Below are 253,527 nucleotides of genomic sequence, written 5' to 3'. Positions count from 1 at the left end.
ATTTATGCACAACCCCACTCTTAATCACTGGAAAGCAGTGAAGAGGATCTTGCGGTATTTGAAAGGGACGGTAAGTGATGGGATTATCTTTTCAAAGTGTACTGATTTTAAACTCCTGCGTTTTGCTGATGCAGATTGGGCAAGTGATCTCGATGACCGACGGTCTGTCACAGGCTACTGTGTATATCTAGGAACAAATCTAATTTCCTAGAAGTGCCATAAACAATCTAAAGTCAGCCATAGTAGCATAGAGGCTGAGTATTGTGCGTTGGCTTCCGTGCAGTCTGAACTTGTGTCACTACAGCATCTCCTTAATGACAACTAGAGTGCGTTAGTGAATAAGTTAGTGAATAATTAATTAGAAAGTAACTAATTTACTGTAGTTAGATGTCCGTTAGTGTGAGTTAGAATTAGCCATAGTTAATTGAGTATAGTTAGTCTGATGTATAAATAATTAAATACTACATTGTAATACTCTTACAAGTGTGACTCTCTATTATTATTCAGCAACTAATCTTCATTGACTTCCATACCTTCTCTCTGCCACTCTTCTCTCACACCTTCTTCCACTCATGCAACCTCCTCCCAACTCCAGAATTTATTAGATGGAGATGGAAGTGAAGACAATGATTCAATTCTTTCAAATTGGGTGTTGAGGTGTTTGTTGGTTAAAAAGCTAGAACAACTGGTGGGACATGATTCGATGAATGATTTTAAGAGGTTTGAGCAAATCATATTGGTTGGGTTGTGATGTGTTTAAGTAAGGTTGACAATAAAAAAAAAAAAGATTTAGACTCAATCTTAACTCTACTATTAAATTAATTTTATTCTCAATCGTAACTTTACCTACATTTTAAAATTTTTAACTCGCTTTATCCAACTCTATCAACCAGTCCCACTTTACCTCCCTTGTTCTTTTTCACTCACCACTCTCAAATCATCGTCGATAGTTTTTTCATATCATTGTCCCTTTCTCTTACTCTGGTAAACCATAAGCGTTCAGTTCGAGTTTTGCTGCTTCTTCTGTTCTAGTCTCTCAGATTTCAACCTGAAAATGTTCGAGATCCGACCTAAAGAAGCCATTGTGGTTAACTTCGTTTTCGAGTTGCATCTCATGCTGGCCTGCCCCGATTCCGTCGAAAAATTTCTTGCCACAGTTAAGAAGATCAAGTCGAAGATCTTCACGATGGTAGAGTGATGCGGTATTTTACAACCCACAAACTAACCGGCAAGTGCACCGGGTCATACCAAGTAATACCTTACGTGAGTAAGGGTTGATCCCACGAGGATTGATGGATCAAGCAACAATAGCGTTTGATAGGATTAGTTAGGCAAGCAAAAAATGATTTTGAGAGATTCAAAGAGCATTAAACAGTACTTTAAAATTTTCAGAAAGCAAGTAGCAATGAGTTGGGAATAAGATATTTGAGAAAGCAGTTAAGGTTTTAGAGTTATCTAATTTTTGGATTAACTTTTATTACTAATTAATTTAATCATGCAAGATTTAATTTCATGGCAAACTATATATGACTAGACCCTAATTCCTTAGACCTTCCTAGTCTCCTCTAAAATTCATTAATTGCCAATTCCTTGGTCAATTAATTCCAATTAGAGGGTGATGATCAATTTCTAGTTTATATGCCAAAAGAATCCTAATTATCCAAAAATAAGGGGATTATATGTCACGTATCCCGTTAAATACAAACAATTAGAAATTCAGTATAATATGTTTTCAAGCTGTTGTTCAAGTAAAGAGCTTTTCCAAGTTTTACAAGAACTCAATTAAAACATGGGTCATACTTCCGTTCCACCCATATTCATAAAATAAAGAACAAAAACAATTATTGAAATATAAATCTAAACATGAATTAAATTAAAAAGATCAAACGAATCAATCCATGAAAATAGACAGAGCTCCTAACCTTAACAATGAAGGATTAGTTGCTCATGGTTCAGAGAGGAAAAAATAAGGATTCTGGTAACAATGTGTGTTCCGTGTCTAAATGTATAGAGTTCCTATTTATAACTAATCCTAATAAATTTTAAAATCTAATTCTCTAAAATAAAAAATAATATCTTTTCCTAAAAATTAAGATCTGAATTTAAATTTGAATTAATTAATCAAGTCTTCAGCTGATGAGTGGGGACCACTTGATTTGTCCATTATGCAGCTTCTAATCTGTGTTTTCTGGACTGGAAATTGGGTCAAAACACGGTCTAAAATCCATGCCAGCGATTTCTGAAAATTCTGCAGATCACGCACGTCACGCGTACGCGTCGATGGTCTTTTCTGCGAGTCACGCGGACGCGTCGGTCACGCAGACGCGTCGCTAAGCAAATTTTGAAATCACGCGTACGCGTCAGTCATGCATACTCGTCGCCATGGATGCTTCCAGATCACATGCACGCGTCAGGCATGCATGCCCGTCGCTCCTCGCGGCCATCTCCTTTGATTCTTGTGCTGTAGAAACTCCATCAAATTCCGCCATATGCTACCTAAAATAAATAAAATTGCCCAAAACTCAAAATAGCATCCATATTGGCTAAAATATAATTAATTCTTAATTAAACTCAGCAATTTAAGTGCAAATTCACTAGGAAAAGATAGACAAAATGCTCACGCATCACAACACCAAACTTAAACTGTTACTTGTCCTCAAGCAACCAAAACTAATGTAAGCTTAGGATGTGAATTTGCATGAGAATGAGAGTTCGATTAAGCTCGTGTCTCTTCTTATAGTGGGGTTTACAACTGCAATCCTGAATAGGTTTGGCATCTCACTCTCCTTTGAATTAGAAGAATGATAATGTCATTTGGAATTAGAATCCGAATAATATTATGAATTCTCTAATCTTTATATTTCAGTTTAATCCTTGAACACAACAAAATTTACTTTAATTTATTTTTCTTTGGTGCTTTGCACCTTGAGCCTAGCCGTGACTTTAAATGTTTTGTCTCAAGAATTACTTGACACAGAAACACCACAAGCACTTAACTGGGGGACTCTCTTTGAGTCCTGCTTTTTCTTTCAGTTACTCCCAGACAGTGGTGCTCAAAGCCTTTGGCATACTCTGTTAAATGCACTTGGTCTTGACTCTAAGTGTTCTGTCTCAAGGATTACTTGACACAATCGCACCACAAGCATATGACTAGGGAAACAACTCTTTGAGCTTTTAATCATGTCTGACCTCCCTAGTCATTGATGCTCAGATCCTTGGACCTTGCTTTTATTTATTAATTATTATCTTTTTTTTCTTTTGCTGTTTCGTTTGCCTCAAGGATTAAATTTTTTTGTTTATTTCAGAGAAGTCATAATAATTCTCTAAATTCCTGTTCCTTATACATCAACATCCCTTGATTCAAATTCAATATGCACTGTTCATATCATGCATTCAAAAATCACAGAAAATACCACCACATTTAAGTAAATAAGACTACTCTTAAAATTAACTCAATTTCTCATGCAATATATCACTTCTTTTTCTTTTCTTTTTAGATTCAAGTTCAGTGAGTGGTATATGAAACAACTTTTCAACATTAAAGCAATTAAAAAAAACTAGTCCTAGGATTCTAACTAATAAAAGATCATGCAACAAACAAAGCAAAATAGCAGAAAGCGAGAACATAACATAGAAAAAAGAGGGGAGGAATAAAAATGAAAGCAACTCAACCACCTTAGTTATCCTAACGGTCGCTTTATTCTTCAGGTTGTGTTCCTCAGTGAAGATGATTCGCCTCCCTTTTGTGCCAGAAAACCCATAAGCGCAGCGTTAACACCAAACTTAAAGGTTTGCTTGTCCTCAAGCAAAGAAGAACTAAAAACAAGAATAAATAGTGAGAGGAAAAAAGAATATAAAGATAAAAAAATAAGAGAGAATTAGGATTAGGAGAGAGAGAAAGAAAAGTGAAAACGGTGCGGCGACGGCGACGCGTACGCGTGCAACATGCGTACACGTGGGTCGCGAATTTTTCATAATGACGCGTAAGCATCAGGCATGCGTCCGCGTGCCCTTGAGTTTGTGCGATTTGCGCGAAGCCAGCCGAGCGCCCGCGCGACTCTCTGTTCGCATGGCTTGGGAGTCAAATTTTCAAACGACGTGTTCGCATCATGCTCGCGCTCGCGTGGATGGCCATATGTGCAACTGACGCAGACGCATCAGTCACGTGTCCGCGTGCCCAAATTTGTGCTTTTAGCACACTTCCTGCCCCAAGCCAGCACAACTCTCTGCCCAACCACTCCTTTACATCGATTTTATAGGTCACGCGTATGCGTCAATGACGCGCACGCGTGAATGGCGATAAGTGCCAACGATGCGCACACGTGGAGTACGCGAACGCGCGGGTTGTTTGTGCTAAAGGCTTGGTTCCGGTGCCATTCCCGCTCAACTCTCTGTCAAATTTTATTTTTCGCTCACACAAGATCGATGCGTTCGCGTTAGTGACACTTGCGCATCGTATGCATTTTTTTAAAATCTATATAGAGCTTGAGGTGTTCGGTTCCTGAGATAAAATAGCTGCATGATCAGAAAATTAGTAAGAACTCAGTAAAAATCAAACAAGTAAGAAACTACTACTACGAAAAAAATAACTAAGGAAACAAAATCATCGGGTTGCCTCCCGACAAGCGCTTCTTTATCGTCAGTAGCTTGACGGTCAGTTCTGCTAATTCAGCAGATGAGTGGACCTCTGGCGATCAATCTTGCCTCCAAGATAGTGCTTCAACCTCTGGCCATTCACTATAAATTTCCTGTTAGAATTCTCTTCCTGTATTTCCATATGACCATATGGTGAAGCTCTGATAACCACAAACGGTCCTGACCATCGGGATTTTAGCTTCTAGGAAAAGAATTTGAGCCTTGAATTATATAAAAGCACTCTTTGTCTTGGCTCAGAGTCTCTAATGGCAATCTTTTTGTCATGCAGTAGCTTGGTTCTCTCCTTATAGAGCTTGGCATTCTCATAGGCTGTATATCTGAATTCATCAAGCTCATTCAACTGAAGCATTTGCTTGATTCCTGCAGCTTCCGAATCAAGATTCAAATACCTGATTGCCCAGTAAGCTTTATGCTCCAGCTCAACTAGCAAGTGACAGGCTTTGCCATTGACCAACTGATAAGAGGACATGCCAATGGGAGTCTTGTATGCTGTCCGGTATGCCCAGAGAGCATCATCAAGCTTCCTAGACCAGTCCTTTCTGGACACACTGATGATCTTCTCTAGAATCCTCTTAAGTTCCCTGTTGGAAACTTCAACCTGTCCACTTGTCTGAGGGTGATTGGGGGTTGCCATTTTATGACGGACTCCATATCTCAGCAGAAGAGAGTCCAGCTGTCTGTTGCAGAAATGGCTTCCTCCATCATTAATGAGTGTCCTTGGGACACCAAACTGACTAAAGATATATCTCTGAAGAAAGCTCATTACCACTTTGGCATCATTGGTGGGCAAAGCCACAGCTTCCACCCACTTGGACACATAGTCAACTGCCACTAGAATATAGTTGTTTGAATGTAAGGGTGGAAAATGTCCCATGAAATCAATACCCCACACATCAAACAACTCAACCTCAAGAATTCCCTATTGTGGCATTTCATGGTTGGCAGGAAGATTTGCAGCTTTTTCGCAGCTGCCACAGTGCTTCACAAATGCTCTTGAGTCCCTGAAGAGAGTCGGCCAGTAAAACCCGCTCTGAAGGACTTTTGTAGCTGTCCTTTCACCACCAAAGTGGCCTCCATAATCAGACCCATGACAGTGCCAAAGAATCTGCTGCTTTTCCTCATTCGGGTCACATCTCCGGATTATTCCATCTAAGCACCTTTTAAAAAGGTATGGTTCTTCCCAAATGTAGTACTTTGCATCAGTCGGTAGCTTATTCACCTGTTGCCTACTGTACTCCCTTGGGATAAAATTCATGGCCTTATAATTTGCAATGTCTGCAAACCATGGTGCCTGCTGAATAAAGAACAATTGCTCATCCGGGAACGTCTCAGTTACAGCAGTGGGTGGTTGTACTCCTGCTTCTGGCTCAATTCTGGAGAGATGGTCAGCTACTTGATTCTCTGACTCTTTCCTGTCCTTTATCTCAATATCAAACTCCTGAAGGAGCAACACCCATCTGATTAATCTTGGTTTAGAATTCTGTTTGGTTAGAAGGTACTTCAAAGCAGCATGATCAGTATAAATAATAACCATAGAACCAAGTAAATAGGACCTAAACTTATCAACAGCATACACAACATCTAATAATTCCTTTTCTGTAGTTGTGTAATTCTTTTGGGCATCATTTAACACACGACTGGCATAGTAAATGACATGTACAAGCTTACCATGCCTCTGTCCTAAAACAGCTCCTATAGCAAAATCATTAGCATTACACATTAATTCAAATGGTAGATCCCAGTCAGGGGGAGCGATAATGGGGGCAGAGGTAAGGTTTGCTTTTAGAGTCTCAAAAGCATGCAAACAATAAGAATCAAAGACAAAAGGAACATCAGCAACTAAGAGGTTGCTTAGAGGTTTAGTAATTTTAGAAAAATCCTTTATAAATCTTCTATAAAATCCTGCATGACACAAGAAACCCCTGATTTCCTTAACATTAGTTGGTGGTGGTAATTTTTCAATTACCTCCACTTTTGCTCTATCAACCTCAATTCCCTTACTTGAAATCCAGTGTCCAAGAACAATACCTTCTGTAACCATAAAATGGCATTTTTCCCAATTTAAAACAAAGTTTGATTCTTAACACCGTTTCAAGACAAGAGATAAATGCTTAAGACAGGATTCAAAAGAATTACCAAAAACAGAAAAGTCATCCATAAATACCTCAATAAACTTTTCAACCATATCAGAAAAAATTGAAAGCATACACCTTTGAAAAGTTGCTGGAGCATTGCAAAGTCCAAAAGGCATTCTTCTATAGGCAAATACTCCAAAAGGGCATGTGAATGCTGTCTTCTCCTAATCTTGAGGGTCCACTGCAATTTGATTATATCCAGAATATCCATCTAGAAAACAGTAAAATGCATGACCAGCTAACCTCTCAAGCATCTGATCAATGAAAGGCAGGGAAAATGATCCTTTCTTGTAGCAGTGTTGAGCCTCCTGTAGTCTATACACATTCTCCATCCCATGACGGTTCTTATGGGAATAAGCTCATTCTTTTCATTCTTGATCACTGTCATCCCTCCTTTCTTGGGAACTACCTACACAGGACTTACCCAAGGACGGTCAGAAATAGGATAAATAATTTCTGCTTCTCATAATTTCATTACCTCTTTTTGGACCACCTCTTTCATGGTTGGATTGAGTCTCCTTTGTGGTTGCACAACTGGTTTAGCATCATCTTCAAGGAGGATCTTGTGCATACACTTGGTTGGACTAATCTCCTTTAATTCACTAATGATCCACCTAAGAGCTGTTTTATGACTCTTGAGCACTGAAATAAGCACCTCTTCCTCTTCAGGCTTCAGGGAAGAGCTTATAATTACTGAATATGAGTCGTTCTCACCCAAGAACACATATTTCAGAGAAGGGGGTAAGGATTTGAGCTCAAGCTTGGGGGCTTCCTCCTCTACTTTAGGCGTGTGAACCATAGCCTTCTGGAGTGGTGAATTATCAATTTCAACTAATTCATACTCAGAGATAGGATCCAGAATGTCATCAAGCACCTTAGCCTTCAGTACCTCTTAAACAAGTGGTTCAATAACATCTACTTTCATACACCCTTCAGAGTCATTAGGGTGCTTGAGAGCTTCAAAAACATGAAGGACCACCTGTTCTTCATTGACCCTCAGGGTCAATTCACCGTTTTGTACATCAATCAGAGCTCTACCTGTAGTAAAAAGGGTCTACTAAGTATAATAGAGGACTTTACCTCCTCTTCCATGTCTAATATAACAAAATCAACAGAAAAGATGAATGGTCCTACTTTAACAAGTAAATCCTCAACAACACCCACAGGTAATTTAATAGAAAGATCAGCAAGTTGAAGAGAAATACGAGTGGGTTTTACCTCCTCAATTTGAAGTTTTTTCATCACTGAAAGTGGCATGAGATTGATGCTGGTTCCAAGGTCACATAAAGCTCTCTGAATAGTGACATCTCCAATGGTGCAAGGAATTACAAAGCTCCCTGGGTCTGGCATCTTCTCAGGAAGGTTGTGTTGGATAATGGCACTGTATTCCTTGATTAACACCACTGTTTCTTGTTCCTTCCAGTTCCTCTTGTGGGTCAACAATTCTTTTATAAATTTAGCATAGAGAGGCATTTGCTCCAGAGCCTCTGCAAAGGAAATGTTGATATGTAGCTTCTTGAAGACATCTAAAAATTTAGAGAACTGCTTTTTTTTTTGAAGCCTTCTGAAGTCTCTGAGGATATGGCATTTTTGGTTTGTATTCAGGAGCCTTTGGCAATGTAGGATACGTGTCTAGAGAGTCAGGAAATGGGTTGTCTGCACGCTTTGGGGGGGGGGTATGCTCCACTTCTTCCTTTTTCTCCTCTGGAGCTTTCTTTTCAACTAGCTCTTCATTGGCCCTTGTCTCAGAGCCAGCTGTTTTACCACTTCTCAATTGAATAACCTTGCAGTCTTCTCTCGGGTTCACCACTGTATCACTTGGAAATGTACTTGTAGACCTCTCAGGTATTTTCTTGCTCAGCTGGTCCATTTGCACTTCCAAGTTTCTAATGGAGGCTCTGGTTTCCTGCATAAAACTCCTCATCATCTCCCAATTAGAATCTTCCTTGGATTTAGAGTTAGCCTGCTAGAGCTGAGATTGACGGTTATTGTAGCTGTTCTGTTGGAAACTGCCCTGAGAGTTATTGTTGAAATTCTGAGGTCTCTGGGGTTGGTCCCTCCACCCAAAATTTGGGTGATTTCTCCATCCTTGATTGTATGTTTGAGAATAGGGGTCATTATTGGGATTTCTAGAACCGCTTCCCATGTAATTAACTTGTTCAGAAGAGGATTGAGCATAATTATAGTTGTCATTCTGCACTAAATGTCCTGCCATGTCATAAGAGATCTCTTGAGGTGGATTTTGGGAGTTGATAGCTGAGACTTGCATGCCACCCATGTGTTGAGTAAGCAGATTTATTTGCTGAGACATAAGCTTGTTCTAAGCAAAAATAGCATTAAGAGCTTTCACTTCCATGACACCCTTCTTCTAAGGAGCCTCAGAGTTCACAGGATTCCTTTTAGATGAGTATAAATATTGGTTGCTAGCAACCAATTTAATAAGCTCAATAGTCTCCTCCGGTGTCTTCTTCTTATGCAATGAACCTCCTGCAGAATTATCTAGGCACATCTTGGATATTTCACCCAAGCCTTCATAAAAGATGTCTAGTTGAGTCCATTTGGAGAACATTTCCGGAGGGCATTGCCTAGTCAGTAGCTTGTATCTCTCCCAAGCTTCATACAAGGTCTCACCATCCCTCTGCCTGAAGGTCTGAACCTCCATCCTAAGCTTATCAGCTTTTTTGGTGGAAAAAATTTTGTGAGAAACTCAGTAACCACCTTGTTCCAAGTATCCAAACTCTTCTTGGGTTGAGAATCTAGCCATAGCTTTGCTCCATCCTTCAGAGCAAACGGGAAGAGCATGAGTTTGTACACATCTGGGTTTACTCCATTTGTCTTCACAGTATCACAAATTTGCATAAACTGATTTGGGTCTTCGTGGGGAAGACCATGATACTGGCAGTTTTGTTGCACCAGAGTGACCAGTTGAGGCTTCAACTCAAAGTTGTTCGCAGCAATAGGAGGCACCACGATGCGTTTTCCATATAGATCTGCAGTAGGAGAAGAGTAAGAGCCAAGCACTCTCTTTTGTTGCTCATTCCCATTCGGGTTTGCCCCATTAGCATTATGAGTATTATTCGGATTCATTGTGGATTCTGCAGCCTTGTAAAGTCTTGCTTGTTGTAAACGCTGCCTGAAAGTTCTTTCAGGTTCAGGATCAAAGTCTAAGAGATGTTCTTTGTCTCTGTTTCTGCGCATAAACAAGCAGAAAACAAGAAAAGATGGGAATCTCTACGTCAGAGTGTAGAAAATTTCCAGTGAGGTAATCTGTGTAAAATAATAAAATAAAAATACTAAATAATAAATAGGTAACACTAAACTTAATTTCAGAAATTAAGAAAAATATGGTGCTATTTATTTATTTAAAAAATTATTTTTTTTCAAATTTTTTTTAGATTTTAATAGAATTAAAAATAAAACGCCTAATCTAAGCAATCAAACAACTAATAGTTGTTAATCACAGTCAATCCCCGGCAACGGCACCGAAAAATTGATGCGGTATTTTACAACCCACAAACTAACCGACAAGTGCACCGGGTCGTACCAAGTAATACCTTACGTGAGTAAGGGTCAATCCCACGAGGATTGATGGATCAAGCAACAATAGCGGTTGATAGGATTAGTTAGGCAAGCAGAAAATGGTTTTGAGAGAATCAAAGAGCATTAAACAGTACTTTAAAAATTTCAGAAAGCAAGCAGCAATGAGTTGGGAATAAGATATTTGAGAAAGCAGTTAAGGTTTTAGAGTTATCTAATTTCCGGATTAACTTTTATTACTAATTAATTTAATCATGCAAGATTTAATTTCATGGCAAACTATATATGACTAGACCCTAATTCCTTAGACCTTCCTAGTCTCCTCTAAAATTCATTAATTGCCAATTCCTTGGTTAATTAATTCCAATTAGAGGGTGATGATCAATTTCTAGTTTATATGCCAAAAAATCCTAACTATTCAAAAATAAGGGGATTATATGTCACGTATCCCATTAAATACGAACAATTAGAAATTCAGTATAATATGTTTTCAAGCTGTTGTTCAAGTAAAGAGCTTTTTCAAGTTTTACAAGAACTCAATTAGAACATGGGTCATACTTCTGTTCCACCCATATTCATAAAATAAAGAACGAAAACAATTATTGAAATATAAATCTAAACATGAATTAAATTAAAAAGATCAAACGAATCAATCCATGAAAATAGACAGAGCTCCTAACCTTAACAATGAAAGATTAGTTGCTCATGGTTCAGAGAGAAAAAATAAGGGTTCTGGTAACAATGTGTGTTCCGTGTCTAAATGTACAGAGTTCCTATTTATAACTAATCCTAATAAATTTTAAAATCTAATTCTCTAAAATAAAAAATAATATCTTTTCCTAAAAATTAAGATCTGAATTTAAATTTGAATTAATTAATCAAGTCTTCAGCTGATGAGTGGGGACCACTTGATTTGTCTATTCTGTAGCTTCTAATCTGTGTTTTCTAGACTGGAAACTGGGTCAAAACGCGGCCCAAAATCCACGCCAGTGATTTCTGAAAATTCTGCAGATCGCGCACGTCACGTGTACGCGTCAGTCACGCGTACATGTCGATGGTCTTTTCTGCGAGTCACGTGGACGCGTCGGTCACGCGGACGCGTCGCTGAACAATTCTTCAAATCACACGTATGCGTCAGTCACGCGTACGCGTTGCCATGGATGCTTCCAGATCACGTGCACGCGTCAGGCATGCGTGCGCGTCGCTCCTCGCGGCCATTTCCTTTGATTCTTGTGCTACAGAAACTCCGTCAAATTCCACCGAATGCTACCTAAAATAAATAAAATTGATCAAAACTCAAAATAGCATCCATAGTGGCTAAAATATAATTAATTCTTAATTAAACTCAGCAATTTAAGTACAAATTCACTAGGAAAAGATAGACAAGATGCTCACGCATCATGGAGCAGGAAGCTTCTTCTTCTCTTCTTCTTCACAAAATTAAAACCCTAAGCCCCAATTAACAAATTTAATATCATTTTACAATAAACTTCACAAAAATAAAATACCATGAACAGAGAAATCTATTTGAATTTTGAAAACAATAGAAACTATAACAAATATCAAAGAAATCGATCAACCACACAAAAATTGATCAAACTACATGCACAATGGCAATGGTCATAGAAGGGGTGGGAAGATTGGCAAATTTGTTTTTTGAAGGTGTAGAGAGCTGTCATGACGTTGGTCTTATCATGAGTAAAAAGGTGCACCAAAGTGGGTTGTTCTGAAAGACGTACTCCTCGATCTTCGCACACTCTCAGAGGAATGATCTGACGTTGTCGCGGAAGGTGGTGGAAGGAGCGATAGGGCAGCCAGGATCGCAAAGGACTGGAAGCTGAAGATCTTTGGGCGCCACCTTCTTCTTTTGCATGCTTCCATTAGAGAGAGAGTGAGACAATGTTAACGACCTCTTTCCCTCTCCCTCTCCCTCTCCCTCTCCCTGTCTCTGCTGTGAGTGTGAGTTGGGTGGCGTGTGAGGGCACAAACCTGGTGGAGCGGCACGAGATGCTGACGCAGTGGCGGTCCAGGATGGGTTCGGCTGGGTTCGAGGCGTCCATTTTGGGTTGAACACATTCAAGCAGGTGAGCATATTGCATTCTGAGTGATTGTAAAAGGGAGAGAAGGGGGCTCTGGGAAAATTGGTTGCGATGGTAGTTAGTGAAGAAGAATGAGAGAGGTGAAGTGGAGCTGGTTAATTTTGTTAGGGTAAAAGTCGGCATGGAATTCGACGATCCTAAAACGTATGGACCATTAAATGGTCCAATAACAAACATATTTTTTATTTTTTAATAATTGCTAAATAATTTTTGTTTAATTTTAACTTTAACTTAATCCTTTATATATTATTTAATTATTAAATTTATCCTCTATTTTATAAATTATTATTTTATTATTCATCTATTAGACCTATGCCTTTCCACTCTTTTTTATCTCCAACACCGTTCCTTCTCCTACAGTCAGTTCCTTTTCGTCCTCTTTCTACTCTGCTCCTCCACCATGGCCGCCACTTGATAGAACAATCCGGTTGCATGTAACTAAAACTTGATCATTTAACACTAGTCAACTATCAACACCACCATGAACACTTAAAAACAAAAAATAAAGAAAAACGGTGAGGTGAAACCTGAAAATGCGTTCTCCTTCCATTTATTTTAGAAGATGTTAGAGTAAATCTTCTTTGCTATTATAAAGAAGTTTAGAACTAAATTGATATTTTGTATTTTTTGGTTTATCAATAAAAATAATAAATTTTTTAGTATTGCGATTTTTTCTTGAAATGTTATAATCATGCAAAAATAATGTATCCAATTTGTATATATAAAATTTTGTTTTGTTAGTTAGGGCAGTTTTCGTTATCTATTGAAAGTATATAGATATTATTTGAAGTATAATTTTTAATATATTAAAAGTGTTCAATTAGCCACGATTAAATAATAGTAAAAGTTACAAAAATTTTAAACAAAAATTAAAAAATTTCATGTTTGGCATGACAAAAAGACATTCAAATAGTGTTGTTTGCTCTTCTTCCTTGTTGACTAATTGTTTACTCTGCTGTGAATTCTCTTCATCTGTTTTGTTCTCTATTTCTGTTTTTTCTCCAATTTTTGTAAGGAATTCCCTTTTCTTTTTTTATTTTGTTAAAGTCTTGGTGCTTGAAATAGAATTTTAATTCTCTAAAAAAATTTATTAAGTGTTAATCATTACAAAACACGTTACTCTAAAGAATGGTAGAAAATTAAAAAAAATTCTAAGTAAGGATTAAAAAATATCAATTTATGTCATAAACATCTAAAGAATGGAAATAACATTAATATATATAAACATATATACTAGTGTTAAACCCATGCTATGTACATTTAATTTGACATGTTAAGTCGAAAATAATATTTTATAATCATAAATTTTTCGAATTTAATATAACACTGTCAGTGTCATTATATAATAAAGTACTGAATATGCTGTTTTCTCTTTTTTCAAAGTAAAATGTAAATGGAACAATTTAAAATCTATAATATTCTTGAACCATAAGAAAAGGGATCTAAAAAAATAAGAACATATATAACTGTAATAGTAGCATGTCAGTTTTACACTAAATTTTATATCAAAAAGTTAATAAAAATTTGTTGACAACCTAGTATTTTATTAACTTCATTAGAAAAGTAATTGGCATATGATGTTGTGCTCCATGTTACACATTTTATTTCAAATCTGAAAGTATAGTTAATAAATTAGTTATATCTACGACAAATATTTGTACAAAAGTGTAAATCATAACGTGTTACTAAAATGAAAATACTATTTTTCTTAACTAAATATTATTAAAAACTTCTTTGAACATGACATTTGTTGTTTAGGCCTTTGGATTGCTGTCTTTATCTAGAATTAGAATGTTCATGCTATTGTGACTCTTAACTATTGACAAAGCAACATAAAGTTGTCAATGGGTGAACGCTAATTTTGTCAAGTAAAGTCCTAAATGTGATAATAATTTACCACATAGTGAAATACCTTGGATTTTCAATATTTTTCTCTTTCTATATAATATCCTGTTAGCCAATAATGTCCAACTTGCATTCCAAATACGATTTGGTTTGTTAATACTATTAGATATCAATAGCATCACAAATAATTTTCTCAATTGATGACCAGACCTCATTAATAACTGCAATGAATTTTCTATTGTCACACAGTAGTCCCATAAAATAGAAAGCATCTTGGAAGTTATGATATGTAATCCCATTAACTGTCCTAATAGACTCATATGTTGTGCAACCTTTTTGAATAGTTAACAAAATTCTCATATAGTAGATATCACATGTACCTAGTGAAATATAGTTTAACCACCCGATAGAATACTCTTGCGTGGATGTCATTCCCTTTCTTCTCTATCATAAACAAATTGATTTGGAAACTCAGCATACGTTAAAGTTTGACCTGCTTCAAATTTTTTGTTAGCCTCCATCCATGTTAAGTACATCGTACCTTTCCCCTTTTTTTGAAAGAGAAGCTCAACACATGAAGTGGAGCAGAGGCTACAACAAAGGAAAAACAAAAGAACTAGAAAAATAATCGAAGCAACCATAATAACCATGAAGCCCCTTTGTCATCTCCGGCATTGCCATCAACAACAAAAGAGGTTTGCACCTAACCACTCCTTGAAGCTCTGAAAGGATATGTTGATAATCTCCTCAACTCCTTTTCCCTTATTCTGAAAAATTCTCCGGTTTCGTTCCAACCATAATGGCACAAAAGCACACCATCCATCTCTTGCACTCCTTCCTAATTGATATCTCAGTCCAACTTTGAAAATGCTCCTTAACCGTACCCAAACAAATTCATAGTACACCAACATATGATAGCTAAGCACACCATACCTGCCAAAAAAAAACTACAGCCAAGAAATAAATGGTACCCATTTTCATCACCTCTGTTACATAAAATACATAAATTATCTTCTTGGTTAATAACCCCAAGCCGATTCAGTCTCTCCTTCGTATTGACCCTACCAGTCAAGACAAACCAAACAAACAACTACACTATAGGTGGAACAAGCCCTTTCCAAATAGTCCTAGTAAGCTGTAGCTTGATATATCCTCTGGAACCATTTTCACCTGCAACACCTACACAAATGAGTTAGTAGAAAAAATACCTTGTTTATCATATTTCTATACAACTCTATCCTCTTTGCCAAATGCAAGTTTGACTAGCCTCAAGGTATGGTAAAGCTGGTTCACTAGATCCAACTCCCATTGGAATAGTTTTCGCATCCATTGGAAGTTCTATATCTACACTAACCCATCCTAAAATCCACAATCCCCTATCAGTGACCTTCTTTGGTTTGAAACTGATAAGAGCCTTGGAAAACAATCTTTCAAGGAACCTCCATGAATCCAGACATCCTCCCAAAACCGAGTTCATCTTCCATCACCCACCTCCATAGACAATCCAATAATCAACTTCTACCTAACTTCTTGATTCTTGAACTGTATCTGACAAATATGCTTCCATGGATACCTCAACTAGTAATTTCTAAGTGAAAAGAAGCACATTTGGATTCAGGTTATTACAGGAGCAGACCACCTTCTTCCACAACGAACACACATCCTTAGAGAAATGCCACCACCACTTAAACAGAAGAGCTGTGTTACGAACCATAGCATTTCCAACTCCCAACCCTCCTAATTTTTTAGAGCCTGCACCACTTTCCACTTAACTAAGGCCAAACCATTCCTCCCATCTTCCTTGCTCCATAGAAATTTTCTTTGCAATGAAATCAGTTTCTCTACAACAGACTTCGGCATCTTATATAGGCTCAAATAATAAACTGAAAGGCTATTCAACACAGATTTGATAAGCACCAACTTGCCAGCTTTATTAAGTGCCTTAGCTTTCCAGAGGCTAAACTTCTCCTCCACTTTGTCTATTATTGGTTTCCACGTCTTAATCAACCTTGGGTTTGCTCCTAAAGAGATCCCTAAATATTTAACAGGAAGAGTGTCTTGCTTGTAGCCTAACACACTACACATACGTTGTACCCACTGCTCATCACAATTAATAGGAATTAAGCTCGACTTATCAAAATTAATACTTAGACCTGACATTAACTCAAAGCAACGAAGCAGCCTCCTGTAATTCTTAATGGTCTCTTCCTCAGGAGGGCAGAACAAAATAGTATCATATACAAACTGAAGGTGTGACAACTCAATATGATCTCTCCCAACCAACAACGGCAATATGCGACCATTCCTAACAGCCTCACTAATCATTCTATGTAGGACATTGGGGCACAAAATTGTGATCTCAATGGCGCCAACAACTTGGTACGCACAATTGTAATATCAACTCTTTTTCACAACTTCGCACAACTAACCAGCAAGTGCACTGGGTCGTCCAAGTAATACCTTCGGCTTGAAGCAAGCTATGGTCATCTTGTAAATCTCAGTCAGGCAGATTCAAATAGTTATAGAGTTTTGATAATTAAAAGATAAATAAACATAAAATAAAGATAGAGATACTTATGTAATTCATTAGTGAGAATTTTAGATAAGCGTATGGAGATGCATTATTCCTTCTGAATCTCTGCTTTCCTACTGCCTTCATTCAATCATTCATACTCCTTTCCATGGCAAGCTGTATGTTGGAGATCACCATTGTCAATGGCTACCTCTTGTCCTTTCAGTAAAAATGGTCCTCTACGATTTCTGTACGGCTAATCAACTGTCAGATTTCTCGTCTCGGATGAAAAATACCAGGCACAGCTACCGCATGGCTAATCAGTTGTCGGTTCTCGATCGTGTCAGAATAAGATCCAATGATCCTTTTGCGTCTGTCACTACGCCCCACAGTCGTGAGTTTGAAGCTCGTCACAGTCATCCCTTCCCAGATCCTACTCGGAATACCACAGACAAGGTTTAGACTTTCCGGATCTCAGGAATGCTGCCAAATGTTTCTAGCCTATACCACAAAAATTCTAATCTCGGATTCAGATGCCCCATTGTCAGAGGGGAGTCAATGTGAATCGTTGATTAGAAACCCAAGAGATATACACTCAAGCGATTACAGATAGAACGGAAGTGGTTGTCAGGCACGCGTTCATGAGTGAGAATGGTGATGAGTGTCACGGATCATCACATTCATCAGGTTAAAGTGCGAAGGAATATCTTAGAATAAGAATAAGCTTGAATTGAATAGAAGAATAATAGTACCTTGCATTAATACTCGAGGAACAGCAGAGCTCCACACCTTAATCTATGGTGTGTAGAAACTCCACCGTTGAAAATACATAAGTGATGAAGGTCCATACATGGCCGAATGGCCAGCCCCCATAAAAGTCTAAGATAGCATAAAACTGATCAAAGATATGAGTACAATATTAAAAAGTTCTATTTATACTAAACTAGTTACTAGGGTTACAGAAATAAGTAAATGATGCAGAAATCCACTTCCGGGCCCACTTGGTGTGTGCTTGGGCTGAGCATTGAAGCTTTCATGTGTAGAGACTTTTCTTGGAGTTAAACGCTAGTTTTTATGCCAGTTTGGGCGTTTAACTGTAGCTTCTATCCTATTTCTGGCGTTTAACGCCAGAATAAGGCAGTGAGTCGGCGTTTGAACGCCAGTTTGCGTCGTCAAAACTCGAGCAAAGTATGAACTATTATATGTTGCTGGAAAGTCTAGGATGTCTACTTTCTAACGCAATTGAAAGAGCGCCATTTGGGTTTCTGTAGCTCCAAAAAATCTATTTCAAGTGCAGGGAGGTCAGAATCCAACAGCATCAGCAGTCCTTTTTCAGCCTCTGAATCAGATTTTTGTTCAGATCCCTCAATTTCAGCCAGAAAATACCTAAAATCACAGAAAAACACACAAACTTATAGTAAAGTCCATAAATGTGAATTTTGCTTAAAAACTAATAAAAATATACTAAAAAGTAGCTAGATCCTACTAAAAACTACCTAAAAACAATGCCAAAAAGCGTATAAATTATCCGCTCATCAAACATCAACAACGAGAACAAACAAGAACGGAGACAAAGGATCACCTTGTCGCAGGCCCCTTTCCATCTTGAACGGCTTAGAAGGTGATCCATTTATCAATACCAACATAGAGCACGTACTTACACACTCCATAACCCCTCCATCTTCGTGTAAATCCCATCTTCTGTAACACAAGGTCTACAAAACTCCACTTTACTCTGTCATATGCTTTCTGAAAGTCTAGCTTTATTATTGCCGCTTCCTTATCAATATTCCATTAATCACCAGAGCATCAATTCTATTATTCCTCCTTCTCGCAGAAGCTACATTATGGAAATATCTTGTGTTTTTATCCATGGGCCTCGCATGCCTAGACCTCGACATCTGCTTCCAATGTAGCTCCTTCCTCACATACTATTTTTCACAGCAAGTAACTAACGCCTTCCTTCTTACTTCCACTGTTGCATCATACGTCCCGTTACCGACCATGTCATCAATCTTCTTAATCTTATATTCAAACTTCATGATTTTCTTGTCCATGTCACTAAAATTGTCTTTGTACCATCTTCCCAAAGGAACCGTCAAAACCTTCAATTTGTCGGTGAATTATACCTCTCCCAACCCCCTCTATTCCTCCTTAACCATTCTTAGGAAACCTTCATGTGCAAACCACGAATCTAGACTTTGGAACGGTCTCGGTCCATCCCTTATCCTTTTATCTTCCATTATAATAGGGCAGTGATCTGACAAACTCCGTGGGCCACCTCTTAAGCGAGTACCTGGAAATGCCTCAAGTCATTCCAAGCTAACCAGAGATCTATCAATACGGCTACATGAACGTCCTCTAAACCATGTAAACTTACGGTTGCTAATCGGCAAGTCCACCAAACCCATGTCATTTATCCAATACTTAAAATCTTGCGCTGACAAAGGTAAGCTATTAGAGCCTCACCTTCCTCCACCTATGTAATCTCATTAAAGTCCCCCCAAAATACAACAGGGGCCCTGACACAAACCAGCCACGTAGTTCAACTCCTTCCACACAACAAGTTTCTCATCTCTAGCATGCGCACCATAAACCAAGAAGAAAGCACAATTAATAGAATTATCTGACAAAACCCCTTCAACACACAGCCAACTCTCTCCTTGATAGCAATTTCTCATTTTAAAAAAATCATCATCTTACATGAGCAATAATCCACCAGATGCACCGTCAGACCCCACGTACTCCCATCCCGCACAACCATTCCCCCAAATTTTCAGAACATCAAACCTTGTCACTAAATGTCTTTTAGTCTCTATCAGGCCTAGCATATTCAACTTATATTTTCTCCTAAGGTCTTTCACCATTCTCAACTTCCCATCACCCCTTAATCCCCTAACATTCCATGAACTAACAATCATTTTAAAATATTATTACACACCTTATTGTGACTTTTGAGACTGCTCCGTCTTGATTTAGCCTTCTGCTTTGCCAATCTTTTTTTCTGAGCAATTTCTTCATTCTGCTCATGGAGGATATGTCGTCTTCTTCATTACATAGCATTGCTCCTGATTCTTTTGCTAAATCCCAAGTCCTTCGATTTTCCAACAATTGTTCATCCAAGCTTGGATCCTCGTCACCCTTGTCCTCATCATCATTGGCCTGCCCTTCTTCCTCCATATGGCCTGCTTCGTCAACGTAGCCCTCTCCCCCATTTTGGCCCAGCTGGTTTCTGTCATCAAACGAACCAAATCCCAGGTCTTTATTAACTAAATCTGCATTAGCACTACCTCCGAGTTGATGAGTATTACCAATACTGTATCCGTCATCAACCCCTCCATTTGCAAATTCTTCCTGTTGAACCCCCTCAAAAATTGACACTGGCCCAGCAACACGTACAGGCTCTTTTTCCAACCAACAGCCCCTTGCCACCAGCATTTTGGCCTTTCTTTTTGCACTCTTCTCACCAACCACACCGTCCAGACCCGACGCACCACCGCGTGCATCACATTCTCATCCTCCACCGGTGGCACCATCGTACTACGCGAAGAAAACCCCCACCATTTTGTCTGACCGACGTCGCTCTTCACTGACTTCAGAAAGCACGACTTGGTAGCCTACAATCTTCTCGTCATGGCCTCCCAAATTACGAGGATTCTTTAACATCGCTAATGCAAAGCTAGACCCAGGTCTTGGCATAGGAACCCCCACTACCCGATCCATATGGCCTTGCTCCATTCCAGGATAACCAACCACAACACCCTCCTTCCCTTATGCTAATGAACTTGGAATCCCTTGGCCCAAAATACCATTATTATAATAATTATCATCATGGGCCCGAACAGTAGCTTTCATACTAGAGCCAACCACAACACCGTCGTTGCCATATGTTAGTGAACTTACCAGCCCATTAGGATTATAGCTATAATTCCACAGAATGGTGAGCTCAAAATCCGCTTCATAACTCTCTTCACATCCCCAAAATCTGCTAAGCCATCGGAACCATCATTAATTGGCTGATGTGTTACCAAATTTGTTTGATTGAGTCTTAAATTGTCATAATTCCATTCGTTTAAAATTGATTCTGAATTTACCAATCTATTATCATCTTCAACCTCCTTCTGTCGCGCCTCTGTAACTACAACCGCTGCCTGATCTTCTTAATCTGTAAATTTTGTTAAGCTTGATGACATTATAGCGACACCATCAGAGAACCTTGTTTTTTTGTTGTCTCGATGAATTTCACCTATAACTTCTTGCACCAGATTTTCCGAATTACATTGCAAACTAAATACTTCCTGTCCCATCTCTTTAACCAGAATGTCAAAACCAGTGGTTCCTAATGTGATATGGACCCGTTCATTGATCACATCCATAACACAAGTATCAATCAGTAGACGGCTAACACTAAAAAAGGTGCATAATTCCGTCATTTTATCACACCCAACCACCTCCCCCCATTAACCTCTTATCATTTTGAACGTATCCACCGACCAAACGTGTAGCGAAACTCCGAAACACTCAAGCCATACTCTTCGAGATTCACTTCTCTTCGATTCGTCCCACCTCCAAACACTATGAAATATCTGTAGTAGGCTATTTATTTTGACCGTGTATGTCTCTTCAGCGCTCAACATACGGTAAAAAATCAATAGAGATTTATAAGCTCCCATTTTGTGTACTTCAATAACTTGCGGAAGGTTCTTTGCAACCATTTCCTTCAAAGACCTGAAGTCAACAGCCGTCGTCGTTCCGCCTATTAGACTTTTCTGTAGCCAGTCCAAGTTTTTTTTCACCATAGTGACTTCCAACTTCTTCGTCCATCCATTTCCATGTGGATCTTGCACCTTTTTATCCTTTCTCGCATCTTTAGAACTGCTAGCTGGGGGGCAATCTCTTGTTCTTGTTGCAGCTGACGAGCATTTTCATTTCGTACGTCACCTCCTGCCTGTATCTTTCTCGAAGCCTTATCATCCAACAATCTCCTGTATTTTGCTTCTCCAACAAACATAACTTTGTCTCTCAATCTCATACGATTCATTTCTATTATAGCCTTCAAATCCCCTCCCTTCGTAGTGTATTATGTGAACGTAAAGATGTATATACTACCACCTTTTTTTCTTTCATGATAGATATATGTCATTTATTCGTCCAGTCCAACTGAATAGCTGAAATAGTTCTCTCTTCAAAATGTTCTCCTGGAGATTATCTAAAAAGATCCAGAACGACTCATTCTCCGATCGATGATACTCTTCTCGGTTCCAAACTCTAGGATCCTTGATTCAATTCCTAAAACTACCCGTCTCAGTATTTTTTGCCCACACTCTCTCACTATCTCTCTCTCTCATTCTCTCTCTCTCACTCTATTATTGGATAGATCTACCTTTTCCCTTCTTTTAATCCATAATTTCTTCAAGATTGTCATCGTCTTTAAAGATGATATTTTACTTTTCAGGTAAATAAAAGGTTAATCTCATCATTGAAGGCCATCTTCGATGAATATCATAAGCCAAAATTTCCTACACAACCTCCCGTATAGACAAATATCTGCAATAATAAAATTTGTTTGATCTCATAATACGTTTTTTTTAAAGTATGCTTATCATTTATATTTTTAAAATTAACATTCCAATAATAACATTTTAAATAAAAAGATAGAAAATTATTTATTCACCGAAAATAAATTTTTTAACAAATAAAATCCTTCAAGCACAAAAAAAATTAATATTATAAAAATATTTATAACAAAATAAAGCTAAAATAACCTTATAAATTAAATACATTTTAGAAATTAATAATCTTATAAATTACATAAATTTAGAAAAAAAATAATTTTTTTAAAATACTAAATTAATTCGATTTTGTCGAAACAACATTAGAAACAGATTAAATAGCATAAATAACCTCACATTTTAATAAAATTGGTAATTTTATATAATTTAATATAATCTTTTGTAGTGAGTATATTTGCTTATAAATTATATAAATAAAAATATTTTTAAATTCATTTGCTTACTTAAAATTAAAAAAATTATATTTTAAATTTAAATTTAAAATTTTAAACATACTACTTTAATTAGAAATTAAAATTAGATTTTTTTAAATAAGTATACATTAAAAATTAATGACTAACTTAATTGTATCAATAATAATTCATATGAGAAATTTATAACTTTATGACATTAAATACTAAATTAAAAATTAACAAAATTTTAACAGTGTGAATCGAATTAAAACATAAAATCACAAGTAATAACCAAATAACTGCAACTTATATTAAAAAAAAATTCTAAATTCCAAACATAAAAATTGAAAAGAATCACAAAAAAATAACAACTTAAGAAAAAATAATGTTTTCACCAAAACAAACATATGGTTAGTATTATTCTATTAGATAGACTCTAAAAAGATATTCCAAAATATATGCATTCAAATTCTCAATTTTTATTCTCAATCTTGATCTTCTTGCAAGTTGAGGCATCTCCTTCCACCCCCAAATCTTCTGACTTCAAGGATAGTCGCTTGGTTGGTGTAATAGCATTTTCCAATACTTCGGATTCACCATTCACTTTTGATTATAACTCAATAATATTTTTTGAATAAAATTAGGCTCTAACTTTAAGAAAACAAACAAACAAAAATTCATTTTTTAAACAAATACCTTGACACCTCCTACTTCTTCCCCTTCAATGATTGAGAATGCCTTTAAGGTTGGAAGCAAACTATTGGTGTAGTCCACATCGTGAGATTACAACTAGTTATTAATTATTATTTATAAATTAGATACTACTAATGACCAAGAAAGCAAAAAGTGAATTGATTTTTAATAGAAATTACACTTATAAATGTATCCACAATTTGAATAGGGTAGACCTTTTTAAATTTGTTTATGAGGTTCACATCATCAGTGATCTTCTTAACTTTATAAGAAAATGAAAAATATGGATTATAAATAATAATTACGTTAGATAACACACATAATATTAAACTCAAAAATTAAAAAAATAACATACACACATATTTTAAAATCGGACGGCATTTTCATATTTAAGGTTGAAGAACATCTTTGTGCCATACATAAAACTTTAATTTGTAAAACAATCTTTCCTGAAAAATATAATTTAATATAAAATGAATAAAAACTCACATAAAAAATATATTTTAAAAAAATTATGAATAAATATTATCGTTAAATAATTTTACTATAACAAATTGTAAGATGATAACTGCTCCATTCTTGTTGTCAAAACCCAAAAAAGCATTTAACTCGTGTGTATAGTTGTCAAAAAATACACGCTCTATTATTTTTCTATGTCAAATAAAATGTTTAATGTTAAATATATTTTTTATAACAAAATAAACAAAAACTAATTACAACTTAAAAATTAACCACCAATAAAATAGTATCAAACTATATACATATTTTATACTTTTAAAATTTAAAAATTAATAATTAAGTTAAAATTTCAAACACAATTTAAAAAAATTAATAATTAATTAATTAATCATTTTAAATTCATAAAAATCAAACGACGTAAAGAATATCTTTTTTTTGTAAATTATTCTTATTATTTATATTTTTAATATTAAGATACCATTATAACTTAAAAATTATCTACCAATAAAATAGTATCCAACTATATATATTTTATATTTTAAAAATTTAAAAATTAATAATTAAGTTAAAATTTTAAATGAAATTAAAAAAATTAATTATTAGTTAATTAATATTTTTAAATTCATAAAAATCAAATGATGTAAAGAATACTTTTTTTTGTAAATTATGCTTATTTATATTTTTAAGACTAACATACCATTACAACTTAAAAACTAACCATTAATAAAATAATATCAAACTATATACATATTTTATATTTTGTATAATTTAAAAATTAACAATTAAGTTAAAGTTTTAAACACAATTTAAAAACATTAATAATTAATTAATTAATTATTTTGAATTCATAAAAATCAAACGACGTAAAGTATGCCGTTTTTTTAGTAAATTATACTTATTATTTATATTTTTAATATTAACATGTCAATAATAATATTTTAAGTAAAATAATAGAAAAAATATTTTTTCACTGACAACAAAATTTTTCAACAAATTAAAATTCTTTGAGCACAAAAAAGATTTAATATTACAAAAATATTGATAACAAAATAAGTTGAAATAACAATTTAAAAAATGTGAATAAATTTCTGAAATAAATTCAAATACGTAAATTTACAATGAAGTCAATATCAAAGTTTTTATATTTATAAAAATAAATATATGATTATCTATCATGGTCTTCTAATTCAATAATATTGTATTTAGTAGACTTGTCATCTTTTTCAGGAGTTATCTCATTCTTAATTCCACCAACATATTCAATAATATCTAAAATGGATTAAAATAAAAAAAATTATTGTCAATAAGTTCATTAAAAAAATATAACCGAAATTATCAATGAAATAAATAAATTTATCAATGAATTATACTTTTTCTAAAACAGTAAACTTACCAATCAAATAGGTGTAATCAAACCCAAAAGCATTGAGAGTGTCAAAACTCACAGAATTAAATCTATATCGTGCGATACTTGACGATTCTGAAAATATGTGCATATCGATACGTTGGTTTAAATTAACTATATACTCATGATGTGTAGTTTTGAAGTTACCCACATTGAATTCAACACCAAAATATCTTATTTGATAAGATATTCTGTCTCTTAACAAATTCACAAATCGAAACACAAGAACCTTCTTAGGCGTGTATTTTTCTTCCTAGAATTCATAAAAAATCAAAGAATAATTAAATGGAGATAAACAAACAGATTTAAATATGAATAATACAAATTTAATATTATTTGAAAAATTAGTAGGAAACTCACATCTTCATCGAGACAAACCATCTCAATTGAGTATGGTAATGGAGAATTTTTGTAATTTGTTAGTGTCCATCATCTTATCACTCGTATACATACACACAAATTGCTGTAGGTTTGATTTTTGTAATTTTGTGAATACCATCCATTGAAAAAAGTAGAAAAATTTTAGATTTTGAATATATGTAAAAGAAAGGATTGATGTACTTTAAATTGTTGTGCTATACATGTCTCATCACTTATAATTTTATAGTTGACCATAGCTAGAATTCTTTAAATTTGATTGACATTAATTTAAATATAAATCAAATTTGCAGATAAAATAAATATATAAATATATTTAAAATATAAATCCTAAGAAATACAAATATTCAAAGTTTTAAATATAGCATTCAAATAAAAAGAATTAACAAATTTTTAAAAAAGGTGCCTTCTTAATTATAACTTAAGCTTATTAAATATAGTAGAGATCTTATGCGACAAAAGTTGTTACTTAATTTATAAATAAAATTTTTCTTAGCAAAATTTAAATAATTAAATAATATCTTTATTTAGTTTAATAAATTTAAATTAAATTTTTAAAATTTTTAATTTATGAGCAAATAACTTAAAATTAAAAAGTAACAATTTAAGTAAATAATAATTTATGATTTAAAAGAGTAATATGTGAATAACTTAAAATTTAAAAAATAACAACCTAAACAAATAACTTAAAATTTCAAAAATTACTATGTAAGGGTTAGCAAAACAACCTAAAATTTAAAAAATAACAACTTAAGTAAAACAACCTAATTTAAAATTAAAAAGTAATAACCTAAGCAAATAATAATTTATAAATATAATTATAAAAATTTCTAGTAATGACACTTAAACAAATAAATTTCCAAACTCAACGTATGAGCGCCACGTCAGCATATGAGCTTCCCATTTGTATTATTATAAAGATAAAGATAAAGATAAATAGAATACAAACAAATAAAAAATAAAAAAAAATATTTTTTTATAAACAAATTAATTGTATAAAATAAAATATAATTGACAAAACATAATATTTGTATAGCATAGTTGTTAAAATAATAAATAAAAATGACATTACTTCATCATAAAAATATGAATAAAAAATATGAATAAAAATGACATTACTTCATCATAAAAATATATATTAGTATATCATTCCAATCGATTGAATACATAAAAAAACTTTAATCATGTACAAATTACAATCGATTGTATTATCATACCAATTGATTGGATATGAAAATACCATTAACAAAGAATATGAAGAATGATACATATTCTAATATTTATATAGATGCATTTTCTAATTTATATATAATCTAATTTAGATTATATATAACATAATAGATAAAATAAATTTCATTGTATAAGTATAAGGAGCGAGTGGATATAAAAAAAAATCATTCTTTTTGGTGAGAACACATAGTATTATTTCACTATGTATGTCACTATATGTGCTGGAATTCCTTTTCATCAATTCTAGTACCCCTCTTTTATTGCCCCCTCTTTTTTCTTCTAATCTAATCCTTTTCTCTTCATTGGATATAATTTCATAATTATCTATGACTGTTTATGTCACTAGCATGACTACCTAATCAAATGTGGAGGAAAGTGGGATAAATGGCCGATACCAGCTGAGCTATCCCGACCTCTCTTGAGGCATCATATTAATCTTATTAGATTACTTAAATATATGTCAATGACTCCATATCAACTAAAAACAAGACAAAAAAAATTCTAATTAGAATATTCCCTTTTTCTATTCGAAATCTTATTGTTGGGTCAACCCCCCCCCCTTCTTTTGTTTGTCCACTACATAATGTGATATACGGGGACTCGAACGAAATCCGTTTTTACCCCAAGCTTTTAATAATATGGCCGTGATCTGTCATTACGTGCGACTATCTCCACTATAGAAAAAAAGGCTTTGTACTGAGAGGTCTACTAGAGATCAGAAATTGCTGAAGAAAGAACAAGATGTTTCTTTTGTTCTTTCCGGGCGATCGGAAAGTACTGTTTTACCCACTCCAGCTCCGCCAAAGAGTCCAATCTTTCCTCCACGGCGATAAGGAGCTAAAAGATCTACTACTTTAATTCCGGTTTCAAAAATGGATAATTTTGTGTCTAATTGTATAAAGGCAGGCGCGGATCGATCACATACAAAATTTAATCGATTGAATTTTGAGAAAACATGTGATATTCAATCGATAGGGTATCACTAACAATCGATTGAATTTTGAAGAAACATGAGATATTGAATCGATTGTGTTATACGTCCAATCGATTGAATTACCAAGAAACACGATTTTTTCTGGCGTTTATAGATGTAATGAATCGAGGACAAAAAAATTCGTTGATTCGCATTGTCAAAATATTTATGAAGGTCACCACTAATGGAAGATCTATTTCGTTGTTATTTTTGTTTCTAATTGTTAATAAACATGATAGATGAATAATAAAAAATAATTTATAACAAATAATATATAGAAGATTAAGTTGTAGCTAAAATTAAACAAGGATTATTTAACACTTATTAAAAAAGTTTAAAAAATATGTTTTGTTATTAGACCATTTAATGGTCCAAATGTTCTGCGACCGTCGAATCCTATACCAAAGATTGGGATGGAGAAGATGAAAGAAAAATAATTAAATTTTTAACGGAATTAATTCTAAATTTAACGATTGAATATTTTTGTCAAACGATACTCATTTTTGTTAGGTATTATGTTAGTTTAATTTTTTGTGGTTAGTTTTATTCACGTTTAAATCTTTGATAATAAAAAAATGACTATTTACTCATTAACCAAATATAATACGTAATCATTTCATATTTTATAAACACATTAATAAAACAAAATATAAAATTATTTAAATTAAAATTAAAAATAATAAAATTATAATAAATTTCATGTTTATTACAAATAACAAAATAACATAATTATTGGTTTATTTCGAGCAAGATTTATATATGAAAAAATAAATGTATTATAATAACAATTAAAATGATTGTCTTAGTGATTCTATAAATTTTTAAAAAGGAGAGTATGGTAGTTCAACTTATTTATAGTTCAACTTATTTATATATATATATATATATATATATATATATATATATATATATATATATGGTAAAGTATTATTTTGGTCTCCAATATTTGAGTCGAAATCTAATTTGATTTTTAATATTTTAAATGTCTTATTTCAGTCACAAAAGTTTTTAAATGTCCTATTTCAATTCCAAAAAAATTTTAAGTGATCACATATATGTTAGAGAAAAAATTTCTTTAATTTTTGACGGAAGAAATGCATTTCATTCATGAAAAAGTCATTCGACACTTACATAAGATAAGAAAAGATAATATCTAAGTCTAAGAAAAAAGAAACAATAAAATTTATGTTGAACTAAAAGCTTAGAGTAAGTTCAAAATTCAATTACAAAGAATCTTAACTCATAGAAACTAAGATAAAACTGAGAGTTTGTTTTATATATAGATCTACTCATAAAGAACTGCAATATTGTGAGATACATATTCTTTTTTTTTTTAAATAAATCTGATCTATTTCTTGATCTAAAGACATATCCATAAACAAAAAATTATCCTCAAAATATTTTTCTCTTGTATTTGAGAAGATATCTAAACTTGCACCAATAAATCAACATCACCCATAAAAAGAGAAAATAAACACAACATAAAAGAAGAGAAATTACACCACAAAAGAAGTTATTTGAAGTCTTAAAATAAAAACAACAACAAAATAGTAAAAATTAGAGGCAAAGCGATGGAAAGAAGGAGGCGGTGGAGAAGAAGGAGTCATAGGTGGCAGAATGTAAAAGAAAACCACCAAGAGTCGCTACATTCACACTGCACAACCCCGTTCGTGACACAATCAGAGAAAAAGAGACTGGCAGAATGGTCCTTCAATAAAAGTATGAGAGTAAGCACTCCTGTTACTCTATAATCTATCTATGTCTAATGTAAGGTGGGATAAAGTTAGACAGTCTCATGTTGGAAAAGATCCATGGATTTGGAACTGGAAAGCGTATCTCCGATTGGAGAGTGAATCATTCACAATTTTTGTGGATAATTTACCTGGCAATGTTTCGAAAAATGAATTGTTTCATATGTTCAAGTAGACATGAAGGATAAATGACATCTATTTGGCACGTAAGGAGAAGTATGGCCGGATCCATCTGTTTGCTTTTATCAGGTATACTACAAAAGGAGGTGCATTAAAGGCCATCAAAGAGATGAATGGAATGCGATTAAAGAGCAAAGAGATCTTTGTGGGTGAGGCTAAGTACAGGAGGAGGATTGATGTCTGAGAAAAAATCACTACGCATGATGAAGATGTCAGGGAGTCTCCTGATGGAGAACAAGAAAAAATCAAAGAAAAGAATATTGAGGTGAACGAGAAAGAGAGAGTTATCTTGGAACACCATAGGAGTGAAGAACTAGAAATTCAGAGGAAACCGTTGGAGGTGGGTGACGTGGGAGAAATTGGCAGATTAAGAATTATTAAGAAAAATGGCGTTGCAAGTACAGCTCTTAACCAACAAAAATCTACTTGTCAATTTAGAAAAAGAGTTGTCACAAATTTTATAAATTAATTACTGGGATTATGAGTCACAGGTCGTCTCCCAACGAGTTGTAGGAAGATGTGCTATTTTACTAATCAGAGGTTTTTTTCAAAATGGTTTTTAGTTTGATTAACAGAAAATTAAATTAGAGAATTTATGTAATTTAAATAAAAATATTGACCGGGAGAAGATTAATCGGAAGTTCTATCCTTGTTGGAATTTTTCCAAAATTAATTAATAATTAGTAGTTGTTTCTACTTAGTTAACCCTCAACGAATGAGGGAAAGTCAAGTTAAAAGTTAACTTCTATTCACAAGTCCTAATCCTCTCCCTTGGGAAGGATTAGAGTTAGTGACTAACAAGTCAACCAACAACGAACCAATTACAATTGAACTCTTGAATATTCCAACTCAAGGTTCTCCTTTTAATCAACTCCCAATCAAGTTGGGCAACTACTCCATTATCATAAATATAGACCTCACAAAATTAAGAGAGAAAATAAAAAGAGACATGATAAATAATAATCAAAGAGATCAATTAAAAATAAAAATGGTCTTGTATTAATGAACTCTAAAAGTAATCCAATGTCAGCTCTGAACAAATTAAGAATATGGAAGAGTAAATGAAAAGTAGGTAAACAAACTAGAATGACCAGTTCCAGAGGTAGACTCTTCTTAATCACCAAAGCCAAAAATCTTCAAATCCTAAATTATGAATGTATATCAAAAACCTAGAGGAGGAGTAAAAATTAGATCTAAAACTAAAAATTATGCAGAATAAATGTTCTCTTTGTCTCTGCATGTTTCCTGGCTCTAATATGCGTTTCTGGGCCAAAAACTGGGTTAAAACGCGGCCCAAACTATATGCCAGCGACTTCTGTAATTCTGTAGATCGCGCACGTCACGCGACCGCGTCATCCACGCGTTCGCGTCACTCAGCATTTTCCGCGCCACGCGTGCGCGTTGTCCACGTATTCGCGTCACTCGTGCAGCTTCCAATCTATGCGGTTGCGTCAGGCAAGCAAGCACGTCACTGCGATTTCTTCTATTTCGCGCGGTCGCGTGAGCCATGCGCCCGCGTCACTTCTCGCTGGTCGTCTCCTCAATTTCTTGTGTTCCTTCTATCTTTGCAAGCTTCCTCTCCATTCTCTAGGCCATTCCTGCCCTATGAAGCCTGAAACACTTAACACATAGATCACGGCATCATATGGTATAAAAGAGACTAAAAATATACAATTAAAAGATCTTTAGGAAGCAAGTTTTTAATCATAAAATATTTTCAGGAAGGAATTGTAAATACATGCAAATCATATGAATAAGTGGGTGAAGACTTGATAAAACCACACAATTAAACATAATATAAATCATAAAATAATGGTTTATCAGTGGGATAGAATGCAATGGTAATGATGCCACATGGGCTACGGGAGGCAGAGCATGACAAGGATAGAAAGGTATTTACTGTTGAGGATTTGGATGAGTGGCATGAGAGTCTTTTGAAAATGCGATCGGATAATCCTTTGGTGTGTCCGACAGTTACGGTGAGTGCGGAATCTATGGGATCTCAAACAATCAGCAATGAAGTAATCTCTGAAAGAACAGAGACTTGGGAATACGGGGATAAACGGAAAGAAGAGGTTGATCTGGTGTTGAACAAAAGTTCAGTTGGGGCTGAGTTGAAGCATATAAGGCCCAATATATTAGTGCGGTGTGGCGGCGAAGTGGCTGTGTGGTGCGACGGAGAGTACATCAATGTGCATTTAAATAGGGCCTCCTTACTGGCTGCTGCGGGCGACGGTGACGAGAGGGGCGTGGCTGGTCATGGAGTTCGCGAGGTTGATGCCACGATGAACATCGTCGACGAGGCAAATTTGGGAGCAGTGTGGAAGTCAGCTGCTAGTGGCGGAGGTGATAATGTCCGTGCTGAACTTGATGGCGTGGAGGGAAGGGAGGAACGTGAAGCCCCTTATGCACCCAACGAGCAGAATCAAGCCGGAAAAGAGATTGGCGGAGGTGCGGAGAATTGTTCGAATAGCACAGCGGAAAAAAACATTCCACCAAGTGTAGTTAATGAGATCCACGCTAGTTTGGACGAGAGTGGTAAGCAGCATGTTGGCATATGTCTAATGAGGGGTAATGCAGTGCAAGATTCAGATTTAGAGGATGAGAATACAGTGGTGCAGGAAATTGGATTGGATGATGAAAGGGCTATAAGGAACTTAGAATATTCGGAGGACCCAGAGCAGGATGCAGACGGTGAAACTAATCAAGATGAACACGGAGGAAGTTGGGATAAAGATATGGCTGAAAATAGGGCTGCTTGGGATCTGGCTGTTGAATCAGGAGCTGTTTTATATGACGAGGATAAGGACATTATGACTATTCTACAAGCTCAGAATGAAGTATTGGCACAAAAAAAAGGCAAGCAAAACAGAAAGAGAAAGCAAGAAGGTGTCGCCCTAAAAACCGAAATAAGGTGTGTAATAATGTTTTTAAATTATTTTAGTTTGTGGAATATGAGGGGTTTAGGGGGTGTTGGAAAGTGAAAAATGGTACAAAATTTAAGAGTAAAAATAAAGTGAATATATTAGGATTGATAGAGACAAAGAAGGAAGTGATTTCTAAGTTTGATGTAGTGCAATTTTGGGGTAATGATGCGGTGAGTTTGGAATTTGTAAGATTGGAAGGTGCTTCTGGAGGTTTATTAATAATGTGGGATGTTATGATGTTTAGGTTGAGTAATTGTTACAAAGGGGAGAAATGGTTGTGTATAGAAGGGGAATTGATAAACAATAATTTTTATTTGTGCTATTTGCTTGGTGTATAGTGCACATACAAGGGAAGAGAAGCTTGTTGTACGGGAAGAGTTGACTTTTTTATCGAAAATATGTCAGGTTCCTCTTTGCTGCATGGGTGTCTTCAATGACGTTGTGCAGTTGGAAAAAAGAAAAGGTGCTAGTGTGTTAACAGCATTATCGAACTGATGGATATATAGCTGAATGACCGTAAGTTTACATGGTTCAGGGGTCAATCGTGCAGTCAAATTAATAGAATATTGGTGAGTTTGGTTTCATTGTTATCATTTGGAGTACTTGGTTGAAAATGAATGATAGAATTTTCAGGAATCAAGAATCAGGTGTTGCAAGAGTAGTTAACATGTCGATTAAGAGTTACAAAGAGTGGAGTGATATTTGATCTCTTGAGTTATTGATGGCTTTTGTCGAAGATGATTAGGAATCAGTTTAATTTATGTGTTTAGTACTTTTCTGTTGAAACTTTGATGCTCCACCTTATTGTGATGAGCTTTTTATTTCAAAAAAAGGAAAAAAGACTAACAAATGAGAAGAGGAAGAAGGAGTCACAAGTGAAAGAGTGTAGAAGAAAGGGAAAAAGATTAACAAATGAGAAGAGAAAAAAATAGAAAACAAACATAAAAAAAGAAAACAGTAAATGATAGGGGAGGAAGAATAGAAAGAGGAGAAGAAAAGAAGGAAAATGAGAGGTTGTAGGGCTACCATCTTGCAAGGTTAATGGCGGCGCGCGACCTTCTCAACAGCAGTAGCTAGGTTAGGGGACATATGATCATATGATTTAACATCAATGCTGACACTCAATTCTAACTTCCTAAGTTTACAATAAATTATTCATTGCATTCATATTTTTTTCTTTTATATTTTAGCAATAAATAAGGATAAATAGTCAAATTCATCCCTAAAAGATCATTCGTTTTTCAAATTAGTTCCAAAGATTTTTTTAATCATATTCGTTCTTCAAAATTTTAAATTAATCTTATTAGTCTTTTTGACATTTTTTTGTTAACAGTGTCAAAATTTGTTAATATAACATGTTAAATGGTACTACAACACATATATAGGAGTCTTAATTGACTATTAGCATGATAAGTTTATGAAATGAGATCAAATCAAAACCTAATTGAGGAAAAAACTTGAGGCATTGAAATCCCTCAATTTGGGGTTGATTTGATCTAATTTCATAAACTTATCATGTCAACTGTCTATAAAGATTACTAGGTATATGTTGTGGTGTCATTTAACGTGTTACATTAACAAATGTTGTCGCCGATAGCAACGGAAGTGACGGAAAGACTAAAATGACTAACTTAAATTTTTTAAAAGATGAATTTAATTAAGAGTAAACCACCATTTCTACCCATAAAAGTTGAAAAAATGCTGACATCTACTCATAGAAGATAAAAATTACCATTTATACCCATAAAAGATTGACTTTCGCAAGCAAAATTACACAAACCCTAAATAATTACATGAAATTTCCAAACTACCCTTGGTGAGTCTCATCCTCTTCAATTCTTCATCTATAACTCTCTCCCTGTGTCGCAACTCCCCCTTCCCCCTTTTCTTCTCTCACCCACCCACCCTCTAACTCATTCACTCACTATCTGCAGCACCTCTGTCAGCCGTGAACCACCACTACTCTCTCTCTCTCTCTCTCTCTCTCTCTCTCTCTCTCTCTCTCTCTCACTTTCCTCTCTCACCTCTTGAACATCAACATAGCCCAGCTATTATCCTCTTCAAAATCACAAAAAAGAACAAACTCAGATCAAATCAAAAAATAGAACATGTATATATTCAAAATAAAATCCTAATTTCTTAGGACCTTCACAAAAAAATGTCAATTGCTCAAATTTTAGATCACCATTTTTGTTGCAAATAACATAGAACACTAATTCGATTTTGGCGACACTGGAAGAAGAAGATGACAAAGACGCATTGCTAGGAGGAGAAGATGACGAAGACGCATCGCTAGGAGGAGAAGAGAGCAGTGACGCCGAGAAAAGAAAAAGACAAAGATACGATGTTTAGAAAAAGAAGGAACTCAATGCTAAAGAAGTTGTGGTTGCAGAAAATAGAGGACTTCAAAAATTGCTACTTCCTGAAGTTAGAAACCTCTCGAAGAAGAAGAAGAGGAGGATGAGGGGAGGAGAAGATGTTGCTCGCGACGGTAAAAGGAGGAACCACCATTAATGCATTGAAGACAGAGAAGAATGATAGAAAAAAGAGAAACATCAATAGGGAGAGAAGAGGAAGGAGAAAAGTGAATAGATGGGGAGAGAGAAAGAGAGAGAGGACGATTGAAGAAGATGGAGGAGAAAGAACACGACTGGTGAGTGAGTGAGAGCGAGAAAGTGGAAAGGGGATGATGATGCGGCAGTGGTGGTTCACGGCTATAGATGAAGAATTGAAGAGGATGAGTCTCATCAAGGATAGTTTGGAGATTTTGTGTATTATTTAGGGTTTGGATAATTTTGCTTGCGAAAGTCAATCTTTTATGGGTATAAATGGTAATTTTTATCTTCTATGGATAGATATGTCAGCGTTTTTAATTTTATGGTTAGAAATGATATATTACTCTTTAATTAAAAAATCTTTTAAGTACTAATTTAAAAAAAAATTCTTCGAAAACTAATTTAACTATTCACTCCAATAAATAATTGTCTTCAACAACTTCATCTTTATTTTTTTATATTATTTTATTTTAATTTTTTTTGTCATACAAATATACTTACACATTCATGCACTCACACACACTAATTTAGTCACGACTAAGACTCGAATTCAATAGATCTCTAATTTTAAAAATTCACAGATTCAATAGATCTCTAATTCTTTATTGTTTTCTCTCTTATGTTTTTTCTTAGTCCCACTTATAAAATTAATAATAAAAAATCACACTTTACTCCTTCAATTGTTACAAAAATTGAGAGGATCATTCCTGTTTGAAGCAAACAACTTTGTCATTACATCACAAGCCTCAGTCACTTCGTTTCTTTTCTTTTTGTTGTTTGGTAGGGCTGGCAATCTATACCCTACCCGCAAGTACTCAATCCAGATCAATCTGTTCGGATAGGATTGTCTACCTTACCCACTGCAGGTAGGGTAGGGTGCGGTGTGAATTTGCTTGTGGTAGGGTAGGGTATGGATTAAAGGTATACTCTATCCTACCCTATCCGCACCTCTAATATATTATATAATATATATGTAAAAGTCATATATGTAGTGAAGAACGTGAGTGTTGAACCCACAATCTTTCTCTTATAAAAACTTGAAATAACCACTAAATTAGTTGATGATCATATTATTTGTAATTTTATGTTAGATTTTTTTAAGATTTTATTGTTTTTAAATTTTAATTTGAACTTAGTTTTTTATTTTCTATTTTATTAATATATATAAAATTTGAAATGGTTGAATTTTATATTTACTTGAAATTTTTTTTATTTTCTGCGAATAAGATTGGTAGGGTAGGATTTAGAACTTTACGGTGCGAGTAGGGTTACGATTGAAAAATTTTCAATCCACGAATATGATAGGATAGAATTTTAAAAAAAATTTCAACACGCGAGTAGGATTAGAGTAGAGTCCAAACCGTACTTTACTCTACTCATTGCTAACCCTATTGTTTGGTCAAAACTACGTTTCTTTTCTTAGGAGTGGCATTTGATTTATTGGACTTGTTGGGTTTACTTAATCTAGACGCTGGTAACAGTGTCTTTTGTTACTTGGATTTTATTGATTAATATTGGCCCAATAACGATTCAATGGATAAACTAATAGCTGAAACTCAGTCAAAAAAGAAAAAATCCGCATATTCTCAGGGGAGGCAACACCTAAATGCCTAAGCATAATTTGAACAAATCATTTGGATATAGTTTCATTAATAAATCTGAGCTAGATTTAAAGATTCTCATGGAGCAGGATTGGAGGGTCTTTAAACTCATTTGTCAGAAAATTAGTAAGAACTCAGTAAAAATCAAACAAGTAAGAAACTACTACTACGAAAAAAATAACTAAGGAAACAAAATCATCGGGTTGCCTCCCGACAAGCGCTTCTTTATCGTCAGTAGCTTGACGGTCAGTTCTGCTAATTCAGCAGATGAGTGGACCTCTGGCGATCAATCTTGCCTCCAAGATAGTGCTTCAACCTCTGGCCATTCACTATAAATTTCCTGTTAGAATTCTCTTCCTGTATTTCCATATGACCATATGGTGAAGCTCTGATAACCACAAACGGTCCTGACCATCGGGATTTTAGCTTCCAGGAAAAGAATTTGAGCCTTGAATTATATAAAAGCACTCTTTGTCCTGGCTCAGAGTCTCTAATGGCAATCTTTTTGTCATGCAGTAGCTTGGTTCTCTCCTTATAGAGCTTGGCATTCTCATAGGCTGTATATCTGAATTCATCAAGCTCATTCAACTGAAGCATTTGCTTGATTCCTGCAGCTTCCGAATCAAGATTCAAATACCTGATTGCCCAGTAAGCGTTATGCTCCAGCTCAACTAGCAAGTGACAGGCTTTGCCATTGACCAACTGATAAGAGGACATGCCAATGGGAGTCTTGTATGCTGTCCGGTATGCCCAGAGAGCATCATCAAGCTTCCTAGACCAGTCCTTTCTGGACACACTGATGATCTTCTCTAGAATCCTCTTAAGTTCCCTGTTGGAAACTTCAACCTGTCCACTTGTCTGAGGGTGATTGGGGGTTGCCATTTTATGAAGGACTCCATATCTCAGCAGAAGAGAGTCCAGCTGTCTGTTGCAGAAATGGCTTCCTCCATCATTAATGAGTGTCCTTGGGACACCAAACCGGCTAAAGATATATCTCTGAAGAAAGCTCATTACCACTTTGGCATCATTGGTGGGCAAAGCCACAGCTTCCACCCACTTGGACACATAGTCAACTGCCACTAGAATATAGTTGTTTGAATGTAAGGGTGGAAAATGTCCCATGAAATCAATACCCCACACATCAAACAACTCAACCTCAAGAATTCCCTATTGTGGCATTTCATGGTTGGCAGGAAGATTTGCAGCTTTTTCGCAGCTGCCACAGTGCTTCACAAATGCTCTTGAGTCCCTGAAGAGAGTCGGCCAGTAAAACCCGCTCTGAAGGACTTTTGTAGCTGTCCTTTCACCACCAAAGTGACCTCCATAATCAGACCCATGACAGTGCCAAAGAATCTGCTGCTTTTCCTCATTCGGGTCACATCTCCGGATTATTCCATCTAAGCACCTTTTAAAAAGGTATGGTTCTTCCCAAATGTAGTACTTTGCATCAGTCGGTAGCTTATTCACCTGTTGCCTACTGTACTCCCTTGGGATAAAATTCATGGCCTTATAATTTGCAATGTCTGCAAACCATGGTGCCTGCTGAATAAAGAACAATTGCTCATCCGGGAACGTCTCAGTTACAGCAGTGGGTGGTTGTACTCCTGCTTCCGGCTCAATTCTGGAGAGATGGTCAGCTACTTGATTCTCTGACTCTTTCCTGTCCTTTATCTCAATATCAAACTCCTGAAGGAGCAACACCCATCTGATTAATCTTGGTTTAGAATCCTGTTTGGTTAGAAGGTACTTTAAAGCAGCATGATCAGTATAAATAATAACCATAGAACCAAGTAAATAGGACCTAAACTTATCAACAGCATACACAACATCTAATAATTCCTTTTCTGTAGTTGTGTAATTCTTTTGGGCATCATTTAACACACGACTGGCATAGTAAATGACATGTACAAGCTTACCATGCCTCTGTCCTAAAACAGCTCCTATAGCAAAATCATTAGCATTACACATTAATTCAAATGGTAGATCCCAGTCAGGGGGAGCGATAATGGGGGCAGAGGTAATGTTTGCTTTTAGAGTCTCAAAAGCATGCAAACAATAAGAATCAAAGACAAAAGGAACATCAGCAACTAAGAGGTTGCTTAGAGGTTTAGTAATTTTAGAAAAATCCTTTATAAATCTTCTATAAAATCCTGCATGACACAAGAAACCCCTGATTGCCTTAACATTAGTTGGTGGTGGTAATTTTTCAATTACCTCCACTTTTGCTCTATCAACCTCAATTCCCTTACTTGAAATCCGGTGTCCAAGAACAATACCTTCTGTAACCATAAAATGGCATTTTTCCCAATTTAAAACAAAGTTTGATTCTTGACACCGTTTCAAGACAAGAGATAAATGCTTAAGACAGGATTCAAAAGAATTACCAAAAACAGAAAAGTCATCCATAAATACCTCAATAAACTTTTCAACCATATCAGAAAAAATTGAAAGCATACACCTCTGAAAAGTTGCTGGAGCATTGCAAAGTCCAAAAGGCATTCTTCTATAGGCAAATACTCCAAAGGGGCATGTGAATGCTGTCTTCTCCTAATCTTGAGGGTCCACTGCAATTTGATTATATCCAGAATATCCATCTAGAAAACAGTAAAATGCATGACCAGCTAACCTCTCAAGCATCTGATCAATGATAGGCAGGGAAAATGATCCTTTCTTGTAGCAGTGTTGAGCCTCCTGTAGTCTATACACATTCTCCATCCCATGACGGTTCTTATGGGAATAAGCTCATTCTTTTCATTCTTGATCACTGTCATCCCTCCTTTCTTGGGAACTACCTACACAGGACTTACCCAAGGATGGTCAGAAATAGGATAAATAATTTCTGCTTCTCATAATTTCATTACCTCTTTTTGGACCACCTCTTTCATGGTTGGATTGAGTCTCCTTTGTGGTTGCACAACTGGTTTAGCATCATCTTCAAGGAGGATCTTGTGCATACACTTGGTTGGACTAATCTCCTTTAATTCATTAATGGTCCACCTAAGAGCTGTTTTATGACTCTTGAGCACTGAAATAAGCACCTCTTCCTCTTCAGGCTTCAGGGAAGAGCTTATAATTACTGAATATGAGTCGTTCTCACCCAAGAACACATATTTCAGAGAAGGGGGTAAGGATTTGAGCTCAAGCTTGGGGGCTTCCTCCTCTACTTTAGGCGTGTGAACCATAGCCTTCTGGAGTGGTGAATTATCAATTTCAACTAATTCATATTCAGAGATAGGATCCAGAATGTCATCAAGCACCTTAGCCTTCAGTACCTCTTGAACAAGTGGTTCAATAACATCTACTTTCATACACCCTTCAGAGTCATTAGGGTGCTTGAGAGCTTCAAAAACATGAAGGACCACCTGTTCTTCATTGACCCTCAGGGTCAATTCACCGTTTTGTACATCAATCAGAGCTCTACCTGTAGTAAAAAGGGTCTACTAAGTATAATAGAGGACTTTACCTCCTCTTCCATGTCTAATATAACAAAATCAACAGAAAAGATGAATGGTCCTACTTTAACAAGTAAATCCTCAACAACACCCACAGTAATTTAATAGAAAGATCAGCAAGTTGAAGAGAAATACGAGTGGGTTTTACCTCCTCAATTTGAAGCTTTTTCATCACTGAAAGTGGCATGAGATTGATGCTGGTTCCAAGGTCACATAAAGCTCTCTGAATAGTGACATCTCCAATGGTGCAAGGAATTACAAAGCTCCCTGGGTCTGGCATCTTCTCAGGAAGGTTGTGTTGGATAATGGCACTGTATTCCTTGGTTAACACCACTGTTTCTTGTTCCTTCCAGTTCCTCTTGTGGGTCAACAATTCTTTCATAAATTTAGCATAGAGAGGCATTTGCTCCAGAGCCTCTGCAAAGGGAATGTTGATATGTAGCTTCTTGAAGACATCTAAAAATTTAGAGAACTGCTTTTTTTTTTGAAGCCTTCTGAAGTCTCTGAGGATATGGCATTTTTGGTTTGTATTCAGGAGCCTTTGGCAATGTAGGATACGTGTCTAGAGAGTCAGGAAATGGGTTGTCTGCACGCTTTGGGGGGGTATGCTCCACTTCTTCCTTTTTCTCCTCTGGAGCTTTCTTTTCAACTAGCTCTTCATTGGCCCTTGTCTCAGAGCCAGCTGTTTTACCACTTCTCAATTGAATAACCTTGCAGTCTTCTCTCGGGTTCACCACTGTATCACTTGGAAATGTACTTGTAGACCTCTCAGGTATTTTCTTGCTCAGCTGGTCCATTTGCACTTCCAAGTTTCTAATGGAGGCTCTGGTTTCCTGCATAAAACTCCTCATCATCTCCCAATTAGAATCTTCCTTGGATTTAGAGTTAGCCTGCTAGAGCTGAGATTGGCGGTTATTGTAGCTGTTCTGTTGGAAACTGCCCTGAGAGTTATTGTTGAAATTCTGAGGTCTCTGGGGTTGGTCCCTCCACCCAAAATTTGGGTGATTTCTCCATCCTTGATTGTATGTTTGAGAATAGGGGTCATTATTGGGATTTCTAGAACCGCTCCCCATGTAATTAACTTGTTCAGAAGAGGATTGAGCATAATTATAGTTGTCATTCTGCACTAAATGTCTGCCATGTCATAAGAGATCTCTTGAGGTGGATTTTGGGAGTTGATAGCTGAGACTTGATGCACCCATGTGTTGAGTAAGCAGATTTATTTGCTGAGACATAAGCTTGTTCTGAGCAAAAATAGCATTAAGAGCTTTCACTTCCATGAACCCTTCTTCTAAGGAGCCTCAGAGTTCACAGGATTCCTTTTAGATGAGTATAAATATTGGTTGCTAGCAACCAATTCAATAAGCTCAATAGTCTCCTCCGGTGTCTTCTTCTTATGCAATGAACCTCCTGCAGAATTATCTAGGCACATCTTGGATATTTCACCCAAGCCTTCATAAAAGATGTCTAGTTGAGTCCATTTGGAGAATATTTCCGGAGGGCATTGCCTAGTCAGTAGCTTGTATCTCTCCCAAGCTTCATACAAGGTCTCACCATCCCTCTGCCTGAAGGTCTGAACCTCCATCCTAAGCTTATCAGCTTTTTTGGTGGAAAAAATTTTGTGAGAAACTCAGTAACCACCTTGTTCCAAGTATCCAAACTCTTCTTGGGTTGAGAATCTAGCCATAGCTTTGCTCCATCCTTCAGAGCAAACGGGAAGAGCATGAGTTTGTACACATCTGGGTTTACTCCATTTGTCTTCACAGTATCACAAATTTGCATAAACTGATTTGGGTCTTCGTGGGGAAGACCATGATACTGGCAGTTTTGTTGCACCAGAGTGACCAGTTGAGGCTTCAACTCAAAGTTGTTCGCAGCAATAGGAGGCACCACGATGCGTTTTCCATAGAGATCTGCAGTAGGAGAAGAGTAAGAGCCAAGCACTCTCTTTTGTTGCTCATTCCCATTCGGGTTTGCCCCATTAGCATTATGAGTATTATTCGGATTCATTGTGGATTCTGCAGCCTTGTAAAGTCTTGCTTGTTGTAAACGCTGCCTGAAAGTTCTTTCAGGTTCAGGATCAAAGTCTAAGAGATGTTCTTTGTCTCTGTTTCTGCGCATAAACAAGCAGAAAACAAGAAAAGATGGGAATCTCTACGTCAGAGTGTAGAAAATTTCCAGTGAGGTAATCTGTGTAAAATAATAAAATAAAAATACTAAATAATAAATAGGTAACACTAAACTTAATTTCAGAAATTAAGAAAAATATGGTGCTATTTATTTATTTAAAAAATTATTTTTTTTCAAATTTTTTTTAGATTTTAATAGAATTAAAAATAAAACGCCTAATCTAAGCAATCAAACAACTAATAGTTGTTAATCACAGTCAATCCCCGGCAACGGCACCGAAAAATTGATGCGGTATTTTACAACCCACAAACTAACCGACAGGTGCACCGGGTCGTACCAAGTAATACCTTACGTGAGTAAGGGTCAATCCCACGAGGATTGATGGATCAAGCAACAATAGCGTTTGATAGGATTAGTTAGGCAAGCAGAAAATGGTTTTGAGAGAATCAAAGAGCATTAAACAGTACTTTAAAAATTTCAGAAAGCAAGCAGCAATGAGTTGGGAATAAGATATTTGAGAAAGCAGTTAAGGTTTTAGAGTTATCTAATTTCCGGATTAACTTTTATTACTAATTAATTTAATCATGCAAGATTTAATTTCATGGCAAACTATATATGACTAGACCCTAATTCCTTAGACCTTCCTAGTCTCCTCTAAAATTCATTAATTGCCAATTCCTTGGTTAATTAATTCCAATTAGAGGGTGATGATCAATTTCTAGTTTATATGCCAAAAAATCCTAATTATTCAAAAATAAGGGGATTATATGTCACGTATCCCATTAAATACGAACAATTAGAAATTCAGTATAATATGTTTTCAAGCTGTTGTTCAAGTAAAGAGCTTTTTCAAGTTTTACAAGAACTCAATTAGAACATGGGTCATACTTCTGTTCCACCCATATTCATAAAATAAAGAACGAAAACAATTATTGAAATATAAATCTAAACATGAATTAAATTAAAAAGATCAAACGAATCAATCCATGAAAATAGACAGAGCTCCTAACCTTAACAATGAAAGATTAGTTGCTCATGGTTCAGAGAGGAAAAAATAAGGGTTCTGGTAACAATGTGTGTTCCGTGTCTAAATGTACAAGTTCCTATTTATAACTAATCCTAATAAATTTTAAAATCTAATTCTCTAAAATAAAAAATAATATCTTTTCCTAAAAATTAAGATCTGAATTTAAATTTGAATTAATTAATCAAGTCTTCAGCTGATGAGTGGGGACCACTTGATTTGTCCATTCTGTAGCTTCTAATATGTGTTTTCTGGACTGGAAACCGGGTCAAAACGCGGCCCAAAATCCACGCCAGTGATTTCTGAAAATTCTGCAGATCGCGCACGTCACGCGTACGCGTCAGTCACGCGTACATGTCGATGGTCTTTTCTGCGAGTCACGTGGACGCGTCGGTCACGCGGACGCATCGCTGAACAATTCTTCAAATCACACGTACGCGTCAGTCACGCGTACGCGTCAGTCACGCGTACGCGTTGCCATGGATGCTTCCAGATCACGCGCACGCGTCAGGCATGCGTGCGCGTCGCTCCTCGCGGCCATTTCCTTTGATTCTTGTGCTACAGAAACTCCGTCAAATTCCACCGAATGCTACCTAAAATAAATAAAATTGATCAAAACTCAAAATAGCATCCATAGTGGCTAAAATATAATTAATTCTTAATTAAACTCAGCAATTTAAGTACAAATTCACTAGGAAAAGATAGACAAGATGCTCACGCATCATGGAGCAGGAAGCTTCTTCTTCTCTTCTTCTTCACAAAATTAAAACCCTAAGCCCCAATTAACAAATTTAATATCATTTTACAATAAACTTCACAAAAATAAAATACCATGAACAGAGAAATCTATTTGAATTTTGAAAACAATAGAAACTATAACAAATATCAAAGAAATCGATCAACCACACAAAAATTGATCAAACTACATGCACAATGGCAATGGTCATAGAAGGGGTGGGAAGATTGGCAAATTTGTTTTTTGAAGGTGTAGAGAGCTGCCATGACGTTGGTCTTATCACTGAGTAAAAAGGTGCACCAAAGTGGGTTGTTCTGAAAGACGTACTCCTCGATCTTCGCACACTCTCAGAGGAATGATCTGACGTTGTCGCGGAAGGTGGTGGAAGGAGCGATAGGGCAGCCAGGATCGGCAAAGGACTGGAAGCTGAAGATCTTTGGGCGCCACCTTCTTCTTTTGCATGCTTCCATTAGAGAGAGAGTGAGACAATGTTAACGACCTCTTTCCCTCTCCCTCTCCCTCTCCCTCTCCCTGTCTCTACTGTGAGTGTGAGTTGGGTGGCGTGTGAGGGCACAAACCTGGTGGAGCGGCACGAGATGCTGACGCAGTGGCGGTCCAGGATGGGTTCGGCTGGGTTCGAGGCGTCCATTTTGGGTTGAACGCATTCAAGCAGGTGAGTATATTGCATTCTGAGTGATTGTAAAAGGGAGAGAAGGGGGCTCTGGGAAAATTGGTGGCGATGGTAGTTAGTGAAGAAGAATGAGAGAGGTGAAGTGGAGCTGGTTAATTTTGTTAGGGTAAAAGTCGGCATGGAATTCGACGATCCTAAAACGTATGGACCATTAAATGGTCCAATAACAAACATATTTTTTATTTTTTAATAATTGCTAAATAATTTTTGTTTAATTTTAACTTTAACTTAATCCTTTATATATTATTTAATTATTAAATTTATCCTCTATTTTATAAATTATTATTTTATTATTCATCTATTAGACCTATGCCTTTCCACTCTTTTTTATCTCCAACACCGTTCCTTCTCCTACAGTCAGTTCCTTTTCGTCCTCTTTCTACTCTGCTCCTCCACCATGGCCGCCACTTGATAGAACAATCTGGTTGCATGTAACTAAAACTTGATCATTTAACACTAGTCAACTATCAACACCACCATGAACACTTAAAAACAAAAAATAAAGAAAAACGGTGAGGTGAAACCTGAAAATGCGTTCTCCTCTCCATTTATTTTAGAAGATGTTAGAGTAAATCTTCTTTGCTATTATAAAGAAGTTTAGAACTAAATTGATATTTTGTATTTTTTGGTTTATCAATAAAAATAATAAATTGTTTTAGTATTGCGATTTTTTCTTGAAATGTTATAATCATGCAAAAATAATGTATCCAATTTGTATATATAAAATTTTGTTTTGTTAGTTAGGGCAGTTTTCGTTATCTATTGAAAGTATATAGATATTATTTGAAGTATAATTTTTAATATATTAAAAGTGTTCAATTAGCCACGATTAAATAATAGTAAAAGTTACAAAAATTTTAAACAAAAATTAAAAAATTTCATGTTTGGCATGACAAAAAGACATTCAAATAGTGCTTGTTTGCTCTTCTTCCTTGTTGACTAATTGTTTACTCTGCTGTGAATTCTCTTCATCTGTTTTGTTCTCTATTTCTGTTTTTTCTCCAATTTTTGTAAGAATTCCCTTTTCTTTTTTTATTTTGTTAAAGTCTTGGTGCTTGAAATAGAATTTTAATTCTCTAAAAAAATTTATTAAGTGTTAATCATTACAAAACACGTTACTCTAAAGAATGGTAGAAAATTAAAAAAAATTCTAAGTAAGGATTAAAAAATATCAATTTATGTCATAAACATCTAAAGAATGGAAATAACATTAATATATATATAAACATATATACTAGTGTTAAACCCATGCTATGTACATTTAATTTGACATGTTAAGTCGAAAATAATATTTTATAATCATAAATTTTTGAATTTAATATAACACTGTCAGTGTCATTATATAATAAAGTACTGAATATGCTGTTTTCTCTTTTTTCAAAGTAAAATGTAAATGGAACAATTTAAAATCTATAATATTCTTGAACCATAAGAAAAGGGATCTAAAAAAATAAGAACATATATAACTGTAATAGTAGCATGTCAGTTTTACACTAAATTTTATATCAAAAAGTTAATAAAAATTTGTTGACAACCTAGTATTTTATTAACTTCATTAGAAAAGTAATTGGCATATGATGTTGTGCTCCATGTTACACATTTTATTTCAAATCTGAAAGTATAGTTAATAAATTAGTTATATCTACGACAAATATTTGTACAAAAGTGTAAATCATAACGTGTTACTAAAATGAAAATACTATTTTTCTTAACTAAATATTATTAAAAACTTCTTTGAACATGACATTTGTTGTTTAGGCCTTTGGATTGCTGTCTTTATCTAGAATTAGAATGTTCATGCTATTGTGACTCTTAACTATTGACAAAGCAACATAAAGTTGTCAATGGGTGAACGCTAATTTTGTCAAGTAAAGTCCTAAATGTGATAATAATTTACCACATAGTGAAATACCTTGGATTTTCAATATTTTTCTCTTTCTATATAATATCCTGTTAGCCAATAATGTCCAACTTGCATTCCAAATACGATTTGGTTTGTTAATACTATTAGATATCAATAGCATCACAAATAATTTTCTCAATTGATGACCAGACCTCATTAATAACTGCAATGAATTTTCTATTGTCACACAGTAGTCCCATAAAATAGAAAGCATCTTGGAAGTTATGATATGTAATCCCATTAACTGTCCTAATAGACTCATATGTTGTGCAACCTTTTTGAATAGTTAACAAAATTCTCATATAGTAGATATCACATGTACCTAGTGAAATATAGTTTAACCACCCGATAGAATACTCTTGCGTGGATGTCATTCCCTTTCTTCTCTATCATAAACAAATTGATTTGGAAACTCAGCATACGTTAAAGTTTGACCTGCTTCAAATTTTTTGTTAGCCTCCATCCATGTTAAGTACATCGTACCTTTCCCCTTTTTTTGAAAGAGAAGCTCAACACATGAAGTGGAGCAGAGGCTACAACAAAGGAAAAACAAAAGAACTAGAAAAATAATCGAAGCAACCATAATAACCATGAAGCCCCTTTGTCATCTCCGGCATTGCCATCAACAACAAAAGAGGTTTGCACCTAACCACTCCTTGAAGCTCTGAAAGGATATGTTGATAATCTCCTCAACTCCTTTTCCCTTATTCTGAAAAATTCTCCGGTTTCGTTCCAACCATAATGGCACAAAAGCACACCATCCATCTCTTGCACTCCTTCCTAATTGATATCTCAGTCCAACTTTGAAAATGCTCCTTAACCGTACCCAAACAAATTCATAGTACACCAACATATGATAGCTAAGCACACCATACCTGCCAAAAAAAACTACAGCCAAGAAATAAATGGTACCCATTTTCATCACCTCTGTTACATAAAATACATAAATTATCTTCTTGGTTAATAACCCCAAGCCGATTCAGTCTCTCCTTCGTATTGACCCTACCAGTCAAGACAAACCAAACAAACAACTACACTATAGGTGGAACAAGCCCTTTCCAAATAGTCCTAGTAAGCTGTAGCTTGATATATCCTCTGGAACCATTTTCACCTGCAACACCTACACAAATGAGTTAGTAGAAAAAATACCTTGTTTATCATATTTCTATACAACTCTATCCTCTTTGCCAAATGCAAGTTTGACTAGCCTCAAGGTATGGTAAAGCTGGTTCACTAGATCCAACTCCCATTGGAATAGTTTTCGCATCCATTGGAAGTTCTATATCTACACTAACCCATCCTAAAATCCACAATCCCCTATCAGTGACCTTCTTTGGTTTGAAACTGATAAGAGCCTTGGAAAACAATCTTTCAAGGAACCTCCATGAATCCAGACATCCTCCCAAAACCGAGTTCATCTTCCATCACCCACCTCCATAGACAATCCAATAATCAACTTCTACCTAACTTCTTGATTCTTGAACTGTATCTGACAAATATGCTTCCATGGATACCTCAACTAGTAATTTCTAAGTGAAAAGAAGCACATTTGGATTCAGGTTATTACAGGAGCAGACCACCTTCTTCCACAACGAACACACATCCTTAGAGAAATGCCACCACCACTTAAACAGAAGAGCTGTGTTACGAACCATAGCATTTCCAACTCCCAACCCTCCTAATTTTTTAGAGTCTGCACCACTTTCCACTTAACTAAGGCCAAACCATTCCTCCCATCTTCCTTGCTCCATAGAAATTTTCTTTGCAATGAAATCAGTTTCTCTACAACAGCCTTCGGCATCTTATATAGGCTCAAATAATAAACTGAAAGGCTATTCAACACAGATTTGATAAGCACCAACTTGCCAGCTTTATTAAGTGCCTTAGCTTTCCAGAGGCTAAACTTCTCCTCCACTTTGTCTATTATTGGTTTCCACGTCTTAATCAACCTTGGGTTTGCTCCTAAAGAGATCCCTAAATATTTAACAGGAAGAGTGTCTTGCTTGTAGTCTAACACACTACACATACGTTGTACCCACTGCTCATCACAATTAATAGGAATTAAGCTCGACTTATCAAAATTAATACTTAGACCTGACATTAACTCAAAGCAACGAAGCAGCCTCCTGTAATTCTTAATGGTCTCTTCCTCAGGAGGGCAGAACAAAATAGTATCATCTACAAACTGAAGGTGTGACAACTCAATATGATCTCTCCCAACCAACAACGGCAATATGCGACCATTCCTAACAGCCTCACTAATCATTCTATGTAGGACATTGGGGCACAAAATTGTGATCTCAATGGCGCCAACAACTTGGTACGCACAATTGTAATATCAACTCTTTTTCACAACTTCGCACAACTAACCAGCAAGTGCACTGGGTCGTCCAAGTAATACCTTACATGAGTAAGGGTCGATCCCACAGAGATTGTCGGCTTGAAGCAAGCTATGGTCATCTTGTAAATCTCAGTCAGGCAGATTCAAATAGTTATAGAGTTTTGATAATTAAAAGATAAATAAACATAAAATAAAGATAGAGATACTTATGTAATTCATTAGTGAGAATTTTAGATAAGCGTATGGAGATGCATTATTCCTTCTGAATATCTGCTTTCCTACTGCCTTCATTCAATCATTCATACTCCTTTCCATGGCAAGCTGTATGTTGGGGATCACCATTGTCAATGGCTACCTCTTGTCCTTTCAGTAAAAATGGTCCTCTACGATTTCTGTACGGCTAATCAACTGTCAGATTTCTCGTCTCGGATGAAAAATACCAGGCACAGCTACCGCATGGCTAATCAGTTGTCGGTTCTCGATCGTGTCAGAATAAGATCCAATGATCCTTTTGCGTCTGTCACTACGCCCCACAGTCGTGAGTTTTAAGCTCGTCACAGTCATCCCTTCCCAGATCCTACTCGGAATACCACAGACAAGGTTTAGACTTTCCGGATCTCAGGAATGCTGCCAAATGTTTCTAGCCTATACCACAAAAATTCTAATCTCGGATTCAGATGCCCCATTGTCAGAGGGGAGTCAATGTGAATCGTTGATTAGAAACCCAAGAGATATACACTCAAGCGATTACAGATAGAACGGAAGTGGTTGTCAGGCACGCGTTCATGAGTGAGAATGGTGATGAGTGTCACGGATCATCACATTCATCAGGTTAAAGTGCGAAGGAATATTTAGAATAAGAATAAGCTTGAATTGAATAGAAGAATAATAGTACCTTGCATTAATACTCGAGGAACAGCAGAGCTCCACACCTTAATCTATGGTGTGTAGAAACTCCACCGTTGAAAATACATAAGTGATGAAGGTCCATACATGGCCGAATGGCCAGCCCCCATAAAAGTCTAAGATAGCATAAAACTGATCAAAGATATGAGTACAATATTAAAAAGTTCTATTTATACTAAACTAGTTACTAGGGTTACAGAAATAAGTAAATGATGCAGAAATCCACTTCCGGGCCCACTTGGTGTGTGCTTGAGCTGAGCATTGAAGCTTTCATGTGTAGAGACTTTTCTTGGAGTTAAACGCTAGTTTTTATGCTAGTTTGGGCGTTTAACTGTAGCTTCTATCCTATTTCTGGCGTTTAACGCCAGAATAGGGCAGTGAGTCGGCGTTTGAACGCCAGTTTGCGTCGTCAAAACTCGAGCAAAGTATGAACTATTATATGTTGCTGGAAAGTCTAGGATGTCTACTTTCTAACGCAATTGAAAGAGCGCCATTTGGGTTTCTGTAGCTCCAAAAAATCTATTTCAAGTGCAGGGAGGTCAGAATCCAACAGCATCAGCAGTCCTTTTTCAGCCTCTGAATCAGATTTTTGTTCAGATCCCTCAATTTCAGCCAGAAAATACCTAAAATCACAGGAAAACACACAAACTTATAGTAAAGTCCATAAATGTGAATTTTGCTTAAAAACTAATAAAAATATACTAAAAAGTAGCTAGATCCTACTAAAAACTACCTAAAAACAATGCCAAAAAGCGTATAAATTATCCGCTCATCAAACATCAACAACGAGAACAAACAAGAACGGAGACAAAGGATCACCTTGTCGCAGGCCCCTTTCCATCTTGAACGGCTTAGAAGGTGATCCATTTATCAATACCAACATAGAGCACGTACTTACACACTCCATAACCCCTCCATCTTCGTGTAAATCCCATCTTCTGTAACACAAGGTCTACAAAACTCCACTTTACTCTGTCATATGCTTTCTGAAAGTCTAGCTTTATTATTGCCGCTTCCTTATCAATATTCCATTAATCACCAGAGCATCAATTCTATTATTCCTCCTTCTCGCAGAAGCTACATTATGGAAATATCTTGTGTTTTTATCCATGGGCCTCGCATGCCTAGACCTCGACATCTGCTTCCAATGTAGCTCCTTCCTCACATACTATTTTTCACAGCAAGTAACTAACGCCTTCCTTCTTACTTCCACTGTTGCATCATACGTCCCGTTACCGACCATGTCATCAATCTTCTTAATCTTATATTCAAACTTCATGATTTTCTTGTCCATGTCACTAAAATTGTCTTTGTACCATCTTCCCAAAGGAACCGTCAAAACCTTCAATTTGTCGGTGAATTATACCTCTCCCAACCCCCTCTATTCCTCCTTAACCATTCTTAGGAAACCTTCATGTGCAAACCACGAATCTAGACTTTGGAACGGTCTCGGTCCATCCCTTATCCTTTTATCTTCCATTATAATAGGGCAGTGATCTGACAAACTCCGTGGGCCACCTCTTAAGCGAGTACCTGGAAATGCCTCAAGTCATTCCAAGCTAACCAGAGATCTATCAATACGGCTACATGAACGTCCTCTAAACCATGTAAACTTACGGTTGCTAATCGGCAAGTCCACCAAACCCATGTCATTTATCCAATACTTAAAATCTTGCGCTGACAAAGGTAAGCTATTAGAGCCTCACCTTCCTCCACCTATGTAATCTCATTAAAGTCCCCCCAAAATACAACAGGGGCCCTGACACAAACCAGCCACGTAGTTCAACTCCTTCCACACAACAAGTTTCTCATCTCTAGCATGCGCACCATAAACCAAGAAGAAAGCACAATTAATAGAATTATCTGACAAAACCCCTTCAACACACAGCCAACTCTCTCCTTGATAGCAATTTCTCATTTTAAAAAAATCATCATCTTACATGAGCAATAATCCACCAGATGCACCGTCAGACCCCACGTACTCCCATCCCGCACAACCATTCCCCCAAATTTTCAGAACATCAAACCTTGTCACTAAATGTCTTTTAGTCTCTATCAGGCCTAGCATATTCAACTTATATTTTCTCCTAAGGTCTTTCACCATTCTCAACTTCCCATCACCCCTTAATCCCCTAACATTCCATGAACTAACAATCATTTTAAAATATTATTACACACCTTATTGTGACTTTTGAGACTGCTCCGTCTTGATTTAGCCTTCTGCTTTGCCAATCTTTTTTTCTGAGCAATTTCTTCATTCTGCTCATGGAGGATATGTCGTCTTCTTCATTACATAGCATTGCTCCTGATTCTTTTGCTAAATCCCAAGTCCTTCGATTTTCCAACAATTGTTCATCCAAGCTTGGATCCTCGTCACCCTTGTCCTCATCATCATTGGCCTGCCCTTCTTCCTCCATATGGCCTGCTTCGTCAACGTAGCCCTCTCCCCATTCTGGCCCAGCTGGTTTCTGTCATCAAACGAACCAAATCCCAGGTCTTTATTAACTAAATCTGCATTAGCACTACCTCCGAGTTGATGAGTATTACCAATACTGTATCCGTCATCAACCCCTCCATTTGCAAATTCTTCCTGTTGAACCCCCTCAAAAATTGACACTGGCCCAGCAACACGTACAGGCTCTTTTTCCAACCAACAGCCCCTTGCCACCAGCATTTTGGCCTTTCTTTTTGCACTCTTCTCACCAACCACACCGTCCAGACCCGACGCACCACCGCGTGCATCACATTCTCATCCTCCACCGGTGGCACCATCGTACTACGCGGAGAAAACCCCCACCATTCTGTCTGACCGACGTCGCTCTTCACTGACTTCAGAAAGCACGACTTGGTAGCCTACAATCTTCTCGTCATGGCCTCCCAAATTACGAGGATTCTTTAACATCGCTAATGCAAAGCTAGACCCAGGTCTTGGCATAGGAACCCCCACTACCCGATCCATATGGGCTTGCTCCATCCCAGGATAACCAACCACAACACCCTCCTTCCCTTATGCTAATGAACTTGGAATCCCTTGGCCCAAAATACCATTATTATAATAATTATCATCATGGGCCCGAACAGTAGCTTTCATACTAGAGCCAACCACAACACCGTCGTTGCCATATGTTAGTGAACTTACCAGCCCATTAGGATTATAGCTATAATTCCACAGAATGGTGAGCTCAAAATCCGCTTCATAACTCTCTTCACATACCCAAAATCTGCCAAGCCATCGGAACCATCATTAATTGGCTGATGTGTTACCAAATTTGTTTGATTGAGTCTTAAATTGTCATAATTCCATTCGTTTAAAATTGATTCTGAATTTACCAATCTATTATCATCTTCAACCTCCTTCTGTCGCGCCTCTGTAACTACAACCGCTACCTGATCTTCTTAATCTGTAAATTTTGTTAAGCTTGATGACATTATAGCGACACCATCAGAGAACCTTGTTTTTTTGTTGTCTCGATGAATTTCACCTATAACTTCTTGCACCAGATTTTCCGAATTACATTGCAAACTAAATACTTCCTGTCCCATCTCTTTAACCAGAATGTCAAAACCAGTGGTTCCTAATGTGATATGGACCCGTTCATTGATCACATCCATAACACAAGTATCAATCAGTAGACGGCTAACACTAAAAAAGGTGCATGATTCCGTCATTTTATCACACCCAACCACCTCCCCCCATTAACCTTTTATCACTTTGAACGTATCCACCGACCAAACGTGTAGCGAAACTCCGAAACACTCAAGCCATACTCTTCGAGATTCACTTCTCTTAGATTCGTCCCACCTCCAAACACTATGAAATATCTGTAGTAGGCTATTCATTTTGACCGTGTATGTCTCTTCAGCGCTCAACATACGGTAAAAAATCAATAGAGATTTATAAGCTCCCATTTTGCGTACTTCAATAACTTGCGAAAGGTTCTTTGCAACCATTTCCTTCAAAGACCTGAAGTCAACAGCCGTCGTCGTTCCGCCTATTAGACTTTTCTGTAGCCAGTCCAAGTTTTTTTTCACCATAGTGACTTCCAACTTCTTCATCCATCCATTTCCATGTGGATCTTGCACCTTTTTATCCTTTCTCGCATCTTTAGAACTGCTAGCTGGGGGGCAATCTCTTGTTCTTGTTGCAGCTGACGAGCATTTTCATTTCGCACGTCACCTCCTGCCTGTATCTTTCTCGAAGCCTTATCATCCAACAATCTCCTGTATTTTGCTTCTCCAACAAACATAACTTTGTCTCTCAATCTCATACGATTCATTTCTATTATAGCCTTCAAATCCCCTCCCTTCGTAGTGTATTATGTGAACGTAAAGATGTATATACTACCACCTTTTTTTCTTTCATGATAGATATATGTCATTTATTCGTCCAGTCCAACTGAATAGCTGAAATAGTTCTCTCTTCGAAATGTTCTCCTGGAGATTATCTAAAAAGATCCAGAACGACTCATTCTCCGATCGATGATACTCTTCTCGGTTCCAAACTCTAGGATCCTTGATTCAATTCCTAAAACTACCCGTCTCAGTATTTTTTGCCCACACTCTCTCACTATCTCTCTCTCTCATTCTCTCTCTCTCACTCTATTATTGGATAGATCTACCTTTTCCCTTCTTTTAATCCATAATTTCTTCAAGATTGTCATCGTCTTTAAAGATGATATTTTACTTTTCAGGTAAATAAAAGGTTAATCTCATCATTGAAGGCCATCTTCGATGAATATCATAAGCCAAAATTTCCTACACAACCTCCCGTATAGACAAATATCTGCAATAATAAAATTTGTTTGATCTCATAATACATTTTTTTTAAAGTATGCTTATCATTTATATTTTTAAAATTAACATTCCAATAATAACATTTTAAATAAAAAGATAGAAAATTATTTATTCACCGAAAATAAATTTTTTAACAAATTAAATCCTTCAAGCACAAAAAAAATTAATATTATAAAAATATTTATAACAAAATAAAGCTAAAATAACCTTATAAATTAAATACATTTTAGAAATTAATAATCTTATAAATTACATAAATTTAGAAAAAAATATTTTTTTTAAAATACTAAATTAATTCGATTTTGTCGAAACAACATTAGAAACAGATTAAATAGCATAAATAACCTCACATTTTAATAAAATTGGTAATTTTATATAATTTAATATAATCTTTTGTAGTGAGTATATTTGCTTATAAATTATATAAATAAAAATATTTTTAAATTCATTTGCTTACTTAAAATTAAAAAAATTATATTTTAAATTTAAATTTAAAATTTTAAACATACTACTTTAATTAGAAATTAAAATTAGATTTTTTTAAATAAGTATACATTAAAAATTAATGACTAACTTAATTGTATCAATAATAATTCATATGAGAAATTTATAACTTTATGACATTAAATACTAAATTAAAAATTAACAAAATTTTAACAGTGTGAATCGAATTAAAACATAAAATCACAAGTAATAACCAAATAACTGCAACTTATATTAAAAAAAATTCTAAATTCCAAACATAAAAATTGAAAAGAACCACAAAAAAATAACAACTTAAGAAAAAATAATGTTTTCACCAAAACAAACATATGGTTAGTATTATTCTATTAGATAGACTCTAAAAAGATATTCCAAAACATATGCATCCAAATTCTCAATTTTTATTCTCAATCTTGATCTTCTTGCAAGTTGAGGCATCTCCTTCCACCCCCAAATCTTCTGACTTCAAGGATAGTCGCTTGGTTGGTGTAATAGCATTTTCCAATACTTCGGATTCACCATTCACTTTTGATTATAACTCAATAATATTTTTTGAATAAAATTAGGCTCTAACTTTAAGAAAACAAACAAACAAAAATTCATTTTTTAAACAAATACCTTGACACCTCCTACTTCTTCCCCTTCAATGATTGAGAATGCCTTTAAGGTTGGAAGCAAACTATTGGTGTAGTCCACATCGTGAGATTACAACTAGTTATTAATTATTATTTATAAACTAGATACTACTAATGACCAAGAAAGCAAAAAGTGAATTGATTTTTAATAGAAATTACACTTATAAATGTATCCACAATTTGAATAGGGTAGACCTTTTTAAATTTGTTTATGAGGTTCACATCATCAGTGATCTTCTTAACTTTATAAGAAAATGAAAAATATGGATTATAAATAATAATTACGTTAGATAACACACATAATATTAAACTCAAAAATTAAAAAAATAACATACACACATATTTTAAAATCGGACGGCATTTTCATATTTAAGGTTGAAGAACATCTTTGTGCCATACATAAAACTTTAATTTGTAAAACAATCTTTCCTGAAAAATATAATTTAATATAAAATGAGTAAAAACTCACATAAAAAATATATTTTAAAAAAATTATGAATAAATATTATCGTTAAATAATTTTACTATAGCAAATTGTAAGATGATAACTGCTCCATTCTTGTTGTCAAAACCCAAAAAAGCATTTAACTCGTGTGTATAGTTGCCAAAAAATACACGCTCTATTATTTTTCTATGTCAAATAAAATGTTTAATGTTAAATATATTTTTTATAACAAAATAAACAAAAACTAATTACAACTTAAAAATTAACCACCAATAAAATAGTATCAAACTATATACATATTTTATACTTTTAAAATTTAAAAATTAATAATTAAGTTAAAATTTCAAACACAATTTAAAAAAATTAATAATTAATTAATTAATCATTTTAAATTCATAAAAATCAAACGACGTAAAGAATATCTTTTTTTTTGTAAATTATTCTTATTATTTATATTTTTAATATTAAGATACCATTATAACTTAAAAATTATCTACCAATAAAATAGTATCCAACTATATATATTTTATATTTTAAAAATTTAAAAATTAATAATTAAGTTAAAATTTTAAATGCAATTAAAAAAATTAATTATTAGTTAATTAATATTTTTAAATTCATAAAAATCAAATGATGTAAAGAATACTTTTTTTTGTAAATTATGCTTATTTATATTTTTAAGACTAACATACCATTACAACTTAAAAACTAACCATTAATAAAATAATATCAAACTATATACATATTTTATATTTTGTATAATTTAAAAATTAACAATTAAGTTAAAGTTTTAAACACAATTTAAAAACATTAATAATTAATTAATTAATTATTTTGAATTCATAAAAATCAAACGACGTAAAGTATGCCTTTTTTTTAGTAAATTATACTTATTATTTATATTTTTAATATTAACATGTCAATAATAATATTTTAAGTAAAATAATAGAAAAAATATTTTTTCACTGACAACAAAATTTTTCAACAAATTAAAATTCTTTGAGCACAAAAAGGATTTAATATTACAAAAATATTGATAACAAAATAAGTTGAAATAACAATTTAAAAAATGTGAATAAATTTCTGAAATAAATTCAAATACGTAAATTTACAATGAAGTCAATATCAAAGTTTTTATATTTATAAAAATAAATATATGATTATCTATCATCGTCTTCTAATTCAATAATATTGTATTTAGTAGACTTGTCATCTTTTTCAGGAGTTATCTCATTCTTAATTCCACCAACATATTCAATAATATCTAAAATGGATTAAAATAAAAAAAATTATTGTCAATAAGTTCATTAAAAAAATATAACCGAAATTATCAATGAAATAAATAAATTTATCAATGAATTATACTTTTTCTAAAACAGTAAACTTACCAATCAAATAGGTGTAATCAAACCCAAAAGCATTGAGAGTGTCAAAACTCACAGAATTAAATCTATATCGTGCGATACTTGACGATTCTGAAAATATGTGCATATCGATACGTTGGTTTAAATTAACTATATACTCATGATGTGTAGTTTTGAAGTTACCCACATTGAATTCAACACCAAAATATCTTATTTGATAAGATATTCTGTCTCTTAACAAATTCACAAATCGAAACACAAGAACCTTCTTAGGCGTGTATTTTTCTTCCCTAGAATTCATAAAAAATCAAAGAATAATTAAATGGAGATAAACAAACAGATTTAAATATGAATAATACAAATTTAATATTATTTGAAAAATTAGTAGGAAACTCACATCTTCATCGAGACAAACCATTTCAATTGAGTATGGTAATGGAGAACTTTTGTAATTTGTTAGTGTCCATCATCTTATCACTCGTATACATACACACAAATTGCTGTAGGTTTGATTTTTGTAATTTTGTGAATACCATCCATTGAAAAAAGTAGAAAAATTTTAGATTTTGAATATATGTAAAAGAAAGGATTGATGTACTTTAAATTGTTGTGCTATACATGTCTCATCACTTATAATTTTATAGTTGACCATAGCTAGAATTCTTTAAATTTGATTGACATTAATTTAAATATAAATCAAATTTGCAGATAAAATAAATATATAAATATATTTAAAATATAAATCCTAAGAAATACAAATATTCAAAGTTTTAAATATAGCGTTCAAATAAAAAGAATTAACAAATTTTTTAAAAAAGGTGCCTTCTTAATTATAACTTAAGCGTATTAAATATAGTAGAGATCTTATGCGACAAAAGTTGTTACTTAATTTATAAATAAAATTTTTTTAGCAAAATTTAAATAATTAAATAATATCTTTATTTAGTTTAATAAATTTAAATTAAATTTTTAAAAGTTTTAATTTATGAGCAAATAACTTAAAATTAAAAAGTAACAATTTAAGTAAATAATAATTTATGATTTAAAAGAGTAATATGTGAATAACTTAAAATTTAAAAAATAACAACCTAAACAAATAACTTAAAATTTCAAAAATTACTATGTAAGGGTTAGCAAAACAACCTAAAATTTAAAAAATAACAACTTAAGTAAAACAACCTAATTTAAAATTAAAAAGTAATAACCTAAGCAAATAATAATTTATAAATATAATTATAAAAATTTCTAGTAATGACACTTAAACAAATAAATTTCCAAACTCAACGTATGAGCGCCACGTCAGCATATGAGCTTCCCATTTGTATTATTATAAAGATAAAGATAAAGATAAATAGAATACAAACAAATAAAAAATAAAAAATATATTTTTTTATAAACAAATTAATTGTATAAAATAAAATATAATTGACAAAACATAATATTTGTATAGCATAGTTGTTAAAATAATAAATAAAAATGACATTACTTCATCATAAAAATATGAATTTTTTAAACTAATATATATATATATATATATATATATATATATATATATATATATTAGTATATCATTCCAATCGATTGAATACATAAAAAAACTTTAATCATGTACAAATTACAATCGATTGTATTATCATACCAATTGATTGGATATGAAAATACCATTAATCACATACAAAATTTAATCGATTGAATTTTGAGAAAACATGTGATATTCAATCGATAGGGTATCACTAACAATCGATTGAATTTTGAAGAAACATGAGATATTGAATCGATTGTGTTATACGTCCAATCGATTGAATTACCAAGAAACACGATTTTTTCTGGCGTTTATAGATGTAATGAATCGAGGACAAAAAAATTCGTTGATTCGCATTGTCAAAATATTTATGAAGGTCACTACTAATGGAAGATCTATTTCGTTGTTATTTTTGTTTCTAATTGTTAATAAACATGATAGATGAATAATAAAAAATAATTTATAACAAATAATATATAGAAGATTAAGTTGTAGCTAAAATTAAACAAGGATTATTTAACACTTATTAAAAAAGTTTAAAAAATATGTTTTGTTATTAGACCATTTAATGGTCCAAATGTTCTGCGACCGTCGAATCCTATACCAAAGATTGGGATGGAGAAGATGAAAGAAAAATAATTAAATTTTTAACGGAATTAGTTCTAAATTTAACGATTGAATATTTTTGTCAAACGATACTCATTTTTGTTAGGTATTATGTTAGTTTAATTTTTTGTGGTTAGTTTTATTCACGTTTAAATCTTTGATAATAAAAAAATGACTATTTACTCATTAACCAAATATAATACGTAATCATTTCATATTTTATAAACACATTAATAAAACAAAATATAAAATTATTTAAATTAAAATTAAAAATAATAAAATTATAATAAATTTCATGTTTATTACAAATAACAAAATAACATAATTATTGGTTTATTTCGAGCAAGATTTATATATGAAAAAATAAATGTATTATAATAACAATTAAAATGATTGTCTTAGTGATTCTATAAATTTTTAAAAAGGAGAGTATGGTAGTTCAACTTATTTATAGCTCAACTTATATATATATATATATATATATGGTAAAGTATTATTTTGGTCTCCAATATTTGAGTCGAAATCTAATTTGATTTTTAATATTTTAAATGTCTTATTTCAGTCACAAAAGTTTTTAAATGTCCTATTTTAATTCCAAAAAAATTTTAAGTGATCACATATATGTTAGAGAAAAAATTTCTTTAATTTTTGACGGAAGAAATGCATTTCATTCATGAAAAAGTCATTCGACACTTACATAAGATAAGAAAAGATAATATCTAAGTCTAAGAAAAAAGAAACAATAAAATTTATGTTGAACTAAAAGCTTAGAGTAAGTTCAAAATTCAATTACAAAGAATCTTAACTCATAGAAACTAAGATAAAACTGAGAGTTTGTTTTATATATAGATCTACTCATAAAGAACTGCAATATTATGAGATACATATTCTTTTTTTTTTTAAATAAATCTGATCTATTTCTTGATCTAAAGACATATCCATAAACAAAAAATTATCCTCAAAATATTTTTCTCTTGTATTTGAGAAGATATCTAAACTTGCACCAATAAATCAACATCACCCATAAAAAGAGAAAATAAACACAACATAAAAGAAGAGAAATTACACCACAAAAGAAGTTATTTGAAGTCTTAAAATAAAAACAACAACAAAATAGTAAAAATTAGAGGCAAAGCGATGGAAAGAAGGAGGCGGTGGAGAAGAAGGAGTCATAGGTGGCAGAATGTAAAAGAAAACCACCAAGAGTCGCTACATTCACACCGCACAACCCCGTCCGTGACACAATCAGAGAAAAAGAGACTGGCAGAATGGTCCTTCAATAAAAGTATGAGAGTAAGCACTCCTGTTACTCTATAATCTATCTATGTCTAATGTAAGGTGGGATAAAGTTAGACAGTCTCATATTGGAAAAGATCCATGGATTTGGAACTGGAAAGCGTATCTCCGATTGGAGAGTGAATCATTCACAATTTTTGTGGATAATTTACCTGGCAATGTTTCGAAAAATGAATTGTTTCATATGTTCAAGTAGACATGAAGGATAAATGACATCTATTTGGCACGTAAGGAGAAGTATGGCCGGATCCATCTGTTTGCTTTTATCAGGTATACTACAAAAGGAGGTGCATTAAAGGCCATCAAAGAGATGAATGGAATGCGATTAAAGAGCAAAGAGATCTTTGTGGGTGAGGCTAAGTACAGGAGGAGGATTGATGTCTGAGAAAAAATCACTACGCACGATGAAGATGTCAGGGAGTCTCCTGATGGAGAACAAGAAAAAATCAAAGAAAAGAATATTGAGGTGAACGAGAAAGAGAGAGTTATCTTGGAACACCATAGAAGTGAAGAACTAGAAATTCAGAGGAAACCGTTGGAGGTGGGTGACGTGGGAGAAATTGGCAGATTAAGAATTATTAAGAAAAATGGCGTTGCAAGTACAGCTCTTAACCAACAAAAATCTACTTGTCAATTTAGAAAAAGAGTTGTCACAAATTTTATAAATTAATTACTGGGATTATGAGTCACAGGTCATCTCCCAACGAGTTGTAGGAAGATGTGCTATTTTACTAATCAGAGGTTTTTTTCAAAATGGTTTTTAGTTTGATTAACAGAAAATTAAATTAGAGAATTTATGTAATTTAAATAAAAATATTGACCGGGAGAAGATTAATCGGAAGTTCTATCCTTGTTGGAATTTTTCCAAAATTAATTAATAATTAGTAGTTGTTTCTACTTAGTTAACCCTCAACGAATGAGGGAAAGTCAAGTTAAAAGTTAACTTCTATTCACAAGTCCTAATCCTCTCCCTTGGGAAGGATTAGAGTTAGTGACTAACAAGTCAACCAACAACGAACCAATTACAATTGAACTCTTGAATATTCCAACTCAAGGTTCTCCTTTTAATCAACTCCCAATCAAGTTGGGCAACTACTCCATTATCATAAATATAGACCTCACAAAATTAAGAGAGAAAATAAAAAGAGACATGATAAATAATAATCAAAGAGATCAATTAAAAATAAAAATGGTCTTGTATTAATGAACTCTAAAAGTAATCCAATGTCAACTCTGAACAAATTAAGAATATGGAAGAGTAAATGAAAAGTAGGTAAACAAACTAGAATGACCAGTTCTAGAGGTAGACTCTTCTTAATCACCAAAGCCAAAAATCTTCAAATCCTAAATTATGAATGTATATCAAAAACCTAGAGGAGGAGTAAAAATTAGATCTAAAACTAAAAATTATGCAGAATAAATGTTCTCTTTGTCTCTGCATGTTTCCTGGCTCTAATATGCGTTTCTGGGCCAAAAACTGGGTTAAAACGCGGCCCAAACTCTATGCCAGCGACTTCTGTAATTCTGTAGATCGTGCACGTCACGCGACCGCGTCATCCACGCGTTCGCGTCACTCAGCATTTTCCGCGCCACGCGTGCGCGTTGTCCACGTATTCGCGTCACTCGTGCAGCTTCCAATCTACGCGGTTGCGTCAGGCAAGCAAGCACGTCACTGCGATTTCTTCTATTTCGCGCGGTCGCGTGAGCCATGCGCCCGCGTCACTTCTCGCTGGTCGTCTCCTCAATTTCTTGTGTTCCTTCTATCTTTGCAAGCTTCCTCTCCATTCTCTAGGCAATTCCTGCCCTATGAAGCCTGAAACACTTAACACATAGATCACGGCATCATATGGTATAAAAGAGACTAAAAATATACAATTAAAAGATCTTTAGGAAGCAAGTTTTTAATCATAAAATATTTTCAGGAAGGAATTGTAAATACATGCAAATCATATGAATAAGTGGGTGAAGACTTGATAAAACCACACAATTAAACATAATATAAATCATAAAATAATGGTTTATCAGTGGGATAGAATGCAATGGTAACGATGCCACATGGGCTACGGGAGGCAGAGCATGACAAGGATAGAAAGGTATTTACTGTTGAGGATTTGGATGAGTGGCATGAGAGTCTTTTGAAAATGCGATCGGATAATCCTTTGGTGTGTCCGACAGTTACGGTGAGTGCGGAATCTATGGGATCTCAAACAATCAGCAATGAAGTAATCTCTGAAAGAACAGAGACTTGGGAATACGGGGATAAACGGAAAGAAGAGGTTGATCTGGTGTTGAACAAAAGTTCAGTTGGGGCTGAGTTGAAGCATATAAGGCCCAATATATTAGTGCGGTGTGGCGGCGAAGTGGCTGTGTGGTGCGACGGAGAGTACATCAATGTGCATTTAAATAGGGCCTCCTTACTGGCTGCTGCGGGCGACGGTGACGAGAGGGGCGTGGCTGGTCATGGAGTTCGCGAGGTTGATGCCACGATGAACATCGTCGACGAGGCAAATTTGGGAGCAGTGTGGAAGTCAACTGCTAGTGGCGGAGGTGATAATGTCCGTGCTGAACTTGATGGCGTGGAGGGAAGGGAGGAACGTGAAGCCCCTTATGCACCCAACGAGCAGAATCAAGCCGGAAAAGAGATTGGCGGAGGTGCGGAGAATTGTTCGAATAGCACAGCGGAAAAAAATATTCCACCAAGTGTAGTTAATGAGATCCACGCTAGTTTGGACGAGAGTGATAAGCAGCATGTTGGCATATGTCTAATGAGGGGTAATGCAGTGCAAGATTCAGATTTAGAGGATGAGAATACAGTGGTGCAGGAAATTGGATTGGATGATGAAAGGGCTATAAGGAACTTAGAAGATTCGGAGGACCCAGAGCAGGATGCAGACGGTGAAACTAATCAAGATGAACACGGAGGAAGTTGGGATAAAGATATAGCTGAAAATAGGGCTGCTTGGGATCTGGCTGTTGAATCAGGAGCTGTTTTATATGACGAGGATGAGGACATTATGACTATTCTACAAGCTCAGAATGAAGTATTGGCACACAAAAAAAGGCAAGCAAAACAGAAAGAGAAAGCAAGAAGGTGTCGCCCTAAAAACCGAAATAAGGTGTGTAATAAAGTTTTTAAATTATTTTAGTTTGTGGAATATGAGGGGTTTAGGGGGTGTTGGAAAGTGAAAAATGGTACAAAATTTAAGAGTAAAAATAAAGTGAATATATTAGGATTGATAGAGACAAAGAAGGAAGTGATTTCTAAGTTTGATGTAGTGCAATTTTGGGGTAATGATGCGGTGAGTTTGGAATTTGTAAGATTGGAAGGTGCTTCTGGAGGTTTATTAATAATGTGGGATGTTATGATGTTTAGGTTGAGTAATTGTTACAAAGGGGAGAAATGGTTGTGTATAGAAGGGGAATTGATAAACAATAATTTTTATTTGTGCTATTTGATTGGTGTATAGTGCACATACAAGGGAAGAGAAGCTTGTTGTACGGGAAGAGTTGACTTTTTATCGAAAATATGTCAGGTTCCTCTTTGCTGCATGGGTGTCTTCAATGACGTTGTGCAGTTGGAAAAAAGAAAAGGTGCTAGTGTGTTAACAGCATTATCGAACTGATGGATATATAGCTGAATGACCGTAAGTTTACATGGTTCAGGGGTCAATCGTGCAGTCAAATTAATAGAATATTGGTGAGTTTGGTTTCATTGTTATCATTTGGAGTACTTGGTTGAAAATGAATGATAGAATTTTCAGGAATCAAGAATCAGGTGTTGCAAGAGTAGTTAACATGTCGATTAAGAGTTACAAAGAGTGGAGTGATATTTGATCTCTTGAGTTATTGATGGCTTTTGTCGAAGATGATTAGGAATCAGTTTAATTTATGTGTTTAGTACTTTTCTGTTGAAACTTTGATGCTCCACCTTATTGTGATGAGCTTTTTATTTCAAAAAAAGGAAAAAAGACTAACAAATGAGAAGAGGAAGAAGGAGTCACAAGTGAAAGAGTGTAGAAGAAAGGGAAAAAGATTAACAAATGAGAAGAGAAAAAAATAGAAAACAAACATAAAAAAAGAAAACAGTAAATGATAGGGGAGGAAGAATAGAAAGAGGAGAAGAAAAGAAGGAAAATGAGAGGTTGTAGGGCTACCATCTTGCAAGGTTAATGGCGGCGCGCGACCTTCTCAACAGCAGTAGCTAGGTTAGGGGACATATGATCATATGATTTAACATCAATGCTGACACTCAATTCTAACTTCCTAAGTTTACAATAAATTATTCATTGCATTCATATTTTTTTTTTTTTATATTTTAGCAATAAATAAGGATAAATAGTCAAATTCATCCCTAAAAGATCATTTGTTTTTCAAATTAGTTCCAAAGATTTTTTTAATCATATTCGTTCTTCAAAATTTTAAATTAATCTTATTAGTCTTTTTGACATTTTTTTGTTAACAGTGTCAAAATTTGTTAATATAACATGTTAAATGGTACTACAACACATATATAGGAGTCTTAATTGACTATTAGCATGATAAGTTTATGAAATGAGATCAAATCAAAACCTAATTGAGGAAAAAACTTGAGGCATTGAAATCCCTCAATTTGGGGTTGATTTGATCTAATTTCACTCTCTCCCTGTGTCGCAACTCCCCCTTCCCCCTTTTCTTCTCTCACCCACCCACCCTCTAACTCATTCACTCACTATCTGCAGCACCTCTGTCAGCCGTGAACCACCACTACTCTCTCTCTCTCTCTCTCTCTCTCTCTCTCTCTCTCTCTCTCTCTCTCTCTCTCTCTCTCTCTCTCTCTCTCTCTCACTTTTCCTCTCTCACCTCTTGAACATCAACATAGCCCAGCTATTATCCTCTTCAAAATCACAAAAAAGAACAAACTCAGATCAAATCGAAAAATAGAACATGTATATATTCAAAATAAAACCCTAATTTCTTAGGACCTTCACAAAAAAATGTCAATTGCTCAAATTTTAGATCACCATTTTTGTTGCAAATAACATAGAACACTAATTCGATTTTGGCGACACTGGAAGAAGAAGATGACAAAGACGCATTGCTAGGAGGAGAAGATGACGAAGACGCATCGCTAGGAGGAGAAGAGAGCAGTGACGCCGAGAGAAGAAAAAGACAAAGATACGATGTTTAGAAAAAGAAGGAACTCAATGCTAAAGAAGTTGTGGTTGCAGAAAATAGAGGACTTCAAAAATTGCTACTTCCTGAAGTTAGAAACCTCTCGAAGAAGAAGAAGAGGAGGATGAGGGGAGGAGAAGATGTTGCTCGTGACGGTAAAAGGAGGAACCACCATTAATGCATTGAAGACAGAGAAGAATGATAGAAAAAAGAGAAACATCAATAGGGAGAGAAGAGGAAGGAGAAAAGTGAATAGATGGGGAGAGAGAAAGAGAGAGAGGACGATTGAAGAAGATGGAGGAGAAAGAACACGACTGGTGAGTGAGTGAGAGCGAGAAAGTGGAAAGGGGATGATGATGCGGCAGTGGTGGTTCACGACTATAGATGAAGAATTGAAGAGGATGAGTCTCATCAAGGATAGTTTGGAGATTTTGTGTATTATTTAGGGTTTGGATAATTTTGCTTGCGAAAGTCAATCTTTTATGGGTATAAATGGTAATTTTTATCTTCTATGGATAGATATATCAGCGTTTTTAACTTTTATGGTTAGAAATGATATATTACTCTTTAATTAAAAAATCTTTTAAGTACTAATTTAAAAAAAAAAATTCTTCGAAAACTAATTTAACTATTCACTCCAATAAATAATTGTCTTCAACAACTTCATCTTTATTTTTTTATATTACTTTATTTTAATTTTTTTTGTCATACAAATATACTTACACATTCATCCACTCACACACACTAATTTAGTCACGACTAAGACTCGAATTCAATAGATCCTCTCAATTGTAAAAAAAATTCAACAGATTCAATAGATCTCTAATTCTTTATTGTTTTCTCTCTTATGTTTTTTCTTAGTCCCACTTATAAAATTAATAATAAAAAATCACACTTTACTCCTTCAATTGTTACAAAAATTGAGAGGATCCATTCCTGTTTGAAGCAAACAACTTTGTCATTACGTCACAAGCCTCAGTCACTTCGTTTCTTTTCTTTTTGTTGTTTGGTAGGGCTGGCAATCTATACCCTACCCGCAAGTACTCAATCCAGATCAATCTGTTCGGATAGGATTGTCTACCTTACCCACTGCAGGTAGGGTAGGGTGCGGTGTGAATTTGCTTGTGGGTAGGGTAGGGTATGGATTAAAGGTATACTCTATCCTACCCTATCCGCACCTCTAATATATTATATAATATATATGTAAAAGTTATATATGTAGTGAAGAACGTGAGTGTTGAACCCACAATCTTTCTCTTATAAAAACTTGAAATAACCACTAAATTAGTTGATGATCATATTATTTGTAATTTTATGTTAGATTTTTTAAGATTTTATTGTTTTTAAATTTTAATTTGAACTTAGTTTTTTATTTTCTATTTTATTAATATGTATGAAATTTGAAATGGTTGAATTTTATATTTACTTGAAATTTTTTTTATTTTCTGCGAATAAGATTGGTAGGGTAGGATTTAGAACTTTACGGTGCGAGTAGGGTTACGATTGAAAAATTTTCAATCCACGAATATAATTTTAAAAAAAATTTCAACACGCGAGTAGGATTAGAGTAGAGTCCAAACCGTACTTTACTCTACTCATTGCTAACCCTATTGTTTGGTCAAAACTACGTTTCTTTTCTTAGGAGTGGCATTTGATTTATTGGACTTGTTGGATTTACTTAATCTAGACGCTGGTAACAGTGTCTTTTGTTACTTGGATTTTATTGATTAATATTGGCCCAATAACGATTCAATGGATAAACTAATAGCTGAAACTCAGTCAAAAAAGAAAAAATCCGCATATTCTAAGGGGAGGCAACACCTAAATGACTAAGCATAATTTGAACAAATCATTTGGATATAGTTTCATTAATAAATCTGAGCTAGATTTAAAGATTCTCATGGAGCAGGATTGGAGGGTCTTTAAACTCATTTGTCAAATGAGTTAGTTTGCTTTTTTTTTTTGTGTTGGACTTAGGCTCCATTAGATTACCAAAAGAAAAGTCAAAATAAGGTCAACAAAAGCACACTGCACCAAATTAAGAGAGCATAACAAGTTATTTTATCGGTCCCAAAAAAAGTTTATTCCATGGGGGATGAATGTGAAACAAAATTATTTAAAATTGATAATAGCACGTACTGAAAACAAAGAAGGGGTCTGGGGCAATGCTTCATTGAGGGGAATGTTGTTGAGTTTATTTTGGTTAATTGAGTATACTAGTGATACCATATAAAACGTGTGCATTGAAGTGACGACATAAAAAGAATGCAGACACATTAGAGGATAATTAAAATTTACTATTTTTAATTCGTAATTAATTATTAATATTTAAAAATATAGACTAAAATATATTATTAGATTATTTAATTAAAAAAATTAAATTAATAATTAAAAATAATAGTAACATTAATAAATTATAATAATTTTTAATATTTAAAAAAAAATACGAGTGAAATGTTGAGTTATTGACAGGACAAGGGTCTCACTCAACATTCAACAACAACAGCATTCTGTCTTGTTGGTTTTACCTGCATAGTGCATTGCACGCCATAGCCCATAAAAGTCATAAAACATTACATTGCATAATGTCTATCTAAAATGAATGGGATCCACATGACTCACCAAAACGCATTATAAAATACTATAACGCCAGTGGTTTTCTTTTGATGAACACAAAACAAAAGAAACACATAAAAGACAATAGATATATTTACAAGAAAAGCAACTTATAAATATATACATTATAAATGTAACAACGACGGGCAGTGACATTACTATACTTCCAAATTATAATTAGGGTGGAAACTTGCGTAGAACCGTTAAATAATTTCATAAATTTGATTAAATTAATTTAGACTATCAATTTTATATATCTAAAAAGTGGTGACTGTTTAGTTGACACATTTGCCCAATAAACAAAGCGATAAGAGCGACCGAAAAGAATGCTCTTGGTGTCAAAAGACTTGCTTGCAAGGCAAATTATTCTAACCGTTGCTGTGTATCTCTTCATTGATGCCTTGTACGATGCATATTCCTCATATTGTTTGGGATCACGAAAGCATATCTTTCTTCTTGCTTGTTCTCTTAACGGACTTGGTTTAATTTTAACAACACGAAATTAAAACCATGGTTAGCAATTGTATAGAAACAACTTCAACGTATTCTTTTAATTAACACGTTTAATTTGTATCTATATACGTGCTTTTCGTGTTTACATATGCTTTTGCATTTGTCATTGTTTGCATTTCGGCAAGAAAAATTACTTACTATATTCCATATCTATGGTGGAGGGGAAAAATTGCAATCATCATCGTTACGAAAGTAAACTATTGCATAGAAAAGCTTTTGACCTTGAAAGGAGGAAAGTGGAGATATATTCTTTCTCCGCCGTCTTCCATCCTGTTCAATAAAATGTCCCGTCCCCATTCCATTTTCGTCATACATACGGGTGCAGGTATTCATGATATTATTAAATTTTAAAATTAAAAAAAATAACACAACCATAATAAAATGGAAAATTATTCTAGAAGATCGTTAGAAAAATTTAATTATTAAAAAAGACTTTTAATACCAAAATTATTAAGAATGACCAAATTTTTTTTATAATATTTAAGAAGAATAACTAAATTTTTTTACAAAAAGATAAATATATTTTTAATTATTTTTTTTATTTACTTTTTTATAATCTTTAATATATACTATTTTAGGAGTGTCAAAAATTCCTAGGAGGCAGGGATTCCCGCGGAGACCGCCCCGAATGGGTCTCCGATGGTGGATAATTTTTTTCATGGAGATGGGGTTGGGGAGCAAAATTCTCCCGAGACAGGCGCGGGGACCTGAGTGGAGATCCCCGCCCCATCCCCAATAATTTTTCGAATGTTTGAAATTTCTTAAATAACCTTACTTTATTTCTAACATAGGGATTTTTTAGTAATTTCACCAATTAAAAAACCCTAACCCTATTATTCAGTCTTCCCTACTCACTGTATTGTTTGCTGTGCCATCTACTCTCTATTCCCAGTCCAAACTCTCTTCCATCTCCACTTTGTTCAAACTCCAAAACTCCCACAGCACCATACGCTGTTCTCTCCCACAACCCCAACTCTCTCCAATTTCCACTTGATGTTAAAGACTATATCTTATTGTTTTTTTTTAGAATAAAAATTGTATTTTAAAATTTTATTTTATGGACTATAATTTCCTATGTTGTATTTGTGGACTTATAATCTTGGATAAGATATGTTTGTATGTTTGTAATAGTATTTTCTAGTTTGTTTTTTATTTTTTTGATATTTTTTACTATAATTTTTATATGAATGTTAAACATAAGGGAATGGAGAATAGGACCCCGAGGGAAATACGGGGAATGATGCACGAAAACTTGTCTCTCAACAAATTTCTCTTCGGCAAGTATACCGAATTGTCGTCAAGTAAAAACTCACAATAGAGTGAGGTCGAATCCCACAGGGATTGATTGGTCAAACAACTTTAGTTGGAAGAGTATGCTAGTTGAGCTAAATAGAGTGTAGTTTGAGAATTGCAGAAAATTAAATGACGGAAAAGTAAATAACAGAAATTAAAGTGCAGAATCTTAAATGGGGTTTGGGGTAATGAGCAGAAAAATAAATGACAGAAAATAAAGAGAATGGGTAAGATCAGAAATGGGGAATTCACTGGGCTCAGGAGATGTTGTATTCTTCGGATCAAGTTCATTTTCATCTTCCTCAATCAATGCATCTATTGATCTCCTTGGCAATCTTAGGTGATTAGATTCCAATTCCTTGGTAATCTAATCTCTCTAAGCTTGAACAATTGCCCAATTCCTTGATTTAATTGCTTATGGGAAGAGATGAAGTATGGTCACTGATTATACCACATGTATTTCCAAATCAAAGTGTTGGGAGGATTACATGTCACTATATCTGCCCAGACCCCAATTTGGTCCAACATGAGAAAGCATTTCTAGCATGATCTCCTCATCCCTTTCCCAAGGCTCAGAGAAGATCCAATTATGGAGAGTTTCATTTCCAAGACAACTAACCAATTGAATTAAGATCGAAAGCTTTCTAGTAAATCAAAAGAGAAGAAAGAAGAAGAGAATGAAAACTATAATTGATCCATCAAATTACAACAGAGCTCCCTAACCCAATGAAAGGGGTTTATTTGTTCATATCTCTAGAAATAGAAAATGGCAGAAAATAATACATCCCAGCTAAAAGTGCAGAAAAGTAAATATACAGAGAGTAGTTCTCCAAAGTGCTAAGCTTCTCTATAGTTCAAAACTACTCCTATATATAATACTCCTCTTGATCTTCTAGTGAGTTCTTCAAGTCTTGGATGTGGGCTTTGGATCTTGAGTTGAAGCAGTTCCAATCTTTAGTGGGCCTAGCTTGCAGAGAGTATGAATTAGGCATGGGCGTTAGTGAAGTTAACATTAAGTGACATTGTGGGTTCGAGAACGTTAGTGGCAATCACAATTTTCACTAACGTTCCAACCCCATATAGCCTACGTTAACTCCAACGTTAGTGGCACTAACGTGACCACTAACGTTGCCTTGTAAATCTTCGCTAGCGTTATTGGGACTCACCTTTCCCAATAACGTTGGCTTATAACCCTTTGTCCCTACGTTAGAGTTCACGTTAGTGTAACTAACGTGGCTCTTAACGTGGTTATGCCTCACCTTCGAGAGCGTTAGTGACAGTTACCTTTGTCACTAACGCTCAAAGTGCCCCTACTCTCCACGTTAGAGCTCACGTTAACTAAGTTAACATGGCCACTAACGTGGTAGTAATGCCATCTTCCAACGTTAGTGACAAAGGTGAGTGTCACTAACGTTGGCTCATCAATCTCAGCTCTACGTTAACTTTCACGTTAATGGTCTTAACGTGACCACTAACGTGGGCAATGCTAGTTGATCCAACGTTAGTGACAAAGGTGAGTGTCACTAACGTTGGCATTGTTCTTCTCTTCCACGTTAGAGTTCATGTTAACTAAGTTAACGTGACTTTTAACGTGGCTCATTGCCAATTCTTGGAACGTTAGTGGTGTTCACGTTTACCACTAACGTTGGAGCTTTCTTTTGTCTCCACGTTAACTACCACGTTAACTTAGTTAACGTGGCAATTAACGTGGGCTTATGATGGCTTCGCGGGCGTTATTGGTGATCACTTTTCTCCTTAACGTTGCAAGCTATTTACCATTCCACGTTAGTGGTCACGTTAACTAGATTAACGTGAGTACTAACGTGGTTCTTCCTTGCTTCTTTTGTCCTGAAATCAAGCAAATAAAGTGCATCAAAGCTCTAGCCAAAGTCATGAGATTATGCATCATCAATTTATCATTCAATTCTAGCAAAATCCTCATGAAATCATGTGAAATTCACAATAGTTGCTTGAATCAAGGTGTAAGTATATTTTCATCCAAAACTTGCCTTATTCACTAAGAAAATGCATGAAACTGCCTTAAAACAGTAAAGAAAAAGTCAGTGAAACTGGCCTAGATGCCCTAGCATCACAACACCAAACTTAAAGCTTGCTTGTCCCTAAGCAAGTACTGAAACATAGGAAGAATAAATGAAAGAGCAAGAAGATAATATAGAAGTAGAATTCCTGGTTTATGGGGTTTCATTCATAGCAACTTAGGTTCTTTCCTTTACTAGGTTTCAGGCCTTTATCAAGTCCTTGGTCACTCTCTTGATTACATCCCTTGAGACTTCTTAATTGTTGATCATTCCTTCTTTTCCAAGGTTTATTACATTCTTCTTTTGGCTAAGTGCTCTGTAAGAGGGCGACTCTTTATGATAAGCTTTCAGTCAACACTCCCGAACCAGTTGGCTCAAGGTGCTAGGTGTTAAGACACCCCTACGGACTTACTCCCCCAAGTCTCTTTCCCTCATACATACACACCACAGGCACATGGTTTGTTATTTTTCTTTCTTGAGACCTTGGTGTCAGCACCTCTTTGGGTTACTAAGTGTTTTGTAGCAAAGGTCACTCTTGATAGTGGACTTTTAGCTGATAATCCTGGATTAGTTAATCCAAGTTACCAAGTGATGAGGCACCCCTAAGAGCTTATTCATCCAAGCATATCCCTTGCACATGAACACCACAGACACATGCCTCAATCTTAAAACCCCTGGTGCCTAGCATTGTTTCTTATTGTGTTTCTTTCCTTTTTACTTTTATTGCTCTTTCTCTTTTCTTATTGGGATCTTATTATTTAGTTAGTCTCATAGGATGTGTTTCAAGCATAGGATTCAGGGTAGATAGTTGCCTTCTTTTCTTGTTTGGTAAACCAACTTAGCTTACTAATCATCCTACCACAAACATTCAGAACCTACTTCACGAAATAACTCCACTCTTGTTCTTTTCATAGCATCTTCTTTTTTATTAACTTAAAGGACAAGCATACAAGTAAGAAAGGTGGAAGTGAACACTAGAGACATTAAGCTCAATAAACATAAACTTAAGCAATGAAAAACTTAAATGTAGAATTAAAAATCCTAAGCTACCATGGAAGCATGTTCTCATACAAGATTTTCCTTATTTAAAGCTTTGAAAAAGGTAGAAAAAGGACTCCACCACCTGAAATGATCATGTTCCTTTGTCTCGGGATCCTCCTTGATTGCTTGAGTCCCCATTCCCCTTTCGCTTTTCTATCATCTTTTTCCAGAAACCAGCATCTTCCATCTTCTTCTTTAATGCTTCCTTTTGCTATTTCACCTTCCCCTCTTCTTGCTCTGTTAAGTCCTTATGGACTGCCTCATAACTTGGGATGGCAGGGTACAAGTTATGCATATGCCCAGTCATATAGTTTAACTTGGCCTGAGTGTTTATGCTGAATTCTTCTCGATACAGTTGCCTTCCTTCATTGAGCATACTGAATTCATTGAATGCTTTCATCTGAGCCATCTGGCAATGGTTGAGTTCTTGAAGGCGTTTGTCTTGGCTTTCTCGCCTTTCGGACACTTGATTGATGGCTTGGGTGAGTTGGGAGTAATGCTCCTGTTGTAACTCCATTTGCTGTTTCTGCCACTCTTTTTGTTGATCCATCCAACTAGAGAGTAGTTTTTCTTGATGATCCATCCTTTGAGCTTGGGCATGTAGTTGCTGTTCTTGTCCCTCCATATAGCTACTTGTCATATACTCAATGGCTTCCTTGATGTGATATAGATTTATATTGGTTGGATCAAATTGTCCTTCTTGCTGGTGCCCTGTTTGTTGGGGTTCTTCTTGGTGAGGTTTTTCTAGGTGGGATTCTTCTTGTGCAGTTCTTTTCTCTATCTGAGGTCTTCTTTGTTGTTGAGCAAGTGTCACATAGTGTATGCGTTGGAATGTGACTAACCTTCCAGGATTTACCCATTGTGGATTGTTGTCTTCGAACACCACCTTGGCTTTCATGCATAGTCTCAGGATGGTATTGGGGTACCAAAGTCTAGCGCCCGGATCATTCTTCTCGGCTGAATCCTGGATTCCTTCAGCTATAATCTCATGCACATTGATGCTTCCACCCTTCACTAGGCAATGTACCATGGTGGCTCGAGCTATATTGACCTCAGAATTGTTTGCGGCTGGAAAGATAGACCTCATCACTAGCTCAAACTATCCCTTGGCTTCTGGGATAAGGTTTCCTCTCCTAATGAACTTCGCCCTCTTGTCCGAGTATCTCTCCCAATCAGACCCAATAACACACATATCACTCACGATTTCTTCAAGTTCATCTTCATCAGGGGCATTACTTATTCTTACTTGATAGCTAAGCTCATCAAAATATGGTGATTTCAGTTGAAGAGTCCTTGTTATAGCAGTGGGGCTGAAGTCCACCTTTGTTCCTCTTACATAACTTTTAAAGGTGGGGGCCCTAGTGCTGTCTTCTCTGACTGCATTTGCATAGAACTCCTTGATGAGGTTTGCATTTATCTTTGTCTCTAGATTGGTGAGCTTTTGCCAACCCCTCTGTGCAATCTTTTCTCTGATTTTAGGGCACTCATCCTTATTGAATTGGAATGTCAACTATGGCAATATTTTCTTGTTCTTGATCCGTTCATATTGAAGCTCATGAAAGGCAATTTTGAATCTCCCGGCGTCGAAAGGAGGTTGCTCCATGGGCTCCTTTCCTTTTCGCCTCTTGGAACTTGATGATGCCATGCAAGATGGTTGATGAGTGGTTGTGGTTCACTAGACGTGGCTAGGAGAGTGTGTGTAAAACTTTTTGGAGGAGGATGAAGTGTGTGTATCCGAGAAAAAGGAAGGGAGAGGAATGAGAGTAAGAAGTGTGTACGGAGAGGTTGTGTGAAGGGGTTTATATAGGAAGATGGCAAATGATTGAAGGGTGTGGATTGATGGTGTTGTTTGATAGTGGACGGTTGGGGTTTGGTATTGAATGAGCACAAGGATCACCTCTTTTATGAGGGTCTTGGTTTGGTCTCTAAAGCTATCCAACTCCCAATGTTGCATGGCAACACTTCCAAAGATATTCCCCTTGAAGACAAGTGTGAGATTTCCTTGGTATAGTGGCCGAATCTCCCTTCCTTAATTATCCTATCAAGTACCATCAATGTCCCTTTTGATTCCCTATACACGAAAAAAAAGAATGCAAATTGTTAATTTGAAATTTTCGGTGGGAAAACTTAAGGTGTGAACTAGCTAAAAAAAATATCTATTTCTTTTGTTTTTAAATGACTAAATGCTTTCCATGAATGCAAATCAATCAGCCACTAAATTTTCCATGCATGCAACGTTGGTACACCAAACTTGTTTGTGATCATATGGTGCAACAAGTTTGGAGAATAATTTTACCTCATAAAGTGTGTTTAAGCCCACTTGGTGTGCCTTGAACACCAAACTTATCATGTACTATACGCTGCATGTAAAGGGGTCTTATATTGGTCGTCAAAATTGATTTAAAAATCCATGAAATTTGCCTTATTACTACTATTAGAAATTAAAGGAAGAGGGCATAGAACATGGGTTGCCTCCCATGAAGCGCTTCTTTAGCGTCATTAACTTGACGTTTGGTCCTTGTCAAGGTGGCTGATAGTGCTTGAAATCTTCTCCCTTGCAGTGAACCTATGTCCATTGGCCTTGTTGATAAGCTCCATATGCTCTAGGGACAAGATTTTGTTGATGGTGTACACTGGAGGCAGCTGGGATGGGATAGTGGGGAAGTGAGGTGGTATAGATGGGAAGTATGTATAGACCACTTCATCTCCTGGTGAGAAATCTTCTGTAGGGATTTTCTTCTTTTTCCATCCCCTTGGGACCTTTTTTCTTGTGTCCGTTGATGCCAACTTGTTCCTTGTGGTTTCCTTTTTGAGAATGGTTTTGTTGTCTATTTCATGTGATTTTGGTGGGTGGTGCGCGAAATTGTGAACAATACTTTTCACAACTCAAATAATCCCCGGTAATGAATCCAAAAACTTGGTGTTCAATACCATGGCATAAACACAAATTCGCACAACTAACCAGCAAGTGTACTGGGTCGTCCAAGTAATAAACCTTACGCGAGTAAGGGTCGATCCCACAGAGATTGTTGGTATGAAGCAAGCTATGGTCACCTTGTAGATCTCAGTCAGGCAAACTCAAATGGATATGGGTGATATACGAATAAAACATAAAGATAAAGATAGAGATACTTATGTAATTCATTGGTGGGAATTTCAGATAAGCGCATGAAGATGCTGTGTCCCTTCCGTCTCTCTGCTTTCCTACTGTCTTCATCCAATCCTTCTTACTCCTTTCCATGGCAAGCTTAAGCAAGGGTTTCACCGTTGTCAGTGGCTACCTCCCATCCTCTCAGTGGAAATGTTCAACGCACCCTGTCACGGCACGGCTATCCATCTGTCGGTTCTCAATCAGGCCGGAATAGAATCCAGTGATTCTTTTGCGTCTGTCACTAACGCCCCGCCCTCAGGAGTTTGAAGCTCGTCACAGTCATTCAATCATTGAATCCTACTCAGAATACCACAGACAAGGTTAGACCTTCCGGATTCTCTTGAATACCGCCATCAGTTCTAGCCTATACCACGAAGACTCTGATCTCACGGAATGGCTGGCTCGGTTGTCAGGCGAGCGCTCGGTTGTCAGGCGATCAACCATGCATCGTGTATCAGGAATCCAAGAGATATTCACCCAATCTAAGGTAGAACGGAGGTGGTTGTCAGTCACACGTTCATAGGTGAGAATGATGATGAGTGTCACGGATCATCACATTCATCAAGTTGAAGAACAAGTGATATCTTAGAACAAGAACAAGCGGAATTGAATAGAAGAACAATAGTAATTGCATTAATACTCGAGGTACAGCAGAGCTCCACACCTTAATCTATGGTGTGTAGAAACTCCACCGTTGAAAATACATAAGAACAAGGTCTAGGCATGGCCGAATGGCCAGCCTCCCAAAGAGGGTTCAATCATAAAAACATGATCAAAAGCTCTTAATACAATAGTAAAAGGTCCTACTTATAGAGAACTAGTAGCCTAAGGTTTACAGAGATGAGTAAATGACATAAAAATCCACTTCCGGGCCCACTTGGTGTGTGCTTGGGCTGAGCAATAAAGAATTTTCGTGTAGAGACTCTTCTTGGAGTTAAACGCCAGCTTTGGTGCCAGTTTGGGCGTTTAACTCCCATTCTTGTGCCAGTTCCGGCGTTTAACGCTGGAAAATCTGAAGGTGACTTTGAACGCCGGTTTGGGCCATTAAATCTTGGGCAAAGTATGGACTATCATATATTGCTGGAAAGCCCAGGATGTCTACTTTCCAACACCGTTGAGAGCGCGCCAATTGGGCTTCTGTAGCTCCAGAAAATCTACTTCGAGTGCAGGGAGGTCAGAATCCAACAGCATCTGCAGTCCTTTTCAGTCTCTGAATCAGATTTTTGCTCAGGTCCCTCAATTTCAGCCAGAAAATACCTGAAATCACAGAAAAACACACAAACTCATAGTAAAGTCCAGAAAAGTGAATTTTAACTAAAAACTAATAAAAATATACTAAAAACTAACTAGATCATACTAAAAACATACTAAAAACAATGCCAAAAAGCGTACAAATTATCCGCTCATCACAACACCAAACTTAAATTGTTGCTTGTCCTCAAGCAACTGAAAATCAAATAAGATAAAAAGAAGAGAATATGCAATGAATTCTAAAAACATCTATGAAGATCAGTATTAATTAGATGAGCGGGGCTTTTAGCTTTTTGCCTCTGAATAGTTTTGGCATCTCACTCTATCCTTTGAAATTCAGAATGATTGGCTTCTTTAGGAACTCAGAATCCAGATAGTGTCATTGATTCTCTTAGTTAAGTATGATGATTCTTGAACACAGCTACTTATTGAGTCTTGGCCGTGGCCCAAAGCACTCTGTCTTCCAGTATTACCACTGGATACATACATGCCACAGACACATAATTGGGTGAACCTTTTCAGATTGTGACTCAGCTTTGCTAGAGTCCCCAATTAGAGGTGTCCAGGGTTCTTAAGCACACTCTTTTTGCCTTGGATCACAACTTTATTTCTTTCTTTTTCTCTCTTTTTTTCTTTCTTTTTCTTTTTCTTTTTCTTTCTTCTTTTTTTCGATTTTTTTTGTATTCACTGCTTTTTCTTACTTCAAGAATCATTTTAATGATTTTTCAGATCCTCAGTAACATTTCTCCTTTTTCATCATTCTTTCAAGAGCCAACATTCATGAACCACAAATTCAAAAGACATATGCACTGTTTAAGCATACATTCAGAAAACAAAAAGTATTGCCACCACATCAAAATAATTAAACTGTTATAAAATTCAAAATTCATGCAATTCTTTTCTTTTTCAATTAAGAACATTTTTCATTCAAGAAAGGTGATGGATTCATAGGACATTCATAACTTTAAGGCATAGACACTAAGACACTAATGATCACAAGACACAAACATAGATAAACATAAGCACTAAAATTCGAAAAACAGAAAAATAAAGAACAAGGAAATTAAAGAACGGGTCCACCTTAGTGATGGCGGCGTGTTCTTCCTCTTGAAGATCCTATGGAGTGCTTGAGCTCCTCAATGTCTCTTCCTTGTCTTTTTTGCTCCTCTCTCATGATTCTTTGATCTTCTTTAATTTCATGGAGGAGAATGGAATGTTCTTGATGCTCCACCCTTAGTTGTCCCATGTTGGAACTCAATTCTCCTAAGGAGGTGTTTAGTTGCTCCCAATAGTTTTGTGGAGGAAAGTGCATCCCTTGAGGCATCTCAGGGACTTGATGATGAGAGGGGTCTCTTGTTTGCTCCATCCTCTTCTTAGTAATGAGCTTGTCCTCATCAATGGGGATGTCTCCCTCTATGTCAACTCCAACTGAATAACAGAGGTGACAAATGAGATGAGGAAAGGCTAACCTTGCCAAGGTGGAGGACTTGTCTGCCACCTTATAAAGTTCTTGGGATATAACCTCATGAACTTCTATTTCTTCTCCAATCATGATGCTATGAATCATGATAGCCCGGTCTATAGTAACTTCGGACCGGTTGCTAGTGGGAATGATTGAGTGTTGGATAAACTCCAACCATCCTCTAGCCACGGGCTTGAGGTCATGCCTTCTCAATTGAACCGGCTTTCCTCTTGAATCTATCTTCCATTGGGCGCCCTCTTCACAGATGTCTATGAGGACTTGGTCCAACCTTTGATCAAAGTTGACCCTTCTAGTGTAAGGGTGTTCATCTCCTTGCATCATGGGCAAGTTGAATGCTAACCTTACATTTTCCGGACTAAAATCCAAGTATTTCCCCCGAACCATTGTAAGCCAATTCTTTGGGTCCGGGTTCACACTTTGATCATGGTTCTTGGTGATCCATGCATTGGCATAGAACTCTTGAACCATTAAAATTCTGACTTGTTGAATGGGGTTGGTAAGAACTTCCCAACCTCTCCTTCGGATCTCATGTCGGATTTCCGGATATTTACTCTTTTTGAGTTTGAAAGGGACCTTGGGGATCACCTTCTTCAAGGCCACAACTTCATAGAAGTGGTCTTGATGCACCCTTGAGATGAATCTCTCCATCTGCCATGACTCAGAGGTGGAAGCTTTTGCCTTCCCTTTCCTCTTTCTAGAGGTTTCTCTGGCCTTAGATGCCATAAATGGTTATGAAAAAACAAAAAGCAATGCTTTTACCACACCAAACTTAAAAGATTTGCTCGTCCTCGAGCAAAAGAAGAAAGAAGAGAGTAGAAGAAGAAGAAATAGAGGAGATGGAGATGGCCTTGTGGTTCGGTGAAAGGGAGAGAAGTAGTGTGTAGGTTGTGTGAAAATGAAGGAGTGAAGATGGGTTTATATAGGAGTGGGGGGAGGGTGATGTTCGGCTATGGGAGGGTGGGTTTGGGAGGGAAAGTGGTTTAAATTTGAATGGTGGGGTAGGTGGGGTTTTATGAAGGATGGAGGTGAATGGTGAAGAAAAAGATGGGATTTGATAGGTGAAGGGTTTTTAGGGAAGAGGTATTGAGGTGATTGGTGAATGGGTGAAGAAGAGAGAGAGTGGTGGGGTAGGTGGGGATCCTGTGGGGTCCACAGAGCCTGAGGTGTCAAGGAAAAGTCATCCCTGCACCAAGTGGCGAGCAAAATTGCTCTTTGTGCCAATTCTGGCGTTAAACGCCGGGCTGGTGCCCATTTCTGGCGTTTAACGCCAACTTCTTGCCCTTTACTGGCGTTTAACGCCAGTCTGGTGCCCCTTTCTGGCGTTAAACGCCCAAAATGGTGCCAGACTGGGCGTTAAACGCCCATCTGCTAGCCTTATTGGCGTTTAAACGCCAGCAGGTTCTTCCTCCAGGGTGTGCTGTTTTTCTTTCTGTTTTTCATTCTGTTTTTGCTTTTTCCATTGATTTTGTGACTTCTCATGATCATCAACCTACAGAAAACATAAAATAACAAAAGAGAATAGATAAAATATAACATTGGGTTGCCTCCCAACAAGCGCTTCTTTAATGTCAGTAGCTTGACAGAGGGCTCTCATGGAGCCTCACAGATGCTCAGAGCAATGTTGGAACCTCCCAACACCAAACTTAGAGTTTGAATGTGGGAGTTCAACACCAAACTTAGAAGTTGGTTGTGGCCTCCCAACACCAAACTTAGAGTTTGACTGTGGGGGCTCTGTTTGGCTCTGTTTTGAGAGAAGCTCTTCATGCTTCCTCTCCATGGTGACAGAGGGATATCCTTGAGCTTCAAACACAAAGGATTCTTCATTCACTTGAATGATCAATTCTCCTCTATCAACATCAATCACAGCCTTTGCTGTGGCTAGGAAGGGTCTGCCAAGGATGATGGATTCATCCATGCACTTCCCAGTCTCTAGGACTATAAAATCAGCAGGGATGTAATGGTCTTCAACTTTTACCAGAACATCCTCTACAAGTCCATAAGCTTGTTTCCTTGAGTTGTCTGCCATCTCTAGTGAGATTTTTGCAGCTTGCACCTCAAAGATCCCTAGCTTCTCTATTACAGAGAGAGGCATGAGGTTTACACTTGACCCTAAGTCACACAAGGCCTTCTTGAAGGTCATGGTGCCTATGGTACAAGGTATTGAAAACTTCCCAGGATCCTATCTCTTTTGAGGTAATTTCTGCCTAGACAAGTCATTCAGTTCTTTGGTGAGAAAAGGGGGTTCATCCTCCCAAGTCTCATTTCCAAATAACTTGTCATTTAGCTTCATGATTGCTCCAAGGTATTTAGCAACTTGCTCTTCAGTGACATACTCATCCTCTTCAGAGGAAGAATACTCATCAGAGCTCATGAATGGCAGAAGTAAGTCCAATGGAATCTCTATGGTCTCATTTTGAGCCTCAGATTCCCATGGTTCCTCATTGGGGAACTCATTGGAGGCCAGTGGACGTCCATTGAGGTCTTCCTCAGTGGTGTTCACTGCCTCTTCCTCCTCTCCTGATTCGGCCATGTTGATGGCTTTGCACTCTCCTTTTGGATTCTCTTCTGTATTGCTTGGAAGAGTACTAGGAGGGAGTTCAGTAATTTTCTTGCTCAGCTGACCCACTTGTGCCTCCAAATTTCTAATGGAGGACCTTGTTTCAGTCATGAAACTTTGAGTGGTTTTGATTAGATCAGAGACCATGGTTGCTAAGTCAGAGGTGTTCTGCTTAGAACTCTCTGTTTGTTGCTGAGAAGATGATGGAAAAGGCTTGCTATTGCTAAACCTGTTTCTTCCACCATTATTGTTGTTGAAACCTTGTTGAGGTCTCTGTTGATCCTTCCATGAAAGATTTGGATGATTTCTCCATGAAGGATTATAGGTGTTTCCATAGGGTTCTCCCATGTAATTCACCTCTTCTATTGAAGGGTTCTCAGGATCATAAGCTTCTTCTTCAGATGAAGCTTCCTTAGTACTGCTTGGTGCATTTTGCATTCCAGACAAACTTTGAGAAATCATATTGACTTGTTGAGTCAATATTTTGTTCTGAGCCAGTATGGCATTCAGAGTATCAATCTCAAGAACTCCTTTCTTCTGATTAGTCCCACTGTTCACAGGATTCCTTTCAGAAGTGTACATGAATTGGTTATTTGCAACCATTTCAATCAGCTCTTGAGCTTCTGTAGGCGTCTTCTTCAAATGAAGAGATCCTCCAGCAGAGCTATCCAAAGACATTTTGGATAGTTCAGAGAGACCATCATAGAAAATACCTATGATGCTCCATTCAGAAAGCATATCAGTGGGACACTTTTTGATTAATTGTTTGTATCTTTCCCAAGCTTCATAAAGGGATTCTCCTTCCTTCTGTCTGAAGGTTTGGACTTCCACTCTAAGCTTACTCAATTTTTGAGGCGGAAAGAATTTTGCCAAGGCATTGACTAGCTTTTCCCAAGAGTTCAGGCTTTCTTTAGGTTGTGAGTCCAACCATGTTCTAGCTCTGTCTCTTACAGCAAAAGGGAATAGCATAAGTCTGTAGACCTCAGGGTCAACCCCATTAGTCTTGACAGTGTCACAGATTTGCAAGAATTCAGCTAAAAACTGATGAGGATCTTCCAATGGAAGTCCATGGAACTTGCAATTCTGTTGCATTAGAGAAACTAATTGAGGCTTAAGCTCAAAGTTGTTTGCTCCAATGGCAGGGATAGAGATGCTTCTCCCATAGAAGTCGGGAGTAGGTGCAGTAAAGTCACCCAGCACCTTCCTTGCATTATTGGTATTGTTGTTGTTCTCTGCTGTCATGTGTTCTTCTTCTTTGAAGATTTCTGTTAGGTCCTCTACAGAGAATTATGCCTTAGCTTCTCTTAGCTTTCGCTTCAAGGTCCTTTCAGGTTCAGGATCAGCCTCAACAAGAATGCTCTTGTCTTTGCTCCTGCTCATATGAAAGAGAAAAGAACAAGAAAATGTGGAATCCTCTATGTCACAGTATAGAGATTCCTTGAGGTGTCAGAGGAAAAGAAAAATAGAAGGCAGAAGTAGAAAATTCAAACTTATCAAAGAAGATGGAGTTCGAATTGTGCATTAAGGAATAGTGTTAGTCCATAAATAGAAGGATGTGAGAAGAGGGGAAGGAATTTTCGAAAATTAATTAAAAACATTTTAAAAACATTTTGAAAAACACCAATTGATTTTCGAAAACCAAGATTGAGAAAGAAGTAAAGTGATTTTTGAAAAAGATTTTGAAATTAGAAATCAAAAAGATTTGATTGAAAACTATTTTGAAAAAGATATGATTAAGAAGATATGATTGATTTAAAAGAATGTGATTGAGAAGATATGATTTGAAAAACATTTTAAAAAGATTTGATTTTAAAATTAATAACTTGGCTAACAAGAAAAGATATGATTCAAATATTAAACCTTTCTCAACAGAAAAGGCAACATACTTGAAATGTCGAATCAAATCATTAATTGATAGCAAGTATCTTTGAAAATAGAAAGAAATTGATTTTGAAAAAGATTTGATTGAAAAGATTGATTTGAAAAAGATTTGATTTTGAAAAATTTTGAAAACTTGAAAAAAATTTGCATTGAAAACAAAATCTTCCCTCTTGTGCCATCCTGGCGTTAAACGCCCAGAATGGTGCACATTCTGGCGTTTAACGCCTAAACTTCTACCCTTTTGGGTGTTAAACGCCCAGCCAGGCACCCTAGCTGGCGTTTAAACGCCAGTTTGCCTTCCTCACTGGGCGTTTTGAACGCCCAGCTTTTTCTGTGTAATTCCTCTGCTGTATGTTCTGAATCTTCAATTCTCTGTATTATTGACTTGAAAAGACACAAAAACAAATTAAAAATATTTTTGGATTTTTAATAATGAGGAATAATCAAAATGCAACTAAAATCAAATAAACAATGCATGCAGACACCAAACTTAACAGTTTGTATACTACCGACACTAACAAAAATGAGAATGCACATGAGAAACAACAAAACATTCAAGTCAAGAGAATTCAAAGATCAGAGCAAGAAAATCATCAAGAATTACTTGAAGATCCTTAAGACACATGAAAGAATGCAAGAAGAACAGAAACATGCAATTGACACCAAACTTAGAATGAAACACTAGACTCAAACAAGAAATATTTTTGGATTTTATGATTTTGTAATTTTTTTTGGTTTTTTCGAAAATTAAGTGGAAAAGAAAATAAAGATATCAAAATTCTTAATGAGAATTCCAGGAATCATGCAATGTTAGTCTAAAGCTTTAGTCTAAAGAAATTAGACATGGCTAGCCAAGCTTCAGCAGAACATTGCATTCGAGAGCTAAATTGATGAAAATCAATCAGCTTTGGTGATGATAAAAACATCACCTTGAAACACTAGAATTCATTCTTAAGAACTCTGAAGAAAAATACATAATCTAAGCAACAAGTTGAACCGTCAGTTGTCCATACTCGAACAATCCCCGGCAACGGCGCCAAAAACTTGGTGCGCGAAATTGTGAACAATACTTTTCACAACTTAAATAATCCCCGGTAATGAATCCAAAAACTTGGTGTTCAATACCATGGCATAAACACAAATTTGCACAACTAACCAGCAAGTGTACTGGGTCGTCCAAGTAATAAACCTTACACGAGTAAGGGTCGATCCCACAGAGATTGTTGGTATGAAGCAAGCTATGGTCACCTTGTAGATCTCAGTTAGGCAAACTCAAATGGATATGGGTGATATACGAATAAAACATAAAGATAAAGATAGAGATACTTATGTAATTCATTGGTGGGAATTTCAGATAAGCGCATGAAGATGCTGTGTCCCTTCCGTCTCTCTGCTTTCCTACTGTCTTCATCCAATCCTTCTTACTCCTTTCCATGGCAAGCTTAAGCAAGGGTTTCACCGTTGTCAGTGGCTACCTCCCATCCTCTCACTGGAAATGTTCAACGCACCCTGTCACGGCACGGCTATCCATCTGTCGGTTCTCAATCAGGCCGAAATAGAATCCAGTGATTCTTTTGCGTCTGTCACTAACGCCCCGCCCTCAGGAGTTTGAAGCTCGTCACAGTCATTCAATCATTGAATCCTACTCAGAATACCACAGACAAGGTTAGACCTTCCGGATTCTCTTGAATGCCGCCATCAGTTCTAGCCTATACCACGAAGACTCTGATCTCACGGAATGGCTGGCTCGGTTGTCAGGCGAGCGCTCGGTTGTCAGGCGATCAACCATGCATCGTGTATCAGGAATCCAAGAGATATTCACCCAATCTAAGGTAGAACGGAGGTGGTTGTCAGTCACACGTTCATAGGTGAGAATGATGATGAGTGTCACGGATCATCACATTCATCAAGTTGAAGAACAAGTGATATCTTAGAACAAGAACAAGCGGAATTGAATAGAAGAACAATAGTAATTGCATTAATACTCGAGGTACAGCAGAGCTCCACACCTTAATCTATGGTGTGTAGAAACTCCACCGTTGAAAATACATAAGAACAAGGTCTAGGCATGGCCGAATGGCCAGCCTCCCAAAGAGGGTTCAATCATAAAAACATGATCAAAAGCTCTTAATACAATAGTAAAAGGTCCTACTTATAGAGAACTAGTAGCCTAAGGTTTACAGAGATGAGTAAATGACATAAAAATCCACTTCCGGGCCCACTTGGTGTGTGCTTGGGCTGAGCAATGAAGCATTTTCGTGTAGAGACTCTTCTTGGAGTTAAACGCCAGCTTTGGTGCCAGTTTGGGCGTTTAACTCCCATTCTTGTGCCAGTTCCGGCGTTTAACGCTGGAAAATCTGAAGGTGACTTTGAACACCGGTTTGGGCCATCAAATCTTGGGCAAAGTATGGACTATCATATATTGCTGGAAAGCCCAGGATGTCTACTTTCCAAAGCCGTTGAGAGCGCGCCAATTGGGCTTCTGTAACTCCAGAAAATCCACTTCGAGTGCAGGAAGGTCAGAATCCAACAGCATCTGCAGTCCTTTTCAGTCTCTGAATCAGATTTTTGCTCAGGTCCCTCAATTTCAGCCAGAAAATACCTGAAATCACAGAAAAACACACAAACTCATAGTAAAGTCCAGAAAAGTGAATTTTAACTAAAAACTAATAAAAATATACTAAAAACTAACTAGATCATACTAAAAACATACTAAAAACAATGCCAAAAAGCGTACAAATTATCCGCTCATCAGTGGGTCTGGTTCCTTTTGGATTACACTTGGATGTTGTTCATTTTGATCACATTGGTTATTAACCATAGGAGTCCTTATGTGTGGTGCTTGTGCTTCCTTGTTTGGCTCCTCCATCAGCTCTTTGTTATCATGATCTGCTTCTTGTGAGAGGTTGAAAACATTGAAAGTGAGCTGATCATCATGTATTCTCAACACTAGCTCTCCTCATTCCACATCTATGAGTGCTCTGGCTGTGGCTAAGAATGGTCTTTTCAGAATGATGGGGTAAATGGAGTTCTCGTCCATTTCCAGGACAACAAAGTCTGTGGGGAGGAAGTAGTTCCCAACCTTCACTAGCAAATTCTCAACCACTCCTATTGCTTGTCTTTGAGTTTTGTCAGCCAACTTAGTGATTACATCTGTGGGTGTTAGCTCATTGATTTGAAGCTTTTCCATGAGGGATAGAGGCATTAAGTTGATGCTCGCTCCTAGGTCACAGAGTCCTTTATCAATCATTGTTTCTCCTATGGCACAGGGAATATGAAAACTCCCTGGATCCTTCCTCTTTGTGGGTGGCTCTGGTTGAATGAGAGCACTGCAATCCCTATTCATCTTTATTGTTTGTCCACCTTTCAATGAACTCTTTCTGGCTAACAGCTCCTTTATATACTTTATGTAGGAAGGTAATTGCTGGAGGGCTTTAATAAATGGTATATTTACATCAAGAGATGCAAACATGTCGAGGAATCTTGAATACATCCTCCCTGCTACACCACCTTTAAGCCTTTGGGGAAAGGGTGCATATGGGTTAAGTGTCTCCTTCTTCTTCAGCTCTTCCTTGAGTGTGGGTTGAGGTGCATGGTTCTTTTCTTCCTGGTTTCCCTTTTGATTGTCTTGGAGGTGTTCTACTTCATTCATACTCCTCTCATCACTTGTGGTGATCATCTTACATTCTTCCCACCTTACTTTCTTTGTTTCTTCTCTTGAATTCTTCTCTGTGTCACTGAAAAATCCATCAGTGGGTTTGGGAATTTGTTGAGATAGATACCCTACTTGGGACTTCAGTCTCTTGATGTTTTCTCCTTAGTTTTTTATATTGGCTCGCAGTTCTTCCTTAAACACCTTGTTATCTTGGACTTCTCTACATAAATCTTCAAGTAGAGTCTCAATTTTTGAAAGTCTATCGTCCATTCATGATGATGGATTGGGGTTAGGTGGGTGTTGATAGGATCTCTGTGAGGTATGTTGGTGAGTTGCATTGTTGTTGGAGTTGAGGTTGTGGCGTCTCTGGTCTTGACCTTGGTCTTGTTGATTTTCCCAACTAAAGTTGGGATGATTTCTCCATCCAGATTTGTAGGTTTTGGAGTATGGGTCATGGATTTGTCTAGGTGAGTTCCAACATAGTTGGCTTGTTTCCAGTCACCTTCTTCTCCTATATTCACTCCTTCTTGAGTTGATGATGAAGTGATGACTGCTGCAACTTGGTTTTCCTCCACCTTCTTGGTAAGATCTGCTAGCTGCTTGGTGATCATTTTATTTTGAGCTAGCAATGCATCCATGTGGTTCAGCTCTATTACTCCTCGAGTGTTACTTCTTTCAGAGGCATAGAAGTAGTCATTCTCAGCTACTATTTCAATGACATCTATGGCTTCTTCAATGGTTTTCTTCTTGTTTAGAGAGCCCCTTGATGAATGATCTACAGCCTTCTTTGACTCATAGGAAAGACCTTCATAGAAAATGTGAAGTTGCACCCATTCATTGAACATATCTGGTGGGCATCTTCTTGTTAAGTCCTTGAACGTCTCCCATGCCTCATAGAGAGTCTCACCATCTTGTTGCCTGAAAGTCTGCACCTCAGCTCTCAGCCTGTTAATTCTTTGAGAAGGGTAGAATCTTGCCAAAAATTTATTCACCACATCTTCCCAATTTGTCAAACTCTCTTTTGGAAAGGATTCGAGCCACTTAGATGCCTTGTCCCTGAGTGAAAAAGGGAACAACAGCAGCCTATAGACATCCAGGTGGACTCCATTAGACTTCACAGTGTCACAAATTCTCAGGAAGGTGGTTAGATGTTGATTGGGGGTCTTCTTGAGCACTTTCTCCAAATGAGCAGTTGTTCTGAACAAGGGTGATGAGCTGGGGTTTTAGTTCAAAGTTGTTGGCATGTATGGTGGGCTTCTGGATGCTACTTCCACAGTTTCCTGGATTTGGATTGATGTAGGAGCCTAGAACTCTCCTTTTTTGCCCAGTATGATTTGCAGGGCCTTCTCTAGCATGGTTGTGAGCTTCTTCTTCATGATTATTTTCCAAGTTCTCTTCCATAGGGTTCAAAGTACTCTTCCTCTTCCTCAGCACCAACAACTCCTTTCCCTCTTGCTTCCCTCCTTAATCTCCAGAGGGTTCTCTCAGGTTCTGAATCGAAGAAAGTTGAGGTCTCCCCTCTTCTCCCTGTCATACAACTAACAAAACAGGCAGCAAGAGATAAAATGAAGAGGTTATTCTTGTTAGAGTGATTGTTAGTGTGAGTGATGCAAATTATCAAACAGTTAGTGGGTTAGTAAGCAGAATTGTAGATAATAACAAAGAAAGAAAGAAAAACAGAGAGGGTATAGAGGATGAGGAAGAAGATAAACAAAGTGAAAATAAATGACTGAATAAAGTAAACAAATAAGGGAAAAATGCTCAATCTAGTGAGCTTCCAACTTAATCATTGTTGATACAAAATCAATCCCCGGTAACGGCGCCATAAACTTGATGCACAAAAACTTGTCTCTCAACAAATTTCCCTTCGGCAGGTATACCGAATTGTCGTCAAGTAAAAACTCACAATAGAGTGAGGTCGAATCCCACAGGGATTGATTGGTCAAGCAACTTTAGTTGGAAGAGTATGCTAGTTGAGCTAAACAGAGTGTAGTTTGAGAATTGTAGAAAATTAAATGACGGAAAAGTAAATAGCAGAAATTAAAGTGCAGAATCTTAAATGGGGATTTGGGGTAATGAGCAGAAAAATAAATGACAGAAAATAAAGAGAATGGGTAAGATCAGAAATGGGGAATTCATTGGGCTCGGGAGATGTTGTATTCTCCGGATCAAGTTCATTTTCATCTCTTCCTCAATCAATGCATCTATTGATCTCCTTGGCAATCCTAGGTGATTAGATTCCAATTCCTTGGTAATCTAATCTCTCTAAGCTTGAACAATTGCCCAATTCGTTGATTTAATTGCTCGTGGGAAGAAATGAAGTATGGTCACTGATTATACCACATGTATTTCCAAATCAAAGTGTTAGGAGGATTACATGTCACTATATCCGCCCAGACCCCAATTTGGTCCAACATGAGAAAGCATTTCTAGCATGATCTCCTCATCCCTTTCCCAAGGCTCAAAGGAGATCCAATTATGGAGAGTTTCATTTCCAAGACAACTAACCAATTGAATTAAGATCGAAAGCTTTCTAGTAAATCAAAAGAGAAGAAAGAAGAAGAGAATGAAAACTATAATTGATCCATCAAATTACAATAGAGCTCCCTAACCCAATGAAAGGGGTTTAGTTGTTCATAGCTCTAGAAATGAAAAATGACAGAAAATAATACATCCCAGCTAAAAGTGCAGAAAAGTAAATATACAGAGAGTAATTCTCCAAAGTGCCAAGCTTCTCTATAGTTCAAAACTACTCCTATATATACTAATCCTCTTGATCTTCTAGTGAGTTCTTCAAGTTTTGGATGTGGGCTTTGGATCTTGAGTTGAAGCAGTTCCAATCTTTAGTGGGCCCAGCTTGCAGAGAGTATGAATTAGGCATGGGCGTTAGTGAAGTTAATGTTAAGTGACATTGTGGGCTCGAGAACATTAGTGGCAATCACAATTTTCACTAACATTCTAACCCCATATAGCCTACGTTAACTCCAACGTTAGTCGCACTAACGTGACCACTAACGTTGCCTTGTAAATCTTCGCTAGCGTTATTGAGACTCACCTTTTCCAATAACGTTGGCTTATAACCCTTTGTCCCTATGTTAGAGTTCACGTTAGTGTAACTAACGTGGCTCTTAACGTGGTTATGCCTCACCTTCGAGAGCATTAGTGACAGTTACCTTTGTCACTAACGCTCAAAGTGCCCCTACTCTCCACGTTAGAGCTCACGTTAACTAAGTTAATATGGCCACTAACGTGGTAGTAATGCCATCTTCCAACGTTAGTGACAAAGGTGAGTGTCACTAACGTTGGCTCATCAATCTCAGCTCTACGTTAACTTTCACGTTAGTGGTCTTAACGTGACCACTAACGTGGGCAATGCTAGTTGATCCAACGTTAGTGACAAAGGTGAGTGTCACTAACGTTGGCATTATTCTTCTCTTCCACGTTAGAGTTCATGTTAACTAAGTTAACGTGACTTTTAACGTGGCTCATTGCCAATTCTTGGAACGTTAGTGGTGTTCACGTTTACCACTAATGTTGGAGCTTTCTTTTGTCTCCACGTTAACTACCACGTTAACTTAGTTAACGTGGCAATTAACGTGGGCTTATGATGGCTTCGCGGGCGTTATTGGTGATCACTTTTCTCCTTAATGTTGTAAGCTATTTACCATTCCACGTTAGTGGTCACGTTAACTAGATTAACTTGAGTACTAACGCGGTTCTTCCTTGCTCCTTTTGTCCTGAAATCAAGCAAATAAAGTGCATCAAAGCTCTAGCCAAAGTCATGAGATTATGCATCATTAATTTATCATTCAATTCTAGCAAAATCCTCATGAAATCATGTGAAATTCACAATAGTTGCTTGAATCAAGGTGTAAGTGTATTTTCATCCAAAACTTGCCTTATTCACTAAGAAAATACATGAAACTACCTTAAAACAGTAAAGAAAAGGTCAGTGAAACTGGCCTAGATGCCCTGGTATCAGGGAACACGGGGAATGGGGATGGGGACAATTATCCCCCCACAGCGGGGATCGGGGCAGGGATGGGGATTAATTCTGGGACCGGGGACGGGGAGCAGGGAGGCATCCCCCGCCCCCGCCCCGCCCCATTGACATCCCTATGCTATTTGATTTTCAATGCTATATAGATATGTATGAATATATATTCTCTTGGAATTAATTAGTTAATTAATTTTAAAAAAATATATTCTAAAAGATCGTTGGGGAGATTTAATTATTAAAATATTAATTCTTAACTATTTATTTATTTATTTTTATAATTTTATATTAACAATTTTTATTTTTTCTAAAATTTTAGTAATTTTTATTATTTATTTATTTATTTATTTATTTATTATTTTTATGATCTTTTGTCTTTTTCTCGTTAGGTAAAGATAAAAAAATAAAAAAATAAATAATTAATAAAAATTACTAAAATTTTAAAAGAAATAAAATTTATTAACATAAAGATTATAAAAAAATTTAGTTCGTCTTGTTAAATATTATAAAAAGATATGGTCATTCTTAATAATTATAGTATTAAAGGTCCTTTTTAATAATTAAATCTTCTTATTGGTCCTTTAGAATAATTTTCTCTAAACTTTAAGCGTGTCTCAAGAAGATAAATGGAATTGAGCTCTGAATATTATTTTTCTATTTTAATTAATTTTTTTATTTTTTGCCTGTTGAGTGGCTTTTAGAAGACCCTCGTTTCTCATTTTAATCCTCAGTTAAATGACATTTGCTACTTTTTTATAATTAATGAATAATAATTATTTAAAAAAATAATCATAATAAAATTTTATATAATTCAATTAAATATATCAAATTAAACAATTCAAATACAAATTCACATACACATATAACTTTTAATATATAAATTAAAATAAAATAAATTAAAATTACCTACACAACTTTTATATATATATATATATATATATATATATATATATATATATATATATATATATATATATTTTTCAGGAATTTCACAGGTTTTATAGAATAAGTATCTCAATCCTTACCTCTATTCTTATTTAGATCATTTCTAGTAGGGAACTCATCTCAATCTCTATTTATGACCCACCCGTCATAAAAAGTAACTCTACATCAGCTTTTGCGTCATAAACAGTAAATAGGAACTCAAAACATTTCTCTCTTCTCCATTAAGAAGAACTAACTTTAGTATCTGTGGTCCTACTTAATTAATTAATTAAAATACTTAAAATTAATGTAATTAATTTTTTTCAATATTATTATTTAAATTTATAAATTTAAAAATAATTCACTATTAAAAGATATTAATATTAAATAAATTCATATATAACAATAATACACAATATAAAATTCGAGATAGAAGTAAACTTAGAAGAAGATAAAGAGTAGAAGAAAGTGTGAGAATAAAAGTGTATGTAAGTGGACTCAGGATTCGGTGGTCCCAGAACATTTGGACCATTAAATGATCCCATAATAAACATGTTTTTTAAGTTTTTTTTAATAACTGCTAAATAGTTATTTTTTAATTTTAATTACAAATTAACCTCAAATATTTTATTTAATTATAAAAACGATTTTTTATTTTATAAATAATTATTTTATCACAAATTTATCATGTTTATTAACAATCAAGAACAAAAACAATAACGAATTAGATCTTCTATTGATCCTAATAAAATTTTTAACTATTCCAATTGATTAAAAGATTAAATTTGATCCATGACGTTCGTGAGGAATCATAAAATCGTGTTTTCTTGAAAACCAATCGATTGGATTACAGTTTACCACTAAACAATCGATTGAAAATTGCAAGGAAGCATGGTTTTCGCATAAATCAATTGATTGGTCATATTAACCAATCGATTGAACGATGAATTAAATGTGAATTTTTTATAATTTAATCGATTGTTTAGAATTTCCAATCGATTGAATGCTTCAAAACAACCTGAGGTCTCACAATTCAATCGATTGCTTTTGTTACTCAATCGATTGAATTCACCAAAACAATATGAATTTGCCAAATTTAATCGATTGAAGTGTGCTACCCAATCGATTGAAATGTGTACTACGCCTATTTCAATCTTGTTATCGTTTTTAGAAATTATCTTGTTATTCGTCTATCTTATCTTTAAAATTCTATCTTCAATTTTTGCGGTTTTATTTTGATTTAGATACTCTAATCTTATCTTTTTCTTAATATTAACATTATAAATTGGTGAGTAATCCATCACCAATTATTCAATCCCACCATTGAAATCATGTATCATTTTCTTTAATTATAAAAAATTTCATTATTTTTCTTTGAAATATCCATCTACTCAATATCCAAATTTTTTTAAATTTTTTATCCGTCTATTTAACATCCACTATTTTTTCATCGTTAATTACCGTTGCAACAATCAGCAAAGGTCCAATCAATTTTTTCATTGTAGTATTCAGAAAATAAACTATCATTTTGATTACAAAATCGAGGTCAGAGAATAGAATCTCAAATTTTGCAATTATTCGTTTCGATACTTTATTCGTAAAATTGATTGTGTAATAAAAAAATATTTTTTTACTTTTTATTAATTCACAGACATTGAGAAATACTAAAAAGTAAATAGATGTTATTATTTTTTATTATTAATTAGCTAGCAATTAGAGACGGACTGAGAGGGGGCGAGTAGTGGCCTGAACCCCCAAAATTTTAAGAAACTATACTTATATATAAAATTTATGTTTAAAAAATAAAAATATTATGTAATTTAATAGTTTTATATGTATTATTTTTTACTATATAATAGATCTATGTCTTAATTGTTTAATTCACTAATATTTTTTACCTAACTAACTATATCATATCCGTAAGTCTTTATACCTTTCAAATTAGTTTTTATATATTAATTTTTATATTTATTTTTAAAAAAAATCATTTGTTTTTTTATATTAATATAGTTAATATTCATATTTTTATATTAATAATAACTTAAGTAGTTATGTGTTGGTAATTACATCATGTACCGTAGATATTATTCTCTGGTAAAAAATATTAATTCTTCTTGTAAATTTACGTTGGAAAAGAAAAATTTTATAAAGATATCGTATATCTTGTATTCTATAAGGGTACTGTGTCTTTCAAATAATTAATAATTTATAATTTATTTTTAAATTTTTTTAAACTTTTGAAAGAATGAATTTTAATTAATAAGATATGGGATATAAAAACTAATTTGAAAGGTACAAAGACTTACGGGTATAATATAATTAGTTAGGTAAAAAATATTAGTAAATTAAACAATTAAGACATAGATCTATTATATAGTAAAAAATAATACATATAAAACTATTAAATTATATAATATTTTTTATTTTTTAAACACAAATTTTATATATAAGTATAGTTTCTTAAAATTTTGGGGGGTCCAAGCCACTACTCGCCCCTTTCGGTCCGTCCCTAATTGCTAGCTAATTAATAATAAAAAAATAATAACATCTATTTACTTTTTAGTATTTCTCAATATCTATGAATTAATAAAAAATAAAAAAATATTTTTGCATTACACAATCAATTTCACGAATAAAGTATCGAAACGAATAATTGTAAAATTAGAGATTCTATTCTCTGACCTCGATTTTGTAATCAAAACGATGATTTATTTTTTGAACACTATAATAAAAAAATTGATTGGATCTTTGCTAATTGCTGCAATGGTGATTAATGATGAAAAAATAGTGGATGTTAAATAGACGGATAAAAAATTAAAAAAAAATTGGATATTGAGTAGATGGATATTTCAAAGAAAAACAATGAAATTTTGTATAATCAAAGAAAATTATACACAATTTTAATGGTGGGATTGAATAATTGGTGATGGATTATTCACCAATTTATAATGTTAATATTAATAAAAAATAAGATTAGAGTATCTAAATCAAAATAAAACCGCAAAAATTGAAGATAAAATTTTAAAGATAAGATAGATGAATAACAAGATAATTTCTAAAAATGATAACAAGATTGAAATAGGCGTAGTACACATTTCAATCGATTGAATTTGGCAAATCCATATTGTTTTGGTGAATTCAATCGATTGAGTAGCAAAAGCAATCGATTGAATTGTGAGACCTTAGGTTGTTTTGAAGCATTTAATCGATTGAAAATTCTAAACAATCGATTGAATTAAAAAAAAACACATTTAATTCATCGTTCAATTGATTGGTTAATATGACCAATCGATTGATTTATGAGAAAACTATGCTTTCTTACAATTTTCAATTGATTATTTAGTGATAAACTGTAATCCAATCGATTGAGTTATAATTCAATCGATTGGTTTGATAGTTCAATCGATTGGTTTGATAGTTCAATCGATTGGTTTTCAAGAAAACATGATTTTATGATTCCTCACAAACGTCACAGATCAAATTTTGTCTTTTAATGGATTGCAATAGCCAAAAAAATTATTAGGATCAATGGAAGATCTAATTCGTTATTGTTTTTGTTCTTGATTGTTAATAAACATGATAGACTTATGATAAAATAATTATTTATAAAATAAAAAATCGTTTTTATAATTAAATAAAGGTGGAAACTCAAGTGCAGTCAACTTTACGTAAAGTTGATAATTGAGAATCGTTAGATGATTTGACTGATTTGACTAAATTTTCATCTAACGATTATCAGATATCAACTTCACGTAAAATCGACTTCACCTGAATTTCCACCTTAAATAAAATATATGGGGTTAATTTGTAATTAAAATTACAAAAGGACTATTTAGCAGTTATTAAAAAAACTTAAAAAACATGTTTTGTTATGAGACTATTTAATGGTCCAAACATTTTGGGACCACCGAATCTTGAGCCATATAAGTGGTATATATAGAATAATAAAATATTAATTTATTAATAATAACGGTAACATAGTAACGGCTAGTTTCCAACGGCTAATTTTGCAACGACTAGTTTTACAACTGCTAATTTTAATGTCGTTAGCATTTTAAATTTTGAAAATAAAAATAACCAACCCAACCAAAAATATTTTGTAAGATGTAAAAATTAAATTTATTTTTTAATGTAAGTAAATTTAATTAATTATAATTTATTATAATAATATAAATAATATTCAATATTAATTATGATATAAATTATTAATTAAATAAAATTTAATTATTTAATCTAATTAATTATTAGAATTATTAATAAATTAATTATAATTTAATTATTTAATATAATTATTTATTATAATTATTACTAAATTAATTATTATTTAATTATTTAATATAATTATTTAATTATTTTAAATTTTATATAATTATTTATTTTTATAATAACTTGCCAAGTGACAAGTTATTATTGGTTTGTTTGAGTTCCTACTCAGAGGGATTCCCTCACCTTGAATCTCGTGCGGAACTCATTTCTTCTTCCCTCCAACTGTTCCTACCTGCTGTACAGGGTTTCAAAATTTTGCCTATTGGAGTTGCTCTTATTTATAAAGACAGGTTATCGTTAACTTTTTCGTCTCATATAATTTTTACGTTTAGTTTTGATGCGCTGATAGTATAAAGCGTTTTATACATTTGTAGAATCACATCTGTTTTTTTTTGGATGATCATTCATTCGATCAATATTAAAAATAATTATTTTTACTATGTGTCAATATATTGACACTGCATTAAAATTAAATTCTTTTAGTAAAGGATGGTTTTTCAATATTGTATTCTCCATAGATTAAGACCCAATTTGGATAGACAGCTTAATTAAGCTCCTTTTGAAAAAATAACTTAAACAATAAATGACTATATTAAAATTAACTTATAAATAAATTATTTTGTGTTTGGACTTTTAGTTCTAAAAGTGTTTATTTTAAAAGAAGTGTGATAAAAAAAACAGTATTATTATGAGAGAAGTCATTTTTTTTAAACTTTTCTATAAACTCTTAATAACTTCTTAGAAAACTGCAATTTAGTTTTGAAAATTACATCAAATATTAATACTATTACTTTTTATAAGTCAAAAGTTCAAAAAAATTACTTTTAAAGTTTTTCAAATGAGCCCTAAGTACTTGTTTGAGCGCTATTAAATTAATAAAAAAATTTTTATATTTTAATGTGTTTGATAAGATTCTAACAGTAAAAGTAAAAATATTAGAAAAATAATTTTTTTAAATTATAATTTATATCTTTTTTAAAGAATTTTTTTCAAAGAAGATATTTTTCACATAATACATAAATAAAAAGTATTTTTATTTTGTTATAACCCAAACATAATTGATAGATAAAATTTTTTTATATAAAATATCCAAATATAAAATTACTTTTATCTTTTTAAAAATAAAAAAAGATAATTAAAAAAAATCTTTTCTTAAAAATTCATCCAAACAAATTCTAATTCTTTTTAAATTTAATTTAAAGTTTAAACTACAATGAATCATATAACGTATAAGTCAAGTTAACTTAAATATTATTTTAATTAATAAAAGTAACTTAAATTAGTAAAATCAATAAATAAAATAATTAAAAGTGACTAATTTAATATGTACAAAATATTATTTAAATAAGATAATAAGGGCAAATAAAACAATTTATATAATAAGTTAAATTAAGCTATCTGGATTGGTCTAGTAATAAATAATTTGAATAGATGCATGGAATTATAGATTTAAATTTTACTATAGTTATGTAACAAAAAAGTGAAAAACACTCATTATAACAAAAGTATAAACTTAATCATATCATAAAAATGTTATATTGTACACAATTTTTATGATTAGAATTGGACTAAGATAATTGTGAAAATTAGATTTAAAATTTGATTCAATTTATGCTATCTTTTAGAAATAAAATCTAAACCAATTAATGTTGTTGAGATTTTGCTCTCTTGTTAGTTTGGATTGGAATTTTAATTTAATTTAAACACATACAGATTGCACTGTAGGTATGAATTTAAAGGTGAAGATTGAAGGAGCATGCATGCAACTCATCATTGTATGTTCACCCTAGAGATTCACTTTCGTATCGATTTATTTATTTATTTATAATTAAAAATATTAATTGTGAAAATTGAGGTGAAGGAAGACATAAAAAGTGTTGCGGAAGAAGAAGGAGGACTTCCATGAGAAAGGAGAGGGAGTGCAACAACAAATTACGGCTCAGTCCCGATCTTCACGCAAAGCTACGATTTTGGCTTCATAGATCTCCAAAATTCATCTTCAAGCATTCCCAATCGGTACACAGAATTTTGTCATCGTCTTTTTCTCTTCGTGGGTCCTTCTAATCGAAGAGGAAATTTTATCTATGTTGATCTGTGAAATCTTCGCTTTGTTGGCCTAATTGTGATTCCCGAAGCTGGAAAGGGTTCGGTAGTAGCGAGAGGGTATTGAGGCTTTGGTCTTTTCGTTCCCCTAACTCCAAAGTTTTGTTTTTTAGTATGTGACAAGTAATGGGGTCTGAAACTACTGCAGCTTCTTCTTCTGAGCACTCCGACATGTCCATCTCAGGCAAGTCTTCTCATTTGTTTCTAACCCTGTTAGTCTCTCATGGAGCTATCCATGATCTGTTTTATTGAGAACTTTGTTATTATTTTTTTCTTTTTTTCTTTTTGGGGTAACTGGTTTATCTTTAATTATCTAATCTATCATATTAAATATTTGATCCTTTTTTTTTTTGTTTAGAATAGATATTTGATAGATTTAGTTGTTCTCTTTCGGCATAGACTTTTGTTGGGGGATTTTGCTTTGGAGTCTCAGGCATTGGGTTTTGGATCTGTGGTGGTGTTTTCTTTGTAGTTTAGGTCCTGATGATGTCCTGGTGATGATTGATGATGTAATGTATGGTGGAAGAGGATTTTTAATGTTATTATCATAAATATTATTGCTGCTGTTGTTGTTCAACAGTTCTTAGAAAGCATCGACTTTTTGGAGTCTCAGTTTCTCTCCGATGGGCTGGGAGACACGTTTTATTTTTTTAAGGGGGCTGCTGGGGAAAGTAAGCTGATATCATACCAAAAATAGTGTTTGAGAACATGATAATTTGATTTAATTGATGAACTACCTAAAACCAAAAATGTATTATGTTTAGCTTGATGGATGGGAGACTCTATTTGGATTGGTGGTAAAGGAATGGAGTTACATTGTTCCATCTATGTGATGGAAAACCTTGTTCATTTTCTTTCACATGTGATGGTGACTGGTTTTAAGCAGGCTTAGCGTAAATCAATAGTTTACTATGCTTTTGAAGGGTTAGATTCCTGGATAGGGGTTTTGAAACTATATATTTCACTTGTAACAGTTTCTTTTTGGTTGAATTCCTCAATTAGAGCTATGAAATTGTTATTCAAGTTTATTTCAAAAACTGTGGACTTTGGATAGGTGGGGAAGGAAGAGGATCCATACCCCATAGAAGCTGAAAACAGATATAATGTCATGAACATAGAGCATAAAGGTTTCTGGTTACAATGCTAGTGTTGGACCTTTTTCTACAGTACTGACATGTTTTTATGTGATTACGTTTTGAAATCCTTTTTAAAATAAATATAATCTTTTCTTTAAGGGATTACTTGTAATTCAAAACAATATGCATGCTATTCTATCTTAATCATTAGGAAAACCCAGCAGGTTTTAATCCTAAGTTTTTTACATATTCCATATGCTGATTGGAAATTCTTTATTCTTCAGGGCTTCACGATAAGCACCGTCTAGAGCTAGAAAATTTGACACTAACCTCACAACCTTTCAAAACACTGAAACTCTTCATATTGGCTGTTATTCAATACATGAAGAAAACAACATTGTATTTGTTGGCAAAAGGTGGGTGGCTCATGCTATTCAGTGTTGCGGTAGGGACTCTTAGCATATTGCTGATGGCCTTGGATGGTCCTCACGGGAAGGTATATATCCATTCCTTGTAATTCATGCGTGAAAGTTTTAGATCAAAACATTTTTTTATGGGAAATAGTTTATTTCTTTGTCTTTTGGTCTACTATATGCAATATACCGTTGATAACATTCAGCTCTCTCAAGTATTCACAGTGTGGAGACTTATTTCAACCTTAGTAGTGATATGGTGGAATTTCATTGATTCTGTGAACTCTCTCTCTCTCTCTTACACATACACACATTCTCTTTATATAAATACTTGTTGTTTTGCAGCATCGTGAGGAGGTTCTTGAATATTTCCGCTTTGGACTGTGGTGGATTGCCCTTGGGGTTGCATCTTCAATTGGCCTAGGTAAGAAAAAATAGGCATGTACCAATATAACCCAGAAAAGGATTACGAACATTCTGTAACTGAGGGATACTAAGTCAATTAATGTTTAGGCAGCTTTTGTGATTTGAACTTAAATTAAAAAAGATGCTTGCAATATGTAGTTTATATATTTCTGAACATCCTGATCATTCAACTTGTAGTCCATGGGTCTGTGTATTTTCCTGCACTTTTTTTTATTATCTTAAATTTTTCTATTCAACTGTTCTCTTGTCATTATTTTCTTCAGGCTCTGGTTTGCACACATTTGTTCTATATTTGGGTCCACACATAGCACTGTTTACAATTAAAGCAACACAATGTGGCCGAGTGGATTTGAAAAGTGCTCCATATGATACCATACAATTAAAAAGAGGTCCTTCTTGGCTTGATAAAGACTGTTCTGAATTTGGGCCACCATTGTTCCAGTCAGTATATGGTTCAAGGGTTCCACTTAGCAGGATTTTGACTCAAGTTCAGTTGGAGGCCATTCTATGGGGTCTCGGAACTGCTATAGGGGAGCTTCCACCTTACTTTATCTCCAGGGCAGGTACATTGTGTCCGTTTTTGTCACTCTGCCATTTTCAATGCACTTATATTTGTGCAATCCAAATATCCAACAAGACACAAATTTCCTTAAAATCAATTTTTGAGTTAACAAATCCAACTATATATATATATATATTGTTAGAAAAAAAACTTATTGTTAATCCATATTTATACTTCATTAATTCTTTAGTTTGCATAAACTTTCATTTTAAAGTAAATACTTTGAATCACAGTCTTTAGTTTGTCCATAAATTTCTGAACTCCATCTTCTGATTTTAATAAGTAGTTTAGTTTGCAATATTTCATTGCCTCTCTTCATGTGTATATATAGCACGTTTGTCTGGGAGTAGAGTGGATGCAATGGAAGAGTTGGATAACGAAGATAAAGGAATCCTGAATCAAGCCAAACGCTGGTTTCTTTCGCATGCTCAACATTTGAATTTCGTTACCATTCTTGTGCTTGCATCGGTTAGTATGGACTACATGTTTCATGTCTAACAATTTTTTCTTCTCCATTAAATAGTATCAGCAGATTATTTTTTTTTCAAGGAGTATTTGGATTTATATTACTTGAATGCTTTTTATATGGTCATTCTAGTGTACCTATGCTACGGTGACTATGATGTCTATGGTATTTCAAAAAGTTTTGCTAAAATTAAAGTAATGTTTTTTGATTATTTAGCAACACTTTTTAACGAGTGTTGCTAAAAAAAAGTGTTATCAAAATGTTAAAAAAGTGACTTTAATTTTAACAACACTTGCATTTATTTATGTACTTCATCACCATGCAAACAGCTATTAACTGAATTTATACTTCAGGTGCCAAATCCTCTATTTGACCTTGCTGGCATCATGTGTGGACAATTTGGCATTCCGTTTTGGGAATTTTTTCTTGCGACCATGATTGGAAAGGCAATTATTAAAACTCACATACAGGTTTGTGAGAATCTTAGATTTATCCCAACTTCCTAATTTTGCAATTTGTTTAAGCCTTTTGTTTTGCATTGTGAGGACTCTACTCCATATTTAGACTTGTAGCTTGGTCACTGCATTAGAGTGGTCATTCAACATTTTGTACATCAAGGTTTACGGCCCTGCATATAGCAAAGTTGTAAATTAGAGTGAGGAAGAGTATCTATTGTTATTTAAAAACAAGAAATCAAATCAAGCTGTTGCCTTAGGGACAAGCTTTTTTATTTTTCTAATTCACCTTGTATGGTATATTCTTTTTTTGCAGACAATATTTATCATCTCAGTTTGCAATAATCAACTTCTTGACTGGATAGAGAATGAATTTATATGGGTTCTCAGTCATATACCCGGTTTTGCTTCAGTCCTGCCTAGCGTGGTGGCTAATCTCCATGCAATGAAAGATAAGTATCTGAAAGCACCCCAGCCAGTTTCCCCGAAAATTCAGGTACTGCAATGTTTCATGTTTATGAATGATTCTGTGCTGAATTTCTCAAATATTGAACAGCAGCCTCATAAATCTAGTTGATTTTTAGTTATGTATATAAATTTTTTATTTTATTTTTATCTTTATTCAGTTTGCTGAAAATTTTCATATATGATCTTCAGGGGAAAAAGTGGGATTTGTCTTTTACATCAATCTGGAACACAGTGGTGTGGCTCATGCTCATGAACTTCTTTGTCAAGATTGTTAATGCAACAGCACAGAGGTATCTGAAGAAACAACAAGACAGAGAGCTCGCTGCATTAACGGAAAAGTCAGTCTCAACAGATTCAGATGCACAATGAAATGATGTTGTTCTGCTTGTGTTGCCTCTTTTTAGTTGGTTCCTCTTGCAAGCAGAAAATTCGAATATGAATTACAGCTGTTCCTGAATGCCCCATCAAAGTTACTGCAGCAGAGCCCTATTAATCTGTTAGAAAGTTCTATAGGAAGGAATATACAATGAAGTTAGGAAAAAGTAGTTGCAGGTTGCAACATTTATTGTTTCAAGTTTCAACAATGTGACATTTGGGGGAAAGCATTGGTTGGATATTTAGACCTAAACACTACATTAGAAACTGCTTGGAATGAATTATGGGAATCCTATTATTCTTTGGAAATGAATGGCAAGACAAATTATTTGTTCCCTTTATATCTGACTCGTTGAAAAATGGTTTATTCTGTCACTATGCAACACTAAGCACTACAGTAATTTACACTTCACAGAATTACAGCTTACATTTCTTGTCATTTGTCTTCTGATGAGGGAGTTCTTTTGTTGAATTGAACCTTAACGATTGCATTTTCTTTTTGTACACACTTTTATTTACGAGGCCGGCCAGAAACCCAAACCGACTCCGAAATAACCCGCACCCAAACCTAGAATTCCTCCCAGAGCAGAGATTAAAGACTAATCTGTCGCGGATCGAAGTTCCATTTAAGAGTTAGCCGTTGGCCAATGAGTTGCTGCGTGCACAAGGCAGGATTCGAAATTCCGACACTTACTTAAGCGGATTAGTGAGTTAACCATTAAACTAACTTAACTTGGGTTTTTGTACACACTTCATGTATTGGCATTAGGCCATGTTTTTGGTGCCAAGATTTTTTGGTTTTTAATGTTTTTGCAAATCGAACGGGCCAAAGGACAAGATTAATAAGATTTTGGTTGAACCCAAATTAAACATTTGAGTTGCAAGAAACTTTGCACTTATATAAGGGTCCATAAGAACTGAGAGTGTTATAAAGCTCATCTTCTCCTGACCAAAAAATAAAAAAAAATAGCTCATCTTCTCTGGAGCAACATAGTCTCCGGCTGCTGGTTTTTCCTTATTTTTTTTTTATTATTAACGTAGGAACCTAGAACTAATATGGACAAAAACATTTCTTGTGATTGATCCAAGATTCGCATATATACGACTACACCTAATCCCAACCCTAACCCTACTAGTACTATTCATTATCTATTGTTAGACACACCATCTCAATTGGTTACTTCTAATTATGATTTATTAAGGAAGGGAAGGGTACATGTTTACTACATTCAATCAAGTTTGAAAAAATAAGGGTTGTTGCTTACATATTTACGTTACATCACGTCAAGAAAAAGAGAATGGATAGTGACATAATAAAGACTTGCGTGATGGTCAGCTAAAAAGTGAACATAGGTTAATATATCTTATTGCAATCCGCAGTAGTGATTGTATAAATTTGAAGCTTATCCGAATCTACTCAAGATTTTTAGATGGAGCAAGAATAATATGTGGATGAAGAAGGATTAGCATGAGAGTGAAAGCAAGTACGATCGCCACTACTTTCTATTATTAGGGTACAAATTACATACATTAATGAAAGCATAGAGAAGATGGTGGCCAAAGTAAACTTTATGAGGTGGATCCAAGGATTCACACATTTATAATCCGTGTTCTCTGTTTGATCACTTTAATTTTCATGCTTGTTCAGAGAAAAAACCAAATCCTCGTTTTCTCGTGAACGCTATAATGCATGTGTTGACCACCTTGCATTTGCAGTATTAGAATTGTCATTATTGTATCCTTATCCGATGTAGGACAAGTGAATCTGTAAAGGTCCTCTTGGAAATTCAAGAAATTAGCACTACCATTGTTTTGGACAAGGAATTTTAAATGGTCAATTTTGAGGACTCCAACTCGGACAACACTTCTGTTTTACACCCATTTTGTTTAGTTTGTTTCTTAAATTTTCGCCATAGTAGTTAATTATAGTGGCATCCACGTCGTTAATTGCTAGAATTATTGATGACGTAAATTATGATGGTATCATCATCGATCGTATCTGGTAAGTAATTAACTCAAAACTAAAAAGGTCAAACTACGTACCCCTGCCGCCTGTGGTGTGAAACCGTATCATACAGTTCACACTTTCTCTGTTTTCAGATTTCAATTAAGAACGACAAAATAATGTTTAATATATCTTTGGATAATGTTCCTATGTTTGATGCTTTATTATCTTTCTGAATTATTATATATTTCCCACTTTATGAGAAGGGCTAGTAGCTATAGTTATCAATTTTAACAAAAAACAATCGGACAATTGAAAAAGAGACGTAATATACGAATGAAAGCCACACAATATGGATATAATAATAGAAAACAGAAGATATCAAGATAATGTGTGAGTGCTTCTAGATTGATTATACCCATTTTATTTTCATGTGACAGATGTCAATTTACCACAACATGTGAAACTCGAAAGCAATAACAATTCTTTTCACTTTCATGGGGGAAATCTGCCACGTGATATCGTAATATCATTTTTCGTTGCTCACTTTTCCGCTAACTTCTTCCAACTTTTTTTGCTCGTAGAATTAGCGTCATATCGTTAGTTAATTTTTACGCAGAAATTCAAGATGATGATTGAGAGGTGTTAATTTTTAGCATCATATTTATCAAATTATTTAATAATTTTTAATTATTAATTTTATATAAAATTAATTATATCTTTTTATCTAAATTTTAATGTAAGTTTAATTCGTAAAATAGTAGTGCTTTTTTCTAATGCCACTTTTTCATCTATTTTTTATGACTTGATGCTGACAATAATAGAGCTAAACACAAATAATTTCTGAAATTGAAATGGTGTATTAAAATTATTTTTGTGATTTTAATTATACTAATTATATTTTGAAATTAATAAAAGTGTATTACGTTAATCTTTATTTTTTTGTTAACAAAGTGTTGATATAATTTGATGATATAGATTATTAGTAACATATGTTACTTTATGATTTGGTCACCTGTAATAATATAATAATAAATCTATCAGTGACATGTGGCATGTTGACGTGGACGGATATATCATGTTTCACAATATTATTTGATTATGTGTTAGTTTGGGCTACGTATTGTAATATTATTTATCCACGTTATATTCACTATGTCATCATTGTAGATGCATTCAATTGGTTTTTGACTTTTAAAAAAGTCATTTTAGCCTTTGAAATTAGATATGATGTACCAAATTAATCATTTCACTAATTTTTTCTTTTTTTAATTAATTTAAAATTCTCAATATCTTTAAGTACATTAATTTTAATACATTTTTTCACATATTTTTAAACACAAATACTTTTAATAAATATTTTTAAAATTTTAATTTTAATCATATAATTTTTTCATAATAATTTAACACTAATAACTACGCGACATGAGATAATTTCCTAGGAAATAAAAAAAAAATCATATACTCACTTTAGAGAAATTCATCAATTTAGATGATTAAGTTATCACCACTTCTTATAAATATTTTAACAAACTTAGGTATTTTTCGATCCAATTCTCATATAAATCAACTTAAATTCTTGCTAATTTAGGTGTTGGAGTATCTTACTCATAACTTCAACGGTCATCTTGAAACTGAGATAAAGGCACTTTAAGCACTTTTATTGTCATCTCTAACCTATTTTATCTAGCTCATTTACACATAACTGATTTAAAGTACGTTTCGTAACAATGATTATGTTATTTAATAAAAAAATTATATGATTGATTTAAAATATATTTTTTAAGTCCAAAAAAAGTGTACTTTTATAAAAATCAAAAAATAAAAAAAATTTGATTCTTGATTTTTTTAAAAAATGTGCGTTTTTTTTACGAAAATAAAAATATGCATGTTTAATCAATTATATAATTTTTTTAAAAATAACATACATATATATTACAAAAAATTTATCAATGTTAAATTATTGAAGAAAAAAATTTGTATAATTGAAACTAAAATCTTAAAAATAATTTATAAAAATATTTGTATTTAAACAATATATAAAAAAATAAAACTGAAATTAGTACATCTAAAGATATTGAGAATTTTAAATAAAAAAATAAAATAATTGGTGATAGACTAATTTGGTATACTTACGACATTCGATTCAATTTCAAAAACTAAAATAAGTCAGCTTAATATAAAGTCAATGACCAATTTGATAACTTTTTTCAATTTTAAAAATATAATTAATACAATTAAAATCTTAAGGATAATTTTACACACGGTGCTATTTCCAGATACCACTTTCAACTTCGTTCAACAACAATATTAGTAGCACATCACAGAGTTCTAATTATATTCTTTGAATATATATGGAGTATTCATCATTTTGAGTGGGATATCGTAACGTCCAGTCATAATATATTTAAACAACTGATTATCATCCTTTTCCACAAAATTTGCTTTTGGTACTTCAATAGGATAGATATATTATTTAGAATCATCACTCCACCCACGTTTTCATTGATTAATAATTTAATTGTATGAAGAAAATTAAAACATTTTTAATTCTTGGGCCACATGCTACAAATTAAACAGTTTTCTCTGCACTATTTGCGGCAACGTATTTTAAAACCTGGGACAAGATAAGATGTTGCTGCTTTGCCGGTATTATAAAATATTGCGAGCTTATTAACAATGTGTGTATGTGATTTATGATACAAATAAATAATAAATTACTCCCTATTCAATGAACAGATATTTATTATTATTTAATAATATTAATAATGTGTATACATTACCAGATGTAGTATAGTAGTTGATCGAATGGTGGTGATTACATGTTATGGTATGGTGCTCAATTTTTGAAAATAAAGTCCTTCAAATTAAACTAAAGTAGGTTAATTAAGAAGCATGGCTTGTTGTTGTACAAAGGACACGGCGAAATGAAATGGTGTGGTGGATATTCGTTTTTCATGAGAGAACAAAATGAAGCCACAGGTTTGGCATATGCTATGAATTTGATTTTTGATGATTTGATGGGTGACAAGGAACACAGATTCGAGCATGCATAGTTGCATACCCAAAAAAAGAAAAGTCCGAACCGCGCACTTGGACCACACCGACTCAACATATAGTAGTGGGTCAAATTTAAATTGATTTGCAGCTTTTTTCTAATTTACATGAACTTTGGAACAACATGGCTAATTTAATTTGTACTCTTCTACCTTTGTCCTTTTTATCTTGTTCTTGTTTACACCATATTGGCCAAATTAAAAGTGTCGTTACTTTTCTTTAGGTCAATATTCGATGCTGCTTCTTGAATGTAGTACCAAATAATCGGTTAATTGGAAGCTGCAACATCTCCCTCTTTCTCTTGCTTTTGTTTCCTAATTGCCCATCCTAATTCATCAAACCACCAACTCTCTCTCTCTATCTCTTTGATAAGAAGCATTTTAATTTTGTTACAATTCATTTTACAGCCATATATAATGTTCAATTGGACAAGTTAAAGGTTACAACTACAAGTCTACATACAACGATTTTTTTCGGCATAGTATATATTATCATCAAGAAAATAAAAATAAAATTCTAGTCGAGCGCTATTTTTGACTTATACATTTTTCCACATTTTTTTTCTTTCTGGTTTGACCATCATGTGTTTTTTCCACTAAACAATAATAAATGTTGTTTTTGAATTTTGATAACCTCTCTCTTCAATAGTTTATGCTTTTTTTTAAATCAATAAAATAAAAGAAAAGGAGAATTTAACACCATTTTAAATTCAAATGAGATGAGCAAAACGGACGAAAGCTAGTGCACTCCAGGTAAAGTAGGAAGTGCAACACTCTTTGAAAATTAACCTACTATCAAAAATTATCAGATAAATTAAATTTATTTATTATTGTTATTATTTTTTTTTGTCATGGGCTTAACAAACAAACCGGTACTAACAAAAATCCTAATTCCCTCATTTAACACAGGGACGACCTTTACACCACAAAAATACTCAGGAAAATTTGATTGAATTCCTCCATTATTCTGTTATTGTCGATGTGATGTCTTCAAACATTTTCACTGTTTTATTTGTTGGCAGGTGCTTCCATTATCGTTCTGACTAGTCACAGATTTTAACGCTCTTGAACCCACCACATTCCACCTCTACCATAAATGACCTTCAAAGTCCGAAAAATTACTGCCATAGAAAAGGAAGACGCATGTCTGTCGCTACTGTTGGTTGGCTAACTCCAAACGCAAAATCGATTCTGTAGAAGAACCTCCGTGAAGACGCCATGATTCTCAGATGACGACATAGTCAAAGCACAAAATAGATGGCAGTTACAACAAGTTTATTATCTTTTATTTCAAATTATCCTCAAATTGTACGTAATAAAATGAAAAATTAAAATACAATTATATTTAAACAATTATTTGTATTATTTTTTAGTAGTTTATTCAAAAAATAATTAAATTTTAAAGTTAATTTGGTATAAAATATTACAGTTATAAAATTAAAAAAAAATTATTTGTATAAGAATGAGCCTAATAAATAATTATTCTATTTAATATATAATTAAAAATATTTCTTTCTTTATCAACGAGTTATAGTTCAAATGACATAGTTTTCATCTAAGAGTTGGAAAAAAAGAATAATTCTTTCTTTTATTAACTTTTTTTAAACATTAATTATTTATTTTACATGCAATATAGAAATAAATGAATATAATATTTATTGAGTAGATGCAGTTACGTAAAAAATTTTTATTGTCATAGTGTTTGAACCGAATACAAGAAAATATTATTTTAAGAAAAACTAATAATATATTTTTAATAATATTCTTAATACAAAATAATAAATTTTAAATATTTTTTAAATAATATATATTAACTAAAATAATATAATTATCTAAAATAATATATTATAAATATAATAAAATAACATATTTCAATAAAAAATTGTTAATAAAAAATTATATCAGTATTTTTTATATTAATTTTTGTTTCGCACAAAATAAAATTATTATATGTTTGTTTGCTTTTTATGTTGTATATATGTTCTTTTTAATTAAATTTATATAATATAATTTTTTTTATCATTTTATTCATATTTAATGTTTTAATTTTGTTTCACACAAAATAAAATTATATATATATATATATATAACACAAAATTTTTTATCATTATCCTTGTATTTAATATTATAATTTTATTTCACATAAAATAAAATTTATTTAAATTTTAATATTATATATATATAACACAATTTTTTATCATTATGTTTATATTTAATATTATAGTTTTATTTCACACAAAACAAAATTTATTTAAATTTTAATATTATATACATAATATATATTTAATATTATTTTTTTTAAGATTCTAATATATCTTTTTTTCTGGATTTAGTACATGAATTTTCAACTTATTTTTATGTATTATTTATTTTAATTCTAAAGTCCAATAACATTTTTTTTATAGACATGTTATTTTTAATATTTATATACTATTTTTTATTTTAAACTTGAACCCAATATCTGAGATTTATAAAAAAAATTTAAAATTTGTAAAAAAAATGATTAACCTGATTAACAGGTTATCTTTTTAAATCTAGACCATTCAAATAAAATATAATAAATAAAAAATTCAAATTTAATAAATTTATAAAGTGTGCAGTACTCCATACTTAGCAAAGAGCATTTAAGGATGAGCCAGCAAAACAAAACCATTAAATTATGAATTCAATATTTGTAAGTTTATATTTCGTTTGGTACCAAATAATTGTCTATTATTAAACCACAATACCCTGTACACACAGTCGTAGTTGTTTCAGGAGTGACGTGTATATGCCGAATTTTACGGTCTATTTTCTATTCATCCCGAAGATAAATATCCATAATATTACGAAAGAAAAGTATAGGGTACCAATATATTATCTGTCAACTTCTGTCAACTCTTATTTATATTTGTGTTTCATGGAAGTGTATTCGTAGATGTGTCTAATAATTAATATATTTTAAATACATATATAAAGAAACACATCCATAAAATATATCTATAAAGACACTTCTATTAAACACAGTTATAAAAAAGACATTTTTATTAGACACATCTACAAACACACTTTCATGAAACACAATTATAAATAAAAATTGGCAGACGTTGACAGATATGCTGTCGGTAACGTAACAGAACCGTATTACGAATTACTCGTTGACTTTAACGTGTATATATATATATATATATATATATATATATATATATATGAAGGCTTGCTCCTAGTAAGTTAGTAGAACTAATCTATTTCAGTAGAGTGTTACAATTAAAAAAATTAAAAAATCAAATATTTAAAAATAAAAAAATAAATCAATATTATTATATATACAAATATTTTTAAAAATTAAGTCTTAATTTAAGTTTAGTAATGACTGTGAATTAGACACTCCTTGTATATTTGTTATCGCCTTTTTCTTTAACTTTTTTTTTTATCAAAGATATAGTATTTTATTGCATTAGAAAAGAAAACATATATAAATCAATACATCTGAGTAAAAATTTTCCAAAAGATAAATAATGAATAGTAAACTAAAAAAAAGCTTTCGAAAGCTTGAAGTAAGGAAAATAGAATCAAGAAGAAATGAGAAGCAAAAACGAAAGAAGCACACCGTTTTCTTCTTCAACCTGTTCCATTGAGACGAGTTCTCTGAAATCTTTCGAATTTTTTTACTGTTTGAGATATACTTTTTTCAATATATATTCTTTTTTTCTAAAAAATAAAGGCATTTCTAGTTAGCCATGATTGCCATAGGAGGTAAGCTATTTTTGAGCATTTTTCATTAAAATTCGGTTGGTTCTTGCTTCAACATACCCACAACTTGTTTCCACTAATTCCGTGTTGTCATTGTTGAATCTCTAGGTATTATGCTTGCTAAATCGGAGCTGGTCCATGCGTTCATCACTGCAAAGCAGAACACTGTAGCGTGGAGGGGGTCTCTGGAAGAATTTGACAGATCAGACAAGTCTTGTCGATTCCTCTAGTATTCTTTTATTCAAATTATGCATTACTGGTAACCCATCATGTATTAGCTTCCAAACAAATGTTTTGATCTTTGGTTGACACTGAAATTTCCAAATACTCTGCCACAGAATCTTGTCTTGAAGGCGTTTATGGAGGTTATCCACAGGAGAATAAAAAAATTGGTATGCCACATTGTATCTAGAGTTGACTAAGTAAGCACCAGAAGTGTGAAGTGTCCATTTAATTAATTCCGATTTTTGCATATGATAGAAATTTGCTGGATTTGCTGAGCTATTTCAGTACTAAAGTTGTGGCTAAGCAGTTGGGGGGTTTCAGTCTCCATTCTCTATAATGAGTTGTCACACCCAGGTAATATTATCATCATTGCATTCACCATTTGGGATTCTGAAAGGAGCCTGGTCTCCAAACCAGGGGTCTTGCCTAATCTTAATTGAACTTTGTGCCGTTATACTCCATTTTACTCCCTTTTCTAGTACTTTTCTATCCTCTAAGAGGCTTTGTCAAGCCCATGAGGATCCGTTACCTGCTTTTGCTTCCAAGAATGATGAGTACTTGAAGTACTTATTTTTATAGATTTTGTAAAAGAGTGTTTGAGTGTTTGTGAGAAGCCGCCAGCCTTGTTTGCCTAGCATTGCCAAGTTGAAAGCCTTGAGATCTTTGAAGGTTAATCCTTCATGATTCTTGTCTCGGCTTATGATATCCCAGTTGACCCAGTGCATTCTCTTTTCATTAGTTTTCTGTCCCACCAAAATTACATCATCATTCTATGTAATTCCTCGAGTAATGAGTCGGGTAATTTAAAGCAACTTAAAGTCTATACTAAAATTGCTGATCCTATTGCCCTTATAAGTATTTCCCTTCTACTAGTGGGTAAGAATGTTCTTTTCTAATGCGCCAATTTCTTTCCTACCTTATCTTTAATAAAAGAAAAGGTTTCATTCTTAGACCTATTTACCATAGATGACAAGCCTAAATATTTATCTTGAGCGCCATTATTTTGAACTCCTAATGTATTAGCCAAAACAGTCCGAATTTGTTGAGGGAGTTCTTGCTGAAAAATACGGCAAATTTGCTCAAATTTATTTTCTGTCCACTCATGTTGTCATATTATTCTAGGATTCGCAACAATTGTCACAGTTTAGCTTTGTGGCCTTGCAAAAAAGTAATGAGTCATCTGCAAAGAGTAGGTGTGAGATGGAGGGAATCTATTGTTAAATCTGAGTTTTTGCACTACATTATTCTGTTTTTCTTTGTGGAGCAAATAGGACAAGCCTTCTGCACAAATAAGAAATAGGTATGGTGAAAGAGGATTTCCTTGTCGGAGTCCTCTACTTGATTTAAAAAAATCAGTTGGTGATCCATCCACAATAACAAAATAAGAGATTGAAGAAACACATTCCTTCATCCACCGAGTCCACTTTGAATAAAAACCCAATTTTTTCATAATGTACCATACAAAATTTCACTCTACTCTATCGTAAGCCTTACTCATGTCAACTTTAAATGCCATTTCCTCTCTTCCATGCTCCTTAGTTTTAAGGTGGTGCATGCATTCATGAGCAATTAGGATATTATCACTTATTAATCTTTCTTTAATAAAGGCACTCTGATTTTTACTGATAAGTAAATTTATGAAAGGTTGGAAACGATGAACCAAAATTTTTGAAATAATTTTGTAGAAGACAGTGCTAAGGCTAATCGGCCTCACTTGATTCATTGATGTAGCATTAGGTATATTTGAAATTAAACAAATTTGTGTATGATTAAATCCTTTAAGGATTTTACCTCCCCTAAAAAAAATTTAACTGCTTGAATCACATCAGATTTGATAATTTGTCGATAAAATTGGTAGAATTTTGCGGTAAACTCATCATTCCCTTGGAGCTGCTTCTAAATTTATAGAAAAAATTGCCCTTTTGATCTCTTCTTTCAAAACAGGTTTAATAAGAAACTGATTCATATTTGTCGTCAATTTTCTTCCTATGCCTCCCAGTAGTTCATTAGGATCTTGGGTAGGGTCTGCCAAGAACAATTCTTTATAGTATTTCTGTGCACATGCTCCAATTGTGTTGGGAGTAGTACAACAATTGCCATTTTCTTCTTCTAATTTCCAGATTTTATTCCTCCTACTTCGATCTTGGTTTTGTGCATGAAAATACCTTGTATTCTGGTCACCCCATTTGAGCCAATTAGTTCTGGATTTTTCTTTCCAAAATCTTTCTTCACTTATGATGGCAGCCGCCAGTTCGCCTTCAATCTTCAATATTTGAACCTTTTCTATTGCTTCCGGCTGATTTAGCCTCAAGTCTTTCAATTACTTTTTTTGAAATATTCACACCCGAAACTTGCCATTTGACTAAGTCGTGTCTATACTATTTTAACTTTTGATAAAACTTGTACACTGAAGATCCAGGGACATTTATTTTCTAAACCTTCCTTTATTATTTCATCCACCCTTTTCATTCCACACCGTCTTTCTTAGAAGTGAAATCTACGTTTGGCTTTTTGAAAAACTGGCTTGGTACACATTAAGATAGGCTTGTGATATGATTCTGTGTCCTCTAAATGAGTGATAGTTGCAATTGAATATTTTTTTCTTAGAGTCATCGAGATCAGCTCCCTATCTAGTCTTTCTCTTATTACTCTGTTTTGGCAACTTCTGTTCCACCCTATGTACTTTTCACATATGAATCTCATATCCACAAGTTGTCCACTATTTATAAATTCTTGAAATTGTCTAATTGATTGGGGTGATTTTTCAATGCCTCTTCCTTTTCATGTGCAGCTGTAATTGCGTTGAAATCTCCAATAACTAGATATATGTCATTTAAAGAATCAATAATTTCCAGCAGTTTTTTATATTGGTTCACCTAAATGTGGTCAGCACTATGCAAGTGGACTCTAATCACATTCTACCTTATATTTCTCTCAAAATCGATAGCAGCAAACACCATGCAAAATCCTTCTTCCCTTATAACCTCCACATTAAATTCTTCTATCCATGTCAATGTTAGACCTCTCGCTAAGCCATTCGGTGCTACATGATAGAATTTTGTAAATTCACATTTTTGCAACTGTCATTCCACAAACGAGGGATGTTGCTTTGTTTCACAAAAGAACAATACCTCGGGAGAATGGGATGTTCTCATCCCTTTAATGTTGTGAACTGTTAGGGGTTTCTCCAAACCCCGACAGTTTCACATGATTATCTTCATGGCATACGGGGTGCCAGTTTGGGGATGGCACCCTTCACCCTTTCTACAACATTCATCTCCATCAAGTCTGTCCTCTCCTCTTTCTCCTTTTGATCCTTTTGCTTTAAGGTTCGTTTAAAGCCAGCAATTCTCTCCACATTTCTTTCATTCTCCATATTCCTAGCTAGGTGTTTAAGTTTCAGTCTTTTATGTGGTTTGATAGGGGTTTTATGGTTAATTCCTGAGCAAAAATTTTCAGATTATTCCATGTGTTGGGGTTTATTAGGTGGGTCAACAAGGGGTTCGGGTTGGCTTACGGTTATTGTGTGATATTTAATGTTGTTGATTTAAAGATTTTGTGTGTTTGATTGATTTGAGATTATTAGGTTGGTTTTTATTGGTGATCTTGAGAGGTGTTGGATGCGTTTTTGGTTGTACAATTGTTACAATTGTGTGGGTATAAAAATGTGTTGTGGTGATTGATTGGGTGAATGGTCAAGTGATTGGATTCTTTGTGTGTCTGAAACTGAAAGGTTTACAAAATTCCTTAACAAATTGACTGGTGTGGATTTTTTATCTGGCGATTCAGGTTTGGTTTCTCTTATTTAGGTTATTGTTCTCCTTCTGCTCTGCTATCTTCCACCCAAATTGGTATGCGTGCTTTCAAATCTAGCCTCCATTTTTTATTCACTGTTTGTTATTCTGCTAATACTTTCATATAGCTGCTGCAATTTTTGATTTCGTGGCCTATAAAACTATAGAAACAACAGTAAATTCCTATTCTCTCATATCTCAGGGCAATGTTAAAAATAGTTTGATTAGGACTAGCAATTTTGATGTTTTATTTCAGAGTTTTAGTAACATCAATATGAACTATAACCTTCATAATTCTGTCTTCCTTACCTCGCATCATATATATTTCAGCTTCCATGACCTCATCGATCTTTCCTCCTATCTTTCTAGCTGCTTCCTTTGTTTTGCAATATTCTGGCATGTCCCAGAATTGTATCCAAATCGGGATACGTGTATAATCCTCTTCCTCAATTCTCATTGTCGTATGCCATTTCCTTAGATGAATGATAAATTATTTGAAAAGCTAAGGTGAACCACTTTCAGCTCTAAGCATATTCGTCTCCTTATTAAAAAAGAACTGAAAAATATTATATCCATGAGCCTTGACCCTCATACATTTCGGTTGATTCCATATGGCGTTGAAAGCTCCTTCCATTGTCCCCGAGCTAAAACCCTTATCTGCCATCAGCCTTCCTATTAGGCTCCGGAAACAATTCTCGATTTCTGTTTTCCTGTCTTCCTCTCCTAAATTTACCACTTCCTCCTCATTTGATCCTAAAAGGATGGGATTCTGAGTCTTCTGAGGCTCCTCTAATGCCATTCAAAATTCACAAGGTGTGTTTAGGATTAGTAGATTGCTCTCTCATTCTTAGATCCCTCAAAGACAGATTTACAAATTAGAAACTCTCAAACTCTAGTTGGCATACAAACCTTAGCAGAAACTTTCAAACCCTAGAAACGCACAACTATATAGAACTATTTAGAATTCTTTTCTAAGAATCCTTCTTTTTCTTTAATTGCTATTGTTGTTATTATGTTTTTTATTTTTATTTTTTGGTGTTATTATAATTTTTTTCCTTTTAAGCGGGTCAAATTAAAATAGTTATAAAAGGATGTAACTAAAAGAGAAAAAAAGAAAGATGAGGATAAAATTTTTTTTAATCTATTATAAATTATTAAAAATAATTTTTTTATCAAACGTTTTTAATTATGACATAAAAAAATTTTAACTGTAACATAATATCTATAACAAAAATACATATATATATATATAAGTTTATATATCTATCTTTTATTCTATTGAACATCTGAATTGATAGTGGATATTTTGTCTATAATAAAGTTTGAATATTACTATATCATTGATTTTTTTTTCATTGTTATTGTTCTTTATTAAAAGAGAACAAAAAAAAACAAAAAAAAGAAGATATATGATGATGATACAGAATTAAAAGCAGGAGGAAATGAAGAAAACATAAAAAGAGAAGAAAAAAAAAGTAGATATATTGAAGAAGGAAAATTAAAAACAGTACATATAAAAAAAATACAGAAAAAAAGCATACGTAAGCAAACAATTTCGTTAGAGTACTAGTTAATTTAAAAAATATTTGGCTGCCTAATATTTTCTGATAATCAAAATCATCTAAGTAGAGATACACGTAATGGATCGTTTACTTACTTTATAACCTATTATCAACAATGAAGGATTGCCATGTTGTTCATAACATGCTGTGAAAGAAAAATAAGGTAATTCTAAAGATTTATTTTGTGTTTAAACTTTATTCTAATAATAATATATAGATCAGATCTAAATACCTGTGTACGCTAGTAAAAATCACTTTCTCCTTCGACGGTACGAAGGCGCTATGCGTATCCAGACTGAGACCAATCTTTGCTGTCAACTCCTTGACCAATGGACATCTGATCTAAGTTGAGAAACCTCTTGCAACTCTTTGCACGCCATAAAATTCTTCTCTAAGAATTAGGCTTACATACATTTATGTGCATAGAGGTAAAGGAATAAAACTCTTCTATTTTATTCTCGTCACTTTTCTGTACTCTTAACGTACATATATATAGTATGAGATTTGTTATTGATTTTAAATTTGAATCTCAATTCAAATTTAAATCATATATTGAAATTCTAAATCTGAATCCTTCAAATTTATGAATCATATCATAATTCAATTTGAAAACAGAATCAGTTAGGATCACATCCAAATTTAAAAATAGACTAACTAATTATTCTCAAATCTCATTTAATATTCTCAATTATCATACTATTATTATATTCTTGGTGCTAGCAAAGAATATAATAATATTCCATTTGAATTAATATAATTATTTATTTGATCAAATCAAAATAATAATTAAATAATTCTATAGCAAAGATTAGAACACTTGTTAGTGTGTGACCCCATAAGTTCAATACTAAGCGGGTAGTAAATTAGTCGTACTAAATTTACTAATCAAGGTTGGCGTCTAGCAACACTTCTCAACGACCCGATAGTATAAAGTAATATATTTTTACTAAGAACCTTAGAAGAATAAAGTATAATTCCTTCCATCTTTTCAGCTCTTGGTTAACCTTTAGAGTATAGTTTAATTGTCAAACTCTAACTTGTTACCATTATTATAATGAACTGTGAATGACTTAAGAAACTCATTTCTTCATTCATTCAATCCCCTTGGCCAAGGTTTTATTCATCTCAGTCATTATAATTATAGAGCTCAAACTCTTTACCGAGAGTTGATGGATTCTTTATTGACTAATCATTAATTCTACAAGTATTTAAATCATACCCAATATCCATTCAACTAGCACCCTAGGGTATTAGGTGTCCGGAATCAAAGTATAATAAATACATTGTTAATTACTATGACAGTCACAGGTCAAAGGAAACTCTATTACTATGTTCATCTTGAGAATATCCTATTGACAAATATGCGGTAATTATAACCATTAGGAATTCTCAAACTGAGTCAGTTCAATGGTCATATCTTTATATGCACTATCTATATATATAATTTAATAAATGAGATCTATTAATTTTCATCCAATGAAGACCATTATATATATATATATATATATATATATATATATATATATATATATATATATATATATATTGGTCTTTTTGGATTATTAATGTCCTTTTTAATAATTCTATGACCAAGAACAATTTAGATTAATTTATAAAAGATTTATCTCTCAATATTATAATCACTATTACAATGATAAATCTCTAAATTTAATCAAGGACTACAACAATATAGATTATTTTTTAGGGTTATAATGTGTAAAAGAAAATTAAAATTTGTCAAAAAAACAAATTTTGACACTATTTTAACTATGAAAATATGTTAATAAAAGTTTTGTCAAAAATAGTATTTTTAACATATAAGCAATTGTGAAAAAAATTTAAATCTTATTTTGATAAATATTGGCTGTCAAAAATAATTTGTTAGAAAATTTTGAGAACATATTTTCTTTGATACTTATTAATTGTCAAAAATACTATTTATTTTGACACTTATTGACTATAAAATATTCTCAACAAAAAATTTTAACAAAGAATGAGATGTGATCTTGAAACTAAAGAATAAATTGAGATTTTGAAGATAAAGAATGAGTTTGTATAATCCTAAACTGAGAGCAGTGTGATGTCAAAATTAACAGAGCCCAAAGAAGAAAAAAATAGTAGAGTAGATTGAAAACAAATGAGTGTCAAAATTGAGGAGTAATTTTCTACGGTCAAATTTTTCGTCAAGAAAATATAGAAAATTTGACATTTGTGATATTTGTCAAAAATATATATTAATTTTGACATTTAATTATGGTGTTAAAAAATAAAGTGTCAAAATAACTCTATTTTCTTGTAGTGCGACGTTATTATATTAACATTTTAATATAATAACAATAATAAATTATTTGACACGTAATTGATTGGATTGTAATCATACTACTTATTCCCAACAAACAAAACTGAGATTACAATAATAAATAGATTAATTGTTTTATCTATGTATTTAGAAGTCAATAAAAACTAATTATGGTGTGTAATGAGTAAAAATAGATTCCTCTCTTGTAGAATTTTTTTTTTTAATTTTCTCTGATCTAGTAAATTCTTTTCTTATTTCTATCTAATTTTATTCATTCCTTTCTATTTTATTTTTTCCCTTTTAATGGTGTTTTTGTTGACCATTTTATCAATTTTTTTGAATGATTTGGCAAATTTAAAATAATCCAAACCAACATTATCAGAGAGTATTATGACAAATTTATAGCTTATGCAAATTGTGTTCATATGCATGATTATGAAATATTGCTACTTCATCAATGGATTATAAATTTAGATTTACAGATAAATTTTTATATAAAAATGTAAAATCTCTTTTTAGCGCTCTATATTTGACAAAATTTTATGAAAAAATATTTGCAGATCAAGCTTCAAATTCAAAAGAAAATTCAATAACAAATTCAACAACTACAACAAGTCAAGAACTAACAAATTATGAATCAATTTTAACAAAATTATTTACAGAAAATTTAGATTCATTTCTAACAGAAAAGATGTAATAAAAAGAATCCACAGAAATTCAAAATTTAAATTCATAAATCCAGTCAAAAATAGCTCTTACGATAGGATCTTTAGTAGCGGCATTTGGCGGTCGTGACGTCGACGACGACGAAGCCAAAAGCAAGGCCGAGACTCCCATGAAGGAAAAGGGTGAAGCATGTGGTGCTTCAATAGCAACTATCGGCGGTGGAGAACTCCAAATTTGTGTCTCCCTAATCGCGGCTAAGTCACCACCACTTATAGCGGCTGTCTTTCCTTGGATTGTCGCGGAGAACAGAACAACGATGATATGTGCTTCAAATATTCGTGATATGAAAAGTTCAAGTATTATTTAAAAGTTATTAATTTATATTTTTAGAATGTTCAATTTAATTTGATGTATTTTGATTTTATTCATTTAGATACTAAGTTGAATTTTATATTTGTGGGCTTAGGGTTTCTTTATTTTAACCTAGTAAAAAATTATAAATACCTTTTAAATTATTGTAGTCGTCATATAAAGGAATTAGAGGAGTGTCAAAATACTTTTTGATTTCGTGATGAAACTATAGTGTAGACAAGCAGTGAGGTTGAATGTGTTTCTCTCTTGTTACATCAGAAAATTAGGTAGAAGGTTGAGTGAGTCCCTTCGATTCAATTTCCAAATTATGGTGCAGACAAGTTAGATTGAGGAGTCATTTCTTATTGGAACAAGAAATTAGATAAAAAGTAAAATAATTCTCTTTGTATTCAATTTCAAGTTTTTTTTTTCTATTTCAATTTTAATTCATGTCTTTTTGTTTATCTTCTTTTCTTCTTTATCATTTGATATAAGGTATTAAGTGAATCCTTATTAATCTATGTTTATTCTTCTTATCCTTAAAAAAGTCAAATGTCTCTTACGTCTTTTTTTATATTCTTTTCTTCTTGTTACTATTTTCTTATTATTTTGTTGTTCTTGTTGATTTTATATTTAGAAGAAAAATAAAAAAAGTATATGGTGCAAAAAAAGGAATTATCTTCTTTATATTTGTCCTTTTCATACATTATTTTTTTAATTATAAAATTCGAGGACGAATCTTTTTTGAAGAGGAGGAGAATGATACATGCTTCAAATGTTCGTGAAATAATTCAAATATTATTTAGAAGTTATTAGTTTATACTTTTAAAATGTTCAATTTAATTGGATGTATTTTAATTTTTTCAATTTAATTACTAAATTGGACTTTATATTTATGGGATTAGGATTTCTTTATTTTAACCTAATAAGAGGTTTTAAATACATTTTAAACTATTGTAGTAATCATATAGAGTAATTTAAATATTTGAAAAACTTTTTTTAGTTTCATGATGAAAACCATGATATGCACAAGTGAGGTTGAGTGAATACCTCTCTTGTTGTTTCACACAATTGGATAGAAGATTGAGTTCGATTCAATTCCAAAATTATAGTGTGAGCAAGTTAGATTGAGGAGACTTTTTTTTGTTGTATCAAGAAATTGGGTAGAAAATATAATGATTCTCTATTCAATTTCAACCTGTTTTTTTTGTTTTCTATCTTTTATTTTTAATTTTAATTCATCTTTTTTCTATTTCAATTTTTATCTTCTTGTTTATCATTAGTTGTCATTTCGTATCATTTGGTATTATATTTTAAATATTAGAATAATCTTTATTAATCTATATTTATTTTTCTTGTGTCCCAAAAAAAAAGAGTTCCAGTATTTTTCACGTCCTTTTTTATGTTTTTGTCATCTTTGTCTTTTTTTGTGTTTCATTATTATTTTTATCGTTCTTGTTGATTTCATTATTTTTGAAAAAAAAATAAAAAAGTATACAATGCAAAAAGAAAAGAAAAAGAAAAAAATAGAAATTATCTTTCTTGTATTTGTTCTTTTTATTTATTATTTTTTTAACTACAAGATTCGAAGACGAATATTTTTTGAAGAGGAGGAGAATGATACATACTTCAAATGTTCGTAATATGAATAGTTCAAGTATTATTTATTTATTTAGTTACTAAATTGAGTTTTATATTTGTGAGCTTATGATTTTGTTTATTTTAAATTAATAAAAGGTTATATAAATACCTCCTAAACTATTATAGTCATCATATAAAGTAATTAGGGTAGTGTCAAAAGTGTCAAAGTATTTTTAGTTTCGTGATAAAACCATAGTGTTGACAAATGAGGTTGAGTAAGTTTCTCTCTTGTTACATCAAAAAATTTGGTAGAAGGTTAAGTGAGTCCCTTTGATTCAATTTTTAAATTATGGTGTAAACAAGTTAGGTTGAAGAGTCCCTTTTTTACTGTATCAAAAAATTGGATAAAAAGTAGAATAATTCTCTTTATATTCAATTTCAACCTATCTTTTTTATTTTTTTTTCTATTTCAATTCATGTCTTAATTGATACGTGTATTAATTGTAATTAAGATTTAAAAAAATTTTCACAACCTAAAAGACAAAACTATTGTTAAAGAGAAGGTAATATAATAAGCAAATACAGACACAATGCCATTAAGGTTGCTCTAGAGGCAATTGAAAGTGGTTGACTACTTTCTCATGTATATTAAGCATTCTGCATTCGTCATGTCGCGACTAATTTTTTCCTCAGTTTCAAGAGACAGAATGCGAAAAGGCTACTTGTGAATGCTGCATATGCGAAGACAGAGATAGAGTTTGACTATTGGTTTGATATTGTGGACCCAGTTCGCACCCTTATCACCAAACGGCTGGATGGATAGCACATGATGTATGCACGTGCGTAAATGCGAATAATGTCATCACTCGCATCGGCTGGCAGCATTCTAAACCTCTCATGAAACCATGTGTATTGGACGGTCATTTGTTTAACTTTATTTGGCGGTGACAACTCACCGAATAATTCCTGAAACCACTCTCAAGCTAGTTTGCCATCTTTCATATATTGTTTGAAGTCAGTAAGATACCCACTAATAGCCTTTCCATCAACAGGCAACCTCAGATGGTACGCCACATCCTACAGCGTGATAGTACACTCTCTGAATGGCATGTAAAACGTGTGCGTCTTCGGACAAACCAGAACCAATGACTGTTCAACCTAGCCAGGTAAACAAACCAATCTTTTTTAAATAAGGTATAATCTTCTCATACTATTGTCTCTAAACACTATAAATACACCTACTTAATTATAACATATCATAAAAATAACCACACCCTAATTAAATTCTAATACATACAATATTGGAATATAAATTATTATTAAAAATGTCCTAATCCGATGCAAAAATTATATAGTTATAATGTAACTAATCTTTAAGTCGTGATAACAGAAAAATAATTTAAAAAAATCTAATTAATAAATAGTTAACTTACCTATCCAACTAATGTATAAAAACAATTTATCAACAAAATTTTATCTCAATAATTTAATAAAAAAGTTCAATAAAAATAATTGATAAACAAATTTATGAAAATAATTTATCTAACTAGTACATTAAACCCTAATTCAATAAATTATGTATGAAAATAATTTAATCATACATATATACATATGCGTGTTATTACTCTAATTTTTTAGATATACAAAAACTCCAATAAACATTACGTAATAAAAATGTTTACTTTCATCTATATATTTAAATAGCAAGAGCTTTTATAATTAAAAGAAAAAAAAAAACACTAACTTCTTCATTTATGTTTCTAACAATCTAGACAATATCATTGAGCCAATATAACTGATTATCATCGCCTGTCACGGTCTCACTTGAATATAATCTCCTCAAATATGCCCAACTCTCTCCCAACCTCTTCCTCCTTCTTTCATACCAAATGAAACTCTCTCAAATTAAACTCAACGAGGGTGGTTTTACCAAATAAGAAATTTGCTTCTGGCTATGGTGATTTTATAGTCTATCTGCACATAAATCGTTACACCTTTTAAGCAGATTAGCTGGCACGTTGTTTATGCATAAACTACTACATTCTTTTTAGGTAGCGTTTGTTTTGAGATACTGAGACAGAAACTGAAAAATTGAGAATCAGTATCATATTTGTTAGTTCAGAGACTGGTACTAAAATTTCTGTCTTTATTCCCAAAATTTCAGTATTTCAGTACCTCCAAAAAGTAGGAATATAGAAGACTAAAATTTTAAAAAATGGAGACGGAAACTTTAATAACATTTTATACCTAAATTACCTTCATTTCAATTAATTAATTCCAAGTTTATTTTTTGTACAAATTAAATTAGAATTTCATTCTTATTTCAATTTCTGTCTCCCACTTTGCACCAAACAAAATACTAAAATTTATTTCAATCTCTATCTCTCAATCTCAATCTTTCTGTACCTTAACGATTTTTGGTCTTCATGCTCTCTATCGTAAATCGCACTATCCCTCCCGTAAGTTACATAAAAATACTAAATCGCTACAATCTATAACGATTTACATAAAAAAAAAAAAACACATACGTATAATAGTTTGAAAAAGTTATAATTGTATAATTTCTAAATTCATTTGTTTTAGTTATGTAACTTCCCCTAACTTTTACGTACGAACTAGTATCAGTTCAATAAATTACTATCACTTATATAAATTATAATTGAGTTCTACTTCTACGTAGGTAAGATTCACATATTCACACCGATTTAATACTAAATGTATTCTGAGGTGATATACGTATGCTATAGCAACAGAACAGCACATATCATAGTGATATCATCGGTTTGTAATAAGAGTCAAAATTATTGAATTGAGAGTTTTATTCAAACATAACTTCCACGAAACCAATTTTTCAGTATACTTCCGGTATAAAGATTCAGTTTTAATTTCTTCGTTAGTTATTCAAAAATCGAAAACGACTATAATGATAATATATAGGTTTAATTAAACTATTAAATAAACTAAAAGCACAAATCATTAAAAAAAATATTTGTATGACTCGATAATTTTGTAATTATTTATCTTTTATTATTCAATAATTAATTCGTGATAAATCCAAAGCTAACTCTATTAACTAAAATTTTAAAAATATTTGCTAACAGAAAAATTTAACCAAAATCAATCATAATTTGTCTTATTTAATATTTATTAATTGCTGCAACTATTAATAAATATTAAATAAAGTAAATTTTAGTTGTTTTTTTATTGTTAATTAATGAATTATTACATACACAAAATAAGATAATTTTAATTTTATAATACACTTATAGAAATTGTAATATTATAAAAATGTTTCATTATGTTTAATTATTTCACTGTAGAAGTTTAATTATTATAGTAGGTAATTAATAATTTCCTAAAAAATATAAATAATAAGTATAAACATACATAAATATTTGGTGATAATTTTTTTTTATTTTCTTACCTTTCTTGTTTAGTTATATTTTTATTAGTTATTCTACACAAACTTTTACCATTTTTTACTTTTTATTTATACTGTATTCTTACAAATTAGTTTTTGGTCTGTCAGGTTGAGAGATACCGTGAGCAATCAAAAAATTATTTAAATTTGAGTTGGTAAAATTTTTTGAAAAGATACTTATATTTTTTAAAAACACAATTTTCATTTTGCATTTGATAAATAAAAAAAATCAAGTGCTTGTGCTCGTAACTTTATTAAAAGATAAAAGTACTCTTGAAAACATCTAAAATAAAACTTTTTAAAATAGTTTGTAGTTGTTAAAATTAAAAAGTTCAATATAACTTTATACATTAATTAATGTCTAAATTTAATTCTTACATTAATGTTTATTATAATATTTTTAAATTTTAAAAATTATTTTATTAAAAGTATTTTATTATTGTTTGTGTTTATTAAAAATTATTTTTAATTTAATTTATTAAGCATAAATACTATAATTTTTTTAAAAAAATTAACTTTTATAAACTATTTTTTAAAATAAAAATTTTACTAAATTAAATCTAAAATTAATAAAAAAACACATAAGGTATATCAATTTGGTGAATGATTTATCCATTTTAAAAGAAATATATATTCGGGGTTGATCAATTCAATAGTACAGAATCTAAAATCTATTATGTGTTGGTTTGTATGACAAGAGAAAAGAAACAAATAAAGAGAAAATAGTAACTAACTTTAGATAAACCATTAATTACCAAAAATAAAAGATAGCTTAAGATATTATATCTCAATTTGATTTACTAACAAATTGCAATACGTAGTCAAAACAAGGAGGATTTTTTAACAAAAATAAAATAAAATAAAATACCGTCATAAATGATTCAGACGATAAGATTTGCCGAAAAAAATGAGATTTACCGTGTTTTGAAGCACTTAATACTGTTAATTTGGCAATTGCCATTGACTTAGCTGCCGTCAAAAAAGATAAAATAAAAGAAGGAAAGCCACGTGGGTCCATAAGAGAGGTTGCCATGGCCCACATGACTATGATACATATCCTCACCACTTCGCTTATAAATACATCTTCTCCTCCTTCACTTCACTCGCTCACATTTATTTTGTTTTCCATTTCCCTAATCTCTCTCTTATCATACAATCAAGTAATACTAGTTTTTGCTAGCTTCTTCAACCATGGCCGGTGGAGGTTTCACCACCAACGGCGGAGGCGCCGTCGACTTCGAGGCCAAGATCACTCCAATAGTCATCATCTCATGCATAATGGCTGCCACCGGAGGCCTTATGTTTGGATATGATGTTGGTGTTTCAGGTAACAATAACTGATCTCTCTCTCTCTCTCTCTCTCTCTCACATACATCACATTCAACTCCTTTTAGGTGTGTTCCAATCCTATACATAACCATTTTAACCTCATTTGTTCAACCCATCTTACACGCACCTAATATTATATTTTCAATCCTTCTCAATATATGTATGTGTATTAACTTTTTATGAACAATGTTATAGAACGAAAAGGAACCTTTCATAAACTTTACGTCTTGGTTTACGTGTCTTTCATCATATTTTTTATGTGATGAATAAGGAACCCGAAAAAACGTGTCTTAGTCGTTGCAAGTGGTTAAAATGCTATTCTCGATCTCAGATGAATTTACGCGCACAATTAGTGGCGTAATATCCTTCTTTCCAAGAAAACGTTTTTTCTTTCTTAAATATGTATGTGTTACTCGGAATCAAATAATTTTATAACGAAATAATATCCTTGATTATATCAATCAAAGATAAGGAGAATACGGTATAACAGAGCTAGCTTATGAGATTTATGTATAAAAACCAATTTATTAATATCATTTTAAATTTCTTCCAAAAACTAATAATTATTTGACCAAAAAGAGGTTGAACTGACTTTGTCATTTTGATTTGTGTTGATGAGTAGTGATTAACATTTACATGTTAATATAATGTAGCTATAAGTTCCCAAAATTTCTCAACTACCTAACCTCCGGATCACCAAACAATTTCGACAAGGATACTTTTGGAATTTCACTTCACTTAGTCCTGTGGGCTGTGACCTGTGAGATCAAAACGGCTTACCTTGACCAAACTCACTTTCTAATTATAATGCCTCATATCTCCATTTTCTCTTGTGATAATAACATGCCTGCCACTGTGCCACCTAAAAGTTTGGTTTGTTTGCTTTTGTACAAATTTAATTTCCACAGTCAAACACAATTAAATTACTATGAATTCAATAATTGATGATACTTTATCATTGATTTAACTTTTGTATAATGTAACTTGTGTTTTAGAGCACATAAAAATTATAAATTAAAAATATTTTTATAAAAAAATTAAAAATTTAATATATTTATTTTATATTCATTAAAAAAATATTTAAAAAATTTTATTAATAATAATTTTATCACATATTAACTAAATCCTTACATAATTAATCAACCATATATTACTAATAATCATTGAGAGCAACTATATCAAATATTATTACATGTATATATAATTAGAATTTAATTTACGTGTGTATCTGTTTACTTTTATATTAATCAACAAATTTAAATTGGTATAATATTTACATAAATAAATAGTAAAAGTTTAAATATTATCTTATACATACAGTAATTCATTAGAATAAATTAATATTGAATATATTAAATTAAAAAATACTATAAAAATCTTTTATATTAACAGTACAAATAGTCCTTCAAACAAACCTTTTTATGCATGAAATTAAATTAGTATAATTAATATGGGATTGAAATTAATAAATATTTGGAACGAATAATGTAATGATCAGGTGGAGTGACGTCTATGCCCCCATTCTTGAAAAAATTCTTTCCGGCGGTATACAAAAGGACAGTGTTAGAGCAAGGGTTGGACAGTAATTACTGCAAATATGACAACCAGGGCCTTCAGCTCTTTACCTCCTCCCTATACCTTGCTGGCCTCACCGCCACCTTCTTTGCCTCTTACACCACTCGTCAGTTGGGAAGAAGGCTCACCATGTTGATGGCCGGTTTCTTCTTCATCGGCGGCGTTGCCTTCAACGCCGCCGCTCAAAACCTTGCCATGCTCATCGTTGGCAGGCTCCTCCTTGGTTGCGGTGTTGGTTTTGCTAACCAGGTAATCTCATTTTATTATTATTCAATATCATTGCTTGTTTATTTCAAAAAGTAACATTGTTGACATTTAATTCCCACGATAACTACTCTTCACGTGATTTGCTACTATGCATAGTTATTATATATTCTTTCGAAATAGAAAATAATTAAACGATGAATCATTGCTGGTACGTATCTGTTTTGCTCAATAAGTGCCGTTCTATAATTTGCTGAAGGGGATTAATTAATTTAGGTATTACTGTATATTGTTCGTTAGATGGTGCCTGATTAAGTGTCTGTATTACTGAAATGTCATCGTGCTTATTTAATTGCTCAAAACTTAATTAGTTGATGTCAGATTCCCGTGTCTCTGTCTACCAAAGGGACAAATAATAATTGATTTAGCACGCATTTTATTTTAATTTTGTGTTTCTACATGTAACGTATGCATAATATTATATACAAGGAACATAGACCAACGACGTATGAAAATTACAATGAATTTAAGAATTACAGCTAAAAGGGTAGTGTCATAGAGGGAACAAAGATGAATGTCCCCAAGGTTATGTGATGCACGCAAGTGTATGTGTATAGTTTGAACTGGAATTTAATTACGTGAGAGTAAAACTTAAAAGTCTTAATTATTCACTTGTTTATGCAACTCGAGTCCCCCAGTCCACCAAACTTATTATGCATATATGCCACTTGGGGGGCCCCTTTCATTCTAATAGTTTATGGAAAAATTCCTACTTTATGATGAGTAGTACTAGGTGTCCCTTTTGACAAAGAAATTAAAGACCCAACCCCAACTCAGTTTCTTTGAATCTACCACACTATCTACATTTTTTTAAAGTAATTTTCCGTATTAAAATATTGAAAAGTCTTTAGCCTTTTGCTTTTGAACAGAGGCTTTATTATCAAGTGCATATGCAGTATCTTTTACGGTATACAAATTCCTTTTCTATATTTTCTGCATCGTTGCGTCGTTTCTATGACTTAAGTTTTGATTCCTTACGTGTACAACTAAAGTACTTTGGTCTATATAATTACTACTAAAAATAAATAAATTAAAATCCCTGGCCGTAAACTTAGAAGAATTGAATATCCCTTAATTGTATATCGGAGTGTGTTGACTGGTTTGTGTTTTGAATCTGATTGATGACAGGCGGTGCCAGTGTTTCTTTCTGAGATCGCACCTCCAAGAATTCGTGGAGCATTGAACATACTGTTTCAACTCAACGTTACGATTGGCATTCTCTTTGCTAACCTTGTCAACTATGGCACCAACAAGTAAGTGTTTACTGGCATGGCAATTGGCATAGAAATTTATAAGAAGTTAAAACGAATTGAATGAGATGACGTATGTGTTATAGAAAACAACAACTCATAATATATAAGTCAGAAGAGTAGTCTAACTAGCTAGTTTAATTTCCAAAGTTTTGACATCATTCACGATAATGTTTTCATGAATAGTAGTACAAGTTAGCATAATAGTCCAAAAATGAAGGTATGGGTGATGGCGGTCAAAATTGCTAATTAGCGTATCTAAGAGATAATGTTGAAATCTAAATAGTGGTCATGTCTTGACTTGTGAGTCGTGATCACCCTCCCAAACCCTACCACATGCTTCCACTCTGTGGTGGGGGCCTTTTTTTGTTGAATTCCTTAAACAGGCCCACCCCAGAACTTACTTTTCATGTAAAAAAAAGCCCAATGTGGAGGCCCATAAATTGTTAACATTTTGATATTGATCGGAATGAGTGACACGCAGGATCAAAGGGGGATGGGGATGGAGGCTGTCTCTTGGACTGGCGGGGATCCCAGCACTTCTGCTGACGGTGGGGGCCATACTGGTGGTGGACACTCCCAACAGCCTCATCGAGCGTGGGCGGTTGGATGACGGAAAAGCCGTGCTGAGAAAGATTCGCGGCACCGACAACATTGAAGCTGAGTTCTTGGAGCTGTGCGAGGCCAGCCGTATTGCGAAGCAGGTGAAGCACCCCTTCCGCAACCTCCTCAAGCGCAAAAACCGCCCCCAGATCGTCATTTCCATTGCCCTCCAGGTCATTTCTCATTCCTCATTCACATTGCAATTATTGCAATTGAACCACTTCCTAACTAACTAACTAACTAACTTATGCATGCCTTGTATGTGTTTGTGAAATTGTCCAACAGATATTCCAGCAATTCACAGGCATCAACGCCATCATGTTCTATGCACCAGTGCTCTTCAACACCCTGGGATTCAAGAATGATGCCTCCCTCTACTCTGCTGTCATCACTGGTGCCGTCAATGTGCTCTCCACCGTTGTCTCCATCTACTCCGTCGACAAAATCGGCCGCCGAATGCTACTCCTTGAGGCTGGTGTTCAGATGTTCCTCTCCCAGGTGGTGATAGCTATCATCCTCGGATTCAAGGTGAAGGACCACTCCGATGACCTCTCAAAGGGCTTTGCCATCTTTGTGGTTGTGATGGTGTGCACCTTCGTGTCCTCCTTTGCGTGGTCGTGGGGTCCTCTTGGATGGCTGATCCCCAGCGAGACCTTCCCATTGGAGACTCGCTCCGCCGGCCAGAGCGTCACGGTTTGCGTCAACTTGCTCTTCACCTTTGTCATTGCGCAGGCCTTCCTCTCTATGCTCTGCCACTTCAAGTTCGGCATCTTCTTGTTCTTCTCCGGCTGGGTCTTGATCATGTCCTGCTTCGTCTTCCTGCTTGTGCCCGAGACAAAGGGCGTCCCCATTGAAGAGATGACCAACAGAGTGTGGAAGCAGCATTGGTTCTGGAAGAGGTTCATAGACGATGATGACTATGTTAAAGATGATAAAATAGCAGCAGCCAATAATGGCTTTGATCCCGCTTCCCAGTTGTAAACCATGACTCTTATCATTTCATTCAGTAGGCCTTTTAGAGTGAATGGTTCCATTCCTACGAAAGTATATATTAGTTCTCTTTTCTTTTCTTTTCTTTTCTTTTCTTTATGCCTGCAGGGCTCCAACATTGTGATGAACAACACAGTCATAACTCATAAGCCATTATCCTCTTTTGCAAGCCATATTATTTGTTTAAACATATTCGCCAAAATTTCCGCTTACCAGTTACCACCTCCCCACGCTTTGTTTTTTTGGAAAAAAATATTGTAAATTGTTTCCTAAAGTAGATTGATTTCCTGCTTAAATTATGTTGTGAATGGAGGTCACTACTCACCACATCTTTGTGATTATGATGGAATGAAAGCTTCTTATAATACTTTGTATCTACGCCAATGAGTATTGCTGCTCCCTTGCATTTTTGGACATAAAGATATACCAACACATGGATGGATATGATGCGTAGTGGATGGATGGATGATGTATAAATGAAAGCAAGTGATATATATGCTCAATTCTCTTCTCATGCGCAAAATCAATGTGATCACCAAATGGAAACAATATATGGTGGTTACCATTTTATGATAACACCCACCAATCAATTGCTTTGATTTGATACAAAAGAATAAGTTAAGATTTATATATAAAAATGGTCATCATTGGCTTCGTTAAGCATTTTTCAATGAAGAGTTGTTGCTCAGCTCCGAAACCATTTCCATTTTCCTCACTTTCCTTTCCTTTCAAGTTTCAACCTTACAACTCAACTGGCTGGCCAGTGGCTACCAAGTACCAACACCATCAATGCTGCTAGTGAGGATAGAGGGGAGATAAATCAATTAATTAATACACCAATAATATTTCATGAAAATGTTCCATGACCATTACAATTTATTATTTTAACTATCACTTTTAGTCATCAAATTTATTTCTTTTGGGTTAATAATATGAATAAAACTCTACGTCGAAACAAAATACTTAACAAAGTTTAACTAAGTTATAATAATTTTTTAAATTACATGTTTCTTTTTCCTTCTCTTTTTCCATTTTCTTCTCCTTCTCCTCATCTGCCTCCTTCTCCTTCTTCTGTTTCTTCCAAATTCACCCGACAAGTTTTTCTTCTTTTTTCTTTTTCTTCTTCTTCTTCAATGTTGCATCTTCTTCTTTTCTTTTTTGTTACCGTCATCCCCAATAATACCAATATTTTGCAAACATCTTTATTAGTTCTGATTTCTCTGCTGTCATCATTAAATAATTTCGATTCATTTGTGTGTTAATTGAGGTTCACTTGATACTGCTAATAAGTATTGACTAAATTTTTTATTCCTTAAATAATTTTGATTTATTTCTTAGTTTAATTGAGATTCATTTGGATCCAGAAACGAATTCGATGTGTTTTTGTTAATGATTGAGTCTTTTTTTAGCAAAAAAGAATGAAATTATTTATTATCACTTTATTCAATTGTATTAGATTTCATTCCATTCCATTCAATTTGTCTTAAAAGCCATTCCAACCATTGGGAGAAATTATTCATTGACAACACACCTAGACTGCAAATGAACCGAAAATATTATTAAAGCAAAATCATTGTATAATACCAAATGAACCGAACATTTGTTCATTATATAAATTTGAATTCAGAAACACCTGCATCTAGAATGAACCAAAAATATTATCGAAACAAAATTATTGTATAATACCAAATGAACCGAATATTTATCCATTATATAAATTCGAATTCAGAAACACCTGCGTCTAGAATGAACCGAAAATATTATCTAAGCGAAATCACTGTATAATACTGAATGAACCGAACATTGTCCATTATATAAATTCAAATTTAATTCAAAATGTTGGTGTTGTTGGTGATTACGATAACGAAAGAGAAGAAAAAAAATCTGCGTGCGCGAATTTGAGAGGAGGAGGAAGAAATGGAGAAATAGAAAGAGAAGACGAAGACGAAGAAGTTATATTATTGAAACGCGTGTGTGATACACACTGGTTTGATGAAAGTAGTTTTTGTTGAGTTTAAGCCAACTTGGTAGCCAAAAACACTTGAATGTATAGCTGGACTGTAACAGTATATAACTAGTTTTAAAATATCTAGTTTTAATATTTTGGATTTCACTAAATAAATATAATAGTTATCTTAAATATTTTAATCTTTTAGATTTTACTAAATAAATATAGTAGTTATTTTAAAAAATTATATTAAAATATTAAGATTCAACAAGTGATTCCACAAATCAATTTTTCAATTATTGAGTTCTACCATATAAATTAAACAATAATAAAAATTATAATTTTAAAAAATTTAAAAGATTTAAATTTTAAAATATTTATTATATTATTTAGTTATATTTAAAATATTAAATTTTTAAATATATAATCAACAATAATTTGATAAATTCGTTTAAATAAAAAAATTATAATTTAAAAATATAAAATTTTAAAATATAAATAACAAAATAATTTTATAATAATTTAATTATTTTTATTATTTTGTGTAAAGAAAATTTTATTTATTAAAGTCTAAAAATGATATTAAATTTAGTATTATAAAAAATATTTTAAATTTAATATTATAAAAAATTAAAAATTATACTAATTTGATTAACTTTTAAAATTTTAGGGATAAAAATGACTTACATTTAAATTTTCAGAGATTATTTTGATTATAAATAACTTTTTTATATATCAAGTGGCATGTGACATGTTAGTAGGGATGTCAATGGGGCGGGGCGGGAGCGGGGGATGCCTCCCTGCTCCCCGTCCTCGCCCTCATATTTTCTCCCTGTCCCCACCCCATTCCCCGCCATGGGGGATAATTGCCCCCCATCTCCATTTTTCATGTTTTCCGTGGGTCTCCATTCTCCATCTGCTTATATTGAACATTTATATGAAAATTATCATAAAAAATTTAAAAAAACATAAAAAAATACCACAAAATGTCAAAACAACACACAAACATACATATTTTATCCAAGATTACAACTTATAAGTAAAGAAATATAAAATAAAGTTATCATAGTTCATAAAATGAAATTTTAAAATACTTCTATCGTTAAAAAAAGTCATAAAATAAAGTCTTCAACTTCCAACAAACAACTTCATGTTCTCTGTTAAAATACAACACAAACATGAATATGTTAACATAAATTATAAACAAGAATATCATATATTTAATAAGAATTTGACATAATAAAAAAATAATTACCTAAACTCTTAAATCTCCATATCCATCACATAGTCCCAAAGAATTGAAAATTTCGACCCTGATTTACCTATATTATATCAACCAACAATTCACGAGAGTTAAATTGAACATGAAATTGAACTTTAATAGGAAATAAAATTTGAGTTATTAGTACTTTTATCTGAAGAGTGTATCTAATGCTGAGTGTAAATTAACGCCTCAACAAGTTCACAATCCAATTTATTGCGATGTGGATGTATAACTCGACCACCAGTGCTAAAAACAGACTCTGAGGCAACAGTAGAAATGGGAATGGTTAAAAAATTTCTTGCAATCTTTTGTAAAGTAGGATATTTCACTCAAATATTTTTTTAGTAGCCCAAAATGTCAAATTTTTTCAAATTTGTTTTATCTACCATAACACTCTCTTCTAAATAGAAATCCAACTCAGTTTTTGCAACACAGTCTTCAGATGTATCTTCCACAAATTGCAAGTAGATAGAGTTAAATTTTCTCTTTAAAGATCCTTCATCATGTCCAACATTCAAAGTAAAATCTGAACTATCATCATTTGTTGCTCTTCTTTTAACCCTTGCCTTAAGTTGATATTCACATATTAATTCTTCCATTATTTTCTTTACCTTGCTCAGATGATTCTCACTTTGAGATCTATATATTTTACGGAAAAAAATTTCAATAACTTCATCTTATACCTAGAGTCTAAGATAGCTCCCACAGCCATGACTTCATTAATTTGATCCCAAAACTTTTCAAACTTACTAATCATATTTGTTGCCATTCTATGAATCATCTCATTAGGACTAAACAACCACTCATTCAATGTCAATCTCATTTCACACACCTTGGGAAAGTATAAATTTGTCGTTAGATATAAAGTGACAGAGAATAATTCAGTCACACTATAAAAGACTTCTAATTTATCAACAAGTTCATTTGTCATTTTTCACTCATCATCAGATGGTACAACTTTATACAGAGATTCACGGTGTCTTAAATGCTCAAAAATTTCTCTATATGGCAAAGCAGAAGCAAGCATTAGATAAGTTGAATTTCATCAAGTTCTACAATCAAGTGCAAGCTTTCTCCTATAATTAATATTTAATTGCCTACAAGTCTCTTTAAATTTTTCTTCCCTCTTCGGTGTTGTAACCCAAAATGAAATACCATTTCTGATTTTTTCAATAGAACCATATATTGCATTCATGCCATCTTTCACAATCAAATTCACAATGTGAGCACAACAACGCATGTAAAAAATTCCCCTCTCTTAACAAAGTTAGACGGGAAAATCTTATCAAGCACAAGATGAATCATGGCATCATTTGTACTACAATTATCAACCGTTAAAGTTGATAATTTTCTATCTATATTTCAATCATACAAGAAATTCACCAAAGCATCACTAAGAACTTCAACAGTATGGGGTGCAGGCACATATGCAAACCTAAAGTAATGTAAATATAATAAATAATCATGACATTAAAAATTCAAATATTTATCTATATTCCAATCATACAAGAAATTCACCAAAGCATCACTAAGAACTTCAACAGTATGGGTGCAGGCACATATGCAAACCTAGAGTAATGTAAATATAATAAATAATCATGACATTAAAAATTCAAATATTTAAAAGATGCTAAAAGCATAAATAATACCTTACAAGTCGATTTTGCAAGTTCTAATCATCATCAATAAAGTGAGCTGTAATCGCCATATAGCATTTGTTTTGACAATCAGCACTCCACATATCAGTAGATATCACAATGCGGCTTGAATTTTTTCCCAACAATTTTAGAAGCATTGCCTTTTCAGCTTCATACATCTTCACAACATCACTTCTCAGTGTATTTCTTGTATAAAATTTGAACAAATGTTGAGTCTCAACCATAAACTCATGAAAATCCTGTTGCTCAACAAACGACATACGGCGTTCGTCCCTAATAACCCATCTTGTGAGTACTCGTCGTGCTCCCTCTTGACTAAATGTGAAGTTTTCAACCAAAAGTGAATTCGTTGGCCTTTCCATTCCTGTCGAACTTGATGATTGCTGCACTGTTTTTAATATTGATTGCTTTGGTCCCCTAACAGTACGAATTGGACAAATTCTAATGTGATCATGCAAGTGCTTAGTTCCTTGCTTCGTGTCACCTCCAATATTTCTTTCGTAATATTTACATATTGCCTTCCACTTTTCATCTATTTGCTCCCTCATAAAATGTTTCCAAGCCTCAGAAGTTAATCCTTTTTTGTTAGAATTATTTTGCACACTTTGGCTAACTTCTTGCCATCCCTCTTGCATTTTTTCTTATCCTTCTTCTTGTGTTCCTTGGACATGTGCTTCAATTGCTTGAATCTCATGATCTTGAGTTGGTTCTGTCTCATTATTATTTTCAATTGGAGTCGAGTTTAAACTATCCATCCTATACAGTAAGATTTAATACAGAAACACTAAATTAAAATTCAATACATAAACACTAAAACACAGAATCAACTCAGAATAAGATCCAAAAAGCATGCATACGAGGAAAGCATTAGATAATTGAAATGCCAATCATAGATTTGCTAATTTGCTTTACCCTCACATAAACACTAAATTAGAATGATGTTTGGAATGGTGCACTAAATTACACACTTGAATGGTACACTAGAATGGTGCTTTCAATCCGCATCAATTTTCTAATGAAAGGAGAGGCTATTATAAGATGCCAGTTTTCTCCATTGAGTGCTAAATTAACCATACCTCACTTTCATCACCATTCATATACATTTTATCATGTCATTATCTATCTAGCTAGCTAGCTTTAGATTATTTCAAAACACCAATCAAAGATATTAGAGGCGAAGTTATGGCCACCAAGCCATCATTCTAAATAACAGGCATAATAATTACATAACCATTAATATAAGCATATTAATTATGTAAGCGATATAACTAGAAAATGTTTCAATTTAGAATTTAAGCAGAAATGTTTATTGCAGTAATATACTTGTATGCTGTTAGGAGATATGAAATTATGAATCCTAATGAGATTGCTTTAATCTTGCTTAAAACAGCCACCAATTATCAGAAATTCATAGAAGAAAACATTCATTAACAAAAATAACAGCCACCAACTTCAAAAAATCAAAATCACTATCAAATTCATGAAAAAAATAAAAACCTAAAGTGAAATGCCAAAATACAAGAAGAAAAGGAGAGAGTAGTGAATCTTACCAGGGATAAGACAGAAATGGCCGAAGAGGTCAGAAACGCCGGTGAAGAGAAGAGCGACAAACGACACGGAAGAGGGCGAACGAAAAATGGCGCACGGGACGGTGCCGTGACGATGGTGGTCGGAGGTGGCTGACTGGGACGAGGGAGAGAACGCAGAGGAAGGGCGCAGAGAGGAAGGGTTTCGCGAGGAGCACTGGAGCAGGGTGAGGGAGTTGGAATGCGGCGCTCTATGCCTCTATGTGGGAATTGGGAAGAGAAGTTAGGGTTTTCACTTTTCTGTGTGTGTGTGTGTGTGGGAAATACGGGTGTGTGTGTGTGAAACTAAATTCTTAAGAATATTTAAGTAATTTAATATATTCGGAGATTGTGGGAAATACGGGGACGGGGACGGGAATCCACGCTCGGGTCTCCGCATCTGTTTCAGGGGAATTTTGTCCTCTATCTCCGTTCTCACAGGAAAAATTTCCTGTCATCGGGAACCCCCGGCGGTTCCCGCAGGGATCTCCGCTTTCTGGGAATTTTTGACACCTCTACATGTTAGGTATTGCTGACCTAATATGTCAATCAATTATTTTGTAACATGTAACATTAATCTGTCATGTCATCATGTCATATGGTATTTAACGTAAAACATCATCATTTAACTAATGGAAAGACTAATTTTAACTTATATTTTATTTTTTAAAGATTAATATGATTAAAAAAATATTTTGATTACTAATTTAAAAAATTAGTGATATTTTAAAAATGAATTTGACTATTAATCTCAATTTTTTTAGTTTATTAAATTAATAATATATTTTTAATTCATATTTTTAAATATTAATAATAATTAATCGATGATAAAAACACAAAATTTTGATGACTTTATGATATTTCTCGTATCAGCATTTAATTTGAATTTTAGGCATCCGTCATTTTCTCTTAGATTAACCTATCTTTCACAAATATGCTTTCCTCAGTATTTGTCAAAATAGGCCTAATATTTATGAGCCAGCTTTTATAATCCGCTTTACTGAATTATATTATTTATTTTGGTACATCGGATTTATTATCTACATAATAATATGATAAGATTTTGATTAGAAAATAGTATCTATAGTAAAACAGAATTTATTAAACAAAAATGAAAAATTTGTCTTCGACCGAATACCGCCATCCAACTGTCACTGAACTCACTAAAGACAAGAACTAAGGCTTTGTTTATAAGACACTGAAATATAAATATATAGACATAAAATTATAGGAAACATTTAAATGCACTGGAAGTACCGGTTGTTTTAACTATTAATTTAAATTATAAAAAATATATAATATATATTAATTAAAATCAACGGTTAAAATAATTAATTTTTTGTCGGTGCATTTAAAATGTTTTTAAAATTATATTTAATAGATAAAATATAAATAAAATATTGTGTTTTAATATATTAAATTAATATATTTTATATTTTTAAAAGAGACACAAAAGCATTTCGCAAAAAATATAATTTATTTATTATTATTATTAATTTTTTTAATTATATTTTTTATTATTTTATTTTTATTTTAAAATTTTTATTAAAAAGATAAAAATAAATTGAATTTATATTATTTATTTTATCTTATATTTAATTTATTATTAAATAAAATATAAAAACATTTATTTTTGTGTTTTTATTTTTTATGTTTAATTTTTAATATTTTATCTTTTTTTAAGTGACCTATTATATTAGGTGATGATTCACGTACAAATTCAAAAGGTGAAGAAATATTGAGTAAATACTAAACACAAGAAAGGACAAAAAAGAAAGGAAAAGAAAAAAAAAACAACATTTTTATCTTTTTCTATATCTCTATGCTTTTTGAATCTGTACGTGAGTCACCTCTTTTTGTAATGTATAAATATAAAAAGTATGATCTCATCAAACCAAATAATTGCAAAAAGAATGCGGGACCACCAATTTTATTGGCCTTTTCATTCATGATGTTACATTGTTACAGCTAATAAAGATGTTCTTGTTGTTGGTGAAACCTAGATTTAACTGTGGATTATATATGTTGGTCTATTATGAAGGGAAATTATCAGTATTATTATTAGATCAGAAGAAGAAGATACTAGCTCGTTAGATAAAAATAAACAAAAAGATAAACTTACAACAAAAAATAATAAGATAATATAAGTTAGAAATTTTCAGAAAAGTTTTAAATCTAAATGTGGTTATCTTTATTTAATTTGTCGTATCACTATTCACTTCTCTAAATTGGTTGTTGTTACACAAAATTACAAAAGTCAAATTTAATGGTAATCTTACTTTAATTTATTAGGGTATCTATTCTTTTTTTTAGAATTATTATTATTCGTTACATATATAAAAGGAATTCCTTTTAATTTATAGCTAATCTTTTGATAACCATAAATCTTTTCCTCCTAAAATAATCCCTCATGTACGAATGATTGTTGTTACTGGAACATTCTTATCAATTTCATTAAAAAATATTTAATAACAAAAAAAATTAATTAAAATTAACTAAAATTTATTTTATTTAATATTTATTAATTATTATCAATAATTAATATAGTAATTAATAAATATTAAATAAGACAACCTCTAGTTTGTTTTTTCTAACATTACCAAATTTATTTATGTAACTTCCTTATCTGAAGTGAATTTATCATTATTTCAATCATAAAGTTCTTATTTATTCGATATATCTTAATTTAAGAATATATATTTTTTCTTCTTCCAGAAAATAATAAGAAGAAAAAGACAACTACTTTTTAAAAATTATATAAGATGTGAAAGATAAAAGATATGATTCACTAGTATTTCTTAAATAAAAAGGAAACAATACGAAGCTTATGAAAATGGATATTGTAGATAAACTATTTACATCTAAAATAGCAATATAAGATAAGATAAAAACAAAATTGAAATTAAAATATATTATTAAGATGGGTAGTAAAAAGAGTATATAAAGGCGAGAGAGAAGAGAAGAGAGGAGTGGACATTACACACACATATCACAGGAAATTAAGTGATAAGCGTGGTGCAAATTGAATGGCGATGATGATGGAGAGAGTTATAGTTTTGTTAATAGTGATGTCAGGTTTGCAGAGCGGATCACATGGAGCAGTGTATAAGGTTGGAGACTCAGCAGGATGGACTATCATTGGCAACGTTGATTACAATTCCTGGGCTTCTCCCAAGACCTTCCATGTCGGTGACACTATCAGTAAGTCTGTGTTTCCATCTTCCATGCATAGTGGATAGTGCTGCCACTTTTTCATTTAACTTTGCTTTGTTTTTGTGTACAGTATTTGAATACAATGAGGAGTTCCACAACGTGATGAGGGTGACGCACGCAATGTACAGAACATGCAACACGTCAGCTCCATTGGAGAGCTATGCAAGCGGGAATGATTCCATCAAGATTACAAAATACGGACACCACTTCTTCATCTGCGGAGTCCCCGGCCACTGCCAAGCTGGACAGAAGGTTGACATCAACGTCCACAGGCCTAATAATGTCACACAACAAGCCGCATCACAGGCACCGGCACCGGCACCGTCATCATCTTCGGCATTCGCGTATTCAGTTCCAGTTGCACCGGCACCTGCTCCAAGCCAAGCAGCACCCTCAACGACAAAAACAGGACTTGTTCCTTTCTTGGTTTCAGCCCTCCTACTCATTGCTGGATATACTACCGCTTAGCTTCGTTTGCATTTCCTTAGTATGCATGCAACTCATCAAGCCAAGCCTCCTTGTTTCTTATGTTTTTTTGTTCACTAATTTGTTTTTTTAAAAAATTATACTAAAAATTTATTACTAAATTAGACATTATGCGAATATTTTATTTACGTTTTGGTATACATCTAAAATATTTGTTATTAACCAGTCAAGTGTCTTTTTAGTTATTGTTGGAGTTCGTCTGTGGGGTCTCTTTTAATCATTTGGTTGGGGTTTTCCTGTAGGAACAAGTTTTCCTCCTTTCTCAAAGCTCATTATGATTAAGCATAGCTTAGAACTTAGGCAACCTTGTAAACCTTCTCAATCACATCTACTTTTTCTTCTTCTTTTTTTTTTATAATTTCTTTTTCATTTACAAGATCATAGATTTGGATGAGTATATGAGACTAGCTTGAAATAACTATATACATATCTTATATTTAAATTGGAATTCTCTTTAGTCTTTACTCTAATGCGTTTCATCCGTCCAAAATTTCGTACGTATATATTCGCAAGACAAGGACGACTATTCGCCTAGCCTTTGGGATTTTGGTACAAAGCTACAAACAATTACGGCTAATGGCGATGGAACGCCACAAAAGGTGGCGGGGCTCAGTAACATAGGCGAGCGTGCTATGCAGATGATAGTTGTATATTTATTGTAGTTATGATTTGTGTCTCACAATACTTGGAAGCGACAATAATTTAGAATGATGGCATAAAATGTAGTACTTTTCTTTAAAGTTCACTTTAAAGGTTTAAGGTTTCAACACCTATCAAAAACAAAAATTACACGAAAGCTATTTATTTCATGCATCTCCACTCATTCCTGAACACACTCAAATCCGAGGTCTTCAAGCTCAAATGCCTTTAGAACGATAGAAAAAAAATAAATAAATGAGGGGGAATATAAAATAAAAGTGATTCATTAAAATGGAAAAACCTCTACTTAAGTAAATAATGGAAGATATTCCACACATTCTAATGGACCATGCTAAACTCAGCTAACATTTTAACTATTTTTTGGTACTGGTAAAGAGAACCCGAAAAACTAGCAAGTATACACTAACCCCTCATTATCAGCATCAATTTTAACAAATCTAACGAATACTCTAACCGGTATCCCTAGTTAATAATATACACAATTCTGGGTTATCTAATCTATTTGAAGAAGAAAAAATACAATAAATAATGATCTTCCCGGAAAATTGGTGGCAGAAAGGACCAATCTGCGCAGAAGAGACAATCTTGATTATTCTGAACCAATAAGAAGACCATTGAGCAAAGGGCGCTCCACATCTGAATTCCTTGTCGTCGGTCTTTTATTATGATGCCGATTTCTGTGAGGAGAAAATCATGAAGAGACAATCTACTTAACTGAATTTATTGGAGTAAGTATGTAAATCCTTGCAAGATAGATAAGCAATTTGCTTTGCTAAGGCACCACGTTGGAACAGATTGTACTGCAGAGATGAAAAATGACACCAGAGGATGAAAATGCACAATGAAGTTCTTCATCTATCTAAACTCTAAATCATCCAATAATGGATCTACAACTGGATAAACTGTGTAAGCCGAGCAGCACAAAGCTCGTTGTAATTAACTCAACCTAAAAACTATTTATGCTCAAATGGGAACACTCAAAGCAATAATCACCAAGTGTCGGAATTATGGTAGTCAGACAAGTTGCATTGCAGTGCAAACCTTGACAGACAGATAGCAACTTAAATATTAGACCAAAAGTTTGCCAAGAGCCAGCAATACTTTTATGGCACCGTGGCATTCAACTACAAAGAAAAACTCAAACTGCTTTTAGAGTATAAAGGAATATGGCTACTCAAAATATTATATTTAAATTTATTAAAAAGATGAATAGAGTGCCAAATGAGTAAGGAGTAAAGCATCAGAGACCTTACACTAGTTGACTGAAGCTCTAATGTATTCACATTTTCCGTGTCCTGCACAGTTTCAAAGTAACAAGCCTAATAATAAATAACAGGAGGTCCAACAGATGTTAAATTTAACAGTTATTAAAAAAGATTACCTCGATCATCAAATCTTTTCTGGTTATCAAACCAAGCACACGAGATGGTCGAGGAACAACAAACAAATGTCTCAAACCAAGTTGGCGGAAAAGATTGTACACCTGTGTCATAAGCAGGAGATCATAATTATCTGACAACAAAAAAGGATAACAGAAAATAAAAAATGAAAAAAAAATCTTTTAAGGATTTTAAACTGCACACCTTTGTCAAAGACATGTCTTCAGGGACAATGTATGGTGAGGGATTCAAAAATGGAGCAAGATCTATGTACATTTCCAAGTCATCTGGACTTAGATGTATATCGTCGATACATATCCCCTTACTAGAAACAGGCTTAGCAAATTCATGAGAATCATGCCTGGAAGTTAGAGAGTCGACAATTATCATCATTATAGAATACAGATGAAAAAGTCCAAATATAAAAATACCTCATCAAGCCTTACCTTATTGACCTGTCCCCACCTCTGGGATCAGAGGGTAAAGGGCTGTGCTGGAAATCAACCTTTGACTGAAGGATTACCAACAAATGACTAGACAGAAGACAGGGACATAGAAGCTTAGTTTCCAAGTGAATTCAAGCTTTCGAGACATCAAAGTATAAGAATTCTTCAGAAAACTATATTGTGTACATGCTCACCTCCGAAGTACTAATCCAATAACAAGTGATTCTCCACTTCTTGTGTGATCAATCACCTGGGCATAATTTTAAGTATAACTACAACTATGAAAATGCAAGGAATATTTATCAATAGAAGGGATAGATATAAGAGATGTACATACTGGAAAACCATTGTGTTTGTTGCTCCGTAGAATGGAAACTACGTCTGAAACCTTAACTACCCGAGGTAACGAGATCACCTTCAATAGACAGATTTACAGAGTCAAAAGCCAAAGTATCAAAAGAATAAAGCATGTGAAACATATAGTTTAACCAGTGGTAGCATCAATTTTGGCAAGTTGCACATCACAAGAATGACACACCAAAAAACAAATAATAAACAAAAAACAATACTTGGACAACTAATAAAGGACATGCAATTTGTTAAATAATTTGAAAGTTCACTCACCCTTCCACTTCCACAGGCCTCCCTTGCTGTCATGTTCCGCATCTCATATTTAGGCCTTGATTCCAGTAATGGAATGCCCCTTAATCTTGCCTGCTCTTCATATAGACCCTCATTAAAAGCATCACCCACAGCCTGTAAGGGAAGAACTTAGAGCTTGTTTGGAAACTTTAGAAGTAACTTTTTTTAACTTTTGACTTATGAAAAGTAGTAGTATTAATGTCTGGTGCAATTTTCAAAATTAAATTGCAACTTTCTAAGAAGCTATTTAGGAGCTTATAAAGAAGTTAAAAAAAATGACTTCTCTCGTAATACTTCTACTTTTCATCACATTTCTATAAAATAAACACTTTTAGAGTTAAAAATTCAAACACAAAATAACTTATTTATAAGTTACTTTCAACAGAGTCATTTATTGTTTGTGTTATTTTATCAAAAGGAGCTTAATTAAGTTGGTTACCCAAACTGGGCCTTAGTGCATTTTGAAGTGACTTTCTTTGTACAGGAAAGTCCTGATCTGCATACCTTCGATATAAGAAGAACAAGCATAATAAGGGGCAAAAGTTTCAGGTTATTTGTTATTTCAACCATAATGACACAAAGAGACACTGTCATCCGCATTGAACCACCAAGAAAAGATGCAGCTCCCAGCAAAGCATACCTGAACATAAGAAAGTATCAGATGAACATTACAGGGGAAATGGGGATTCCACATATAGAAAAAGAAAATCATTCAGTATAGTAGGGATTAGAAAGCTTGGCTCTTTTGATATTTTTTGTTTCTTGTCCTCAATGGTCTTAGTATTATCCTTCTCTTTTAATAATAATAATCCCTTTTATCAAGAAACAAAAGGCTTCAAAAAATATAACTATGGAAGAAGTATATATCTTTTTGACCATGACTTTAAAGGAATGTCAAGAAAGACACTCACGTTCCCTCTTCAATGTTGAGCTTTTTGTAATATTTTACAACAAACATGCCAACAAGACGTCCATAAGTTGATCCTATCATTATACCAGGGACAAATTGACCGGCTGGCACAGCAGTACCAAACGTCAACACTGCTAAAGTATAAAACATAACCTGCCACATACAGAGAAAATAATTGGTATATAATCAAGTGCACCAAGTGGCAACTCTATTCAATATTGGTGCATGAAGATAAATCAATAAGAATTCCTATAAACCATATAGGGCCACATACATGTATCCAAGAACTCTATTGAATAAAAAAATAGAAAATATCTCAATATAAAGGCAAATGCATTTAAAGTCCAACCCAGTAAGCAAGAGTGCAATACCAAAAAGGTTAACAGACTTTGGGAACTGTACTCATGTATTGTTTTCGCACTGAACAAATTCCTGATGGCATCATCCTGAAGCAATAGAGAAGTAACTTAATATAATATAACAATAAATGAAAAAGCAAATTATGATTCCCAGTTCATTCAAAACCTGTGTATTGAAGAAAATAGTCGCAAGATCATTATACTCCTTGTCACTGCTACAAAAGAACTGCCAAAAAAAGGGCATAAATTAAATGGAATCTCCAAAAGTAATTAAGTCCAGGAGTACAACCTATATTATCTTTAGAACGGAACTAAATTAAGAAGAACGTCATATTTCAAAATGGAGGTAAAACGAGCCAGAATAGAGATTCCTGCATAGACCCAAGTTTTAAAGCCTTATTTTAGTCGCACACACAGTGGTTCCCACTTAAGATAATCTGGTCATTCATGAGTCTTATCAACTTTTATGTGTATCCAAAAATGACATTAAGCTTGTGTCAAGAAAAAAATATGACATTAAGCTTGTGCCTATATAAGAATCTCTTGAGGAGTGAAGGCCTTTGGAAAAAGCAATGAAAACAGTATATTTCTCAAAAACATTCTGTTTAGGCTGTATAGGACAACTGTAACCTTAATTTTAATTTCTTATATTCCATCTAATAAAAACAGTACATTTCTCAAAAGAATACCAAATCAGGCAAACATTTTCACAATTGAAACAAAAACAAGATGCTTCATTGTTGATTTCATCCGACACCCTTGTTTCAACTGTCATTAAGTAGTACTAAAGTATGAAAACACAAAAAAAAAAAATAAAGATCAAGCTGAAACCAAAAAATAAAAATAAAAATAAATAAAAAATGAGAAAATTGAATAAGACTAACAATGATGAACATCATATAAATTCAACCGTCTTACATTTACATAATTCCCATACATTCCAGGAGGACGTGGGCATTCAATACCAGAAGTAGGATCAGATTCTGGGCATGGACTACATTCTCTTAGAAGTGGCAAGCAAAATGAAATAATTGACGTTAAAAGGGAGACAAGGCATGCTTCAATAATCTGCAGTGCAGGAGAAGGAAGGAGCAAACAAAAATAAGAAGACAAGTGAGAAGATAAAGGTACCACTAGCATGATAAACAACAAAATATCAATAATAATCACTTTCTTTCTTCAGTACAGTTCTTCCATTCTTTTGTTGTCCTTACTACAAGGAAGCAGATACAGACAAATCAATTGTATAAAAAACAACATGCCTTGACTCGGCTCCCTTTTTTGTGAAGGTGGTTTCGACGCCAACTAGAAATATAAAGTGTAAGCTGGTTAAATAAAGCTCCTGCAAATTATTGACAATAAGTTAACAGGTGTACCAAAGCCAACCAAATGTAAAAAATTCATGATACATTGAAGTGCAAAACAAAGGTGAAAACTCCTACCTAGTAGGCCTCCAATAACCCCAATAATAGCCATTGGCAATAGCTCTGCAAAGGAATAATCCTCTTGACCACTAAAAAAAAAAACCAGTCAAGGGAAGAGGACAAAAATAAAACCTTAATGCTCAACTGGCAGTGAAAAAGGTGAAAGCACAGATCTTTACTCTGATATATCCCATATTATGAATCCGCCAGACCCAAAATGTCCGCAATTTCCATTCTTACACCATCCCATTGCAGTTCGCACTACAACAGCAACAATAGCAGAAGTGAAGAAGACACGCCACATAAGTTGACTCCTCCACCTTCAAGAGCATAGGAAAAAAATCAAAACAAAAATATATATGATGAATGATTTACCACATTTCCCCTTCTAATGAAAAGAGCCATGTCACTAAGAATTCCTTACCAAGATGTAACCTCTTCCAATGCAAACAATACACCACCAACAGGAGCTCTAAATGCAGCAGCAACTCCTGCTGCACACCCACAGGTTACCAGATCTCGTCGATCTCGATCACTTCTGAATACTTGAAACCATCTTGAATTTATATGATACTTAGTGGAACCACCCTACTCAAGACATGACACCAACAGATTATATCAGTTTCTTCCATATAAAATACATATTCAGTGAAAATCACACAACTAGTCTTAAAAAAGTAATGCACAGAAGCACAGAGGATAATTCAGGTAATGTATTGTGCAAGTGTTGATAAATTATAAAGCAAGGTTCATTTAAATGGTCAGTTAAAATACAATGGACACTTTATGTGGTGTTGCCACCACATTTTAGCCTCTTTATTTAAGGGAAACAAAGCATTGAAAGGACATACTGAAAGATCTAACACATTCTATGCGCATATTGTACTTTTAACATACCATTTAGATACTACCATATACTGAGTAGTACATACTTACTTGTCCAAGCAAAGAAGCAATACAAGCACCAGTATGGACAAGAGGACCCTCTTTACCTAAAGCAAGGCCTCCTCCCACTGATCCAATGCTGCCAAATATCTGAACATAAGAAGAATCCTTGCATTTAATAAACAGCTATGTATTTCTAAAACTTAAAAAAGAAAAATAATCAATGCAGCCCTCTGACCTTTCCAATCAAAGTTCTCAGAAGAAGAATCCCATGAATATCAACCCCTGAACATTATTCAGCATCCACACTATCAGCATATGAAGGTTTTTTGCGCAAGCTGGAAAAAATTTCAACACAATAACCCCAGAAACAGTTGAAAAGTCTAACTCACCATTTAAGTAACCCTTGATTTCGGGAATACCAGATCCAGCAGCAGCTGGTGCAAACTGTGTGACAATATATACAGAGGAAAACACCAAAACCAAGTTTATCAGGGCATATAGGAGAAAGCCAGCAATGTATGACTTCTGAATTATACTAAATGTCAATGAGAATTTCCAGCCAGCAAAATTTTCAACAGACAAGTTGATGAAAACAGCAGCAAGACCAGTGCCTGCAAGCAATAAAATGGGAAGACATTTTTTGTCAAGAAACAAACTTCAGAAAAAGAGCTATGAGATTAGCATTAGAAAAACATGGGGCATGACTCAAAGTAAATGGGTTTGGTTAAACTGAAAATTTAGCCTTGAATCTGTATCAAAGTAAACAATTGCAACTGAATAAAATGAACAAGAGACAGGGGAACTAGCACCATTAAATAATTTGAGCAAGGATAGAATCGTATTGAAAGTATTATATGGTCTCCTATGGTGGAGTCATTTTCACATACTTCAATTTATTTTGTTTAGGCCTTACCTTGTTAACACTTTAATCAATAGATTTGAACCACCTTTAAAAAAGAAGTTCTATTGAGTTCAAATAATCTAAAAGCTCAAAGATTCATGCCCGTGCCTTATCCCTACCCCAACCTCTCAGTGAATAACAATTTCATGCAATTACTTCAAATGCTGGCTTGCCTATCATGGAAAGACACTACCTAATAGAAGGAAATTAAATTATCGAAATATTAGTTGTGAAGCCTCAAAAGAACCAACAGATCCAACATGAAGTGATCAAGAACTGGAAATTTAGCCAGTCTCCCCGCCACTCCATATCCTACCCATGAAATAATAATTTCCTGAGCATGGGATAACTATAATCACAAAATTAATTCCGCTACCTATAGCACCCCAAAAAAAAGGGGACCTTCCCTAAAAGAAACAAAAATTTGCCATTTCCGGTAACTAGGTAAAGCGAAGCACTATCATTATTCAAGAGAGAAGTACCAATGCCAATGAGCAAGGCGAAAAGCCATTTCACCACCAGCAAATAACTCACGTACAGCTTCCCTCTGCGCGCCTACAAATCTCGAAGCATAGCCCAACATCATCCCGTTATAATTTGAGCAACAATAATTAAACCAAACTAAAACAAAAGTAAAATAAAATTCAGAATCCACATGGAAAATTATTCTTATCATTAAAAAAGATAATATATTTTAAAAAAACCTGTTCTTCTCGATAAGCAAAATTTTCTATGACTTCATAGTCAAGGCTCTCAACGCTGCTTCCATCGCTTTTCCTCACAAGCCCAACGGCGTCGTCGACGAACTGTGATTCTTCGGAGTTTGGGATCCGCGACCAAGCGTGCCTCACCGTTTCGACGCCGTTTTGAAAATGATTGGACAGCATCGTCAATTGGAATTCGGAAGCGAAACCCTTTTCCTTTTGTCTCCCTCAGTCTGAAAAACCTACAATCTCAAAACCTGAATGGCATAAGCCTGCAAGTTCCAGATTCAATCGCATCAGAAGAACCTTCCTCGCACGGATCAGCTTGGTTTCAAAACTCCGCAGCAATTGCAAATCAAATCAATGCAGGGAACCAACCACCAGCACAGTGTGGTATAATCTAAAACGACTCTCTCTTCCCTATGCTGTTGCGTCGTTTTCGCGTTTCGATGATGCTCTGTTTACTGTGCAACGCGAAATCATTCCCCTACCAACGTTGTTTCCAAGCAAATCGATTTAGAGGCAAAGTCGCAAAGAGGAAAAAGGTGTAGACATAGTTTATAATAGGCGCAAGCCTACGTTATGGATTTTCCAACTTATTGGCTTCATCCGAATCAGACACAAAAGTCAGTTAGATCAACGGATAGATCTTGATCGCTGTTGAGGTAGCTGTAGGGTGACGGTGTAGGGGATCATGACTTGCAAGTCATGTGAGATCTTACGTGGACTTACCTGCCGAAAACAACACGAGCTGCGGAACTAATCTCAAGTCCACTAGCTATTGAAAAATTAAAAAAATCCTTTTTTTAATCAACTTATTAATATTCATTAATTAAATTGCTTTTTACTATTAATATTTTGGTTGGCTAATAGAGGTGACACGTTACAGTTGAACTTTTTAGTGTGAGTTTGGATTACAGTTTGCACACGGGAGTTTGAATAAAATTGATTTTGCAAACTTGATTTTGATGAAAAGTAAGTTTGTGTTAAGTGATTTATGTTTGACAATATTTATATCAAAATGGATTATAGTAAAATAAATGTTGTTTGGATTACACTGTTCAAAATCACTTTTAGATACAAAATTACTAAAATAGACATCAACTTAAATAATTTTTGTATATTATTTTAATTTAGATATTTAAATAGATCTTATTAATTAATTCTATAATAACATTAATATTTATACACTAAAATAAAAATAATATATAAAAATTGGCAAAATATACTTTTAATTAAAACTAACAAAATATAAATTTTAGAGAGTACTAAAAATAATAAAAAAATTAAATATTTATTTTGGTAGTAATTAAAATAAATCAAAAAAAAATTTATGATATTTTTTATATAGTATATTTTTAGTATTCTTAGTACTCTTTTTTAGTATGTTATAATTTTTTATTATTATTATTTACAATTAATTTTTTGTTTAATTTATTTTCTTAATAGGATCAATATATTATATTAAAAAAATAAAAATAATACAAAAAAATTATAATTATAAAAGTGTATAATATCAAATAAATAATTAATAAAAAATTAGTAAATAATAGAAAAAGATAGTTCATATAAACAAAAATAATATAAATAATATAATAGTATGCATAAAGGATAAACTTGGTAAAAGATAAATAAAGATTGAGTATTGATGGCTAAAAACCCGTTGGTGAAACGCAGAAGCTTAAAATTGTTGCTTCTTGAAAATGTGGTTTTGAATGCAAAATCACTTTTGCGTTCATGAATAAATAATTTGCCAAACCAAAAATTACAGCTTTCAAGATATCTAAATTTATTTCTTCTCTTTGAACGTGCCAAACACACCCTTAGTTTTTGGTGGACATGAGGAATTTAAGGCAGCGATCTTGCGCACAAACAATTTTATGATCTTTTTCGTTTAAGGGCGTGGTAAGTTGAAGTCACATCCTGAATAACAACTTGAAAATAACAGTGGTTCGAAGATAATTTTAACAGAAGTAGTCGATGGTTTTAGAGTGAGCAAGGAGCTTGAACAATTCAAGCTACGTCTACCTCTTTTATAATAGTCATATCTTCTTAATAGACAAACGGATTCTCTTTATTTGTTGATTAAAAGAATTCAAATACATAATTAACTAATAACAACTATATTTTTATATAAATCAACTTAAATTGATCGAGTGATCAATTCACTTGTTTGCATAAACAAATGTCAAAAGTTTAAATCCTCTCTTATATAATTCATACCTGTAACGAATTAATTTTTAGACTATCAAACTAAAAAATACTTGTAAACAACAAAAAAATTATATTTTTATGCAAGTGTTAAAGCATATTTGATGTATAAATAATATTTTTCTAAACCAAGAATAGCCATTTTGTGATGCATCTTAATTATAACTGGCCCACACAAGCCAAAAATGTTCGAACCCCGGCATTTCAGGACCAAGTTTCATTCGCCTAGCTCAGTGGACTTGAGTTCACTCTCACTGGCTATTAAGTATTTTTCGGGAATTCTCAAATCTAAACTGTCGCTATGGAATCAAATGAAATGAATAGTGATGACTGATGAGGAATCGCGGCAAAAAATAAAAAATAAAAATAACGCATCTTAATATCTTATTGTAAAAAATAATAATGCCGAAAGAACAGTAAGTAAATACATCAACAATTAAGCCTTGTTCCATTTGTATATTCCACTAGATGGATAGAGTGAATACTATGAATGTTCATTTATCAAAAGAAAAGGACAAAAAGAAAACTATGAATGTTCATCTGATTTAGGCATTATTATTTGAGACGATACCAGTACAGAAGTATCCTTGGGATCTTTCTTATAAGATGCGTCTAAAATGTCATCCTCCAAGATACGATATTTTTATGAGGGTAATGCTTGAGGAAGCTTCTGATGAGGGCCACTTGATGATGCGTCTTCTTTTGTCTACTATAGGGCCTTCAGCATCACAATGTCTTCTGATTAGGATCAGTTTTGGAGAGCTCACTGTACATATCAGATATTGCTTTTGCAAAGTACTCCTTCGCTTGAGGTCTCTTAATCTGAGAAAATTCAGAGGCAAGTTAGTTAGGCATCATTTATTGTCACAAACAAAATGTTTGAAGCTTGCTGAAATGACAATCAGGAAATCTCAGAGACTTCAACACTTGCCTTGAATGTAGGAGTCAGCAGATCGTTCTCCATTGTGAATGGTTCAGGCACCAAAGTCACAGCTTTTACAAATTCAAAACCTCTAAGCTGAAAGGCATCAAATTAAGATAGTAATATTTAATATTATTAACAATGGGGTGTATTAAACAAGTAACGTAACCTTAACAAAACATTTAGTAACATACTTGAGCTTCTTGTCCGACAGCATCCATGTCCGCCAAGACAGCAGCCCTCGCTCTTGGATCATTACAAAGTTGTGATATATCATTATACTGCAACCAAGCCAATAAAACCACATTATCATAAGATATTGCATTTTAAAATCAGCATGCAGTGATACAAAAATTAAAAGGAACTATAGTAAATTTCATGGAAGGATCCTTGCTTCTTGTTCTCAAAACAACACACGCTGGCAACATAGCATTAACTACCATTTTTTCAGAAAAATAAGGCCTCCCTATACAAGGATAGGCACGGGCATAATAACCATCCCAAATTTTAAACCTTAGAAAAGTATAGTTAGTTGCATGGTTTTGAGAGAGGGGATATCAAGAGGAAGTCACTGAAGAGGTTTTATCTGCTACATATGATATCTGCGAAAGAAAATATCCATCCATCTCATAAGATTCAATTCTCAAACTGAATAACTGTGCTTGGTCTCGCAACTATAACATTAACAGCTTGCTAAATAGAGGACAAGAACACAGTCAACAGCCAGCATGATTCATGAACTGTGAAAAATTGCACAATGCATGCAAAACAGGGTTATCAATTCCTCTTCAAAGTTCAGATATCGAAAGTTCGTTTTCTAGGAAAAGATTAAAGTACCGTGATGCCTTCCGAAGCAGCCCATGCTTTCAATACATCAGGATCCACCGCGACAACAGCTACCAAAGAAGAGTTTAGGCTATCACCTACAAAAGGAAAAAGAAGCATCGTGAAGGAAAGGAGAAAATAAGACAGCAAAAGAGGACTACGCATGTGTGCTTGTCGAATTTGTATGACAATTCCCCTACCATATACAAAGCACTGAGCAACAAACTTGCATTTGACATATACGTTTTCAATCTTCTCTGGTGCAATGTACTCGCCTTGTGCCAACTTAAAGATATTCTTCTTCCTACATAGAAATGCAAGGTTTTGATTTGCATGGTTAACAAACTTGACAAATATAAATCAGGAAAGAGTTGCCAATTTTAGGACATATTGGACAAAAACTGAAGATAGCATGTTGGCACCAAGATTATTATTGAAGCCTACTTATAGAACAGAGAATACTTGTGCCAAGGAATTTAACAGGTCAGCACATAAATTTACCCATTATGCCTGGAATGATAATACCTCACCTATCAATAATTTTGAGACGACCTCCAGGTAACCATGTCCCAATATCTCCAGTATGGAGCCACCCCTCTTCATCAATGACTTCCCTCCTGATCAATTTGATCCAATATGAGGTATCTTTCAGATAGAATAAATAAAATTCGACTCATAAGAACCACAGAACAGGAAAGGGAGTTACGTCTGAGCTTCATCTTTGTAATAACCTTGAAAAATAATTGGACCCCTAACACAAATTTCACCACGTGGATAGGGCTGATCATCAGATGTATAGTTCATTTCTGGCACATCCACGAGTTTTACCTCTGAAACAAAAAGAACAAACTCTCAGCACTTGGCATGGCACTTCAAGCAACAGCCAACATAAACTTAACATTTATGAACTAGATGACTTCAATTTTTATTCTTTTGAACTGGCAGTGGGCAGGGAGCGGTGCTCAAATCCCAATCATGAAGCTCATCATTTACTCACCACAGGCTGGATTGGGAGATCCAACATGACCACCAAGGTTGTCGCCTTCATCAATGCAGCTTATAACACAAGAAGTCTCAGTCATTCCATATCCTTCAGTCACCCGACCACCAAAGCAACTGTGAAGTAGTTGTGAAAGACCATTGGACTAGGAATTTTTTTTAAATGATAAAAATAAAAGAAATGAAGGATAATCCTCTGTAGCAATGCATACCGATTTTATACAAGAACTTACATCTTTAGAAACTCCATGATATCAGGTGATAAAGGTGAGGCACCCGATACCATAAGGCGAACTCGTCCTCCAAGCTTTGCCTTTATCTTGTTGAAAACTAATCTGTCCCACATTGGAGAAGGGTTCTTACCTGAAACAGATGGAATTTGAAAGTAAGGTTTTTTCCCCACCTCTCAGTAGAACAAAAACGGCTACACAAATAAAGACCCATAAGACATCTGCTTCCAGGGGTTCAGTTCGAGAGAGGGACGAATTATTAGGATCAATCTTAAGAACATGATGGGAATCAATTACGTAATATAATAAACACATGAGGAAAAATAACTATATAAATGCATACTATACAAAATAAGGTTTACATAATGAACTTTACCATTCAATAATGCTTGCCTTTTAGCATTATATGCAGCATTAAATAGCCTCTCCCTCAGAACACCAGATGTTTTAACAGCATTAAGAATACTACAGCAAAACCGTTCAAGTGAATATCATTAAGTCACAATGAATACACCAAAAGCCTGTGAACAGTTTAAAAACTACAGTTTGATACTCTACCCAGCATATATTCTATTATACAACCGAGGGACACTGCAGAAGATAGTAGGCCTGAGAGCAGCTAGATCATCCATTAGTTTCAAATTATCCTGCATGATACAGATACGTGAGTCAGGTAATGAGCGGAAAAGAAAAAAAGAAAGTTGGCTAATGTAGTGCGAATAAGTCGGTAAAACATAAGCAAAATGAAAGGCAGGGAATTTGTTCAAGATTCATACCCCCTGGTAGAATCCCACTGCAATGCCAAAATGTACTATCATGACTTGGTTTGTCCGCTCATAAATGTGTGCTAAAGGGAGATATGATATATAACTGAAAATAAAAAGGAATCCAGAGCAAGAACATTTAGAATATTTTATGAGCCAAAATATGACAATAACTACTGTACAATATGAGGTAGGCATTCAAAATGAACTCACACATCAGAAGGGCCAAATTTTTCATCCATAGTGGTCCCAGCAACATTTGCAATGAAGTTTGCATGGGTCAAGACAGCCCCCTGAAGAGAATCCGTTTAGCAGAAAGATAAATGAAGAATGTTCTATAAAGTGACCAGGAAAGCATTTCATGCACACATCTACCATAAACAAAAAATAGTAATTTGGCAAGAATCTACTCACCTTTGGGGTTCCAGTTGTACCACTTGTATAGCAAATAGTTGCAACATCATCAGGTTTTGGTGGACTAAAGGGCTGAAGATTACTGCTTCCCTACATCCAAGGCAGAAAAAGGCAAGTGGTAACAAGTACTTAGCAATGAAATCATAAATGATGCTTCTTGAATAAATAAAATTATAAATCATTAGCAACTACAGATGGTGGTAAGAAACTACAATCACCATGTTAGTGCAACGAAAAAATAGTAAAAAGAAATATTTTGTGTTTCTTTTATAAAATAAAAAATAATAAAAAGAAAAGGATTGTGTGGTGGGTAGGTAAATTGAAAGAGAGAAAGCAAGACCAGAACATAAGTGACACTTCCTAATTACTCCATAGAAGCAAATAGTAGACGACGAAGTATTAACTCTAGATAATCATATTCTTGGACCCAAAAAAAAAAAAAGTTACCTGATTTAGTAGATTTGAATATGTTACAACCTGAACTCCAGTTGATGATGGAAGTGATGGAATATGACCATCGATGCCTCCAACTACCTGCATAATAATTGATCATCATGGATAAACAATGCAGATTTAATTTAACAGAAAAATTAATCGTATATAATACCTACCACAATTAGTCGTACACTTGGAATCTCTGACAAGAAGCTCAGCAACTGCAAGGTGGGGTGACAAATACTTAAGTTTCACAAGAGAAAACTTATGGTAAAATACAATTGACAAGCACAGCAGAAAACACATACTTTACTAAGTTGAAGGTCACAATACATACCGAATTTAATGTTTGAGACACACAAAATATTACTTGCACAGCAGCATGATTAACAATATACCTGACAGCATCAGGACCTATCGAGCAAAAAATTCATTGCTGTTATATATGAAGATTAATCCAAGGTCATTATGAAAGAAATAATGCTGCCTAATAGATAGAATCAACAAACCAAGAGTATCATATAAAGGCACTGATATGTATGAATATGCAGCGCAAGCATGGTCAACAATGAGCCACTCCGGTCTATTAATAAAGTATATGCCAACGCAAGCTCCCTGGAAATGCACGTACCAGTGGTTAGGTAATAATATATGCCAAGTATTGAAATAAATAATTGAGGTTCATGACTATATTATAGAATTAACCTTTGGAATTCCATAATAAATCAAACCAGAGCCTATAGCTGACCGTGCAGTACCTGCTTCTCCAAAAGTCATCCACTTGTACCTTGACAATGGAATAAGAGTGGAAATGATGAGAAGTTCATAAATAAGTTTTATTATAAAAGAAAGGAAGGACAAGAAAGCATAATGGATAAATAATTGAGCTGCTTACTCCCCAACTGTTCCATCAACACGGTTTCGGGTTCCCAGATACTTATAGTCTCGAAAAGTGTCAACTGAACGCCTATGATTGAACATTTCGATAAAATATAAATCAATGTCTTAGGCATACAAACACATATTCCCCTTAAAGTATTGTCCATTAGTAGCACTCATCCAGCAAATGGAGTTGAAATTGAAATTTGCAGAGGAAAAAAAAAGGAGTAATTCTCACACGAAATTATCATGCAGTGTACCAATTTCAGGATGATCAGGGAATCTGCTCACTAGCTTGAGAGGAGAACGTGAGGATCTGCACCCCAAATAGAAAACAAAAGAAAAGAGAATAAAAAGAATCTGAATAATGGTTCAGAATGATTTAGATTAAAGTAGACCAAGTGCATTGGAAGGGGTATACCTATACACATTCCACTTTCCTGTCCGCAATTTCTCTGGTAATACAACACTGTACCCCTGTTCTGCTCCCAAGTAAAGATTAGAACTAGTAACATTAACAATATGGTTGACAAAGAACATAGTAGCATAGCAAGATAGTATAATAACACTAACAAGCCATGCAAATGAAAGACTAATTTGAAGAAATGGATATAAAAGTTTCATAGTTCTGACAAAAGTCCTACAAAGATCAGTATTATTAATGTAATCCACTTTGAGTAACATGATCAAAGCAACAATGATCATATAATTAGTCAGCTCTGCCCTGCCTCAAGTCATAGTTCATACAGTTAATAAATGACAGCAAGTGGTTAGCAATTCGAGTATTGGCTCCTGTGATTGTCACCAACAGAAGGTAATGGATCCAAATAAAGTTCAGAAGAAACATAGACGGAGAAAAATGTGCAATACTATTCATTATCTTCTTTGACTATTTGGTTCATTAACAACACCAAGCAGGAAATCAGATTCAAAATCATAAATAAGCTATAATACAGAGGTACACCAGAATTCCAAACAGAATTCAGAACTCTACCAATTTCTAGTATCACTAAACAGTGAATTGTCATTTCACCGAAAATATTTCTGGAAAGAAAGAAAAAAAAATCCCACTGAAGCCAGCAAGACCAAGTCAACAACACACTGAATTGCCCATATTCTCTGTGTATTCAATGAAGAAGCGCAAATCATATTCATCAATAAAGGAGAAATAAATGATAAAAAATAATTCAGAGCTGGATCTCCCATTTATAGTTTTGCACTACCCTTGGCCGCAACTAATTTTCCACTGCAACAATCATCACAAAGAGAAACTCATAGAGAAAGACAGAGAGAGCGAGAGAAGGGTTGTACCAGAGAAGAACTCGCCGGCGGTGGGGTTCTGACAGAGGTGGGCGGTGGGAGAATCCGCGGCGGAGACTAGGTGACCGTGGATGGCTTTGAGACGACGTTGAGCAGGAGCTGAATCCATTAACGCGAAAGCTTAAACTCAGCTTAGACACAAAGGAGAAGAGAACGACTCTATTTTTTTTTCTTTTTTTTTTCCTTCTTCTTATTGCGTTTTTTTTCCTCAGAAAAATGAATAAAAACTATATAATGGAAAAGAAAATGATAGAAATGTAAGGAGCGTGGCACGCAAAGCGAGGATACTGATGATCCGGATTTTTTTTTTTGGAATAATGATCCGGATATGGTTAAGATGATGATTGCGTCCTATTTCGAACATGCATTTTCACATTATTTTTTTATTAATACTTTATTATTAGGTGGATTGGATTGATGAATATGTCGTCAGTCACTTTCCCGTGACAATTAATACGAATTATAAGCTCTTGAACTTTTCTAATTTCTAAAAGCCTAGAAAGATATTCCTTCCTTTTTGCTAAGTAATTTTTAATTCTTGCATAGCTCTTTTTCATATTGGATGAGGAGAAGATCAACACACTATTATTATTCAATTTATTTTTTTCTCTTTTTGTTAATGTCTGCGTCCGTGACTGTGACATTTTGTATTGATCGGAAACGAGATAAAATGGTCATGTTTAAAGCTAATTCCAAAGTCTAAAAATATCTGCCGGCAATGGCATATGCAGAAAAAATACAAGTGAATATGTCTCCGTCCTTCTTGTCATGGCGTGAGTTGCCTCACAGACACGAGATTGCTTCATGGGATCCGGAGACACTTTCATGTTGTGCATTAAATACTTCAGTAGATGGCCTATGTTTCTGCTACCACTTCCTTTGATTTCCAAATCATTCATCATTCTTCATGCTTTATATTAATATAAGTAATAAAACTTGAAATAGACAAAAGGATAAAAAAAAAATAGTGTTAGTTGGAATGTCATTATTCATTAAGTTGATAGAAAATACAAAATAATTTTTTTAATGAAAAAAAAATATTTTTTTGTTATTTTTAACGTATTTAATAAATTTTTAATAATAAAAAAATTAAAAATAAAAACACTAAAAAAATTTTAAAAAAAAACACATTTTTAAAAAAATTATCATTTACATCTTTTTTAAAAAGATTTTTTTTAAAAAAATTCATATAATAAATAAATAAGCAAAATATTTTTATATTATTGTATCCAAATATAATTGATAGATAAAAAAATCTTTTGTATAAGATATTTAAATATAAAATTATTTTTACTTTTTTTAATTATTTTAAAAAATATAATTTGAAAAAAAATTATTATTAGAACTTCATCAAACAAGCTCAAAGAATAATTTAATTGCGTACATTCTTTATATTAAAACATAGAAAATAATGCTACCTATATATACAAAACTGGGAGCTTTCTTAGATGAAGAAAGTATAACCTGGATCTTGATGGACCAAAGAATAAATGAAAATAGTCAAAAATTCAAGGGCCAGTTTGCAAATAGTAAAATTTAGTAAATGCAACAAATTTAAATATATCCTTCTTGCAACCTTACCTTTTATACTGTTTTAATTTTTTTTGTCTATTATTATATTATCATCGATACTGTTATTATTATAATATTTTTATTATAATTATTATTGTTATAATTAGTATTAGTATTATTTTGATTATTAAAATTATTATTATTATTATTATTGTCCTTATTGTCAATGTTACGACAATAATAATATTAGGGCAGATTATAGGCTTAACAAAAATGATCCTAAAAAATTTTTAGTAATCTACCAAAAATGAGTCTAGATAACTTAGGGGTGTCAAAAATTCTCAGGAGGCGGGGATCCCGCGGAGACCGCCCCGAATGGGGGGAATTTTCTCCGTGGAGATGGAGATGGGGAGCAAAATTTTTCCGAAACAAGCGCGGAGACTCGAACGGGGATCCCCGCCCCATCCCCGATAATTCCCTAAATGTTTGAAATTTCTTAAATAACCTTACTTTATTTCTAACATAGGGATTTTTTTAGCAATTTCACCAATTAAAAAACCTAACTCTATTATTCAGTCTTTCCTACTCACTGTGTTGTTTGCTGCGCCATCTACTCTCTATTCCCAGTTCCAACTCTATTCTATCTCCACTTTGTTCAAACTGCAAAACTCCCACAGCACCATACGCTGTTCTCTCCCACAGCCCCAACTCTCTCCAGTTTCCACTTGATGTTAAAGACTATATCTTATTGTTTTTTTTAGAATGAAAATTGTATTTTAAGATTTTATTTTATGGACTATAATTTACTATGTTGTATTTGTGGACTTATAATCTTAGATAAGATATATTTGTGTGTTTGTAATAGTATTTTCTAGTTTGTTTTTTATTTTTTTGATATTTTTTACTATAATTTTCATATGAATATTAAACATAAGGGGATGGGGAATGGGTCCCGCGAGAATACGGGAACGCGGGAAATGGGGATGGGACAATTATCCCCCACAGCGGAGATCGGGGCAAAAATGGGGACTAATTCTGGGGCGGGGACGGAAAGCAGGAAGGCATCCCCCGCCCTCACCCCACCCCATTGACATCCCTAAGAATATATTTTTTTTACATTAACTTTAGATAAAAAAAATTTACTTTTGACATATAATTAAAAACTTAAAATGCAATTAATAAAAAAATTTTATCTATAAGAAGAATTATTAATGAGATCTAGTTTAGATATAATAAAAAATAAATCATATAAATAGAAATTTTGCATAATAGGTAGAATTAGATGCAAAATTAACAATTTTTTTAATTATTTTTTTTAATTTATTCAATAATAATAATAATAATAATAATAATAATAATAATAATAATAATAATATATTTATCTAACTTTATTTACAATATTTCTATATATGTTAGTCATTCTATTCATAATTATATTATTAAATAAGTCAAAAAAATTATATTATTAATAATTATTGTAAAATATTTAACAAAAAAAATATTAAACTTTTAAACAAGCATTGAATGTTTTTAATTCAGTATATTTTTAGGAAAAATTTTTAAATACCATAAATAATAGTACAGCATCATTTTCCACCACTAATATAGAATTTATGAGTTTACTTTGTAAGTACAATTAGATTGTGTTTTTTTTGAGTTTTGGTCTTATCTATGCAATGTGAAATGTCAGATAACCAGACAAGTTCACAAAACTTAAACATACTCTTCACTCATTTGGCTTTCAGAACACCAGATCCGACACTACTCTCTTTACCAAGCTCACTGCCACCTCGACTACTCTCATCCTCGTGTATGTTGATGACATTCTAATCACTGACTCTTCGAACTCTGAAATTCAGAATCAGATGAAGCAATTACACTCTACCTTCTCTCTCAAAGACCTTGGTGGGATGAGCTATTTTTGGGCATTGAAGTGGTGAGAGACCATGATGCTGAAATTCACCTTTCACAAACCAAATATGTCACAGACCTTTTCTACAAGGCTGGAATGCCCAATGCAAAACCAATGCCTACTCCCTTGACCTCTAGTTTAAAATTCTCAGCCCATGGAGGGGAACCCTTCTCTAAGCCGGCTCTGTATCGGTCTCTTGTTGGAGGGCTCCGATATGCTACAATCACACGTCCTGAGATCTCCTACGCCGTCAACAAGGTCTCTCAGTTCATGCATTGTCCTCTTGAAACCCATTGGAAGGCCGTAAAGCAAATTTTACGCTATCTTGCTAGGACAGTCCACCATGATCTTCGCTTTCAAAAATCGAAAGATTGTAGGCTCTATGGATTTTGTGACTCAGACTGGGGAAGTGATGTGGATGACAGAAAATCAACCAGTGAATTTTGTGTGTACCTAGGACTAAATCTTGTCTCTTGGTCCAACCGAAAGCAACCAGTAGTTTTCAAGAGTTCAACGGAAGCAGAGTACCGAAGTCTTGCTGCAGGGCTCACAGAAATCATATAGATCCAAAATCTCCTTGCTGAGATGCATGTTATATGCACAGCCATACCAAGTCTGTACTATGACAGCAAAAGTGCAATCCTACTAGCTGCCAACCCTGTGCTGTACAACAAGAGCAAACACTTTGAGTTGAACCTCCATTTTGTTCGAGACTATGTCACCCAAAAGAAGATCACTATCCAGCATATCCCAGCTCAGGACCAAATTGCTGACACATTGACCAAGCCCCTCTCAGCACCACAGTTTGTGCAGCTCAGAACCAAACTCCGGGTAGCTGTAAGAAACCAAGATAGCAAACCCATGAAGTAGCAGGGTTGATGTAAGTGCAGTTAGAGAAATATGAAAGCTGACTCAGCATCCAAAACAGAAAGGCAGCTAGAGATTAGAAGAGGTAGAAACTTGTTGTTGGTAACTAACTCTCCAGCTCATCAAAGCTGTGTATAAGTACTCTGCAATGTAAAGAACCCGTGTGTGATTTTTCAATGTGAAAAGATTTCAGATCTAATAATTCCTCATTCTATTTCTTCTTCTACTCACTTCTCTCTCTGTTTCTTCAACAGTTTCTGATACCTTGCATGGTATCAGAGCTGTATGATCCATGGAACCTGAATCCAATCCTATCAAAAGCCATGAAAGTACCGCTTCAAGAACTCCAACGTGTTTCTTCAACTAGAATACGTTCGCTGCGTTCTTGTCAATCAAGCATAGCGAGCATAATTTCAAAGCCTGGAGGAAGTAGGCCCTAGCATGCATCAAAATGAACAAGTTACAAAATCACTTGGATCCACAAAAAATTCCGTCAAAACTCAACTCGAAAATTGGATCTGCATCAGAGACTCCATCATACACTAATTGGGAGGCACAAGATCAATGCCTAGTGGCTTGGCTCATGTCATCTATGGAAGCAACCTTCGTCAATCATGTGGTTGAATTTGAATTTGCTTACCAAATCTGGAATGCACTTGAAGATTATTTTGCTGCGCGTGTGAAGTCAAAGATCATGCAGTTGAAGGCATAGCTAAAGACACTCAAGAAGCATAGCTCCTCAGTCTCAGAATACATGGCAAAAATTAATCAGGTTGCTGATTCTCTCAACGCGCTTGGAGCACCACTGTCCACGGAAGATTACATTGAGGCAACGCTCGGAGGACTAGGTGAAGAGTACAGTACCTTCATCACAGTAACTAATGGAAGAATAGATCAGTTGTTCGAAAGTGAATTCGAATCTCAACTACAAACACAGAAAGAATTGCTTGAAAGATTTAGGAAAGTAGATCTTGGATCTGTTCAAGCAAATCTAACGCAAAAAAGTGATGCACCTAAGAACAACTCCTACAACTTCAACAATAATTCCAACAATTTCAGAGGAGGCTTTAGAGGTGGACGTACCAGAGGGTTCAAAGGCGGAGGCGGCAGATCCTCATGGTGGCAAGGTAATCGGCCTCAATGCCAAGTGTGTAGGAAGATAGGACACATTGCGTTGCAATGTTACCATCGCTTTGACCAGAGCTACACTAATCCACAATTCCAACCTCCCAATGCTACACCTCCTCCTTCCATGGCATTCCACAACGGCGGACAAGTGTAACATCACACGCCACAATCTAGCCCTCAACAGCCTACTGCTCCAAGTCCTCAGGCCTACTTTGCCTTGCCCTCTGCAGTGCCTGATGCCGACTGGTATCCGAACTCCAGAGCTTCACACCATATTACCTTCGACCAGAGTAACCTCAACACAGGATCAGAATATGATGGATCACAACAGGTATATGGTGGTAATGGCCAAGGTATGAAAATTACACATATTGGAAATTCTATATTGCATGCATCTCTATCAAAACAGACCATTTAGACTGCAAAACATGCTCCATGTTCCCAACATTTCAAAAAATTTAATAAGCATAGCTAAGTTTGCCCTGGATAATTGTGTTTTCTTTGAGTTTTGGCCTTATCTATGCAATGTGAAATGTCAAATCACTACTAGAAAAGTAGTTATTACAGACGGATATTTCTGACGGATTTTATCCCACGAAAATACAGACGGAATTTCAAAGGAATTTTTTGTCAGAAAACAAAAAAAATGAATTAGCTTAAATTACAGACAGAAAAGAGAATCCGTCGATAATTCCGTCAGAAAATTAATTTTTTCCGTGAAAAATGGTTACAGACGAAAAATTCGTCTGTAATTTAAAATTTTCTGTCAGAAATATTAGAATAAAGATTTGACCAAACGAGCTCTTCCTCATTTCCCGTGTCTCTTCCCCACACCTCCACGCCCATCCCCTCCAAATGCTCTATCGGTAGCGCGTCTCACCCTTGCACCGCCGTCTTACCTTGCGCCGCCGTCGCACTGAACCTCCATTGCACTGAACTTCCATCGCCGCAAAACTCTGTCACACCCCTTCCCGGCTCTTCTCTGTGTGTTGTTGGTTCCCTTTCGAACCCTAATATGCATTTCTCCGCCACCGTCTTCGTCGCCTCCGTTCTCATCCTCTTCACCTTCTCCTGCGTTCATTCTTTCTACCTTTCCGGCGTCGCCCCTCAAAATTTTCAAACCGTACGTCTTCCATTTTTCTATCTCTTTCTGAGATTCGCATTCTCCTTTCTCTTATTCGAATTTATGCGGTACTTGTTTCATTAATTTCTTGATCAAAGATATTCTCACAGAAATCACAAGTGCATTTCTCGCTCGTGTGTATCTTAGTTGATGTGTTTTTCTCTTCGATCTCACCTCAGTCGTGTAGGTAACCCTAATCAGAAGGAGATGCTGTGAGGTTTTTGTTGTAATTTGTTGTTGCTATGAGGTTTTTTCCAATTTTCATACAGTATGGATAACATTGTAGTAAAGAGTACTAATACTTTAGGTTATATATATATAATAATGCTTTTCCTGTCATTGAAACATGAAATAGTAGCAGCAGGAGATAACAATTACAATAGTCCATACTTTTGTTTGAATTTTGAAGAAATTTGATGGTGCATGTAGTAGCTGGGATTGATAAACCCTAGGATTGTGATTTAATTGGAGGTCAGTTTTTTTCTTCTTCAAGCTCTTAATGATTTACAATCATAGTTATTATTTGTTTATTTATTTATTGTTTGATTATTTTTGGATTTTTTTTAGAATTTTAAGATTTAGTAATTAATTCTTTTACTTCTTGTTCATTGTGGGTATAGGTGCAGTGGAGACGAGATGTTGCTTTCGCGGGCTATGAGGTCGTAGTACAAATGGATGTTTTCTGCTGAAAAGATGATATTTGGTGTGGCTGGGATTGATCCTGAAAGAAGAGCAGAGCTAATCAAGGTTGGATGAATCTTTTTTATGTCACTTAAGCCTAACCTAACACTTTCACATGCTCTTAATTTATGTATGAACATGCTTTTCATGAATATTTTTGTTGATGGTAGATGAGTTTATTGATAATAAGGTACTTGTGTCTTTAACATGCAGAATGAGTTATTTTCCTATGAAGACTTTGAAAATATAGATCAATTTGATGCATTGAGTTAAGATTTTTTATGTCAACCTTGGTGTTAAGGACATTTTCTTTTCTGACATGCTAGTTATAAACTTATAATTAATAATAAATAAAATATTCCTTGAATGCTTTTCTGTTTTAAATAGCTTTCTTCTTGCAGATGTTGTAAGGGACTAAATTAGATGGTAAATACTCAATGTTGCTTAATAATGCAATAGTTGAATATTTACATTTATTTTCCATTTATTATCAACAGCTTGCATCATCTCTTGGTCCGCACTTCTATTCTAACATTTTCAAATGCAAGCAAATATCAGAAACGGGCACTCAACAAGTACTGGCCGCTTTCTTTAATTGGTTTTTATTTCCTTTTGGTTACATCAAGAGTAAAGTTAAAGCATATTTTTGATCGGTTTGTAAATGTAAGATGGCTTTTATTCTCAATAGTTTTGAACATTTTTTATCTAGAGTACAAGATACATAAAGGAGTTTAAAACTTTTTTTTTCTGTGGAACACTTGAAACCTTATGAGTACAAGCTAACAAAGTGATACTTTTGCAGATGCTACTGGATACACAAGCTGTTAAGACAATCCTTCTTAAAATTCCAGATGTAGTATGTTTTTTTTTCTGTTGATGGTGCCAGATGTAGTATGTGTAGCTTGGTTTATTTGATTTTTTACGTATAACTCTGAAGTCTTTTCATAAAATGTTTAGATTCAATAAATTTACAACCGCTCCTCATTTGCAAGATTTTCTAGACTACGTGTTGATCCCAACTTCGTGGAAATACCTGCTCAACTCCTAGAAAATTGGTAAGCACTACTCTTTCTTTAAAGGAGATGAAGACTTTAATTGCGGCAATGTCTTTGCCAAGGAGCTTAAGAATGCAGGCTTAGTTGTTGAGAGCGTTATTGGCAATTCAGATGAGTTCTTCAAGGTTACAACAATTTCTTCTCAAATTTCTTAATTCTTCATATATATACTGTGGCAGAATATCATTATTTTATTTTCTTTTTTTTGTCCTCTGTTATTTTCTTTTAACGATAAAGAACAGCACAAGTATATGTCATCCTACATGTGGATTTTGTTATTGGCATTGTAAATTGATTCCATTTGTCTAAGCTTTTCCTCTGAACTTACACTGCACCTGGTTTTATTTGATTCATGAAGCGGAAAATTTTACTCTAATTATTTTAAATCAAGGCATATAGTAGTTTATATGATTTAACATTAAATTCCTTTATTTTTATTATAGCATGATCATTTTTTCATTGCCACTGTATGCAAGAATTGTTGCAAGCACGTAAAAAGCATAAAGAAGAGCAAGTGATTGCTTTGAAGCACTCTATGCAAAGTGGAAGGTTAGTTTTTACCAGATTACTTTTTTATGTTGATGTGGCTCATATTCTTAGATTATTTTGTTGATGTCAAGGTCCTTTTCTTCTCACACTTCTAGGCTGTCATTTACAGGCACAAGCAACGAAAGAGCAAGCTCAACTGAGGGAGGAAATGGCATACCAATACAAGCTTGGTAACTTTGAGGTGAGAATCCCAAATTAAACTATTTGAGGCTCTTTGGTTGGTTTTAATGGTTCTGCTTGTTTATTTGTAATTTTGTCACTATAGGCTGCTGCTGTAATCCAGAGAAGGTTGGATCCTGATGCTGCTTTATAGTTAGATATAGCTTCCATGAATAAATATTGAGAAAAGAGCTTTCTGATCAAAGAATTTGGTGACAGTTTCACGGGGATCATGCCTTCATGACAAACATCAATGTAGATTATGAATTGTTATGGTTATCAGGTATGAGATATGCCTAGGAGGTGGGGATGGATTTTATTTGTTTCGAAAGTTTAGTTAAATGCTAACTGAGAGATATATGTATATTTTGAGGAAGATGGAGAATATTACTCTCTTGCCTTAGATTGTTGTTGTCTTGTTGAAAGAGTGATGGTCCCCATGTGCATCCAACTAATATGTTCTATTTCTTCTTTTGATTGAGATTTTGTAAAGGTTCTTTTGGCTGAAATTTTAGTAAAAGTGCATTTTCATATAGGAATATTTGCAAAAGTGTATAAGGAGTTCACTTGAACTTACATGCTATTATTCTCAATTTTTGTATTTTTCATTAATCTTGCAGGAGCGCCATCTTGGAGATATGAATAAGCAATTTAGGCTCAAGGTTTTGAAATATAACATACACCAAACATTTCAGCATAGAAATTATTATTGCAACAATTCTAGCTATGGAGGATACATGCCTCTTGTCATATTTGTTTAATTAATTTAATTAATGAACACATTTTTAAATTAATTTATTTTCTTGAAAAATTAAACTTCAATTTTCAGCTTGAGGCAGAAGGGTTCAATTTAAAAGCTATGGAAAGCTTGTGGAGTTCAACTTCAGCTGCTACAAACAGCAACTTTACCTTTTAGCCTTCTCAAACCAATAACCCTATGGATTGCCAATCTGAGCCTTTCTTGCAAATAGGGTAAATGAAATTTTCAATTTAATTTTAGTGATGTGTTCATAGAAATAATTAATTAATGACCTGATTAAGGTATTAACACTCAAGTATTAATTAATGATTTTTTCTTAGATTGAAACTCGAGTCAAGTATTATACTACTGGTGTCAATTATTTTATAAAAGCAATTTAAAAATCATATATATATATATATATATATATATGTATGTATAGTAGGGATTTCTATCAATAGTAACTGACATGTTTACATTCTATGGGAAAAAGAGAAGTCACGCTCCTTGATCTTAGTGCAATAACCAAATTAAAAGTTTATCTATTTAGCTTTATCTAATGTTGCTTTCTTAGTTTCTTTCAATAGGTCACTTTCACACTATCATGCGCATATGATGAGAAACCTTGAATTTGATGTTAATTTGAATGGAGTCATAATAGTTTTCATTCTTATTTTATTTTGTTTTCTCCCTCAACGCCAAAATTATTTTTCAGTTTGAAGAATCGTTGGTGGAGCTGCTGCAAAATCTCGCAGACATAGATATTACATTCCAAGGTTGAAGGTAATTTAGCTTCTTCTTTTTTTTTTTTGAATTAATTTTATTTTTTTGTATAACGGGAAATAGTTTGAAGACTAAGGTTTAGGAAGCTCACTTTGATTGCTGCATTTTATATTACAGATTAACAATCAGCACAATGTTGATGAGTAAGCACAAACCTTCATTCAAGGTATGAAAACATTTTCAGGATCTAGCAGGTACATTTTATTTGCCATTGAACACCTTTGACTATTTCCTTTATTATTCCTGACTGCTGAACAACATACTCTGTAAAATTATTGTTCAATAATATTATGTAGCATTTACCACTTATGCTCCATAGCTTTAAGCCATGCCCACCTGAGTGGATCAAATAAATGATCCAACATTTTCTAAGTTGCAAGTTGTTTGACCTATCTTTTTAGCCCTTCTCTGGATCATTTAATATGCTTACGGCAGAATACTAAGCTTCTTATATATATATAGGGGATGATCTAGAATACTAAGTTGCGGGTGATGTAATAGTTGCTGTATCAGGGGATTGTGTATGAAATATTTTAACTATTTAATAAACTCGTGTTGATTCCTTTTGGCAGATATGGGATGTTTTATCAAATGAAGAGGTTGTGGACATAGTGGCATCTTCTCCACGCCCTTCTGCGGCTCGATCACTGGTGGAGTCAGCTGTTAAAGTATGGAGGATGAAGTTCCCTTTGTGCAAGGTTGATGATTGTGCTGCAGTTTGCCTCTTCGTTGATTCAAATTTGGACTCGGGTTTGGCATCGACCGCAGATGACTCAACACTAGAGCCACCAATTGACCAATCCGAGCAGTCTTTTCTCCTTAGCGAGAAGGGAACTCGCATGGATGCTGAAGAACAGCAACAATAGCTTAACTTTTGTACCATGTTTCTTCCCAAGCCTTGCTGGTTTTATTGAGAAGGTTGGAAGAATTATGCTGCAACAGTAAAAATGAGTCATTGTTTTGATGATTTTTATTTTTTGGTAGCTTTTCTGCCAATATTCTTTTCATTATTTATCTTTTCCCTTTCCTTCAACAACATATGAGGAGGGGAAAGAAGGGCTTCAGTATGTGTATTATATCCAGAGAAAAAAGGGTGCCGAGCTTATTTTTTGGTTGCATTAGTTGCATTTCATGATGTAGTTTTATCCTTAGATGGTGAGGGAGGCTGGAGTGTTCGTTATAGAAGGTTTGAACTTTACTATGCTGTTTGTTGCTGCTCAACTTTGGATCTGTGCTATTGTTTATAGGATTCAAATTTGCTACAGGGAGGACTCTTCTTCTGAATTGAGGATTGATACAATAAAGGCATCTCAGACAAAGCGACAGCGTGATGCAAAGACAGTTCAAGAAGCATTTGCCACGAACAAAAAGATTCAAATATTTCTGATTCTAGTTCTTGTGATATCTTCAATGTTCATTATTTTATATTAATATGAAGTATTCCCTACCTCCTATTTTCTTCTTCTCTTGTCTAAGGTACTGGATTCTCAAAGTCAAGGGCACAATCATATATCACAGAAGTGATATCATCATCTACATCCATGAATTCTACTATTTCACCATCTGCTGTTCTCCAAATTAAAAGTAATTTGAGACCATTGCCACTAAGAGTAGCTGCCATGAGCAAAGTATTGGTAAGTACCTTCTGTAGATATGCTCTTAACACACACACACAGAGACGTATATATGGTGGGATGGACAACAATCCTGTCATAATAGATTAATTCTACATGTGTCTTAGTTATTTATGAAAATCTTAGATATTATTGTTTGGTGGTAAACATATATTTATATGCATATGCAACTACAATTTTGCTGTACTCAAGTTCTACACTCCTGCAACTTATGGGTTCTACGGTACTCCGATTGATAATGATATTGCCGTGAAAGTTTTACTTGCTGTTGGTTGTGAATTTTAGGATTTAGTCAGTTCTGAAAGCATTCTCAAGATATGCCTTAGTTGAGATAAATAAATTTAGAACTATAGTAATTTCAACATTTAAGTATCTACTTTATTAGTATCTTATGAGAAGGAAGTTGAGTGAGAAACTGCAAAAACTGCTGACATGAAGGAGAAGGGTGCTGACCCTTACGATCTCAAGCAGCAGGTATCTAATTTAAATTTATCTATTTATGCAAAAATAATATGTGATTGTTTTTAAATATAGTTATTATTAGATTGAAGTTTTTAAATTGTACATTTTACTGGATTGTGCTGACTTTTTTAAATATAGTTATGCAAGCATCTCTCTCTCTCTCTCTCTCTCTCTCTCTCTCTCTCTCTCTCTCTCTCTCTCTTGCAGTTCTATTTTAAAGTTGTGTTTTTGTTATCCTCCTTCACTTTTTCTTAATCCTATAAAACATTGCTAGGCTTCTAAAATCTGTCCATGTCCTATTTTTTGACACCAGGGAACTGCATATGCTCAGTCCAATGCAAACAAATCAAAGAAGAAGAAGTAAATGAACAAATACTTTTAAGTTTCAGCCACACAAGAGTCTACCATGGAGTGAAGAATCATGTAACTCAGATTAGATTGGAGAGTTTAAACTTTAAAGAGAACATGAGGAAATAGTTTTAAAATTTAGGTTGAAAGTCTTGTCCTTCTTTGTTGTAGTTTAAAAGAAACTTTGGGGTATCCTTTTATTGAGACAGTGAGATATTGGATAATGGTGTTGAAAAATAATATCCATTTTTATAGGTATCATGTAATGAATATTATGTTTATCTATGTAATTTTTGGCTTTTTTTTTTTTTAATGTACAGTGTGGTTGATGGAGTAAATTTAGAAAACAAATCTAAAATATTTATTTTGCAATAGAAAAATTTTAAAAAAATTTATTTTACCTTACTGACGGATTTACAGACGGATTTTCTATCAGTATTCAGAGTGTGGGATGATTTTCCAAGGTTCAAATTACAGGCAAAAAATCAGTCGAAAAATCTGTCTGTATTTACAGACAGAAAATCTGTCGGAAAATTCGTCTGTAATTACCGACAAAAAATCTGTCAAAAAATCTGTCTGTAATTACAGATGAAAAATCTGTCGAAAAATCTGTCTGTAATTACAGACGGAAAATCCGTTGGAAAATCCGTCTGTAATTACCAACGAAAAATCCGTCAGAAAGTTCGACGCCTAAGGGAAATGGATGGAGAATTTACAGAGAGAAAATCCGTCGATAACTGATAAAAATCCGTCGGTAATTTTTCGACGAAAAAAAATTCGTCGGTAAATAATTTCTGATGAGGGTTTTACAGATGGACAAAATTCGTCGGTAATTTCGTCGGTAACCAAAAATCCGTCTGTAATATAGACCAAATCTATCTGTATTAAGCGATTTTCTAGTTGTGGATAACCAGACAGGTTCTACTACAATGACTCCTTAAGGATGGCCTCTACAAATTTGAAGGAATTTCAGTCAACACAAGTTCTAATACTCCACACACCACCTCATTGCCTCTTCATACACCTATCAATGCAAACACCTTGATTCAAACACCTCCCTCAACCATAAAACCCAATAAAACAAATACACATACCTGTGTAGCCTCATAATCTGCACCCTATGCCACTGCTGCTCTTGTTCCTACTGCTGTCCGCATGGCTCCTGTTTCTGCAGCAACCACATATGGGAATAACAGTGAATGTCACACCTCTATAGGAAATGTATATGCAAAAATTACATGTAAAATTAGTACCCAAACTATGCAGCTATGACATCGAAAGTTTGGTCACCCCGGTGACAAAATAGTTAGTCTTGTCATGAAAGAATGTAATATCCCTCATGAATCAATAAATAAAGAAAATTTTATTCCTACTTTGTGTCATGCATGCTGCATCAGTAAACTGCATCAGTTACCTCACCCTGAGTCCCTCACATCCTACAAACCTCTAGAACTTGTGTTCTTAGATATTTGGGGTCCAGCCCCTGTTTACAGCAGACTAGGCCACAGATACTACATCTGCTTTATTGATGCGAGTACTAGGTATACCTGCACCTATTTGTTGGAATCAAAGGGGCAAGCCTTTGACGCGTTTGTGAAGTTTAAAGCACTCATTGAAAACAAAATAGGCTTAAAGATTAAATCCATCCAAACAGATAATGCAAAGGAATATGTCTCAAATGCATTCTCAGCCTACCTTGCTTCTAATGGAATCCATCACAGACTAACCTGTCCCTACTCCCATCAACAAAACGGGACCGTTGAAAGAAAACATCGCCACATCACTGAAACTGTCCTTACACTACTAGCTCAGGCTTCCTTACCCTTATTTTTTTGGGGAGATGCTACCCTCTCTGCTACTTACCTTATTAACCGACTACCCAGCCCAACTCTCTCCTGCAATTCCCCATTGGAACTCCTCACTGGCCGAAAACCTGATTACTTATTCCTTAAATTTTTGGCTATACATGCTACCCCCTCCTCAAACACTACAACCCCTACAAGTTTGACTTCAAATCTCATCAACGTATCTTCATTGGGTACTCAGACAACCAGAAAGGGTATCGATGCCTATCCCCACTAGAAAAGGAGTATGTCTCTGGAGATGTTATCTTCAATGAATTCGAATTCCCGTTTTCCCATCTATTCCCTGCCTCAACTAACCCTCCTCCAGTGTCACAGACTTCAATCAACCCAGGTCCCCTCCTATTCTCTCTTTCTACTCTGCCTCGCCAGCCTCTAGCACCCTCCTCTCAGACCCAGCAGCCCCTCCCTCAACCATCTATCACCTTCCCTGACAATGCTCAAGCTATCCAGCCTCTAGCACCCTATTCTCAGCCACAGCAGCCAATCCCTCAACCCCTCTCTCAACCCTCTAGTGCCTCTCCCTTCCTAACCCCCAGTCCAATGCATTCATCATATAGAATTTCCAATAGTGTTAATTGCATACCTGTGTCCCAACCTCCTGCATCTGTTTATTTTCCTGATTCTTCTAATGCTGTGGTTGATGTTTTGTCTGATCCTAACGCCCTTGCAAGTGCTGTTTTGGAGAATTTACAGGTGCCACAACTGCCGCTTGTGGGAGTCCCTCCATCGAATGCTCACCTAATGCAAACTCGGAGCAAATCGGGGATCTTCAAGCCATGCTCATTCGCTGCTGTGGTCCGTGAGGACTCTGAACGGCGTGACTCTGCTTCCGAGACGCTGGCAGTGGTTCCTGCCTCTGACCCAGTTGACGATGGTGGCGCTTCTGGTCTTCAGGCTCTCGTGGCGGTGACAGTTGCTGGTGCTGCCAGGTCCACCCGAGCCCTAGCTTCTGCAGCAGCCTCTGACCTTGTGTCTCGCATCCCTAATTCTGTAGGTGAGGCGTTGTGTAGTCCCCAATGGCGTGAGGCAATGGAGGAGAAATTTGGGGCCCTAATCCGCAACAAGACATGACGTCTCACTCCTAGGCCCACACACTCAACCCCAGTCATCGGCTGCAAGTGGGTATTTCGTATTAAGACGCATCCTGATGGTATAGTGCAAAAGTACAAGTCAAGACTCATTGCCAAAGGGTTCCATCAAAAAGAGGGTATCAACTTTGATCAGGTCTTTAGTCCCGTGGCTAAACCAACCACCATTAGAGTAGTGTTGAGTATTGCACTTGCCAGAGGCTGGAAAGTTCGCTAGTATGACTTCAACAATGCTTTTCTTAACGGTGATTTAGAGGAAGAAATTTTTATGTCTCAACCTGAAGGCTTTATTTCATCTGCTTACCCTCACCATGTCTGTCACCTCCAACGCTCTCTTTATGGTCTCAAGCAGGCTCCAAGAGCCTGGTTCACAAAACTTAAACATACTCTTCACTCATTTGGCTTTCAGAACACCAGATCCGACACTACTCTCTTTACCAAGCTCACTGCCACCTCAGCTACTTTCATTCTCATGTATGTTGATGACATCCTAATCACTGGCTCCTCGGACTCTAAAATTCAAAACCTAGTAAAGCAATTACACTCTACCTTCTCTCTCAAAGACCTTGGTGAGATGAGCTATTTTTTGGGCATTGAAGTGGTGAGACACCATGATGCTGAAATTCACCTTTCACAAATCAAATATGTCACAGACCTTCTCCATAAGGCTGGAATGCCCAATGCAAAACCGATGCCTACTCCCATGACCTCTGGTTTAAAACTCTCAGCCCATGGAGGGGAACCCTTCTCTAAGCCGGCTCTGTATTAGTCTCTTGTTGGAGGGCTCCAATATGCTACAATCACACATCCTGAGAACTCCTACGCTGTCAACAAAGTCTCTCAGTTCATGCCTTGTCCTCTTGAAATCCATTGGAAGGCCGTAAAGCAAATTTTACGCTATCTTGCTGGAACAGTCCACCATGGTCTTCGCTTTCAGAAATTGAAAGATTGTAGGCTTTATGGTTTTTGTGACTCAGACTGGAAAAGTGATGTGGATGACAGAAAATCAATCAGTGGATTTTGTGTGTACCTAGGACCAAATCTTGTCTCTTGGTCCAGCCGAAAGCAACCAGTAGTTTTCAAGAGTTCAACGGAAACAGAGTACCAAAGTCTTGCTGCAGGGCTCACAGAAATCATATAGATCCAAAATCTCCTTGCTGAGATGCATGTTGTATGCACAACCATACCAAGTCTGTACTGTGACAGCCAAAGTGCAGTCCTACTAGCTGCCATCCCTGTGCTGTACAACAAGAGCAAACACTTTGAGTTGAACCTACATTTTGTTCGAGACTATGTCACCCAAAAGAAGATTACCATCCAGCATATCCTAGCTCAGAACCAGATTGCTGGCGCACTGACCAAGCCCCTCTCAGCACCATAGTTTGTGCAGCTCAGAACCAAACTTCGGGTGGCTGTAAGAAACAAAGATAGCAAACCCATGAAGTAGCAGGGTTGATGTAAGTGCAGTTAGAGAAATATGGAAGCTGACTCAGCATCCAAAACAGAAAGGCAGTTAGAGATTAGAAGAGTGTAGAAACTTGTTGTTGCTAACTAACTCTCCAACTCATCAAAGTTGTGTATAAGTACTCTGTAACGTAAAGAACCCAAGTGTGATTTTTCAATGTAAAAAGATTTCAGATCTAATAATTCCTCATTCCCTTTCTTCTTTTACTCGCTTCTCTCTCTGTTTTTTCAACAGTTTCTGATACCTTACATACTTCTTAAAGGTCCAGTTTTTACTTTTTTCATTGTAGACAATTCCACAAATCTGACTTTAAAAAAATATTTTTGGTAGGAAAAAAATAATCAAGAGCTTTAAAGATCATATAAAAAGATTTTATCGTGGACTCAAATGACTGATGTACAATAATTATTAGTAATGTTAGTTTTGACCCAATGTTATACGTATTTGTAAATTGGTATAACATGGTTTTGCTAGACCAATCATTTAATAATTGATTTATTTTAGATGAATTGGTTTACAAATTTTTTTTGTTGAACTTTACCATATGGGTTATACGCCATACTCTTAAGGCTATAACCCACACAGACATAACTCATAGAAACACAATTCATTTTTTTTTCTTAATTTACTGGTCAACATCATGAACAATTTCATATTATTTTCGGTGTAATTTTCTGTTTCAGTTTTTTTTTCTCTTATAAGATTTTTATTTTTCTTTTTATGGTAAAATAAAATGCAAACTTGTACACATTTTTGTTTCTATTTATTATTATTATTGTTATTATCATTTTTTTTGTTAAAACAAAGCACATCTTTTTTCTATTGTCGCATATCTTTTTTTATTAGTAAAAATTAATTTTTTATTTTTTTACACTATTATTTGACTAAAATAAAATAAAATAACAGACTAAAATACACACAGATGCTCTATGCACGAGAAGTAGTGACTTTATTCTTCAACAAAACAAAAATATTAATATAATAATTAATAATTAAATTAATTATTTATTGTTTTACATATATAACACATTTAAAATAATAAGATAACATATAAAATATTTTTGGTATACACTAATATTATTAGACCTACAACTTAATATTATTAGATTCATTTTTATTAGGCCTACAATTTATTATTATTATTATTATTATTATTATTATTATTATTATTATTATTAGAGTAATTACTCAAATCAGTCTTCGAGAATTTTAAAAGAGGATATTTTAGTCTAAAAAAAATTAATACACAGATTAATCTTTAAGATTTTACTCCGATCACTAGGACATCACAAATTTTAGGGATTGATTTGTGTATTAATTTTTTTTTGAGACTAAAATGTCCACTTTTAAAATATTTAGAGACGGATTTAGATAATTAACAATTATAATAATAAGAATAATAGTAATAATCATTTTAATAATCAAAGTAATACTAATACTAATTATAACAATAATAATGATAATAGAGATTTATAATAATAACATTAACGATAATAATGATTCTAATGAAAACAATAACAGCAATAATAAGTGAAATAATAATTATAACAATAATAAGAAAGAACAGTATAATAGACCAAAACAAAAAAAGACCCGTATAAAAGCGAAGATTATTGCAAGAAAGATAATATTAGCTATGATCATAAAGTTAACTTATATTCAAATTTGTCCCAATTAATACAATTAAATATTTATGAACCAATCCTTATATTTTTGGGTATCTTTATTTATTGCTTGGTCCTTCAAAATCTGGATTATACTCTTCTCAACGAAAAAAGTTCCTAAATACCAAAAGGATAAAAGTCTAAAACAATTAAATCTTCTAGGTAATTCCATTAGTTATCAAAAAGTGAGTCAGCATAACTAACTTCGTTTTTAGCAAAAATGTGAAGAGATGTGATAAAGAAATTTATTCTATTTGTTGCGCTAAATTTATTTGTGTATAGACAGTTGTGATTTTTCTTTGGTATGGTCATAGGTACGAAGAGAAGGATGGTTTAATATGCTCGGGTAAGTTAGAAGATGAAAAATATTAAGAACATTAAGTTTGAAAAGATTGAGGTGAAAGAATTAAAGAGATAAAAGATTGATAAATATGTCTATTAATTGTCTAAAAGAATGTATAAAAAAAGTTTTATCACTCTAACTTGAATTTTTGGCAAACTAAATTATCAACTTCTAGGTATTTAGTCCGTTCATAAAAAATCGGATTAGTCGCGATGTGAATAACACTTTGATTATCACAATACGAAATTGATAGATGAATAAAAGATACATGCAGAATATGTACCATTGAAGTTCACAAGGTGTACCAGTAAGAGTACGATATTCAATTTCGATGAATGATCAGATAATAATGATTTATTTCTTAGTTTTTTAAGAAATCAAAGAATTACCCAAAAAATCAATAACCAGCCAATGATCTTCGAGTATCGGGACATCTTGTCCAATCGGACTCACTAAATCCAAGAATTTGAATTTCAGATTCTCTTGGAAAGAAAATTCCTTTGCAAAAGGATATTATTAAAAATCTTAACACACGCTTGGCAGTTTTAGGATGAAATTTAATGAGAGATGTCATAAATTAACTTAATTGTTGAGTGGCATACATAATGTTTGGTCCTGTAGTGGTGACAGAGATAAGCTGTCCAACCAAATGACGATAAACAAAAGGATTATATAGCAAGAGACTATTGTCTTGATATAATTTTGTGGCACTAAGGCACTATCCATGAGAACAAAGATAGGTTTGGCACCTAATAAATCAGAATCTTCTAAAAGATCAAGATAATATTTTCTCTCAAATAAACAAATCCTTTTTACCGATTGAGCAACCTCAATATCCAAAAAATATTTCAACGGATACAAGTATTTAATGAGAAAGTGTTAGTGTAGAATAAGACTTAATGGCGATAAATTCAGAAATGAAATTACCAATAAAAACAATATCATCAATATAAACTAGAAGAATAGAGATTTCAGCACCAGTTAATTTACAAATAAATTATAATCATATAAGGTCTACTGATATTCATGAGATGGCCAAAAATTAGAAAGTTTGTCATACTCATACTATATACGACCTGATTGTTGTAAACCGTACAACGATCTCAACAACTTTCAACATCAATTTAGTCGAGGAGATATAATCCTGGATGGTAAAGTCATGTAAAATTTTTTAAAAATATCCTTATGTAAGAAAGCATTATTGACATACAATTGATATAGGCCAATGCTTTAAAGATGCCAAAGCCAAAACCAATCTGATGGTGAAAGGCTTAACAACAGGAGATAAGCTTTTCAAAAAAAGCAACATCTTCAGTTTGGGTAAATTTTTTAACCACAAGACGTGTCTTATACCTATCAACTAAACCATCAATCTTGTGTTTGATGTGATATACTCATTTATAGCCAACCGCTTAACACCTACAGAACAATCAACAATACACCAGATTTTGTTCAATTCAAGAGTATCCAACTCATTTTTCATAGCTTTGCACCAATTAGAGTGGGTATTGATGTCTTTAAAAGACTGTGGCTCAATATCAAACTGTAGAGATAAAAGAGACTAATTATGTGTAGGTGAAAGAGAAAAAAAAAGACATGAATAAAAATAAAGGATATCAACACTTTGAGGAAGAGGAATTTGCGTAGGTGAGAGAGGAATCGAACAAATTATCAAAGAGATATATTTGAGATCGGCAAACTCATTTAGAATAATGATGATAATTTGAAAAATGAGTAAATAAAACCTCAAATAATATTTTAAAATTAAATACAGAAGAAGAAAACCAATTAAGCACATAAATAGCATGATTAATAATATAAGACCAAAATAAAAAAGATAAATTAAATTGAAACATGAAAACAAGGGCTATATAAAAAGTATGTCTGGTGCTTATGTTCGACCCAACTATTTTGTTGTGGGTTTCAACACAACTGCATTGATGAAATTATGTCTTTGAAAAAGTAAAAATCATGTAAAAAAATTTTAGTCCATTTTGTGAATAATTACATTTAACTTTAAAGTTAATTGTCTTTCAACTAAGTTGATAAAATTCTTTTCATAATTTTGTACTTCTCCTTTTTATTTTAATAAAACAATCCAAGTAAAACGACTAAAATCATCAGTTATAGTAAAAGAATTATTTATGATTATGAATAGAATTTTACCGAAACGGTCTCCATATATCAAAATATAATAGATCAACATTAGCACTTACTTTGGTAAAAATTTGAGAGAAAGAAAGTTTTATTTTCTTAAAAAAGGACAAATATGGCAAGTTTCATCATGATGCAAAAAAAATTATCTATGTAAATAATTGACTATTTGTCCGCAAAAATAACTCAAACGAAAGTGTCATAAGTTAGAGGATGTAATCGGTGAATTTGTTTGGATTGTATGAATGGAGTGCAAAATTGATGGATTATGAATGATGTTTTTAAGAATATATAATCACTCCCTCTTTCTATCTAAACCAATCGTTCTCGAATCAGGATTAAGGATAAAAAAAATTGCACGAAACCCTTATATGAAGCAGTAACTTGAGTGTTATTTGGTAAGTGAATAATGATAGGGGAGATTTTGTAATAGAAATAAACCTAGATAAATCTAATGTAATATGATTTGTGGTACCAGAATCAATAATCCAAGAATTTAAGAAAATGTTTCAATTGAAAAAATTATTTAAGATAGAAAATGTGTTTAAAGAACAAAGGTAATGAATACTTAAATTTGACAAAACCCCATTTTGATTAGATGGCCTATTATCTTTAGAAAATGATGGAGTAATTTTATCTCTACATTCTGATAAGTGAGACTCAGCCTTTTTTAGAAATGTTATGAAAGTTTATTGTTGGGCTGATGAAAGACCCAAAACTGGGTTTGAAGTGAACTGTTAGATTGTCATTTCTTCTTAAATTAGGGCTGGAGTAGCAACTGAAGAAGCAGTGACAATGACCATATTTGCAGAAAATGAAGCATAGTCATGAAACCTTAGACGGCCGAGATGACACGGGTGCCCCAATGGTTAATGTGTTTCAAGTAGCATACTTCAACCGTGTGGCTACTGCGACCGCAATATGTGCAGAGCTTCAAAGGACCACCGCGATAGAAGACAATATGCTGCGGCTGCGTCCGCAACCTTGTGGAGGACGCCGTGCATCAACGCCGAAAGAGATGGAGTGCAGATCATCAAGAATGTCGCACGACAGCCTATAACTGTCATTCGTGTTGGATGACTAAGTCGAAGACTCTGGTTACCAGGGATAAGGGATCGAGAAGAAGCACTTGAGATCAAACCGTCGAGAATAGTTTATCCAATCCCTTGAAAAATCAGATTATGAAATCCTGTGATTTATGAGATGCTACTAGACAGGGACAAACTGGTAGAGGGCAAGAATTGATAAGTTTATCCTAGAGAAACTTAAGATATGTATAAAATTCAGTAACGAACAAATGACCCTGCTTGAGTACATAAACTTCTTCTTGCAACTCGGTAATGCGAAGAAGATCGTTATGAGCAAAACGTTCTTTTAACTCTGTCCAAATGGAGGAGTTAATGGCAAAATAAATGGCACTTCAAATAATAAAGGGGGACAGAGAATGAAATAGCCAAAACAAAATCATGTTGTTGCAACGTTTCTAGACTGAAAAAAGAGGATCATCAGGAATAGAAGAGGAGATAGAACCGATAAAAAATACATATTTATTCTTAGGAATAATAGTTATAGTGAATGCTCTACTCTATGATTATTAATTACTTTCTATTAAAATAGAGGTAATCAAAATCAAAGTAGGATTTTTACTAGGATAAATATAGTAAAAATTGGTGGGATCCTGAACTAAATTGAAAAGCTAATCATCCTTCGTGGGAGAAAAAGGTGAGGAAAACTGATAATTTGAATTGGCTATTTTATCCATGAATATCAGTAGAATTTTAATACTATAACAAAACTATAAATTGATAAGAAGATTAAGACAAAGAATAATTTAATCCTGTATATTTTTTATACTTAAATATAGAAATATATAAAATAATATAATCTTTCAGGTGATTCTATTAAGGCATTAACTGTTAAAAGGTAAGTCAGTATAACTAATTTTGTTTTTAGAAAAAAGAGTAAACTACTATTTCTACTCATTAAATTTGAAAATGTTGAGATATCTATCCATAGAAGATGAAAATTACCATTTGTACTTATAAAAAATGACTTTTACAAGCAAAATTATCCAAATTGTAACAAATTAAATAAAATTCCTCAACTACCCTTCTCTCCACCACTACTACCATCGTCTCCTCTCTCTCTCTCTCTCTCTCTCTCTCTCTCTCTCTCTCTCTCTCTCTCTCTCTCTCTAAATGTTCTTAGGGATCCAATCCCAACATCGACCACATCGCTGCTCAGTACCATCGCCTCGCCCTCCTCCTCAACCATCACCCTAGCCCCTTCGCCGCACACTCCCCCATCGGTGTCAGTCGCGACTCAATAGCACCAGCACCACCATCAGCAACATAATCATCTAACGCAGGCTTAGCCTCTAGATCTATGGACGTTGCAAGCAGCATGAGGGATCCATTGGGATGTGTAAACCGTCACTACCGTTAACCTTATCATCCTCCCCATCTTCCATCACCGTCAAGCTTAATTGTATGGCCTCGGAATTCAACACCCTAACAGAATCCATAGAGCGTGTGAAGAGGCTTCTACATTACACATCTTAGCTTCCACCATTCGACGATTCAAATCGGGTTCCAGAGGACCAGATTGGGTTTCTCTGTACACACACTCAAATGCTGCAACTTTTTCAAGGGTTGATCGAAAAATGGTGTTTGGGAACGACCCAGTTGAGTTCTTCTTTAATTCCATTCAGGTTGTGAAGGAATTGCTGTCTGCTTTGGAAGTTGGTATTCGAAAAGCTGTAAAGGATCTTGAGCACTGCTTCCTATCAGGACACAAGAATAAGGGCACGAAAGGTGTTTGTTGTAACGCTCCAATTACCCTAAACTTTACCTCTATCCCAGAAGCCTGATAAAGGATTAAGTTCAAAGACAGAATTACAAAAGCGTGAAACGTTCACTCGAAGCTAACTTATAAGGTATAAGGTATAGGTGTAAGAGAATAATTCATATACAAATATAAGGATATAATAATCATAGAGAACTAGCCGCAGCTTGCGGAGTTTAAGCCGACTAGTTGGAAATAGACAAATACAGAGTTTTAGAATTAAAACAGCTTATACAACCTATCTCTCAAATAAGCATCTAAGGCCATAAAGATAAAACACAAAAAGATGTGAGAGTAACTATAACAAAGTAAAATAAATTAAACCAAGGAGGAACTATACTCCGCTCTATCACCATATCCGTAATCTCACCGAAGTAGGTTATGACCTGCATCTGAAAAACAACAACAAAGTATAGAATGAGAACCGGAGGTTCTTAGTATGGTAACAGTGCCCAATGATGTAAGATGTAAGGCTCCGAGACGCCGAAGGCAATCCTAGAACTTCGCATCACATACTAATATTCAAGCTTAGAACAAAATAAATAAATATATAAAGAACTTAAACCATAGACCGGGTTATCTAAACTTAGGGAAATTCTAACTAATACAAATCACACTGCTGTATCCCACAGCCGTCGCCAACCTAACCTCCGTGCGATCCCATCGCCACCGCCTACCTAACCTCCTCAGCACCAGACAATCACAATTAATGCAAACAAGTAAAATACAAGTAAGAGCATATAAAGCAAGTAGTTTAAGTTAGCAAATAGGCATGTGATTCATTTAGGCATACAATTACAAGTCGGCAAAGCATACAAACAGATAGAAAATGCACATGATAAATGTCTATCCTATTGGCTCGTGATATCACTTGTTGGTTCATAAATGCCAACCTGACACATCCTTTCAGATGTCGCTTTTCTGTCGCACCCACGAATATAGTGTCGGGCACACTCTATTGACCCACGGATATAGTGCCGGATACACGCTATTCACCCATGGATATAGTGCTGGGCACACTTGCATGCATAACCCAAGGATATAGTGCCTGGCACACTCTTGCAGCAGAAAAGATTATCAATCATAATTTAATCCCAAGGACATAATACCCTGCACACTATCATACTTAACCTAAGGATATAGTGCCTGACACACTCTCATTATTCAACAAGATCATCATTCCTCTTTGAGTCTTCAACTAATCATAACCATCATCAATTCATCACTTCCATTTCGAGCTCATTAGTTCATTAATTTCCCAATTCATTGTCAACAATCACCATATGCACCACTCCTCCTTCCCTCTCAACTAACTCATCCGCAATACACTAGAAACCTAAACCTTTGTTTGCTAACTTTTCAAAGGAGAATCCAACTTAAACCCCTAGGACCTTTCCCATATTTCAATACTCTAAAAATAAGCCCAAGAGTCTTAAAATGGTGTTATAGAAGCTTACAACCTTGTTGGGGAGGTAGAATAGTTGAAAACAAATTACAGTTTGAGAAACAGGGCGTGTGCGTCCGCATAGGGGTGTGTGTGCGCACTCCCAGAAAGATTTTCAAAGTGTGCATACGCACAGCGGTATGCATACGCACAGGTACTGATCCTTCCCGACTTGTGCGTGCGCACAAGGCTGTGCGTACGCACAGGTCGTAATTCTTCGTTGATGTGCACGCGCACAAGCTGTGCTAACGCAACAAACTGCACGCCATTCCCTGCCTGTGCGTACGCACAGGTCTGTGCGTGTGCACAGATTTTAAAAAGTGCAAGATTGTGCATGCACACAAGGCTGTGCGTGCGCACATATTAGAAATCCTGAAACGATTTTTAACACCAACTTTGAATGATTATAACTTCCTCTACAAAAATCAAAATTTTACAAACTTTATATCAAATCGAAGGATTTTCAATGGACTTTAATTCTAAACAAATTTCAGCAACTTTTGAAAATTGAGGCACATGTTATGACCCTTCAAAGTTCACTAAAAACCAGTTTTTTACAAAAAACCTCAAAACTTCAATTTTAACCAACTTTCCATTCAAAGCCAAATCATAACCTACCCAATCATCATAAACCACTACCACACACAACACCTTACCTCTTCATATCATTCTTCTCAATTTCACTTAAATTACTCAACCATTATACCATATCTCACTACCAAATCCATAATTTCTCACTTAATCATAAATCCACACTCATAATCATAATCAATCAACAACAACCTCAACTACCCAAAATAATTCCTCATAAATTCCAATAGTCATTATCAAACCCTATCCATTATTAATCAAATCCATCGTAAAGCTCATCAACACCAATAATACCCAACAATCCTCAACAACCACAATAACCAACAATCAAAAATCATCATCAATATATGTCATCAAACATCATAATTATCAATATCCTTCATTCCAACCCACCATAAATATTTTACATTAACTCATCACTTTAATTTCTCAAAATTCTCATTATTCATCAATATAAATAATCATCATCAATATTCATCAACATCAATAATCTCCAACAATCATCATCATCCACAATAATCTCATACACTAACAATTAAAATCAATTCACATATAATTACTCATACACCCATATCATTCAGTCTTATCTTAGGGTCAACTAGCCTAAGTTTCCATAAATGTTACATATTACATAAAGAAAACCGAAACCATACCTTGGCCAATTTCCAATATGCTCAAACACCAAACTTGATTCCAATTAAGCTTCCACAAAGCTCCAAACCATCAAAGCCACACCAAAAACCACCACCAACTCTAAAAACAAGCTTCATACATACAACATAACCATACATCAACAACTAAAGCTCATACTATACCAAACCATAAGGATAAAGAGGTTTCTTATCTTATCCAACGAGATTAGGGGTAAAACCTGTCAATTATCCGCTACTAGAGATCACCTAAACAACCAAAATCACAAAATCTACTCAAAATCATAACCTCAAAAATGCAAAAATCTAGGGCATGAAACTGGGAATTGAGACGCGGTTTCTTACCATGTTTGCTTAAATAGAAACATAGATCTTGACGAGATCTTTGTGTGGCCGCAAACGGCTCGTCAATCGGAGCTCAGCATCAAAAGTTATGGCTTTCGAAAGGTTGAGGTGAATAGTGCACTTTCTTCCTCCTCTCCTCTCTTTAAAAACGCGGCTCTCTCGTCAAAATGGAGGAGAATGGGCTGAAATACGCATTAAATGAGCTTATATATGTTGGACCTTGGGCCTGGTTTGGGTCCAGTTCAATCCGTTAGCGTTTTTGGTCCGTTTGGCCCACTTTGGGCCAAAAGCTTTAAGATTAGTGCCCGGTTTTCAATTCTAAAATTATTTTTGTCATTTCAAAACAATAAATCATTTTCAAAAATATTATTTTCCAAAATACGCAGTACTGGACAAACTAGAGCCGATACTGTCAGCTTAAGTGCCAGTACGCATTTTTACAAAAACTCTTCGAAAGAAATACATTTTCCAATTCAGAAAAATTCACTGAAATCAAATTTCACATTTTTATTTTCAAATTAAAACTAATAAATTTTGAATCTATTCCGAGTACTAAAATTATTTTATTAAAATGATTTTATGTGAAAACGCGGGTTCTTACATCCTCCCCTCCTTAAAAGATTTTCGCCCTCGAAAATCCAAGTTATATGATATATCCCCATCAAAGTGCCCTACCGTGTCGATGTTCCCTCTCGCCTTCCGCTGCGTCACTTTAATTATCGTCATCAAGAATCTGAAACTTCTCTTAAAACAAATATTGATTTTTTGTAACATTTTCTAAAACCTTCAAAACAAGTTCAATATCATTGAGTGGTGGCAGAATTTAGAATTGGAGTAGCTGAGATCATTGAGAGAGAGAGAGAGAGAGATGGGGGAGGGGGCAGAGACGATGGTAGTAGTGGTGGAAAGAAGGGTAGTTTGAGAATTTTATTTAATTTTTTAGAGTTTGGATAATTTTGTTTGCAAAAACTATTTTTTATGAGTGCAAATAGTAATTTTCATCTTATATAGATAGATATGTCAGCGTTTTTTAATTTTTATAGGTAAAAATAGTAATTTATTCTAAAAAATGTAAAAAAATGTGACAAAAAAATTTATTCTATTTGTTGAACTGAAATTATTTGTGTATGAACTTCTATGATTTTTCTTGAGTGTTATGATAGATAAAAAAATAGTTTAATAATAAATTTGTAGATTTGCTATTTGATAGTTAGTTTTCCAAAAAAAAATAATTTAGTATTTTAACATATATTAATGTCATACTTGTCATTTGTCAAAGTAATTGTTATGTTGTCTAAAAATGTGTATCTAATTTACTAAAAAGAGTTAAAAATAAATATTTAATTTTAAAAGTATAAAAATAAATAATTATTAAATATTTAAAATTTATCATAAAAAAAATTAATTAAGTAAAAGTTAGACACTAAATTATAAACACTATAAAATTCACCATTTGCTGGTACCTAACACCAAAAAAAAAAGAGGTTTAATATTTTATTTGTAATAAAACACCAATTACAGCTCCTCCCTACAAGCAATTTTATCAAAACATGACCAAACTTGATGGGTGGAACAATTTTCAATCTTAGGTACTATATAACACACTCATATATTTATTAGATTTTTTTTATTGTAATTAGTCGAATTCGAACCCCAAATCTTTAGATAGAGAAAGAGATTATATTTTTTGAGTTATAGTTTATTGGTAGGATACCATTGATTACCGTATCTTTTACCTGAAGATTTTTTTTGGGCCATTTCTACCTGCTGCTAAGTTGGGCTGTTTCAATTATTTTGTTCTTAGTTAACAAAGTAACTTATCGGCCCATGATAAAGAAAGTAGTCTATGGGCTTGTAGTTTTGACTGTATCTACCTGGAAGCTATTAAGTTGGGCCGTTTCTACGAACAAGTGCTTTTGTAAAAAAATAAAATAGAAAAGCGGCTCAAAGTTTTGTTTGGCAAGTTTTTAGTTCTTATTTCCATTTTCGTTATAAATATTGCAATTGAGTCTATCTTAGTTTGTTTCCATTCTTTCCAAATTTCCATGTTTTTGTTGTGTACCTTAGATTTATCCAAAAACATATCAGCTTTGGTTGCGCTGGGAGACGCCAATAAAGAAGGGTAGCAGGGTGTTTTGGTGAAGACAAGTGATGGGTGATGGTATTGCTCCACCAAAAAAATGTTGTCTTAAGTTTCTGTTGCGAAGGAAGTGCGGTGATAAAGATGAATAATAGTGCTAAATGTCCATTATAAAAGCCATGAATAAAGTAATTACGACTTAACAGATCAAAGTCATGTCATGTTTAATTAATATTCAGAAGCAGATGGTCTCCTAATCATTTCTTTTTCTTGTAAGCAAAGCATCATGGCAAGTAATGCCACGAATTGTGCGGTGAAAGCATATGCACCATTGAATAATTTCTATCCAAATAAAATCACATGACAATAAGTAACTGGACATAACACCTAGAGAGAAAGAACAATCTGAATCTGCATGAGAAGAAAAAAGCAACTATAATTTTTAATTACTAATGCTACGGAATTAAGGCTAATTTTTTTATATGAAAAAAATATTGATATTTTTGTTAAAAATAAAATTATTTGATGTAATTTATATGTAGATAAATTTTACATGTGGAGAATCAACCCATAAAATACGTGTTATTATTCTAGCAAAACATAGAGTTTGTATTGAATTTGGGTCAACATTTTGAATAACATGCATGACACTTTTTTTGCACATTTACCGTATTATAATATACTTCAAATATTAATATTCAACAAAAACATCTTCATCTTTATATTAAAAAGTAATCTCTGCCGAAATAATTGTCGTTCAGTAACCATTGATGAAAAAAACTGCTGTCGTCATGAATGCAAAGGCAGCTCTATGATTAAGCCAGTGTACTAAAAATATTCTGAGTGAAATAAATATATATAATTAATTAATAAAGTTAAAAGTGTGCCTGAGTGTACAACTAAGATTTGAATCATCGCACCGCTTATAGCACTAATTACATTGTTTTTCTTCTGCTAATATGTAAATTAATACTAGACAACTAATCAACCTTCCAATCGTTGGCAGAGGCTGTATCGTAAATATTTTTATATGATGGTGTGAAATTGTTATTTTTTTAATCAAAGATAAAAAAAAAAAAATTCACAATTCCTAAATGAATACAGAAAATTATGCTATTTAAATTATAATTTATTAGTATATAAAATTATTAGTTAAAAATTATTAAATAATTTAATATATTTTACTAAATTATTATCAAATAACTCTACGAATTTTCACCTAAATAAATATGAAACCGGCCTTTTGTTTTTCTCCAACCATGTTTAGCCCTCCTAGTTTCACGTTTAAAGCACGTGATGGCCTCTAATAACAAAATTAACGACACATGGATATGATCCACTCAGATCAAAAGACGTTGCATAAACTCCACCTATCCCATGTGAGACCCTTCAGATTCACATGAGCCATCAATAGTTAGTGGTACAATCAAATTTATTTTAGCACAAATACCTTATGCTAGCTAGTCACCCGAAAACATACGACATAGGTTAAATACTTAAATATTCAGTCTATGTTACTTTGTCAAGTTATGATATTTTCTTTTGATACAATATATATCAGTTTATTTTGGAGGGGGAATTAAGGTGCACCAAAGTGATGGATGTTTAATGAGGGATATCCACATATCTTAGAAATACATAAGTGGGGGGAGTGTATGAGAAATTGCGTATATAACGGTAATCTATAACCAGCAATCCAGCATGTAGATTTAGCTGATAATTAAGACGATACTCAATTATATTATCATGTGGGAATGATTGTATTATATGAAAAATATATATTACATAAAAAATGTAACTCAATTTTGCCTAATTTGGTAGCTTGACTATTCTTCTCAAAAGAAAAAAACAAAAAAAATACTAGATGACATAAATTCGTATGCAAAATTTTCTGTCAAATATATGTCACGGTTATACACCTCAAAGGAAATATATACAGGTTGAGGTCATGGTTATTGTTAATTATAGTCTTTTGTAATCATACAAATTGCTCACACAGTTTAACGGAAAGTGACGATTGAATAAAACTCTCCCTAAAAAGAGTAACTTAAATTTTAAATGTTGGATGTACATAATTTTCGTATTGAAAATTTATACCAAGAGTGCTTAAATAATGAGAATAATATGTGAGCGGCTCATATACTAAATTAATTTCTAAAAATATTATTTATATACTAAAATCATTCATTAATATATTTATATATAAATACATGTTATTCAATTTAAAAATATAAAATAAAATATATTATTAAATTATTAAATTAAAAAATTAAACTAAATAAATTAAATTAATAATTAAATAATAAAAATAATAAATTTTGATAGTCATAGTCTTTTTTGTCTTCATAATAAACTTTCTAATATAAAATTAGGTGATAAATGCAGAGTGGACATTTATTATAATTAAAAAATTATAAAGCATTAATAATTTAGTTAATGAGAAAGTTTAAAAATTATATTTTTATTAAAATTTAACTATGAGATGTAATCCCATACTATTAATAATGAATAATGGACGATTACACCCTGACACTCCTTAACAAAATTTGATATTGGGAGTCCCCATATTTTCCGTTGAAAGCATTGTATAAGTTGAAGGGATGAGGTCTCTCCCCAAGTTTGGGTGTGAGTCTGAAACCCATGTCATGTGAATGCCTATCATACAACAAAACAAAGAGAGGCTCTCTTGAGTCTCATAATAATGGCAAGTGGGAGGAGGAGAGCACTCAAAGACTCCTCCTCAACCAAGTCAAAGTCAAAGTCATACACACTTCCCTCCTCACCCTCCCATTCATTCTCTTCCTCCTCCTCCTCCGACTTCGAGTTCACCATCTCCATCTCGCCGCGTAAATCCTCCGCCGCACTTTGCCCTGCCGATGAGCTATTCTACAAGGGCCAGCTCCTCCCTCTCCACCTCTCCCCTCGCATCTCCATGGTCCGCACTCTCCTCCTCTCTTCTCCCTCCTCCTCCTCCTCTGCCGCCGCCCGCGACTCCACCGGCAGCACCACCAGCACCAACTCCTCCTCCTCCTCCTCCTTTGCCAGCGACCTCGCCCTCTTCCCCGACTGCGACTCCTCCCGCCCTAGCTCCGTGACCGACGACGACGAGCTCAAGCGTCTCCATAACCCTTCCAAGGAGTATCCTCACTCCCAAATCAAGAAGAACCACCCTAATAGATACTTCTCCTTCTCAAGATTCTCCTCTGTTTTCCGCAAGGACACCACCACCACCACCACCAACAAAGTGTGCGAGACGGAGCATCACCACCATGTGGCTGCTTCTTCTTCTTCCTCCTCCGTGAAGCGAATGAGCGCCACTGCCAGAGATGTCATAAGGAAGTACTTGAAGAAGGTGAAGCCTCTTTACGAGAAGCTTTCGCAGAAGCAACAGAGAACCGGGGAGTTGTTGGCGGAGGGCGGTGGTGCGAGTGTGAATGCAACCACGACGACGTCTTCGCGCACGGTGTTGTCTCTGTTAACGACTCTAACAGAGAGATCCAAAACAGAGGGTGGTTGCAGTGGGAAGAGAGGGATGAAGGAGAACGTTTCTGGTGTTCTGTCTCATTCTTTCTCCGGGAACCTCAGGTACCCTCGGAAGAGGAGAAGCTGCGTCTCCAGTTGCCCTTCTTCCATGAGATCGTCGCCCAGTCATTCCGGCGTGCTCTCTCAGGGCGGCGCCAGAGCAGGGATGCATTTCGGGGATTCTTCTTCCATGGAAGAGTTGCAGAGCGCAATCCAAGGCGCAATCACACATTGCAAGAACTCTTTGATGCAGAACAAGCTTGACACTGGTGCAGCTCAGTAACGAAAGAGAGAGGTTTTAACTTCCAATTTGATCATGCTCTTAATTTCATCTTCAATATTCGTATGCCTTCTTAGATCTGATGAATTCTGATTAACCAACCATGTTCAGAAAACAATTTCAGCTTCTTCCTTTTTTTTTCCCTTGCTTGTTTTTGTCATTTTACATTAGAGACTTAGATTCTAATTGTGGGAGTGAGGTTAAAAACCTGCATGTGACTTATTTGGAACGTCCTTTTGGATTTGCTAGTGTAAAAGATAGCATAAGCTTAAAAGTTGTAACTTTTTATTCTGACTATATAAATAAATATAAATGTACCATATATATCCACCGTACCAGTGGCCTTGGAAATTTGAGATGTGTGTTGTGGACTATGTTCTATGGTACGGTAGTGTGTATGATATGATTATTATAACCGTGACTTCGTGGTGGTAGCAATGTAATTGCACCAGTCTTGGTTCTGCAAGCAAAATTGGCATCATCTGAGTTGGAGTTTTGTTGGGATATGATTCCATTTGTAACGTTACCTGACCTAGCTAATATCAACCTGTGTTTATTAAAATATTTATAATGGAAGTAATATTTTAAAATTTTATTCGATTCTAGATATTAATAGGACTTGGTTGGTGGATCTATAATAAAAGTAAGAATGGTACAATGTGGGGGTACGATCGATGATATAATGCAAGCATCGTAGTAGTTCAATTGTTTGTGCAGCAAGGACTTGATAGCATGCATGTGCGTAAGCTTGAGTTCAGCTCTTTCCATGGGATAAGGCGTTATATTTAAATAAATGTGCATTTATTGTTCATAGAAGCTGATGGGAAGGTTCTATGTATCTTCGGTCTTTGTTGCGGTAGCTGTGATGAGTGTTGACTGTTCAACATAAATTTGCTCGTAATCTCTCATGTTCATACCAAGGCTGCGAAAACATGACCGGTCATTCAACTGGTCGAATAACTGGTTAAATGGTTTAATAGTTTAATTATGGTTGAACCGTAATCGAACCAGTTTAGTTAAATATAAAATAAAATTATTAAAAATACAATATACTACAACCATAAATTTAAGAATACATCATATTTAATTCTACAATGTAAATTCTATATTTGGTAATTTCTTTTAAATTTTTTCAATCATTCATATAATAATAAAATTTAAAATTTCATAACCCACCTATTAACTAAACTATATCTCATCTCATTATTAAAATTCTACATTCAAATTCAAAGATTACAATTTATAACTAAAAGAAATCATGGCATAAAATACAATATCCATATTCAATCAACAATCACCAACAATCAATAATAATATCAATAATTACTTAAATTAGACAAAACTCACTCAATTAATGCCAAATTACTAATTAGAAATAGCTATGGACCAATCTCAACAGCAACATTTTCTCAAGATGTGCAAAACAAACTATCCCCTGCCCCCTTAAAACCCAACTTCATGTTTCGGCCATTACATCAAAATAAAAACCTCAGCCATTATAGCACAATTCAGAATTACAACAATTCAAAATCCAAAATTATATCAATTCTGTTCAGCATTATAAAATTAATCATACAACAAATTGAAAAGAGAGAAATGGCTCGAAGACAGAGTGCCATCTGAATTCAGAATGCCACCAACCCAGAATCGAGACCAAATATCAATTCATAGTTCATAGTTCATACAATTCATATAGCATTCAGGCATTCAACAGAGCATAATTGAAAAAATAAAAAATTGAACATAGCAGAATTGAACATACAAATTCAACATACAACAAATTTATTCTTCAGGCATTCAACAGAGCATAATTGAAAAAATAAAAAAATTAAACATAGCAGAATTGAACATACAAATTCAACATACAACAAATTTATTCCTCAGGCATTCAACAGAACATAATTGAAAAAATAAAAAAATTGAACATAGCAGAATTGAACAGACAAATTCAACATACAACAAATTTAACAAACAACAAATTTATTCAACATACAACAAATTTATTCAAAACAAAATTAAATAATTAAAAAAAAGACGAACAGAGGAACTGAACTGAAGTCTGAAGAACAGAAGGCCAGAAAAAAAATGAAAAGTTGAAAACAATCCAGAGAAAAAAATGAAAAGTTGAAAACAATGCTAGAAACCCAGAACTTACCGTCTTACCCGCGACGGTGAGTGACCCGCGACGATGAGTGGCCCTAGCTCCGGCGTCGGTTTCGATTTAGGTCCCTCCTTCGTATGCAGGCATGTAGCAGCTCTAGGGGAAGAGGAAGACGACGGACGCTCGAGGAAGAAACAACATGCCTGCAACTGGTGAGTCTGAGAGCGAACAGGGGTCGGTGCGACGGACAGCGCGGCGGCAATAGAGGCACAAGGCAGTGGTGGAGGCTAGGCTTGGGGGCAGGCTTCCTGGAATAGCAGATTAGGGATTATTGATTAGGGTATGCTAAAGTGGCTGGCTCATTTCCTTCATCACGCGTTCTTATTTTCTTTTTCTTTTTTTTAAAAAAAAAAGCAAAACGACGTCGTTTCATTATAAGGAGAGAAAATCGGTACCCGCAGAAACCGGCCCGATTTGCCAGTTAACCATCGGTTTGACCGGTTTTTCAACCGGTTTTTTGCAGGACGGTTTTGTTGGAGGACCGGACCGGCTAGGTGATCAGTTTCTGGTTAACCCAATTGAACCAGCCGGTTCGGTCCGATTTTCAGAACATTGGTTCGTACAAATCTGGCGGAGGAAATTTTTTTATTTTTAGACTAATAATTTTTGGTGATTTCTTTCAAACCCATGGTAATTTTGTGGGTAAATTATCTTTGTATATGTGTCAGCATCTCAACTATTGATCAAAAAAATTTTCAACCTTTTATTAATGCATTCATTGGTTATAGCAAAAGCCTTTAATGAACATATACCATAACAAATACTACATTAATTATTGTATACATATACTATATAGTGTATTGGGGAATATTTGCAATTATAATTTATAATCTCTAATTTATTTTTCATTTTAAAAAATACCCTCAATAACTTCCTAAATTCAACATGCATGTCTCAAAACTTGGAAAACGCATAGAACCCACTACCCACTGATTTTTTCGCCTTCGTTCTCCACCCACTACCCAACCCTGAAATTTGTTATCCTAGAACCCACTACCCAACCCTGTTTGGTTTTTTCGCCTTCGTTCTATACCCAGCGTCTATTTAGCAAGAATGATCTCCTTCGAGTAACAGGTTCCGGAACTGGTGCTCTAGTTCCGTCGGATAGGCGTCGACGTCAACTGAGGAGAGGGCGAATGCTAAATTGATGTGGCTCCGGTAGAGAAATTTGTAGCTGAACTTTTGCTTGATCCGAAACTGTGGCTGGTGGAAGCTGGTTTACCAACATTCATTTTTCGGCTGCCTTCGAATTAGGTGCGTCGGATTAGGTAAGGTCACCTCCCTCCGAGAGTGCATTTTTTATCCGTTGGGTTGTCATCAAGGTATGTTCGATTAAGTTTTTTTTATTAATCTAGATTAGTTTAATTTGGATGATAGTCTATGCCTTTTAAACGGTTCTCTGTTTAGGGTGTTGGGTTACTATTCTGGAATTTGGAAATTAAGTAACATTATCCAGTTCTATGCTATGGCTAGGTTTGGGGAATTGAAATTAAAACCTTATACAGGGGTCAAAAACAATTGGGTTAGTTTAATTGATTTTGGTTCATTTAATTTTACATGCAGCTTAATTTAGCTTCTCGTAGTTGCTGTCATTGGCTCTGTTTATTGACATTTTTGGGTAAAATTATGGCAGGGGTTAAATTATGTCCATAAACGAGGATGATGTGAAGAATGATTCTGATAATGATTTGGGTGATGATTTCGATTATCAACCGAATGCAGAAGATGATGCTGAAGACAACAATGTAGATTTGCTGGATTCTACTAGCAAGAGTGAAGAAGTTTGTGGTGTAAAAAGAATAGCAGATTTAATGGTAGAGGATATTTGGAACCTGGAATTTAGGACAGAGGATAAGGCCTGCCAATTTTATAACGCTTATTCTTGTTGGCATGGATTTGTAATGAAGAAGGACGACGTGGTTAGGGATAATCAAGGTAGAATCATTAGTAGGCAACTTGTTTGCAACAAAGAGGGTTGGAGGAATATGAGGTATCTTGATCTAGATGATAGATCAAGGGAGGCAAGGTCACTAACGCGAACCAAGTGTCCAGCTCGGCTTAGGGTAAAGCTTGACTATGGCTGCGGTAGATGGAAGGTATCATGTTTTGTGGAATCTCACAACCACAATCTGACGCCACCCCAATTTGCACATCTGGTTCCGGCCAATCGTCGTCTCACTGTCACTGATAAAGTCCAAGTGGAAAATCTTCATAATTTTGGTGTCAAGACCTGCCATATTATAGGGTATATTGCATTCCAGAAGAGTGGATATTGTCATGCTGGCTTCACACGCAAAGATTTGTACAACCACATTGATCGTTATCATCGGTCAAAAGTTAAAAACGGGGATACCAATGCAGCAATAAACTATTTGATTGGCAAGTCAAACAACGATTCACTGTTCTTTGGAAAGTATACGTTCACTAGTGACAAAAGGCTCGAGCATATTTTCGGGCAGATGGGCAGTCAATTATCGACTATCACTACTTTAGAGATATTGTTGCCTTTGATTCAACCTACAAGAAGAATAAATACAACAAGCCTTTGGTCATTTTCTCCGGATGCAATCATCACGGGCAGAGTGTTATCTTTGGCTCCGGCCTACTATCCGACGAAACCACAGAGACGTATAAGTGGTTGTTGTAAAACCTTTGCTGAAGCGATGGGTGGGAAAAGTCCTAAAGTAGTAATAATTGACAGAGACCTTGCCATGCGAGATGCAATCAAGAATGTTCTTCCTGGTGCGACCCATCGGTTATGCGGATGGCATCTGCAGAGAAATGCATGTGAAAATATAAAGAATCCTAATTTCCCGCATTATCTTAAGGGTCTTTTATACAACAACAACGACCACAGAGACTTTGATCGGAGATGGGCAGCCATTTTGGATAAGCACAACCTTGTTGGGAGTACCTGGATTGAAAAGACGTACGAAACTCGAGCGATGTGGTCCCATTGTTTCCTCCGGGATAAGTTTTTCAGTTACATAAGGACGACATCACAGTGCGAAGGTATAAATTATCTCATCAGATTTTAGGTTAATCGCAAGAACACCCTTATTGACTTCATGCATAACCTGGATAGGGCCTTAAAGGAGTATAGAAACAACAAATTGATAGCTGACTTTAAGTCTCAGTGCTCAGAGCCAGTGATGATTACCTTGTTGGAGGTATATGAAAGATCTGCATCATGTTACACCTTAATACCTAACCAGAACTCAACCGGGATGATCGTGAATTGACACATGCGTACAAAATTTGACCTATAATTCGACCAATTTTTTCCTATGTAACAAGATTCCACAAAAAAAGACGACATATAAACGAGCAATGAAGAAACTACTTGAAATAAGTTAGAAGACAAACTTACATGATGGCCACAGGTTTCAGGAGTACAATTGTAGACACCACTACTATCTTGGACGATGGCATAATCTAACCCAGTACATGATAAGACCTGCAATAAGCCATACACTCATTGAATATTACTATATAAGAAGAAAAATAGATCAACCCAGTACATGGTAAGACCTGTAATAAGCCATTAGCACTCTATAACAAACTCCAGGTTGCACTTTACCTGCACGGCCACGTCTCTGAAATGATCAACCCATTAGCACTCTTTCTTTCACTTTGACTTAGAAAGTAAGAGGAATTTAATAAAGTGCATGAAGGGGTCAATAAAGTCAAACAAATTTAGCAAATAAAGGATTCAGCAATAATGGCAAGCTACGATTTTTGAAAAAATCAGATCTTTCATTTGGAGCATTATACATCATCTGCAAGGGGATAAACATGATGATCTACAACTTCAATACCTGATGAGCTGACGCCTTTGAAATCCATTATGGTAATAGACAGGCTAGCTTATTTAAAGCATCATAGCTGGTCTCCTTTGATTTACCCCAGTCTATGACATACACAACATCATCTATGGTGATGCTACTCTCGGCGATATTTGTTGCTAGGACAATTTTTCTACAATGGAAAATTAACAATCATCAAAGTTACAAAACCTGACAGTTAATAAAAAACAGCAATTCACTTTTTGCTGAACAATTGATGTATATTAGAACAAAGCAGTGGCCAATCATCATGTTCAGATAAACTACAAGTGTTAAGATTTATTTAGGTTCAAGGTATTAGGAATTTCAAAACCTATGCAGAAAAATTTCTAAAAGGAAAGCAATTAAACTTGACTAACAAGTTGCAATTCACCAATTTTCCCAAGCCTAACATAATATTCTAGTTGAGTTTCAACTTCTTCATTCTCTCATTTGTTCATATTTATGCTGCACACTAGTATATAAGAAGAAAAATAAATCTTGTCAATTATCTATTGTGGTGGCTGCATGAATTTTCATGGAAGTCACCAAATCATCAGTCTATATTGTCATGCCCTTCTCCTTCCTACTCTTACAGAATTGCCAAAGATTGAGTTATAACATGACTACAATGTTAAGCATTCATGTCATTAAAAAAAGGTTGTTATTTTCTGGTATTCGGACTGACTTACTACAACATATTAGCCTTCATATGCTATTGAAATTAGTAGGGAACTTCGATAACTAACTCACAAAAATATATACCATACAACATATACGTATGTATAGGTAAAACAAGAACACGTAACTAGAAACATAATCAAATTCCAACCATGTTGTCCATATCAGATAAACATCATCGACAATTTTTGCTTTAAAAGCTTCAAGCAATTGTGTGTCTACATTCTAGTAGAAAAATTCAGAAAGAAGGCAATTATTGTTAAGTTTCTGAACCTAATAGATGTGCTTCAGGTTCGGGTTTTGATCCTATCATTAGACTTTGTTGATGAAGCCTCCTTCTCCCTTGTAGCTGCTTCTCTAGTCTTCTTCCTCAACTCTACTTCTCTACTTTTCTTGTTCAGCAGCTGATGAGCGGATAATTTATACGCTTTTTGGCATTGTTTTTAGGTAGTATTTAGTAGGATCTAGCTACTTTTAGGGATGTTTTCATTAGTTTTTATGCTAAATTCACATTTCTGGACTTTACTATGAGTTTGTGTGTTTTTCTGTGATTTCAGGTATTTTCTGGCTGGAATTGACGGACCCGAGCAAAAGTCTGATAAAAGGTTGACAAAGGACTGTTGATGCTGTTGGATTCTGACCTCCCTGCACCCGAAATAGATTTTCTAGAGCTACAGAACTCCAAATGGCGTGCTCTCAATGACGTTGAAAATTATACATCTAGAGCTTTCCAGCAATATATAATAGTCCATACTTTAATCGAGATTAGACGACGCAAACTGGCGCTCAACGCCAGTTCCATGTTGCATTCTGGAGTCAAACGCCAGAAACACATCACGAACCAGAGTTGAACGCCAAAAACACGTTACAACTTGGCGTTCAACTCCAAGAGAAGCCTCTACACGTGTAAATCTCAAGCTCAGCCCAAGCACACACCAAGTGGGCCCCGGAAGTGGATTTCTGCATCAATTACTTACTTTTGTAAATCCTAGTAGCTAGTCTAGTATAAATAGGACATTTTATTATTGTATTAGAAGTCTTTGACCATTCGGTCTTTTTGACCACATCTTTGGACGTTTAGTTCTTAGACCATGGGGGTTGGCCATTCGGCCATGCCTGGACCATCACTTATGTATTTTCAATGGTGGAGTTTCTACACACCATAGATTAAGGGTGTGGAGCTCTACTGTACCTCGAGTTTCAATGCAACTACTACTATTTTCTATTCAATTCAGTTTATTTCTGTTCTAAGATATTCATTGCACTTCACCATGACGAATGTGATGATCCGTGACACTCATCATCATTCTCACCTATGAACGCGTGACTGACAACCACTTCCGTTCTACCTTAGACCGAACGCATATCTCTTAGATTCCTTAATCAAAATCTTCGTGGTATAAGCTAGAATTGATGGCGGCATTCATGAGAATCCGGAAAGTCTAAACCTTGTCTGTGGTATTCCGAGTAGGATTCAGGGATTGAATGACTGTGACGAGCTTCAAACTCGCGATTGTTGGACGTGATGACAAACGCAAAAGAATCAATGGATTCTATTCCGATATGATCGAGAATCGACAGATGATTAGCCGTGCTGTGACAGAGCATTTGGACCATTTTCACTGAGAGGATGGGATGTAGCCATTGACAACGGTGATGCCCTACATACAGCTTGCCATGGAAAGGAGTAAGAAGGATTGGATGAAGGCAGTAGGAAAGCAGAGATTCAGAAGGAGCACAGCATCTTCATACGCCTATCTGAAATTCCCACCAATGATTTACATAAGTATTTCTATCTTTATTTTCTGTTTATTTATTATTATTATTCGAAAACCAATATTAACATTTGAATCAACCTAACTGAAATTTACAAGATGACCATAGCTTGCTTCATACCAACAATCTCCGTGAGATCGACCCTTACTCACGTAAGGTTTATTACTTGGATGACCCAGTGCACTTGCTGGTTAGTTGTGCGGAGTTGTGAATAAAGTGCTGAGTTATAAACGCGTATACCAAGTTGAATGCCATTATTAGAGATCACAATTTTGTGCACCAGCAGCTTCGTTTTCTAGGTTTACTATTCTTTCCTCTACATGTGCTATCAAGTTATCCATTCCTAAATGTTCTTCAACATGATTCTGCATCCCATCACCCGATCCCCTTGTAGCCTTGGTGCACGAAATTGTGATCATCAACAATGGCTCCAAAGACTTGGTAGCGCTCTCAAACGTGAATCACACTTAGTCACAACTCCGCACAACTGACCCGCAAGTGCACTGGGTCGTCGAAGTAATACCTTACGTGAGTAAGGGTCGATCCTACGGAGATTGTTGGTATGAAGCAATCTATGGTCATCTTGTAGATCTCAGTCAGGCTGATTCAAATGTGATTGGATTAGATAATTAAAAGATAAATAAAATAGGATAGAAATACTTATGTAAATTAATGGTGGGAATTTCAGATAAGTGTATGGAGATGCTTGTCCCTGTTGAATCTCTGCTTTCCTACTGCTTTCATCCAATCCTTCTTACTCCTTTCCATGGCAAGCTGTGTGTAGGGCATCACCGTTGTCAATGGCTACATCCCATCCTCTCAGTGAAAATGGTCCAAATGCTCTGTCACAGCACGGCTAATCATCTGTCAGTTCTCAATCAGGTTGGAATAGAATCCCATGATTCTTTTGCGTCTGTCACTAACGCCCAGCCTTCAGGAGTTTGAAGCTCATCGCAGTCATTCAATCCCGGAATCCTACTCGGAATACCACAGACAAGGTTAGACTTTTTGGATTCCCATGAATGCCGCCATCAATTCTAGCTTATACCACGAAGATTCTGATTAAGGAATCCAAGAGATATGCGCCCGGCCTAAGGTAGAACGGAAGTGGTTGTCAGTCACGCACGTTCATAGGTGAAAATGATGATGAGTGTCACGGATCATCACATTCATCAAGTTGAAGTACAACGAATATCTTAGAACAAGAATAAATCGAATTGGATAGAAAATAGTAGTAATTGCATTGAAACTTGAGGTACAGCAGAGCTCCACACCCTTAATCTATGGTATGTAGAAACTCCACCGTTGAAAATACATAAGTGAAAGGTCCAGGCATGGTCGAATGGCCAGCCCCCATGAAGGTCTAAGGACTAGGCGTCCAGAGATACTGAATACATTAGTAAAAAGTCCTATATATACTAGACTAGCTACTAGGGTTTACAAAAGTAAATAATTGATGCATAAATCCACTTCCGGGGCCCACTTGGTGTATGTTTGGGCTGAACTTGAGCTTTACACGAGCTGAGACTTTTATTGGAGTTGAACGCCAAGTTGTAACGTGTTTTTGGCGTTCAACACTGGGTCGTGACGTGTTTCTGGCGTTTGACTCCAGAATGCAGCATAGAACTGGTGTTGAGCGCCAGTTTGCGTCATCTAATCCCGAATAAAGTATGAACTATTATATATTGCTGGAAAGCTCTGGATGTCTAATTTCCAACGCTGTTGAGAGCGCTCCATTTAGTGTTCTGTAGCTCCAGAAAATCCATTTCGAGTGCAGGGAGTTCAGAATCCAACAGCATCAGCAGTCCTTTGTCAGCCTTGCTTTCAGAGTTTTGCTCAGGTCCCTCAATTTCAGCCAGAAATTACCTGAAATCACAGAAAAACACACAAACTTATAGTAAAGTCCAGAAATGTGAATTTAACATAAAAACTAATAAAAACATCCCTAAAAGTAACTAGATTATACTAAAAATTACCTAAAAACAATGCCAAAAAGCGTATAAATTATCCGCTCATCACAACACCAAACTTAAATTGTTGCTTGTCCCCAAGCAACTGAAAATCAACTAGGATAAAAAGAAGAGAATATGCTATAAATTCCAAAATATCAATGAATATTAATTCTAATTAGATGAGCGGGACTTGTAGCTTTTTGCTTTTGAACAGTTTTGGCATCTCACTTTATCCTTTGAAGTTTAGAATGATTGGCATCTCTAGGAACTTAGAATTTCAGATAGTGTTATTGATTCTCCTAGTTAAGTTTGTTGATTCTTGAACACAGCTACTTTTATGAGTCTTGGCCGTGGCCCTAAGCACTTTGTTTTCCAGTATTACCACCGGATACATAAATGCCACAGACACATAACTGGGTGAACCTTTTCAGATTGTGACTCAGCTTTGCTAGAGTCCCCAGTTAGAGGTGTCCAGAGCTCTTAAGCACACTCTTTTTGCTTTGGATCACGACTTTAACCACTCAGTCTCAAGCTTTTCACTTGGACCTTCATGACACACGCACATGGTTAGGGACAGCTTGATTTAGCCGCTTAGGCTTGGATTTATTTCCTTGGGCCCTCCTATCCATTGATGCTCAAAGCCTTGGATCCTTTTTACCCTTGCCTTTTGGTTTTAAGGGCTATTGGCTTTTTCTGCTTGCTTTTTCTTTTTCTTTCTATTTTTTTCGCCAATTTTTTTTTCGCAAGCTTTTGCTTTTTCACTGCTTTTTCTTGCTTCAAGAATCAATTTCATGATTTTTCAGATTATCAATAACATTTTTCTTTGTTCATCATTCTTTCAAGAGCCAACAATTTTAACATTCATAAACAACAAGATAAAAAATATGCACTGTTTAAGCATTCATTCAGAAAACAAAAAGTATTGTCACCACATCAATATAATTAAATTAAATTCAAGGACAATTTTCAAAATTTATGTACTTCTTGTTCTTTTGAATTTTAAAAACAATTTTTTATTTAAGAAAGGTGAAGGATTCATAGAATTATTCATAGCCTTAAGACATAGTTACTAAACACTAATGATCATGAAGTAGAGACACAAATATAGATGACATAATAAACATAAAAAACCGAAAAACAGAAAAATATAAGAACAAGGAATGAGTCCACCTTAGTGGCGTCTTCTTCTTGAAGGACCAATGATGTCCTTAAGCTCTTCTATGTCCCTTCCTTGCCTTTGTTGCTCCTCCCTCATTGCTCTTTGGTCTTCTCTTATTTCATGGAGAATGATGGAGTGCTCTTGATGTTCCACCCTTAATTGTTCCACATTGTAACTCAAATCTTCTAAGGAAGTGTTGAGTTGTTCCCAATAGTTGTTGGGAGGAAAGTGTATCCCTTGAGGCATCTCTAGGATTTCTTGGTGATGAGCTTCCTCATGCATCTCTTGGGTTCCATGAGTGGGCTCTCTTATTTGCTCCATCCTTTTCTTAGTGATGGGCTTGTCCTCCTCAATGAGGATGTCTCCTTCTATGATAACTCCAGCTGAGTAACATAGATGGCAAATAAGATGAGAAAAAGCTAGCCTTGCCAAAGTAGAGGACTTATCGGCTATTTTGTAGAATTCATGGGAGATGACTTCATGAACTTCTACTTCCTCTCCAATCATGATGCTATGAATCATGATGGCCCGATCCACAGTAACTTCAGATCGGTTGCTAGTGGGGATGATGGAGTATTGAATGAACTCCAACCATCCTCTAGCCACAGGCTTGAGGTCCAGTCTTCTCAGTTGAACCGGCTTGCCTTTGGAGTCTCTTTTCCATTGAGCTCCTTCCACACATATGTCCATAAGGACTTGGTCCAACCTTTGATTAAAGTTGACCCTTCTAGTGTAAGGGCGTGCATCTCCTTGCATCATGGGTAAGTTGAATGCCAACCTCACATTTTCCAGACTAAAATCTAAGTATTTCCCCCGAAGTATTGTAAGATAATTCTTTGGATTCGGGTTCACACTTTGATCATGGTTCCTAGTGATCCATGCATTGGCATAGAACTCTTGAACCATTAAGATTCCGACTTGTTGAATGGGGTTGGTTAGAACTTTCCAACCTCTTCTTTGGATCTCATGTCGGATCTCCAGATACTCATTTTTCTTGAGCTTGAAAGGGACCTCAGGGATCACCTTCTTCTTGGCCACAACATCATAGAAGTGGTCTTGATGGGCTTTGGAGATGAATCTTTCCATCTCCCATGACTCGGAGGTGGCAGCTTTTGTCTTCCCTTTCCTTTTTCTAGAGGATTCTCCAGCCTTAGGTGCCATAAATGGTAATGGAAAAACAAAAAGCTTATGCTTTTACCACACCAAACTTAAAATATTGCTCGCCCTCGAGCAAGAGAAGAAAGAAAAAGAAGAAGAAGAAGAAGAAAATATGGAGGAGAGGGGGAGAGGTGTATTCAGCCAAGAAGGAGGAGAGAGGTTTGTGTTGTGTGAAAATTAAGGAGAATGGAGGGGTTTATATAGGGAAGTGAGAGAGGGAAGGTTCGACCATTTAGGGTGGGTTTGGGTGGGAAAGATTTTTGAATATTGAAGGTAGGTGGGGTTTATGGGGAAGAGTGGATGGATGTGAGTGGTGAAGGGGGTAATTGGGAAGAGAGATTGAGGTGATTGGTGAAGGGTTTTTGGAAAAGTGTGTTATAGGATTAATTAGGAGGTAAGGTGGGAATATGTTAGGTGGGGATCCTGTGGGGTCCACAGATCCTGAGATGATCCTGTGGGGTCCACAGATCCTGAGGTGTCAAGGATTTACATCCCTGCACCAATTAGGCATGTAAAATGCCTTAGCATACCATTCTGGCGTTTAAACGCCGAAGTGATGCACGTTCTGGGCATTCAACGCCCATGTAACATGTTTCTGGTGTTGAACGCCAGTTCCATGCTTGTTACTAGTGTTCAGCGCCAGCTTTCCTCAAGGCATATTCCTGGCGTTCAAACACCAGGATGTTGCTTGTTTATGGCGTTCAGCGCCAGATCCATGCTCTGTTCTGGCGTTGAATGCCAGCCAGATGCTCCTTACTGGCGTTTAAATGCCAGTAAGTCCTTCCTTCAGGGTGTGATTTTTCTTCTACTGTTTTTGATTTTGTTTTAATTTTAATATTTTTTCGTGACTCCACATGATCATGAACCTAGTAAAACACAAAATAACAATTAAATAAAAATAAAATTAGATAAATAAAAATTGGGTTGCCTCCCAACAAGCGCTTCTTTAATGTCAATAGCTTGACAGCGGGCTCTCATGGAGCCTCACAGGTGATCAGGTCAATGTTGTGGACTCCCAACACCAAACTTAGAGTTTGGATATGGGGGTTCAACACCAAACTTAAAGTTTGGTTGTGGCCTCCCAACACCAAACTTAGAGTTTGATTGTGAGGGCTCTGTTTGACTCTGTATTGAGAGAAGCTTTGCGTGCGTACTCTCCCTTGTTACAGAAGGATAGCCGTGTGCCTTAAACACAAGGTAGTCCCCATTCAATTGAAGGACTAATTCTCCTCTGTTAACATCTATCACAGCTTCTGCTGCGGTCCTAGTGTCTAAGATTATAAAATCAACAAGAATGTAAAGGCCTTTAACCTTTACCAACACGTCCTTACTGATCCATAAGCTTGTCTTACTGACTTGTTTGCCAATTGTAATGAGAATAAGGCAGGTTGTATCTCAATGATCTCCAACTTCTCCATTACAGAGAGTGGCATAAGATTTATGCCTGACCCTAGGTCACACAGAGCGTTTTCAAAGGTCATGGTGCCTATGGTACAGGGTATTAATAATTTTCCAGGATCTTGTTTCTTTTGAGGTAGAGTTTGCTGAACCCATGTATCAAGTTCACTAATGAGCAAGGGAGGTTCACCTTCCCAATTCTCATTACCAAATAACTTGGAATTCAGCTTTACGATGGCTCCTAGATATTGAGCAACTTGCTCTCCAGTTACATCTTCATCCTCTTCAGAGGAAGAATAGTCTTTAGAGCTCATGAATGGCAGAAGGAGATTCAGTGGAATCTCTATGGTCTCTATATGAGCCTCAGATTCCTTTAGGTCCTCAATAGGGAACTCCTTCTTGTTTGAGAGACGTCCCAGGAGGTCTTCCTCACTAGGATTTTCGTCCTTCTCCTCCCTTGTGCATTCGGCCATATTGATTACATCAATGGCCTTGCACTCTCCTTTTGGATTTTCTTCTGTATTGCTTGGGAGAATACTGGGAGGAGTTTCAGTGACTTTCTTACTCAGCTGGCCCACTTGTGCCTCCAAATTTCTATGGAGGATCTTGTTTCACTCATGAAACTTAAAGTGGTCTTAGACAGATCAGAGACTATGTTTGATAAGTTAGAGGGGCTCTGTTCAGAATTCTCTGTCTGTTGCTGAGAAGATGATGGAAAAGGCTTGTTATTGCTTAGCCTGTTTCTTCCATCATTATTAAAGCCTTGTTGAGGCTTTTGTTGATCCTTCCATGAAAAATTTGGATGATTTCTCCATGACGAATTATAGGTGTTCCCATAAGGTTCACCCATGTAATTTTCCTCTGCTATTGCAGGGTTCTTAGGATCATAAGCTTCTTCAGAATCTGCTTCTTTAGTACTGTTGGATGCATTTTGCCATCCATTCAGACTTTAAGAGATCATGTTGACTTGCTGAGTCAACATTTTGTTCTGAGCCAATATGGCGTTCAGAGTATCAATTTCAAGAACTCCCTTCCTCTGAGGCGTCCCATTATTCACAGAATTCCTCTCAGAAGTGTACATGAATTGGTTATTTGCAACCATGTCAATAAGTTCTTGAGCTTCTGCAGGCGTTTTCTTTAAGTGAATGGATCCACCTGCAGAATGGTCCAATGACATTTTGGAAAACTCAGATAGACCATAATAGAATATATCTAATATGGTCTATTCTGAAAACATGTCAGAAGGACACTTTTTGGTCATCTGCTTGTATCTTTCCCAAGCTTCATAGAGGGATTCACTATCTTTTTGCTTGAAGGTCTGAACATCCACTCTAAGCTTGCTCAACTTTTGAGGAGGAAAGAATTTATCCAAGAAGGTCCTGACCAGCTTATCCCAGGAGTCCAGGCTATCTTTAGGTTGTGAGTCCAACCATGTTCTAGCCCTGTCTCTTACAGCAAAAGGGAAAAGCATGAGCCTGTAGACTTCAGGATCTACTCCATTCGTCTTAACAGTCTCACAAATCTGCAAGAACTCAGTTAAAACCTGGTAAGGATCTTCAGATGGAAGTCCATGAAACTTGCAGTTCTATTGCATTAGAGCAACTAATTGAGGTTTCAGCTCAAAATTGTTTATTCCAATGGCAGGAATTGAGATGCTTCTTCCATCAAACTTGGATGTGGGTTTAGTAAAATCACCAAGCATCCTCCTTGCATTATTGTTGTTAGGTTCGGCTGCCATCTCCCTCTCTTGTTCAAAAATTTCAGAAAGGTTACCTCTGGATTGTTGTAATTTAGCTTCTCTTAATTTCCTCTTCAGAGTCCTTTCAGGTTCAGGATCAGCTTCAACAAGAGTACCTTTTTCCTTGTTCTTGCTCATATGAAAGAGAAGAGAAAAAGAAAAGGAAGAGGAATCCTCTATGTCACAGTAAAGAGGATCCTTATTATTAGTAGAAGAAGAAAAGAATAAAGAAAGGAGAATCCAAACACAAGTGAAAGGTCCAGGCATGGCCGAATGGCCAGCCCCCATGAAGATCTAAGGACTAGGCGTCCAGAGATACTGAATACATTAGTAAAAAGTCCTATATATACTAGACTAGCTACTAGGGTTTACAGAAGTAATTAATTGATGCATAAATCCACTTCCGGGGCCCACTTGGTGTATGTTTGGGCTGAGCTTGAGCTTTACACGAGCTGAGGCTTTTATTGGAGTTGAACGCCAAGTTGTAACGTATTTCTGGCGTTCAACTCTGGGTCGTGACGTGTTTCTGGCGTTTGACTCCAGAATGCAGCGTAGAATTGGCGTTGAGCGCCAGTTTGCGTCGTCTAATCCCGAATAAAGTATGGACTATTATATATTGCTGGAAAGCTCTGGATGTCTACTTTCCAACGTCGTTGAGAGCGTGCCATTTAGAGTGCAGGGAGGTCAGAATCCAACAGCATCAGCAGTCCTTTGTCAGCCTTGCTTTCAGAGTTTTGCTCAAGTCCCTCAATTTCAGCCAGAAATTACCTGAAATCACAGAAAAACACACAAACTCATAGTAAAGTCAAGAAATGTGAATTTAACATAAAAACTAATAAAAACATCCCTAAAAGTAACTAGATTATACTAAAAACTACCTAAAAACAATGCCAAAAAGCGTATAAATTATCCACTCATCAAGCCTCCCCCGCTCTGACCCTTACAGTGTGGTTATCAACCTAGAGAAAGAATTTACAATGTACTTCTCTCACCTAAATCAAATAGAATACAATGAATGTACGGTGGTACAAAACACTCCAATTCAATCTAATCTACATATGTCACTGTAATTAATCCCTAAAGGCTAAATCTAAAAAATCCTTTCAAATTTTTAAGCCATTTTTTATATCAGATCAGGTTTCATGCCAATTCATGTCACAATCAACATTTTTAATCTAGGTAGATCTATTTTCAATAAATCAACTTTTTTCTAGTTCTCAATCATTCTTCACAATTAACCAGCACCAATATCAAATCATATACAATATCAACCTAATTTAATAGCAAATCGCTTAGAAAATCAAATCATTTTCATAACCAATAGGCATGCCATTCCAAACAATTCAAAATCACATCAACAACAACTTGAGCTAGGGAAAATAACCAAAATCTATATTTTAAACCTCCATTCCAAAAATTCAAAATTTACCCAATTTTAACATAAACATAGTGATCATACATGAAGAATTGCGTGCTTACCTTTAACAACGGGCATCCAAAAAATAGTCTATTCGGATTGGTGTCTGTCTTCGACATTAACATATGGCATGTTTTCCGCAGAAGCATTTTAGGGCCACACCATCTTTTAAATCCCCAGGTTGCAGCGAACTTGAACTTGCATATCCAGCTATCAGTTCCTGTTGTCCGCTGGCTTCGCTTCTGCCTCGTCTTGTGTTTGAGGAGCATGCATCACTGGCCATCAATCTGATTAACATTTAACACCACCATGAACAACTATTATCAACTATTGCATTCAAATTTGAAAAATTCTACTTCGATCAATGGTGAATAACAGAACAAATCACGCAAAATTGGTTGTGAAAATCAACAAAAAAAAAAACAAACGAATTAGCTAGAAGAAGAAGCAGTATGCCTTACAATGATTTTTCGATAGGGTTTTGCATGTCGGTCGCCGGAACCATTCCCGGCAAGGGGATGAGTTACGTTCTTCGACGGTTTCGAAAATACTACACTCTGCTTGTGAATCACAGAAAAGGACACCCGCGTAACCCTAGACGAAGAAGCAGTATGCAGGGTCTTCAACGGGGTTTGGAAAAATGTGTCCCTGACGATGAGTCACCGAAGAAATCAGAGGAATGAGGTAGAAGAGGCTGTGGACATTACAGTGGTATTTGGGGAAGGTTTTGTGAGTGGATCGTCGGAAAAATCAAACGCATCATCTACAGGAACGATTGAAGGAGCTGTGAGGTAGAAGAGAAAGCTGTGGACATTACAGGGGTATTTGGGGAAGGTTTTGCGAGTGTGTCGCTGGAAAAATCAACGGCATCACCTGCAGGAAGGGTTGGAGAAGCATGGAGGTAGTAGAAGAAGAAGCACTGAGGTTGAAGAAGAAGCAGTGCCTTCGAATTGTATTTTGAGAGGTAGAAGAAGAAGAAGCTGTAGATATTCAAAGGGTATTTGGGGAAGGTTTTGATTTGTATGGTATTTAGGAAGGGATTTGTAAAATCAACTATTTGCATATTGCACCCATTTATATTACAGTATAAATACATTATGTGGTATAATGTAAATAATATAAAATACAATGTAGTGTGAACACATTTAATGAATGAATTAATGAAAATGTTAAAAAAAATTTTGATCAATGGTTGTGATGATGACACATAAGCAAGGGTAACTTACCCACAAAATTGCCATGGGTTTGAAAGAAATCACCATAATTTTTTTAAGGTGATACTATATGTAGGAGCATTTTTAACAAATAAAATTTTATACATAACAAAAATTTATTGATAGTATAAAGATTGTTGCATATAGCATATAAATTTTTGTATATAATATATAAATTTTGTTACGAATATATTTAGTTAGTTGAGTGAGTTAATGTTTTAAATATGTGATTTTTCAAAAATTTTTGCTGCACACCAATATTTTTATGTATACACAAATATTTATATATTGTACACTAAAATTTATATGTTACGTATATTTTATTAGTTGGATGTCAATATTTAAATATGTAATCTTTTAAAAAATTTTGTACTTGTCACCACATTTTTTATGTTGTGCAGAGATGCACATCAAAATTTGAACATATATATATAAAAAATTAAATATTTATCAAAATTTTTGTACTTTAATTTCTGAATATATATATATATATATATATATATATATATATATATATATATATATGTCCAAAAAAAACTGTATTGTTGAAGAATCCTTGCATACACAAAAATAATTTGGTTTTTAAAAAAATTTGGCCCTTTAACTTTACGGAAAAACTATGCATCCATGTATTTTTTATATGGTTGTTAACCAAGTAAGTTCCTCCACACACGCGTCCCCCACCCTCACTCATTTGTCATACACGCGCTACATATAACTTGTTGTAACCTAAACCTTTGCTCAACGTAAACCTTCTTCTGCTCGCGTTCTTCCTTATTAATATGCATTGTCTTCGTCGTACTCCTCTGGTCGCGTTCATCTTCTCATTTTCTTATTTCGATCTGGTTACATCGCATTTATCTTCTTCCTATTCTTCTTTGTTTTCTTCTTCGATCTGCACTTCTGAATCGAAATAATAAATGACTCAACTTCAAATCAGGAGAGCGATTTGGATTACTCTTCTGAAATGAATCAAACTGACAAAGTTTGGATTATTCAATTTTGAATCGAATTGAATGGAATACAATTGCTAATTTGAATTGAATTAAATGGACGGAGGTGTACTGAATTGAATTGAATTGAATTGATAATATGTAAATTGTAGGCAGAGTTATTTGAATTTAATTTTATATAATGGATTATGTTTTGTTCACTCAGTACTATACAATTGTTTCACCATGAGTACTGTGTTTGGTTCATTTTGCAGAAAGCTGTTTGAATTTGATTCTATATAATGGATTATGTTTTGTTCACTCAATACTACACAATTGTATTGTGTTTGGTTCACCATGAGTACTATGTTCGATTTACCATGAGTGCTATGTTCGGTTCACCATGAGTACTGTGTTCGGTTCATTCTGCACTATTCAAAACTCTTCTTCCTCACTTTCTACTGCTTTTTCACCAGAGAGAGAAGGAGGAAAAGACAAAAAAATACAGTAGCAACAACAACAAAAGAATGACGATAGGGTTTCAGGTTTAGGGTTTTAGGGTTTAGGGTTTATGGGTTCAGGGTTTAGTGTACAGGAGTTCAGTGTGTTTCAAACTTTCAGCTTACTCCGTGTATTAATTTCAGTTCACCGTGGTCATGGTTGAAGGTTTAAGGTTTAGTGTTCAGGGTTTTAGGTGTTTATGGTTTACGGTAGGGTTCAGGGTTTAGGGTTTAGGGTTTAGTGTTTAGCATTCAGGGTTGAGAGTTTAGTGTTCAGGGTTCGGGTTCATGGTTTAGGGTTTAGGGTTTAGGGTTTAACGATCAGGGTTCAGAGTTCAGAGTTCAGGGTTCGCGTTCAAGGTTTAGGGTTTAGGGTTGAGGTTTTAGGGTGTAGGGTTTAGGGTTTAGGTTTTAGGGTTTTAGGGATTTAGGTTTTATGGGTTCAAGGTTCAGTGTTCAGGGTTCTGGTTTTAGTGTTTAGGGGTTCAGTGTATTGAATTGAATTGAATTGATAATATGTAAATTGTAAGGAGAGTTATTTGAATTTGATTTTATATAATGGATTATGTTTCGTTCACTCAGTACTATACAATTGTTTCATCATGAGTACTATGTTCGGTTCACCATGAGTACTGTGTTCGGTTTATTTTGCAGAAAGCTATTTGAATTTGATTTTATATAATGGATTATGTTTCGTTCACTCAGTACTATACAAATGTATTGTGTTCGGTTCACCATGAGTACTATGTTCGGTTCACCACGAGTACTGTGTTTGGTTCACCATGAGTACTATGTTCGGTTCATTCTGCACTATTCAAAACTCTTATTCCTCACCTTCTACTGCTTCTTAACCATAGAATGAAGGAGGAAAAGACAAAAAAATACAGCAACAACAACAACAAAAGAATAATGATAAGGAGAAAACTCGTGAAAAAGAAGGAACGCGAAAAAGGAGGAGAAGGAGGAGAAGGAGGAACGCAAAGAAGAAGGCGAAGAAGAAGAAGAAGACGCTCCGTGCGTAAACGAGCGTGAGAAGAAGAAGAAGAAGAAGCGCGCGAGAAGAAAAAGAAGCGTGGGGGAGAAGAAGCGTTGGGTAAGAGCGATTTCGTGTGTGTTGGGCGCGTGTATTTCACGTTTCATTTAATGGTATTGAGTTTTTTTTATGTTAGACCAACTTGGTTACATGGTTACATGGATGTGTAGCATCCCCGTTAACTTTATTCTTTTTCTTTATATATGGAACCTTTTTTACAAATTTATACTAAGAACATAGCATAACGGCGGTCGGGAAAGTGGGCCTCTATCATCTAATAAATTAGAAAAATTCTCTCTTCAGAAAAAGAGAGAGAGAAAACAAACCGTCGCTGGAATTGAGATCTCATTCAAAGAGAAAGATATCAAATATCTGGAGTTTCTTTTTGTAAAGTGAGTAGGCGGATTGGTGCGAATGGAGAAGAAAAAAAAAAGATTGAATTACAAATATTTTCTGGGATATCCAGGAATTTTTTTTTTTGGATTTTTCTAAAATATGATAGCAAATTCATTTCTATATTTTTAATAAAAAAATGAAAAAGATAAATCGTCAGTTGCAATTTCTATTTTTTTCTTTTATAAAAGAGAAATTATTGGGTCTGATTTTTTTAAAAAATATTGGAAAAAATCAATCAAAGTGATTTCTAAACTTTTTAAAATAAAAATATCACTTGAAGCCACTTTTAAAAATTTTTAAAATTAAAAATTAAAAAATAAAAATCAATAGGCGCAATATGTGCACACGGCCAGACACGCATTGAAAATATAAATGAAAACTAATTTTTAACCAATTCTCTCATAAATAAAAAGGTTGGCTACCCTTTATGACATGTTTGATTGTTATTGAAGGAATTGAATTAAGTTATCATGATTAATACCATTTCTTTAACTTTGAGTTTTTAAAAAATTAAATTATAACAAAATCATTATTTATTCAAATTACAAGAATTGAAGTCCTATATTACAATTTTTTCTATTCTCCCAAATCACTCGATTCCTGAAACTATTTCAAAAAAAAAAAATCAAAAGTTGAAAAGAAGGGATAAAAAAATAAACAAAAATTAAATAACAAAATTAAATTACGGTGCATTAATTATATGAAATGTGAAAAATTAATGGCTATGTTTAGTCTTAGCTTGGATATATAAATCAATTATTGTAGAAGAAAGACAAAAGAAAGAAAATTAATTCTTTGTAGAATTATATAATAGTGATTTGATGCATGAACCAAAATATTTAATTTTCTACTGGTATAATTTTTTTTTGATTTGATATATCATCACCAACTACATAATTTATTGTCATCAAATTCTGAATAAAAAACTAAAATAAGTTATGAGAAGATACATATTACATAACTCAAATTTTGTTTTGGCTGATTTATGTAATATGTATTTCTCCATGGCTTATTTTAGTTTTTTACACTATTACTTATTTAATTTGTTCCCTTACCATGTGCTATATATGTTCAATATGATAATCAATAGTGAACTTTTTGGTTGCATCCATACATTTATATGCTGCTTATTGATATAATTTTTATTTGGAATATATTTTGGAGTATGTGATTTAAAAAATTAGAAAAAATTGCAATATAGAACTTGTTTGAAAACTCTTATAATTTGCATAAATAATTTACCAAAGTTAACTTATTTTATTTTTGAAATTTAAATTTAAAAAATTATTAGTGTTAATTATGATAATTTAATTTAATTTAATTATTTTAATAATAATCAAACATGTCATAGAAAAAAATTAATTTTTTATTTTTTAAAATATTGATTAGAAATTAAATTACCTAAGAAAAGTAGGTAGATGGTATTTCTCACATGCATCCATATCAAGGTAATTTATAGCATATACTCATGTTATAATACAATCCTCATGTAATATTTTAAAAATATTTTATTATTTTTTTGTATTTTAATCGCTATAAGAAAGTCATTTAATATTGTTAGATTTAGCAACAGATTTATAAAAAAAATTCGTTGGTAATTTATTTACCGGCAAATTTAGTGATAGACATAGACTAATAAATTAGACGATAAAAATCTCGGCGGTAATTATTTATCGATAGATTTGTTCGTTTGCCGTTAAAATTTTAATTGACAAAATTTTGGAGTTTATTACTATAAATTCGACGGTAATATATTATTTATTAATAATTAAATTAATAGCTTTTGACAGAATTAATCGATGGCAAACTTAAATTTTAATTTTGATTTTTTAAAAAAAATTTCATATATAATTTTAATTATTTAAATTCAATAATTTATAAACTAACAAAATTTAAAATTTTATAATTTTATATAATAATTTTTCTATAATTTTTCATTAAAATTTTATAAACAAATTTAAACATGACTAAAAAAGCAAAATAATAATCACTCAGGTAAAAAAAAGAATAGTAAAACTTAACAATGCTTTTATTTCTTAATATATGTGAGAAAATTTCACATATAACCAAGTCAGATAATTCTGAAGCAAAGAGATAATATTATATTAGCAAATATTTTGTATAGTAATTAAAGTTGTTAATCTTTATATAAATATGCACAATTAACAAATACATGTAATAACAAGAGTAAATTATCGTTTTTGTTCTCAACGTTTGGGATAAGTTCTAAAATTGTTCTTTAACGTTTTAATTGTCTTATTTAAGTTTCTAACATTTTAAAATTGGCTCAATACTGTCCTGCCGTTAGAGATCCGTTAACAGAATTGACGGCGGAATAAAATTGAGACGATTTTGAAACGTTAGGGACTTAAATAGAACGAAAATGTTGGGGAACAAAATTGATACATAGAAATAAATTTTAATTTTATCCTTCAATAATATTAATTTTTTACTGTACATAATGTTCAATTAATTTTTAATCACATCTAAGTAAATTACACTTAATCACATTACTTTCATTCTAAATAATTTTTTTATATTTTTATATTAACTTATAACTTTAAGTGTAAAATTATAAAAAAATAAATTTATTTAGAATAAAAGTAATGTGATTAAGTGTAATTTACTCAGATGTGATTAAAAAATAATTGAATACTATGTACAGTAAAAAATTGATATTATTAAAGGATAAAACTAACCTTTATTTTTATGTATCGTTTTTGTTCCCAACGTTTCAAAATCGTCTTAATTTTGTCCCGCCGTCAATTCTATTAACGGATCCCTAACAGTAGGACAACATTAAATTAATTTTGAAACGTTAGGGACTTAAATAGGACGATTAAAACTTTAGGGATAATTTTGGAACTTACCCCAAATGTTAGGGAAAAACGATACTTTACTCTAATAACAATTATTCTTCACATACAAGTAATTTTTTTTATATAAGTTTATACAAATCATTTATATTTACGCGTGCACATTTTTTTCATGTCATTACTGCACGTTCTTCTTCTTCGTTATTTTTCTCTATTGTTATCGTCATCACCAACACCACCTCTTCTTCCTTTTCCTCCTCCTTTTTTATTGGAACTCCTCCTTCTTTTTCCTCCTTCTCCTCCATCATTAGTTATCTCGTTGTTGAAGATAATAAATAATTTAAGTTTAGATTGTCAATTGATCCAGAACGAAATTGATTATTATTTTGAATCTAATCAAGTGGCTAAGGTATGGTTCGATTCCAGTTAATTATTTCGTTAGTAGTTTATGGTTCTGTAGGTGAATAATGTTTCATCGTTGATGGTTTGAATTAAATGTAATGTAAAAATTCTGCATTAAAAAATATTTTTCTGTATTTGCAGCAAATTTGAGTGTAATACGAAGATATTTGGGTGTAACACGAAGATATTTGAGATTATTATTTAAGAATTTTCAGTATATGTGTGCTGATAAATTCTGTATAATTCACAACTCTTCTTCTCACTCCTCCTCATATTCTGCTGCTTCTTCTTCTTCTTTTTCATCATCATCATCATCATCATCATTTTTTTTCTTATTCATCTTATTTTTTATTTTATCTTCACAAATTTCTTCTTGTTTTACTCTTTTAACAAAAATAGAAACCAAAAAAATAAAATAAAGAAGAAGAAAAAATACATAATCCTGCAAAATTACTTGGAAGATGATGAACTTAGATGCATTCAACCAAAGAGAAAGAAAAAAAATATGGAAAAAAAAGAAAAAAATACAGCATTATAGGAAATATTTTTCTGTATTTGCACCAAATTTGTGTGTAACACGAAGATATTTGGGTGTAACATGAAGATATTCGAATGTATTGTTTAAGAATTTTTGGTGTATGTGTGCTGATAAATTCTACATAATTCAAAATTCTTTCTCTTCCTCTTCCTCATCTTCTGTTATTGCTTCTTTTTTTTATCATCATCATCATCTCCATCTTCTTCTTCTTTTTTTCTTATTTATTTTTTCTTTTTTTATTTTACATTCTTAGGTTTCTTCTTGTTTTACTCTTTTAACAAGAATAAAAACAAAACGATCAAACAAAAAAGAAGAAGAAACATATAATGCTACAAAATTAGTTGGAAGAGGATGAACTTACATTCATTTAACTAAAAGAAAGAAAGAAATAAGGAAAAAAAGAAGAAAAAAATACAGCAATAGAAAAAACATTTTTCTGTATATGTGCAGCAAATTTGGGTGTAACATGAAAATATTTGGGTGTAGTACGAAGATATTCGAGTGTTTTGTTTAAGAATTTTTTGTGTATGTGTGCTAATAAGTTCTGTATAATTCAAAACTCTTTCTCTTCCTCTTCCTCATCTTTTGCTACTTCTTCTTCTTCATCTTCTTATTTCATATTCTCATAATTTTTTTTGGGAGAAAAAATCAAACAAAGAAACAAAATACATCATGTTACAAAATCAATAGAAAGAGGAGGAAGAAAAAAAAAAGCAGCAACAAAGAGGAGAAACGCAGAAAAGAAGGAGAGGAAGAAAGAAAAGGAGGAGGAGAAAGAAGAACGCAAAATACAAAGAAAAACAACGTAATTTCACGCATGCGTTATTTAAGTGACTTATATGCCAAAAAAACTTGTATGTATAATAACATTCATGTAATAATAGTTCGAAATCGCTCATAACTAGTAGTATCCCATATTTGTAACTTTATGCGTTTGCCATCCTATCTTAAAGACTTAAACATATAGATTATTACATTAAGTTCTTTTTTTTCATGAACAGAAAAATACACATATGATTGTGTTCAAATATTTTACATTAACAAAGACTTAAACATAAAAGCAACCCAATACAATAAAAATACCAAATAAGTTTTAGACATGAAGTATTTTTTAAACTTATTGAACAAGTATAAGAAAATATATTCCAAGTAATCATATATTTAGTAGACAATATAATTACAAGGTAATAAATGTCGAAATATTTTAGATATAAAGGTATATATAAGCTAATCCAATATTTATAGAGATGTCAAAATTCTTTGAAGTGTAGAGATTTTTATGGAGGCTGTTCCAAATGGGACTCGAAGGGAGAGAATTTTTCCCATGGAAATGGAATGTGGATTAAAATTTTTTTGAGACAGACGCGGGAATCTCCACCCCATCCTCGATAATTTTCTAAATTCATGAATTTACTTAAATACCTTTAATTTATTTTTAACATAGTGGCTTTTAATAATTTTACCTATTGAAAATCCTAACCCTACTTTATTGAATGTCTTCCCATCTCTCTATAGTCACTACGTCATCCCCAACTCTCCATCCGAGTCCCAAAAGTCTAAAACTCCCATAGTGTGTCCACACTCTACAATTACAGCTACAGTACCATAGCCCCCTCACCAGCTGCCACCGGCCACTCCTACTTAATACTTACCGCAGTGTCATCCTTATGGCCTCATCGCATTGTGCTCTCTCTTCGGGCGCGACATCCTTTTTCCTCTTCACTCCTGCATGATTGTGTAAGAACTGAAAAATCAATTAACCATTTAATTAAAATAAAATAATAATTTAATAGTTCGAAATAGGTTGAAAATGATAAGAAATATTAAATTAAAAAATTTAATTAAGTAAATAAAATTTAGTATAAAAATCTTATCTATCGCGAAAGGGCGCGTACTGACTTAAATTGTCTGGTATTGTGAGTGAGGAAATTTAATTAATGAGTAGATAAATTTAAGAAGTTGACTTTTATAAATTAAAGAAGATAAAATATTTAGAATAGAAAATTGGACACTTAGTTAAAAGTTTTGGCTCGAGGTTAGGCCAAACAAATTAAAATACAAATCGGACCCAAGTTGGGTCTAAGCCCAACATATATAAGCCTAATAAAAAGGTCATTCAACCTCATTCATCATCAAAGAGAGGGAGGGAGGCGCTGAAGTGAGGAGCCATTTGCAGTCACTCGCATCTCTTGTCGAGTTTTTTTAATTCTATCTAAACAAAGTGATAAAAAAATTTGAAATTCCTTACTCCCATTCTCTGTCCTATGACAAATTCGAGTTTTGCCTTTGTTAGATTGAGATTTTCACGGTTTTGGTTGTTTAGGTGTTATCTAACTTGGGTGATTAGTGGGTTCCACCCTAAATTTTGGTGGGTAAGCAAGTCTAAATCCTAGTGATTTGTTGAAATTTTGAGTCCAAGTGTTGATTTTTGGTAATTGTATGGTATTAGATTGAAATTAGAGTCGATTTGGTGAATTGGATTGCTTTGAGTTGAACACTTGTGGCTTAACTTGAAAGCGTGTGATGAGGAGGTCTTTGTAGTGGTTTTGAGCTTGGAGAAAAATTGGTTAAGGTACGGTTTAAGTTTCATTTAAATACCATGTAATATGACATGAAGTCTTAAGTTAGATGCCCTTAAAAATATAATTGAATTGTAGGATTAGATGGAATTAAATGTTGTAATTGATGAAGTGTTGATTTTTATTTTGATTTGGTCATTGGTGGTTTATGAGTTGTGAGAATGTGGTATGAGCTTGATAATTGAAAATATAAATTGATGAATTGATGAATTATTGAGTTGATATATTAATAAATTTTAGGTCGAAGGCTGTGAAAGGTAAGTCCAGGTAAGTGTGATAGATTAAAATGTGTGAATTTGGTGTGAATTATGCTTGGATTGGTAATTATTTGATTTGGTGTTGAATATGCAAAAATTGGTTGAATTGTTGAGTGATTGATTGAAATGATTTGGAATAATAGATTAGGTTTGGATTTGGACAGAAATGAGTGGCCAGATATGTGTGTTAGTGGAATGGATATGAAACATTTTGATTCCAAATATAGGCTTGAAAACTTGATTTTTGGATGGTGAAGAATTTTGGAAATTTGAGGAGTGTTGGTGGTATGGGTAAAATAGAGGTTTGATTTTGTGTAAAATATGTATTTCAAATTGTTTTGAGTGTGTTGGCTTGGGTTCAAATGGTTTGATTTTGGAGGAAGTGCAAATTTGATAAATGACTAAGTTTTGGCGGAAACATATTTTTTAGCCAACTCCGGCATGCCGTAATTCAGCCCTCGGAGTTGAAAATTCAATGAAATTAGATTTTTATGAAAGTCTATTTAATGATCTTTCCAAAGGTTCAAAAATGGTAAAAATAATTTTTAACGAAAAATTTATGTGTATTTAAAATTTTCAATAAGAAACTGAATTTCTGTAGCATATAAGCTTTTTGAGATTCTGATATGCATGCGTACATGGAGGTGTCTTGCGACACGAGCATTGGTCATAATGGCCACTTCCAAGTACTCATGCGTACGCGGACACGGTATGTGTACACGACTTTGGATAATTTGAGTTCGTGTGAACACAGAAGTGGCTTGCGTACGCAAGCCAATGCTTCTGTCAGGGTACTCGCGTACGCGACTATGGTCCACGTACGTAACATTGTCAAAAGTTGGACTTACGCATACGCATGAGCATTCTGTTTTGCAGAAATTGTGTTTTTTGAGTTTTCAACAATTTTTCTAACTTTCTAAACTTCTGTAAACATTGTTTAAGATCTCTTAGCTAGTGATAGGCTCTATAATGAGTAAGAATGTACTAGGTGAATTAAAAGAGTATTTTATTTTCAGTTATAAGTCTAGAGCCAGTATAATAGAGGGTAGAAGAGTTAGGAACGAGACCTAACGAATCGAGATAGTGAATTGAAGAAGGATGGATCATGATATTGAGATATGATGATAATGGTTTATGATTAAGATATAATGAGGATGATTATGAGAATGAGAGAGGATGATGATTGAGTATGAATGAGATATGGTGATGACTAATGATGATTATGATTATGAACGGAGTGAAATACAATTGAGAAGGAAGTCAATAATGGAATAAACTCTGATTTGAGATGTACCTGTCTAGGTAGATGCAGTAGAGTGATTCTACTTGCTCAGGGATATGGTTGAGATGTACCTGCCTAGATAGATGCAATGACATGGTTCCACTTGCTCCGGATTTAGCGATGACGGTAGTTTCATCCCGCTTGCAGAGATTATGAGTTTTGACCTGGTAAGGATCGTGGTAGTGTATCGCTTTCCTAGTGTTGTTGTGAATGTGAGGATCATGGTTATTTACTGCCCATGGGTTGTGAAATTGTGATTTATACACCTAGCAAGGATTGTGATGGTGTACCGCTTGTCTGGTGTCATTATGAACATGGGGATCATGGTTATTTACTTTCCACGGGTTGTGAAATTGTGATTTATGCACCTGGCAAATATCATGGTAGTGTACCACTTGTCTAGGATTGCAGTTGAGGTGAGGATCGTGGTTATTTACTACCCATTAGTTTTCCAATTGAAAATCTTGTGAGGATTGTGGTGGTGTACCGCTCACCAGGTGGGGATCGTGGTAGTTTACCACCCACCAGTTTTCAAGAGGATGATATCCGGATTTCCTATCGGATGTGTCAGGTTCTAGCAAAGTAACCGACACGTGAGCTCATGATCAGTAGGATAGACATGCGTCATTTGCATTTGATTGATTTGTTTGGGTTTTCTACTTGTCATGGTTTATTTACTTGTACATATTAAATGACTATATTCTAATTGCTTTATTTGAAATTACTTGTGTATTACTTTATTACCTTGCTTGCGTTTGTATACCTGAGAGGTCCCTTATACTGGTGTCGGTTGACGCTGAGGGTTATTTTGTTTGGTGTTTGGAGGATTATAAAACTTGGAGAAGGATGAGTTAGATTAGAATTTTCCTAGGATAGTTGTCTGATTACGGATTAGTGAGAACTTAGGATGGAAATAATGATGTGTGAAGTTTAGGATTGCTTAGTGAGTTTTCTATTGCCTTATATTGTGTTTATTTGGCATTTTTACTGTACTGGAAACCCATAGGTCGAAGGTTCTCATTTCCTATATATCCACTGTTTTTTAGATGCAGGTCCTGGTACTCGCAGTGAGCTGGATTTCGTCTGGAAGACGGCGAAGCTTATCTTTAATTCTGTTTATATTTTGATTAGATTTCTCTCCCTTTTATTTTGGAAAACTTAGGTTTAATTACTCTATCGGTCCCTACATTTCACCGAATTTTTAATTAGGTCCCTATACTATATCAGATTTTGTAATTAAGTCCCTACCGTGACAAAAACATGAAAATTAATAGAATATTCTGTTAAACTATACAGAATATTCAGTAAAATATTAGGCATATTCAATTTGTTTAACAGAATATTCTATTAATTCTGTCATTTTTGTCACGGTACGTACTTAATTACAAAATTAATATGATATATGAACTCAATTGAAAAGAAAAAAGTATAGAGACCAAATTGAAAATTTAGTGAAACTATAGGGACTGATAGAGTAATTAAACTGAAAACTTATGATGTATATGTATATGTTCCCTTTTGAAACCTTGCCTATAGAGGCTTTTGATGTATTTTGGGAGAGTTAGCATCTGTTATCAACTGCTTTTATTACTGTAACCCTAGCCGACCTAAACTTCACAGGTAGTGTCTAGTAGCTATTATACTTATGATTATATACATATATTCTATTTTTTCTTTATTCTTCCTTTAAGCTTTTACTTAACTTTGTTTCATGAACGTGTTATATCTTTTGTGTGTGTTTGTGCTTGCGATTTTCTTTTACTCTTTCAAGCTTCTCGTTTAATAATTTCTTCTATATATATATATATATATATATATATATATATATATATATATATATGTATGTATATATATGTATGTATGTATATGTACTACAATTCCACCTTGAGTCGTACCACTTTATTATCATTGACTTATGACTCGAGCATAATGATTTGAAAGTTAGAGTGTTACAGATTGCATCCATTCTCATCACCGTCGCCGTATCCATTCTCATCACTGCCACCGTGTCCATTCTCCTATCTGCCACCTCATCCCACTGCTCCGCCCTCTCTTTGCTGTTCATCGTCTGCTCGAGAGCATTGCTGTACAGGTATTGGTTGTCCCTTTTCTTGTCCTCTTCCTCTTCCCCATCCACTTGACTTCAGGTTTGATTCTCTCTCCTTCTTTGTGATCAATTGCACTTGGAGACATAGGTTTTATAATTATGAAATAATTAGGATTTGATACTCTTCTTCTGTATAATCTTTATTATGTGTTCTATGAATAATCTACTCTATTACGTGTTCTTTTTGTCAATTTATTGCAGGTTATAATTTATCTTTTTCTGTGTTTTTTTTTTCATTTTTGCTGATTTATTGAAGTTTAAAATCTCCTCTGTATAATCTCTGTTATGTGCTCTTTGTATAACCTCCTCTGTTATGTGTTCTTTTTGTTGATTTATTGTAGTTTATAGTTTATCACTCTCTATTTTTTGTTATTTTTGCTGATTTATTATGTATTCTTTTGTATTTAATTTAGTGTTTCTGTTATAAATCTTGTTGTTTATGTATTGGATGGATAGTTTTAGCTCGACTCATATTAAAATAATAGCGAGACAGAACCAGCATAAGGTAATGATGGTCAAGCAATTGAAGCAAATCTCCAAGAAACACAAGAGGAAGGATAAGAAGAAACACAAGAGAGAGGACAGGAAGTTAGCCAAAGTGTGCAAAATAGTCCTAACAAAAAAGAATTTACTTCCGAGTCTTGGAAGCATTTTAGGAGAGAGCAAATAGATGGAAAGTGGAAGGCAATATGTAAATATTGTGAAAGAAAGATTAGAGGTGACACGAAGCAAGGAACTAAGAACTTGCATGATCACATTAGAATTTGTCTGATTCATACTGTTTGGGGACAAAGCAATCAATATTGAAAATAGTGCAACAATCATCAGGCTCGACAGGAACGAGAAGGCCAACAGGTTCACTTTTGGTTGAAAGCTTCACATTTAGTTAAGAGGTAGCACGACGAGCACTTACAAGATAGGTTATTAGGAACGAGCACCCTATGTCATTTGTTGAGCAAGAGGGTTTTCATGAGTTTATAGCTGAGTGTCAACCTTTGTTCAAATTTTATACAAGAAATACACTGAGAAATGATGTTGAGAAGATGTATGAAACTGAAAATGCAAATTTTTTGAAATTATTGGGAAAAAATTCAAACCGCATTGTTATAACTATTGCCATGTGGAGTGCTGATTGTCAAAATAAAGATTATATGTCGATTACAACTCACTTTATTGATGATGATTAGAACTTGAAATGTCGGCTTGTGAGGTATTATTTTAATACATTTGTATTTTTAGTATTTTTTAAATATTTACATTACTTTAGGTTTGCATATGCGCCTGTTTCCATACTGCTGAAGTTTTTAGTGATGCTTTGGTGAATTCTTTGTATGATTAGAATATAGATAGAAAATTGTTAATTTTAACGGTTGATAATTGTAGTACAAATGATACCATGATTCATCTTGTGTTTAATAAGATTTCACCATCTAACTTTATTAAGAGAGGAAAAAAATTTTACGTGCGTTGCGGTGCTCACATTGTTAATTTGATTATGAAAGATAGCATGAATAATGCAATATACAGCTCCATTAAAAAAATCAGAAAGTGTTTCTTTTTGCGTTGTAACAGAGAAGATGGAAGAAAAATTTGAAGAAATTTGTACGCGATTCAATATTAATTATAGGAGAAAGCTTTCATTTGATTGTAGAACTAGATGGGATTCAACTTATCTAATACTTGCTTCTGCATTGCCATATAGAGAAGTTTTTAAGCGTTTAAGACACCGTAAATCTCTGCATAAATATGTACCATCTGATGATGAGTGAAAAAATGAACTTATTGTAAATTAAAATTTTTTTATAGTGTGACTGAATTGTTCTCTAGCATTTTATATCCAACCCCAAATTTATACTTTCTAAAGGTGTATGAAATGAGATTGACATTGAATGAGTGGATGCTTAGTCCCAATGATATGATTCATAGAATGACAACAAATATGATTAGTAAGTTTAAAAAATATTGGATCAAATTAATAAAATCATGGTTGTGAGAGTTATCTTAAACTCTAGATATAAGATGAAGTTGTTGAAATTTTTTTTCTTAAAATATATGGATTTCAAAGTGAGAATCATCGGAGCAACGTCAAGAAAATGATGGAAGAATTAGTATGTAAATATCAACTTAAAGCCAGAGTTAAAAGAAGAACTCCAACGATAATAATTTAGCTTCTACTTTGAATGTTGGACATGATGAAAGATCTTCAAAGAGAAAATTTAGTTATTTCTACTTGCAATTTGTGAAAGATACATTTGAAGACTGTGCTGCAAAACTGAATTAGATTTTTATTTGGAAGAGAATGTTATGATAGATAAAACAAATTTGAAAAAAATTTGATATTTTGGGCTACTAAAAAAATATTGGAGTAAAATATCCAATCTTACAAAAGATTGCAAGAGATTTTTTAGCCATTATCATTTCTACTATTACATTATGAACTTGTTGAGGCGTTAATCTACACTCAACATTAGATACACTCTTCATCAGGTGAAAGTACTAATAACTCAAGTTTTTATTTGGTATTAAAGTTCAATTTCATATCAAATTTAACTCTCGTGAATTGTTAATTGATATAATATAGATAAATTAGGGTCGAAATTTCCAATTTCTTGGGACTATGAGATGGATATGGGAGATTTAGGAGTTTAAGTAATTATTTTTTTATTATGTCAAATTTTTATTTAATATCTGGTATTCTTGTTTATGATGTATGTTAACATATTTATGTTTGTGTTGTTTTAACAGAGAACATGGAGTTGATTGTTAGAAGTTGTATTCTGACAATGAAAATATTTGATATTAAAGATTTCATTTTATGTTTTTTTTAGAATGAAAGTAGTATTTTAAGATTTTGTTTTATGGATTATGATTTATTATTTTGTATTTCTGGACTTGTAAATTGTAATCTGGATAAGATATGTTTGTGTGTTGTAATAATGTTTTGTGTGTTTTTTTCTTTTAATTTTTCACTATAATTTTTATATAAATATTTAATATAAGGAAATGGAAAATTGGATTCCACAGAAAACACAGAAAATGCAGAGAACGAAAACAAAATTTGGGGCAGGGACGGGGAGCAGGGAGGCATTTTTCCGCCTCCCGTCCCATGGACATCTTTAAATACTTGTGATAAAACTAATTGTGAAAAAACTATAAAAAATTAACAGATAATTTTTTCTCACACCTGAAATAGCTTTTAGCCAATTAAAAATAAAAAACATTATTACTAAAAAAAGTGAAAAGTAGCATAAATACTTAGCCACTTAGATTCATAGGATAAATCAAAACATATTTATTAGTATATAAGTGATTAGTACTCATTTAGACCTTCTTCTTCAAAATTTCATGAATTCAACTATTTAAAACATTATTACTAAAGAAAGTGAAAAGTAGCATAAATACTTAGCCACTTAGATTCATAAGATAAATCAAACCATATTTATTAGTACATAAGTGATTAGTACTCATTTAGACCTTCTTCTTAAAAATTTCATGAATTCAACTATTTAAGATCCAAACTTTGAAGATTATTTTTCGTTAGTGCCATAAAAAATTTACAAAGGTTGCTACAAAAAAGATTTTTTTTAGTACAAAGCAACTATTATTGTGACATATCATTGAGAAATTTGATTGGTAGATTTAAATAAACAAACAAACTAAAATATATATATATATATATATATATATATATATATATATATATATATTTAAATGAGTAAATTACAACTATGAAGAAAAAAAGGTTGTCAACAAATTACAACCGTGAAGAAGAGAAGGTGATTAATAAATTTTTAACAAACTGAAAAAATTAACAACAATAAAAAATAAGTCAATAATTAATTCAAAAAATTAATAATCAACCAAAATACCATCAACTTGGAATAAATCCTATATTATTTTAGCTTCAACTCTAAAATAAACGTTAAACTAATTTATCCAACTAATTATCATAAATTACACCCTACCTGATCTAACCTAATTTAATTTCTAATTACACTTAGGGCTCTTCATGGTTTGGTTAATCTAAAAACCAAATCTATTTTTAGGTTAGCCAAAAATATAATTTGGTTAATTAACCAAATTGATTTTATGTGATAAAACTGGTTATTAACCGGTTAAAAAAATTCAAAAATCAATTTTTAACCGGTTATAAAAATAAAAACCAATTTTAAAAAATAATCAATTAAAAAAAGCGGTTTTTTACATAAAAAATTGGATTTTAAAAAATGGTTTTTATTTAACCAGTTTTTACAAAAATATAAGTTAACAAATTTAAACACAAGAGTTGTATAAAATTTGGTTTTGATTTTGGTTAGCCAGTTAAAAATCGATTTTTAAATCTTGGTTTTGGTTAACTAATTTTTAATAATATGGATATAATTTTTAAAATTGTTTTATTAAATTGGTTAACCAAAATTTAGTTATGATTTTTTAACCGATTAGCCACAATTTGATTATTTTATGAACATCCATAATTACACTAACTAAATTAATGTAAAAAATCCTAACCACATTTCATTAACAAAATTTAATCAATAATTTAATAAAATACTTAATAAAATCTTAAACAAATAAAATATATAAAAAAAACAAAAATGATAAAAAATTACTCTGATGGAGGCGTTAGAATGGTGGGAGTATGGTAGTGGCATTAGAATGGTGAGAGTATGGTGGTAGCAGGAGGCGGCAATAAAACTTATAGTGGCAAAGTTAAAATTTAGCAACTCATAGGTGTAATATAACAAAAAACCAAAAGAAAAAATAGACAACAACCTTACTTTTGGCACTATTGATCTTACGGCGGTGACGGTGTGGTGACGACCTTCAACGATGGAGAAGAATATCAACAGTGGTAGCAGAGACTTTTCACGGAGACTCCAACAGCAATAACGGCAATGTGCTGATCTACGACAACGATGGGACTAAGCAGCAGCGACAACAGTTCTGGATGGTGGCGCAACAACCTCCTTCAATGGAGGTGAGAGAGAGAGACAAGAGGGGGAGAGAGAGAGAAAGAAAGAGAGAGTGTGCGCGTTTGCAGAAGTGAGGAGGAGAGATTTTACGTTTGAATTTTATCCCAAATTTATCTTCGAAAAAATCTGACGATAAGTGTTCGTCGTTGTCTAAACGTCGCATTTCACTAATTTCTGTTATTGTCGAAAATTTTCGACAAAAAATTCGACACTAAATTTAACGCTAATAAAATTAATATTCGCGTCTATTTAATGTCGGATTTAATTATGAAATTTTAAATTCAATGGTAACTTTTTTAAGGATGAATTTTCACTCATAATTGTCGAAAAATCCACCATTAAACTTGTCGATAACGTCTATTGTTAAATCTAATGATATTAAACGTATTTTTTGTAGCACATATAATATTTATTAAATATTCTTTAATCTTTATGATCCATCAATAATAAATTAATTAGAATGAAAAATAAAAAAGAATAATTTTTCGCTAGTTATTAAATAAAAATATTTTACTAAATAACTTTATAACTAAAGAGTCTAAATGATTAACGTTTTTAATTTGTTAATAGTTCATATGAACCAGAGAAACTATATATTATTAGAGCTCACTTCTTAAATATGCACAAAATATTTGTACTCTTAAAAATTTGTGTCTATTTTGACATCGTTTTGATGATTATATAAAAGTTAAATAGTCTCAATCAAATAGTTATCATACATGCAAAACTCATAACAATCAAGTCATATAAATTATATCATACATAACTATATTTTATTATCTTAAAAGTTTTCACATAAAACTCATGCATTTCATGAAAAAGAACAATAAAAGCATATTATTATTTTTCAATCGTTTAAGTATAAGTCGTCTAAATTAAAAAAAATAAAAGTTGAAAAGAATTTTATTAAAAAAAATGTTTTTTAATGTTATCATTTTCATCTAATGATAGCAATATCATCTTAAATTTTTAATGTGATATTATTTAGGTGTTTTCAATTTTATCCTTACTTAGCTTCAATGTTTTTTTTTTTTTGGTCACACTTTGCTTTAATGATTTGTTAACTTGTAGAGCAATATATATAATCATTGCAGAATTAACTCTTTATACCCAAAATGTTATTTCATAATTTATTAATAAGCGGAAATTTTCATTCAACATAATAATACAATTCTTTTCTAAATTTATGTAATTTTAATAATCATTCGATATGCCTGTCAAAACTAAAAATAAAAATGATAATTATTAGGGTACCAATTTGCATATACAAATCACATTTTTTAATTAGAAATATGGAATTATGCAACTCTAATTAGCTCGATAACTGAGATTAGATTCGACTTTCTCTGGATTTATATGCGAGCGTACATAAACCATCTCTTTCTCCTATACTCTTTACTCATCCATTATATTTTGTTAACACTTAAAACTTAACAGATTATTAGTTATTAGTTAAATTAAGGTTGGTTTTCCAGCAAAACGTAACTATATATTACACATTTTACTATTCAAATTTAAGGATTTAAATCACAATTTAAGTTGTGAAAATAAAAAAAAATTGGCTATAACGACTAATATAACAACAATAATGGTGTAAAAAGTCTGTTGTGATAATACAATAATAATATATATAACATAATTCTACTTCTATTATTGAATCATGTAAAAATTTTATATTCTATATGTAGTTCAATTTGTTATATTTAAAAATTAGTATAAATGATACAGTTAATCAGACAAATTGTTCTTTTAATAAAGACAACATATATAAAGCATAATTTTTGGGATTCCCAATGCTGATTATTTGTTGAAACACTTTGATTTCATTCGTAAAGTGATTTTAAGAATTGAAAAATCCCAAATTAATAAGAACATAAACTTTGAAGGGCAATTACTAGTGTTTAAGGAAAACAAGGGTCAATTCAGAGATCTCTGGTATAGTGCAGAAGAATCGTTATTCGTTAATGCATGTGGTTTGGCGATACACAGGGGTGCATTAATGTCTCTTTCTTTCTGGTCTCAATAGATTGGACCTTGTCGTATTAAATTCAAATGCTTTCAAATATGAAATACATCAATTTGGACAAAGACCATGAGATATTTGCCAATTATCATGCTTTACACTATCAATAGTTATATAATATATAATATCTTAGAAGCTCTTTAAATATCTTTTCAAATCATATCCCTTAGCTTAGAGGAATAGATTTTTTCCGTATACGATAACTCGAAAATTCGAGTTTTGTAAAACGATGTTCGCCGGTTATTAATGACTCAACACCAGTCATGGACGTACATTGGGAGGTTGATATGAAAACCCTCTCCCAACGCTTAAATTAATTCATTAGTATTTTGTCAAACAATTTTTTAAAAATAAAATTCAAGATATATATCTCTCATTTTTTTATAGTAAAAGAATTGATGAGTATAATAAAAATTACGAGTTATTTTATTTGTTATTGAATTATAGCATTAAAATGATTATTTTATTCAAAGTATATCTTAAATTTAACCGAGCGATAAGAAGTGAATTAAAAGATGTGCAGCAGCTAGCCAGCATATGCAGGGCAGGAGCACATGATTATTTGCTAATTTCATTAGAGTCAGTGTTGCAAATAATAGCCAGGGATGTTGGGTCGTTAATAAGGACATAGCTGGTAGTTTTAAATCTAATTGAAGCCTCAAGTTAATTGGAGTGAGGTCAATTTAAAGATCGGAAATTGCAGTTGTCGTACATATAAAGGGGGAAGGGGAATTGGGGGTTCCACATGACATGATCTGCATATATATCTCATCCTCACAGTCTCATACCGAGACATTGTCACATGCCTTCATTTGCCAAACGGTGTGCCATCTACCATTAAATCTTGTAAATGGCCCCAGTTTGCTTAGGTAACAATTATTTCCTAAAATCACAGGCCTCGGTTGCTTCTTTATGTTTTTCTATTTTCTTGTGGATCTATCGTTTGACTTTTAAGTGGTTGCCATTCATTTGCCTTGTGGGTTGCACCATCCACCACCACCAACCCTCTTTCAGGATTCTTTACCAATGTCACTCGTTATTATTAATCCATTTTTTTTTTTATATAAAGAAGGAAGATTATTAGTGTGATTAACGTAGTTATTTATTTAGTTCTAGTCTATTTCTTGCTGTAATAGAAAAGAGAAATTACCTTGAATGGTTTTTTTTTTTTTTTTGGTCAGGAATTTCCTTGAATGTTTTGAATACAGTTTTTATTTTTTGGTATTAGTGAACACATAATTGAAAATTTGAAATGCATGAGATTTAGATGCTCAAAGAAATAATAAGCTTATCGATGTGCAACAAATATTCTTTTTGGGTCCAGTCTTTGCTTCTTCCAAAAAGGTATTTCTTGATGCAGAAGCCCAAGGACTTTTCTCTTTTCCCCCATTTTGTTAAAGCTTAAACAGGCCCAATTTTATTGTAAAGGCAGGTCCATTCACAATTCACGCATGTCTTTTCTTAGGGCCCAATTGACACAATGAATGAACTGGTTAGCCTCTTCACCATGATTCGATGAAGGGTGAACTGTGAAGATGGACGGAGAAAATGAAAAATTGAAAAGAAATTATTGAGCTATTAAGTAATTAATAATTTAACCAAAGGCAAAGTATTACTTTCTGTTAGGATTTGGTTGAATTAGTCCCACATTGCTTAGGATAGCAAATGGAGTGGGTGGCCTAGGCTATAAATATGAGGCTAAGTTCTCCATTTGTTTTTGCACCAGTCAGAAACACTTTAAGCTTGTATCTGATTTTTCTTTTCCTCTGTACTCTTTGATTAGAGAGTGTTGTGAGGTGTAGTTAGATATTTGCTTTGAAAGAGTGTGGGTGTACTGGGGTGCCGGTGAGAGAAAGAAGTCTATGTGTTGTAACAATTTTCACATAGTGATATTCTCTGGTTGTCATTTGACAACGGCCGTGGTTTTTTCTCCGGTAATTGGAGTTTCCACGTTAAATTCTTGTGTTGTGATTGTGTCTATTTTATTTCTCTGTCAAAGGTGTTTTCTCAAGGGGGAATTGTGTCTTATTCCCAACAAGTGGTATCAGAGCTTCGGTTCGGTGGGATTTATTCTTAGTATGCTCTGTGGTTGCAGCCTAGTCTGACCTTCCACATCAGAAAAGAATTTTGCCCTGTGGCTTGAGGTTGATCTTTGGTTGCTGTTGTTGTTGCTGGAAGGCAGTGTGACACTGTGAGAGTGCAGTTTGGAAAGGTTCTGGCTAAGGAAAGACTTGGTATTTAAGTGTGTCCATTGTGACCCACCTCTCTTTCCTGGGGACCCTTCCTAGTGCACGGTCTACAGTTGAGTTATACTATTCCAGTATACGGTTGCAACAATGTCTGGATATTCAAGTGCTGTGAAGCTTGAAATAGAGAAATTTGATGGAAGAATCAATTTTGGCTTGTGGCAAGTACAAGTCAAGGATGTGTTGATACAATCAGGTTTGCACAAGGCGTTGAAGGAGAAGATCTCTGGTTGCTCTCTCTATGAGAGAAGATGATGTTCTCTAGAAGACAAGAAGTATCCTCATGGTATTACCGCACTGCCATGGATAAGGATAAGTTGTGGCAATCGGGTCCACAATTGCACACGGGCATTGGTTGGCGTTGAGATGCAAGGTGTGTGGCGGAGTTAGGTCGATGGCTGAAGAACTTCCAGGAAAAGCCAATTTGGAAGTTGCACCATGAATTTTCAGCAAGGTTTCGATCTGTACCAAGGCGAAATTCTTGGAGTGGTCTAATTCCAAGTGAGTATACTTTCATGGTGGAGTATGATAGTTCTCTGAACTATGATTGTCGGTATAGACAATGGCAGCAAAGAATTGTCGGTGTTGACAATGGAAGCTGAAGATGTGTGACTATTTCAATCAAGGTGGAGATTGTTAGGATTTGGTTGAATTAGTCCCACATTGCTTAGGATAGCAAATGGAGTGGGTGGCCTAGGCTATAAATATGAGGCTAAGTTCTCCATTTGTTTTTGCACCAGTCAGAAACACTTTAAGCTTGTATCTGATTTTTCTTTTCCTCTGTACTCTTTGATTAGAGAGTGTTGTGAGGTGTAGTTAGATATTTGCTTTGAAAGAGTGTGGGTGTACTGGGGTGCCGGTGAGAGAAAGAAGTCTATGTGTTGTAACAATTTTCACATAGTGATATTCTCTGGTTGTCATTTGACAACGGCCGTGGTTTTTTCTCCGGTAATTGGAGTTTCCACGTTAAATTCTTGTGTTGTGATTGTGTCTATTTTATTTCTCTGTCAAAGGTGTTTTCTCAAGGGGGAATTGTGTCTTATTCCCAACACTTTCGTATCTGACTTTTGGAATAAGTATTAATTTAATATATAACATTTTAAACATTTTATTTTAATCTTAAAAGATTTTAAAAGTCCTATTTCAATTTTAAAAAATTTTGAACGAATTTAATATTGTCCTACCATTAAATTTGATATGAATAATTAGTATATTAAAAAACTAATAATATTTGATTTTAGTACATAAATAAAAATGACACACCAACAATCACAAATTTTTTTTTAATTATAAAGCATTGATAATTGATTACTAGGATTTGGATATTTTTTTTTACAAAAAAAAATTAAGAAGAGAATGTGTTATAAAAGAATTTTTATTATGTTTTTCTAACACGCAGAATAAGATATGACTTAACAATAATATTGTTAATGTTTATATTACTTATTTCAGTAATTATTTGTATCAAACTTAATAATACAATAATATTAAATATTTAAACCCATTTAAAATATTAAAGATTAAATTAAAATTTAATTTAAATATTAAAAACTAAAATAATACTTTATTCTTTGACTAATTTAGATGATAGAAGTAGAATTTATTATTTTCAAAATATTAGTATTAAAAATTGAATTAAATTAAATATTATAATAATTTTAAAATTTTTGACAAATGTTAAGATGGAAAATACTTTTTATCCTTTTTTATTTTTTTCCCATTTTTCTTCTTCTCTTATTTTACCAAAAAGAGAGAAACAAAACTTGTTACTGTATATTTGTTGGGACATCTCACATCAGTAGCATTTTTATTTTTCTTGTATTAACAAGTTTCTTATGGGTCCACAGCAGGTTGGGCCAAGAACGCTCCATCCCCACCCTGCCCCGCTACTCTGTAATCTTCTTTATTTGCCCCTTTGACTTTTGGTGCGTTTTAGTTGAAGCCCACTGACATGTCAGCTACCACACTTCATTCCCGTTATAGAACTCATCATCATCATCCACCACTAGACACTAGAATTTCAACCAGAATCAGATATTGTTCCTTCGTTATTAATGTATTTTCTTTTAATTTGAGTGTGAAGCAAGGAAAAAGCAAAGAAGAATATAAATAGACCAAAAAGGACATGCGGTGTGCAGCTACTAGCTGCTAGTAGGTGTAACTAAGACGACGAATTTAGGTAAGGAAACATTAAAAAAAGAATACACGATGATGTAAATAATATGGATAGGTAGAGCAGAGCAATCTGAAATCCGAATACACCACACTTGGTTCATAAAATTCTAATCCAATCATATTCCTACGTTCATGATCCACAGGCCAACCAGGCCCACCCAACTTTACCACTGGGCTCACACTTTCTTTCAAGTTTCAACCTCAGCTGCCTCCACGCGCATTTTAGTGGCAACCTTTCTCTACTATATTCTTCTTCACCGGGCGGAAGCGCAAGTTAGTCGATCCCTTTAAACCAAGCTTAAACTGCCAAACGTGACAGCTTATAACTGAAAATGAAAATCATACATACTTTCCTGTAATACCTGAAATACCCCTACGATCTGGTTCCCTATTCAAAATCCCAAATTCATCTTGGATCACCCTCTTCTCTCTCTCTCTCTCTCTCTCTCTCTCTCTCTCTCTCTCTCTCTGGCACCTCATTTCTGTGGAGTGTTGTGTGTCACAGAGAGAGGGGATCTTTGTTCTTGGCGCTTCTTCCTCTCCTCTCGTTGTTTCTCATGGAGCTTCAAGGTCCCTCAGATCAGTGCCATCCCGAGAGGAAAGGCCAGAAGAGGAAGCTCGAGGACGAGTTCGAAGAAGACCACCACCAGATCTCCACTCCTCCTACCGGCGACGCCCGCGACGCCATCCTTGCCGACGTCCAGGAGCAGGTTTCCATCCTCAACTCTACTTTCTCATGGAAGGAGTCAGATCGAGCCGCCGCCAAGCGCGCCACTCACGCGCTCGCCGATCTTGCCAAAAACGGTAAATCCTCCGTTACTCTTCCTCGATCTCCTAGCGTGTTGCTCCCTTCGTTTCGGTTTTTGGCGAATTCGGTCGTGCATGTCTCTCGGTGTAAATCCTTCGGTGGTTGTGTCTTGCAGAGGAAGTGGTAAACGTGATTGTCGAAGGAGGAGCTATTCCGGCTTTGGTTCAGCACCTCCAAGCTCCCCTCGTGACGGAAGAAGACCTCGTTCAGAAGCTGTTGCCGTTTGAGCATGAGGTCGAGAAAGGGAGTGCTTTTGCACTTGGACTTCTTGCCGTCAAGGTAACTTCTACTCCCCCTCCCCTAATATTAATTATTGTTTAGGAATTATTACATTAGAACTCATTTGTGCCGTGGATTTTGCACTCTGAGGTGTATCTGATGTTTGATATGATTCTGCAAAAGTGCAAATTAAGATTATGGTTATGCTTCGATAACTACCAATTACTAGATAATATATTCCTGTAATAAATTACCAGAAGCGTTAGTTTATTTAAATTCTCTCACTCAGTGTTATATTTTAAAATGTTATATTTCTGTTTCTTGGGAATACTAGCAAAATAATAACCCAAATTATCTTATTTAACTTAATATTTATAATTTTTTTTATAATTTTATGTAATTAACATTTATAATTATACTCTTATTATGTGTAATATTACTTAATTAGTCCAGTAATAATTAAGAAATGCAAAATAAATTAAGCAGTAATTAAGAAATGCATATAAGATAACTTTAAGCTGTTTTCGGGCTGATGTTATTGTAATTTCTAATATATAAGTAGATTAATAGAAGAGTTATTTTACGTAAAATTATCTTACTCGTCGTTAATTAAGTATTTCATCTAAAAATGTTATTGTTCCATTAAGTAAGGCTAGTTGTATTGTTTTTTGTTAAGCTTTGTGGAAGCCTCGAAGATGTCGCATGTTTCCTAAACTTGCTTTATTTTTTTTTTCCTTTGCTTGAAAATGCCTTCCCTTCTACAGCCTGAACATCAACAGCTCATTGTTGACAATGGTGCCTTAAAACACCTTGTTGATCTACTGAAGAGGCATAAGAATGGTTTAACATCTCGTGCCATTAATAGTCTCATTCGTAGGGCTGCAGACGCTATCACTAATCTTGCTCATGAGAACAGCTGCATTAAAACCCGAGTCAGGTTTGCTTCCTTATGGACTGTAATACATTTAATTTGGTTTGGAGTGATTATGTGTCATGATTACCTGGAATTGTTATGCAGGATGGAAGGTGGAATTCCGCCTCTTGTTCATTTGCTTGAATTTGCAGATACAAAGGTGCAGAGAGCAGCTGCTGGTGCATTGCGAACCCTTGCTTTTAAAAATGATGAAAATAAAAATCAGGTTGGTATTCTATGCTGAAAGTCAGGAATTTTGATTGACTGAAATGTCAGCTGAATAAGTAACAGAACCTTATGACAGATTGTTGAATGCAATGCTCTACCAACTCTGATTCTAATGCTTCGTGCTGAAGATGCAGCTATTCATTATGAAGCGGTATTGCCAGTGCAACCATAATTGCTAGATTTTGAAAAAATATTGCGCCATGTTGGCATTGACACTTCACTTACTGGTCGCATGCAATGAATTTTATTGTATTACAGGTTGGTGTGATTGGAAATCTGGTCCATTCCTCCCCCAATATCAAGAAAGAAGTTCTTCTTGCTGGGGCTTTGCAACCTGTTATTGGATTGCTTAGGTATATTCTCGGCTTGGACCCCGGCAAGCTACTATTGCCCCCCTCCCCCTATCTTCTACTTGTTTTGATATTTATAGGACATATTGTTGAAAAGAATGTCCTTCTATTAATAAATACACTCTAATATTCATTTTATATTAACAGTTCTTGTTGCTCTGAGAGTCAGAGGGAAGCTGCCTTGTTGCTTGGACAGTTTGCTGCAACTGATTCAGATTGCAAGGTAAACAAAATGTTAAGTGCACTTATGTATGTGTCTTTTCCTAAGGATGATAAAACTGAAGGTAGAAAGGGCAGCAAACCTAACACCTTTTATGCTTATTGACTGGATAGTGGAGAGGATTACAAAAGATTGGAATTATGAACTTATTTGTTTGAGTTTCTTTGTATTACTTAATTCTTTGTTAAATAAGGATTCAGTTTTTCTCATTTTATTTGATAGGATACATGTTAGCCTCTGTGTTCAATGCATCAGATAATATATCTCCATTCTTAATTCCTACCCTCTTTTTAACTTGAATTTTGTAGGTTCACATTGTACAGAGGGGTGCTGTTCGACCTCTGATAGAGATGCTCCATTCCCCTGATGTGCAGCTCAGAGAAATGTCTGCTTTTGCATTGGGGAGATTGGCCCAGGTTATTTTCCCTTTTTGTACCATGTGATAGTAAACTTGTTCAAGTTGTAAAGTCACTCACATATGAATGGAAACTTTTTCTCCCTTTTATATTCTGTGTTTGTCTTGTTATAATATAGTTTCTGAACATATCTTGTATTAGTTTTTAATTTTTTTAGTGGCCTTAACTTTAATTGTGTAATATTAAATATTGAATCTTTTTAAATACGAGTGTTTTACTCTATATTTACCTGTGAATGATTGATTTTTTCCAGCACCATAACATTTCTTTGCATTGAAAATGTTTAATATTAAATTTCAGGACACACATAACCAAGCTGGTATTGCTCACAACGGTGGCTTAGTCCCTTTGCTGAAGCTCCTTGATTCGAAGAATGGGTCTTTGCAACATAATGCAGCCTTTGCTCTTTATGGCCTTGCAGATAATGAGGTGAGATATAGATGTAAAATTTCAAATAATTAAGATATAGAAGTAATAAATATAGGAAATAATAATTAAGATCTATGAATGTTTTCACTTGCATTAGAAAACTTAGTTATTTAAGCTAATGTTTATTAACTATTTTTTTTCTTTTGTTATTCTATTTTGTTCATAGGATAATGTGTCAGATTTTATTAGGGTAGGCGGAATTCAGAGATTGCAGGATGGAGAATTCATTGTTCAAGTAAGTTTGCCTCTGTAATGCCTGGACATTAGCTTTGATATCAAGTTATCGCTGTTTGTTTTTTTTTTTGGGGTACAAATCAAATATGCCACCTTATTGCATATGACTTATAAATTCTTCATACTGGAAAATAGAAGGTTGATCATGGACATGTAACATATGTTGATCTATGTGGGATTGGTTTCTATTGCAGGCAACTAAAGATTGTGTTGCAAAGACATTGAAAAGATTGGAAGAGAAGATACATGGCCGTGTAAGCAAAACTTTGCTTAGACAGGATAATTTAAAAAGTTTTTGGTAGTAATTAACATGGAAATGACAAGTGCTACTACTGAATCAAATTATCAGAACCTCAAGTTCTATACAATTACCGAGCCTTATCCCATGTTTTATATTTCATTGCAATTTCTAATCAGTTATGTTCATCTGTGTAGGTGTTGAACCATTTGCTATATCTGATGCGAGTTTCAGAGAAGGCCTTCCAGAGAAGAGTGGCTTTGGCTCTTGCTCATCTTTGTGCAGCAGAGGATCAGAAAAAAATATTTATCGATCACCATGGTATGTTTCTGTTAAGTATCTAAGGAAAGTGGGAAACCACACCTTAAAAACTAGCTGATAAAGGGGAAGAACCACTCTCCTTATATATAACATCAAGCATTCCATACTACCCGATGTGCGACTTTGGGCACCCCATGATACCCAAGTCCCTAATAGTTTCATCTCAGTCATATCTTTTACAGAAGTTTGATATATATTATTAGTTGTATAGACTCCATTTGGTGGGTCCATCATTTCTTGTTATTGATGCTGAGCATATGTGCTGTAGGTCTTGAGTTGCTTATTGGGCTGCTTGGTTCATCCAGCCCTAAGCAGCAACTAGAGGGGGCTGTTGCTTTGTTTAAGGTGGCTAACAAAGCTATGACTCTGTCTCCTGTCGATGCCGCTCCTCCTTCTCCAACACCCCAGGTAGTCTTATATAGAAGTCATTTTCCTCAGTCTCTGTAATCGCGCTGCTTAGAGTTACAGAATTTTATTTTATTTTTTCTAGTATTTTCATATAATCTCAACAGGCTGCTTGCATTTGATTATTTTGGTTCTAAACTTTATTTCTGTTTGTTTTTTATTGAGGATAGATGGTATTGATTAGATTCAACTTGAGGTTGAAATTTTTAATACATGTATTTTTGTATTGGGCATGTGAACTTTTGATATTTATTCTGTATAAAGATGATTTGAATACCTTAGCGATGGGGTCTAGTTATAACTTAGAACCTTGGTCCAGATCTACTGCCTCTATTTCTTGTCTAAATAATTTAGAATAAGATGCTTCTAGAAGTTAGAATCTGAGATCATATACTTTTCTTCCTTTTGCAGGTCTATTTAGGAGAGCAATATGTCAACAATTCTACCTTGTCCGATGTAACATTTTTGGTTGAAGGTTGATTCTTTTCATCCATGCTGCATCTTTCTTGAAACTATTGCTTGAAAAATAACTTGATGGAATGTGGTGCTGTAGATTCATTGGTATTTGTAGTTAACTGCTACTTTCATACTTAACTGCAGGCAAACGGTTTTTTGCTCACAGAATCTGCCTGCTTGCATCTTCAGATGCATTTCGTGCAATGTTTGATGGTGGTTACAGGGTGAGCTTATATTGATCTCTACTAGCAAGCCATGTATCTTATCCTTCCCCAACTCTGGACAATACTCCCAAGATATAAAGAAACCAAAAGCATGCACTCTCTCTCCTCAGTATTACAAATTTTTTTGTCCAAGAAAAGAAAACACTGTTATTGACCCACATGATTTTCACGAGACTTTATTCTCATATTAAAATTAGTTGAAAACTTTAGCTGGAGATTTGGCTAAGCTTATTTTTTTAGCAGGAAGTTATAGATTTACGTACATGACATGCAAATGTTTTATTCATGGCAGGAGAAGGATGCAAGAGATATTGAGATTCCAAATATTAGATGGGAGGTCTTTGAACTGATGATGAGGTCAAATATGTGCTTTGCTCTGTGTTTTATGGTCATGATGTGTTTTATTGAAAAATTAAATCTTAATTGTTTAATCTTGGTCCAGATTTATATATACTGGGTCAGTTGATGTCACTCTTGATATTGCCCAAGATCTACTTCGAGCGGCTGATCAGTATCTTTTAGAGGGACTTAAGAGACATTGTGAATACACCATTGCACAGGTCAGACTTGATATCTATAATTGGATTTGTTGCACACACACATCTAGTGTATTGCACTATAACTTAACTAATATTCCACTGGAAGGTAGGTCTCTCTTGACTTTTGTTTTTTTGTCTCAGGATATATCACTAGAGAACGTGTCAAGTATGTACGAACTTTCAGAAGCTTTTAATGCTATATCATTAAGGCACGCATGCATCCTTTTTATCCTGGAGCAATTTGATAAACTGAGTGCAAGGCCAGGGTATCTACCTAACTCCTTCCAATCCTTTGCTCTCTTTTTTTCCCCCCCTAGGTATTCCTTCCTCTTAGTGGTTGACACTTACCATAAACCAATAGATAGGGTTAATCTGGATTAAACATATAGATGTTAAGAATCATGTTTGAGACTTCTAGGTTCTATGGCTACTATGTTGCGAGTTTGTTAAATATATATTTTTCTTCTTCTTGACTTGTGTTTAGGTAGGATTTGACAGTAAAACTAGAACTTCTGTTGAAATAAGCTGGATAAGTGTTGGCCGGTCAATTATAGCAATGGGTGTCTGGAAACTAGTTGCGGACTTACTGTCAAATTCTTTCTCTATAAAAGTTGGAAAAATTGCTGCCGTATATATATATATATATATATATATATATATATATATATATTCATTGATATTCACATTTTCTATCGCATTGCATATGCCATAATTCTTGAGATTCTTAAATTTCTGTTTGCACCAACTATTTGCAGACACACACTTCTGATTCAGCGGATAACTCCAGAGATCCGGAATTACTTTGTTAAAGCTCTTACCAAGGCCAATTCCAACACCCAGCTGTAGTATGTGTTGTTCTACTATTGACATCTAACCGATTGTAATGTACAGAATGTGGTAGATGTTCTTCTTTTCGTTGAAACCAGCAAAAGAGGTCTCCCATTTTCGTTGCAGCATTGCTTAGAGAAATATCTAACACGGCCATGCATGTTCGTTTCTGATGTAGTGTAAGTCCCTGTTGGTTGTAACGTCATTGTTATAGATGTAGCAGATATGACCTTCACGAACATTGTTTTTTCTCATGCAATATTGTGATGGTTATGGCTTCATAGTTCTCTTTCCCGATTGATTTTGCATTACGATTGTTATGATTGTAGGTTTGCCCAAGCACTTGATGTATATATAGCATTTAGTTAGTTGTCTGCAAGAGGTTGTCTGGGTGGATAATTTACATCGTACGAAGTCATTAAATCTTGTCTTCGTACTTGGATATGTTGTATATGTTGCAAATACTGTTAGAAGATAGACTCTGAGAGAGAGAGAGAGAGAGAGAGAGAAAAGATTAATTGCTTGGAATGGAAGCAACAAGCTTAGCTTTGATCATGGAGCTTTCAACTATATACAACAAACTGTTATAACTAACGCTGCATCCTAACAGTAACAGAAAACTAACTTCTTATCTTAACTGGTTGAGTTAGTCCCTTTATACATCAACCTAATAAATGCAATTAAGTGAATCAGTAAGCTAATATCTAATAAATACTTCTCTGTAAGGGCTAGATTACAATACATGTTAAATGCTTGTACCAGGGCATGCTATTTTTTTATTTGGTCAGATATTACCAGGGCATGTTAAGTGTTTCTGAAATCGGTCTGCCTTTCTTATTTCATCATGATGCTTGACGATAATAAGCTTCTCTTTTTTTGTTTGGACAGGGCTTGACGATAATAAGCTAACCCTTTAAAAAACTAGCATGAATCTAATATCTGGTTGGAATTCCTATGATCCACGGGCCTTGCCCACAGTGATTTGGTTTCAGCGATAAAAAAAATGCTTGCCAAGTGCCAACAACATATTTTAATTCTAAGAATAGAATAATTCAAAATTATTTTATTTATTTATTTATTTATTGTCCCTCAAATTTTTGTTCTCTATTGTAATAAAGCATTTCTTTAACTATTCTATATTTCAATAATAATTGTTAATTTTCCTATTATGGAGTGAATTTGTTATACTTCATATGGAGATCTTATTACCCATTAATTTTGGAAAAAAAAACTATGATGCACGGATATTGATATGGACACGGGACACAATACGACACAAAACACGAGACACATGGATATATGAATTTTAAAATCTTATAAAACACGGAAACACGATATACACACATAATAGAGTAAATAGTTATTTTTGACTATGAAAGATTTGAAGTTTGAACGCTGACAAAACTGACCATGAAAAATTAAAATAAAAATTATACCCGTATAAGATAAGTTCTGTTTGACAAAAATAACCAATAATTAATTTTTTGTTAATAATTCTGTAAATACCCCTCTCCTTTGCTCTCCCTTTCTCATCTTCCTTCCATAACCACCATCACTTCCACTGCAAAATCCACTGGCCTACTAGATATACACACCATTAACAATCCATGGAATTGGAGAGCGAGAAGTGGAAAAATACACTACAAGAAAAAACGTTGAATACCATCGGGTTTAGCGTTGGCTTTATTGGTGGATTTACCGGTGGTTTAGGTGTCAAATTTGTCAGGTCAAATCATTACCGGTAGATTTTCTTTTTCGACGGTAAATTCACCGGTAATAATTGGAGGAACAAAGGAAAAAATAGGCGTGAAATTTAACATGGAATTTACTGGCAGAAAAATTAGCCGGTAAACCCAATTAGTGGAACGCTGCATTTTGGTGGCTCGCAATACGGTACTGTCGAATTTATCACTTGCCCTAAATTCAAAATGCAAACCTTTTCCCTTCATTTTCGAAACTCTCTCTCTCTCTCTCTCTCTCTCTCTCTCTCTCTCTCTCTCTCTCTCTCTCTCTCTCTCTCTCTCTCTCTCTCTCTCTCTCTAACCTTCTCCTCTATCTTTCTCTATTCTCTCTACCTCTAGCATACCTTTTGGCCACCCTCTGCCAGTACCTGCCATCTGCATTCTTCTTCAAAGACTTCATGGACTTGCCTTGATCTTGTTTTGTTGCCTGAAACAGAGCTTCTCCCTCTGTCTTTGCCGTCGTTGGTACCGCTGCCGTTGCTGCATCTTCTGTCGCCCGAGCTACGTCTCTCCTCCCTCTTCTAGGTAGGTTGCCCTCATCTCTCTCCATATTCTATCATCATTTTTACTTCATTTTAAATAAGAAAAATCTAACCCCTTTTTAAATCTTAATCCTAACCCTGTTTTTACTTTTTTCAGTTGGCTTTATTTTATTAATGCGTGTTTCTGTTTTTTTCCTTATTATTATCATAATAAATTTCATTTTAGTGTTCTTATTCATTGACATGAATCTAAGTAAGCTATTTGTGTGCTGTGGCTTTTTGGGCAGCTCATCATCCTAATATTAATGTTGCTGTTGAGTTGCTTAGATATGCTTTTTTTTGTCATTTTTATTAACTATTTGCTTATTTGATTATTCTAATTTAGTTGTGTTAAGTTTTTTTTGGTCTATTTCTAAATGTTGTATAGGTATCGTTGAATTGAATATTGAACCATTTGTTGAAGATGAGGGTACTGGCGAGTTGTAATATGTTCAGGTAAATGGTATGTAATAATACTCAATATGTTAGGTTTTTTAGTTCAATTGACAATTGAAATTTTGGATATGGAAAGATATATGAATGGTTCTTTGTTGCTATTGAATTATGTTATTTATGTGAAAAAAGTTGAATTGATATTATTTTGTTGACGGAGTTAAATAAATTGTTGATAATTTATTTTTAGCATACTGTTTCAGGAAATGTTCATGTTACTTTAGTTTGGAATTCAAGAAATAAAAATTCACCTAATTCAGACAAATGTGAGCTTGTTGCTTTCTTTTTTTTTTAAATGACATAAGTTAATGTTGCTATAAAGATTAACATTGAACATTAATTTATTCCACATTTGTATGTGGTCACTATTAGATCTTGAAACACTACTTGATTAGTGACTCCTTCATTAGTGACTCCTTCATTTGCAGAAGAACAATTGCATATGAGTAATAATATAATATCACAAAGTTAGTAAATTAGATATAGAAAAAGAATTAAATAAAAAAAACATATTCATGATGCCTTATTTTAATCCTCCTACATACAGTTCATACTATTACTTACTAGAGAGTAAGTTAAGGAGAGAAATGAAACTTTATTTGGTTGGAAAGAAATAAAATAGAAGTTTTTGATTTTCTTTTTTATATTAGAATATAAGTGTGATTTAGTGCTGTTGTTTGGTGTTAAGATTGCAAAAAAAAAGTTATCATTTAAGGAAGTGTTGTCATTTATTTTTTTTTTAAAAAAATTTAAATTTAAGTTTACTGTTGAATTTATCGGAGATTAATCCGACAGTAAATAATTACCGACGAAGTTTATACCGTCAAATTTTCTTAGTAAATCTACCAGTAAATCCGATGATATTCAATATTTTTTTGTAATGATAATACTAATAACAATTCCTTTTCTTTTAGGACTCTAGAACAAAAGCAACAAATACATATCGGTGATCAATAATCATCCAAAATCAAATACAACGAAAATCTCCATGGAAGTTCAAGGCATCTATTTCCGATTTGTTACCACTTATTGAGTCATCATACCAACCAGCTTCTCCATAATTCTTTAGCATCAACATTATATCATTTACTAGTGACTAGTATTATAAAGATTCAACAAGAAGTTCATTAAAATTTACACACTACATCAAACCCTAGAAGTATCATTCAACCAATTACAAAATCAGGCCAGAACCTAATAATAGCAACATGAACAAGCTCAAGTCACTTAATATCGCACGATCCTTGAGAACTCATGATTGATCTTTAGCTCAAGTCCCCAATTATAGAAGGCGATTTGAGATACCAAAATCCCAAATATTGTGTTTGAAACAAGAAACCTAGAAACACGAATCTTGCATCTCTCTTTCTCTTCTCTCCCTCACTCTCCTCTCCATTGCTACCGCCTTCGCTGTCCATTGCTAATCCTGCACCTCCTCAGTGGAATCGAAGGTTCCAAGCTACACGTGTGCCTTCTTCCATGGATCTTGTATCTATCTTCCCCATGGTTGCTTCCTCACACCACGGATATATACTTCGCCAACATTGTTTCTCAAATCGGCGTCTGACTATGTCAAATTTACTATTGTAGCTACGGTGACGACATGTTTACCTTGAACACATTGATGATGATGATGATGATGATGATGAGGATGATGATGATGATGATGATGATGATGATGATGGTGATGGTGACTGTGATGAAGGGACAGAAGGAGACGGATAAGAGGAACAATTAGGGTTAAAGTTTGATTTTTTTGGGGAACAATAAAGACCCAATGCATCAAAAATATTGCTGATGAGTTTTTGAAGGAAGATCTCCTTGTTGGAGTAGAAAGTTTTCACCATGCGGCACAGAATTGGTTGATCATCGCTTGGAATGCAAAGGTCTCAGCGTCTGCCATTGTTAGCAAACTCAAACGAATTGTGGAGAAAGATAAGGGAGTGAAGTGTAGAGAATGAGAATAGAGAAAGCATAGAAAAGTTGTTTGTTGTTTTGTTTGTTCGGAGAATGAGGAAGAAGAGAGGTAGATCTGGTGGGATGGTAGATTTTGAAGTAGTGGTGATGGTGGATTTTGAACGGAAAGATAAAACATAACTAAAGAGATCAGAGTTCCAAAAGATACAAAATATCAAACTCCAGACTCGACCTGTGAAGCTAAAGCAGCCATAGTATATATATATATATATATATAAAGAGCATCCCAAAACGCAAGCTACGAAACCTGTTTCTCCAAGTCAACCTCTAGGAGAGACAAAATACAATATATACAAGGCAGAGAATTATTTACACACACACACACACACACACACACACACACATAAACAAAATACAAAACACTAAGTCCCAACCGAGTTCTTCACTTCCATAGAGTCTCCAGAATGCTCAGTGAGATGCCTCGAACCTGCATCTAAAAAACAATAATATATGTATGGAATGAGAATCGGGAGGTTTTAGTATGGTAAAGGTGACTACATAGTTAATATATAAGGTCTCGGAAAAGCTAGAGGCATTCCTAGAACTCCGATACTCAAATTTAAACTTAAAATCAACATTAAACCATAAAGTTTGTTAATCTACCCAATGGATTCCCATTTCTAAACTAACTCTTCACCTTCTGTCTCCTCCAAATCTCCCAATTACCGGGTGGAACAACCCTCGTCACGTCTCCACCATATGAGGGATCTCTCAGATACAAACACAAACAAAACAGACAAGAAAAGCATAGATATAAATAGCAGTTAATCACAGATAAACAATTAGGCAAAACAAAACAAATGTAAACTCAAACAAAGCATACAAATGCACATGATGCATGCCTGTCCTACTGGCCATGAGCTCATGTGTCGGTTAACTGCTAGAACCCGACACACCCGGTAGCTAACCCGAATAGTGTCTCTCGACTGCGCATCTCTAGGAGGTATAAAATTGGGGGATTAGTGCCCTACTACCTTCTCCTGGAGGCAAACACCAAGGGAAATAAATCAGGCGATTAGTGCCCTACCACCTTCCCCTAGTGAGGCCGTGTCATACCGGTCAGGAGATTAGTGTCCTACCACCTTGCAAAGAGAGAGAGAGAGAGAGAGAGAGAGAGAGAGAGAGAGAGAGAGAGAGAACGTGAGGAAAAACATCGGGGGATTAATGCTCTACCACCTTCCTCATATCCCACATAACACAATCGCATAGAATGAAGGGTAATGAATCAAGAGATTAGCACCCTACTGCCTTCCCTACATCCAACTCATCATAATTACAAAGAATACAGGAAAATAAATTAAGGGATTAGCGTCCTACCGCCTTTCCCACATCTAACTCATCATAATCACAAAGAATGCGGGAGAATAAATTGAGGGATTAGCGCCCTACCGCCTTTCCTACATCCAACTCATCATTAGCATAAGCAACTCGCAACTTAATAAAATCATTATTCAATCAGACCTCGCCTTAACCAATATTCAAATAATACACGAGCTGGATATCACCCAGATAGACCTCGCCAACTCAGCCACTCATACCATCACCAGTCCTATCATTCTTTTCTCAAGTCAATTATGCATTTAATCTGTTTATTAATCCTAAGCTCTCATCATTTCTTTTGGTACTCCACTCCATAATCTTATTCATATTCATCAATACATTTCTCTAGTTAAACTCATGCTCATTCTAAAAATCGTAACTTGGATAGGAATTACTTGTCTATCCTCACAATCATAACTCATCAACATCATCATTGCCATCAATCAGGTCTCATTCATCATTATCAGTCCTCTTTAATTCAATTAATCACTTCATAAATCTTCCTTAATATCAATTCAACACCCTCGATATGTTCGCTCTCTTTCCAAAGTTTAAAGGCTAGCTATCAGACGTTAAACAGAGGTTACGAAGGTTTACAAGCTTGCTAGAAAAGCCAAACAGGTAAAACAAGTTTTTAGTGTAAAAATAGGGCATCGTGCATATGCATGGTACTGTGCGTATGCACGCACTAAACAAACTTCCCTTCGTGAGCATATGTATCATTGGAGTGCATATGCACAACTTGCAAAATCCCCAGGGTGTGCGTACGCACGAGTCTCACCAATGCTCTGGGTCTGTGCGTATGCACGACAGTGTGCATACGCACGCATACCAGAAAACTTTGGCTTTTTGCAAAATGTGTTTTTAAACCCAAATTTCAAACAAGCATAACTTTTTCGTTAAAAATCTTTTTTGTCCGCTCTTTAAACGTCATAAACTACTCGGATCCAATTTTTATTTAAGATAAGTTTCATCAAATTTGAGGGTCCGAGGGCCAAGTTACAGCGCGTTAAAGTTGGTTAAAAACTGTGTTTTTACTAAAAGCCAAAACCTCAAGTCTTTTCCAAATTTTCCAATCCAAACCAACTAAACCCTAACTTAATTCAATATCAAAATACTCATAATTCAATACCAAACACACTACTACACATTAGAAATAATTTCTCAATCACTTTCCAATCATTCCAAACCTAATTATTCAATTCCTAACCGCTTCAATTCAAAGTTTCCAAGTTCAACTATATTTCACCAAATTTTACCACCAAATCCACATTACCCTCAAACATCATCATAATCAATAACTAAAATTCATTCCAATGAATCATACTTACTTGAACTTACCGGTCACCGCCTCCGGCCTAAATTTCACATACTCATCAACATAATCATTATGCATCACAGCATGATCAACCCTCATCAAGACTCATATCACATCATCATTATCATCTTCCTACACTTACTCAAATTTAACCTCCAAATCAAATTCACCACACATATTACACACACACATTCAATCAATCAATACATATAATTTCAACCTATCTTAGGTACACTAACCTAAGTTTTCATGTGATATTATATATTAACTACGAGAAACCAAAACCATACTTTGGCTGATTCCTCCCTAGCCACAAAACACCTCAAGACCTCTTGTCACACAAGCCTCCAAGTCCACTTGACAAGATTCCAAAGGTTCCAATTTAATTCATCAATCTTCAATCACCACAATTTGGTTTCAATTTCACTAATTTGACTTTAACTTCACATATATTCATCCTAATTCCATATAATTTCATATATATTCAAAATTTCAAAATCCTAACCTCATAAAATTGGAAGATTCAAAAGGATTAATGGTTTCTTATCTCACCATTGATAATTAGGGTAAAATCCAACAATTATCCACCGTTAGAATACCCTTAAACAATCATAATCATAATAATTCAACATCTCCAAAATCAAAAATGCAAAATTAGAGGGGAGGGAGAACTGGGCATAAATTTCAGAGATTTTTACCACTTTGTTGGATAGAATCAAAGAGGATTTCGAGTCGAACGCATGGCCATAAACGGCTCATCAATCGGATCTCTGGATTGAAAGTTATGTGAAAATAAAATTTGGAAGTGATTAAGGGTTTGGTTCTTGATCTCTCTTCTCTCTTCACCACCGTTCTCTCTCTTTCTTTGGCTTGGGGAACAATTGTGCTAAAATAAGGGCAAGGGGGAAGCTCTTTTGGGTTGGGCTTGGGTCCAATATGGGCCCGGTTCAACCGATTCAGCCCGTTGGCCTAACTTTGGGCCAAAACCTTTAATATTAGTATTTTAATTCGTGTTTTAAATATTTTTACATCTTCAACTTATAAAATTTAATTTCCTAATTCTTTGTTCTCAAAATTAACTTATTAGTTATTATTTATTAATTTATTAGGTTTAACAACTTCTATGGAGATTTTCGTCGTATTTAATTTTGGATGGTTATTGATCACCGATATGTATTTGCTGTTTTTGTTCTAGAGTCTTAAAAGAAAAGAAAAGAAAAAAATTGTTATTAGTATTATGAGTTAATAGTCAAAATGGTCCCTGAAAGATACCTCGATCTTTGTTTTCATCATCGAAAGATAACCATCCTGGTCACGTTTGTCCATTTGTCATCTTCTTCGCTGAGATGGCAAATGTTCACTGACGTGCCCCATTAACTGCCAGCGTGACAGACGCCAAGTAGTTCCCTCTTGTTGCTGAGAAGATACGTATTTTGGAACAATTCAAATTAGTCCCTAAATAGATGAATCCAAATCCCAAATTCAATGATAAATAAGTTGCCATCAACATTTTGATGGCCATAGACTTGGGTAGAACCTATAATTGTTGGTTTGCCGCGAGGATGGAGATAGGAAATAGAGGTCGCGGTAGTGGTTTGTTGTATCCGTCGTACGATAGTCATGGTTCTAGCGCTTCAATGCAAACGAGGAGGAAGACTCATGACGAATAATGTTTCTGTGGGTTGAAGACTATGATTAAAAAATCTGGGACAGCAGAGAATCCAAATAGATTGTTTCATGCATGTCTAAGATACCAGGTGAGTGGTGTTGAAAAAACGTTAATGGTTTTTCATCTTGTTCTCTGTTGTTGGGTGCTTTTTTTTATTTTTTTGTTTTCTGCTTTCTAAAATTGTAGAAGGACAATCACTGTAATTACTTTATGTGGGTCGATGATGATGACTATCAAGAAGTGGATGTAGGTGGTACAAAGAAAGATGAAGAGGCTAATTTGGAGGTTGAAAGTGACTATGATGAATGGAGGATAAAGGTGGCATGGAGATTGGGCAGCTTGGAAGCTGAAGTTAGAGCTTTGAAACTACTAATTATTTTTATGTTTGTGGTAGTTGTAATTAATGTAATACTTTGTTGTTTGATATGTACTTCTAAGTAAACCCAGTTATGTTATTCAGTGGATTGGCATTGTGTGCAAGAATATGTGTAAATGTAATGGTTTATTGAATTGTATGGCTTGAAAGAGAGTAGATATTTGAACTTGGTTGTGTAAGAGTAAGTCCAAACAATCCATTATTAACATTGTCAAATGTTCCAAACAAGTCTCTGCCACTGTTGATATAAGATATATTTAGCCATAAACAAAGTAATTAATCAAACTAAATAATCTTAGCAATATTTTGCCATTGAAGGCTAATTGTCACATTGTCTTAAGAAATAAATACCATAGCAGAGTTATAGGGTTTTGATGACACCACAAACCTAAAAAAAAGAAGGCTACACCAAAAAAGGGCAAATAACATGTTAATATGGTACTTCATTTGTCCTGTACAAAAAAACAGAATGTAACCTGTAACCCTACAACTTAAAGTTTTATGCCTATGACGTAAATCAGAGGTGGCGAGGTGCTATGGTGCACGAAATTGCAATCACACTTTTGCAATCCGCACAACTAACCAGCAAGTGCACTGGGTCGTCCAAGTAATACCTTACGTGAGTAAGGGTCGATCCCACGGAGATTGTTGGCTTGAAGCAAGCTATGATTATTTTATTATTATTAGTCAGGAGATCAATTATGATTATCAATTTGAATTACTAAAGAAAAATAGAAGAGCGTGAAATAATTACTTGTTGTGCAATAATGGAGAATATGTTGGAGTTTTGGAGATGCTTTGTCTTCTGAATTCCTATAATGTAATATTCTTCTCATGCAAAAGTGCAAAGTTTCTTCCATGGCAAGCTCTATGTAGGGTGTCACCGTTGTCAATGGCTACTTCCCATCCTCTCAGTGAAAATGGTCCAAATGCTCTGTCACAGCATGGCTAATCAGCTGTTGGTTTTCGATCATGTCGGAATAGAATCCATTGATTCTTTTGCGTTTGTCATCACGCCCAACACTCGCGAGTTTGAAGCTCGTCACAGTCATCCAATCCCAGAATCCTACTCGGAATACCACAGACAAGGTTTAGACTTTCCAGATTCTCATGAAGGCCGCCATCAATTCTAGCTTATACCACGAAGATTCTGATTAAGGAATCTAAGAGATACTCATTCAATCTGATATAGAATGGAGGTGGTTGTCAGACACATGTTCATGGATTGAGGAAGGTGATGAGTGTCATGGATCACCACCTTCTCCATAGTTAAGCGCGAATGAACATCTTAGATAGGAACACACATGTTTGAATGGAAAAACAGAAATAATTGCATTAATTCATCGAGACGCTACAGAGCTCCTCACCCCAACAATGGGGTTTAAAGACTCATGTTGCCAAAAGGTACAAATTTCAGATCTAAAAATATCATGAGGTCCAAAATAAGTCTCTAAAAGTTGTTTAAATACTAAACAAGTAACCTAGGTTTACAGAAAATGAATAAACTAAGATAATTGGTGCAGAAATCCACTTCTGGGGCCCACTTGGTGTGTGCTGGGGCTGAGACTTAAGCTTCTCACGTGTCTAGGCTATTTCTGGAGTTGAACGGCAGGTTGTAACGTGTTTTTGGCGTTGAACTCCAACTTGTAACCTGTTTCTGGCGCTGGACACCAGACTGCAACATGGAACTGACGTTGAACACCAGTTTACGTAGTCTATCTTCGCGCGCCAACCCAATTGAGAGCGCGCCAATTGGACTCCTATAGCTCCAAAAAATCCATTCCGAGTGCAGGGAGGTCAGAATCCAACAGCATCAGTA

General features: G+C 34.1%; 10 protein-coding genes, 1 long non-coding RNA gene and 1 other non-coding gene across 70 annotated transcripts; 10 read left to right on the top strand and 2 right to left on the bottom strand.

Annotated features, from left to right (window-relative positions):
- The first annotated feature begins 83,056 nt into the window (after positions 1 to 83,056).
- Positions 83,057 to 83,164, top strand: LOC112804177 (small nucleolar RNA R71). The gene has a single exon (XR_003202798.1). It is a non-coding gene; the product is annotated as a small nucleolar RNA R71 (small nucleolar RNA).
- Positions 83,165 to 98,887: 15,723 nt separating this feature from the next.
- LOC112801261 (vacuole membrane protein KMS1) lies at positions 98,888 to 103,732 on the top strand. The gene is made up of 9 exons (XM_025843898.3): positions 98,888 to 99,063; positions 99,264 to 99,334; positions 100,511 to 100,722; positions 100,985 to 101,063; positions 101,329 to 101,628; positions 101,959 to 102,095; positions 102,447 to 102,563; positions 102,865 to 103,044; positions 103,206 to 103,732. Exons 2-9 carry the CDS (start codon positions 99,277 to 99,279, stop codon positions 103,383 to 103,385), a joined length of 1,263 nt encoding a protein of 420 aa, XP_025699683.1. The 5' UTR covers positions 98,888 to 99,063; positions 99,264 to 99,276; the 3' UTR covers positions 103,386 to 103,732.
- An 8,164-nt stretch (positions 103,733 to 111,896) lies between these two features.
- LOC112801260 (uncharacterized) lies at positions 111,897 to 123,857 on the top strand. 2 transcript variants are annotated; one of them, XR_003201854.3, is made up of 5 exons: positions 111,897 to 112,127; positions 112,233 to 112,383; positions 112,463 to 112,516; positions 112,605 to 112,703; positions 123,655 to 123,857. It is a non-coding gene; the product is annotated as an uncharacterized lncRNA (long non-coding RNA). The 2 variants fall into 2 exon arrangements; XR_003201853.3 differs by having other exon boundaries at positions 123,296 to 123,853.
- A 3,267-nt stretch (positions 123,858 to 127,124) lies between these two features.
- On the top strand, positions 127,125 to 132,207 carry LOC112801259 (sugar transport protein 13). Its single transcript, XM_025843896.2, has 5 exons — positions 127,125 to 127,350; positions 128,851 to 129,176; positions 130,320 to 130,444; positions 130,926 to 131,217; positions 131,330 to 132,207. Exons 1-5 carry the CDS (start codon positions 127,215 to 127,217, stop codon positions 132,023 to 132,025), a joined length of 1,575 nt encoding a protein of 524 aa, XP_025699681.1. The 5' UTR covers positions 127,125 to 127,214; the 3' UTR covers positions 132,026 to 132,207.
- Positions 132,208 to 141,388: 9,181 nt separating this feature from the next.
- LOC112801258 (mavicyanin) lies at positions 141,389 to 142,285 on the top strand. Its single transcript, XM_025843895.3, has 2 exons — positions 141,389 to 141,670; positions 141,753 to 142,285. The coding sequence occupies exons 1-2, from the start codon at positions 141,496 to 141,498 to the stop codon at positions 142,148 to 142,150; spliced, it is 573 nt and encodes a 190-aa protein (XP_025699680.1). The 5' UTR covers positions 141,389 to 141,495; the 3' UTR covers positions 142,151 to 142,285.
- Positions 142,286 to 143,075: 790 nt separating this feature from the next.
- Positions 143,076 to 151,052, bottom strand: LOC112801257 (chloride channel protein CLC-d). Of its 4 annotated transcripts, none has more exons than XM_029298332.2 (22): positions 150,482 to 151,052; positions 150,260 to 150,332; positions 149,266 to 149,487; positions 149,112 to 149,158; positions 148,925 to 149,023; positions 148,413 to 148,576; positions 148,168 to 148,308; positions 148,007 to 148,077; positions 147,827 to 147,906; positions 147,483 to 147,632; positions 146,731 to 146,790; positions 146,577 to 146,651; positions 146,207 to 146,358; positions 145,800 to 145,935; positions 145,278 to 145,409; positions 144,991 to 145,068; positions 144,848 to 144,903; positions 144,654 to 144,740; positions 144,412 to 144,568; positions 144,210 to 144,311; positions 144,077 to 144,123; positions 143,076 to 143,628 (listed from the first exon to the last, which is right to left on the bottom strand). In XM_029298332.2, exons 1-22 carry the CDS (start codon positions 150,662 to 150,664, stop codon positions 143,601 to 143,603), a joined length of 2,340 nt encoding a protein of 779 aa, XP_029154165.1. In that variant the 5' UTR covers positions 150,665 to 151,052; the 3' UTR covers positions 143,076 to 143,600. The 4 variants fall into 4 exon arrangements, with proteins under 4 accessions (XP_029154165.1, XP_025699678.1, XP_029154164.1 ...); XM_025843893.3 differs by having other exon boundaries at positions 143,076 to 143,505; XM_029298331.2 differs by having other exon boundaries at positions 144,082 to 144,123.
- A 2,001-nt stretch (positions 151,053 to 153,053) lies between these two features.
- Positions 153,054 to 160,040, bottom strand: LOC112801256 (long chain acyl-CoA synthetase 6, peroxisomal). Of its 2 annotated transcripts, none has more exons than XM_025843891.3 (23): positions 159,472 to 160,040; positions 158,582 to 158,642; positions 158,399 to 158,476; positions 158,177 to 158,248; positions 157,987 to 158,068; positions 157,791 to 157,896; positions 157,619 to 157,695; positions 157,458 to 157,502; positions 157,294 to 157,380; positions 156,847 to 156,936; positions 156,646 to 156,725; positions 156,445 to 156,538; positions 156,227 to 156,315; positions 156,045 to 156,133; positions 155,672 to 155,801; positions 155,437 to 155,555; positions 155,146 to 155,269; positions 154,970 to 155,056; positions 154,640 to 154,743; positions 154,452 to 154,537; positions 153,809 to 153,895; positions 153,624 to 153,710; positions 153,054 to 153,514 (listed from the first exon to the last, which is right to left on the bottom strand). In XM_025843891.3, the coding sequence occupies exons 1-23, from the start codon at positions 159,587 to 159,589 to the stop codon at positions 153,419 to 153,421; spliced, it is 2,088 nt and encodes a 695-aa protein (XP_025699676.1). In that variant the 5' UTR covers positions 159,590 to 160,040; the 3' UTR covers positions 153,054 to 153,418. The 2 variants fall into 2 exon arrangements, with proteins under 2 accessions (XP_025699676.1, XP_029154163.1); XM_029298330.2 differs by having other exon boundaries at positions 158,177 to 158,240; positions 159,472 to 159,833.
- Positions 160,041 to 161,930: 1,890 nt separating this feature from the next.
- Positions 161,931 to 163,468, top strand: LOC112803460 (secreted RxLR effector protein 161-like). The gene is made up of 2 exons (XM_025846955.1): positions 161,931 to 162,045; positions 162,852 to 163,468. Exons 1-2 carry the CDS (start codon positions 161,931 to 161,933, stop codon positions 163,466 to 163,468), a joined length of 732 nt encoding a protein of 243 aa, XP_025702740.1.
- A 2,234-nt stretch (positions 163,469 to 165,702) lies between these two features.
- Positions 165,703 to 172,745, top strand: LOC112801255 (probable protein phosphatase 2C 33). 50 transcript variants are annotated; one of them, XR_011882068.1, is made up of 18 exons: positions 165,711 to 166,022; positions 166,432 to 166,493; positions 166,643 to 166,769; positions 167,201 to 167,278; positions 167,506 to 167,559; positions 167,696 to 167,883; positions 168,235 to 168,307; positions 168,417 to 168,488; positions 168,573 to 168,595; positions 168,686 to 168,749; positions 169,087 to 169,128; positions 169,296 to 169,438; positions 169,921 to 169,988; positions 170,106 to 170,154; positions 170,561 to 171,174; positions 171,254 to 171,622; positions 172,008 to 172,096; positions 172,398 to 172,745. XR_011882068.1 is itself a non-coding variant. In XM_072237132.1 (12 exons), the coding sequence occupies exons 11-12, from the start codon at positions 170,122 to 170,124 to the stop codon at positions 170,852 to 170,854; spliced, it is 327 nt and encodes a 108-aa protein (XP_072093233.1). In that variant the 5' UTR covers positions 165,710 to 166,022; positions 166,643 to 166,769; positions 167,201 to 167,278; positions 167,506 to 167,559; positions 167,696 to 167,883; positions 168,235 to 168,307; positions 168,417 to 168,488; positions 168,573 to 168,749; positions 169,296 to 169,438; positions 169,921 to 169,988; positions 170,106 to 170,121; the 3' UTR covers positions 170,855 to 172,745. The 50 variants fall into 50 exon arrangements, 5 of the variants coding, with proteins under 5 accessions (XP_072093233.1, XP_072093231.1, XP_072093230.1 ...); XR_011882056.1 differs by having other exon boundaries at positions 165,703 to 166,022; positions 170,561 to 172,096; XR_011882069.1 differs by lacking the exons at positions 166,432 to 166,493; positions 169,087 to 169,128 and having other exon boundaries at positions 165,710 to 166,022; positions 167,201 to 167,366; positions 168,202 to 168,307.
- An 18,694-nt stretch (positions 172,746 to 191,439) lies between these two features.
- Positions 191,440 to 193,182, top strand: LOC112801254 (probable membrane-associated kinase regulator 1). Its single transcript, XM_025843888.2, has one exon. It carries the CDS (start codon positions 191,667 to 191,669, stop codon positions 192,768 to 192,770), a length of 1,104 nt encoding a protein of 367 aa, XP_025699673.1. The 5' UTR covers positions 191,440 to 191,666; the 3' UTR covers positions 192,771 to 193,182.
- Positions 193,183 to 196,571: 3,389 nt separating this feature from the next.
- LOC112803459 (protein FAR1-RELATED SEQUENCE 5-like) lies at positions 196,572 to 197,966 on the top strand. The gene has a single exon (XM_025846954.1). It carries the CDS (start codon positions 196,572 to 196,574, stop codon positions 197,964 to 197,966), a length of 1,395 nt encoding a protein of 464 aa, XP_025702739.1.
- A 37,371-nt stretch (positions 197,967 to 235,337) lies between these two features.
- LOC112801252 (ARM REPEAT PROTEIN INTERACTING WITH ABF2) lies at positions 235,338 to 243,498 on the top strand. Of its 5 annotated transcripts, none has more exons than XR_011882001.1 (20): positions 235,338 to 236,308; positions 236,428 to 236,591; positions 237,296 to 237,468; positions 237,550 to 237,670; positions 237,749 to 237,823; positions 237,931 to 238,025; positions 238,170 to 238,245; positions 238,551 to 238,658; positions 238,959 to 239,087; positions 239,254 to 239,322; positions 239,516 to 239,575; positions 239,757 to 239,880; positions 240,149 to 240,288; positions 240,697 to 240,760; positions 240,886 to 240,965; positions 241,258 to 241,322; positions 241,408 to 241,525; positions 241,646 to 241,770; positions 242,260 to 242,511; positions 243,221 to 243,498. XR_011882001.1 is itself a non-coding variant. In XM_025843886.3 (19 exons), the coding sequence occupies exons 1-19, from the start codon at positions 236,062 to 236,064 to the stop codon at positions 242,348 to 242,350; spliced, it is 2,124 nt and encodes a 707-aa protein (XP_025699671.1). In that variant the 5' UTR covers positions 235,338 to 236,061; the 3' UTR covers positions 242,351 to 242,613. The 5 variants fall into 5 exon arrangements, 2 of the variants coding, with proteins under 2 accessions (XP_025699671.1, XP_025699670.1); XR_011882002.1 differs by lacking the exon at positions 243,221 to 243,498 and adding an exon at positions 242,662 to 242,926; XR_003818554.2 differs by lacking the exon at positions 243,221 to 243,498 and adding an exon at positions 242,662 to 242,926 and having other exon boundaries at positions 241,646 to 241,821.
- The last annotated feature ends 10,029 nt before the right edge of the window (positions 243,499 to 253,527 follow it).

This window comes from Arachis hypogaea, chromosome 5, assembly GCF_003086295.3.
Source record: "Arachis hypogaea cultivar Tifrunner chromosome 5, arahy.Tifrunner.gnm2.J5K5, whole genome shotgun sequence".
In the NCBI taxonomy this organism is placed as follows: Eukaryota; Viridiplantae; Streptophyta; class Magnoliopsida; order Fabales; family Fabaceae; genus Arachis; species Arachis hypogaea.
Note: the sequence above shows the minus strand (reverse complement) of the source record. Positions and strands in the feature narration are given on the sequence as shown.

Bases quoted from the DNA above. Each gene is read 5' to 3' on its own strand.
- LOC112803460 (XM_025846955.1), top strand. From the start codon at position 161,931: ATGGGGAATGGGTCCCGCGAGAATACGGGAACGCGGGAAATGGGGATG. The intron at 162,046-162,851 runs GCAGGAAGGCAT...TCTGAAATTCAG, and splicing joins TTCTGGGGCGGGGACGGAAA to AATCAGATGAAGCAATTACA.
- LOC112801255 (XM_072237132.1), top strand. From the start codon at position 170,122: ATGTTGATGAGTAAGCACAAACCTTCATTCAAG. The intron at 170,155-170,560 runs GTATGAAAACAT...TCCTTTTGGCAG, and splicing joins AGCACAAACCTTCATTCAAG to ATATGGGATGTTTTATCAAA.
- LOC112801254 (XM_025843888.2), top strand. From the start codon at position 191,667: ATGGCAAGTGGGAGGAGGAGAGCACTCAAAGACTCCTCCTCAACCAAG.
- LOC112801258 (XM_025843895.3), top strand. From the start codon at position 141,496: ATGGCGATGATGATGGAGAGAGTTATAGTTTTGTTAATAGTGATGTCA. The intron at 141,671-141,752 runs GTAAGTCTGTGT...TTTTGTGTACAG, and splicing joins CCATGTCGGTGACACTATCA to TATTTGAATACAATGAGGAG.
- LOC112801257 (XM_025843893.3), bottom strand. From the start codon at position 150,664: ATGCTGTCCAATCATTTTCAAAACGGCGTCGAAACGGTGAGGCACGCT. The intron at 149,159-149,265 runs GTGAGTTAGACT...AATAATGTTCAG, and splicing joins AATCAAGGGTTACTTAAATG to GGGTTGATATTCATGGGATT. The intron at 143,506-144,076 runs GTCTCTGATGCT...TTCTCCTCACAG, and splicing joins CTTCAGTCAACTAGTGTAAG to AAATCGGCATCATAATAAAA.
- LOC112803459 (XM_025846954.1), top strand. From the start codon at position 196,572: ATGTCCATAAACGAGGATGATGTGAAGAATGATTCTGATAATGATTTG.
- LOC112801252 (XM_025843885.3), top strand. From the start codon at position 236,062: ATGGAGCTTCAAGGTCCCTCAGATCAGTGCCATCCCGAGAGGAAAGGC. The intron at 237,671-237,748 runs GTTGGTATTCTA...ACCTTATGACAG, and splicing joins ATGATGAAAATAAAAATCAG to ATTGTTGAATGCAATGCTCT. The intron at 240,289-240,696 runs GTAGTCTTATAT...TTCCTTTTGCAG, and splicing joins CTCCTTCTCCAACACCCCAG to GTCTATTTAGGAGAGCAATA.
- LOC112801261 (XM_025843898.3), top strand. From the start codon at position 99,277: ATGGGGTCTGAAACTACTGCAGCTTCTTCTTCTGAGCACTCCGACATG. The intron at 99,335-100,510 runs GCAAGTCTTCTC...TTTATTCTTCAG, and splicing joins CTCCGACATGTCCATCTCAG to GGCTTCACGATAAGCACCGT. The intron at 101,064-101,328 runs GTAAGAAAAAAT...TATTTTCTTCAG, and splicing joins TGCATCTTCAATTGGCCTAG to GCTCTGGTTTGCACACATTT.
- LOC112801259 (XM_025843896.2), top strand. From the start codon at position 127,215: ATGGCCGGTGGAGGTTTCACCACCAACGGCGGAGGCGCCGTCGACTTC. The intron at 129,177-130,319 runs GTAATCTCATTT...GATTGATGACAG, and splicing joins GTGTTGGTTTTGCTAACCAG to GCGGTGCCAGTGTTTCTTTC. The intron at 130,445-130,925 runs GTAAGTGTTTAC...AGTGACACGCAG, and splicing joins GTCAACTATGGCACCAACAA to GATCAAAGGGGGATGGGGAT.
- LOC112801256 (XM_025843891.3), bottom strand. From the start codon at position 159,589: ATGGATTCAGCTCCTGCTCAACGTCGTCTCAAAGCCATCCACGGTCAC. The intron at 155,802-156,044 runs GTAAAGTTCATT...CATCTGTTTCAG, and splicing joins AAGGCAAGCATTATTGAATG to GTAAGAACCCTTCTCCAATG. The intron at 154,744-154,969 runs GTGAGGTATTAT...ATTTCTATGTAG, and splicing joins CGTCTCAAAATTATTGATAG to GAAGAAGAATATCTTTAAGT.